Source organism: Aedes aegypti, chromosome 2, assembly GCF_002204515.2.
Source record: "Aedes aegypti strain LVP_AGWG chromosome 2, AaegL5.0 Primary Assembly, whole genome shotgun sequence".
Classification (NCBI taxonomy): domain Eukaryota; kingdom Metazoa; phylum Arthropoda; class Insecta; order Diptera; family Culicidae; genus Aedes; species Aedes aegypti.
In genome coordinates this window covers 241,251,659-241,466,793 of record NC_035108.1, presented here as the reverse complement: position 1 = coordinate 241,466,793, position 215,135 = coordinate 241,251,659, and the positions used below count along the sequence as shown (strand labels likewise).

Sequence of the window (215,135 nt, the reverse complement as noted above, 5' to 3'; positions counted from 1 at the left end):
GGGCGTAGCGTAGTATCGGTTAATAGTCGTCGGGGCGCCTGCAAACCGGAAGCCATCCTCCAACCGGAATTGCAGAACCGACCCTGGCACTTGGCCAACCAACGTCGAGTCGGAGTAGGCTGAGTCCACCGCCGGGGTCCAGCTGAGTAATTCGCGAAATAGCACCGGCAAATGGTCGTCGGGGCGCCTGTGAACCGGAAGTTTCCCTCCACCGGAATCGCAGGATGGACCTCGGCATCTGCCCGGCCAGCTTCGGAGTAGGCTAAGTCCACCGCCGGGGACTAGTTGAGTAGATCGCGTTGTTGCACCGGCAAATGATCGTCGGGGCGCCTGTGAACCGGAAGCTTCCCTCCACCGGAATCGCAGGACCGACCTCGGCATCTGCCAGGATAGCATCGGTTCGGGAGATCTTCCGCCGCCGGGGAAATCTTCGTCGGAGTAGGATAGATCCACCGTCGGGGACTACTCTGAGTAGTACGTAGCGTATCACCGGCTTGAGTCGTCGGAGCGCCAGTGTACCGGAAGCCATCCTCCAACCGGAATCGCTGGACGGACTTCGGCACTCCACCGGCCAGTATCGAATCATGAAGAAGCGCGTATCCGGAGTAGGCTAGCTCCACCGTCGGGGACTAAGCCGAGTAGCATCGATCGTCACAAACCAGTTTTGGGTCGTCTGGGCGCCAGTAAACCGGAAGTCATCCTCCAACCGGAATTACTGGACCGACCTCGGCATCCAACTGGTCAACAAGGAGAGCTCGAACAGCAGCAGCGGAGAACGAGTCGTCGTAGAGCAACGAAGTGCACATGAGCGTCCAGTAGAAGATCAGCAGAGCTCTGACGCGAGGCCAGCCCAAGGGAAGTATGCGTCGTCGCACAGAAAGCTGTCCAAAGTCCTGGCGAGATGTTCAACCGCCAATTGGGAAAAACGCTCCAACAGCGAACTAGCAGAACAGTTAGAGGCTGAGATTGAAGAAGTGCATGAGCACAGAAGTGCATGAGCACAGCCCTCCCCCGATGAAGTTGCCTGATGTAGTTCCGGGGGAGATCGAGACACAGGAGCAGTAGGGAAAGTTTTTTAGTGGTTAATCACGCCTAACGTGAGTCCCACACCGTGCCAACACACAACAGGCCTGGCTTTTGAAGCTTTTTTGTACCCTACTATATATAAAAAAAAAACATGGAATGACTCGATTGTTGGATGTTCGCTAGTTGGAAAATATTCCAACTAAAAAGCACTCAAATATCACCAGAAAATGTCAAACTGACTTTGACGTCTGAATACCGTCGCATTGAAGTCTCCATATATAGAGCAAATGCGTATGTATATGTGCGTTTCGTGACGATTTGCTCTCCAGATGTGTTAGTGTGGAGCATTTTCACCAGCTGTCAGTAGTTCCAACTAACGGGTCGGATTCGCTAGATGGAAGGCAGCGAACCCCCGCTGTAGTTGATGAGGGCTCCACACTTCAGCAGCACTCTCTAAAATAGGTCGTATGAGCAATAAAGAGCTTTCAGGCAATGCGGATCAGTGAAATCCCAGGAGATCTTTGCTATAAATCCCAGCTGACGGTTAGATTTCGCAATGAATCATTGAAGGTAGTTTTTGCAAGTGCTCACCGCATCAAAACAAAGGCGCCACTGTATATGGGATTTAACATTGTGACAGCATTGCTGTTCTGTCAAACACACATGGCTACGGTGGCGCTATCTATGCTTTCCATAGTGGCCGTTTTGGTTATTTTAATGATCCATTACATAGGATCGATGCAGATTAAACGTGAGCTTGTGGTCCAGGCAAGACTCCCAAATCGCAAAAAACTATCGGCTCTCTTAAGAACGACGTCATTTACAACATAATTGTGCATTATCGGTCGAGTTATTTGGTAGAACGACATAACTATACATTTGGGTACACTCAGCGTCATACGGTTCTGTCTTACACCAATCGACAAACATATCCAACAAAGCTTGCAGATAAACGCAGTCTTCCACTGTGCGTACGACAAAGTACAAAGATCGTCAGCATATGCAAGTCTGCAACCATGCCCTAGAAGCAGCATCATCACCTCGTTGAAAAATAAAAGAAACGGTAGTGGACCCAGGTTACTGCCCTGCGGCACTCCAGACATACTTGTAAAGCTCGCCGACAGGAACAGGACAGGAATCGATTTTGACTCGCAGCGTTCTTCCGGTTAAATAGGAGAAAAACCATGATGATAGTCGATTCGACGCGCCTAATTTGGATATTTTCGCCAGCAGAATGTCGTGGTTAATTGTATCGAACGCTGCTTTAAGATAAGTGTAAATCACGTCAACTTGAGCACCATTTTCCAATTGTTCAGAGCAGGTCGTTGAAAAGTCAAGCAGATTCGTCATCACTGAGCGTCCAGGCATGAAGCCATGCTGATCATTGCACAATGGTCGGAAAAAAGTGAAGTTTGGCCAAAACTATTTTTATCGCCTTAATCGATGAAATATGTAATCTGAATATGTTATTTGGCGTTTTTGTTGTTTCAGTAGGGGTTATTCACAAATTACGTAACTTTGAAAAAAAGATTTTTTATATTAAAATTGTTATCAAACTGGGCTGAAAGCACAAATTTTGTTTATATTTGATTGAGTTTGGTCAAAATGTGTATGAATAGTGGTAAAAAATATTTTAAATATACTTTGTATGAAAAATATCATCAAAATATATGTAAAATATTGAATTATTCAAATAGCTCTAACTTGCAAATCAGCAAATTTCTGCAAAAAATTTAGAAGTTTTTGGAAGATCTAAGGATGCTTTTTGATGTGCAATATTCGAAATGGCGGCGACATGACGCGACAAGAGTTGTTTTTCATATTCAAAATCACCAAAATTACTAAAGTGTAATATTGAATAGTATTAAAACTTAAACGAAATATTTTTTCCATCCTTATGCTCGATAAAAGTGTTGAACCATAAGCTTTCAAATAGTGGGTAACTTTGGGGAAATATTGCATTCCCAAATTATAAATTTTGTGCTTTATTTTATTATTACATTTTTCAATTTTTTGACTTCAGCTGGTTTGCCGTCATAAAAATGATAGAAATTTAAATTTCAGTTCAATTTCAATTAAGGATCATAATAATATAACACATGAGGTACATTTTAAAACTAAAAAAATCATAAAAATCTCAAAAAAGTTTATGGTAGTTTTGGCCGCCCCTTTATATGGAGCCCGACCATTGTGCATTGTAAATATAGCCTTTGGCTTGCGCCAATATAACATCACTCACGATCATCTCGTATAACTTCGATGCAGCAGAAAGGCTAATGATACCTCTGTAGTTAATTACATCCTGTTTCTCGTCCTTTTTATGTGCCGGAACCAGGAATGATCGCGGGAAAAGTCTAATCACCAAAAGATTGATTGAAAATCCGGCATAGTGGGTCGGCCAAAGCACGCATATACGGCTGAAGGAATACTGTCCGGACCAGGTGAAAAGGTGCATTTCAATTTTTCGGCAGCTTGTGAGACCATGGCAGGCGTATTTTGGAAAATATCCAGATCTAAAAGGTCCCTAGATACATCTGATACAGCAGAATCCACATCAAATGGGGATGCGGGTTTCGCATCGAATGAAGATGAGAAATGGGCGGTAAAAAGTTCACAGAGAAATCTCCAAAGGTGACGAAGAAACGGTGTCGTTCAGGAAAACACTCATCGGGATGGTCGACCTTTTCCTTTTGGAATTCACGTAGTTTTGGATTTCGCTGAAGGTTTGATTGTACTCGCAACACATATGACTTGTAAAGAGACGAATTGAGTTCCCGGTACTCATCACATGCACGATGAAAGCTGCGTACATTTTCAAGCGATCGTTGACGACGGAGTCTACGTTGAAGAGCATTGCGACGTCGTTTCAGGTGCCCCATACCGGAGAGACCGCAGGGCGACGAGTTGGAACATTTGTGTTCAACCAAGTCGCTATGACGGAGCAGAATGTTTCAGCTATATTGTCGGTCGTCAACCCGTCCAGAAGAACATCCCAAACAGTTTCGGACAGGAAAAGCGAGAGAGCCTCAAAATCGATCTTTCTTAAATCCAATTCCCCAGTTGCATTGCTGACGGTGGGCATATTATTGAATCCATTAGTTAGCATTAGGTTAAGCTCCAATGGAGGATGATGCTGATCAGTTGGTTAAAGCGGTGCGACAAAACATGTAATTTCGGGTGATATTTCCTAAGAGGTGAAAACCAAATCGTGAGTCCGATTCAGGTGTTTGCGCTCGATATTCATCTGATGAAGATTGCAGAAATCCATGCCAATTAGCGATGAACTAGCCACTGATATAGAACAACTATTAGTGGGGCGAAGGTCATCATCACACCGCTTCCAGCATAATTCGGGCTTATTGTAGTCACCAAAAACCAGCAGATAGTCATTACGACAGCTTAAATTTCGTAGTTCACGAACCGATTAAATGTGCTCATCCACAACGTTGACATCCTTGCTTTTGTCTGGCAGGATGTAAATTGCGCAAAGGAGTATCCGTTGGTTGCCTATCAGCATAGACACGCAAACCTGTTCAAGTGATTCACCAGGGGTAATGCTGATGCTGGAACTGGTGAAACGGCGATGAACGGTAATAAGAACTCCTCCAAAGCTCGATTTGGTACTATTCTTGGCATTTCTAACACAGCGAAACACATTAGAATTATTTCCAAAAAGCTGTACAGAGTTAATAGCTGCGTCCTGTTGCGATCAGAATGATTACATTACATTACATTGGTACGGAGAGCCTCTACTCTCCTTTTCAAAGGTAGTGCAAGATATCTGTAAAACGCTCTAAAATGATCATTTTCCCCTCAATGTGTGGCAAACATTCCATAGTATTCGATGTACTATGGCTTCACTTGCGCTTTTTTTGCGCCAAGATAAGAAAACATATTTTTAGGGGGGTCTGTAGCCTTGAGGTTACGCTTTCGCTTCATAAGCGGAAGGTCATGGGTTAGATTCCCAGCCCCTCCACAAAAAAAAACCGTCCAGCCACCAGAAGACGCCTCACGGAGGACCGTGCTTTGGGGAGCACCTCCATCCTCCGTCAGTATCAGAAGGTGACTGAGACAAACTGACCCTCTTCGCAGGCAGCTAGCCTCACTAACAACAAAGCTCTCTCCTACCTGCTCGGTGTGAGAGTAAAAGAGTAGGAGAGAATGAAAGTTGATGTAAATATAAATAAGTTAAAAATAGATCTGTATCGGTAAAGAAGCTACAGATCATCTGATTCCGGCACAGTAGTGGCCACGAGCACGGAGTGCCTTAAAAAAAAACATATTTCTTAGTTACACTACGTATCAGCCCATTTGACCATCTTACTTGATATAAATATTGCATTTTTCACCAATATAAGCTCCCGAATAGATTCAAAAACTACCTCGTGCTTGCCCACGATATACAACTTCAAATTGGCATCGAAATAATGACGTTTCATTTTTTTATCTGGATACGGATTTCATTGATTGAATTAAAAAAAAAATGTGCTATTTTAAATTAATTATGTCAAATGTACCGGAAATGTCGATTTTCTGTTTCAGCGACTATTTCTATCAAATTACTTCTAAAAGTCATGTTTTGTCAAATAATTAGCATTTTTGAACGTTTTGAGTGAGAATTGTACTTTTGGCTAGCATTTGTATCAGAGTTGCTTTATATCAATCATATCAGCTGATGGCTGATGGTCTTAAACTATCACTATCACTTGCGAGCTATCAATATCACTTTGATTTGACAACCAACCCAAGTAACCACAAGCATTATACCATTGCATTAATTTGATCGAAAGTCAACATTTTTGCATTAATAATGTTATCATGCATTTATTCAATAACTGTCAAGCAATGATGCATTTGATTAACATTGTAAATGCTTTGTAGCATTATTTTGATATAGCATTATGCTAAGCGTTTAGAGTGAATATACAGTTATGCTGTCATACAAGATTGCATAACCTCATTAAACGCACTCGAATCTGTAATAAATAAGTAAGACGATCGAGCACGTTCGCACTCGCTTATTACGTTTTGTGGGATATGGAAGAATAATGAAATGACTTTCTCTCATCTCGAACCCCCATTTCATGATCTAAGGATATATGTATTCATTCAGAATATATTTTTTTTTTTAATATTTTATCTATGAGACTCTTTTATTCATAAGGAGCGAGAGGATATGTCGATCAGTTTCTCTCCCCTGAAATAGGTTTAACGCGCTAGGGCTTTGTTTTGTGGGTTAAGTTCTGTTATTTCTTCTACGAGAAAGAATGGTGATCAAATTCTTTCTATTGATGTTTCATTTGGTGTGGAAAGGAAATCAATCGCCGAAGAGAATTCTTTCTATTCGTAATAACTGGGCGAATAGTAATGTTAACACACAGTGGCTTCGTTTATAAGGAACTTTTATCCTACCTTATTACATCAGTAGCTTTAGCACAGGACACCAACGCGCCAGGCATCCAGCACACCATCATCCTAGTTGTGGGTTCGAATCCTGATTCCAACAAAAAAAATCATTAGGCTGGTAAAGAAAACCATTGAAAGGTAGTCAATGGATACATTTTTTTTTGTTTATTTTTAACGCAAGCCCTAAACATACATTATTTTAAGCTAATATACATCATGAACCCTAAATATACAAACATAAATGCTTTAGGGCTTGTGCATTAAAACTGCTTTACCAAGTATTGCATTAATTTGGTTGTTGTGGGGCCCTTTTCCACTTTAATTATGCTTTATAAAGCTCTTAAAGGTTATGTCACTTTAAAACAAAATCTGATAGCACACTATAGAGCAAACATAAAGTATTCATATATAGCTTCGTGGTTACTTGGGAACAGCAGTGATGCGACATCGCACTCTAGATCATAATCACTGCGGAATGAGTGATCACGTGGTAATTATACATGCTATTACTGTTTTTCAGTGATTAACAAATTGTTCCAACTTATCTGCAACACTGTCAAAAATATCGTACTGATAAATTGCCATTTTAAATGCTTAATTTAAGGCTAAACTTAACCCATCAGTGATATCCATAGTCTATCGCCATCAATGCACTTGTGATGGAGTAGACAGCATGACATTGATATGATGTAGATTGATCCGAATTGAATCGCAGTCGGCCTGTACTGCCCATAACTGCATATCAGTCACATTCGACATTTTTGTCGATTTCGAATTAATCGGTATTATGGAGAGTCATCAAATGATAAATACTTTCGATCAACTTACTGGAATCTGTGAGATTGTTCTAGAAAATTCGAAAAAAATACCAAGTTGTTTTGTCACATTGGCAATTGTAACCGCATAACAGTCACATTGAGATTATACATGAACCTCGTAATGCAGTGGCAACTAAATTTCTATCAGAATTATTTTCTGACTATTCACCCAATATGCAATATGAGTTGTACAAAATTTCAGCCTCAAATAAGCACTTTTGAATTTTTTAGTGATTTTTTGAAATTTAAGATCCCTCCCATACTACAATAAAATGCAAAGTTGGTATCCCATTTACTCAATGCCTACTTTTGTCGAATGTTACAAATATGCAGTTATGGGCAGTGTACAAATCAGCAAATTTCAAGCATTGATAGTGACAGCGAGTAACTCTGATTTGTATGGGATGCGGCCACTGTGCGTCCGTTACCAAAGTCAGAAATTTGGGACTAACCTCTAACTCTTAGACAAGATTGACGCATCCTCCAACAGTCGAGAGCTGTCCTGGCCACGTCCTTGCGAAAGCTGGGGAATGGGAAAGGATGGTTGATCGAACACCTACTTAAGAAAGATGCACACGGAAAAACCATTTTACTTATTTTTTGAGTTGAATTAATTAAGTATTATTATCGATTATTCTCTCAACTCAAAATCTCTCGGTATTCTCTCTCTTCCCCACCAATGTTGTCAAAAATAAAGAGAACTGCACCTACCCAATGGGGGTAGTTTGGCCCAATAAGCCAAATTTGGTTAAAATGCATTATTCTTAAGCTTGGGTTGAATGAACTCAATATTGCGTTGAATCAAACCAAATTTAAGTAATTTTTGCTTATGGCTTTAAAGGCAAAGTACCTAATGGAGGCCTTGGAAATTTAGCCAAATTTGGGTTATTGGGCTCAACTACTGTTTTACGTTGAAACAACTCAAATTTGAGTAGATCCGCGTTGCCGTGCAGAGAACTTTACTGCCCATAAACGCATAATTGTCCCATGTGCATAGGAAACCCAGCAAACATGGGACTGACATGCATTTATGGGCAGTCTACGACCTCTCATAGGTGTTACGGGATGTTGTGGAATGTTGATGGAAAGGGTAGTGGAGGTTTGGATTCAATGCATCTTTACCTTAAAGAATTTATATATTAAACAAGTTTAGACTGTGACCAAAACCAAATGAATTTAATTTTAAGACAAATAGTACAAAAAAGCAATGACTACAAACAACTGACAGAAGAAACGACGATTTCAACCAGGACAAAACGATAGACAATTTTACCCTTGAAAAAGGCCAAAATCCGTGGCCGAAACGTCGGGCAGAATTAAATAAATATCGTTGTAAAACATTAAGACTGAGATAGCCGAATAAATTAGCATCATCAAGTACCAGTCGACCCTTCCAACTATATTAAAAAAATATTTTTTTTTTTACTTTTTCACACTAGGTTGAATTTCTGTCATCTATCTGAAGAAAAATTAGCCAGGTTGAAATTTCTTGAACAGATATTATGAATTAAGGCCGCACGGGACGTCATTGTAATCACCCTATACCTTTCGAAGAAGTAAATCTCAAATATTACTCTATATATCGATGCAAAAAAATTATCACTATATTCTATATATGTAGTGTACAACCCATTACATTTTCAGCTTAATCGGTTTACTAAAACTCCTGATTTGCTTCTGCAAAGTTTTGATGATAAGAGTTAGAGTGAGAAAAAAGATAGGGAAAATAACACGGTCTCCCGTGTCATCCTAAGACTTATTATTTGCCGAAATTTTGCGATTTCTATTGTCTACGAAATTTCATCAGAAATGTCACCAATTTTTTTTTTTTTTTTTTCAATTAAGTTGGTCGGACACTATACTAATGTACGGATTTCGGATTTCTGTAGTAAATTCTTCCTTACATCCGGGAGAATTCATTCATCAATGCAGCGTTGCATCACGGTTGTGAACGTGTCCGGATCCGCATTGACTGCCGCACGTTATATCTGAACCAGTGTTGTAAGCAATCACGGTAGTCGACACGTTTTTGCTGATATTCGGCAGCGCTCCCCTTAAACATTCTTAACACGAGCGATCAAACGAATGTCGAAAAGAAAAATGTCAATTGAATGCCACTGACCACGATATGTTCGCTAGGAAACGTTACGGTTTTGTTCTGCTTTCACTGTATGTGTGTCACATTTGACATAACAGGCAAGATCAAACTATTCATGTTGTTTATGATCCGTTGCCTGAAATCTATGTAAAACTTATGATTTATGCAAATGCCATCGTGTTAGAAGACATTCAATTGACACTTTTTTTAATTTGTCGACGTTCATTCGAAAGCTCGTGTGGTGACTGCTGACTATGGCAACGAATCGAACGTCGCGCAAAGTGTCGAATGTTTACAGCACTGGTCTGGACTATACGACTATAAAAATCGAATGTACCGTAAATTCGGGTGAAATTGATCAGTAGGGTGAAATTGATCACCGTGTCACACGATTTAATTTCCCTCTTATAGAGCACAGAAATCAATGCAACCTATAGTAAATGAACATTGTTTGTCTTAACTATTGTCGAATTGCATGTTGTGAAGTTTTTTGTGTTAAGGAATGTTTATTTCTATGAAAATAATAGAAAATTCCATAATCGTGTTCTGTGTGGTATTGGCAGACATCAATAAACTTATAGTTTTAAACAAGGAATTGGACATGGTGTCAACCTGAAAATTTGTAAGGATGTTTGAAATATATCCTCAAAACGAACAAAATTCGTACCAATTTGTTCATTTTGTTGTAATAATTGATTTTTTTAATAGATATCAGAAGATTCCTTCGGAAAATGCCTACATTTAGGCGTTTTCTGCAGTACTGTTGAAAATTAATTGTTTATTATTTCCATAAATTTTGCATTGTTAAGAATTTGGCAAGCATATTTGTATTGAGGAGGCCCAAATTAAATAAGTAAAGTTGTTACTAACAATAATTGTTTTGACAGGTGATCAATTTCACCCCGAAATGGAATTCCTTGATTTTTTATTTTAGAGTCGATTTTCAGCACTAAAATAACAACTGTATGAAAATTTCAGTATATAAGCCAATGAGGCTCACCGTTGTACTTGTTTTCCTGCATTAAGTTGTTTGGAATTAGCAACATCATAGAAAACAGACATGGAAAACAGTGAAAAGTGATCAATTTCACTCGAAATTACGGTATATCGGATTTTTTCTCGCAAAAAATCAGTATTTGGTCTATATTTTCATAATCGAAAGGTTTTAAAATATTCTATCGGTGAAATATTTCCATACATTTTGTATGGGCGGAAATACGTCGAAAACTTGATTTTCATGGGATTTAGGGCTCATTCATTTATTTCATAACGCTGAAATTGGCCATTTTGGACACCCACCCACCCCCTTGTAACGCTTTTTGTATGAATATTATTAAATTTTTGTATGGGCCGTAACATCGCTAGGACACCCACCCACCCCCTCTAGCGTTATGAAATTTGTGAATGGGCCCTTAGTTTAAAATATGGCTAAAAAGTGAAAAAAAAATCAAAATTTCACCGATGAAATCTTTTAAAACTTTCCGATTATGAAAATATAACCCAACTACTAAACTATAACGAGAAAAAATCCGATATACATTCGATTTTTTTTAATCGTCTGGTTCAGATATAGCGTGCGCCGCTTTTAGGGCAACATTCGGGATACCATCGGGTCCCGGTGCCTTGTTTGAAGCGATTGATTTTACAACTTCTGTCAGCTCTTCATTCGTCACCCTAATATTTTCTTCTTCCTCCATCTGCCGCATAGGTAGCGTCCATTTATTACGTAACACTAAAATTAGACATTTTTGACCCCTTCCCCCCTCCGTAACGCTTTTTGTATAAATTTTTGTATGAGTCGTAACGCTTTAGCGTACTTCTCCCCCCTCCCCCTAGAGCGTTACGCAATTTGTGGATGCCACCATACTGTGCCGGGGGCTATGGGCTTGTGGGATGATGCGGGAAGAGTACCGTAAAACGGGGTAACTTTGATAATGCGGGTAACCTTGATAGTGCGAGACCCCCAACATACTGAACGAAATAACGAAGTTTCTGTCAATTAGTTAAGAAAAACGAATGCAAAAGTAAAGAGTATTAATATGACACTTCATGTCAAAGCTATTTTCGTTGAAATCAAGTGCATTTGAGGATTTTTATGCAAATATTAAAAAAATACAAGATTTTAGAATTTTTGCAACGCTTACAAACAATCTGTTCTACGATCACTATTTGACTGAGTCATAATGAGTTCATCACTTACCCATGATAGCCTAGTTATAGTAGAACATGAATTCAATCTTGTTCGATTTATACTGCATTATCAAAGTTACCCCAAAAGAGAAAACCGACTTTCGATTATATTAAAAATTATATATCCATTCAGAATAAATCTTTTGGCAATCTATCAAGTGCAATCGATAGCTAGGATGTCAGTACTTGTTTTAAAAATATAAATTGTAATTCTTTGAAACAGCATGCATAAATATTGAAATTTTTTTCGAAAAAACTATCAAAGTTACCCCGTTTTACGGTACATCGATTATCGATTGCAGCAACTCGGGCGACTTCTCTAGGGACGCCATAGCACCTTTGGCCTTAGCCATTACCACTCTGTAGGTGTTACCCCACGGACTCGAGTTCGCATTTTGGCATAGACTATCAAAGCATGCTCGTTTTCGACTCTTGATTTTCTTTTTTAAAAACTAACTTTGCCTCTCTGAATACTGCATGTTAGGGGAAGAGCACCAATTTTGGACCCACCGCTAATTTTCGACCTATTCATACGATTTTGGCCTACTTAGTATGAAAATCCGAAAATTGGCAAAGAATTCTTTTGTGTCGAAAATTAGTGCTTTTCCCCTATAGTAAATCTCTCGATTATCGCTATGAGTATAGAGCGCTGCATATGACGAGCCTAACCTCACTTATTTGACAGCTGCTGGTCCTGTTGTTTACGTTTCGGACTTTCGTTTTTTCCATCATTTTTTCATCTTCGCATTTCTATCACCAGCATGCTGATGGTGACGATTTTCCACGGTAGGAAAATAGAATAATACGATCCGTGGGTATCTGCAGTGGATTTGACCTCTTTTCGTAGCAAACTTTCACGAAATTAAGAATGATTCGAAAAAAGTACTAAGTCCAAACTGTAAACAACAGGACCAGTACCTGTCAAAATTGATGCGTGACGTCACAGTGCAGTGGAGTATAGAGGTCCCCAAGTAAACTGCCACGAACACCAACGCACAATCAATCTTACACAAGTCGATTTCCTCAGAATGAAAACGTATCGATGTTTGTTTGACGTTATTGAGCTTTCGGTCAACAGCAGGCCAACAAGGAAGTGGTTGTTTTGCAGCAATTCTGTTTATATTTGGATTCTCACAGCAAACAAAAGCAATGTTGTGACAGTTCTCACAGCAAACAAAGAAAATTTTGTCAACATTGCACTACTACGCAGGCAACTGGATTGGTCTATAACCGTCATCAACGCGCAAGCTCATGGTTCCTATAAGGTTAGGACTACAGAACGTTAAGTCGATTCCACGCCATTTCTGCAGGAGGTGCTTTTTGTACCCACGACCAGCTCTATATTTAAATGCGTTCAGAGATTCTAACAACAGTTGGTATAAAATGAAATAAATGGTGTGAAGCAAAAACAAAGTATAAATTTACAGCATCTGCAATCATGTTTCTTCGGTGGTTGAGTATTGAAACACGAAGAATCGAACAAAATCGTTCCAGACAACATTGAGTAAGAAAAACAATGTAACGAAGAATAAAAGTAAAATACAAACTAATGTAATGTAAAACTTTCAAAAATATACAAGTCAACAATCGGCATTCGCACATGTCAAGACAACACACCCTGGAGATAAATTGTTGCAACTTGAGCCATAAGCTGTCAATCAAACACATGCCGATTGTAATTTAATGATATGTTTGCTGATTGTTGAAAATTATCAAGTGCCGCGCAGCAAATCAGTTGCATCGGTAAACTAGAACCGTATAACGAAAGTGGCTTCTGCACGTTATCAGCACAGCACGAAAGTATCCAACCTTATCACTGTGTATACTATAGTAAACTCTGCTTAATTTCTGCACTGATAAGTGCATACCTACCGGTTGGTAGCGTTAAAAGGTAAATCCTCCAAAACTCAATTCAACAAAAAAAAAACAATTATCTTCTGCAACCTATGCGTCAAGTGTAAACGCTCGACAGCGATTCACCTTGAATAGAGGCACGGTTTCAGTTTAGATTTATTGGGTATTTACTAACTGGTCGAAATCGTCATATCTAGGAATGCGATAAGTGGTGTATCTCTATTTTTGTTTGAACATCACTCACGAAATGTTACTTACCTGTCACTCACTGTGAGTTTTTATTTAGTGTATTTTTATTAACAATCGCAGATACATGTATTTGTTGTTGACCAAACTACTTCGGCATCAACTTAACTTATCGGAAAGGTTCAGAAGATTATTTTGAGTGCAACCTTGCCTGTAATTTGAAAAAATGAAAAATTTCTACTCATTCATCAATTGCCATTTGATAATTTGGTCACCATTGATTAGACAGTGTATCGAAAACAACATATTACTATCAATCAACCTCTGGAATTGGCAGATTCACTTATATGGAAATACAAGTTTAAGACACGGAAAAAAACTGACCAATCGTGTCTCACTCCTATTCTGACAAAGTTCAACCACATAGAGTTTTATACAGTGTGAGGGTCATTCAGCAGTGACCAATGCGAAACGATTGTTAATCAAACATCAAAGACTTACGCGTCAATGTCCCGATTGGCTTCGCTTGCATAGAGGTCTAGGTGAGAAAACTTCTACCTATCACATGGACCGGCAAATGATTTCCGACACGCGAGGTTATCATCAGTCAGCGCACACCGGCTGGGAACTGCACGAATGAAAGTGCATAATAAGTTTTTTTTTTCTTTTTGTTCCTCTCTCTGACGTTACGTCCTTACTGGGGCAGAGTATGCTCTTCAGCTTAGTGTTCTTATGAGCTCTTCTATAGTTATGATCAGAGACCTTTCTTTGTCAATTGACAATTATTGCATTTGTAAGTGATATGGCAAGAACGAAGATACTCTATGTCCTGGGATAACTTTTAAGTCAGTGGGATTCGAACCCACCACCCCAGCATGGTTTTGCTTAACAGCTGCAGATTTACCACTACTACGATTTGGGTCCCATCATAAGCTTTAAACACGTACGGTAATATTGAAGCTTATCATTGCACAAGTCATTAAACTATTTAATTTCTTCTGGTAAGATTATCATTACAATTATAATGTTCACTAAAATTATTTACGTTAATTAACAAAGGGAAGTTGTTGTTAACATACAGTTTTTACAGGTCCGTCCCACTCGGGCTCGGATTGGGTACCACTTCTAGTACTGCATCTGGTCCCTCGGTAGTGCAAAAGGTACCCAAGTTTGACATATCGCAGTACACTTTTCACGGCATTCTAGATTACCTTATAAGCCATAAAATTTTGGCCAACTGCAAGGGGCATGGAGGTCTTTAATTTGTCTTTGGTTTTTACCTATCACTATTACTTTAACTGCTGCAGGATGTTTTTGAATTTTGATACTTAAATATATTTTTTTTTGTGAACGCACTTACCTTTCATTACCGGCCTGAGTAAGTTCTGTTGCACGTAGAAGACATTTTCATTCAAATCGTCCTCCACTTGAACACTCAAGTAACATTCCTGGCCCTCCGCAACCTTCTTCTGTTTGCGGTGTGAACAAAGTGGGCTCTTCCAATAGTCGGTGTAATTCAGAGCTTCTATACCATTACCCGGAATACCATTACCCGGAATGCAATTTACCGGAAGACCCCTTACCGGAATGTACCATTACCCGGAAAACCCATTTACCGGAATGCACTATTTACCGGAATGCACTGTTACCCGGAAAACCAAATCTTCTATTTTCGACAACCTTTTTTGGTACATTTGTGTAGGGGGAGATCCCCCAGTACCGGACACTTAAGCCACTAAATTCATAATTCGAAAAATATTGATTTTATGGGCTCGTGTTACCCATTTATGATAAATATTATCATTTTTATAGTGTACAAACATAAATTTGAAAATATAAATATGAATTTTGACATTGAATTTTGATGATATATTTTAGTACCAAATTGATCGATCTTGAAAGGTGGCACCCAATACCGGACACGATCTGGAAATGCCTAAAATTCTGTAAATTTGAACATCATTGATGTGTACACTATAGGAATAGTTCATAATTACCAATTCAATGCATTTGCAACATTTACAAGAATAATTTGAGTTTTTCTTAGTTTGCAAGATGCCTATCAAAAACCTCTTTCATATATGATGAAAAATAGCACATTTTACGATGTTGTTCTGAATGTTCATTCTTGTTAATTTTATTGCATGTTTGATACCATGATCGACGAAACCCATGAAAAATGAAAGTATTTTGAGACACTGGTGCAATAATTACAATGATATCATATAACAAATCAAGCTGTCCGAAACTGAGGGACAGGAGGTGGTTAACCAAAATTGTAATTTGTCAATATTTAGTTCAATTATGGTACAAAAGACATTCATACTATCAAATAAGGATTATGTTCGATCATGCTTGCGGGATCCAAAGTATTTTTTCATATTCAAAATAATTACTAAAGAGGCTCAAAATTAAGAGCATACGTCAATTTTTTAAAGATTTTTCAAACTTTTCTACTTTTTTTAAAAGGCATGCATATTTCAAGGATGTGTTATTCTACGCAAACATTAGTCTACATAATAGCTTTCTTTTCTACTAATACACCATCTTGATTGGACCATGATTTCTCAATGTTTCGACTTTGTCCGGTATTGGGTGCTGTCCGGCACTGGGGGATCTCCCCCTATAATTTTTATTCTCTTTCATTGATGCTGAGCACAAATTATGTCATGCTAACCATGGACATTCTCGACTCCCACGATTTCCATAAAAACTTTTTCAAGACATCTCCAAACCACTATGGACCAAATATGTTATTCTTCTTGCCGGCGTTACGACTCAACTGAGACAAAGCCTGCTTCTCAGCTGTTCTAGGAGAATTTCTACAGTCAATAGCCGAGAGCCCATGTAAAGAGACCATTGCATTTATTTTTGACTAGCAATAGTTTGACTAGCGATGTACTATTGCTTTGAAAAGTCGTCAAATTTGCCAACCAGAAATAATTTTGAACCGGCGGTATTCAATTCAACCAGCATCAGATCGATCTTTCTGAATAGCTTCACTTTGCCGCAACGTAGGCCCTAAGCTATAAACGAATATTACGATACTAAAATTTGGTTGAACATATAACTAATTTGTGATTTAATGTGTTTCGGCTATATAACGAAACATTACAGGCAGGGATAGAATCAATGAAAAGAATTATTTTTGTTATACATATTTGATGCCAAATAATAACGAAGTCAATATAAATCGAAAAAATTGGCTGTCAAATAAGGTAAGGTGCATTTGAGTAAATGGAACATCTCAGCACCTAAAAAAGTTATGATGGATTATTCCCGTAAATAAGGCTATGTAGCTCGTCATTTGTTTTGGCAGCCATGTTGACATTGCTGCTTGCAATTTTTAAGTAATGAAACTCAGTCCTCATAGTTCATTCTGATCCAAAAAGTATCACTAGGTATATGCTCTGATATGCAAAAAACATGCTTATACTTTTTTTATGTGAGTCAGAACAATATCAACTGATTTTCATTAGTTCGAATTTGAGACATGATTTAGACATATTTCCATGACAGCCTACCTCGCCTTAAATTAGTTTGGATTCCAATTTTGAAATTGCATAAAAAACATTAATCTTGCGAGGGAAGCGACATACAACAGTGCGATTCTCATTTTAGCTTTATGATTTGAGGAAAGCCAAAAATATCAAGTATTAGTTATTTTCCAGAACTTAGTACAGTATTTTCTTTGGAAGAAATGAATTTGGCTTTATCTGTAACTCATAATACTTCTCCTGGAATTGATAGAGTTAAATTTATTGTATTTACCATTTGAAGGCAAAATGCATTTACTTTCATTATATAATTCTTTTCTTCTTCAAAATATATTCCCACCAGAATGGCGTTTTGTTAAAGTTATTAGTTTACTGAAACCAGGCAAAAATCCTTCTTTGGCTGACAGTCGAAGGCCTATAAGTTTATTATCATGTGTACGTAAACTCATGGAGAGAATGATTTTGAATCGTCTTGAATTATGGGCTGAGAGAAATGACATTTTATCTTCATCACAATATGGTTTCAGGAAAGGTTGTGGCACTCGTGATTGTACTGCTCTTTTAGCATCACAAATTCAGCTTTTTTTCAACAGGAAACAAGACATGGTATTCACCTTTCTTGATGTTTCTGGTGCATATGACTCTGTTCTTATTGATTTATTATATGAAAAAATGATAAATTTCAAAATTCCAATTGTTTTATCAAATTTCATATGTAATTTATTTTCTTTCAAAATAATGAACTTTTTTTCACAATGGATCTTCTAAAATGATTCGTTATAGCTATTTTGGTCTACCTCAAGGATCTTGTTTGAGTCCTTTTTTATATAATTTATTTACAAGTGATTTAGCATCTATTATACCAAATGGTTGTTATTTTTATCAATTTGCTGATGATAAGGTTGTATCTATCAGTGGCAAAAATAGAGAAGTGATTCGTCATTTTATGCAATGTGCACTAGACAATATTTATAATTGGGCACATAATAAAGGTTTTACTTTTTCAGTAGCAAAAACAAAATTTATATTTTTTTCACGCAAACACTCTTTATATAATATATAAAAATTATATCGCATCATTTATATTTTAATAATATTGAAATTGAACAAGTTTATGAATACAAATATCTTGGTATATGGTATGATTCTAAATTAACGTGGAAATATCATATTCAATATATTCAAAAAACATGTTCAAAAAGAATAAATTTTCTCAAAATAATTACTGGTACTTGGTGGGGAGCTCATCCATCTGATTTAATAACACTTTATATAACGACAATACGTTCTGTTCTAGAATATGGTTGTTTTGCCTTTGGAAATACTGCTTCCATACATTTTTCTAAAATTGAGAAAATTCAATATCGTTGTTTGAGAATTTGTTTAAAATTAATGAATTCCACGCACACAAAGTCTGTGGAAGTTTTAACAGGAATTGTTCCGTTGAAAATTCGATGTCATGAATTAAATTGTAAATATATTATACAATGTATTTCGAATAATCACCCAATAATTACAATTTTAAAATCTTTAGCTGAAATTAATCCAACATGTAAAATTTTGGATTCTTTCAATCAATGTATAAATCAAAATATAACAGCTGATCCTTCAAAAAATTTTTATAAACATGAAATTAAAATCCATTTGCTGCAACCTATGATTGATTTATCATTACATGAAGAACTGAAACAAATTTCATGTCATGACTATTCTCGATTTGCTAGTTTGTTGTTCAATCGTAAATTTGTTGGAGTAAGTTCTGATCAGTTTTATTTCATAGATGGATCTTTAATTAATGATATTGCAGGATTCGGGGTGTACAATCATTTTACAGCACATTTTTTTAAATTACAATCTCCCTGTTCTATTTTTGTTGCTGAATTAACTGCATTATATCTTACATGTAGTTTGATAAAAACTTGTTCACCAAATATCTTTTTTTTTTGTTCTGATAGCTATAGTTGCCTTAAAGCCATTAGTTCAGTATATTTTCATATTAAAACTCATTCTCATGATAAAACAATTGTTATTTGAACTAAATTTACTAGGCTTCATTATAAAATTTGTATGGGTTCCTGCACATTCAAAAATTTATGGCAATGAACAAGCGGATTCTTTAGCTAAATTGGGTGTTCGCTGTGGTATTACATATAATCGTAATATTTCCACATTTGAATATTACTCAAAATTGAAAAGGAGAGACAAGTGTGCGTACGTATTAGACGTATGGCACGCTTGAATAGCTAGTGTTTTTTCAGTTAAATCTCAGTGAAATCAACAATGAAAAAAATCAAATTGATTAATTTTAGAATTCTGAAGTTCTATCTTCTAATGATATGTTGTTTGTGTTATAAATTATTTAATCTCAATTGAAGAAACTTAATATTTGTGATGCTGTTCAATGTGAAATTATTTTTTGTTCCATGATTGTGTGCGAAATATGCAATTGTATTGGCTTGCCGAAATCAGTGTATCACAATGACAAATCTAAGTGAATGTGTTTTTGCGCTATGGCTTCTGTGTGCACTAACTCAATTATTTCAATTTTAGCAATACTACTCATGACGATTCATCCATTTTAAAATGTATAAATTGTCAACTTTCAATCGTTGATACTATCTATAATAGAAAATATTACGTGGGTTGCATACAACAGTTTGAGAGCACCTGATGTTCAATAATTCACTTGATCATCTATTCGCTCCGTCTACAACTACTACACGCACTGTGATAATATGATATAACGATAGAAGCGGAAAACAAATGTACAGCTGAATGCTATCCGAAATATACATACAACTTTTGCTCTTAAGGTGAAGATGCATTGAAGCCATATTTCGGATCTTTGAGACCACAAATCCAATGAACCAGATAGCGTCTTGAAGTGAAAACTCGATCGATTGGTCACCACTAATGAGTGATAAATCGATCAAGTTTTTCAGCTTCAATGGGTTCTCATGATTTGTGCCCTTGAAGATCTGAAGGGTGGCTTCGATACAACGATCCATTTTCACCTTAATATTATCTCAATGATATCGAACCTTTGTACTCTATTCTCCTTTTCTGTAAACTCGTCCACAATCGATTCTTTGTCATCGTTAGCAAGTGCGGTTTTTTGCACGCGGGTTGATTAAGTTTATTTAATAAAATTTGTTATTAACTAAAACTGTGAATAGTATGTCCGTAAGTATTTAAATAGAATACCGAATTTTAATTCTCTATTATGAACTGCGACGAAATCAGAAACAAATGTATTTTTATTTTTTATTTTTTAGGACATCGATTTTGAAACGGAATATCGCCTACTGATGTCACCAGCAAATGCATCTTCAGCAAGCAAGGATAGTGCTAAAAGGGCCGCTAACTCTCCAGCCTCTAGCGAGGCGAAAAAGTCGCATGTGGAGAATACAGATTTGAAGTTAGCGTTTAAAAGAAAAAATGCCGAGGTTGACCAACAATTCTTTGAGGCAGTTTGTTCAGCGCTTTCGGATATTCAAAGTGATATTCCCAGTGATGTTACTTATCCTGGATTTTATGGATCCGGTTTCAAGATGGGCATTGGATGGTTTTATGCCAGGGATGACGAATCGATGCTATGGCTAAAGTCAGCTTTGAAACGGATTGTGGAAAAACGGATCATCCCTGATCTGGAAGTGCTGCCGTACACTAAGATCTCTCCTCTTCGACGAGTTGTCTTCTCAGTCCCCACGATACCACGTCTTGGCAAGGATGCCAAGTCGTCGGTTCTTCGCAATATTGCTAGGCTAAACCCAAATCTATGCACGAACTATTGGAGAGTATTGAGAGTGCTTCCACCACAAGGAGGTCGGCATACGATAATTATGGAAATCGACGAAGGCTCTGTTTCGGCTATAGAATCACAACGATGTAAAGTATTTTATGCCTTTTCTCAAGTGTTTTTGTCAATCACAGCAAAAAATGACACCGCATAATGTATTTTCGCCTAATAACATCATGTAAAACAAGTTTGAATTGATTTTTTTTTTCTTTTCATTAAGTAAGTGCTTAAATTTGAATAAAGTGAATTTTGTCGAATAATAGCTCAGTTTTTGAATATATATTCTACTCGTTTACGCTATATGCAGTACAATATGTAAATCTTTCGTGAAAAGGCTGATGTTTCCGCATTTTGGCACTATTTATTAGAAACAAATTTTAAATTCTCTAAAATAACTTTTTAAGTGTTCGATTTTATAATAAATGATGATTTTCAATTTTATGTAAAATTAACTTTTAAGTAACTCTTACTGATCAATTCGGATTTAATTTAATTGAACGTTTCAAAGAATTTACTACTGTAATATCTTAAACTTATGATAAAGAGCTCATGCTCTTCTTCGCTTTTGCATGTAATGTACTCTCTTTCCTTCAAACCTCTCCTTTTCTTCCTTTTCTTATCCTAATTTTCCTTTCCTCGTTCATCCTTTCCCCTCAGGTAAATGATGATACAGGCTATGAAATGCGATGGCACAAATCTCCCATTTGGAGGGGAACGTGCCGTTAGAGCCGACTAACTGATACCTGAAGTTCTGATCAGTTTTATTTCATAGATGGATCTTTAATTAATGATATTGCAGGATTCGGGGTGTACAATCATTTTACAGCACATTTTTTTAAATTACAATCTCCCTGTTCTATTTTTGTTGCTGAATTAACTGCATTATATCTTACATGTAGTTTGATAAAAACTTGTTCACCAAATATCTTTTTTTTTTTGTTCTGATAGCTATAGTTGCCTTAAAGCCATTAGTTCAGTATATTTTCATATTAAAACTCATTCTCATGATAAAACAATTGTTATTTGAACTAAATTTACTAGGCTTCATTATAAAATTTGTATGGGTTCCTGCACATTCAAAAATTTATGGCAATGAACAAGCGGATTCTTTAGCTAAATTGGGTGTTCGCTGTGGTATTACATATAATCGTAATATTTCCACATTTGAATATTACTCAAAATTGAAAAGATTTTCCTTATTGAATTGGCAAGCATCTTGGGATTCTAGTGAAAAAGGACGTTGGTGTCACTCTATTCTTCCAAAAGTTTGTCTAAATCCATGGTTTTAACAATTTATCAGTTAGTAGAAATTTTATTTGTAGTGTTTCAAGACTAATTTTGAATCATTATAATTGTAATAGTCATTTATATCGCATTAACATAAAAGATTCCAATTTATGCGATTGTGGGGATTTTATGAAGATATTGTGTGTTTGTTAATACTAACTTTCAAGTGTAGAGAAAAAAAAATTGAATTTTAAGATTACATGAGAAAATTTCACAACCAAAAATAGGGTGCTCATTTCACCCCATCGGTAAAACATCGACTCGAAAAATGACGAATTTTGAAAAATCACTCGTGCATTCGTGACCAAAGGTGGCCTTGAGGTAGCGTTGGGCAAATTTGCCCAGAACATCGATGTTACTGAATCGATTCACATTTGAACTGCCGAATCGATTCACCGATTTAATCGAATCCTTTACATCGATGTTTTTGAATCGATTCGAATCGGATGCAAATTAAAATTTATGAAGTTTGAATAGGGACCAAATGCATTTGCATTGATTATCAACATCTTTGAATCAAATCAGTTGGAAAATAAATTGAGCAGATTTACTACTTCAAGGCTGATTCAAAATTTGTTTGTTTTTTCAGCGACTCATTAAGAAATATTTATCAATTTCAACAAAATGAATCGAAATAAAAAATCGAATGAAGAGAATCGATTCACCTGATTTTGGTTGCTTCAAACATCGATTCAAAAAATCGATTAATCGGAATGAAAACATCGATTTTTGGAACATCGATTCAAAATCGCCCAACGCTACCTTGAGGCCTTGAGGTGGCCAAACTGCCCCACTTTCACCTACACATTGATTCTTACAAAGATGTTTGAAAGATTTCTTGTAGCTAATTCTATTCATGGGTTGCTGAGAAGAATTTTTTTTTGTCTTTAAAAGAACTATTTCTAAACTTTATTCAGAGATTATTGAAGAAGTTTTTATCTAAAATTTATCTAAGTCCATGCAAGAGTTCTTCAAACAAATTCGGCACATATTGTTCCAGAGCAAACTTTAGGAATCCTCCCAGATATTTCCTAGTGTTTTTCGTTTATATCACAATATCTTTATAAGTTACTTCAATGAATACTCCTGTAAAAACCATTACAGGTATTTTACCAGCATCTTCTTCGAGTATTCTTTAAGGGTTTGCTTCAGGATTTTCTTTTCAGATTTTTCTAGGAATCCCTTAAAAAATTGAGATACATACCGAAATAGGTACTTATTATTTATTTTTAAAAACGTTTATACTTTTAACCTACCTGAGCTTATGAAGTATAAGGCTACGCAATCAATTTTAGAAAGATTTTGTATAGTTTTTTTCTGTTCAAAGAAAATGTTGATTGTCCTCGAAGCTGTGGGGCACTATGGACGGTTAATAGATATGAATTAAAGAATACACAAAAAACTAATTTTACTAAAAAAAACCTTAGTAAAATTCTACAAAACTTTGTTCATAAAAGCTTGAGTAATAAGGTTTGGAAATATTTCTTAGTACAAACGTGGATATGTTAGTTTTATCAGTGTTTAAAGTATCAACGTCTTTGATCCACCATTGAATTGTTGCCAAATGGCTTAAAATTTGCCAGAACTCTATTTTAACTCCTCTATCAACAGCTTCAACTTTTTCACCAGAAAAATATTTTAATCGCAACCTATTTTGCTTTCGGTACTCTATATCATATTTAATTTTCAGACCTCTTCTATTTTTTGAATCTGTGTTCATTTTGGTCATCATATAAACATTTTTGATCGCCATTTTGTTCTCAGTAAATTAATCAAAAGTATATAAAAATCGAAACTAAAAACAGCTATCGCAATTCATTTTTGATTTTGATAAAACAACGATGCTGCCGGTAGATTAGCCATGAAGATGGGCAATCAGATTAAACGAAATTTTCGTTATTTGAACCATATGTAGGGTAAAAGCATAGGCTATATTATGTATGTAAAATACCGAAACTGAACCAAAACCATTTTTTCGTCATTTTTTCTCGTTGGTAAATATAGGCCACCAAAACCAGTTTTGGTCAGAGATTTAAGTTCGGTTCCTAAATTGGCCAATCGCATGGATTTCTTATGAAAGTGGCCAAAAGAAGTATGGGATTTATAATTATAAGGAAAATAAATTGTTTTTTTTTTTAAGTTTTGGTTCAATTTGGACGTGCAAATGATTGGGTATGCAAAACGGTGTATAGTGGATTGGCTACAATTGGCGTATGGCCAAAACGGGTGCTTCTACCCTACATACAAAATTTCATCAAGATTTTTTTATTTCTTTATTAGTATCATTCCAAATATCACATTCATTTCTCATATCAAGGTGTTCTGTGTTATTGGACAACACTATCATCCTAATTTGGTAAAACAAATTTAAGATTTTATTAACATTTTGTTAACAACATATTACATTTCATTTGCCGTAGCAGTTCAGATTTTTTACAGGTGCGTTGATTTCACCTGCTTATGAGAGAAAAAAAAGCTTTGAATTTACTTAACCTAACTTAACCTAAATATATAACGCATTAATCGTGGCAATAGAAGATTGTAACGATTTCTGCCTGAAATTGTTAACTATTTTATTTGACATTTGTTCCAATGTTTCAACATTGGATATTCTATGTTACTCATTGGTATTATACCAGGGAGGAAGCTTCAGAATCATTTTCAACATTTTATTTAGAATTCTCTGCAGAGCTTTAATCCTGGTATTACAACAGCTAGTTCATATTGATACAGCATACAACATGGCTGGCCTGAAAATTTGTTTGAATATCAAAAGCTTGTTCTTAAGACAATGTTTTGATTTTCTATTAATAAGAGGATAGGGACATTTTACATATTTATTACATTTGGCTTGAATGCCCTAAATGTGATTTTTGAAAGTTAAATTCTTATCTAGCATGAGCCCTAGATACTTAACTTCATCTGACCAATTTATTGGAACATCTCTCATCGTGACAACATGTCTACTTGAAGGTTTCAAATGAAAAGCTTTTGGTTTATGTGGGAATTTTATTAGTTGAGTTTTGGAAGCATTAGGAGAAATCTTCCATTTTTGCAAGTATGAAGAAAAAATATCCAAACTTTTTTGCAGCCGACTACAGATGACACGCAGACTTCGTCCATTGGCGGAGAGGCCTGTATCATCCGCAAACAAGGATTTTTGACATCCCTGAGGTTACTCAGGTAAGTCAGATGTGAAAATATTGATTAATATTGGTCCCAAAATGCTGCCTTGGGGAACACCAGCTTTTACAGGAAGTCTTTCAGATCTGGAGTTCTGATAATTAATCCGAAGTGTACGATTTGACAGATAACTTTGAATTATTCTAACAATGTATGTTTTTTAATTTTACAATCAAACCTTCATGTCAAACACTGTCGAATGTTTTCTATGTCTAGAAGAGTACCCAGTAAACCACGTATCGTATAAGAATGTGCATCCAAAATCACATATTCGTACGTCAAAAATCGGAATCGCACAATATGCCAAACAAGGCGTTATCAATGTCAACACAAGTTGTATTTAAATCCCCCTACGATTCATAAACGACAATCTTTGTTGACAATAAAGCATGTCGTAAATAGTGCAACATAGAATCGCGTCAAGTTGTTAAAACTGACAGATCATATATCAATCCAAAAAACATCATATGAAGTCGCAATAACTTAGCAAAAATTGACACCAAAACTTGGTACCTGCTCACTATGGGCCTCAAAGAACAACAAAGAAAGTGTCGTTGTACATGAAACATGTATTAATATTGGCAAATAATCAGAACTCTTTCAAGAAACCCTTGGTGGTACAGTGGTAAGGTGTCTGGTCTATGATCCAGAGGTCCCGCGTTCGAGGCTTGCTGGAACTTTTTTTTTTATTTTCATCCAAATTTTGTGGCATCGTATATCTGATCGCAGAAAGTCTGAAAAAGTCATGCCAAGTACGTATATAGCCTCCACTTTGGTAGGTATATAGCCTTTTCATGCATTCTATACGATGGAATTGATTCATATAGAATGATGTATAACAAAAGTTATACCAACCAAAATGTTGACTGGGTAAGACCAGTAGAATAGCCTTCAGATTTGTTGGCACGGATCAAATTTGTTACACGTAAAAGTTAATGAGTGGTCGAATGTCCATGGCGAAAACCGAACATTTCATTGGCAAAAATTGAATTTTCGTTGCTGTGGGCCATCATTCTGTTCAAAATTACCTTTTCAAAAAGTTTACTGATGGACGAAAGCAAACTGATTGGACGATAGCTAGAAGCTTCTGCAGGATTTTTGTCTGGTTTTAAAATTGGAACAACCTTAGCATTTTTCCATTTGTCAGGAAAATATGCTAATTGAAAACATTTGTTAAATACATCAACTAAAAATGATAAGCTACTTTCTGGAAGTTTCTTGATGAGAATGTAGAAAATTCCATCATCGCCAGGATCTTTCATATTTTGGAATGTTTTAATAATAGTTCTCACAGGCATTTTCGAAAACATTCTCTTGATTGAGAATATTTTCGAAGTCCTGAGTAACTTGATTTTCAATTGAACTAGTATGTCCTGAATAAAAATTGTGCGCGCTTTCTAACTGTATAGCAAGTTTTTGAGCTTTTTCGCAATTAGTTAGTAATAATTTGTTTTCCTCTTTCAATGCCGATTTTGGCTTATGAGTTTTTTTTTTCAAAATTTTAGATAATTTCCAAAAGGGCTTAGAGCCAGGGTCTAATTGAGAAATCTTATTTTCAAAATTTTTGTTTCTTAATTGTGCAAAACATTTCTAGATTTCTTTCTGCAAATTCTGCCATATAATTTTCATAGCAAGATCGCGAGTGCGTTGAAATTGCCTTCTCCTCGCGTTTTTAAGACGGATTTGAGACGGAGTTTAAGATCATCGTCTATAATCACGGATTCAAATTTTACTTTCATTTTGGAATTGCAATGCTCCTAGCTTCAACAATGGAATTTGTTAAAGTTTCAAGATCTTTATCATTCAAAGAATGAGCACTCCAAATCAAAATATTTAAAAAATATTTTGATCTTTTAGAGAAACGTAATCTAATAACAATTTTATTATTAAAATTTACACCAACTTGCATCAATCATCTGTGTGCTATCCATAACTGTGGTGCGACTATATGTAACAGCAGCTCAACAATATTGATGTTGTTGCAGTTGATCTTAGAAACATCTTAGCAGCACGTATCCACTCGTGTCGGTTGTTCTGAAAATGCAATTATCGTCACGTGCAAAGCCAACCCGAACAAATCTCACTGTTTTTTTTTTCTAGAGGAGGCGCCGGCCGTTTGCTGATACATATCGCAATTCATCGCTTCCAGCTTAGTGAAACATCCAATCGATCGCCTACGCCTTCCACTGACCCGGTTTGAATCATGCTAAATGACGGACGGCGTAACTTATTTAGTCTACGCATTAGACTAAAAGCTAGGTAATATAAAGCGTCTTTCTGTTGGAACATTTTTCCATACCAGTCCGAACTCGGAAAGAAAACACTCACAGTAAATGGTGCGGTGTCGAGTTTTTAAGTAGGCAGTCGGTAGACGTTACCATATTTGTATTGAAAAACAAGCCCACTCCTTTCCAGAAGGAGAGACATCGCGCTGAACCGTGTGATGATTTCATATTACAAGTTCTACGACAACTGGTTGCGTTTGTGCCACAAAGTTGCCGTTTTCGAAGAAGTGGACTTTTTCATTGGAGATCGAACGAGTTGTTGAATTCTGTTCGAAATAAAAACAGTCTTAATATGGATGACATTTGGAGGTCTCAGATTGAATACTTGTACGGTTTGAAAACAATGGAGGCGACGTACAAATTAGTTTTGTTTTGATTAAATATAAAAACATGTTGTCCAGTTAACTTGAATTACGCACTACATACATTCTAAATTTGAAAAATAAAATGTATTGTTTTATTTTGCGTTTTAGCATTGTATTTGTACTGTACTGAGATCTGTAGAGAATAGAAGTAACGAGTCTTAACAGAGATCTAGGAGAGAAAGCATATTATAGCACCCGTTGTTCTTATTCTAAGTTTCCATAAATGTGTCCGTCTGTCCCGCCGTCAAGAGCCTTTCTAGTTGCTATCTGTCGTCTTGTCATCTGAAGTTTGTTCCTGTTGCTATCTGTCGTCTGGTCAACAGAAACAATGTATGTGCACACTGCACGACGCACTGTTGGAAATCTCAAAAGTTTCTCCCAGTTTTTCTTCAAAGTTTCGAATGTTTTTCCGCTTTTCTTCATCTTTTTCTCCTTTATCGCCCAAAACTTTTCGATCGGACGAAGTTTTTGTGTATTTGGCGAAGTTCTTGTGTTCGTTCGTCTCCTTCGGAACCACATTAACGCCCTTCGCTTCGTACCAATCCATTACAGGCTTGGCGTATCAGCACGAAGCGAGATCGGGCCAGAACAGCGTGGGACCACGATGAGCTACGTGTCGGGTGGAAAGGTTCGGCTTATTCATAAAGTACTGCCTTATCTTCCACGCCTTCTCTGGGTATTCCGTTTTCGGTTTTCAGCCGCTCGATGGTCTTCGTCTCCTGTAACATCTTCATAAAGCGGGACACGGTGGAATGGTGGATGAGCCTTTTGCCGATCCATCTGTGCGACTGACCAGGATTATCGATCACCGCGCCCAAGATTTGCTGGTGTAGCTCTTCTTGTTTCGAATGCATCTTGAAAACTGCTTGAAAGATCACGATAAATTTTGCACACATAAACATAAGCATAGTATAGCATAGCATAGACTGACTGTACATGTCAATGGTGATTGACTCCGTGATTGATCGGAACTGGTAAGAATTGCACTACGATCCAAATGAATAAGGGATGGGAGTTTCCGCTTACTCTCGAAGTGCAATTTTGGCAGATCTAATATTATTGATCAATAACGGCGCCGGCCAAGTCCTTACAGTCAGTTGGGATGGGGAAGGAATGTTAGGGTGTAATGATTGTTGCTTCTAGAGACCGAGAATACCTCTGCATCTCCACAATCACCACGGGAAGGGTGTTTATTAGTGAGGGAGGAAAAGATCTGGGAGTCACCTCTGGTCGGTGATGCGATCCATGGACAAGGGGGAAATATACGACTTATATTTTAAGCTAGTTTTGTATTTTGTTTTCTCGAGAAGTTTTTGGAAAAAAATACGTCAACATCTATAATGTCGAACAATTCAAAAGACGTTTTTATTAATGACGAAAACTGAAAATTACATGTATATATTTAAACTTATATGAAACAGAAATAATGCCGACACTTGTAGTGACGAACCACACATTGTTTGTTTGAAAATTACATATGAGTATTACTGTGCATTTTGTCTCGATATGGTAGAAGTTTTAGAAAATACGTCAACATTCACAATGTCGAACAATTCAAAAGATAATTTTTAATGTCAAAAGGAGAAAAATATATGTATATTGAAATTGTATAAGAAAAAAGCATAATGCCGACACTTATAGTGACGAACCATACAAAGTTTGTTTTAATATTACATAAAAGTTACGCTTTCAAGAAAAAATGTATTATCATAAGCATGAAACGAACTCACCAGTTGGTAATCCATTCTCGACTGAACACAAAACTGACACTGACAGCAAAACTTCTTGGCGTCCCGAAAACAAACCGTCTTGCTTGGGCCTTTCCAAATACCTACCCAGCAAGACACTCAAAAACAGGAAAAAAAATCTCCGGCAACGAAAACACACGCGAATCCGTCAGCAAAATCAATCGGACGACGCAAAACCGAACTGTCCTGCTTGAGCTTCACGAAGCACTACCCAGCAAGACGCTCCAAAACAGGAAGAAAAAAAAACTCCGGCGACGAATACACGCGCGAATCCGTGAGCAAAATCAATCGGACGACGCAAAACCGAACTCTCCTGCTTGGGCTTTATGAAGCACTACCCAGCTAGACGCTCCAAAACAGGAAAACAAAAATTCTCCGGCAACGAAAACACGCGCGAATCCGTCAGCAAAATCAATCGGACGACGCAAACCGAAGCTCCAAAACAGGACGATAAATTTTGCACACATAACATAACACTCTAAACTACTATTACTAAAAATTTTATTAATTTTACCCACACGATAAAAACTTGCACCCAAAAAAAGTGTCGCTTTTTCCGAGTCCAATCTTCAGTACCGTAATCCGGGGTAACATTGATCTTTTTTTTTATATTTCTTAAATATTTCGTTTGAAAATGCAAATGTTTTTCTTCTTCTTTCTGGCGTTACGTCCCCACTGGGACAAAGCCTACTTCTCAGATTAGTGTTCTGATGAGCACTTCCACAGTTATTAACTGAGAGCTTTCTTTGCCGATTGACCATTTTTGCATGTGTATATCGTGTGGCAGGTACAAAGATACTCTATGCCCTGGGAATCGAGAAAAATTCCTTTACGAAAAGATCCTCGACCAGCGGGATTCGAACCCACGACCCTCAGCATGGTCATGCTGCATAGCTGCGCGTTTACCGCTATGGCTATCTGGGCTGCAAATGTTGCAAATTTTATATTTTTTAAAACAAGTACTGTCACCCATAGTTCGTGTCTATATGCTGCATTTTCTGTTTTGAAAGATTTAAGCATGTTTAAAAAAATGTTTTAAGTGATTTTTTTGATTTAGCTGATATGGGGTAACATTGATCACCTATGTAAACAAAGTTCGGTAATATTGAAAATATCGTTACTTACTTAAATCATGACCCCCGAAGCCGAATATGAAGGCCAAACGTTTACAAGTCATTTACTTTTTGAGTTATTTTAAAAATAAAAACAACTCGAACCACGGAATACGCCTAAAAGTAGGCAATTTCCTAAGGGAATTCTATATTATTTACAGTAATTCGGTAATGTTGCTTAATTTGCTACTTTTGATAGATTTGACAACGGAATCGTTTTCAGCGATGCCATTTTTTGTAAGAACCGCATTTTCCTTGCTCATATCGTTTGCAGAACTTATGTGAGATATGAATCTTCGGTATTGTCATGTGGTCTCGATAAGTTGACAATTTTACGCATAAGATAAACGCAATTTTCACAAAATACTTCACTTTCATTAGCTTATGAATATGAGAAAGAGAAGCACCGTTCATGATTTGGAAATGTTCCATCAATTAATGATGATACGAACTTTTTACCAGATGGGTCATTCCGATAAATGTTACCCCGCTGATCAATGAAACCCCGGATTACGGTAATAATAATACAGGACTCCTACATATAAGATCGCCTACAACATCGCGCTAGAAGGTGTCATGCGGAGAGCCGGGTTCAATAACCTAGGTACGATTTTCACAAGATCCAGCCAATTTGTTTGCTTCGCGGATGATATGGATAGCAGACCTGTACACTCGCCTGAAACGCGAAGCGACAACAGTCGGCCTGGTGGTGAATGCGTAAAAAACAAAGTACATGCTGATAGGCGGAACCGAGCACGACAGAGCCCGTCTGGGAAGCAGTGTTACGATAGACGGGGATACTTTTGAGGTGGTTGATGAGTTCGTCTAGCTCGGATCCTTGTTATCGGCTGATAACAACGTTAGTCGTGAAATACGTAGACCCATCATTAGTGGAAGTCGCGCCTACTATGGGCTCCAGAAGAAGCTGCGGTCGAGAAAGATTCACCCCCGCATCAAATGTACCATGTACAAAACGCTTGTAAGACCGGTGGTCCTCTATGGACATGAAGCATGGATCATGCTGGAAGAGGACCTGCAAGCACATGGAGTGTTCGAACGAAGGGTGCTTAGGACGATCTTTGGCGGAGTGCAGGAGAACGGTGTGTGGCGGCGGAGAATGAACCACCAGCTCGCTAGGTTCTACGGCGAACCCAGTATCCAGAAGGTTGTGAAAGCCGGAAGGGTGCGCTGGGCAGGGCATGTTGCAAGACTACCGAACAACAATCCTGCAAAGATGGTGTTCGCGTTGAATCCGGTTGGCGTTGATCAGTTACAACAAGATTTGGAGAACGTGGGCCAAAATCGAAGTTGGAGAGACACAGCCATGAACCGAGTAAATTGGCGTAACATCGTTAACGAGGTTTTATCAAATTAATTGATGTAACACCAACTAAATAAACTAATAACCTACATATACAGAGATAAATGTAATGTTTGAAATAATACATAAAAATAAATTAAGATAAAACAGATGTTCATCCACCATAACTGTACTTGTTTACATTGAGAATGTCTCCATCTCCTCTACAGATTATTATATTACAAACATCAAGTTACTCAAAAATAAAATTAAAAATAATTTCATAAGTTAAAGTTTTAAGAATTGTTATTTTAACTCCTTAATAATTGGCAGGAATTACTTACTTCATTGCGATTAATCATTCTTTCAAAAATAAAACAACCATCCCGGTAAGCTGCTAGTGTATATGTTCAAAACTATATTTTTGTCATCAAGTACAATTTTCATATGTGTTGAAAAGTATTCCATCCTAAGAGGTTTTGAAGTACCATGTCACAACACCGCACTCAGTCGATGTTTACTCATTCGCTCCATCAAAGGGGCATATTGCGGTAAGGCACAGCACCGGTTTGACCACCTCCGCACTTATATGTAGATATCTTTGCCAACCTATATGAATCAATTCGAAAACCGAACCGTCTGGCACCTACAACTGCCTACATCTCGCCCAGCTCGATGATTTTCACCACGGCTTCGATGTTGTTCGTTTTTAAGGCATCTTTGAACTTGCTGATGATCGAGGCGGCAAACGTTCCCACTGCAAACAAATGAATCTACAATTAGGAGATATTGTATATCAATTATATGGAACAACAATGAGTGGCGACATTCATTAGAAGCTGTAAACTTGTATCCACTTAAAAATGATCAATAACAACTGGTTTGTGGTGGGGTTTAATTCGCATTCTTCCGGTCCTCTATAGTCTAGTCTTTAAACGAGAAGGTCGGGCGTAGGTGGAAGATACATTAGTGGGTGACTCGGAAGAATCGGAGCTAGACTAGAAATAATCCTGGAAGTAGTTGATGTTACTCATTCTAAAGAGGAATCTATGTATATAATCTTTGATCGAAATTGGAACAAATTCAGTCGTTTTGTCTAAAACGTTTTTTTTCATTCTGACGTTTTGACGGAGGATGTGGCCTCACGGACTTAAACTAAACTAAACTAAACTAAACTAAACTAAACTAAACTAAATTAAACTAAACTAAACTAAACTAAACTAAACTAAACTAAACTAAACTAAACTAAACTAAACTAAACTAAACTAAACTAAACTAAACTAAACTAAACTAAACTAAACTAAACTAAACTAAACTAAACTAAACTAAACTAAACTAAACTAAACTAAACTAAACTAAACTAAACTAAACTAAACTAAACTAAAGTATATCGACTTTGCTTGTTAAAACCTGCTTGGTACATATTTCACAAATTTTAATCACGAACGTGAACGACAAATAAACTGAATCACTAATGATCAATGCCATAAATAATAACTAAAGCTCAAAACAGTGCGCATCGTACCTTCGTGCTGTGCGTACACGAATTCTCTCTGCTCTTGGAAGTTTTCTTAAAAACTACCTAAAGCAATAAAACAGTACTTTTCAGTGCTACAAAAACAGTACTTTTCAGTGCTAAAATTAAAAACGGTACTTTTCAGTGCTACTAAAACAGTACTTTTCAGTACTATTTTTTCTACTATTGATCCCTTTACGATCCTTGTTTGGACCCGTGCCTTCGATTTTTCGTTGGACCCGTTGGCGAAAGCTAGCGGTGGTAATCCTTCTTGGACACCGTCTTGGGAAAAAACCTTTCGAAGGTCACGTCTTCTTTCGTTTATTAATTAAACATGGTATCAACAACAAACAAAAGGAAGGGTGAATCTCTGAATTCACTACTTCCTTCCAAAAAAGTGGGTTTTAAAACTGTCACTACACGTGGCAAGAAAGGAAGAAAGGACGCTTCCCCGGAATGCGAAGTTTCTTCCAAGGGTGAAATGAATAATTGTATCGAAATGAGCAATCAGTTCGATGCTCTAGACAAATTTTCCGAACACCTAATCGAAGCAGCCTCTAGCCCAGGCTCTTTGATTCAAGTGAGGAAGCAAAGAGTGCCGCCTATCGTGGTCAGTTGTTCCGAATTTGGGGGATTTAGGCAGGAGATCTTGAACTCCATTAGGGGAATCAAGGTTTCCTTCCAAATCGCAAAGAAAGGAGACTGTCGCGTTTTGCCGGAAACTCTTAAAGATCGTGAGCTTCTTCTCAAACATCTTGAAGAGAAGAAGCACAAATTTTTTACTTATGACGACAAAACTGAACGTTTGTTCAAAGTTGTCTTGAAAGGTCTCTCAAGTGACTATAAATCACCTGAAGAGATCAAAAATGGAATAAATGATTTACTTGGATTTTCCCCAGTCCAAGTAATCATTATGAAAAAGAGAACCCAATTTGGCATTGTTCGGAAAGGGCTTTCTCAAGAATTTTATTTAGTTCACTTTAACAAAAAAGAACTAAATAATATTAAAGCTTTAGAAAAAGCAAAACTTTTGTTTGATGTCCGTGTGACATGGGAACATTTCCAGAAACCTGGAGGAAATTACCAGAACCCCACTCAGTGCCGTCGGTGCCAAAAGTGGGGTCATGGTACAAAAAATTGTCGCATGGATGCTAAATGCATGATTTGCGGAGGTTCTTCTCACGCCAAAGACGTCTGTCCAGTGAAGGAAGATACCACCAAATTTATATGTTGTAATTGCGGGGCTAACCATAAGTCCAATTTTTGGAATTGTCCTTCACGCAAAAAGGTCATTGAGGCTCGTGCCAGGCAGATGAAAGATAATATCCGTTACGATAACGGTCGTTTCCGGAATTTGCCTGGTAGAGTATCGAACAATGCTCATTTTTCAGTTAACGATCGCTTGATCATGAATCATACCCATCAGGAAGATCATAATCATGCTCATTCACAAACTAATCCGTCGGGTAGCCGTTCGAATCTTTCTATTTCGAATGTATCTACCCACGGTAAATCCTTTGCCGATATCGTAGCAGGAAATTCGAACTCCTCCCCTGTTCGATCCATGGGTACCCATTCTACTTGTTTCAAATCAAATGGAAAAAACCCTACCGCCACAGGTAACTCCGCTTTTTCGTCTACCGGAAATTCCAATGGGAAATCACATGACATGTCTGCCTCTGATTTTAATTTTCTAACTGAACAATTGAATCTAATGATTGATGCAATGTTCAAAGCCACCACTATGACTGAAGCAGTCCAAGTAGGTGTAAAATTTACAAATCAAATTGTTATTGGATTACGTTTTTCTAATGGATCCAAATAATAATTTAAATATTTTAAATTGGAATGCTCGTTCTCTGAATGGTAAAGAGGACGAGCTGTTTAATTTTCTTACGGTTAATAACGTGCATATAGCAGTTATTACCGAAACGTATTTAAAACCTGGGTCTAAACTCAAAAGAGATCCTAACTTTTTTGTTTATCGTAATGATCGACTTGATGGGGCATGTGGGGGAGTTGCAATCATCATTCATAGGCGTATAAAACATCAACTGTTTTCATCATTTGAAATTAAAGTTTTTGAAACTTTAGGTGTTTCTGTTGAAACACAGTTTGGTAAATATACTTTCATAGCTGCCTATTTGCCTTTTCAATGCTCTGGGCAGCAAGTTAATTTGCTCCAAACTGACTTGCGTAAATTGACTCGCAATAAGTCAAAATTTTTTGTCATTGGTGACTTTAATGCCAAACATCGGTCATGGAATAATTCTCAAAGTAATTCCAACGGCAGAATTTTATTTGATGAGTGCTCTTCAGGATATTTCTCAATTCAATACCCTGATAGCCCCACATGTTTTTCCTCTTCTAGAAATCCATCTACGATTGATTTGGTCTTAACCGACTCTAGTCATCTTTGTAGCCAACTGATTACTCATGCTGATTTTGATTCTGATCATGTCCCTGTTACATTTCAAATATCCCAAGAAGCGATTCTCAATCCTATCAGCTCCACTTTCAATTATTTACGAGCCGACTGGAATATATATAAAACGTATGTTGACTCCAATCTTGATGTTAACATTTCTTTAGAAACTAAACTTGATATTGACAATGCTCTTGAAACTTTAACAAATTCCATTGTTGAAGCCCGGAGCATTGCAATTCCAAAATGTGAAGTAAAATTTGAATCCGTGATTATAGACGATGATCTTAAACTCTTGATCCGTCTTAAAAACGTGAGGAGAAGGCAATTTCAACGCACTCGCGATCCTGCTATGAAAATTATATGGCAGGATTTGCAGAAAGAAATCAAGAAACGTTTTGCTCAATTAAGAAACAAAAATTTTGAAAATAAAATTTCTCAATTGGACCCTGGCTCTAAGCCCTTTTGGAAATTATCGAAAATCTTGAAAAAACCTCAGAAGCCAATACCGGCATTGAAAGAGGAAAACAAATTATTACTAACTAATTGCGAAAAAGCTCAAAAACTTGCTATGCAGTTTGAAAGTGCGCACAATTTTAATTTAGGACTTACTAGTCCAATTGAAAATGAAGTTACTCAGGAGTTCGAAAATATTCTCAATCAAGAGAACGTTTTCGAAAATGCCTGGGAGACTGATTTGGAAGAAGTGAGAACTATCATTAAAAAATTCAAAAACATGAAAGCTCCTGGCGATGATGGAATTTTCTACATCCTCATCAAGAAACTTCCAGAAAGTAGCTTATCATTTTTAGTTGATATATTTAACAAATGTTTTCAATTAGCATATTTTCCTGACAAATGGAAAAATGCTAAGGTTGTTCCAATTTTAAAACCAGATAAAAATCCTGCAGAAGCTTCTAGCTATCGTCCAATCAGTTTGCTTTCCTCCATCAGTAAACTTTTTGAAAAGGTTATTTTGAACAGAATGATGGCCCACATCAACGAAAATTCAATTTTTGCCAATGAACAGTTCGGATTCCGCCATGGACATTCGACCACTCATCAACTTTTACGTGTTACAAATTTGATCCGTTCCAACAAATCTGAAGGCTATTCTACTGGTCTTGCTCTTCTAGACATAGAAAAAGCATTCGACAGTGTTTGGCATGAAGGTTTGATTGTAAAATTAAAAAACTTTAATTTTCCAACATACATTGTTAGAATAATTCAAAGTTATCTGTCAAATCGTACACTTCAGGTTAATTATCAGAACTCCAGACCAATATTAAAAAAAAAAAAAAAAAAAAAAAAAAAAAAAAAAAAAAAAAAAAAAAAAAAAAAAAAAAAAAACTAAAGCTCAAAACGTAACATGAAGTTGACTCTGCGCGATCAAACAGTTAAACAGTAGCGCATCTACTTGCATACAGTGACCGTGACTTTTCAAGTACATATGCCGCGATTGGACTTAACGGTCCAATCAGTACCTACTCCAACAAAACTTAAGCTGAAAAGAAATAAAAAAAAACGCAACAACGACAAACATTATTTAACCAAACTAAACCAAACTAAACTAAACTAAACTAAACTAAACTAAACTAAACTAAACTAAACTAAACTAAACTAAACTAAACTAAACTAAATTAAACTAAACTAAACTAAACTAAACTAAACTAAACTAAACTAAACTAAACTAAACTAAACTAAACTAAACTAAACTAAACTAAACTAAACTAAATTAAACTAAACTAAACTAAACTAAACTAAAACTAAACTAAACTAAACTAAACTAAACTAAACTAAACTAAACTAAACTAAACTAAACTAAACTAAACTAAACTAAACTAAACTAAACTAAACTAAACTAAACTAAACTAAACTAAACTAAACTAAACTAAACTAAACTAAACTAAACTAAACTAAACTAAACTAAACTAAACTAAACTAAACTAAACTAAACTAAACTAAACTAAACTAAACTAAACTAAACTAAACTAAACTAAACTAAACTAAACTAAACTAAACTAAACTAAACTAAACTAAACTAAACTAAACTAAACTAAAACTAAACTAAACTAAACTAAACTAAACTAAACTAAACTAAACTAAACTAAACTAAACTAAACTAAACTAACTAAACTAAACTAAACAAACTAACTAAACTAAACTAAACTAAACTAAACTAAACTAAACTAAACAAACTAAACTAAACTAAACTAAACTAAACTAAACTAAACTAAACTAAACTAAACTAAACTAACTAAACTAAACTAAACTAAACTAAACTAAACTAAACTAAACTAAACTAAAACTAACTAAACTAAACTAAACTAAACTAAACTAAACTAAACTAAAACTAAACTAAACTAAACTAAACTAAACAACTAAACTAAACTAAAACTAAACTAAACTAAACTAAACTAAACTAAACTAAACTAACTAAACTAAACTAAAACTAAACTAAACTAAACTAAACTAAACTAAACTAAACTAAACTAAACTAAACTAAACTAAACTAAACTAAACTAAACTAAACTAAACTAAACTAAACTAAACTAAACTAAACTAAACTAACTAAACTAAACTAAACTAAACTAAACTAAACTAAACTAAACTAAACTAAACTAAACTAAACTAACTAAACTAAAACTAAACTAAACTAAACTAAACTAAACTAAACTAAACTAAACTAAACTAAACTAAACTAAACTAAACTAAACTAAACTAAACTAAACTAAACTAAACTAAACTAAACTAAACTAAACTAAACTAAACTAAACTAAACTAAACTAAACTAAACTAACTAACTAAACTAAACTAAACTAAACTAAACTAAACTAAACTAAACTAAACTAAACTAAACTAAACTAAACTAAACTAAACTAAACTAAACTAAACTAAACTAAACTAAACTAAACTAAACTAAACTAAACTAAACTAAACTAAACTAAACTAAACTAAACTAAACTAAACTAAACTAAACTAAACTAAACTAAACTAAACTAAAACTAAACTAAACTAAACTAAACTAAACTAAACTAAACTAAACTAAACTAAACTAAACTAAAGTATATCGACTTTGCTTGTTAAAACCTGCTTGGTACATATTTCACAAATTTTAATCACGAACGTGAACGACAAATAAACTGAATCACTAATGATCAATGCCATAAATAATAACTAAAGCTCAAAACGTAACATGAAGTTGACTCTGCGCGATCAAACAGTTAAACAGTAGCGCATCTACTTGCATACAGTGACCGTGACTTTTCAAGTACATATGCCGCGATTGGACTTAACGGTCCAATCAGTACCTACTCCAACAAAACTTAAGCTGAGAAGAAATAAAAAAAACGCAACAACGACAAACATTATTTAACCAAACTAAACCAAACTAAACTAAACTAAACTAAACTAAACTAAACTAAACTAAACTAAATTAAACTAAACTAAACTAAACTAAACTAAACTAAACTAAACTAAACTAAACTAAACTAAACTAAACTAAACTAAACTAAACTAAACTAAACTAAACTAAACTAAACTAAACTAAACTAAACTAAACTAAAACTAAACTAAACTAAACTAAACTAAACTAAACTAAACTAAACTAAACTAAACTAAACTAAACTAAACTAAACTAAACTAAACTAAACTGAACAAAACTAAACTAAACTAAACTAATTTAAAGTATATCGACTTTGCTTGTTAAAATTTGCTTGGTATATATTTCACAAATTTTAATCACGAACGTGAACGGCAAATAAACTGAATCACTAATGATCAATGCCATAAATAATAACTAAAGCTCAAAACGTAACATGAAGTTGACTCTGCGCGATCAAACAGTTAAACAGTAGCGCATCTACTTGCATACAGTGACCGTGACTTTTCAAGTACATATGCCGCGATTGGACTTAACGGTCCAATCAGTACCTACTGCAACAAAACTTAAGCTGAGAAGAAATAAAAAAAAACGCAACAGCGACAAACATTATTTCGCCACCAGTCTTGTGAATTATTCATGATCAACCGCACCCCATCGGGCAGCAGCGGTCGTCGGTCGTAAGTAAACATCATACCAATAAAGTCCATTTCATCGAAACAAGAAATAGGTATCGTGAAGCGGGGTAACTTTGATAGTTTTTTGAAACAAAATTTCATTGTTTGTGCATTCTATCTTGAAGTTTTTATTTTATATTAATAAAACAAATAACTACTACAATTTTACTAACTTGATATGTACTTGAAAAGTCGATCGCGCAAAGTCAACTTCATGTTACGTTTTGGACTTAATTAGTTATTGCATTGATCATTAGCGATTCAGTTTACCCGTTCATGAATGGTGTTGAAATTTGTGAAATTTGTACCAACTTGGTTTTAACATGCAAAGTCGATATAGTTCTGTTTAGTTTCGTTTAGTTTAGTTTAGTTTGGTTTAGTTTGGTTTAGTTTAGTTTAGTTTAGTGTAGTTTAGATATCAACTAATTTTTTGGCATTGATTTCAACAAAAATCAATCGTTTGTTGGAATATAAATAAGTATGTTTCGAACAAAATCGAATAAATTACGTAAACTGAATTGTACTTTTTTATCTCTAGGCGTTAAACGTTGGGAATTGTTGGCTTTAATTTCAAAAATAACCTCATTTTTTAATATTTTTTTGTTAAGAGATTTAAGACCTAATTCAAGTTCTACTATAACTAGGCTGTCAAAGATATTTGACGAACTCTTCAAAACTTTATCAAATAGTGATCGTAGAAGATTTCAATTTTTAATATTTGATCCCAATAAAAATAGATTGGCATGGAATGTCATACTGATACTCTTTACTTTTGCATCCGTTTTTAACTGATTAGCAGAAATTTGGTGGGTTCGTTTAGTAAGTTTCAGGACCCATGGTATCAAACCCACATTATCAAAGATACTCCATTTTACGGTGACCATCTCTATGACAGGGCTGGTAGCGATTGAGTAACTCTAGAATAGGAGTTCTAAAAACTTTATGCTTGAAAAAAGAAACCGAATAGAAACTGAAGAGGAATCAAAAAGTAATATAAAGAGACCGAAGAGGAACCATGAAAACAGAAGTAATCCAAACAGGAATAGGGGATCAGAATTTTACAAGATTTTTTCAGAAAATCCAGCCAGACATTTTCCTATGAATATGTTTATTTAATTTTTTTTTTTTTGAGTTACAAATATTACTGCTTGCAATGCTATATGCATTTTTCCAAAATTCTTTTCTGGAATTTCTAGGAATCTTTGGAAGATCTGCTAGTGTAACTATAAGAAAAATCGATAATAACTGTGAAAATTGGAAGGAGATGGATAGTGACTTCAGGAATAATTTCAGTTAAAAAGAGACTTCAGAGAAACATAGAGACCAAGTCTCTAAAACGAGACCTGCTACCAGCCCTGCTGTGACTATGTACCGACCACGGAAGATGACGACGGCTGCGACAACGATGTGCTAAAATACAACGCGGCGACTAAGCCTCGTCGTCTGAATCATGGCTCATCGCCACAAAAAAAAGCGCAAATGATTCGTTATAGTCGATAAATGAAAAAAGTAACCACTGACCTCTCAGCTTCGATGCGCTGTACAGAATGCTGTGGATGCGTTTCAGTGCCAACTGGACTTCGTTTGTGTTGACCAATCGGATCTTGTAGTTTTTCACCAGGTCTTCGTTTGTGTTCATCATCTCGTTGTGGTATTTGATAACGTCATCCCTGAAGATGCAAACAGTATGAATAAACATATATGAATAATGGGTACCTCGTTCGTCAGACGACTTCGTTGAATTGTTCGTTTTTATGAGCCATGAACGAAAATAAAACTACATACAGAAGAAATATTTTGACCTTCTCACTTTAACGAACAAATCGTTTGAATTATAGCTTAAATAATGACAGTGTTAAAGTGACTTATTCATCTTCAACGTTTTGAACGACCGCTATTTTTACAACCGAAATTATTTTTTTATAAATAATCAATAACATCACTATGCATTAAACTAGAAGGTTATAATATTTCAGAGTTGTAAAAAAAACTTGTAAATTTGCTTAAGCTATCATAAGCTGATCATGAATATTACATATCGGAATTACCCAATTAGATTATAAACTTGAATTTTCAATGATGATGGAGTGGATAACAGTTACTAAACAGATTTATTTGATAGCTGGCAACACTGTGCGTGGAAGTATAAGTTAATCTCTAATCGATTTGATATTCCAGGACCTAGAATTAAAAACATTTTGACTGCCAACACTGTACCATAAAATCAATGACAACACTGTACTGAAAAATCAAAGTATTTTATATTTATATATGTTCTGGTGAAAGATGGCGTTTAGCGGTTCAAGAATCGTAACGTAAACGGATCTGGAACGCAATGTTTAACATCCCCGCGGCCAACCATCTTATGCACTACTTTAAATATCTTCATCCAATAATATAGATAACGTTATATATTGACAAAGAAAAAAAGAAGAAGAACGGTCGTGAAAAGAGGTCGAAGTGTGTCAATTTAGATATACTCAAATATAAAATGAAGTATTACAAAAAAAAAACAGTAAATTGTACATCCTAATCTATTAGTTTGGAAACCACTGCCACAGAGCACAATCTCACCCATTGTAGTAGCGAGCGTCCTCCGCCCTTATGAGATGACTTTTAATCTGGTTTACATTATCTACGATTTCCGAGTTGATCTGCTTCTCGGTCTCTTGCAGGCCCTGCAGTTTATTGAACAGCTCCTTGATTTCTTCGTAGACCACCGGGAAACAAGCGATAGACTGTGTAAAAGCAGAGAAAATGCATGCATTCACATCCAGTTTTAGCAAAAGCTCAGACATTGTATGGGGAGGATCAATGGGAGGGGCAATCGGAGCGCCCACCACTTACATTCATATTTTCGATGTTGAGAAACTGCACCAACGACTGGATGAGGTCACCGGCCAGTCCAATGTCTTCGGTGTAAAAACGGGTTTTGCCGTCATTGTTAAAGTGTAGGCACACGTTTTTGCCGGTACGCAGGCTGATCAGGTTCAGCTTAAGCTCGGTTGCGTCCGAGTCCGATGATGTCATGTACTCGATGTCCGAAGGAAGCAGAAAGTTCTGCAAAAATAAAAAACAAACGGTCATCAAACATCTCCGACTCCGATCGTGGTTTATGACGATCGGTCGAACTGGTTTTGTTTTCCTTCTCTTCGCTGCGAGAGGAAAGGCCCACCTGGTTGATCCATATGCAAATTCGCTTCAAGCGCTCCGTGATTCGAAATTCAACATAACTGTCACCGGGAGCGTACTTCACCGCGAGACCGTTGATGTAAGCTGTTTTTTTTTTTGTCAGAGATGGATGAGACATAAAAGAGCAGTTAATCATCTTGCACGTGACTTAAAATCAAAATAGATTTGCACTTTAGACTTTACTTGGAGAGAATTTAAATTCATGAATGTACGCAGGCTAATGGTTTGTACTGCCCTATATTAGGTAAGAATCAGTGCCATAAAATTGGAAGACACAATGATGATGTAAGAAAAGATATGTTTAACATTATTTGCTACATGACTTAATGACTTGTCAGTAATTGAAGGTCAATCAATTATCATTTTCGTTTTCAAACTCCTCTGTACGATATCTGATCCGGTAGTGAATGCTAGAAAACTACTGCATATCGAAGCTATTAACAAATCGGCGGTGATCAAAGGTTTTCTTTTTTCCTTTAAAACAGAAGACGTGACCACAGACTATTCACCTCAGACAAAATTTGCCGAATAATTATCAGTGTGATATGTGTGAAATCATCGGCAGATTGTGAAAGATAAACAAAATAATCATAGGAATATTGGGAACCAGATCAGAGAAGACTGATGACGAAGAGAAAAATCACCCACAAAATGTGCTAATTATGTGGTGATAAGTATTGCTTCAGCATATTAAGAGAAAACAGTAAAATGTTTAACCATGCATAGCTTGCTAATAGAACAATAAACGCTCTGTTTGGAATCTGACGGCAAAATCAAGCAGAAATATATTTAGGCTGCGGATGGCGTTGCGCCCTGTACAATATACGAGTAGTATATATGTAGTGTAATGTGTCCTTTACTTCAGATCTTTCGTATTTCTGAAAAGCTCATAAAAAACTTAAAATAGTCTTAGAGCCGATTTCTTTACTTCCACTCAAGCCGTAAGCCGCGTTCATGCATATTGTTAAACTAGATTTAACGCCTAAGCGATGGTGAAGAAACCGCTTATTACATTCCATTCCTTTATAGGATAGCAACTGTTTGAAAAACAGCTCATGGGGACCTTCCCAAATAATCCAGAAATTATGTTTAATGTAGCTCCATTTGTTTCCATGAGTCGATGTCGAGTCATAGAAAATTGTGTTTTGTAGGTTTGAAATTCACTTACCGATGCTCTTCGGAGATCCAGTCAGACTATGGGGAATAGTGTACATGGCAAACTTCGGCAGCTGTCGAGTCAGCTCAAAAACGTGAAACTGCACACTCGTCGGGTAGCCAACAAACGCTTTAATATGGATGTCCTGCGCATTGTCCTTGAGCGTTTTCAGTGGAATCAGAATCCTGGAGGCATCCTTCGTCAAATGAGCTATCAGCGTTTCCTCCTTGAACAGTTGATCGGCAAAGATCAGCACCGCCCTAATGGTCGTAGCGTTGTTCGTGGATACGGTTATGTCGATATTCATGTCGTTGCTGTCGTAGCTGGTGGATATGCCGATTTGAAGTCGTGTATTCGACGGAATAACCCCGACGTTGTCTGGGACGCTTTGAGCCAGATGCGAATCATTGTTGGCCTGAATATCCTTGTTGAATTTAATGTTGTTTTCGTAGTGTTTGAGCTCCAGAAGGAGTTTCTGTTTTTGCGACAGGAGATTGTTCATTTCTTCGTCGGCAACATTATGCAAATTCAGGAGATTCACACTTGGAGTAGTGTATCCACGAACTGAAAATTATATTATTATTGCAGATGTATAATGGGTCACTCCATGTTGAGTCGACTACGAACTGTCACTATCGAGTATCTAAAACCAGTTCAAACTGTAAATGTGGTTGGACTCAAGTATCATTCTTTAGGTTCTTTTATATAAATGGTATGTTAAAATCAGTTATTTTGTGCTACAAGCGCAAAAAGTGATCGAAGGTTCATGCTAAATATGTATACCCATATTTCATTTGAAACTAAAATTTTTGAAACTTTAGGTGTTTCAGTTGAAACACAGCTTGGTAAAAATACGTTCTGCCTATTTGCCTTTTCAATGCTCTGGACAGCAAGTTAATTTGATCCAAACTGACTTGCGAAAATTGACTCGCAAAAAGTCATTTTTTTTTGTTATTGGTGACTTTAATGCCAAACTTCGGTCATGGAATAATTCTCAAAGTAATTCCAACGGCGGAATTTTATTTGATGAGTGCTATTTAGGATATTTCTCAATTCAATACCCTGATAGCCCTACATGTTTTTCCTCTTCTAGAAATCCATCTACGATTGATTTGGTCTTAACCGACTCTAGTGATCTTTGTAGCCAATTAGTTACTCATGCTGATTTTGATTCTGATCATGTCCCTGTTACATTTCAAATATCCCATGAAGCGATTCTCAGTCCTATCAGCTACACTTTCAATTATTTTCGAGCCGACTGGAATATAAATGAAACATATATTGCCTCTAATCTTGATGTTAATATTCTTTTACAAACAAAACTTGATATTGACAATGCTCTTGAAACTTTAACAAATTTCATTGTTGAAGCCAGGAACATTGCAATTCCAAAATGTGAAGTAAAATTTGAATCCGTGATTATAGACGATGATCTTAAACTCTTGATCCGTCTTAAAAACGTGAGGAGAAGGCAATTTCAGCGCACTCGTGATCCTGCTATGAAAATTATATGGCAGGATTTGCAGAAAGAAATCAAGAAACGTTTTGCACAATTAAGAAACAAAAATTTTGAAAATAAGATTTCTCAATTGGCCCTTTTAGAAATTATCTAAAATTTTGAAAAAAACCTCTGAAGCCAAAACCGTCTTGTGCTCTTGAAAATTTGAGGTATGGCTTCGTTCTAAAATCACCTTAAGTTAGGTTAAGTAAATTCAAAGCGTTTATTTTTTTAATAAGCAGGTGAAATCAACTCACCTTTAAAAAATATGAACTGCTACGGCAAATGAAATGTAATATGTTGTTAACAAAATGTTAATAAAATCTTAAATTTGTTTTACCAAATTAGGATGATAGTATTGTCTAATAACACAGAACATCCGAATGAATGTAATGTTTGGATACTAATAAAAAAAGTTAAAATAAAATAAAATAAAAATTTACAGTGACGCTAAAGCTGTTGTAACAGAACTTCTGACGATCATACACACTCAAACAGACTTTCAGAGTTCGGTAATAGTAGTTTACGGAACAAGTTGCAGAATGATGATTTTGTTGAAAGGCTAGGCCGCTAAGACCACGCAGATCCTAGCGAGGCTAGCCCGTCCACATCCGATTGCAAATCATAAAGAAATACAATACAGTAGATGTCTCCTTCAACTGGGCAGCTAACTGACTGATGCCTCAACCAGCAGCTGCAACTCTCTTTATTCAATCCAGGTATCTATTTTTACAATTCAACATCCTACACAAATATTATACCTCACAACAAATCTTCCACACTTTTACCTACGAAGACGCATACTTTTCAACCGACGATTCTACCTGAGGTGCGACACTACTTCGATTCCAACAGATTTTTACAGCACGAGTCGTAAATTACGACGAGTAAAAGTCGAGTTCTGCAACGAGTTACGTACAACATTGTTTGCAATTACGTAGAAGACCACTTGAGGGTATTAGAAATTATAACGGAATGCATGCACCATTATTTTACAATTTCTGAAAAATTGTTGTGTAATGATTCATTACGCAACTCAAAACAGTTGCTTAATGAGAAAGCGTTGCGTAATGAATCATTGCAGCAGTGGTTTCAGTTGCGTAATGATTTTTTTTGCAATTTCTCATCGTAATAGGCTGTTTTTCATCACGCCAATCTGTCATGAAACGGCATACTTTCCTGCACTGAAGTATGCAGTGCGAGAATAATCATTACGCAACTGAAACCAGTGCTGTAATGATTCATTAAGCAACGCTTTCTCATTACGCAACTGTTTTGAGTTTCGTAATGAATCATAACACAACAATTTTTCAGAAAATATAAAATAATGGTGAATGCATTCCGATATAATTCTGATACCCTGTACTGTAAATTCCGGCCTCTATATGTTTTTCGACAGAAAATGTCAAATACGTAGTGCAACGCAATCCTGAAAGGCGCAACGAAGGCGATGGGTTACGAAATTAGTGTATTAATTCATCGAAATCCATCAGAAACTGTTGGTATAAGTATCCTTCAGTTCCGTGATTAGCAAATGCAGCCAGTTGTTTCTATAATTTCGTTGATGTTTTCTTTCCAGAAGCAAACGATCACTCCTCTTTCTTCGAGCGCCATGTAGGTCGGAATCAGAATGAGAGGACTGGCAAAACGTGGGGCGCTGGTTATATTGAGCAATTCTCGCTGAAACCAGGCCGCCATTGGCACCCATCGTTAGAATTCCAATTTTATTTATGTCACTGATCGCTAGTTTTCGATAAAACTTAAGGATGGTCCTTTCTGTTTTCTCAAATTAGTGGACCTCTCGTACGTCAGCTAGCTGAACAGTTTGCGAAAAAGCCCATTTTTTGATAAATCATGCGTATTTCTTCACGTGATATGTCTCATATTTCCCTTGGGACACATAGCAAACTTAGTGGCATCGTATACATAAAGGATATAGCTTTCATTTGAAGTTTAAAAAAAATCAAAACTAGGTGAGCCATGGTATTTACTTTATGAACTGAACGATGTTCTAAATCATGTTCTACGATTTTGACACATTTGGCGAGTGCAATCAATGCAAACATTATATTCTGTACAACAAAGAAACAAGTTTTCAATCGTTGGTGTTTTATTCGAGTCGAGTGAAGATTAAGAGTATTATTTTGAGTGATAAAATCTGGCGGCCATCTTGGATTGTGACGCCATCTTGATTTTAAGTAGTAGAATGAATTTTTCACCTTGATAGCACTCAACATGTCAAATTTGAAGGCTACCAAGAAAAACAAGGTCACGTATACTCTTCTTATTATTATTCTTAATCTTACCGGAACCGAACCTGATACTCAGGTTAGTTATAAATACAAATTATTAATTAGGAATTTTCTTTTATAATGCAATTTTTGATAACAGAATAATTCTGCGACATATCTTTGAATTCAGGAATAAAGAATAAATAAATTCAATAAATAAAAACCGTTTATTTGGTGCTTATTTCAAGGGAAATTGCCTATACATCAGCGGTTTTCATATCGTGCTCTGCGGATTTCATATCGTGCACTTGGTGCTCCGCGAAGCCTTGGCAATTGCTCCGCGAAAGTTTTCCAAATTTGTACCAATGCCTCGAAATCGACATTGATTCTTCTTAAAAGTTTAATGATCAATTTCTCTTCATCGTCGCTCTCTTTGTATTATTGCAGAAAACTTAGTCACTTGTCGCAACATGTTAATGTGTAACTCATTGATTGCGGTCAAGCGATGGAATTTTCATTCAAAACCATTTTTTGATCTCTAGATTTGTGTTCTTGAATTCTTAAATAGGTGGTCTTAAATTATCTTCACCATATGATATCGACGACGTTATGGTGGATTACGAAACACAGTTTTTACGAGTCTATCATTATTAAATTTTCGTATACCTCGGATATTTTACAAAAACGTTTACCGTTTGGGCTAAGATTTTGTAACTGGAAGATTAAACATATTCTGCCGGTGAAAATGTTTCCATACATATTGTATGTATCAGTTTAAGCTGGGTTTCTTGAATTGAAATTTCTTGAATTTAATATGGAAAACCACCCTTAAGGTAGAAGTTATCAATTTTTTCCCGACAGAATATTTTGAAACATTTAGGGTGTCAAAGATTTGTTGTTGTACCCTCGAATAAAAATCTGAGGTACATGCAACTTCGATTTCCAACGAAATGTTGGCACCGTGATACAAAACTAGAAATATTTTACGAGTTTCATCAATATTATGAATATTTTCGTGAGTGTTAAACTTGTGCTTAACCCATTCAGACACATTAATGAAGGCTTAAAAAGAAATATTTCGCTGCAAAAACTCGCCAAAAGTGTTCGAACTAACAGCAAAAGTCGGAAAATTTTCTCAACAAAGCAATTCTGCCGTTTTCAATCTATGAATTATTTGACAAAAATAAATACAGTTTCATTTAGTTTGCTCAAACAAATAAATCAAATCTTTCAACATAACAATTAAAAATTAAATCAAAATAATTACTGATTTAATTACACTTTACAAAACGACCATTAGATCTATTATTGAATATGGATGTTTTACTTTTGTAAATCCAAGTCAATCGCATTTTTGTAAGCTAGAAAAGATTCAATTTCGGTGTTTAAGAATTTGTTTAAAATTAATGAATTCAACTCACACTCAATCTATTGAGGTTTTAGCTGGAGTGATTCCACTTAAAACTCGCTTACATGAATTAAATTGTAAATTCATGTTGAATTGTTTTATGAAAAAACACCCAATAATTGATGTTTTGAAATGTTTAAATGATATAAATCCAACTTGCAAAATTTTAGATTCATACAAATATTGTTCTTCTTTGAATATTGTTCCTACAACAATTTCTACATTCAATTATCATAATTTTGATATTAATGTTCACTCGTTCCATCCAATGATCGATTTATCGTTATATGAGGAATTAAAACAAATTCCTAGTGATGAGTATTTTCGCTTCGCTCCTTTATTTTTTCGGCGTAAATTTGTTGGATTAGATACACATCCACTTTACTTTTCTGATGGATCATTAATCCAAAATGTTGCTGGTTTTGGAGTTTATAATTATGATTCTGCTTATTTTTTCAAATTACAATCTCCTTGCTCAGTTTTCATAGCTGAACTAACTGCCTTGTATTTTACTTGTTCTTTGATTAGAAAATGTTCTCCAAATATTTTTATTATATGTTCAGACAGTTTAAGTTGTTTGAAAGCACTCAATTCCGTTAATTTCAATTCTAAAACTCATCACATTATGTTGTTGCTAAAAAAAGAATTATGTCATTTGAGTTCTCAGGGTTACATTATTTAATTTATTCCTACTCATTCTAATATTTATGGTAATGAGCAAGCCAATTCTTTAGCAAAACTAGGGGTTCGTTGTGGCAGTATGTTCAACAGACAAATTTCTTCGTCTGAATATTTTGCAGATTTAAAACAATATTCTTTAAATAATTGGCAGCTTTCATGGGACTTTAGTGATAAAGGACGATGGTGTCATTCAATTTTACCTAATGTTAATCGATTTAGTTGGTTTAAAAATTTTGCTGTCGGAAGAAATTTTATTTGTACAGTGTCGAGGCTCATATCCAATCATTATATTTGTAATAGTTATTTATATCGTATCAATATTAATGATTCTAATTTGTGTGATTGTGGTGTTGCTTATGAGGATATTGACCATATTGTTTTTCATTGTACGCGTTTTGCTATACCTAGAATTGCTTTCTTTAGAAATTTGAAAATATATCATCGTTTGCTCCCTCAATCTGTTCGTGATATTCTGGGAAGTAAATTCTTACCCTCGTTAAAAATACTTTATAGATTTTTAAATGATGCTTTGTATTACGTATGATTCTGCTTCTTTCTTTTTATTCTTTTTTCAGGTTTGATGGAAACATTTTCAACAAACTCATTTAAGGTTGGCATCAAGTAGTTTTCGAGTCATGGCCCTTTTTTCAAGATTTTTGGCTCCGTAATGGATAAATGCCGTCTGAGCCTATAGATTTATATTTTATTATTATTACCATTTTGTAATGTTATTTTGAAAAGATAAAAAGGTTTTGTGCCTTTTTGAGAAGAATTTCAAATAGGAATCACTCAAAGGGGCTTTTCCCTCTTTCAAAATTTTTAGTTAAAAAAATAAATAAATAAATAAATAAATAAACCAAAATAATGAAATATTTACCAACATTAATCGTACTTTACGATTTTTGTGAGAGTTATAGGGTCGTTAAGCGTGTAAAAAATCTAGATATCGAACGAAGCGATGATGAAGAACAGATGCTCCGCGCAACAGTTTTATTTTAAAAAGTGCTCCGCGAGGAAAAAAGGCTGAAAACGCCTGGCCTACATTTAGGCGTAATATGTTGATTTATGAAGTTTAATTTTGCAATAAAATGATCAAATACACGAGTTGTAAAAATTTTGGTAGATTCAGGAGACCCAAATTATGTAGATATAGAAATTTGTTATTCTTTAATCTGCTTTGTTATACGATGATCAATTTCGCTTCAGTGAGTCCTTTTCAATTTTTGATATAAAATAAATTTTATAAAATGTTAAATATTATTTCATACAAAATCGATTACATATACTGATAAAGATCAATGAAGTACTGATTTTGTCAAAATTAGTTTGACAATATATGGATTCCAAAGGATAACATACCAAAAAGTTGTAAAATAGTGATCAATTTGCCCCCGGATTCTTCTTCTTCTTTCTGGCATTACGTCCCCACTGGGACAGAGCCTGCTTCTCAGCTTAGTGTTTTTATGAGCACTTCCACAGTTATTAACTGAGAGCTTACTGTGCCAATGACCATTTTTGCATGCGCATATCGTGTGGCAGGTACGAAGATACTCTATGCCCTGGGAAGTCGAGAAAATTTCCAACCCGAAAAGATCCTCGACCGGTGGGATTCGAACCCACGACCCTCAGCTTGGTCTTGCTGAATAGCTGCGCGTTTACCGCTACGGCTATCTGGGCCCCGTTACGGTACACAAATTAGATAAAGGGAATACAGGAAAAGGGATGGTACACAAATTATGTCACGCTAAATTTTAACTTTTTCGACCACCTAACCCCCCCCCCCCCTTCCACCTTGTCACACTTTGTGTATGAGTCTTTCAAAAATTGTGTAAGGATTGTCACGCTTGGCATGGCAACCTCCCGCCCCCTTTTGGAGCGTGACGTGATTTGTAGATGACCCCAAAGTGGTTCAGCTACGAACAGTCTAATTTAGATTTCAACGATAATAGCTAAATCCTTCCAAATAGGGACGTAAAGCCCTGTCGCAATTTTTGGACTAAACGCTTAAGTTAAGGCCAGAAACACATGTTTACTAATTTGTACCGTTTTGACCCATATTCCGAACACTTAAGGTCAACAGGGACTTCAAATGTATCTGATTGGCATAAATTGGTTGATAAATATGTAAATTTTAATTTCTTTGCAAAGTCTAACTGTTAGCTGTTGGGTGTACCAATAATAATATTAAATTAATTAGTTTTAGTATTGTTTTAACGTAAAAGTATGGAACAACATTTTGATTCAAATGCCGAACACTGTGTTTATTCTGTCTCATGTTCCGAACACCTTGATTCGAATTCCGAACAGCACGAATAAATCGTATTCAAATAAATAATTTCGCAAATAAATTCATCTGAGCTTGTTCTACTGGTCTCAAACTAGAGAATCATCACTACTCCCGCAGTATAAATTATATTGGAGGCGTTAAAATTGAATTGCAATTCACTGCCATTTTCTTCTATATGGTGACATATTTCAGCGAAACATTTCAACCAAATTGCCATACAAAAACCAAGTGTTCGGATTATGAGTCTGTGCGGAATTTGAGACAAAACGGTATATGATTTTCGTTAATTTAAGCCCAAAATTATTTTTTTTTTTTTGAGATTTTGTCAAACCCCTTGGTTTAAATCCAAATTTTGAGTATATTTTGTTTCTATGCTCGTATTATTAAATAAAAACAAGAATTCATTAAAAATTTTAGGACTCAATTGAGATCCTTTTCAACAGATAAGTCAACTCAACATAAAATGAACCTGATTTTATATACTTGATACAAAAACGTCTCTTACTTTCGCCATCGGCCGTAATAATCACCAGATCCAGCACCCCAATCCCACGATAGTCGTTACAGGTGATCCCATACACAAAGTCGTTCAGTTTCATTTTGAACAGCACATCGCCATTCTGGGCGTCCCGAACGTCGATTTTGCCACTCTTCCAGCCGACAATGATCTGCTTACCCTCGCAGCCCAGAATGTCGTACATGGCCATCGCTGTGACCCTGGTTTTGGACTTAATTCGCCACATTCGAACGCTCTCATCGAACACGCCGATTGTTCCGTTTTTGACGCTGAACATGAACTGACTGGGACTCACTGCCATCAGGTTTTGAATCTCGTTGCCCTCGGTAAACTCGTGCAGCAGCGAATCCCTTTTGTACATTTTGATGCAGCCATCGTCGGTTCCTACAATCAGCTAAAAAAGAGAGTTTGAAATGCTGAATTTTATTGAAGTCATACGAGATTTCTTCGGATACCTCATTTTGTCCATCCTTATCAATGTCCATCAACAGTAACGAATTCACACCGCCAGCGGTAATAAGCCATAAGATTTCATTACCTTCGCCGTCGTATCCTTTGATAATTGCTGTAATATTTGATTTAAATTTATTGATTATAATCATGCAAGACGCAGTTATCTCGCTAAACGGGGCGAATGGGATCAATCCAGTTTCATGCGTCAATCCACATCAGTAAGTCAACCATTGCAATGATAGGTTTGATAAATCATATATTTTTAATTTTGAGTAGGTACTTGTTTGATGTACCGTTAAGTCACCAGTCACCGTGCGGCCTCCATTCACCGTGCACATATACAAATTCCTACAGAATATTCATACAATTTTCATAAATTATTCTTTTGTCAGCAAAATAAGATAAAACTGATGAAATGAAGTAGTTTTTGTCACAAAGCATTTTGAAAACCCTAGTTTATGTAGTCAAAATCATGTGAATTCTGTTTGATAATGAGATTTCTCAACAATCTAAGTAGAAACGCCAAAAAATCACATTTTTTATTTTAACGATAGAGTATCAAATTTTTCAAAATTTCAACAAGTTTTCACTGTGGAAACTACAAGTAAGATGTATTTCATCGTATGAGCAATGAGGTTTCATGCAAATTAGAATTTTTTATTGTGTTTCAGTCGAAACCCAAATGCACGGTGAATGGATCCTTTTCAATATATATGGTTCCTATTACCATGCATTAGTGTAAAAGGTATGAAATTATTCGGTAATATTAAATTTATTGTGATGTCGTCATTAAACTATTTCATATTTAGTTTTTGAGTGAATATGGAATGGTTTGGACAATACAGTCAAACCTCCTATAACGATTTTAATGAAAAAATAATTATTTGGCCAATTTTTAAACTTTTTATGTTTTTTATCGTAAATGAAGATTTAAATACTATTAAAAATGTGTGCGCACACTACTAGCAACATAGTTGCTCCATCAACAACGTTTCTTCAAGATACAAAATTAAATCATGGCGAAAACTATACGCACGGTGAATGGTGCACTAGTGTGCACGGTAAATGGTGACATAGAACGGTACAAGGCGACCTTAACATGACATTTTCAAACATAATTCAAACGTATTTTTTTGTTATGCATCATTAGTTTTAGATTTTCATCTGAATTACTATACAATCGTTCGCTTCGTAGTGGTATTCTAGTACGCTTAAAATTATTTGGAAAAGTTGTGTAATTTTTTGAAGTTCATTTTTTTCTTAAATGCACGGTGAATGGTAGCTTGACGGTACCGTAAAACGGGGTAACTTTGATAGTTTTTTCGAAGAAAAGAAATATAATTTATATTTTAAAGAATATTTTTATATTTTTAAAACAAGTACTGGTATCCTGACTATCGATTGCAGTTGATAGATTGCCAAAAGATTTATTATGAATGGATATATAATTTTTCATATAATCGGAAGTCGGTTTTCTGTTTTGGGGTAACTTTGATAATGGAGAATTAATCGAACAAAATTGAATGAACTACGAACATTTGTAGGGCATTGCATACCCCTGGGCGTTTAACGTTATATGGAAATTTCTAACTTAGATTACAAAAATGGTCCCAGTTTGTGAAAATGCTTTCCGCTAAAAGATTTGAGACCGTATTCAAGTTCTATGATAACCTGAGACGAGACTCGCGAAGACGGTCTTCTTTTTCTGTGATTGCTGAGTTTTTTTCTTATTCCACTTTGTGTTTATACACGGTAAAAAATCAGCACGTTCGATTGAATAGATTGATCACTTGACTCAATTCAAAACACTAATCACCATGATTTAAAGAGTTTCAACTTTGGATTTGCTCTACTGTCTCTAGAACTAGACTCTGAAGTGAAAAGTTGTTGATTTTGATCATCATGTCTTTTGTATGGAAGCAATCATTGACAGCTCGTTGTAGAAAGTAATTGAGATCAATTCGATCCCTTTCAACAGATACGAGTTGGTGTCGAGGTAAGACACTAGACCTGCACTCCGAAGGTTGGTGGTTCAAATCTGGGTCAGGCGGAAATGTTTATTTTAACTTTTTTTTATTTCAAATCAAAACATGCAACGTTGAGTTCAAGTGCTGTTACCTTGATTTTGTCAAGATTCAACAGTAGTGCAAATCCAAGTGCAGAACTATTGATAGCATGGTGCTTATTTTTTACCGTGTACCAATTATGCGCATGCTGTTCAAATCCTCACATGAACCTCTCAGCAAAAAATGATTGAGTTTGCATCACATCGAATCATAAATAGCCGTTTGTGTGAAATTTCATGCCAGCAAACGTAGCAGACATTAGAAATAATTAATCTTCTGCTTAGATTTATCAGCAACTTTAGAAAAAACTGCTCCGCCGACTGAGGTTTTTAATAACAGTTTACTTTGAACACAATACTTTTCACTTTTTCAGCCATAAAAACGGTGGGCTGCATTTGGAGTTCTGTTTGATCTCTCGACCTTGACGCTTGCTGCTTTTGCCGGGGCGAGCGACGAGGGCAGGATCAAACATGTCGCGCGTCGGTCTAGTAAGTGAAAAAGTCGCGTGATCGGTGAGTTCGGTTAAAGTAAGTGAAAAAGTGCCGCGATCGGTTCGTTTTTTTTGATCCTTCGACCTTGACACTTGCTCCTGGGCAGTGCGTCAAGAAAGCCCGAGCAGTCGTCCGTTTTTTTTTTCCTTTTCGGGTCGCGCGCCTTTTTTTCTGATTGCTTTTTTATAGCCGAGCAAACGAGTGAAGCTGAAAGTGGATTGTGGCTGCTCAGTTAAGGATAACAGATCAATTGGTGAGCTCGTTTCATGCTACTATTTCTAATCTATAAAATATGTATGACTGCACATTTAATCGTTAAAATGGTGGGATGTAAATATGATTTTTCAACAAACTATGGATGGTTCGTCACTGTTAGTGTCGACACAAACTCTGATTCATGATTTATTTATGTTTAACATTTTTTTTCAGAACACCTCTTATATACCTTTATTTTTGTAATTTAAAAAGCTTTGAATTTTGTTTGAATTTGGTTCGACACTACAAGTGTAGACTTGCGAAAGGTTCACTTTATTCAACAAACTTTGGATGGTTCGCCACTGTAAGTGTCGGCATAAGAATAAGAGTGTTCTGTGATGTCCCAACCAATCGAGTTTTTTGTTTCTTTTCAAATGAGTAAAATGTAATAACACATGCTTTCGTCCTGACAGCTGTAGGAATGTTACATTTAGGTATTTGCTCAACAAACTTTGAATGGTTCGTCACCTCAAGTGTCGGCAAAATTTTCCACTATATAGAAATTGTTCATATCAAATGAAAATATTATATTTACGTATAAGCATGTATATATCTCACAAATCATTGTTTATCATGGTCTAATCGCTTATCAAAGTGAATCCTGTGACCCAACGATCCTTCCCATTAACAAACATCCCTCCCAGTAACCTTTGTGGAGATGCAGAGGCAAACACGGTCTCCAAATAGCAAAGGTTACACACTAACCTTCCTTCCCCCAATCCCACCGGACTGCAAGAACGTGGCCGGCGCCGTTATTGACCTTGTTCAAATAGAGGCACTGAATTATGCACATTGAAGAAGATTATGGCCAATCCCAGTCGAACTTCTAGTAGATTCTTTGTGCATTTTCACTGACTTCGGTCAATCACGGAATAGCAACCATTGATATGTGTAGTCAGTCTAAGCTAAGCTAAGCTAAGCTAAGCATAAAAACGGTGGGCTGCATTTGACGTTTCGCGACAGGGGAATCTGGGCTGCATATGACGTTGATATTTTTCCTCTTCGCGAGTCTCTCTCAGATGATAACTAGTCTGTCAAAGATAAGTGGCCAACTATTCAAAACTACATCAAATAGTGATCATAGAACAGGTTGTTTGTAAGCGTTTCGAAAATGCTAAAATTGTGTTAATTTTCAATATCCGTATAAAAAGCCTCAAATGTTCTCGTTTCAAATGAAAATAGCTCTTACATGAAGTGTCATACTTATATTCTTCAGTTTTACATTCGTTTTGCTTAACCGATTAACAGAAATTATGATTTTTCGTTTAGTATGGGGTGGGTTTCGCACTATCAAAGTTACCGTAAAATCGGGTGTAATTGATCAGAAGGGTGAAATTGATCATCGTATCACACGATTTTATTTAGTCGTAATGGAGCACAAATATCAATGTAAGCTGCAGTGAATGAACGTTGCTTGTCGTAACTATTGTAGAATTGTGTGTTGTGAAGTTTTTTGCGTTAAATAATGTTTATTACTATTAATATAACGTAAAATTTCAAAATCATGCACGGTGCAGTATTGACAAACAGCTATGAACTTCTATTTATAAGCAAGGATTTGAACATGGTAAAACCTGAAAGTTTGTGAGGATGCTTGAGATATATCCCCAAACCAGATTACATCACCAAAATCGTACCAATTAGCTCATATGGTTGAAATAATTGAATTTCTGTTAGATATCATTGAATTCCTTAGGAAATTGCATACATTTAGGCGTTTTGCGCGTAATTCTTGAAATTTAACTATTCGTTATTTATATAAATATTGCATTGTTAAAAATTTGACAAGCATATTCGGATTCAGGGAGCTCAAATTTATCATATAGAGTTGTTTTGGAAACTAACAATAATGTCATTGACAAGTGATCAATTTCACTCCGAAATGAGATCCTCTATTTTTTCATCTTAGAGGTATTTGTTAACACTAAAATGACATTTGTTAGAAAATTTCGGTACATAAAACGATGAGGCTCATCTTCGTATTTCTTTTTCTGCATTTAGTTGTTTGGCATTGTTAACATTATAGAAAACAGACTAGAAAAACCGTGAAAAATGATCAATTTCACCCGAAATTACGGTACCCGCATTATCAAAGATACCCCGTTTTACGGTACCGTAAAACGGAGTAAATTTGATAGTTTTTTGAAGAAAACTTGAATATTTATGCATGCTGTTTCAAAGATTTTTTATTTTTATTTTTAAAACAAGTACTGGCATCCTAGCTATCGATTGCAGTTGATAGATTGCCGAAAGATTTATTTTGATTGGATATATAATTTTTCATATAATCGAAAGTCAGTTTTCTGTTTTGGGGTAACTTTGATAATGGAGCATAAATCTAACAAAATTGAATGAACTACGAACATTTATAGGGCATTGCATACCTCTAGGCGTTTATCGTTATATGGAAATTTCTGACTTAGATTACAAAATGGTCACAGTTTGTTAAAATGGTTCTCGCTAAGAGATTTGAGACTATATTCAAGTTCTGTTATAACAAGGCTGTCAATAGTTGCTAAGAATAGAAAATAGTTGCTTTCCTTCCCCTCGTTCGGAACTGACAGCTGGCGGTTAGAATCCAGTTCCTGCTAAAGATGAGTGACCGGTTTAGGGTTCATTCACAAATTTCATAACGCCAAAAATGACCATTTTTGAGACCCACCCACTCCCTCGTAACACATTTTGTATGAATATTTTTCAAATTTTGTATGATCTGTAACATATCAAGGGCACCCACCCACCCCCTTCAGCGTTATGACATTTGTGAATGAGCCCTTAGTCAACGTAACGGTGCTATTAAGAATAAGCGACCCCGTGCTCAGCATTTCCCAACCCACAAATCCCCCATTGAGCAGCCTAGGAGTGCGGGATGTCGACTTAATATTTACTTAAAATTCCTCACTCAAAGCGTAAAGAGGAATAAAACATGTTCAAAGTGTGTCATTTATAGGTTATTGATTAAAAAGTAGCAAGGAAACTTTCAATAACTTACGAAGTTGTGAATATGTTCGGTTATTATTGTTTTATATGGCAGAAAACCACTTAATGGGATGGAATTGTTTCCCGAAATTAGTGAATTTGAAAAAAAAAATAAGAAATAAATATCAATAGAAATAGAAAAATAATCGTTTTTCATTTTAGTTGAGTGTTCTGAAAAAATTTACTGTTGTCAGCCTTTCCAATGGTATTTTTAAGGCGATTTTTCCGTCAAACAGAAAAAATAACAAAAATCGTAGAAGATTAATTCAGACACGAATGCCATGACAAATGGTAAAGTGTCTTAAATAAAACGTAATAATAATAATAATAATAGTAGTAGAAGATTAACTTAAAACTGTGGCTCCATTCTTCTTCTTATTCTTGGAATTACGTCCTGACTGAACAGAGCCTTCTTCTTAACGTAGTGTTCAGTGAGCACTTCCACAGTTATTAACTGAGAGCTTTCTTTGCCAAAGTTGCCATTTTCGCATTCGTATATCGTGTGACACGTACGATAATATTCTATGCCCAGGGAAGCCAAGGAAATTTCCATTACGAAAAAATCGTGGACCGTCCGGGAATCCAACCCAGACACCTTCAGCATGGCTTTGCTTTATAACCGCGGACTCTAACCACTCGGCTAACGAATGCCCCTTAAACACCCTTAAAGGCCCTTGATTTTTCATACTCACCATTCCCTCCGACGATCAACGTATTCCCGGCAAAACCACCAAACGATCCGATAAGAAGCGATCGAACACCTTCTGGGAAATCGCGTTGAAATAGATTGTAGTTCTCGTCCACATGGTATGCTGTTGAAATATTAACGCTTAAGGTGATTATAGAACGAAGCCACACCTCAAAGTTTCAAGAGCACAAGACTTGAAAACCAAACAGTGCTCCGCGTTGGAAATTTATCCCATTGGTCACCACCAGCAAGCAAGCAATTTGATTGATTTTCAACTCGAACTATTGTCAGATTCTTCAGTCTTGTGCTCTTGAAAATTCAAAGTTTGGCTTCGTTTTATAATCACCTTAATATAGCACAAGTCCTCACTCATGGGACTGGTTCCCAGCCAAATGAAAACTCACCGAGAAAATGTGACGAACTCCCAATCACCAGAATGTCCCGATCGTCGTCCTTCTTCAGCTTCCCGGCTACAATAGCCCGAATTGGAAAGTTCATGTTCAGCATGGCGATGTCATTCTTGATCTCCGAGATGGAAAGCTTCGAGTTTTGCAATCCGTACCGTTTGTGCGGCGTGTGGATCAATATCTTTGGGTGATGGACGAATAGAAAAAAAAATCGATCACTCAACAATCAATGGAGCTTGCATTCGAAGGCATGATCGTGTTAGCGAATTTGGGCAAACAGGCCTTCGTAAGTCGCATTCAAAGGCGACTGGGTTTTTCTTCTCTTTGTCCTGTGTACCGTAATATAATGCAATTTTATATGGATATTTTTGCACTTGGTACATTCAATCGATTCCTCACCGTGACTTTAACCATGGGCTTATCCAGGATTTCCAAACGACTTCAAAGGCGTTACGCACAAATTTCCAACACTTTCCGCGACATAAACCAAAAGCTCTTTATTTGAAACCTTCAAGTAGACATGTTGTCACGATTAGAGGGTCAGATGAAGTTAGGTATACAGGGCTCAAGCTAGATAAAAAAATAACTTTCAAAAATCACATTGAGGGCATTGAATGCCCTAATGTAACAAATATATAAAATGTCTGTATCCACTTATTAACAAAAAATCGAAACTTTGTCTTAAGAACAAGCATTTGATCTCCAAAAAAAAAATTTTTCAAGCCAGTCATGTTGTATGCTGTACCAATAGAAAGCTCTGTAGAGGATTCAAAACAAAATTTTGAAAATGATTCTAAAGCTTCCTCCCTGGTATAGTACTAATGGGTTACATAGAATATCCAATGTTGAAACATTGGAACAAATTTCAAATAAAATAATTAATAATTTTAATCAAAAATCCTTGCAATCTTCTATTGCCACGATTAATGCGTTATATATTTAGGTTAAGTAAGGTTTAGTGAATTGAAAGCGTTTTTTTTTCTCTAATAAGTAGGTGAAATCGACTCACCTGTAAAAATTCGTAATTCGACACAGAACACCTTAGTTTAATGAATGATACTAATAAAGAATTAAAAAAAAACTGCTCGTCCTAACAAAATCCCCAAAAATATGTTCAAAGCTACTGTGCTGATCGGTACCACCTTATGCGTACGGACGGATTGCCATTCGTCAGGAATTCTGCTTCTTACCTTATCCGCGTTGGTCACCACGGTCAGGCAGGAATGTATGCCATCGTACTTGCCGCAAGTCACCAACTTCTCGAACACCTTATAGCTGAGCGAGAACGAAAAAACCGGCTTAATGGAAATGTCCATTTCGGTCAATGTAGAGGATCAATTTTTCCTATTCAAAAAAAGATACTTTGCATCGAAATGTAGCTAGTGACTAGATTCGAACGAAACACTCGCGGAATTGATGCAAATGTGTTCGCTTATTTCAGTGTTGTCCATTGCATTTCGCGCCATGGTAACTGGTGTTGGTCATGCGTACTGATGGTGCATTTTTGAGCATTGGGAATTGAATTATACATCAACGGTTGGATGATTAAAACTTCTCGCGTAACATTACTAAAGGACCTATCTAACATTGAGAGGCTCTCTTTGTTTACTTTCTCTTTCATTAATAACTGAGTCACATTAATCTCATCTATTGCGTTTTTTGTATGAAACGCTAGTCAAGGAAATTGACTTTCGATCTATAGTGAAAAACTTCCCAAAATCTTTAGTGTTCCACTGTTATAATCGAAAGAGAACGAGAGAGGAGAGAATCTCTCATTTGTACATAGGTCCTTTAGTAATGTTACGCGAGACTTGTTGAATTGTTGCCTAGATTTTAGTAAACACTAAATATCTAATAGTAAAACAGTATGTATGGGACAATGTTGTAATATGTACATTAGGGCGGTTCAAAATAAAAAAAAAAAGTTTGAACATCCATTCTCCCATATCTGTCTTACCATCCTTACCATAAAAATAGCGCTCAGTAAAATTTCGCTGATGATACTCCTCACGAGGAACCAACCGGCACGCTCCCTTCGCAATCAAATAGTGGAAACTCTCCTGCAGAGGTGCCTCACGCGGGAGCGCAGAATCCCCGGTAAGTTTCTTGATTTTATTACTGGCTTTGAATCAAATACTGGCGGTGAATGTTTCGCAGGTTCTGCTGATTCCCAAGCGATAGACAACGTGGTGATAGCTTTAGCATTGAATGCGGAGGCGTTCGTAGAGGACCTACCGTTAACCATCGATGGCCTGAGGAAGCAAGATGACTGGTGCCACTGGAAATCTGCCATCAATAGTGAGCTCGAGCCGCTACGCAAGAACGACATGGGAACTCGTACCGAAACCGGCAGGAAAACACCTTGTGGATTGCAAATGGGTCTTAAGGTGAGACGAGACCGGTGGATCGCTACAAAGCGATTTCGACGAAACGTACGCACCAGTAGCCAAAATCACCACTATCAGAACGCTTCCGGCGGTAGCACACAAGAAGGGGTATCATATTTACCAGATGGATGTACGCATCTGGCCTTCCTCAATGGCATACCGAAGGAGGAAATATACATGCAACACCCAGAGGGTCTCCAGAATGTCAACCCAAATCTTGTATGCCATTCCTCCAAGAAATAATTGTATGGCCTTAAGCAAGCCCCAAGGAGCTGGAATAACCAATTCCATTCGTTCGTAAAGACGCTTGGATTCAAGCGGTCCAATGTAGATATCTGTTTCTACCATTTGCGGTGGAGCAGATTCGCCGTCTACTTGTTGCTGTACGTCGACGATATCATCATTGTCTCGGATCGATTGGATGGACAGGATCAAATAACAGTTATCCAACCAGCTTGAGATGTCCGATATGGGGAATCTCTTCCTAGGCTTGAAAGTTATTGGAACCTATTGAGTGTGTGAAGAATGTGTCAAGAAGAAGAAAAAAAGAAGTTTGGAGTCACATAGCCCTCTATCCATCATATAACTAAGTACTACAGGGTAATAAGAGTCATTGACGAAACTTCCTCTGAGTAAAAAGGATACTCGTGGATACTTATAACACTATCGACATTTACAACTACTAATAATGTATTGACAATTCGAGTGACAATTAGAAGTTCGGCAGTCAAAACTTCGGCGAAGTTCGGCGTCGGCATTCTAATTTGGTGCTTCGCCGACGCATAAGGATTGCCTTTGTCGGCGTAGCACTTCGGTAGAATGCCGACGCCGAACTTCAGCGAACTTTCAGTGATATTTCATTTCTCTTATGAACTTCGGTCTAAAGTTAATCTGAATGCACAATATTATGAATCCTACTAGGTTTCATTTGCCACCATCTGCCACCCGAATAAATACACGGACCCCAAAAATGACTCATTTTTGCACTTAAATGGTTATAACTGCTTTTCCTTGATCTATAGAAATCTAGTGTCTTCTAGAGAATGATTCATTTTGACTGTTTACACAATTTAGTAGATCATTGTTGCACATGCGAAAAACGATTTTCGCATGCAACTTATTGATTTCCATATAAATTATATCTTGGTGAATGTGTCTCTGCAACTCATGGTTCTTCCATCTTGTTCCGCTTCGATCAAAATCGCAGTTGTTTCCGACTTGATTACGGCGACCGGAATGGAGCTCTTTTACAAAATAATCTGCAAAAGTTTGAATGATAACGAAACATCGATATGATTCTAATAAATAAACATACCTTCATGATCGTAATTCCATATTTCACCCCATTATGAGCTTAAAATCTCTTCCTGCGGCAAATTTCCTGCGACAAATGTCCTTTGAGGATGGCGTCTCTGATAAGAGCTGAGTGCTGATCCGCTGCGAGCATTTATTTTCTCCACATTCTGGTTTTTCTTTATGGGCTTCACTTGCGACATAGAATGCTGGTTTTGAACACTCGAATGTAAAATAAATTGCTTGAACTCGTATTTTTCGAGGATATACTTAGGAACACGATGTGATTCTGATTCCGAACCGAACAAAATGAAATTAAATTTTGAAAAGTCCCAAGGGTAGCGTGTTTCACTACATAAGCACCACAAAAAATAAATCACGGATAAGCTTGGCAAGGTATAACATAATAAGCTTCTCAAAGATTAAAAGAATATTATTTTGAGAAAATAATATATCGTACACTAACTAGTATTTTCGTTTTTCTCCGTGTTGGTTCCACCGGTCGCTACTTCTGGGCGGTCTTCGGACGGACTGGTTTCCTGAAGACGATAGCGCCACTGGCCGGCCGATACCTCGCCGGTCGCTGCTCTACTGGGAACGTCCTGCCCGTTTATCACTCAGGGGGAGCGTTTCTGCGGTCACGGCAATCGCAAGGTCGTCATTACCGCCGCAAGCAGCCGTACCAAGCCGTCGAGAGATTCATGTTGGCGCCCAGTATATGCCAACGATAAGTCTGCGGGCCATCACTCACCGACTTCTCATCAGCAACAGCCAATACCCGAGTCCAAAAACCACCACGTGGATGTCGCCTCGTACCCTGTCCATCTCGCCCCACCTGATCCGGATTGGTTCCATCACCCCGAGTACACCGCCCACTGCCTGCGACGCTCGCTTACAATGTCCGACGAGCTCAAAAAGTTTGATAAGTCCCGCCAAAATAGTGTGCTAGCCAAGCCATCTAAATAAACCACGAGTTTCAAGGTAAATTTTATATTTTAATAGGATCACCATCCGAAACGCCCTGGGACCTGGGAGTTGAAAGAGGCCTTTGGACCCACCCGGAAGCTGCCGTTGGCTAGACCAGCAGCTTGGGGCTTAGGCACATCCCCGTCTGGGACGGCGCGATTTACTCCCAGGGCAAAACGTAGTTTCACACTGGCAGGGGCAGGTGCTTCAGCTTCCATTTGCTTGCTTCCCTCGTTGTCCTTAGGGGAATAGGACGTGAGCCTCTTTTGCGTCCCTCTGACAATACTGCTGAACGAGTAGTGTGCTTGTGTCAAATATTTTATAGCATGACGAGCGTAAAAAGCTGGATAGTATTGTCTTTTTGCTATATAATTAATTTAAATTAAAGCAGTTAGGTTGCTCAGTTCATGCTGATTATTCTAACGATTTCTTCTTGTTCGTCTGCACTGGTTGACGGTTGGTCAGGAAAGAGATCGAACGGAAGTCAGCATGAACTGAGCAACCTAACTGCTATAATTAATTATATAGCAAAAAGACAATTAATCAATTAGTAGTTATCCAATTATAGTCTCGCGTGTGTTTTCATTACTTCCACCCTACATTTCATGTGTAAAGCTAAGTATGCTGTTTCGCTCAAGAAAAGACTGAATGGGTCAAGAAATTTCCTACAGAGTCCCGTTTAAAATGACATTTCTTCTCAACTGCGTACTGCGATCAGAAAAATGTGATTTTCTGGACCATTTCCGGGAAGAAATTTTCCACGCCTTAAAGGCCGGTTTGCTACTGACAAGAAAAGGAATCGCCTATCTCGATGCGTGGAAAATTTCTTCCAAGAAATGGTCAAGAAAATCGCATTTTTCTGATCGCAGTACGCAGTTGAGAAGAAATGTCACTTCAAAGGGGGCTCTCTGTAGGAAATTTCTTCACTCTTTCAGTCAAGGAATTTCTTTACTTTTCTTGAGCGAAACAGCATACTTAGCTTAAGCAAAAACTGTCAAGTATACTGCTTCGCGACTAAAAATGGGTAAACCAACGTGCGAAGTTCGATTTTTGACCAACTTCGCCGCGTCGCGAGTCGCTTCGCTATAGAGCGCATCTATGCCCTCCGCCGTGTGCATTATGCGCACTATTGAGAATCGAGCTGCGACGCGGCGAAGTTGGTCAAAAATCGAACTTCGCACGTTGGTTCACCCATTTTTAGTCGCGAAGCAGTATATTGTTTTTCAGAAGAATACATTTTGGTTTGGTGTCGATGATACCATTTTTACCAAATATAAATCACAACTGTTGTACAAAGTACACCAGCTGAGAGCCGAATGTTAAAATAGAAATCAAATTTCTAAAAAGAGACTTGATACCAAAGATGTTCTTTGTTGTTAAGAGATAAATTAAAACATATTTATATTAACCTACGATTTTGCTTTATTAATAACAAATAAATGAATAAAATTAGCACCCGTGATACAGCCCAACAAGCGCTTCCTGAATAGCCCGTAAGCAGGAAATGTTGGTCCTGAATCCACCTGCTCGCTCGGCTTGCGTTTCGGACCTGAAAAATTCCAATTGTATTGAGTTATTTGAAACATTCTCCAGAAATTGAACTTAGTTCTACCGTATGTGTTTGATGTAACCCTTGCTGTCGATATCGGCCAACGTTGGCTGCCCGGGGCCCTCCTTCGGATAGATCTGCGCTTCGTACACATAGGTCGGGCCTTCTTCGATCTTGGGCACCGGCAGAAATCCGTGCTGCGACTGGAACTTGATACCGGTCGAGAAGTGAGTCTGCTTCGGAGGTGCTGGAGGGGCCATCGGTTTCGGCAGCGGAATTTGCTGCTGCTCCGCCCGTTGAGCAAACTTATCCACAATTGCGCTCGCATCCTCGTAGCTCTCCATCAGCGAGTCTATGAGGTCTTCCTTGTTCTTGGCCTTTTGCTTCCTGTTTTCTGCTTCGATCATCGCCAGTTCTTTCTTCCGTTGATCCGTTTGCTCCTTTTCGATTTCGATCAGCGTTTCCAATTCCAGCTCATCTCTGCTGAGTTTGGTCTTGTTCTTCAAGATTACGTCCCGGTTTTCCTTCTTGTACTGTTCGATGCGTTTGTTCGTGTTGATGATATCGATATTGTTGCACAGGTTGAACACCAGTTCTTCAATCATCTCCAGATAGTCGTTGTACTCCCCAAGCGTCGCGAAATCGTCCTCTTTCTTGTTGAAATCCTTCAGAATCCTCTTCCGGATCTGGACTTCTTTGTCCACGTTTGAATCTTCAAACAGCTGAACGCGGAAGTTGCTTCGCCTCAGGGCCACATTACACTCCGGGCACGATCCGGAACCTTTGAGAAAGAGAAGTTCCACGCAACTTTCGCACAATGTGTGGCCACAAACGTTTACCATCAATTTCAAAGACGGATTTCGGTATTTAGTCGTTTTGCAGCGGGGACATCCTTGATCATCCATGGTGACGTACTTTAAATCACTTTAACACTAAAAACTTAAGCTTAATTCACTATTAAACGATTTAGAAAATGTTTCACCAGCGTCCAAAAATTCGTACAGAAGCAGTTTGTTTTGAACTCGTATTTTGACAGACTCACTACACAACAATCAAAACAGCTCCGTTGATGGCACTAATACACTTACAACCGCGGGTTTGAAAACAAAAATTGCGATAGGGTGACTCGTGAAACACACTTCCGCTGATGGATGGCGGCAGAGCGGACTCTCCACTGCTCTACACACAATTACACGATTATCTGCGAGAATGCAAAATCGAGAAATAATGCGTTTTTTTAATCTTCTGAAAAAACGAAAAGGCGAAAAGGCTCGCATAACCTCCCGCATAAATCCAAACCACAATGAAACATTAATGAAAATGGTCTATGCTCCAATTTTTACCATAGCTACAATAGTACGTTCGAGCATAAGTGGATTATAGCTGGATAAAGTTTGGACCATAATGATTATTGTTTTCGATGTGCCGACCATATCAACAACGGGTTGTTAAGAATTAGGCTGACCATAAGCTAACCAGATAAAAACGGGACAAATGAGGAACAAATACGGGACATTCTTACAAAAACATAAATAATGCTCTCATAGACTATGTACATAGGGACCTTCCTTAGCCTAGTGTTAATGTTCACGGCTGCAAAGTAAAGCCATGCTGAGATTGTCTGGATTCGATTCCCTGTCGATCCAAGATCTTATCGTAATGGAGTTTTCTTTGACTGCCGAGGGCATAGTATCTTTGTACCTGTCACACGATATACGAATGCAAAAATGGTAACAAATACAAAAATGACAAGGTTTAAGTTAATAACTGTGCATGCTCTGTGCCATTAGGGACATAATGCCCATGAAAAATAAAAACAATATTAAGACTACATTTTCTTATGTTTCACTTGAAAATAGTTCGGAAGCTAGAAATTTATATGATGATTTCTGAGAAATAGCGTTCTTAAGAAATTTCATTTCCAAGAAAATTATTTATAACATTCAATGCGATTTTAAGGGGAATTTTCCTCTTAGGTAAGTAAGATGGAAATGTTTTAATAATAACGACCATACCATACGTAAATTGTTATAATTCTTTGAAAAAATCCACTCTTTTCAAAAGTAAATCTAATCGATATCAATAGTGAAATCGTCCTTTAATATATTGCTGTGTGCGTTTGAAACGCAAATATCAAATGCGGAAACACCAAACGCGGTAAGATTTTCCACAAGGAAGGCGAAGTCAAAGTTTGATTTTCTTTGCTAGGTTGGCGGTGATTTGGATCCTGGTTGCTAAGTATCCTTTGATTGCTTTGTGTTACCGCATTTGAAGCCTAGTTAGCCAAGGTTTGCACGTCAAACGCAAACAGCAATAATTCAAAATGATGGTTAGATAGTGTATCTATGACAAGATCTATAGGTTTTAGAAGATAGATTTGAAAAGTGAACTAATATATAGCAATAGTAAATTGTAGGTAACTTTTTTCTCAATAATTTTTTTCTTGGGATTATGTATTTTAAATATGTTTATAACACACGTCGATATCGATGGTCTCCAATTTTGGTCGATAATATCGACGAGCGTTAAAAAAAGTGTTTGTTTAGTTTCATTCTAAGTTTCGTCAAAGAAAATTTGAAAGGAGTGTAAATAGGTTCGATTGTTATCCTTATCTCCAAAATTGGTCTTCTTAACATTTTCTTTCCCACAGCTTTTATCGACATTTTAGCTGTCAAAACGGCGTCATTATTCAAAATCATTTTTTTTAAATGTCATTGAAAATCAATAGTTAGTTGCTTTTTTATCAATATTTTTTTTCGTTGGATAACTTTTTTATGTCTAGTGAGACAAATGATATAAATATAAATACATTCCAATATCTATTGAGTAAATCGTACTAATTCGATTCAGCTAGTGTTCGTCGGAAATCGGCAGATCATGGAAAATAAATGGTTAAGTTCAAGAAAATCAGCCTTAATTTTAGGTTTGAGTTCGGGAAACATTGCGATTCCATATGAAATTTTAATCAAAATTTTTAGGAAAATATTTGTTTGGTGATATTTTTTTGTATTTTTATTGAGATTGTGAAATTTATTTCATAATCATCAACAGGCATTTCATAACCCTGGGCTAGTGTTTGGTTTTGGTATTCGATCCCAGGTCCTCGTCGTGAGAGGTTTTGTTTCAATCACCACCCTCTGAAAGAATAATAATGGCCCAAATTTTAGAAAAACAGTCGAAAATTAGAGCACAAACCCAAAAATATTAATCACAAGCATATGCTTTCTAAACATCAAGTTTAATTCTGAATGAGAAACTAATAACTACTAGAAAACACAGGAGAAAACAGATGATTGAGATATAATATTTTCAAAAATAATTAAGCGCTGTTTGCTAGATTGCTGAATTTTATTCAATTGTTGTTTAATCCTGAGTATTGCTTTTGTCCTTAAAGCAACCATTAGATCACCGATGCTGGACTTATAATATTCGTTCTAAAGTTTCATTAAATATATGCTCAATCAGGTGCTCAATAAAGGATAGGATAAAGGATAAAGGAATATTTAAAGCTGGACTAGTGTAAAAAAAAAGAAATATACCGAAATAAAGGAAGTCAAAATCGTAATAATAATGCGCCGATAGTTTTTTGCAGGCTCAAATTAGTGCATACACCAGTTTAAACAACAACTCCATTATAATCTTGCTTTCGGGAAATATGTTTCCTTCATTGAAACGATTTTCAGACGTACACGTTTAATCGTTCATCGTAATTTAAACGATGTTTTCATTCATAGTGCCACATCAATAGAGACACACGGTGTGCTGGAACACACATATTATCGGACTTGCATGAACCTCCGATCTTTTTTCACTAAATGTTAGCCTTGGTAGTCAAAAAAAGCTTGCTGAATATTAAAAAATCTTTCATCGGCAAAAAATTGAAAAAAGTCGATTTTTGTATTTTTACCCTTTTTTCATATATGAGTTCATAGGAGAATATTAGAGATACACTAATATGATGACTTTTAACGACCTAATGACCAATTTGACATGACATATCTTTAACATGAATGAATTCTTAGATTTAAGCATCATTTCCTACATACACTGACATAATATGACCAGCCCATGGTGGTATGCCGTATTTTATATTATGTAAATTTCACTTTTCACTTCAGAAAAGCTCATACGAACGCTTTGTATTCTTCTTTCTGAATCAAATCAGTAATATTTTACGTATGTGGTATAGTTTTCTAATCAGAATAGGAATTCCCAGAAATTGATACACATGGCAGTATAAGCTGTATTCATGTGCTTATACGCGCAAACTTCTTGAAAGCGGGTTCACTATAACATGATTAACAGTGAATGGCTTATATAGCCTTAAGGTGGTCTCAAGCTCATCGTGATACAAGTTTTGTGCAGTCACTAATCTACTCATATGCAATGCGCACATTATATTTGGGGTTTGAAGTGCCTGATTTTGAGTAAAAGGGCTGGATTACTTCGGATAAATGTGGCGACGGTAACAAATCGATCCAACGTAATCGTATCACAATAGTCCTAAAAAATGGACGCAGTGATCCCACACCCGACAGAAGAAGAACGTAATCCAGCCCTTTTATACACGACTTCGCACTTATGGAGGGCACATTTTGCGAAATAGACACAACAATTTCAATAACCAACATGGACACATACATTTTATTATCGTAAAACGAGGTATCTTTGAAAATGCGGGTAACTTTGATAGTGCGGGATCCGCAACGTACACTAAACAAAATAACCAAAATTATGTTATTCAGTTAAGCAAAACGAATACGAAACTAAGGAGTATCAGTGTGACACTTCACCTCTGAGCTGTTTTCGTGCCAATCAAGAGTATGTGAGGCTTTATATTCGAATATTAAAAATGATGAGATTTTGGTACTTTCAAAACGCGCACAAACAATCTGTTTTACTATCACTAGTTCATGAAACTATAATGAATTCGGTACGTATGCTTGATGGCCTAGCTATAGTAGAACATGAATCCGGTATCAAACCTCATAGCGAAAAACAGTTTTACAATTTGAAATCATTTTTGTAATCAAAGTCACAAATTCCCATATAACATTAAAAACCTAGAGGTATGCAACGCCTCATGTACTTTACGGGATTCAGTCGATTTATACTCATTCATGTTCCAAAAACGATTGATTTATGGTGAATTCAATGTCGAAACATGATTATCGATAGATATCTATTCAGAGATATATGTTTATACCCATTATTATCAACTTATAATGGTGTTTATTATGTTTGTTTTGACTGAAAACCCTTTTAAAGATGTTTTTTGTTCAATAAATTCTGTACTTTAATTGATAAAATCTAATCCAGTTTCTCTATTAACATTCTCCAATCCAATTCAAACTGTGATGATGTCAAACAATAGTTTGTTTTGGATTTTCATGTGCTTATCTACTCATTATCAATGTTACCCCATTACCAAAAACTGACTTTCGATTATATGAAAAACTATAGATTCATTAAGATCGAACCGTTATGCAATCTTTCATGTACAATCGATAACTAACAAACCAGTGCTTGTTTTACAAATAAAAAAAATCGATTTTCTCTCAAAAAACTATCAAAGTTACCCCGTTTTATGGTATGGTTTTAGCAAACGCACCCAACCAGCGGCTGCAAGATTTCAATATAAATCGGCATGACAACTTTTCAAATATATATTATATAATATTTGAAAAGTTACTCATACAAGGAATATCTTTCAATCAAAACAAATGTGAATAACAAGATCAGTTAGAGTGAACATACCATACAAAATTGAAACAGTACATTGCCCTATATAATTGTATGGCGGTTTATTTAATGGTTGCATGTAATTATACAATTGTCTGTTATCTTAAAAAAAGCTTCATGTTCAATAACGAACTCCAATAATTTCAATTATTGAGTAGAATAGGAAACATTGATTGAAACTTGATAAGTTGTAGTATGTTTACCTTAATAAATTAATGTAGAAATGCGATGTCGTTAATAAACGGCATACCACAATGGGCTGGTCACATTGTGTGAATGTAGGTAGAAATTATGCTCAATTTGAAACGTCTTGTAATCGATTCGTGATCTAGGTATATCAAATAAGTCTGCAATGCATTAAAATTAGTATAACTCTAATATTCTCCTATGAACTCATATATGGGAGAAGGGTAAAAATACAAAAATCGACTTTTTTCAATTTTTTGCCGATGAAAGATTTTTTAATATTCCGCAAGCTTTTCTTGACTATCAAGGCTAACTTTTAGTGAAAAAAGATCGGAGGTTCATGCAAGTTCGATAATATGTGTGTTCCAGCACACCGTGAGACATCTTCAATGAGCATAGGTAAATTATAACAATTCAAAAGTTCTTCAATGAATGTTGGCACATTTCTTTCCAAAAACTCCGAATTGTTGAGTCCAGTAGCATCTTTCCAAGAAAACAGTTTCTACAAACATGATCGTCATGAGGTCAGGCATTGTTTGCCTTGGTTCGCTATTTTGAACTGATAACTTATCCACCTGAAAAAAGGCAAAACGTTATAAAAATTCAAATTATTTTCAAATATGGATCGCCTGAATACTAATGGAAAAAATCTGACAATAAATAAATCACAAACATTAGACTCAAACACAAAGCTTGCTTTGATTGTGCTATAAAAAAATTATAGAGTGGGCAAGAAATTTCAGAAGGGGGTGATTCAAATTCTATAGCAAGCTAGCGTAAAAAGCTGGATAACCAAAACGGCCGCTATGAAAAGCATAAATAGCGCCACCGTAGCCCTGTGTGTATGACAGAACAGTAATGCTGTCAAATGTTAAATTCTACAGTGGCGCCTTTGTTTTGATGCGGTGAGTACTTGCAAAAACTACCTTCAATGATCAAGGGTTGAAGCAAATCTCGAAAACTTATTCATACAGACTCAAGTCAAAAAAGTATACAAACTTACTTTATCGATCCTACGTGTTAAGCAGGCGGAATTCTACACGTACCGCTCTGTACCAACTCAACTTTTCACTTTTAGAACGTTTAATTTTCGGATTTACAAAACGACGAAAGTAACATTTTCAACTTTCACAACCTAACCACTACTTTCGCCGCCCCGCTGTATGGAGAGACAAAGTGACTTAACCACGAATCAAAACAAAACACAACTTGAGCCGATTTTACACTGGTAGAAAAACGTCGAAAGTAACTGAATGAAACGGCTTATCATTTTCTTATAATTTTTTTTGTGGGAATTAATAGAAACTACCTAGTTTTTGAACGTGAGCTGAGTGTATGCAAAATTTGAGCGAAGTACACGGCAAAAAAATGTTAAAAAAGTGATTCATTTTAAAACAGTTTTAGAAGATAGATTGTGATTTTTCCTAATTAATTTTCTCAAAACCGTATAAAAGTTACTTACGTCGATTTGAAAAAGTAATCGAGAAATATTGCATAACGCAAAATTTTTGACCACATCCCTTCCCCACATAATACTTTTCGTATAGAAAATTTAAAGTTTTTGCACAGACAAACAGACGTCACACTCTCATCATTGTGCATCGACCAACTTTTTAACGGTCGAATCAAAAATATGGTAGGTAGCCAATCCGCCACCGGCAGCGCTCGCATCGTTTTTGTTCGCGTATGACGTTTACACACTACCGCCATCCGTTGGCCTGTCGGCCAAACACACTAATTTTAGCATTGGGCGTACATGTCCTCGTGACTATGATTTTTATCGAGATTTGTTCTAAGTGTTACGTCTGTTTGTCTGTGGTTTTTGTATGGACCGTAACACTACGGAAGACCCACTCCCTCCCCATATTGCGTTACATGAATATTTGATCCTTAATATAGTCCATTTTATGAAACGACAACACTGATGATATTGCTGTTACTTTCGCACGTTATGACACCGCCTCCTGTCAAAATTTCAATCATAAAATAAAGCGATCAGCTGTTGAAAAACCTCTCGTAAAATGGACTCCATAGGGCCCATTCACAAATTTCATAACGTTTGAGGGGGTGGGTGGGTGTCCTTGAGGTGTTACAGTTCATACAAAATTGGGAAAATATTCATACAAAATGCGTTACGAGGGGGTGGGTGGGTGTTGTAAACGGCCATTTTTGGCGTTATGAAATTTGTGAACTAATCTATATAGACTCTGGCTGCGACCAGCTCAGCTTTTCGACGAACACCAAAGCGATTTTCATCTGGTCGAACTGTCTCGCAAATTTCGAGTGTACCAAACTCTCCACAAAAAGGGATTCCGCCTTTTTGACAAGCGCGCGCGTGAACAGGCCTTTTCTGCCTGGCTTGTCGGCCGAGAGAAATTTCTAGATTTGCTCCGCCAGCGCGACTACCGCCAGCGCAGGGTAGCCAAACTTTCGATTTTCCCCTCTCCAGACAGACACACGCCAGAGCTTGGACATAACAGACGCTACGCCAAAAACGCTGCTCTTCGCCTACTTGGGTTGGCTCGCTCCATTCAAACGCAGGCATAAAGGAAAAAAATTAACTTTCTTGTTCGGGCTCGGCGGCCATCTTGGTGGTGGAAGAAAATTTTGTGTGTGAAGTCAGTGCGCCCAAAGTGGGAAAAAGTCTCCGGAAAGTGAAGCCGATTTTGCGGTGCGGTGTGCTTGATTAGAGTGATTCGGTGAAATTATAACTGATTTATTGAAAAATGGGCGATTATCATCACGATTCGCTTGGAACCACCCAGCTGGACATGGGCGGCAATCCGGGAATGGTTCTGCGGCGTGCCTTCGATCCGACCGCTCACGATTTGGAAGCTTCGTTCCGATTGACGCGTTTTGCCGATCTGAAAGGCCGCGGCTGCAAAGTCCCGAAGGATGTGCTGGAAAAGTTGGTCTCCTCACTGCAGCAGGATTACACTCAGGATCCGGATGCCGCCTACCTGTCCATGTCCTCCCCGCGGATCGGAATCGGTCTGGATTGTTCCGTGATTCCGCTGCGGCACGGTGGCCTCTGTATGGTCCAGACGACGGACTTCTTCTATCCGATTGTGGACGATCCGTACATGATGGGAAAGATTGCCTGCGCCAACGTTTTGAGTGACCTTTACGCCATGGGAGTGACCGAGTGCGACAACATGCTGATGCTGCTGGCCGTCAGCACCAAGATGACCGAAAAGGAACGGGACGTTGTCATTCCACTCATTATGCGAGGATTCAAGGTAAGATTCCGTTTTTCTGCTCAAAAGCCGGTATCAACAAATATAAAAGTCACCGAAGTTTGGAAGGGGCCTAGTTTCGATGTTGGTTCACTTTTCACTGAAGTTACATCATTCAAGGGCCTATCGAATACAATGTAAATAAAAGTTAATCTATTTTTGTTATTTCTTTATTATTATAATTTTAAACATTACAATAATTTGTTATATCTAGTAGATGTTCTGTATTAAACAACACTATCATCCTAATTTGGTAAAACTAAATTAATTATTATCATTTTGTTAACATATTACATTTCATTTGCTTTTGCGGTTTAGAATTTTTACAGGAGAATTGAATTCATCTGCTTAGAGGAGAAAACAATCGCTTTTAAAATAAGCGTTATCGTGCCGGCAATTAAGAAAATTCCATTTTAATTACTTGAATTTATTAGGTAATTCCACTACTGGCTTGGTACTATATTTGTCTAATTTCTGAATAAACGTTTCGATAATATATGGCGTCAATTAATCAACAACAACAATGTTGCAACAGTCGCAATAAAACGCGAGCGAATAAGATATACCAAATTATGCCGCGAAAGTCTCATACATTTCTATTTTAGTTTCTCAATTCTTCAAAAAGTATTGTATGGAAAAGTACTAGTTAAAACCTACAACAACAGACAGCCTGTCGATAATTTTATTATTTTATATGTTACAGGTTAACTATGAGCTAGTTTCCTACAGGTATTTTTGAAAAAGATTTTCGTAATTTTCAAATATGATCCTTGTAGTTTTTGCAACAAAAGTTGCCTCACGTATAGCCTTTCGAATGCCATTCGAAATGTTTGATCCCCTTACTTTATTTTATATAGTATTTTTTTTTAAGAATACCAATGGTGTTACATTATCCCAAGGGCAGGGCTAGTAGCTAGTTACTTTTTAGTGACTTGGTCACTTTTTTCGACCGGGTTACTAATAACTCACTATTTGTAATCTCGAAAACTTATTCATAGAGACTCAAGTCAAAAAAGTATACAAACTTTATCAATCCTACGTGTTTCGCAGACGAAATTCTACAAGTTGCGCTCTGAACCAACTCGATTTTTCACTTTTAAAACGTTTAAGGTAAAACAGTTTTGAATCAACTTCTAAGATTGCACTAAAACTTCAAAGGCACAAATCTCACAAAGAAAACATCCAACAACCGTGCACTTTTTATTTTGGCTTTGTGCACTAGCAGAAAGCTTAAAATAAGAAGATCAGAAACGTTTGCCAACTATTTCTCCAGTTTTGTGCCTTTGAAATCGTGAGTAGGGGCACAAGTCGGCCATTGTGCCGGCCATCTTTGGATTCTGAGATGTTTCACCTTAATTCCCGGATTTACAAAACGACGAAAGTAAGATTTTCAACTTTCGCAACCTAACAACTACTTTCGCCGCCCCGCTGTATGGAGAGACAAAGTGACTTAACCACGAATCAAAACAAAACACTACTTGAGTCGATTTTATACTGGTAGAAAAACGTCGCAAGTAACTGAATAAAACGGCTTATGATTTTGTCATGAAATTCTTGTGTGAAATAAAAGGAACTCTTTAGTTTTTGAACGCGTGCTCATTCTATTCAAAATTTAAGGTGAAGATGAATCGAAGCCAAGGTTCAAATCCTCAAGAGCACGGATCTGTAGAACCAAACATCCTTTTGAGCTGAAAACCTAATCGATTGGTCACCACCAGCTAGTGACCAATCGATTAAGTTTTCAGCTTCAACGGATGTTCGGTTCTCCAGATCCGTGCTCTTGAAAATTTGAACTTTGGCTTCGATTCATCTTCACCTTAAGCAATGTACAAGTCGAAAAAATGTTTAAAAGGTGATTCATTTTAAAACAGTTTTAGAAGACAGGTTGTGATCCTTCTGAATTAATTATCTCAAAACCGTATGGAAGTTACTTACGTCGATTTGAAAAAGTAATCGAGAATTTATTTATTTAATCTTACGATAACTTGTTAGTTTACACTTTTTATCAAGTCAAGGAAATTTTGAGGAAACAACAAATTTCCAACAAAATGTCACTAAAGTCACCTTTTTCGTGAGCTGACAATAATGAAATTTAAGGCTGGGCTAGCTTTTCAAACTCAAACAGAAAGAAATTAATATTTGCTATTATAAAGAAATTATAGCACTTATAGTGTGATTTTGAAATCAAGGTGTCAAGATTCTTGACCCAAGAGGAATAGGGACTCCGGGCTAACTTTATGGGAGAATTCAGGTGGATATTCCGTATACATCCAACGATAAATGTAAAATTTTCCGGGAAAAGTTTTGTAGAAGATTATGGCAAAACATAGAAAGCGACTTTGGGATGAATTTTTTGTCCGAAATATTTGAATTACCTTTGACAATAACCAGGGCCAATATCTGACAGACCTGCTGAATATATTACTATTGAGCTTTCTGCAGTAATCTACGGCTATAGAAGGAATTCTAAGCCTGTCTTCTGAAAGAACATCATCAAAACTCCTCCGGAAGATACGCCAGAGACGGTTAGGAATAACAGCCAAAAAATACAAAGAGTTTGTCTCAGACACTCGTCAAGGACTTCAAAAGCGCGTACTAATGTTGTTAGAATTCATTTCAGAAATTACACTGAAAACTCCACTGTTTTTTTTGCACGGCTTCGGTCAACTATTTCTATTCCAAAAATACGTTTCTATATAATGAATGCTGTCACAAGGCTGGTAGCGAGTCACTTTAAAGTCTCTTTTTTGAAGCCATTTCAACTAAAGTCACTTTTTTCAACTATTTTGAGCTAAATTTTCATGAGAAAATTACAGGGGCCGATATGATGGCCGTATTTTGTTGCCTCTTATCGAACGCAAGCAGCGCTCACCAATACTATTACGCTTTAAGCAATGCAGCTGGTGCGAATGTGGGAAAACGAACCTACACGGAGAGAACGAAGTACTCAAATTTGAGTTCCTTCTACCCAACTCGGCACCTTTGTGCGTTACCCCAAATTTGAGTAAATAGCCAAGTACTCAAATTTGAGTTATCGCATAAAATTATCTCAGTGGGTGATTTTTATCCAATGTTACCTTGGATGCAAAAACTCAAAAATAGGTATTTTAATCGAATTAAAATGCAACCTAAAATAGTAGTCAAAAATTCAATTCGCATAAGCTTTGTTTATGTGATTAATCAAAATAAACTGAACTCAACTTGAATGATACAAACATTTATTTGTTATATTTCAATTCATAAAAAATAAAATAGTAAAAAATTGCTTGAAAACCCAACCGCGTGGGGTGCAGGGAATGATGACATCAGCATAGGAAACAATTTGGATCGGGTGAGTACACCTGCAGCATCAAACTTATCGGGATCGGCAGCAATGTATTATGTATCCGGTAGAAATCAAGACCAACATTTATTTATAATTATTGTTTTCTCGGGCCCCGTGCGTCGCAGCAAATATGTGAATAGTGCGCTATGTTCATAAAAATCGTAAGAATGCAGCGCCACACTAAAAAAACTGATTTCAAAATCGCGCGAGTTGAGGCGCGTCGCGAGTCTCACTGGCGCGATCCGGTTTGGTGGCGGTGCGACAATACTGGGAACGCCAATGGAAAGCCCCCGACGGTGGCACATGGAGGCTAGGAATGGCAGGAACAGCAAGCAGGCAACGAATGACACGCATTATGTTCAGCAACCAGCCTCTCACTTTCAGCAATAGTTCGTCGGAAACGGTTCCGGGAATCACTTCTGGACATCGGAAATCGTGCACCAAAAACAGTTAAACGATAACTGAATTCCTGAAACAAGAAAGAGATGATTTTACATTATACTTTGCAGCAAACCGAACTCCTCGTGGGATATTTTCATTTCATTTATTTATGTCGAATTCGTTTTTGTTCAGTTCCAACCTAGGTTCGCACTAGTTCCAACCTAACTGCTGTCAAAACGTTTTTTTATTCGCTCAGGTTGGACCTAGTTTCGCACTAGTTCCAACCCCAAAACCGATAGGTTCGCACTGTGATAAATCACAGTTTCATAACTGGGTTCACCAATACAACTTCATACGAATTGTCAAAATTGTAACAACAAGAACTGTTCTTCAGTACAAACCAACAAAAAAAAACATCCAAAATGCAAAATTGTGTGCTTGCGGTTACGCTCGCTGCTTCCGAGGTCAAATTATTTAAATCAGAATCTGAATCAAATTTTAATTCAAAACTCCTGCCAGTGAGGTGCAGATTTGGTTTTATCAGTTATTTCGAAAAAAAGATAATTAAGCGAAAGCGTGTGGGCAATTTTATGAACGACGTAGTGGAGAACTACATGGTATGGATAAAAAGGTAGTATGTACCGTAATCCGGGGTCAAATTGATCACGGCAATGATCAGTGTTCCGGCGAACAATTTCTTCGAAGAGCAGTAATTTTCTTCCATTACTCGCCAGCAAGAAAAATTTCTTTTCGAAGAAAATACGCGCCGGAATTCGTCTACAGATTAGTTGTTTAATGTTTCGTTGACATCACAGATATGTCATGTTTTCTACTTTATAAACATCTAATGATGATTTTGAACTACAGTTGACTCTCCACAACTCGATATATGCTATAAATAGATGGATTTATCGGTAACTTCGAATTTCTTTACATCGTGCTCTCCTTAGGTCGATATTTCCGTAACTCGATATCTCCACTAGTCGCTGTCACGTTAGAGGTAAATGTCTCCATAACTCGATATTTATTTTAAAATACTAGTTCTTCTTTGGAGGTTGAAGGTTTGGAGGAATAAATCCATGTAAGTTGTAATAGAAGTTCAAAACATTAACAAATAATATTATTGTTTGTCAGTAAAGTAAAATGATTTTACAAAAAAAAAAGTTTTCGAATAATAGTTTTTAAAATACAATTACCAAAATAATATTGCCTTCTTAAGGATGTGATCATTAATGTATTGGAAATGCAGAAATTTGTTTCTTTGATTTTGGGATTGTGTCCGTATAGTCTATAACTCGATAATTCTATAAGTCGATGGTCTCTTGGATATCGAGTTATGGAGATTCCAAAGGATGGCATAACAAAAAGTTGTGAAACGTGCCTTGTGATGTGATTAATATGCCCCCGGATTACGGTATATGCATTTGTATACAATTTGAGTACAGAATTATTTTATTCTAGTTTCGACGAAATTTCCGCCTGTAAAAAGCAACAGCTGAAATTATTGTCATGATATTTGCGCAGTTTTGGAAACGGATACGAAAATATTATAATACTTGTGGTATTTTTGTGTTAGCTTGGTAAAAACGACAAACACATTAGTTAACATCTACACAGATAACACTGAATCAACAATTTCACGCCACAATACTCGGTTCGTGGCCGCATCTCTCCATCCTCCGTTCTGCCCCACGCTCGCCAAATCGATACGCACTTGATCCGCCCACCTAGCTCGCTGCGCTCCACGCCTTCTTGTACCAACCGGATCCGAAGCGAACACCATCTTTGCAGGGTTGCTGTCCGGCATTCTTGCAACATGCCCTGCCCATCGTATCCTTCCAGCTTTGGCCACCTTCTGGATACTGGGTTCGCCGTAGAGTTGGGCGAGCTCGTGGTTCATCCTTCGCCGCCACATACCGTTCTCCTGCACACCGCCGAAGATCGTCCTAAGCACCCGACGTTCGAAGACTCCAAGTGCTTGCAGGTCCTTCTCGAGCATCGTCCACGTTTCATGCCCGTAGAGGACTACCGGCCTTATGAGCGTTTTGTACATGGTACATTTGGTGCGGGCGTGAATCTTTTTTGACCGCAGCTTCTTCTGGAGGCCATAGTAGGCCCGACTTCCACTGATGATGCGCCTCCGTATTTCACGGCTAACGTTATTGTCAGCCGTCAGCAAGGATCCAAGGTAGACGAACTCGTCGACCACCTCGAACGTATCCCCGTCTATCGTAACACTGCTACCTAGGCGAGCCCTGTCGCGCTCGGCCCCACCAGCTAGCATGTACTTTGTCTTGGCCGCATTCACCACCAGTCCAACTTTTGCTGCCTAGCGTTTCAGGCGGCTGTACAGGTCTGCCACCTTTTCAAATGTTCGGCCGACGATGTCCATATCATCCGCGAAGCAAACAAATTGACTGGATCGTACCCCGGCTGTTAAGCCCGGCTCTCCGCATAACACCTTCTAGCGCAATATTGAACAACAGGCACGAAAGTCCATACCCTTGTCGTAGTCCCCGGTGAGATCCAAACGAACTGGAGTGTTCGCCTGAAACCTTCACACAATTTTGCACACCTTCCATCGTCGCTCTTATCAGTCTCGTGAGCTTCCCGGGAAAGCTGTTCTCGTCCATGATTTTCCATAGCTCTACGCGGTCGATACTGTCGTATGCCGCCTTGAGGATATTTACCTCTAGTAAATCAGCATTCCGGTAAACAATATTGGAATGGCCGTAGGTCGGATAATCTAATAAAAAACACGTGTGTGTTCAATGAACTACAACGGCAAAGTGAAAATTTATTTTCTAGAATCTTAACGCTAAGCGCAACATGCGCGTAACCATAGCAACATGCTTCAATTCAAATATTCAAGGCATGCTGCGTTCAACGTCGTCATCTCCTACACTCCTCCTCGACGGAAGGACTCCAGCAGCTTCACGGAAACCCCTCAGTTTTACGGACTGCAAAGGCTTCGTCATCATATCCGCAACCATCGCATCAGTCGGACAGTAACGAATGTCGATTTCACCATTCTGCAGCAGATCTCGAACAAAGTGGAATTTCGTCTCGATATGCTTCGAACGGCGGCCAATGGTTGGTGAATTCGATTGCTTGATCACCCCTTGGTTGTCCTCGAATACCACCACTGGTGAGGTCACGTTAACGTCGAAATCGCTCAAAATTCGGCGAACCCAACGGAACTCTTGGAGGCACTCGGCAAGTGCCACGTATTCGGCTTCGGTGCTGCTGAGCGTGACACAAGTCTGCTTCTTCGAGCTCCAGCTAATTGAACCACCAGCGAAACGGAACAGAAAACCAGACGTCGATTTTCGGTCACTAGTGTCGCCGGCCCAATCAGCGTCGACGTAGACCTTCAGTGCTGATCCATCTACTCCTAGGACCAACTCGTCGTTCAGCGTGTGCTTCAGGTATCGCAATACCCGTTTTTCTTCCAGCCAGTCAGCTTGCGTCGGGCAGCTGGTCTTCCTCCCCAGAATGGAAACTGCAGCTGCAATATCCGGACGCGTGTTCACGGCCACGTACAATAAACCACCAATCAAACTGGCGAATTGGTGATTATTTGTCAATTTGTCGGCATCTGTCTCTTTCTCAACTTCCGAATGGCCCATAACCTATTGGAATGGCCGTAGGTCGGATAATCTAATAAAAAACACGTGTGTGTTCAATGAACTACAACGGCAAAGTGAAAATTTATTTTCTAGAATCTTAACGCTAAGCGCAACATGCGCGTAACCATAGCAACATGCTTCAATTCAAATATTCAAGGCATGCTGCGTTCAACGTCGTCATCTCCTACAAACAACTTCAGGATTAGCTATCAAAAATGTATTAAATAAACTTCTATCGTAATTTATTGATTTTTTATAATTAAAAAACAATAACAATCACGATCACGTCTTACGCCGATGACGGCTAATCTGCACGGGAAAAAAAATCTGTGGTTAAAATTACTATTTTAGCTGACTACGCCCATTCTTGAAACTACCATGGAAATTCAGACCAATTTACTATGTTTACGGTACACCCCACCGCATTACTGGTACATTTGACAGAAATAATTTACAACAATCTGATTCCGACTACAGACATGGTAAAATCAAGCGCATTTCTGGTCTGCTGAAAATTGCCGGTGCGAGCGCTTAAGTTAACCCCCTAAAATGGTAGTTTTTACCGCACAATTTTTTTGCGTGTGGAATGTGCAATGTTGGCTTTTCAATATGACTGTCGCATTTTTCCATCCAAAACTGAGTTTAAACTACTCAACGGGTAGTTCGCAGCTTGAATAGTGGTTATCACGCCCAATGGTATGAGTGCCCTATTGTAGATGTAGTTGTGAACCTTAGAGGAAAACAATATGCACTCAGTCTAGAAAAACACCCAGAAACCGGGTATAAATATTTCAAATTGGGTAATATTTCCATATGCATTTTGATGAGTCTGGAAAGTGTGTGCATGTTTCTTTGAGGAAAACAAAAACAAACTGTGTATGACGAGCGTATGCTAGTCTACGTGTGTTCAAATGTCACTAAGCTCTATGCCTCACGTTGAGTTGTTTTTACTCAACTATTTGTTTTCTGAGTGTTTGACAAATTCAATGATCGATTAACTTATTTTATGTGATTAAAATAATATCCAGTCTATATATACTGCGTTTTCGTAGCGATTATAAAGACGTTAAGTGACATTTCGAGTGATTCCGTAACTAGTTTTGCCAGAAAGTACGCAAGTTCAAGTATTAAACTTGTATGGTATAAATGCAATAAACTGAACAAGTATTTTTTTACTCAAATTTGGGTTTTAGTCGAACTACTCAAAAGTTGGGTTAAATGTACGTATTTGACAGGATGGAAATCACCCATTTCTTGAGTTCCACTGTCTTTACTTAATTTTGAGTTTAAAAAAACTCATTTTTGAGTACTTCGATTTCTCCGTGTAGGCACACAAAATCTATGCATATTGTTCGTTATTATTGCCATAGCGTAGCTCGCGGTTTAAAATAAAAGTAAGTTGCATTTCTATCATCGTCAAAAGCACAATGCAGTGTTGTTTTCCTTCTTGCGGTGTCGATTTTCATAATCTGAAGAACAATTATAACGATGATAACATTTCGCATCATAAGTTTCCAACCAATATCGATGCGCGGGATCAATGGCTAAATGCCATTGCTAACGCGGATAAAAATTGTTAAGAAAACTAAAGACATTCAATGCACATTCTCACATACCAGCTATGCGCAGTTTTTGTCTTGTTTGGCGCATTTTGTCCCATTTTCTCTTATACGGATGGTAAACATTCAACAAATATATGAGTGTGCGTGAAAATTGCAACTGGAGTATAAATTTACACGGAGAAATCGGCAAATGCTATTTAACATATTATAAATGACATTCCAAATATTAACCCACTTTAATCATTGCAACTGATAACAAAAACGCTTGGCCGCAATTTTTTTATACTTTGCAAATCTTATTTATGAGATATAATAAGCTGAGCATATGACATAGCAGATATTACTCTAGGGACTTTATAAAATTCACTAGTCATTTTCTTCACCTATTGTACAAAATGGAAGCCATCGCAAACATCTCCATATTTTCACGTGTGTTTTCACCTTTTCCATAAGTTTAATTCCATGACAAATTGCATTTAAAAAACATGCACCATTCACGGTAAGTTTCGCATTCAATTGACGCTACTGTTCCATGTATTTGTATTTTACTGTATTATTTCTCCCTCAGAAAACAAATTCGTTCTGTTTGGCCTCGTATCAGAGCGCGTCGCGGACGGCTCCATTTTCTGATCATTAATCGGCATACCAGGATCTTCTTTGAAATTGGAAGCTATGAACATCAAGCAACAAGAATTATTGTCGTTTCGTTAATCGAGTGAAACTGGCCCGGAAAGAATCAAACCAAACGGTTCTGTTTCGCGCCACTCCGTGTCGGATCCGTACGATCTGCAACGAGGTTCGTGGCTCGATATGGATGGTCATGATTAAGGTTTCACGGATTCTACGAGGATATCGTCGAAATGTTTTACTCTAGTAGAAGATGTAGTATATTTATTTTAGTAAATTATTATTTATCACATATTTGCGTTTCATTCATTATTGATAAAAAAGTAAACAATGAAAACACAAACTTTTAAATGGAAATAGTGGATAAAATTGTTTTATGCATGGCTTAAATAAATACACAATATGCATGCTCAAATATAATTATCATTTATACTAGCAAATCATAGAGTTGAAATATGCATGACTTGGGGTGAACAGACCAAATATGGTTTTAGTATGACCTTTATGCTATTCAACATATATTTTTTTAACCGTGTATGCTCCCGATAAGAAGGCACAACAAGACCTGTCAAATACCATATTAAAAAACTATGATGCCATCCCTCTGGAAAATTACGAATCGGCTTTCTTTTAATTTAGGCTAAGTTTAAATTTAACTTCAAAACTTTGGTTCATGTATTTTTTTGTAAAAAAAGTTAATTTTTCATAGAGTTCCAGTTGATTTGTAATAGTATCTACGTTATTATCAGTATGTTGTAAGTTCATTGTTGTAAAACTAAAGGTTTAAATGTTTAGTATTCTTTTTGAAAATCTCGTGCATTCTCATATAAAAGTATTTTTTATATCTTGTGGTGTATTATTAGATGTTTGTTTTCTATTGTCGAACACTACGTTTTAAAATATGCATCCTAATTATTAATGTTTCCAAAATTCGTTTTATTAACTAAACCTTCCTAGTGTGAAGCACATTAGCTTTTTAAAATTTGCTTGAGTTTGAGCTTGAGCTTGATTGGCCGCCCGTGGATGCTACTCCAGTATCGCCAGATTAGCTGCACTTACACAAGGAACCAACCGAATGACTGCTTGGGACTAACAGACACCCTCAGAGTATAAGTGCTGGTGATCTTCTATTTTTAGGCTATAATGGCGCCTGCCACGTCAGAATGCAGACCAATGTGGGGAAGGGGGAGGAAATGATGTTGCACTTATACTAGCCCACTGTAGACCGTGGAGTACGACTGCATCTACGCCAGTTAATGCGGAATGTATGGATTGGGGTAAGGCATGGCAACAAGGTTTGCTTTTGTGGTTAGCAGACTGCCTATGTATCAGGCGTAAGGAAAGGCATGCGCGTGGAAGAATGGAAGCGTTAGGGAAACGGTTTCTTGTCCGTCTCTGGTTCTAGCGTTTGCTATGAACGAATAGTTTGAGTGTGATAGATTTAGAATGGAAGACAGAAGCAAGTGAGAGATATACAACTACAAAGTATGAGGAAAGGAACGGGCCTGGGATTGAACCCATGACCTTCTGCTTATGAAGCAGAAGCGGTAGCCATCAGACCACCAACCCCGTCTCTTTTTAAAATTTTACAAAATCCTATAAAATAAGTATTTACACTAAAACGCAAATTTGAGAATAATTATTTAATGTTCTATTTGAGAATACAAATTTATCATACTTCTTAGGTCAGTCTTTATTCGCAAACCAAACCTTTAAAAATGGCCGAACAGACCTTGGGTAGAGTCTACTTCCTTTTTTCTTATGCATGTACTTAAGCATCTTTTAGAAATGTATATTATCAATTGTTTCTACGAATAAATTTTAAAAGAACCTCTTTCGAAGCTTTTTGAGAATGCTTCCAAAGTATATAGTTATGAATTCATACGTAATACAGAAATGCTTCATAGAATTTATCGTTTTCGTTGAATCGCTCATGAAATCTAGAGTGCCTGTAAACAAGAGTGACGTCATGTTCCAGTTTTGACAGGTCTCCTGCTCAATTGGAACGCGGATTTGTATGGAAATGACAGTTCGTCGCTGTTCCAATTTTGACATTGACGCCACTCTTATCTAGATCCACTCTGATGAAATCATGCATGGTTTCTCGCTCAACAATTCAAAAGGGCCAATCCTCACATCGTTGACTCTGAGAAAATTCGATTTGAATTCACCACATTTTCAATTCCTATTTTTCAATATTCAAATCAATCAATGTGATTTCTTGCTAGTTGAGTGACGATTTACTATTACTACCCGCTAATAATCGATTTTATTCTGAAAACTGACAAAAATGTGGAAAAAATTATGAGTTTAAATGCTTGGCCCATTTCCGATTTTCATCAAGGCATGGGTCTTTTTTAATTGGCCAAAATAGAATTTTATTAGCGTGTTTGGCCCAAGGCTAGGCCTTTTTGGTTTTCAATGAATGAGCAAAAGAGTGTCATTGGCCTCTCACCATGCTAAGGCCAATGACAGTTTGCGAAATTTTCCGATTGTAGGCCCTCTTGATGGAGCGAGAACAAATCATTGGCCCTTTCGAGCGAGGGCCAATGAATGATTTGGATAAAAGCGGTTATTGGCCGTTTTCAAAAACCGAGTTCATAACGGTAAATTTTATGATTATGTTGACAATGTTTGCATAGTTTGTGGCAGTGTTGATAGACTCACACTCAAAATCTCAATCAATACGCTCTCCCGTGAGAGCAAACTCATTAGTGATCTGCTTCGCAAATCTCACGCTTGAGATTTTGATGCAAAATCAACTCAATCAACTCAAACCGTAAAAAATGATTCAGTCATGAAACCCGGCAAAAACTCGTAAAACCCGAATGTTATTGTTTACGTTGGAAAGGATTAACATAATTTTACCAGACTAACAAGAAATTATTGCCGTGTGTGAGTAAACTGTAGAAATACAAGACAATGAGTTAAAAAGGTGAGCCAACTCATCCATGATTTTTTGACTGCTGAGTTGCATGATTGACAACTCACGCATGAAAAATCTCAAGCGTGAGTTGTGAGAAATTGAGTTTTTCACAACACTGGTTTGTGGGTGTTGGGAGATGCTATCGAATGGTATAAAAACCCGATTTGTGTACAATTTGATCATTGGCCCTCTAGAATTGTTACGCGAGGTTTCTTCAAAGAAATGTGGGGAGTCGGATCCTGTTCTTGGCACTTTTGATACACTTCGGCTGGAGGTTTTTAGAAAGCCACGAAGTTTATATTTGACAAGAATATGCGCGGTATTAACAGCAAAAGCAAGTCCACGTAGGGAATGATTTTTCTAACTAGTTAAATTTTATCTGGAGGCTGCACGTCGAAGGAAATAGTTTCGTTCAACCATCTAAATAAGCCGAGATAGTGTTATATTATTTAGTGACAGTTCAAATTTAAATTTAAAGTACTTCAATACCCTAATAAAATCAAATATAGGTGTGGACAATATTTAATTAAGGTATAATACCAAATTAGTGTATACATAGGTTCCCAGAGTCCTAGCGGTAAACGCGCAGCTATTCAACTAGATTAAGTTAAGTTAGATTAAGGGTTGGGAAAAAATCTGAAACTCACTCTACCAAGGTATCTATAAGGGAGGTATATCAATGTGTCATTTAAAGAAATCCGCCATATTGGCAAAACATTTGACAGCTGGCAAGTTTGTGTTACTCCATCAGATCAGCAAGCCTTGAGATCCTAGCAACTTTTTCCCCTCACTTTTTATTTTGTTTCGTAAACGTCATTTAACAACCAAGAAGAAAACATGATGCTTTGATTGGTTTTATTCAATTGAAGAACCTAAATGATATTGAACCAGTTGACCCGTTAAATAAAACAAAGAAATAATAGATTACGGTGACAACATGATAATTACGCTGGAAAAAGTGGCTAGAAAGTCACATTCGACATTCTTCCAGCTGTCCCTTTGTCATTCATACCGCTAAATAGGACGTAAAGGAAGTAAGGATCTTTTATCAACCCCTTGCTTTTAAAGAAAATGTAGTGATGGAAATCCCTTTCACACAATTCTGATAACTTCAAATTTCTTTCCGATCATATTTTTTTATTTGTAAACTATAAACACAATTCATGACTATCACTAGAATTTCACGGACGTACCACAATCCTACATGATATCAAAGCGTTATGCAAAAGTATCTGAAATTGATGAATTCACTTAGTTTTGTGTAGTACATAATGAACTCCATAATTGAAACTGTCCTCGAGACCAAAAGGAAGGCACCACGGTCTTGAGTTGCGCTACGCAATTGTCTGTATCACCATCACTTTACGATTTCGTTTTATTTCGAATATTTTCTCCCATTGTGGAACAACAGCATCCTGAAACACAACAACTGATAATAAAGACCCAATCTAAAAATATGTACATTTATTTTGTACCTGTATCCTGAAAGTGTCGTTTATATCAGCAGAAAATTTTCCTTTTCATTTTTCAATCCGTAATAATAAACATTACGGCCCCATGAATACGATAGCAACCATTGGAGGGGAAAAATGCATCAACAAACTGGCCAGCTCGCCGACTCGCCAGCCGTCGTTTTCCTCCCCTCGCTGTTCAGCACTTCCCGCATCCACTGACTGCTTAGATTGCTGTACCTTTCTTCAATATACCTTGCACTCTACAGTAGCCAAACAAAGCCAATCACAGTCAGCGAAGCCAGTGAAATTCACGCCCATCGCTGCTGTAGGCAAATGCCTTGAAAATTGCAAAACACCCGTTGCTAAGGGCAACCCGAAATTACTGTAGAAAAATGTTCTAGGGAAAGTGTACCAGTTATGGCCATAGTGGTTCCCTATTTGGCCATATGTGAAATTTCGATAACTTTCACATTGTTTATAGTTTTGCATGTTTTAACATCTAGATACATCCTTTATCTTACTGCTTAAACACACAAAACTTTTCTAAATGTGAAGAAATTTAAGTTAACACGTATGGCGAAATAGGGAACCACTATGGCCATAACTGGTACACCTACCCTATTTCCCGCTGCATTTCCCGCATTTAGAGCCTTCAATGACACTCATGATTTAGAAAATTCGTGCACCCAACAGAGGCTACTTGATGAGATTCACGTTTTTGAACTATTGTACTGGGAGAGCCACGTGATTTTCGCGAAAAGTCAAGCCTACTACTATTACCATTCCCAGCACTGAGATTAACCAGAGAATTGTGGGTTCGAATCCCACCAGTCGAAAGTCTTTTGGTAAAGTAAATTTTCTCGACTTGCCAGAGCAAGTATCATCGTACCTGCCACACATATGGAACAGAGCCTGCTTCTCAGCTTAGTGTTCTTATGAGCACTTCCACAGTTATTAACTGAGAGCTTACTAGGTATACCAATGACCATTTTTGGGATAACTGTGGAAGTGCTCATAAGAACACTAACACTAGCCTGAGAGGCAGGCTCTGTCCCAATGAGGACGTACTGCCAAGAAAAAGCAGTATACGATAAACAGGCTCTCACAATGTGCTGCATATCATGATTGTTAAATAGAGCGATAACTGAGAGATTCTCTCAGTGGCGCAACAATGGAGGGTTTTTCAAGCAATTTAAAGTTCTTTAAAAGTGGAATACTGTTATGATAGGGTTTCTTTATAATCATAAGAGTAAGACTTCATCGAACAACTACAAAGACACAATAAAAACATCAATCATTTTTCCCTTGGAAGAAAGCGCATATTCCGGAGAAACGTCCTCTATTCCATTTTGCAACATTTTTAAAACCCACTTTTTTGGTAGAAAGTTGTGAATTCAGAGATATATCCTTATATTTGTTCGTGATAGCAAGCATACCTATTCAGTGAAAATTTGAAAGTGACCATCTGAGAGATTTTTGTCCCAATCGGTATCCAAGGAGGATTACCAATTTGGCTTGAGTGGCAACTAATAGATGGTTTATATATCCTATATTTCCAGGATTCTGCTCTAGAGGCCGGTACGTCGGTTACCGGAGGCCAGAGTGTGGTCAACCCATGGGCAACGATTGGTGGAGTTGCGACCACAATTTGCCAGCAGAATGAATTCATCGTTCCGGATAACGCCGTCGTGGGTGATGTGCTTGTCCTGACCAAGGCCCTCGGAACTCAAGTGGCCGTCAATGCTCACCAATGGCTGGATCAATCAGAACGCTGGAATCGTATCAAGCTGGTCGTATCCGAGGAGGATGTTCGCAAAGCCTACCATAGAGCAATGGACTCCATGTCCAGGTTGAACCGAATTGCCGCTCGATTGATGCACAAATACAACGCTCACGGCGCCACGGATATCACCGGATTCGGTCTGCTGGGTCACGCCCAAACCCTGGCATCGCATCAGAAGAACGACGTTTCCTTCGTCATCCACAATCTGCCGGTGATCGCAAAAATGGCTGCTGTGGCCAAGGCCTGCGGTAACATGTTCCAGCTGCTACAAGGCCACTCGGCGGAAACTTCCGGAGGATTGCTGATCTGCTTGCCACGTGAACAGGCCGCCGCCTATTGCAAGGACATCGAGAAGCAGGAAGGGTGCCAAGCATGGATCATTGGCATTGTCGAGAAGGGCAATCGCACCGCTCGTATTATCGACAAACCACGAGTGATCGAAGTCCCAGCTAAAGAGTAAGATCCCAACACTTTGTGAAAACCATTCTTTCCTTCTTTCATTATCCAGTTTGACGAATCCGACCGACAAGGACTATCTGTTAATGATATTCTGTAAGTTTCAAATAATTCCACAATCTGAAGTAAAGCTAAACTTATGATCACAATCACATTACTTGAGCTCTTTTATCAATAGAAAATAAGAAACCCAGATTCTTTATCAAACTTAAGTTTCTAATTAGTGTTTTAACAGAGTAAAGAGAGAAATGTCAGTCGAGAAATTGAGAGAGACAGACATGGCAAGGGAGTGTAACAAACAAACAAACTAGACGTAAGCTCATTTAACATTTAATTTTTCTCAAAATCCCCAAACTGTAAACTGCATTGATAAAAAAAACTAAAACTTACTGTGGTGAGCACGCAAGCTGATTGCGAGTATGATAATATAATTTTTCGTTTTATGAAAAACAAAGCTTTCAAAAATATTTTCGAGAAACCACGATTACAGAAGATAAAAAAAAAACATTTTTGTAGATGATAGAATATGGAAATAATAAAATTATTCAAATGAATGTTCGTTCGGCTTATTACTTCTCCGAAAAGCACCCAGAACGATATCGTAGGTGTCATACCGCAGACAAACAGACGTAACACATCTCGATCAAAATTATAACGTCTGTTTGTCTGTGCTTCAACCCAGGCGAATTGACAAATAGCAATGAAATTCCTTGCAGGATAAAAGAGAGGCAGATAGAAAACAGTCATAAATAGGGTCCTAAAGCTCTGTCCCAATTTTAGTATCAAACGCTTAAGTCTAGGGCAGAAACATATGTTTACTCAATTTTTAAATTATTCTCATTGGTTTAAGTCCAAAAAACATTTTTTTTATGATTTTTTAGATTTTGTCACACCCCTTGGTTTAAACTCAAATTTTGGGTATATTTTGTTTTCCGTGTCTCTTCTGAAATGTCAGATAGGAACAACCCCAGTGTTAAAACTGTAAGCCCTGTTGCATTTTTGTCGAAAAAGTGAATGTCAAACATGATCACAAGTGTCAAGGTTCATATTTGGAACCATTTTTATAATTGAAGTTTAAAAATGTTATAGCCGTTATTTGAGCTAGAAAAATTGCTAAAGTAGTTGCAAGAACATGCTTTTTCGTATTATAAAATAAAAACAAGAAATCATTAAAAATTTAAGGACCCAATTACTAAAATTTAGTCATTCTGTGACTACCCGTGTTTCTGAGGGTAGAGAACCAATACAAGACCAACAATTCAAAAGGCCTCAAGTCCAAAATGTAAACAAATCAGGTTTTTGCTGATTTTAGTGTATAAGAGCCTATTCTTACTGAAACATACAATAGCCATACAAAAATATGCATGAAAGTTGAAAAAACAACATTTTTCTAAAAGGCCCCATCTCATTTTCCGCTAATCAGATTATTTATCGCAAATGCGGCCTTTTCCTAAAAAGGCCTCATTTCTATATTCGACTGAAACCGAGTTGAGGCCTATTAAAAAAAACTTCAAAATTGCAATTAGAGAACGAAAAACGGTTCAATTTACTAAGTAGAAGTAAGTTGGTGGTGGTTGGTCCCTAGTGATAAATCCTACCTCCGTTCTGGTCACGATCTTCAGATTATCGTGATTCGTCAACATTCGTATTGATAAAGTGGGCGGACAGGCTTGAAATGGGGTTTGAAAGAAAAGAATGTCAGAACAGGTATCCACCGGCGACGCCAAACGGACCAACGTAATGTGGTGTAATCTGGGATTTGTGGATTGAATACTGATATTTTTTGCCAAGCATCAATATGGGTGACTTCCGAGGATAGCGAAACGTAAGAGGGGTTATGACAGGGTTGTGGGTAAATCCATCACATTGGGGTTGTGACTCTGTGTCTTGTCAGGAATAGGGTCTGATTGGTATTGTAGTATGCAATAGAGTTCGGAATTGATAGACAGACTTTGAGGAAAGAAGTTTTGAACGTAAGGCAGCAGCACCTTGGATCTTGGAGGGCGCAGGTCTGGAGAGTTGGGCAGCTGTTTATGCTGGGTTACATTACGTTACATTACGTAGAAAGTGGAATCTGTTTTCCCTCGCATAAATTATGGGAAGTATTTGAAAATGGTTTCTTGTTCAGATTGTGTAACGCAAGAAAGAATCTTTAGCTCTGCGTTATGTTAGGAGGTTATAGTATAGTGCAGGGCCGAAGAGAGGATGAATATTTGATCACTTAAACTTTGCGCTGCAAGATATTCGAAGTCGTTAATCAGGTATATTTAGCCTAAATAATGAACAATCATACGCGTAGAGCCTACGGGTCATGAAGTTAGGATTGAAATCAAAATAATATTGCGCATTTCTTTCACACCACAGGATTATCGCAGAAGTTTTACATGTGCGGAGGTGCCGGTAGAGGTGCGCGATTGCGTCGAGTCGGGTCGGTGTCTTCAGCGGACTCATATTTCGCAAATCGAAGAATCAGTGCTCTGAGGGCATCAACATGATTCGATGCGGTCCCACACTTTTATTTGCGCTTTTGCACTTGTCTTATTAAATAGGAATACTTTGTGTTAGGGAAAGTGTAGGAGAATAAATTATGATTTATTAGAATTTTCTGATAGAGGCAGAGTTCACATGTTACTTAGGTATTTGAAAGCAAATGAGAACCACATTAAATAATAGATAAACACTAATGCTCATATTTTTATATTTTTCATTTCATTTTGGTCCTCATTGCCCGAGCGGAGTCGACAAAACTCGAGGTGGATAGAATCGACGGAACTACGATACGGAAAATAAACAGATGAGAAACTATCGATACATTTATTCAACTATAAAAACCACGTTTTAACGTAATAACTTTATTTCTTTCTTCTCGTTTCAGCAATCCAACAACCAAACCATTTCTACTATCTTTTCATTTCCTCTTCGTTACATTTATAGTCCCTCTGGTACTGAATCGAATGGCGCATTCCGCTTTTATTAGCGCTGTCTTTCCTGTACGTTGAACATGGTGTCGGAGGTGGTGTGCTCTGTAGAACATTGATGTGCTACACGGCACGCCACTTCCGGCATTTTGTTTGGCGTGCGGGATGGGCAGTGCTGGTGATGGGGTGGAGGGCGCTATTCGGTTTAGTGCCAGAGGGACTATATCTATTTAATGTATCTGAAACTTGTGGGACCGCTTTAATTCCGGCGCCTGCTTGTGGAAGAACCCGGTGTGCTAAACGGTATAGGACATGTTAACGGGGGAGGCTTGGTAGGTCCTCACCCAGCCCGTGTCTAGATTGGCGGATAATAGTCTGCCAGGGTGTGGATTGAGCAATTACAATTACAATTACAATTTACTAAGTAGAAGTAAGTTATGCTACGGAGCGATTATGCTCTGTATTATTTTACACAGCGCTTGTCGCAATGGTGAACATGATCAAATTTTCCGTCGGGTTCCTGTAGACTGATGTATTTTGTATCACACTACCTTATAATACCTGCGTCAGCCTGTCTGTACTTCACTAATTATCGACAAAACACGATTTGATTACAATTGCATGAAAAATAACGTTCAATTGCAATATTGAACCAATATTTTCTTGACGACAAACTCGCGTAGCACACCCTATGTTCATGAATGACGAGGGAGTTAATAAATCAACTATTTAATCGACCGCCCGAATCTTTTTTCTGCTGTAGAGATTTCCTTGTACCTTACTTCACCACTTAACACTCTTCTACAGTTCAATTTTCTTATTTCATCATCAATTTTGGATGATTTTCAAAAGGCCACATCACAAGATGATGAAAAAAGAAGCCACAACTAGAAGGCCTCAACACATGTTAGAGTAAACAAAGGCGTCAACTCACTGGCCTCATCAGCGTCGGCCGGCGTCTATGGGCACAAATCAAAAGGGCTTAATACCTTTTGGTGAAATAAAAGCCTCATTTTCTTTGATTCGTTTTTTTAGTAGGATTTTTTGCTAAAATGATAGTAATGAATATTCATTGCTATAAATCAGTTTGTTCAGCGACTTTCTGGATGATAAAATAACATACAATGCATAAATTCATAATATAAATTTGATTTATTGTTTGACAAAACAAGATTGCGTTTTTCTCATTGTTTACTTTTTGGAGATGAGGCCTTTTGAATTGTTAGTCTTGAATAGAGGCAATAAACTTTGACAGTAGGACCAAAGACAAACAAACGTCTCCCTATCATCATTGTCACCACCTTTTTAACGGTCGATTCAAAAATATGACCACCTACCACAGCGCTCGCATCGTTTTTGTTCGTGTTTAAACCCAGTCGAAATAACAGTTAGTGTAAAAATTCACAGCAGAATGAATGAGAGGCAGATAGAAAATTCACTAATAGGCTAAAGTGACCAGACGTCCCGGATTTTCCGGGACAGAACAATCTTCAACTTGACCGTACAATTCGTAGTTGCTACTCCGTGATTGACCGGAATAATCAAAACAGGTAACCATTAAGGTGACACATCTTGGAATCCAAACATGGCAGGCACAATGGCCGGCTTGTGCCCCTACTCACGATTTCAAAGGCACTAATCTGCTAAAATAATGAACGTACAAAGTCAATCTTCTTATTTTAAGCTTTCTGGTAGTGCACAAAGCTGTAATTTGATGCTTCTTTCGCGAGATTTGTGCCCTCAAAGTTTTGGTACATCATTGAATTTTGATTCCAAGCTGTTTCACCTTAAGCACTGTTATATGCGGTATATGAGCCATTTAACGGCTTTTCAGTGCCTACTAGCTTCATAAAACATTTTCAAATGCTAATAGGCACTGTGACCCTCAGGTACTGATATTGGCCTTATATGGGTATAAAACGCTTTATTTTAGTGCTTGTAAGCCCTGTGCCAATCAGCTGTTCACAACGACTGTCAATGCTGTTCAACGGCCTATAGTGCCATGACGTTTGTAAATCGAAACAGAAATGAATCGGGGTTGCGAAGCCAAAAGAGATTTCATATCACGCTCGCACCTACGAAAAATATCGTAAGCAACTGGCAACGCATGAGAGAATAAAGTGAAACACATATATCTGCCTCTTTTTCGCAAACCCAAGATGCAAATGCAAATAATGTATCCTCGAATGTATCAGGACCTTCGAAGTCCCGAAAATCTTTCAGAACGAATATGCGGCGGAAGACGTTGCCATGAATGCTTTGATATATGCTGCATTGCTGTACTTTTATGATGCTAGAGATTTTAAGTTATGAAACAAAATATATACTAAATCGATTCTAAAGGTTTGGGAAGGGGGGGTGTTGGTTGATAAGCGGTTAGTTTTTCTGTGGATTTTGCTTCCGCGCTGCTATGTGGTAATAAATATCTCTAGACACATTTCATCAGAACCTCGCCGGCATAACCAGCATTGCTCATGATTTAGCAGGAAAAATATACACATGCTGCTGCAAAGTTATCTCTTTCAAATACGATGTTTAACCTACTAATCCACTTGTGCAGCAATGGAGCAGATGGGAAAACGACGAGCATTATCAATAAGAACACCGACAACTGCAATTTGAGCCTGGATAACGCAGCAAAAAAAAAACATCACAGAAGAGAGCATGAGAAAAGGAAAAAAGTATTGACCATTGCAATAGAGGTAATAAACTATAGAGGAAGAATGTCGCTGGCGTCGCTGCAGAAACATCTTTTGCTGGCGGAGATAGGCGGGGCTATAAATGTCAACGCGAAAAAGTATGCAGTTTGACACTTATGTACCCGACATGTTTCTGAGCGAGAACAAAGGGAACAGCAGCGACATTCGTCCTCTATAGTTTTCTATCCCTATTACCATTGCACGAATTTTTAGATTTTAATGAAATTGTTCATGTGCTAAAGACAATTTGCACACTCACTAACATCAGCAGGCGTATGCCTCGAAAGCTATTTATGACGTTTCAAAATAATTCCAAGCAGTGAAATAGATTGCATGAAAACTTCTTTTCAGTTATGTTTATTAGGCTGTGAACCGTTTCACCAATTCGTTTAACTATTAGTTAAAATTTGACATTTCGATAGTTATGTTCCCCTCAAATGGTTAAATTGAACTTAGCGGTCGACCCATTTGAGCTTTGACAGTCAAGTAGTTATTTCAGAACAAAGTTGACAGATGGTTAGTTATTCTCAAATTCACGGGAGCAGAAAATAACTTTCGAACTGTCAAGTTTAACCATGCTCCAGAGCAGGGTTATTGTGAACCGGAGGGGAAAAAACTATCGAGCTGTCAAATTTTAACTAAAAGTTAAACGAATTGGTGAAACGGTTCACAGCCTTAGAAAGTAACCAGCATTGGTATAGAAAAGTGCCTGCCGTATTGCCAGCTACACCCAGGGATGCCAAGCCAATTTTTGAAAAATCTGGAAGATTTAAAAAATTTGTCTGGAAAAGTCTGGATCGCTTTTGTCGTATATGGAGAACCTTACAAATTATTCACAAAACCTTACAAATTCATTCCAAATTTTATCTGGATCTTCCAGATTTTTGTAAAATAAAACCTTAAAAATCTGGAATATTCCAGACAAATCTGGAAGGTAGGCAACGCTGGCTACACTCCACAAACAAACTCCATTTCCCTTGGCTCTTTTCCTGGGTTCTTAAAATCACGAACGGCAGCCAATACCCAGCAGCTGTAATGGGGATGGGCATATTATTTTCTTTGTGAAGATATTATCTGATGATCCTCAATGATAGTGTTGTGGGAGATTCGGTAGGAGTTCTTCCAGCAAGATCTTTAACTCAAATTTGCGTTTGATCAGTCTTGCATCGAGCCATCCAGGACCTCCACCTCCACGTTTGTGGGTGTAGACCTTTTTGGACCATATTCGGTAAAGATAGGACGTACTGTAGCGAAGCGCTGGGTTTGCCTTTTCACTTGCCTCACGATCAGAGCTATACATCTAGAGGTGGTTGCAGGGGGTGGGAAACTCGGCTCACTTGAAATTGTGCCGATTTGTGCCGACTGTGCGGAAGCGAGCGATCTAATCGCCATGTCATATTTGTCTGGTTGCACTGCAGTAACTGGCAACTCTGATCGTTGCATGACAGATTGTTTTTGTTTATTTTTGAAATCAACGAAATTGTTGAGTTTGCTTGGCGGAGACGGCTTTTCAGATTTTTGAACATATTTATGGTAAGTTTTAGGAATAATATAATTATATATGTTTTCAACGATATATTCATACATTTCAGTTCAGTGACTAAGAAATGGAGCAGAAATTATCTTTGATTTGAATGCTAACCAGGACAACGGATGTGCTACGGATTTGATGGATGACGCTGGATTGTGTAAAACGGTTAACTACAACTCTACAACTATAGGATCTATCCGAGGAATCCCAAGGCAAAGCTGGCGATCAAGAGAGCGGTTGAGCTGAAACACTTCGTGGTAGATGAATGGCATTTGCGGAAGTTAAGAAAATTGTTGAGAATCGATCTGGCACAGTCGTTTCTATGAGTTTCCGTGACCAAACTGGCTAATCCACAACGCCGGCACCAATGTGCTGAAAGGTGACCCATCGGGATTGTTCGTGACCGTGGAATGCCGCTGGTATTGCTACTTAGTGGAAGCTGGGTTTCAAAAATCGACGTGGGCCATCGCGGACCCTAGCATCAATTTGAACGCCAAAGACCAGCTACCGGAGAATCAATATAAAAATGGTTGTGATAGCTTTGACGGAACAATATATGATGCACGCTGCAGTATTAAAATAGCTGTAACGTCTGATTATCTGTGATATCTATATACTTTTCAATAAATCTACCTCTAGGATGTGACTTCTATGACATCAAGATTATAAACCTGAATTCATTAGTTTTCATATATTTGAACCACTATTTACGACTATGAACTAATTTGATAATTTTAGCAGCTTCTTTCTCAGCTGCCACATAAAAACAAGAACGAATTTATCTTGTGCATCTCTGCCGTGGGGTGGTAGACTCTTCCAATCTGATGACAAATTTACCTTTCCGCTTCGGTCTCGTCGAGTTGATGTATTTTAGCAAAATAACGGTTCAAGTTTTTCCACGTCCATCTGCAACGTGCAAACGCTTGTCAGGATTTGTCAGTAATATTTCTGGTTTTTATCCTTCTCGGCTGAGCATTTAGTTTCATTTGACCATTTTCTAGTTCTTGTTCAAGTATCTCTTGGCGGAGATTTCAAAACTTGTTTCTCAGCCTGATCACAATCAATAATTGATTTGGATTTGTAATTAGTCCACAAATATATTGGGATGGGCCTGCACAAAGGTGCGACAGGCATCCGGAAAACTTGGTCGTCGGTTTAAATTTGGTTGATGAGAATTTTCTGACCCTCGGTGAACAAGATAATGTTTCATTTCTCGCCGCGGTTGTTTTGCGGAATGGCCACCTTTCGCTGGAAGCTATTTATAAAGAAAGGTACATTCGTTAGATTGGCCATCGTCGGGTGATGTATTTCGGTGGTTTTAGAAGACTTCCTACACCGTATACATTTTTCATTTAGTACTTACCAAACCAAATCAAATTCTGGATGAAAGAAGCTGGTTAATCCGCGACCATTTTTTTTTATTTACTGGTTAACAACCAGGACAACAACAAAGTTTCAGTTGTCAAATCAAATCAGAAAAAAAATGCTGTTTAGAAGGGTGCCCAGATGTGCGGAATAATGTGCCGGGCACAATGAGCCGAGTTTCCCACCCCCTGCGTAACACTTAGAACAAATCGCGATCAAAATCATAGTCACGAGGACATGTACGCCCAATGCTAAAATCGGTTTGTTTGGCCGGCTGGCCAACAGATGGCGGTAGTGTATAAACGTCAAACGCGAACAAAAACGATGCGAGCGCTGCAGGTGGCGGATTGGCCACCTACCATATTTTTGAATCAATCGTTAAAAAGGTGGTCGATGCACAATGATGAGAGTGTGACGTCTGTTTGTCTGTGGTTTAAATTTTGTATTCCAAATTAGCGTGCTGGGTAGAACTCTTCTAGAGTGTAGGTGAGAAAAATATCGATATTTTACTACGCTAAAAATCGCCCAAACTTCTAGAAGTTTAACCTCAAAACGCGTGACGTGTCAGTTCCGTCCCTCGCTGAATTTTGTTCTCTGCTCCGCTATCGTCTCTGTCGTCACAAGGTAAAAATTTAATTGCAAATCTCAAATTCATCATAAAGATATTAATTAACGGCGAACAAAACCCAAATTCCCAACTTTGCAGTTCTGAACTTCATCCGAAAAATCTACAATGAACGCACAATTATTCAGGTGAGTATTGAATTTATATCGGCATCATTTTGGCTTGATGCGAACATAACCTCTTTTCGATGTGCCGTACAGCAACCAAAGCAGTTCCGTCCTGCGGGGTTACGAAGATCTGGTGGAATGCCCGTACAACCGGGCGCACCAGATAATGCAATTCCGGATGCAGACGCATCTGACCAAGTGCCGCAAAAACTACAAGGACCTTAAGTACGTGAAATGCCCTTTCAACGAAACGCACGACATTCCCCAGAAGGAGCTAGCGGTGAGTAAATTTTAATGAGACAAGGGTCAGAGGCGTCGCAAGGGGGATATTGAAAATATGTCGCACAAGAAGCCAAGTACAGGGCTGATAGCAGGTCACTGTTTATTGACTTGGTCTCTATTTTAATGCAAGTCTCTTCAAATTCGATTTTTTAATGGAAGGTCCCTAAAGTATCTTTTCAGGCAAAATTATTTTTAAGGGACATTTCTAATCCCATAAACAGCCGTTAATATTAGCCCTCACGTAATTTGTGCCCTGCATCTAGACCTGTGCGCCGAAATATTTTTGGTCGGCGGCGGCGTCACGCCGTTGACTATTTTCGGCGGCGGCGGTAGCGGCGTACATCGGCGTGGACAAAAATTGAACATTAAAAAAATCGAACATATAGGGTAACGGTCGTATTTTGGACCCCTTAAGAAAGTGATTTTACTTTTTTGTCCCAATTAATTAATTGCACAGCGTAACCAAGTTAAAACACATACCAAAATGTAGAGAAAAACTTCCTCTACGAGATAAAAATGCCCATACGGTCATGTAGGATCCAAATGACGTCAAAAATAATTGAATTGTGAAGCACTGTCTTTCATTATTTTGGACACACCAATACATTTTGGACCCTCAAAGATATATTTTGGACCCCCGGCTTTTTTTTTCGTTTGGCGACAAAGTCCACGGCACTGGTTGTATAATATGCTTGCCCAAAGTCTAATCAATCGATTGACAATGGAAAAGCGAAGAAATTCTACGCTTTTAGTTGAGAAATTAGAAAAATGTTTTTGTTTACATTTGAAAAATTTCTGACGTCTTCAATGTCTGTGTGTAACGTGTTGTAACGGTTGCATGGATGAACCGATTAAATTAAATTAATTTCAGATAAAATAAACACATTTCCCATGCAAAAATGCTTGATGCAAGTGCGGAGTGGTTCTATCTTTCCAAATGACATGTGGATTGTATTGGTCTTTTGATTTAAACTGGAAAATTTGCAGGAAAATGGCCCAGGGGGTCCAAAATATATAGAGGTCCAAAATATATTGGTTACCCTAACTTATGAAACCGTATGCGTACAAATGCAATCGAAACTGAACTTGAAATTCCATTTCCCATACACTCAGGCAAATAAACTAACGAATTTCATAAAATTTCCCTTATGAAGCGTTGAAAAATCTATAAAAACCTATTTCAGAAGGCTAATATGGATTTCATACCGTTGAAATAATAACCATAATTGATAAAATAGTTAATTATAATGAACGTTCTCAAATTTCATTGCGCGCCTTATGATTTCCATTGCTGTCATTAGTCATTTCCTCAATGATACCATCTTTCATAAGGTTATTATGGATTTCATATTAGTTCAACGAAAACCATAATTGCGAAGCATGTTATCCCTCATTAACGTATATCAATTTCATTGGGCCACCTTATGAAGCACATAGCTGTCGCTAGTGTGAAAAACTCATAAGGTTGTTATTATGAAAATTTGCAAATGGAAACATAACTGGACGCGGATCCATTTACGGAAGCATCATAAATTTGTTCGATTATTTTCAAAGGTAATAAGTTGGTTTTTCTGATAATTTTAAATTAATACGGAATTGAATTTCCTGATAGAATTTCATAGGCAGGACCGTCATTCGACTGGAGAGCAGCATGAAATCACCGCCATCGTTGACATCCCACATATTGCAGTCAACTTTTTATAAGTCTGGTTATGGGGAAGGAAGTACGGCGATAGAAGATTGTAAAAATCGAAAAAAAAAAACCAAAAGAACAGATTAATAAAAAGAGAGTAATGGTTCACTTAATATCAATTTTGCCTTAGAAAAATGGCTTAACCAACGTTTAAAAATCAAATTTTCATTTTTCGCCGCGTCACAGTTCGATATGCAAACTTCACTGCATAATATGCAACAGCACGAGAAAGTAGGTGGAAATTTGCTCTCTACACGTTAGGTAATTAATTACCTAATATTAAGAAAATTAAAGCATTAAAAATTCTGTAAATATTCAAAATGGAATGTATTGTCCATGAGGTATAAAAAACGAGTAAATAAATAATATTTAGTGTTATAAAAAGTAATGTAGTTTATACTACTGAAAGAAGAAATTCTTAAATTATCATATCAATGTTCATAAGGCTGTTCTATGAAATGAGCAAGACATCACATTGGCATGATTCAGATAAATTCATAAGGTGAATCAATGAAATACTTACCGATTTCTTGTGGCAAATAAACATAAGGGAAAACAATGGATATTCATAGTATTTTTGTCTGAGTGTATCTGTCTTACAATCTTATGATTGAAATAGAGTGCAGGAATACTTTCAGTCTTTTTGGTAAGAATTCAAAGTTTGGAAGTTTATATAAAAAATCCTAGTTTCAACACTAGTAAAACCAGCGTTGCCAACCTTCCTGATTTGTCTGGAATATTCCAGACTTTTGAGGCCCCATTTTACAAAAATCTGGGAGATCCAGATAAAATTTGAAACAATTTTGTAAGGTTTTGTAAATAATTTGTAAGGTTCTCCATATACGAGACAAGCGATCCAGACTTTTCCAGACAAAATTTCAAAATCTTCCAGATTTTTGAAAAATTGACTTGGCATCCCTGAGTAAAACTATCATATAATATGTTGTTGCTATTAAGATATATTATCTGACCTGATTATTCGAACTTTTTATTTATGAAAATTGAAGAAAAGTAATTCTCGATTAATTTTTCAAATCGACGTAAGTAACTTCCATACAGTTTTGAGAAAATTAATTCAGAAGAATCACAACCTGTCTTCTAAAACTGTTTTAAAATGAATCACCTTTTTCACATTTTTTTCGCCGTGTACATTGCTTAAATTTTGCATACAATAAGCTCGCATTCAAAAACTAGGGAGTTCCTGTTATTTCCCACAAAAAATTTATTACAAAATGATAAGCCGATTTATTTAGTTACTTTCGACGTTTTTGTACCAGTGTAAAATCGGCTCAAGTAGTGTTTTGTTTTGATTCGTGGTTAAGTCACTTTGTCTCTCCATACAGCGGAGCGGTGAAAGTAGTGGTTAGGTAGCGAAAGTTGAAAATCTTACTTTCGTCGTTTTGTAATTCCGGAAAGTAAACGTTCTAAAAGTGAAAAATCGAGTTGGTTTAGAGCAAAATGTGTAGAATTTTGTCTGCGAAACACGTAGAATCGATAAAGTAAGTTTGTATACTTTTTTGACTTGAGTCTGTTTGAATAAGTTTTCGAGAATTTAATTTTGTGCAAAATTTTGTTTGTTTTTTTTTTTTTTGTAGAAGTATATTGGATTTTTCGCGTTACTTTTGAATTAACTTATCTGATATCCATATCTATAGAATCGTTCATAATATTCCACAATAAATAATCGTGCTGTTTAGATTACTCGAGCAAAGTTCAACATCATGAAGAAAGCATGTTGAAAACATATCTTGTTTTCAGCAGTAAGATGATATCTTTGTTTGGTATCCATTTATTATTATCTTAAGTTCGATATCATATGTTGTTCTTCTACCATTTTTTTATTATTGTAACAATTTTACATAACTATAACTCAAAAGTGCTACATACTAATAAAAAATAAAGTCTTTATTTGGATGACTTCATTTCAATGCCAGTCAAAAATATGTGTAACCTCAATGAGTTCTCAATGTCCTTGATGCGCAAAAAGTTTTCAAATGTTTAAACTGCTGTCACTGAGAGCTGTTAAATGTCAAAATTTCGGAAACATTGAAGTGCTTATAGCGTTTTTTTCTAAGCCAATATATGGCCAACTGCAAGTAGTTCAGATATGATCACCAGAGAAAAAGATTTTTCAATGACTTTTTCCGCGGGGATGGAAGATATTCGCATTATTCAATTGTCAGAGTCACGTGATGTTCATGACATTGAACATCACTGTCACTTATGGCAAAAATCGTTTTTAATTTGATTTTTTAGGAACAGGTTTCTGCTTTCAGTTTTGATATAACTGTTAAAATGATCAAAATGATAAGAAGCTGAGTAATCCAAATCTGCGGCATCACAGTATCAACATTAGTTTCCAATATAACTAATGTTTATTCTGGTATAATTTCACGTAGTTAAAATGTTGTTTACATTAGATTAGATAAGTGGCTTTTCGTACTCATGTTGCGTACACTAGAGAAACGAGCTCGATTTGTCGCACAGGGTACATCTCTACCTAATACCTTTAGGGTCGTTGGGGGATCACTTAGCGTCCACGTACGGACTTCAAATTTATACCTGTTTTTTTTTTCTTACCAAAACGAGCACTTTACAATGACGAACTTTTAACATTTTGCATTTTCGATAAATAAGGGACGGCCTAATGTCCATCCATTTTTTCAAGGTTTCCAATGAGAATGACAGAATAAATTATCGCCAAGCTACAATTCACCGTGCATTAAAAAAATATATGCATTTCAATAAATTATATTTATTTACAAATCATTATAAGCGAACTAGAATACCACCACGAAGCGTGCAATTATACCATAATTCAGGGAAAAATAAAAATTCAGTGATGCATTACAAAAAATAATCAAAAATTATGGTTACAAATACATGTTAAGGTCGCCTCGCACCATTCTATATCACCATTCATCGTGCGTATAGTTTTCGACATGATTTAATTTTGTACCTTGAAGAAATGTTGTTGGTGGATGAAATATGTTGCTGGTAGTATGCGCACTCACTTTTAAGGGTATTCAAATCTTATATTAGAACTAGTTGTCCCGGCAAATTTCGTTTTCCATCAAGTAGGCTATTGAAAAATGTCATGAAATCTTCAATACAAAATGACAGATTAGTTTTCTCCCGTTTTTCTGACTATCCCGAAAACTTTCCTAAACTTTCTCGCCGCACTAAACACGTTGCATCCCCTGTCGAACACAACAGTGAAAGAATTATGCAAATCCGTTCACCCCGTTCTCATGCCATTTCGTGACATACGAACACCATTCCATTTTAATTTATATATATAAAAATCATAAAAAGTTGAAAAAATAACTATATCACTAATTTTTCATCAAAATCGTTATAGGAGGTTTGACTGTTTTGTTCAAACCATTTCATATTTGCTCAAATACTAAATATAAAGTAGTTAAATCGCGATATAACAATAAATTCAATATTACCCAATAATTTCAAGCCTTTTATACTAAGCCACGGTAGTAGGAACCATAAATATTGAAAAGGGTCCATTCACCGTGCATTTGTGTTTCGACTGAATCGCAAGAAAAAAAACCTGATTTGCAAAAAACCTCATGGCTCACCTCATACGATGAAATACATCTTACTAGAAGTATCTGCAGCGAAAACTTGTTGAAATAATGAAAAATGTGATACTCTAACGTTGAAATGAAAAATGTTAATTTTTGGCGTTTCTACTAAGAGTATTGAAAAATCGCATTATTAAACGGAATTCACATGATTTTGACTGCATACACTAGGTTTTTCAAAATGTTTTGTGACAAGAACTACCTCATTTCATCAGTTTTATCTTATTTTTCTGCCAAAAGAATAATTTGCGAATATTGTATAAATATTCTGTACGAATTTGCATATGTGCACGGTGAATGGAGGCCGCACGGTGTCTGGTGACTTAACGGTACAAGAGCAAACCCTGAAAAATATTTTTGAGAATGATTAGTAAAATATTTTTTAGAGAAGTTTTCATGCACATTGATGGCATGACACCTTTTTAAAGAGAGAAGAGTAACTCACTGACTTATGGAAATATTCTTCAAAGATCAAAGAAACACTGAATTTCTTACGAGATCCCCTGGTGGAATATCTGCAAATTTGATTAGAGGAATTCTTGCAAACTTTCTTTATAAACCTCTGGACATGCTCAAGAAATAGTTCATTAAAAGACTCTGGAGAAATAATTCAAGGATTATATAGAAAAATCTTTTCAAGCATTCGTGGAGCATTTAGTGAAAAAAATTGTTAGGATGTATTAAAAGAATTTTCAGAATGAAATTTTGGAAAATAAGAGCATGAAGCTCTGCAGGAATTAGCGTAAGAATATTCAACAAAATTCTGACTGAACCACTGAAGTAATTCAAGCATAATCTAGGAAAATTCTTGCACAAAACTTATGAAGACAACATCTCAAGATTACCGTGTAAGAACTTCTGGAGAATAGGATCCTAAAGCCCTGTCCCAATTCTAGTGCCAAACACTTAAGTTTAGGCTAAAAACAAATGTTTGCTCAATTTTTAAATGTTTTTCGTTTGTTTAAGTCCAAAAAACATTTGTTATGTTTTTTTAGATTTTGTCATACCTCTTGGCTCAAACTCAAATTTTTGGGTGTATTTTGTTTTCCGTGTCCATTCTGAAATGTCAGATAGTCAGATCAGTGTTAAAACTACAGCCCCTGTGGTGTTTTTATCGACTAAGCGAACGTCAAACATGATCAAAAATGTCAAGGTTCATTTATGGACCTAATTTTTAAATCAAAATTTAAATATGATATAGCCGTTGTTTGAGCTCGAAAAATTGCTAAAGAAGTTGCAGTAACATGCTATTCCGTGTTATTGAAGAAAAACAAAATTTCATTAAACATTTAAGGACCCTATTCATCAGAGAAATCCCAAGAAACTCCAGGAATAATAAAGAAACATATTGAATAATTACTGAGAAAATGCAATGCGGAATTACTGTTGGAATTCTTGAAGTGACTATTGTAGGATTTATTAGAAAAAATCCAAAAATAATCAATGGTAGGATTCCTTAAAAAACAACTTGGAGGAATAGTTGAACAAATTTTAAAGAAATTTCTAGAGGAAATCTCACAGGACTTTTTGACAGAATAAATGTGCCGTAAATTATTTATTCTCCTAGTTCATTGTAGTTTTTTTAAGGCGATATTTTTCTCACATACTGGTAAGGTGATTGAGATTTTTGAATAAATTTATGCCGCATCGTTAGAACAGTTTTGAAGAAGTGCTAGAAACAACTCCTACAATAATTAATTTTGCAATTCTTAGAAAAACTCCAGAAGAAATTTCTTTAAAAAAATCCTAAAGAAATTACTATGAGAATTTCAAGAACTAGGTGTCTCAGCGACTCTTTTCGAAAAAAATAATAGAGAAATCCATTCAAAAATTCTGGACAATCCTCGAACAATTTTACATGAATAAGGGTGAATTCATGATAAAAATTGAGGTGGATATCTATCGATGTATACATGAGCTCTTGGAAAGCAAGGAATTTTTATAGATCAATTTTTTGAAGGAAACGCCGAAGAAAATCTTGATAAAATCACTAGAATAATTTAAATAAAATTTCACGAAAGACTTAATCTTAAAAAAAAAAATCCTGGTGGAATCTCAAGAATTATTCACTTCCAGAAGGTACTCTTAAAAGAAACTTTGAAAAGATTCTCCATGGGATCCGTAGAAAAAGTTCTGAAGGATCCACTGGGTGATTTTCGGGACAACTTTTGAAAAAAAAATCCCTTGAAACATTGATGTACGATTTTTTTTTTATCCTTAGACGATACCTAATTAACCTGGATCATTTTTTATTATTATAATTTTTTTGAGTTAATGTATTTATCGGCGTGAAAACGCAAAATCGGCGGCGAGACGTTGATCGGCGTATGGCGCGCCGCCGATGTATCAATCGGCGTCGGCGTGACGTGAAATGGGTCGGCGGCGGCGGCGTGGCGCGGCGGCGCACAGGTCTACCTGCATCATGTTTTCAGAACTAGTAGTAGATCTCTTTTCAAAGGCATGGCGTCTATGTTAAGGAAGTCTCTAAAAAGTCTATTTTTAACGGAAAATCTATTTTAATCAAAACGGTCAAGGTCTCTTGTTTTTCTTTATTTTGCTTGTAGTGAATTCTGCTGCCTAATTCTAGATTCTATAGCTTTCAGAGAAAGCTTTAGAGCCTATATGAGATTATTTCATAGGTTCTTCAGGAAGCTTGTAGATTCCTCGATGAAAAGCATCAGGAATTCTTCTAGTAATTTCTACAAAGATCTTTTCTAGCATAATTACCGAAAATCTTCCAAGAAATTCCACAAGGAATCATTTTAGAGTGTTTTGAAGAAATTTGTTATGTTTTTTTTTTTCAGGAAGTCAAGAATTCCTACACTCAAAAAAATCCAAACGTCATTGCTACGTGAAAAATCACGTAGATCATTCCAAATTCATTTTACCTCCACTTCACCTGACTAAGATAAAGATCACTAAACCATTCATAAACATCAAATAGTGACTCGGTAATGTTTACTGAGGTTACCTATCGCGCTTACGTGGAATTCACGTAGGTGCCTGAGTTCATTTTGACATCTGCATAGTGTACGTACATTCGGTGTTGAGCGCAAATCCTAAGCGCCATCTTGATTTAGAAGAACTTCAGAAGCTGCTGCGGCTTTAAACCCTGTGTAAGATTGATTTCAAGGTAAATATGCTTTGAATACCGAAGAATCCGTGCATTACTTCATATTTTATACGTGATTTATAACCTCTATCAATTATAGCACGCGAAGGCTACAACAAGACAGACCAAACTTACAACATTGGGGAAACGAACAGGAATCAAAATGCTCAGATTGACAATAAAAATATCACAATCTTTTAAGTTTGTTTACATTTTCCAATTGGGAATTAGTTTTCTTCCAAAGCCTATTAGAAATAAGATTGGTCTTTATTACAGTTAAATTTAATGCAAAACCATCTAGGTCCTATTGAAACGCTTCGTAAAGGCTACCGGAAAATCCACGTAGCTCTTACGTTTAGCGACGGTGGAATGGACGAAGTTCAAAAGTTCATGCGTTCATTCTGGGCTACCTATGATTAACGTAAGAGCTACGTGAAAAGTGCGATGGAAAAAAATCACGTATGTTTTCACGTAACAATGACGTTTGGATTATTTTGAGTGTACGCCATGCTTTTTCATATAGTTTCCTTCAAGAACTGAGCCAAATTTACCACAGGAATTACTTGTAAAATTTTACCATTTATTATCCGAGAAAATATATTTCATACTTTTCCAAGGATTCCTCTATAAATTAAACCTGGGATTCCTAATGAAGTTCCTCCAGAAATTTCGTCAAAATTTCATCTTAAGTTTGATCGTGCTCAGTTGCCCCAAACAATTTCCCGAGTGTTTTTATTTTTCGAGTAGCTTCATGGCTTCTAAGGGATCGTTCAAATATTACGTAACGCAACAGGGGGAGGGAGGGGGTCTTACGTAGTGTGACGGTCCATACAAAAATTTAAAATTGTCCATACAAAAACTTCTACATGGGGGAGGGAGGGGGTCTAAAATTGGAAAATTTTGCGTTACGTAATATTTGAATGAACCCTAAGAGATTGAGATTTTACAAAAAAATAATACTACATACAGTAATTATTCCAGTAATTCCTCAGATCATTCCTATGCAAATTTCTTCGGGGATTCCGTCCGATTTTCAAGGAATTAATGCAGGGATCCAATTGATTTTTTTTTTCAATTAACTAAGCAATTTATATACGGAATCCTCTGAGTTCAGGAGTGGTTTCAGATAACCTTGTGGGAGCTCATCAAGGGTTACTTTAGAATTTTGGGTGAAGTTGAATCGAAGCCCCTCCCCTTGGTTATGCGACCTTGCCGCGATGGGAGGGCATAATCCATTAGCCCATATGATGGAAACCAAAGGCGTAACCTGTAGTGGTGGTATCACATTTTGGCATTTTTTGCTTATAGCCGCGTCATAATTCATATGGCATAGACGCAATAATATCTCGGATGTGATCCAACGGACATTCTGCGTCATTGATAGAATTGATGCCCATTTCAAATAATTAATCTATTCGAAGTGGACATTAATACTATTGGTAACGTTCAGTTTGCCTTTTGCTAACCAGAATGATCCGTAGCCACTCTTACTATTAGCTAGCTAGATACATCGTTATCATATACGACGTAGGGAATACTTAGGAACTCTTAGGAAAATGACTAGTAGATTCACTGAGTAGAAATAAGTGGCGACAGTCTTATTTTAATATGGTCTTTACATTGCCATAATAAGAAATACCTCTTTTGTAACAGCGGTATAAATAATCTAATTCCAGCTTCATTTTCGCAAAATTTACAAGTAGAAAGTAGGCGTTGTGAAGCATTGCATTTGCCACCGAAAAGTGAATCTTGTAGGAGACTGTAATAGAAGCCTAAGGTAACTTTACTCTTCAATATTCACTATAAAAATGACTATGGAAAGTAAGACGCTGAGATCGATCATTAGGGTACACTTGCTAGTTTCGAAATTTTTTTGAACAGACAAGGAAAGCGACTTTTTTTCTTTAATGATATATGAATGTAATGACCAATAAATACTTTTGACAACAACAAATGAAATTAACTAGAACTACTACTAAACAGCCTAATTTTGTTAAGACTTGACGACAATTGACATTTAGTAGAGTAATCAGAATAGCACTTGAATGACAAATTATTCAAAACCATTTCGACTAGACAGTATTAGTAATGACACTACTACACTACTATTTCAAACAAATTCTGATGGAGCTGCTGATTTTCACAATGCTTCCTTTTCTCAGAAGCAAGGGAATATGGGTACTATTCAAAAACTACCACGTCACAATACTAATAAAAAAACAGTGTTCATGTGGGCGCCATTGCCTAGTCCGCCTGAGTATTGGTCCTGGTAGAGGGGAAACTTGGCAAAAGCCAGACCGAGGGTTCAGCCTTGACAAGTTAAGCTGTCAGGCAGCTCCAACTGAATACCATACAAAAAAAATGCAAATCAAATTGTATCTCATCTTGCAGTAGCTGTAACGTACCGCTTGGCTTAGAAGCGTTTGAAAATTTGTTTTCAAGGTATAGATGCATCGAAGCTAAACCCGGCATTTTCAAGAGCACAAATCTAGAAAACCAGACAACCGTTTGTGCTGAAAATTAAACTTTCTGGTCAATCGCTGGTGTTGACCAATCATTCCAATATTCAGCGCGAACGGCTGTCAGATTCTCTAGATTTATGCTCTTCGATGCAGGTTTGGCTTCGATGCATCTTCACCTTAAAGTCCGTCAATTATCAGGACTTTCTATACGTTCTATATTCTTTGCAAAACCTACTGATCACGTTCTTCTATTATTATGAGAGTCAGGGGTCTGCCGTCTATTTGCCTCAATTTTTATGAAACACTTCACGCAGAGAATTAACAGCTATTCAAAATAATATTTTTTTTTGTTTTCAATAAACCTTTTCAATTTGTTGCAATTAAAAAAATGCGTTGAAACAACAATATTTTTTATCAGAATAAAACACAAGTATTGTTGAAGCAATCCTTACAAGAAATTTGTTGAAACAACAAAAGAAAAACTTTACATCAAATGAAAGTTTTATTTGGTTCAATTTCTTTCATCGTTGATTCAATTAATCATGCGTATAACATAAAAACTGGCCTGCCATTTTGGTTTTAATTGGAAACGACGAGAATGTGGATATTTCTAGTGCGTTGAATTAGACCAAAGTGCAAGACGTGCAGAAAATGTATGTTTATGAAATTCAGGTCATCAATTTTGCATCACAGCTTCGCAGCATTCATAAACTATAATCTAAGCTATTTCTGGTAAGTTTTAATAATTTTGTTCTAAATTTTTGTTTTCACTAAAGAATTTGCAATTATTGCAGTCAACTCCTACATGAGCTGGTGATTTCTTTCTTTTGCTTTGTCGCGGAGCGGATAAAGATCATCTTCCTGCCACCGGATTATGGAGCAAGTTTTATAAACTTACGTGAAATATAAATAAAGTAGGCTTTTAAAAGCGATTATCCTAATTTATTTCATTAAAAAAACGAGGTTTCAGGGGACTGGGACTAACAAAAATGGATTTTTATTTCAAACAAAAACGTTATCGCATCAAAAAACATTGTTATTTGTTTCAAAAACGATAGGTTTTATTTCAATGCAAAAAATTGTTGTTTGAAAATAAAAAGAAAGTTGAATCAAAAATTAATTTTGTTGCGCCACAATGAACCCAGCTGTCAAATTCAACAATAAATATGTTTAAACCAAATTACGAGTTGTTATTGAAACAATGAAAGGCAATTATAAGCCGGCAAATAATACAGATATATTGTTGTAATGATACAGAATTCATTTGATTTTAAAATTCCCTGGGCTTGGAATTATATTTTCCAGGGAGCGATGAATTTTAATAATTGATCGCTGTTGTTAGTAGTTTTGATTAGATGTTGGGTGAATTTCAAAGCAATGGCAACCTTTTTATTACAAAATTTAGATTTTATCTTCTGATCTAAACATTCTGGTTAAACTACTGTACTATGCAGTCGGGCTGCACTACGCTATCACTCATCAAAATTACTTTCACTTCGGGAAAATATAATTTTAAACTGGCGAGAAGATTACAAACTGAGGGTGGGTTAGGAGCACAGTCAGACCCTTGAATGTGCAATGTGGGGTAGTAATTGGGAATGCCATTGACGGTTTGTAATCTTCTACGAGGTTTTCGAAAACCAACAGGGCGCGTGCACCGGGTTGCGGATAGGAGCAAAGGGAGATCAATAGCATCTACTTAAAATAATAGAGCAAAAAGCCGTTCCATGATTAGGTAATGTTTAGCGATCTTCTATGGTGTTCTAGTACTAAAAATTCTTCACTCACTGAGAATTCTGGCCTTGATAATATCAATAGTGCTAAACATAAAATAATACCTAATACTCAATAAGTACAATGTAGTTTCAATGTAGTAATAAATGAAATAAAATCAATTTTTCTATACTTGACAAGGTTTTGAAGACAATCAATGAGTGAAAGAACTACCTATTAGAAAAGCCACATCAGCTAAGACTATACATATACAAATGTTGGTCATAGGGTCATGGCGAGTATTCGGTATGTATGTCTATGACTGATTCTGATCTAATAGGGGCACTAGAAGACCACGCGGACAATTTCGAAACAAATTATTTTTATACATCGGTCTTATGATCCGAAAGGCTCAGCTATGCTGTAATGTCATTTTTTTAAGCTATTCATTAGTGCTGTTTAATTGTTTATTATTCTAACAAAACTACATAATTATTCATTACTAATCACTGTTCCTAATTCTCTCTTTCTCACCTTCTTATCTGTTGCATGATTATGATCATTACTAATATAATGCATGAGTATGCACAATAAGAATAATTTCAGAATTGTAAGCAGTCAATGGATAACTGGATAGAATAGCTTCGAAAAGGATGCTCAAAACAGAATAATTCTGGTCAGGGAAGTATGACCATCATGAGTAAGTAACACATTTCATTTTAATAATATCAAATATTTATATATAAATCAGCACCGCCAATCAGTGAACTGAATTATAATTTTATATCTGTACATGATAAAAACAGATAAAGTTTGTACAGTTGTCACCATCGATTGAATTGCGTTCTTTATAGTAATGTTCAATCATTATCAAAGGCTCCTAAAGCGTCGCATCGTGCCATCAACAGTTCTTAGCATCACTCTCATATTGTTATTACTTTGTTGTTTATTAAATTTATGTAAAGCGATCAGCTCATTCTTTCTTGCTTGTACAATTGTTTGAAATTTTAACAAATCAAACCAAACTTCAAAACTTAAATTAAATTGCTCTCAGCACATTTACATTTTGCAGCATTAATCGCATTACTGTGTCAAGTCTTCTCCAGTTTCCTATACCCTACCCCAACCCTTCCTATCATTTCCGATGGTGTTCAAGTGGTCCGCATAGACTATTACGGCCATTACCTATCCCTGCCCCCGGCTTTGGACTGACTTGCGCTCTCATTGCCCCACCAAACGCTGCAAAATGAAAATGAAATGTAATGATACAGAATTCATTTGATTTTAAAATTGTTTTCTCTGCGTGTTCCAAAAGTCGGATGAATAGTAAACCAAATTTCTTAAACAAAAATCAACAATAGGATACAGCTTCCTAGCTTCAGAAATACAGAAATCCTCAGAACTTATGATTTCTGCAAACGGTTTCAAATGCTCAAGAAGACGATCATTCATTTCCATTTATACTTCGTTTAATTGTTCAGCTTTCCCTACTTAAAAAACTGCACATACGGGTGTTATTCGGCTGAATATTTAGGTTTTATTTGGCCGAATATTAAGTCATTATTCGGCCGAATATTCGTTTGGCCGAATAATAATATTTCAACTATTCGGTATTCGGCCAAAGGCCGAATAGTGCTATTCGGTACATCTCTAACTGCAACTACTTTAGCAATTTTTCTTGCTCAAATAACGGCTATATCATGTTTAAACTTGAATTTAAAAATTAAGTCCACAAATGAAACCTGACACTTTCATGATCATGTTTGACGTTCGCTTAGTCGACAAAAACACCACAGAGGTTTTAGTTTTAACACTGGGGTTGTTCCTAACTGACATTTCGGAAGGGATACGGAAAACAAAATTTGAGTTTAAGCCAAGGGGTGAGACAAAATCTAAAAAATACATTTAAAAAAATGTTTTTTGAACTCAAACCAACGAAAATCGAGTAAACATGTGTTATTGGCCTAAAGTTAAGCGTTTGTCATTAGAATTGGGACAAGGCTTTAAGGACCCTATTGCACAATGGTCAAAAAAAAAATGAAGATCGGCTAAAACTAGTTTTATCGCTCTAATCAATGAAATATGCAATCTAAATATGTTATTTGACATTTTTATTGTTTCAGAAGGGCTTATTTAAATATTACGTAACTTCTTTTATATCGTATGTTTAATCTTTTTTTATATTATACAATTAAACTTGGCTGAAACACAAATTGTGTTTGTATTTGACAGAGTTTGATCAAAATGTGTATGAAGAGTGTTTCAATTTAATTTTGTATAAAAATATCGTCAAAATGTATGTAAAATATTGAATTGTTCAAATAGCTCAAACTTGAAAATAAGCAAATTTCTGCAAAAAAAACAACGTTTTTTATAAGATTCAAGGATGATTTTTGATGTGCAATATTCGAATTGGCGGCGACATGGGTTGTTTTTTATGTTCAAAACTATCAAAATTACTAAAATATAACATTCATTTATTTATTTATTTATTTTAATCAATAATTTTGAAAGAAGGAAAGGTATTGATCTTGAAAAATGGAATGAGGGAGGGGGTTTACTAAACATCATCTTGATATCTGAAAAAAGAAGTATCAAACAATACATGAGATCTCAATTAAAAATTTATATAAGAGTTTAAGTATAGGGTAGTACTTTGCACCTAATATATCCCGAATAGAAACAGGAATAACTATATTGTTAAATAATTTTTCTCTCGGTAAAATATATCTTGAACATTGAAGTACAATATGATCAATGTCTTCATATGAGATTCCACACTCGCACAAATTGGAATCTTTAATATTGATACGATATAAATGACTGTTACACAAATAATGGTTTGATATCAGTCGTGAAAAAGAGCAAATAAAATTTATACTACCTAGTATGTTCTTAAACCAAGGAAAGTGACTGACCTTAGGACAATTTGAATAACACAATCTTCTTTTGTCGCTAGAATTCCAACAAATTTGCCATTTACTAATGGAATATTCTTCTAATTTAGGATAATATTCAGAAGAAGAAATGTCACGGTTATAAGTAAGTCCCCGAGCAAAAGGGATCCATATTATTTTTATGATAAATCTCTGAGAGTGTAAGTCAAATAAAAGTTGTTTCAACATAAATAATATATAATGAGTATTGAAATTGAAAGAAACGGTGTTCAAAGCATGAAGACAACTCAAGCTATCAGAACATACAATGTAAATATTTGGTGGACACTCCTTGATCAAGTTGCAAGCAAAGTATAAAGCGACTAATTCTGCTAAGAAAATAGAGCAAGGAGCTTGCAAAAGTGAAGCCGAAAACTCATTATATACTCTAAAACCCGAGATATCTTGAATAGGGTCCTAAAGCCCTGTCTCAATTTTAGTGCCAAACGCATAAGTTTAGGTCAAAAACATATGTTTACTCAATTTTCTAATGTTTTCCGATAGTTTAAGCCCAAAAAACATTTTTTAAGTTTTTTTTTTAATTTTGTCACACCCCTTGGTTTAAGCTCAAATTTTGGGTGTATTTTGTTTTCAGTGTCCCTTCCGAAATGTCAGAAAAGAACAACCCCGGTGTTAAAAAGTTGAACCCCTGTGGTATTTTTGTCGACTAAGCGAACGTCAAACATGATCTCAAGTGTCAAGCTTCATTTATGGATCCAATTTTAAAATTAAAGTTTTAATATGATTTATCCGATATTTGAGCGGGAAAAAATGCTAAAGTAGTTGCAGTAACATGCTCTTTCGTAATATTAAATGAAAACAAGATTTCATTAAACATTTTAGGATCCTATTAATGAACCATCTGTAAAATAAAATTGTGCAGGGGCAATTCCATCAAATTTGCGCTCAAATAAGATATTGGCAAAATGAGGATGTAAATGTTTTGGAAATTGTTTTAATTCATGAAATAACGACAAGTCAATCAAAGGTTGATATATATGAACATCAATTTTACAATTGTAAAAACCATTCAATGGAATTGGTACAATATTTTCAGTTCAAAATAATGTGCATTAAAATCACCTAATATGTAAAATGGAGGAGGAATTTTATTTAAAATACTTTTAATTTGCGACAACGAAAAACTGACATTAGGTGGGATATAAAAAAAAATAATAGAAAATTCACAATTTTCTCTAAAATGCCCAGAATTGAATTATCAGAATTTTCCTTATGTCTTCCATCCGGCGAATTGTTTGAATTCTGACTATTATTAGTGGATGTGTCAACTTCTACTTTACGAAATCCAGGAATGTTTTTAGTTTAAGCAGAGTTATTCAAAGGGGGAAAATTTATATCAAACGAAATTTGGTTTTGTTGCGACTTTTTATTAATGGTTCTTTTTCTTTTGATATGAGGTTTGTAGATATAATTATCAACATTTTCATGACATTCATCATCATCATGATTTGATAAAATTACAAAAGTGTTTGGTGAAGCAGTGTTGTCTGAAGATTTCATAACTTCAGCATAAGACAACAAATTTTTGTTTTAAATTTTTTGGTTAAATTTCGATTGATTCTCAATATAAACAACACATTCGTTTAAAGAATTGTGTTTGTGTAAACTGTAAATACATACTTCAGATTGCTCTTTACATGTAGAAGAATCATTAAGTTCTCCACATTTAGAACATTTTTCTTATTTGAACAAAAATTAGAAGAGTGACCAAACCAAAAGCATCGATCAAAATGCATGAGTTTTGGATAATAAAGTCTCACGTAAAAAATAAAATTATCAACTATTACGTAATCCAGAAAACGTAATCTTGATGCAATTGGGATGTACATTAGAGTGGTTCAAAAAATCGTTTTTGCTCCACACCGCTCATTCGATTTTAGACCAAATTCTGAGTGTCCTCCCAGAATTTGAGCTCATTTGGATGAAAACTGAGACTGCACAAGCCGTTTAAGGTTTATATGGGAATTACTATGAGAAAAGCAACCAATTCATTCAATCGGTAATAGTGTTTGCCCATGTGTTCTTGGAGATTAGAGCTACGTTGATACTGCGAGATACATTCATCAGCTACAACTTTGCCGAAGACCGCTTTCAAATCGGACGTCTCAGTAATTAGTTATTGATTTATATCCAGTCACAAATTCTTCAGCAGTGCTCATTTAATTTCAGAACAGGCAACATTGGTGCACCTGGCGCGAAAGATAGCACGCACAAATCATGGCTACTATGTTTTACTGCATATTTCCAGTGATGCCTGCAGAACAGCCTATTAATTATAGCCAAAGTTTTACAACTCATTCAAAAATCAATAACTAATTACCGAGGCGTCCGATTTAAAAACGGTCTTCGGCAAAGTTGTAGCTGATTATTGTATCTCACAGAATCAACATAAGTCTAATTCCCAAGAGCACATGGGCAAACACTATGACCGATTGATTGGATTGCTTGCTTTTCCCATAGTAATTCCCATACAAACTTTAAAAGGCTTGTGCAGTCTCAGTTTTCATCCAAATGAGCTCAAATTTTGGGAGGACACTCAGAATTTGGTCTTAAATCGAATGAGCGGTGTGGAGCAAAAACGATTTTTTGAACCACTCTAATGTACATATTTTAAATTATTTCCATCAATGAATAATTTAGACAAACGAACATAATCCAAAATCTTGACCGGAGAAATGGATTTGTTCCTAAAAATAGCCTGAACCATGATTTCTTATGTCATCACAGTCCAAAGACTAATCATAAATAATTCCATTTATTTCGCATGCATCACAAGGTGCGTACACACGATAGGAATTGTACTTTATACTTTTTATACTTTCATAAATCTCTGAGGAAATCAACAAAACATTTATTGGTTTCTCTTTTTTCTAAAACATACAACAATGGGTCCAGAGAAACTAGAAGGGACCCATTCATAAATTTCATAACGCTGAAGGGGGTGGATGGGTGTCCATAAGATGTTACAGCTCATACAAAATTTGAAAATTATCCATACAAAATGCGTTACGAGGGGGTGGGTGGGTGTCCAAAATGACCATTTTTGGCGTTATGAAATTTGTGAATAAACCCAAGGGTAAACCTTCACTCGAAAAGGTTTGGTCAATAAAGTGGTACTAGAATTATCAGAATTATCTTTTGATCCCCCCTCATCCCCATCAGTTTCCATAACGGAAACTAAATAGTCAACAAAACTACAAGATCAATTATGAGATGAACAACATAACAGAAAAATAAATAAAGAAGAAAAATAAAATTATACTCAAGATTTTCCAGTGAACACAACTCCAACGACGGCAAAAATGGTAAAACCTTGAAATCGAAGCTGAAAGCCTCGGAAACTTCGAATTCAAGATTTTCCAGTGAACTCCAGTCCCTGGCAGTTGCCCAAAATTTTATGGCTCATAACGTAATCTGCCGTTCAAAGTGTACTGCGATCTGTCAAACTTGGGTACCTTTTGCACTACCGAGGGATCAAATACAGTACTACAAGTGTTACCCAATCTGAGCGCGAGTGGGACGGACCTGATAATACTCTATGCCCAAGGAAGTCAAGGTAATTTTCGAACCCAGACATGTTCAGCATGGCTTTGCTTTTTAGCCGCGGACTCTAACCACTCGGCGGGTGACCAATTGATCAAATTTTCTACTTGAGCGGATATCTGGTTCTCCAGATTTGAGCTCTTGCGAATTTGAGGTTTGTCTTCGATTCATTTTTACTTTAATCAAGTTTCAATCACACTTTTTAATCGAGGCGACGTTACGTTTTTGTATTTTTTTCAAACAAATGGATGGTTTGTCACAACAAGTGTTTTCATAAACCCTTTTTCGTCTTGCATCAAATCGGGTCGGTGTCTTTTAGGGACTTATTCTTCGTAAATCAAAGAATAAGTGCTCTGAAGACACCAACAGGATTCAATGCAATCCCGCACTTTTATTCAAACTTTCGCACGTATGAGGCCGCACATCGCAGTCCAGTAGTGAAAGAAATACACAATATTTCCAATGCGAGACAAAATGCAAAAGTAGTTTTTAGTTGGAGTCGTATTTTTCTTCCTTATCCATGGATCGCATTACCGACCAAAGATGATAAACACTAATAAACACCCTTCTCGTGGTGGTTGTGGAGATGCAGAGGTATTCTCGGTCCGCAACAATCATTACACCCTAACATTCCTTCCATATCCCAACTGACTGTAAGGACTGTAAGAGTCCTCCACACATTCTTCCAGATAATCCCAGAGAAATTTCTCTAAGAGATCTGACACTGATTTTTCAAGTAGTCCGACATTCTAAAAGGTCCGAAGTTTCATCAGATATCCTTGTACGATTTCTCTTTTGTTCGTCATATATTTTCCAAGACTTTATCAGCGATAACAATGGGAGTTTCTTTAAAAATACCTTTTGTGGTAATTCGGAGATTATTAGATATCGATTATCGGCGTAAGATCGTATCAAAGTTTATTACCGAATGCGATCACACATGTGCACTCTAATGTACTCACTTGTCGTCTAACTCACCGTGTTTCCAACACCCTTCACTCGCCCTGTCGAGGGGTGGCTCAATGTATGTCATTACTACACCTTCCATTTTCAATATTCTAGATTTTTTACAATGTTAATGTATAAAAAATCAAATTTTCTAAGAAGGAAATCTTTGAAGGAAGCCCCGGAAGTATCATTAGAAAACTACTTGATTAAAAACTAAGAAAAATCCTAAACGAAAATTTTAGAGGAAATCCAAAAAAACCGTAGATAGATTTATGGAGAAATCCATGAAATAAATGAAAAAAAAAAACGATGCACTTTCTGCAAAATTTCTGCGGAAAATCTCGAAAGAATTGCTAGAGTAATTTTAGCAAAATCACAGGATGAACTCTGAGAAATTCATTACCTTGTCATTGTCATTCAAGAAACCTGTGGAGTATTTTCTGGATATATTCTTAAAGGAATTCCCGGCGATTTGATGGGAAATTCCATAGTAGTTTGATGAATACATTCCTGGAGATCTGAGGAATTTCCTGAATAATGTTTGAAGGAATCTGAAGTTTCATACTCACTGTCGTTCGTGCCAAACGTTATTCTCACATTTTCTTAATGTTTCCAGCTCCACGTAGAAAGTTGCGTTGATCGCGAGTCTTTCGATCGGTACAAGTTTTGTGTGGCTACATCGGCGGCCACCATTGTTCCGGAGGTCGCATCATCGGTGGACGAAGCACTGGACAACAAGATAATGGGCAATCCATCGGAAGAGCTATGGGATGAGGTAAGAAGTAGATATAGATACATATTCTGGGGTCAAATCTTAAGGAATGTTTTTTCTAAACAAGTTTTGATAAGAAACCTTATTGTTACCTTACCTTTATGTTATAATTTTAAGAAAATTTCATAGTCTTTCCATGGGAAACTTTTCCAGAAAAACGATCAAAAGAACCATCTTGATTTTTTTTTCATTCCAAATAACTCAATGATTATTCCAGATATTCTTTTTGAGGAACTCCCGGTGTATCCCTGAAAAAGGTTTCAAAGAAAGGAACTCCAGCAGAAATTATTGGAGAAAGTCCTGAATTAATTCCTGTAGAAATCGATAGAGATTCTCCATTATCGCGTAGTACAAACCATATAATCTTTCGCTTTGTTTCTTCTGCAGGGACCCATGGTCAGGGCCTACAACCCCCACGCCTATGCAGCGCGTGCCAATGTTATCCGGAAATGCACCGGAATGGCTCCGTCGCAGAAGAAGGCCTTCAAGGAAGCCGAGCGCCAGCGTCTAACCGAGCTCAAGCGGCGCTGCGAGGTAAAAACTGAACAAACGTAAATTCGTTATGGGAACTTTTCGCATTTTGTTAAGCGATTATGATAGATTTTTGGCCCGTTAACAGCATATCACAAGTTGGTAGAATATTTAGCACTTTCAGTTATTCATTACTATTCATTTTTTTGTTGTTGATGGATTTACATAATCCTAGCTTTTGTTCTTAATTATCCAATTGATATGCATATTCGGTCTATAATGTGTTAGTTAGATCTGAAGAATTCAAATGATTGAATTCAATTATTACTGAATAAAACAAGCTGTTACAGAATCTTGTTCTTCTTACATTCTCTGCCTAATAAACAAATATGGTAATCAAACCAATGACGGTATATCCAAAAACGTTTCATTTTATTTAACTTTATTCGGATTATTATAACAAAAAAAGTTTTAAGGTACCGTGGGGTAAGTGGATACAGAAAGATAAATAGTCAACTTCATTGTTATGTACAGCTAACGTGAATAACGGAATTCAAACTTTTTTGTCTGTGGATAACAAATGAGGGACTAACATACTTCAAATCGTTATTTGTTTCGATTTTTCACATTGTTATGTATTGAGTATGCGCGACTTGAAAATTTGTGTCAAATGATCCACTTGCCCCACCATGCACTATGTTTTATTTTGTCGATTTCATGCGCTTTTTGAATAGCGCTCGAACCGTTGATTTTATGGATATAGTTTGTTCAGAGAAGTTTCTTGGTATATTAAAGCGCATCTTTTGATGCAAAAAGTTTTGTGATCAATCCACCTAGCAGTGAGATATCTATTCAATGTATCTGAAACTTGTGGGACCGCTCTAGATAGGCGGACGGAGGTCTGCCAGGGTGTGGATCGAGCAATTACAATAAAGGAAATGTCGTTTACACACAAAATAAAAATAAGTAGGCCTAAATGAGAACCTTGGGGTACTCCAGAGGTTACAAAAATGAGTGCTGATAATTTATTTTGAATGCGCACTATTTGTTCCCGATGTGATAGATATGACTGAATCGAATTCAAGAGTCCTGGCGCCATTCCTATTTTTTGCAGTTTGAAGATTAATAATGGTATGTCGACTCGGTCAAATGCCTTACTGAAGTCAGTGTAGAGAGCTTCTACATGCTTGCCCTTGTCCATTGCGTTGAGAATGCACGATACAAATTCTAGCATATTGGAGGTTGTCGAGCGGCTTTTAAAAAAGTCATGCTGTGTGTTAGTAATTTGACTTGCTGGAAAATTTTGTCGATCACGAAAGATTCGAAGAGTTTGGGGATACAAGAGATAATGACAATTCCGCGATAGTTCCGTACCGTAAAATGGGGCGAATAGAAACACTTTCCGACATGTTTGAATGTGTTCAACTTAAGTCGTATGGATAAAAACCAATTTTATTAGTCTCAAATATGAGGTCGCGTCTTTCTTTGTTGAGACCCCAATTACTGTTAAAAAAAAAATATATATATATATCGTACAAAGATTTATGAAAATGTTTGAAAATTTAGTTGGTTTTTAAAGTTTATTATTACAAAATAGAAATATTGCTAACTGTAGGTCGCTTTGTTTCTATTCGCCCCACTTTTTCTATTCATCCCGTTTCACGGTATGTCAGATTTCGTGCCTGATTTTGAAACATGCATCAAATACGAGGATTTCCAAGCTTCTGGGAATTTACCATTAATCAGAGACATGTTGAAAAGACGTTCTAAGGGAAGGGTAAGCTCTTCAGAAAGATTCTTGAAGAACACGGGTGCAATGCCATCTCGTCCTGCTCTCTTAGATGCGTCCAGGTTTTTAAGTTCGTATAAGCAACAGGGCCGAGTGGGTAGAGTGCGCGGCTACAAAGCAAAGCCATGGTGCAGGATCTTTTTGTAATGGCAATTTTTTAGATATACGATTGCGAAAATGGCAACTTTGGCAAAGAAAGCTCTCAGTTGGAAACTGTGGAACCAATCATTGAACACTAAGCTGAGAAGCATGCCAGTAACGCGGGTAGATCACCTTTTCGAGGTGCGTTACGAGGTAAGATCTACCATATTGTACTCTTGTTGTATCTGTTCTTGTTAATACTGATAAGTTATGGTCGGAAGAGTATAAAAGAGTAGGGGGAGATCCCCCAGTACCGGACACTTAAGCCACTAAATTCATAAAGAAAAATATTGATTTTATGGGCTCGTGTTACCCATTTATGATAAATATTATCATTTTCATAGTGTACAAAAATAAATTTGAAAATATAAATATGAATTTTGACATTGTGTTTTGATGATGTATTTTAGTACCAAATTGATCGATCTTGAAAGGTGGCACCCAATACCGGATACGATCTGGAAATGCCTTGAATTCTGTAAATTCGAACATCATTGAATGTGTACACTATAGAAATAGTTTATAATAGTTTATATTCAATGCAATTGCAACATTTACAAAAATAATTTGAGTTTTTCTTAGTTTGCAAGATGCCTATCAAAAACCTCTTCTACATATGATGAAAAATAGTACATTTTACGATGTTGCTCTGAATGTTCATTCTTCTTAATTTTATTGCATGTTTGATACCATGGTCGACGGAACCCATGAAAAATGAAAGTATTTTGAGACACTGATGCAATAATTACAACGATATCATATAACAAATCAAGCTGTCCGAAACTGAGGGACAGGAGGTGCTTAACCAAATATGTAATTTGTCCATATTTACTTCAATTATGGTACAAAATACATTCATACTATCAAATTAGGATTATGTTCGATCATGCTTGCGGGATCCAAAGTATTTTTTCATATTCAAAATAATTACTAAATAGGCTCCAAATTAAGAAGATACGTCATTTTTTTAAAGATTTTCAAACTTTTCTACTTTTTTAAAAAGGGATGCATATTTCAAGGATGTGTTATTCTACGCAAACATTAGTCTACATAATAGCTTTCTTTTCTACTAATACACCATCTTGATTGGACCATGATTTCTCAATGTTTCAACTTTGTCCGGTATTGGGTGCTGTCCGGCACTGGGGGATCTCCCCCTAACAAGTCACTAAGACCCACCTATTTGTCCTAGATGATGAGGAGGTCGAGGTAGAAAAATCTGGACCAACATTTCAAAAAGGCACATCGACATTGGTAAACATTGGCTTTGCACGACGCTGTTCAGCCCAATTCAACTCGATCACGCTCACCAATACCACTATCAGGAAGAACTACAGTCGCCTCTCCACATCTCGATATCGAAGGGACCATCGAGATAGGAAGAGATCGAGACAAAGAACATTAATTTATTAGTTTACGTTAAAAAGGGCTCAACAGCAACGTTTTTAAAAAAAAAAAGCTCAAGACCTCTTGGACCCTTTTCAAATGTTTGTCCAGAGATGACTCAATCAGCGTCTGAGGTTTCAATTCATAAGACAAGTTCTTTCCGAGTTCAAGTGCTTATCTTTGGATATCTAGGAAGTGAACGATTCCGAATCAGTGAAGACCTCCTACATTCTAAAATAAGCTTCTTTTTCAAGGAATCTAAATGTCTAATGCGATGAAACCTGTTCACAGTTACAAAAAACGACTTTGAACCTTATAAGTAGAAGCAATTGGGTTAATTCTACGAGTGGCGTGAGGAGAGAATTGTCGGTCTTGTATAGCGAGGTGACAATCGTTGACTCGAGTGAAGTGACTCTCCGTTTGATTTACACGGCGAGTCACTTCACTCGAGTCGAGAATTGTCACCTCGCTATACGAGACCGACAATAGGGTAACGACTGTTTATTTTGTTCTTAAACGCTAACAGTTGGCGCCAGCGGCAAAAAGTACAGGCAACAACCTTTCGAACATTCAGTTTCTTTCTCCGGCCGCCAAGCGACGACACTGTTGTTTGTATTCTTCCCACTGATCACGCTACGCTGGATTCTCAAATTTCTCAAACTTTCAATACAAGCGCATGGAAGAATGGTAGTCGGAGAACTGTCAAAACGTATGGAAAATAATGAAAAACGTAAATTACTTGCAATTAGGAAACTGGATCAAAAAAGTAGTGATTAGAAATCAAGTGTAAAGTGAATACATAACTTCTTGTGTTTAGTTCATCTTCCGTGATGCTTTCTTTGCTTCAGGATTTCGTTTTTACTACCACTGAAAAAGAGCCATCTATTGCCTTTTCAGTTTTGAATATCGCCCTATTCTCACCTCACGCCAGTCGTAGAATAAACCCAAATAATTTGATACGCTAGAGTACCGATGCATGGTCAAAATCAGTGTCCTTCAACCAGCTTAGTGGCCGAACCTGAATGAGGGGCTCGCTTTTGAGAGTTTAATGGTGCCACACTTTTTTTTTCCCAAAAGGTATAAATAGCGGTATCTTTTTCTTAAGAGGCTCTATGCAAAATGGTAAAGAATGATAATTGTGCAAAAAACGACTACTTTATTATTTCTCAATAGTAATGGAGTAGAACGACATGCACTAAACAAAGGACACGGGTATGGGATCATTCAAATATTACGTAAAGCAAATTTTGCCAGTTTCAGACCCTCCCTCCCCCACATAACAGCTTTTGTATGGAACGTAACATTATGGAAAATCCCCCTTTTGCGTTACGTAATATTTGAATGATCCATATACCACAAAAGATCAAAGAAAACTGGTCGCAGTGGTTCATCCCGACCAGAAACAATAGAAGCTGAGAAGCAGGCTCTGACCCAGTGAGGACGTAATCCAGAGAAGAAGAAGAAGAAGCAACAATCATTACACACACTAACATTACTTCATCATCACAATTGACTGTAAGGATTTGATCAATGATATGAGAGCTGCTCAAATGTGCAATTCGAGAGAGTTGAGAACCACTGGGCATGCTCACATTCTCTCTTCACCCTGCCAACGATAGATGCACAAAAGCAGATAATAGATACAAGTCTCGTAACCGCCTTACCGTCTACGTGTCGCGTCTTTGTAATGTAGTTTTCATTGTAAATAAAGTCTACTTTTAATCTGTTATTTGTCTACACCTGTGAGTCTCAATACACGAGTATGTGTCTCGGCCACCCCAACCTCCAGGATGTAACAGAGAGTGGGTTTATTCTACGACTGGCGTGAGGTGACAATTGTCGGTGTCGTATAACGAGGTGACAATTCTCGACTCGAGTGAAGGGACTCTCCATTTGAATTGCACAGCGAGTCACTTCATTCGAGTCGAGAATAGGGCGATATTCAAAACTGAAAAGGCAATAGATGGCTCTTTTTCAATGGTAGTAAAAACGAAATCCTGAAGCAAAGAAAGCACCTCGGAAGATGAACTAAACACAAAAAGTTATGTTTTCACTTTACACTTGATTTCTAATCACTACTTTTTTGATTCAGTTTCCTAATTGCGAGCAATTTACGATTTTCATTATTTTCCATACGTTTTGACAGCTCTCCGACTACCATTCTTCCATGCGCTTGTGTTGAAAGTTTGAGAAATTTGAGAATCCAGCGTAGCGCGATCAGTGAGAGGAATACAAACATCAGTGTCGCCGCTCGGCGGCCGGTAAGAGAAACTGAATGTTCGAAAGGTTGTTGTCTGCAATTTTTGCCGCTGGCGCCAACTGTTAGTGGTTATGAACAAAATAAACAGTCGTTATCCTATTGTCACCTCGTTATACGACACCGACAATTGTCACCTCACGCCAGTCGTAGAATTAACCCAAGTAAGCGGAAAGTCCCATCCCTTATTCATTTGGATCAATGTGCAATTCTTACCAGCTCCGGTCAATCACGGAGTAGCAACTATTGACACAAATTATCAGGTCCGTGGCTTCCTTAGTGAAGGGACTTCTTTTTCGTTTTTACATAGTCAAGAGGTATAGGTTCTTCATATAACATATTTTATCGAATATTCCGTGTACTATTTTACCCAATCACGAAGATGTTGATTCACTGTAGGTTTTCACAGCTTAATGGTATCGAAATACAATTTCCCGCTTTCCAATGGCCGCTCTGCTGTCGTTTAGTGTTGGAAATGAGTGGTGAATGGATACGGCAGGACCAGTGTTGTTCTTCGTTCGATCGCATTCACAGAAGCGCACCTGCTTAATCCTTGCTCTCCAGGGCTGAAGCACCAGAGATAATTTCAATCAGCTCACGAGTGATGACAGCCTGTCTGGTTCTGTTGAAGGTCAGGGTCAGCTTGTCAATCATCTCACCGGCGTTCTTGGAGGCGTTGTCCATAGCAGTCATACGGGAAGACTGCTCCGAGCAAGCGCCTTCCTTCATGGCGAAGAACAGCAGCGAGGCCATCGAGAACTCCAGATAGTTCTGGATGACATCGGAATCGAGAGAATCGTAGACCGGCAGTTTTTCAGCAGACTCCACGGACTTCAAGCTGAAGATGGGCATGTCGGCAACGGCGTACGACACGACCGACTTGAACTTGTTGTAGATGATCTTGCCATCGGTGTACTCATATCCCAGGTTCAGGATGGCGTTGGTCAGCTTGGCAGCATCCAGGAAGGTTGGTGGCAGACGGCCAACCTCATTGCACACCATTTCGATGTTCTTGCCATACAGACGCTGCAGGATGGCACGCGACTTGTCGCCAACGCAGATGACCTTGATATTGGGATCGGCAGCCAAATCGCCACGGATGTAACGAGCCACACCGGTGTGGACAGCTCCGCACAGACCTGGAAGGGAGAACACATTGATGAAGGCATTTCGCATTACCAATAATTCACGATCTAAAATGAAATCTTCATATCATTGACACCACAAATCAATATTTTATTTTAAACTTTTTAAATTAAAATTTATCAGCGTTGCAAAATTATTTTGATCGATTTTGAGATTGTGTCCTAGCTACAGGAATCATCTCTTTCCCATGGCAGCTCCAGAGCTCATTGATTTTTGACGAACTTGAGACAAACCAAATCAGCGGATTGCGGAAAATTCGCTAAGCGTCACGACAATGAATACCATGCAATAGTTACTATCAGGGATTGAATCCTCAGAAAATTGAGAGAATCGCTCACGTATCGCTCTCTGTAATTATCATAACATGCTGCACATTATGAGAGACTGTTTATCGTATACTGCTACAACTTTTATCAGATCGTGGAGATAGAAACCTTCTAAACAAGCTCCAATCCTGAGGGACACTATTGCTATTGGAAGTTCGTGGATTGTTTATCGTGCCAGTAAAGAACCCCCCAACGGTAAACAAGCGAGTAAAATGGGTTTTATCATCGCTCTCTCTTTGGGGCTCTCGCTCGCTGCTTCCATTTATCAGACTTGTTACACCTTGCGATACAATGACGATCGTGGACCGCAACAGATGGGATGTTTTTCTTCGCTTGCTTTGATCGTGCTTCATACTCAAATGAGAGCGAATTCTGCAAAGCCTGGTTACTATCATTCATTACTCATCAGATTAATCCAAAGGTTAATTATTTTTTAATAGTAAAACTATTGATGAACAACCAATTTAATATTGAAAAAGAACTACATTTTTTTTCAAACTGATTTCGAAAAAATAACTAGTTTTTAGTAACAATGTTTGTTTAAGCACTTTGATTTTTGGTTTTGATTATTGAACAAACATTTTTTTTAGGATTGTGTTCATCGATTACCTATGGGGCGATCCATTAATTACGTAAGACAATTTTGGCGATTTTTAGACCCCTCCTCCCCCCATAGTAAGATTTTTTGTATGAAAATTAAAAATAATTTGTATGGCGCGTAAGAAATCTCAAAAATCTCAAAATCTCAAGTAAGGGAGAGTTAACTGTAGCCCAAAAACACATAATTTATTTGAAGCACACCTAAATGTACTCTAAATTGAGTGAAATTTTGGGCAGAAGTTCATTTCGCAATGAAAAATCAAAGTATTGGTTGACTGGGGAGTTTCCAGACATTTTTGAAAAAATGAATAGGCCTACTATGTATGTATAGGCCTATTCACATGACGTCTCAAATAAGCTGATCGGGAAGCACTTCGACAGTTCTTCTATGAAAATGACAGGCCCGTGTTAGCACCGGTCCTCCACCGATGTAAACAAATGCATAGACGGATCTGTCACATGAAAAGGCCTATAAAAAACAGGGTGGCCACCGAATCGGGAAAAACGGGAAAAGCGGGAAAAAGACGGGAATTTGAATCCATCGGGAACAAGACGGGAAAAACCGGGAATTTGAGATGATCACCGAGAAAATAATTTCGAATGAAGATCTTTAAGCTCTAAATCAACAAAATCACCAAAATTAGTCGTAGAAAGTTGTTACGGTTGATGATATTGCCTTTCAATTTCTTGTAGAAATGATCTACTTTGCTACACTATACTCAGGGTGGCCACCGAACCGGGAAAAGCGGGAAAAAGACGGGAATTTGAATCCACCGGGAAAAAGACGGGAAAAACCGGGAATTTGAGAAGATCACCGGGAAAATGGTTTTGAACGAACATCTTCAAGCTCCAATCTTCAAACAACCAACCTCCAAAATAAGTTATAGAAAGTAGTTATGTTTAACCCTTTAATACCCAAATTTTTATTTTCGATTTAAGTATTATTTTTCGTTATCTAAAATCGTTCTAAACACGTTTTGGGCATTTATTTATTTTTATTGCAAATTTTTCAATTTTGGTTTTTGATTTTTATTATTTTTATTTTTGAACATCCCTAGCTTTTTTCATTTTTTCTTGAAGCCTTTTCTAGTTGTGGATTTTTGGAACAATAAAAAATTAAATTGTTACGGTATTTTTAAAAATATTAAATTTTTATTTTTTTTTCGGAGCGTATTTTGTTTTCCGTGTAACTAACGGAAAAACAGGTTTGAAATGATTTTAATACCACCAGGCTCTTCTTTTGTGATAGGTTAATCGTAGAAAAATATAAAAGGTACGATTTTTTATATTACACGTTAAATGAAGCCCAGGCATTTGTAGGTTATATAAGAATGCAATTTTTCAAACAATTTCTAAAAATACAAAAAAGTTTCAAAAGTCTTAAAAAACTTTTCTTATATGCTTGTTATGAGTTAAGGTATAAGCCGAAAATAACATCATTTTGATTTCCGAGCTTCGAAAAAATACACAAAATTCCAAAGTGTACCCCGTCTAAAGGCGGGGTTGGGTATTAGAGGGTTAATGATATTGCCATGAGGCATCCGCAAGTTTAACAAATATCATTCAAACATTAATGATTTAATGTTATTATCATATTTCTTAAAAATGTTTCATTCAGTTCATAGCAATGTTTCGATTTTTTTTTTTAATTTTTGTTCTTCCACTGTCAGGGCTAATATGTTTTGCACTTTTCTCTAATTTGCTCGACGTTTTGAATCAAAATATAATTACTTATTGCAGATTGGTTTAGCACTCTTCTGTAATTGCTGAATACCACAACTAATCTTGAAAACAAACCTTTATTTATAAAAACTTTTAATATGTCTATAGTTATCTAAGCGACAAAGTTTTGAATAAGGGCTCATTTAAGATTTTAATAATGGTCAAGCTGTTAGAGCTCATATAAAATGTGTAGAATATCTATACAGAAAGCATTACGAGAGGGTGAGTGGATGTCAAAAATGATATGATGATGTTGTTATTAAAATTGTGAGTGAGCCCTTAGTAAGTGCTTCTAAATGTGTGGCCTTATTTCATCCATATCTTAAACTCATTTGCTTTCGAAAACTTTTTATTTTTACGAAAAAAATCAAAAGATAAAGAATTGAAATAAATTTAATTACGGTAAAGAACTACTTGGGCATCTTAATGATTTCCTTAGGCACCTGGGGCTTTTGTCGGCCAAATTATCTGAAATTCAGCATTAGGATTCACTTAAGATAATTATAAATAAAAGCGAAATCTCTACATTTCAAGAGCAGAGAATCAAACAGAGCTCTGAGCTGAAATTTCGATCGTTTTATCATCACCAGTATGCAACCAATCCATTAAATTTTCAACGTGAACGGTTGTCAGGTTCTCTAGATCTTAAAATCTGAACTTGAAGATTTGAAGTTTTTTGAAGCCAAACTTGGTTGGTAAATTGTTGGTAAATATGATTCAAATAGCATTCAAATTAAACCCCTGCCATGTCAAGAGTAGGATCTGTTTTATTAGCACAAGTAACCATCTCTTTCCCATAATAGATAGCTCCAGCTCCATTGATTTTCGACGAACGCGAGATAAATCGATTCAGATGAATACTATACTATGCCATAGTTTTCAGAATAAGATTCTAAATAGATTAGAACAATCTAATAGTCAACTCATTGCTCCAATAGTGAAGATAAACAATCAAATTACTATGGGAAAACAACTAAAAAATTGAACCGATGTTACAGTGCTTTTCAAAGAAACGATTTTTGATATAGAAAAAATCTACTAAAGTCGTTGGAAAGAATGGATTAAAAACCGGGAAAATTATGTAAAATATACCGGGAAAACCGGGAAAAAAGCGGGAATTTCAATATCGAAATTTGGTGGCCACCCTGTAACACTTCTTAGTACTGTTTCACTTCACTCATTGGTTAGCAATGTTTCGAAATATTTTATGATGTTTTTCCTCTTACTATTGACTTGATTTTTCTCTAACTTATCTGACTCGAAGTTTTGAATCAGAGTTTCAAAACTTCTTGCAGACCGTTCAAGCACTCATTTTCTTTAGTTGCTTTAAATAAATCAATAAATCCAAATGTTCTTGAAAACTTGTTCTTGAAAATCATTCATAAGAGCTTCTAATGTGTCATTCGTTATCTTATTGACCAAAAGTTGTATAAGAAAGGTGAGATACATGATTCAACACCGTTGGCTTTTTTTGCTTTATTTCATTCTTACCTTGAACTTATTTGCTTTAGTAAACTCTTCATATCTATGAAGATAAAAAAAATAAATAAAATAAAAGATTATGAATTGAAACACTTTTAAATATTGTAGTAAAGTGCACAAAAGGGGCATATCTATATAAATTAAAATGGAATAGTGTTTTTACGTCACGAGTTGGATTAAGAACAAGACGATCGATTTGAACAATTCTTTCACTTTTGTTTTCCTCGAGGGCTCCGACGTGTTTGTGTGGAATAATATCTCAAAATCCTCCGAGAAAGTTGAGAAAACGAATAATATAAATCTGACACAAATTTAGGGTTTTTATTAAGGGTTTTTTTTAACGCCTGCTGTACGGCCTACTGGACAATACCACGTTTGCCGGGACAACTAGTTGTTGGTAAACATGGGCTTGGTAGCTTTTAAAACAAATCCCTGTCAAAGTGAACTCAAAGTGCCAAGAATAGAATAGCACAATTGAGCTAAAGTGACAGAAACCTAGTTTTGAGAAAATAGATTGTTAAGTTTTTTCATTAATTTTTCATTCTATACTAATTGTATAGAATCCAAAAACAGGCCAATCTTCTACGAATAATATTATTTTTCCGATTGGTCGTAAAAACCTCATTAAATCCTTGATAAAAAAAACCGGGAAAATATTGAAATTGGTACCGGGAAAAACGGGAAAAAAGCGGGAATTTCAAAATGAATATTTGGTGGCCACCCTGAAAAAAATAGTAGAAAATCAGAAAAAGGTTAAACATTTGTAATTTTGAAAAGCGTTTATAAAAATCTGCATTCTTGGCTGATGATCGACCAAGTATTCAAGATTCGCTTATGATAATATGAGCATGACTTTAGAAGCCGAAGATTGAAAAAAAAAATCAATTGAGTAATCGGGTAATATTGTTCGGAAGAACTACGCGAGTAACTCGTGGATAAAATGCTGAATAAATTCCAAGAAAAAATCTTAGACGTTTTTCCTGGAAAAGTCACTTAACCAGTGAAAATGGCTTTTAAGATCAGTTTTTCCGAATTAAAAAATACCAAGTTTCAAATCCCGAATATGCCTCATACTCCGATCGGCATTTTAAAAGTAATAATTAAGATCTGGTATAAATTCATGAAATAACCCCTCGAGTAAATAAGATGGAATTTCTGCAAGAATTAATGAACAACCCTACCGTTGGTTTTAAAGGTATTCCTCCACAGATTTTAACTAAAATCGGTTTAGGAATTCTTCCAGAGATTTTTCAGGAATATATCAGAAAATCGTCCAAAAATTCCTCGAGAAATATTTGTTTGATTATTAATTATTAGAAATATTTCAAAATGCGCAGAATTAGGGTCTTGGGTGCGCTGAATTACGGCACTTTACGGTACTACTACTCCAAATAAGCTAATTTAAAGTGGTCAGACATGTTTGGATTCAATGCAGAATACAATTTGCAAACTTTTGAAAATTAGTGTTAAAAATAAAAAAAGGTACAAATTTTTCTTTTGAAATAAATAAATAAAATTTTCAATGAAAAGGTATAGATTTTATGTCGTTTTTCTTTATTTGCACCGCTTGCACCGTTTTCCCACCGGTGCAGCAAAACTTGCACCCAAACCGTTCTTTTATTCCGCAGGTAGCACACCGTTTTTACACTCGATCGCCACCGGTGCAGAAAATCCTACACCCTGATCGAACTGGGTGTAGCAGGTAATGCACTCTTTTTACCAATACATATGTATGATTCTTAGCTGTCAGTGGCGTGTGGCGTTCTTGTTTTGGTCGTTTAGGTAGGTTTTGTTGTTTTCGGTTAAGAAGAAGCAAGATTTGCTCATATCTGCGTAGATAGAATGGATTTATTTCAGATTTGAATCTTTTTAGTCAGTTAAAGGAGAAATGTTTTTAATGAACAAAACTACAAGATATAAATATTATTTATAAAAGTATAGTTGAAGATACTTTGACATACGAGTGTTTCAACGATACGAAGGGGAACTTTTCGGCTTATGTCAGAAAAATGAACTCTTCTTTCAGATATCTAGATTACATGTACAACAGTAGATACTACTTTACAAAACATTTTATGAACAAGTTTATGAAAATTTGACTTTAAAAACACGGGTGCCTGAGTCATCAACGACTCAAGCTGTATGTTCCCACATTTTGAACTAGGATTACAAAATCTTTAGTGTTATATTTTTGCTAAAACCGACGACAAATCGACATTGATATTTTTTACGGGTTTGATCCAATGATCGATTTCATTTCATCGATGCTTGCTTTACGTTGTTACAATTAGATAATTCACTTCTCGAAACACTTTGGTGTTGTACGATGAAAGATCACAGTATTTTGCATCTGTACTTGAAAAATTGCGGAAATATGATTTTTGGTGAAGTTTTTGGTAAAAGAAAGGATTGATGAAGTCAGATAAGCCCTTACAGTGTTGAAATGTTAAATTTATGAATTTTAAATATATTTTATTGGAATACAAAACATGTCATGGTATTATTTCAAGGAAAAAAAAATTTTGTATACAAAACTTTTATTTCCATCCACGTCCACGGCATAGTAATGTGTTCAGCCAGTGTTGTAAACATCGTTAACGAAATATAAAAAAAACACAAACAAATTTAATGTTTTCGAATCCCTTACAGCAAATCATGAATAACAGAAACAGCTGTTTTATCTGGTTGAAGAATGACATTTTGTTTTGATTGACGCCTTCACTAACACCATCGTAGGCTGTCAAAATATTGCACCGAAACCGTTCTATTTTCCGGTGTCAATTGTTACACTCGCGCGGTGCACCGTCGGGAATAATCGAAAACGACATTAGTTAATCCTATGATGTGTTTGCTCAAAAATCCATATATTCTAACAATAAAATAAGTATAAGTATGAATTTAGATCTAAATCACGTGATATTTTCAAAGCAGAATTTTAAAGCAATTCTAATTAGAATTTAGTAGACTTTGCAAATCAATTTTACAAATATTGAAGCCTGAAATTCATACTATTTTGAATTTAATCTTTGTAAGATTCTAGACTGAATGATATTCAAAAAAGATCGAAAAGTATTCTGAGCTACATCCGGTGAAATCCTCAGAATTGATTCTGGGCAAAATATTTACAGGAATTGAAAAAAAAAAATGAGAGCAGAATCAATGCAAATTTTTGGAAGAGGACGTTTTCTAACAGTGCCATGAGAAGATTCTAAGCCAAATCATGAACTTATAATATAATAAAAGCTGTTCCGTATCCTATAAGTATTTCGACATGAATCCGGCTGAAATATTGTGATAATTTCTAGATGTGAATACTGTGAGAGTTCTGATTTCTACTAGAATTAACTTGCGATTCCGATTAGGTAAATCTGTGGATTCCAAAATTCGATCAGGAAGCAAATAGTTACAATGTTGAGTGTAAACAAAATTATGTTAGGATTCCAATAATGATGCGGAACAGGATCCTACTTAGAAAATGAACCTTTCCAGCAACCTCAAAAAAAAAACTTTTTTTTTCATTATTAACAACCCAATTCACTGAGAAAACATCGGATTGAATCCCTGAAGGTTATTGTTTAGAAATAATCAGACGAATCAATGGAGATTGAACTTGAGGCTTGGAAGAACCATAGGAGCAATCCCTGAATAAAATGCTAGTCAACTTTCTTGAAGAATTAAGCTAAGTATGCTGTTTCGCTCAGCCCCCATTGAAGTGTCATTTCTTCTCAACTGCGTACTGCGATAAGAAAAAGTGATTTTCTTGACCATTTCTTGGGAGAAATTTTCCACGCATCGAGATAGGCGATTCCTTTTCTTGTCAGTAGCAAACCAGCCTTCAGTGGAAAAATCTTTAGATGAAATCCTGGGATAGATTCTGGAAAAAAATCTCAAAGCTTCCTTCGAAAAGTTGCTGGAAGAATATCTATACAAATCCTAGACATCCTTAGAAAACTGATGAAGGAATCTCTAGGGGGATTTTGGGCAGATTTCCTCGATAAATCTGTGAAAAAATTCTTGAAGAACCTGTGAGAGACTAATAGTGTCTCCTAAAAGTGACCTGCTACCAGCCCTGTAAGTTTACAATATATACAAAACGTTACCTCTGTCGGAGGTGATGGCGATGTAGAGCTTCTTCGGTTCCTCCTCCTTGGCGGCCACTTCCGCCTTCTCGTAGAACTGCTGAGCACCGACTCCGTACGGTCTGGCCTGCTTCAGATCACGTTCCGCACGGGCATACCTGGAATCCGAAACAATCGATCATTTAATCACCAAACCAAACCAAGGAAATTCCAATGTTCCAAACTCACTTGGCAGCGGACACCATCTTCATGGACTGGGTGATCTTCTGGATGTTCTTGACCGACTTCAGACGAATCGAGATGGCCTTTAGCGTGGCCATTCCACGGTTCTGCTGGCCAAGGCAAACCTCAGTCGGCACCTGGGCCAGAACGGGTACAACGGACTTGAACATTCTGCGGCCTCCTGGAAGTACAGACACCGAAATGCACGGAAGATCAGTATCCGGATTCACCGTAATCACAGGTTATTACACAATCCCTTTTTCCCCACTTGACAGCTTAACGCATTCTGCTGATGGCTGGACCGAAGACCGCAAGTGTTATGTAAGAATATTCTACCACTAGCTATTTCACCGCTTGTTCGTTGTTAACCACCAAATTTGCACAAATTTAAACGATCCTGCTTCCTGTCACTAACCTGTGGGATGATTTGGAGTCGAAAATCACAAATTCGATTGGAAACGGGCGGTCGGTCGGAACTTTTTTCTCGTCCGATAGTTGCGGATGTCAAAAAAGATGGTCGCACACAGAGGTTTTCTTCCTCCAGCCAGCGGGTTATTTTCTTCGCGATGACAGTGCTCGGTGCAGGGCTGTTGGTTCTGCGGTATGTTCGAAAATTATGACACTAGATTTGGGCGATCTGAGTCTTCGAAATTCGAATGCAGGAACGCTAAGATCAGTCTACCCAAATATGAGTAATACTTACCCATAATCGAACACCAAAGTGCACACACCCAAAAACCCAAATAATGCGGTTCTTTTGAAAATTCTGGACAAACATTTCAAAAGGGCACATCGACATTGGTAAACATTGGTTTTGCAAGACGCTGTTGAGCCCAGTTCAACTCGATCACGCTCACCAATACCACCAACAGGACGAGTTAACACCAATCTTTCTGATAGTGGTGTTCGTTTGCGTGGGCGGGCTAAAAAGGGCTCAATAGCAACGTTTCTAAAAAAAGGCTCAAGACCTCTTGGGCCCTTTTCAAATGTTTGTCCAGAATTTTCGGTTCTGCGGTAGCCACCAAGTTCAACTGCAGCTGCCGAAGTTCTACTGGAAGCTTGAAAATCATTGTATGATTGAGTCGGATTCGTTAGATGGAAGGCAGTCGTGTTACAACCAGCGAATCCCCGTTGTACATATGCAGGAAATGCATATGAAGGAAATGCATGGAACCTAATCGATTAGGGTTCATTCACAAATGTCATAACGCTGAAAATGACCATTTTTGATACCCACCCACCCACTCGTAACGCTTTTTCTATTGATATTCTTCAAATTTTGTATGAGCTGTAACAGTTTCAGGACACCCACCCACCCCCTTCAGCGTTATGAAATTTATGAATAAGCCCTTAAGCTAAGTATGCTGTTTCGCTCAAGAAAAGTAAAAATTTCTGCCCTAGAAATGGTCAAGAAATTTCCTATAGTTAGCTCCATTTGAATTGGCATCTCTTTTCAACTGTGTACTGAGATCAAAGAAAAATTCTTTTCTTGAGCATTTCTTGCAAGAAATTTCCCACGCATCGAGATAGGCGATTACTTTTCTGTTGAAGTGCATACTTCGCTTTAGGCGACAATGGGGCTCTGCACAAAAATCATGCTCGCTCTTTCACACTACCATGAAATTAGTAAACAACAAGGCCAGTAAACGTCAAAATCTCATACATTATGCAGAGCCCCATTTGCACAAAATTATGAAGGTGCCAGGGGGTGGGAAACTCGGCTCACTTGAAATTGTGCAGAAATGTTCCGACTGCGCGAGAGTGAGCGATCGAATTAATATGTCACATTTGTCTGGTTGCACTGCAAAAACTGGCAACTGTGTTAGTTTCATGAGGCAGCGTTTATTTATTACGTAACGCTAAAATTAGAAATTTTCGACCATCCCCCCCCCTCCGTAACGCTTTTTGTATGAAAAATTTCAAATTTTTGTATGAGCCGTAACGCTTGAGCCTACTCCCCCCTCCCCCTAGAGCGTTACGTAATTTGTGGATACCGCCTGACAGATTGTTTTTGTTTATTTTTGAAAAATTTGGAGATCACTTACTGCAGTCTGAACAGCTTGAGAGCTAAAGTTTTCACACGACGGAAGCCGCTAATTAAATTGCTTCGTAAGTTTGAGTATAATTCTGTCTTAAACAACGCATTAATACTTAATTAATGTCGTTTTCGTTTTTAGGAACTGGATCGGTGATTAGGGTAAATTATGTGTTTTGGACAGGCTAAGGATATGTCTGGAAACGTCGATTGATTAACTGCATTATATACTAATATTTTATTACCTAATGTTACTTACATGCTTAATGTCCCATTGTACTTTGAGTTTATGGGGAGCAAAAGCTTACAAACTGTAGTATTAGCTTCCAAAATAGCGTTTTTTGGCGACCTGTCTGTTATACATTTCGGACACCAAATATACATTTTGGACACCCTCATGTGAATATAATTTGGACAGGGGCGTTATCTCAAGCAATGGTTTCTTAAAAAGACGATCATATCATAAAATTTCAGAAGTTTACATGTGACTTATGCATTTTTTCGCTTATCGGATGTGTATATTAGTGATAATCAATAATTTCATGTAATGCAAGCAAATATCATCAGATCCACGAAAAACGCCTGCAAGTATGCATGCATGTAACATTCCAGTGTGTATCATCAGATGGCTAAATTATATCAACTGAACAAAAACCATAATCTATTTTGGACATCACCTGATTTATGCCTTATATCCTGATAAGCCCTCACTGAAATGAATTTTATTGTAGAAACTACTGAATCCATGGTAAAATTAAGAACTGCACCAACGATTTTCAACCGACTACATTAATCTGTTAACTCTACCAGAACATAGTCAACATCACTACACAAGAAAATTTCTTCTGTTGATTTAACCAGAGTTGTAGTATTTTTGACTAGAAACATTCTAGATTTGAGAAGTTTAGCATCATACTTTTGACCACACTGTGTTGTACGGTGGGTGTCACGGATTGAAATACAATGCTTTGTAGTGGATGCTACTATGGACATAGTCAAATTTACTGCACTGCTCAGTGATTTTCACCAGATTATAGTAAACTTAACAGATTTTTGTAGTCGGTTGAAAATCGTTGGTGTAGTTCTTAATTCTACCATGGATTCGGTAGATTATACAACAAAATTTGTTTGCGTGCTGCCTGTGGAAAAAGTTTCATGAAAATCTGAGACCCTTCGGCCCAATTTGTACGATAATAAAAAAAATCCCCTGTAGTTGGAATCAGATTGTTGTAAATTATTTCTGTCATATGTACCGGTAATAAGGCAATCCATAAGACAGCTGCGATCAGCTGGTTATTTTTTGTTTACCATGAGTTTTTGACGTTTCGCGATCGGAGTGACCAAGGTATCATTAAACAAACCTTGGGAGTGACCGTTCGATTACAAAGGAAAATTTAAAGCTCTGATCACACTTGCATGGTTTGTTTACTTCTTCGATTCGGTTGCATGCTCACTTTTAGCTGTCAGTCCTACCGCAGAAAGTCCTCATGGATAGCCTTATGCAGTGGGGTGTACCGTAAACATAGTAAATGGACCAATGCACGAGTTCACTAATTTGACGTTTGAGCGGTGCCGAATTCACTAAAAATGCACCGCTAAAACGTCAAATAATGAACTCGTGCATAGGTCCATTGGTCTGAATTTCCATGGTAGTTTTAACCTTTCGGTCGTCGCGCTAATTTTTGTAACGCGAGTAGTCGCGCGTTGTACTTTGTACAACACCCTTGGTTTTGCGAATATCTCAGGAGTCTGACCACTTAGATAGATGTCGTCTTCGGCAAAATTGATCGGTAGCTTATGAGCTATCATTATTATAGCCAAGAAATTCGGGATTTTGCCACTAGGCGGCGCTAGTGAGCATTAAGCTTTTGTTTCCCAGATCTCATGATCCTGACCACTTAGAAAAATGGCGTCTTCGGCAAAGTTGTTCGGTAACTCAAGGACTATCATTGTTTGCGCTAGTTGATTCTAAAAGTTGCCACTAGGCGGCGCTAGTGAGCATAAAACATTTGTTTCGCAAATATCTCAGGAGCCTGATCACTTAAAAAGATGATGTCTTCGGCAGAGTTGTTCAGTAGCTCAAATTCTTTCTTTGTTTAATCCTTAAAGTTAGAGATTTTGCAAAATAATGATAGTCCCTGAGCTTCTGAACAACTTTGCCAAAGGTGCCTGTCTAAAAGTCAAGATCCTGCAGTATCCGTAAGACAAAAATTTCATGCTCACTAGCGCCGCCTGATGGCAAAATATCGTATTTCTTGGCTCAAATAATGATAGCCCTTGAGCTACCAAACTACTTTGCCGAAGACACCATCTTTCTAAGTGGTCAGGCTCCTGAGATATCTGCAAACAAAAGTTTCATGCTCACTAGCGCCGCCTAGTGACAAAATTTTGAATCAACTAGCTCGAAAAATGATAGTCCTTAACTCACTAAACAACTTTGCCGAAGACGACATCCTTCTAATTGGTCAGGATCCCGAAAAATCTGCAAAACAAAAGTAAAACTTCCATGCCCACTAGTGCCACCTACCGGTCAAATTTCGAATTAAATGAGGTACCATCAGATAGCGCTTCACCTCCAGAACAACTTTACTAAAGACCCCAAGTTTCTACATTATCTGGATTTCGAGATATGACGATTTCAAACTGTGGTTTCCTCGAACCGTACATAGTGCGTTCATTATTATGCGACTTCCATGTACATCTGTTGATTTTACCGAATTATAAAGGGTCATACTGTAAATAAAAACTGTCGAGTATTGATCTTAAGAAGATTCTTGAGGAATACATTTTGGTTTGGTGTCGATAGATATCTTTGTTGCAAAATTATAGCATATAAATCACAACTGTTCTACAAAGTACAACAGCGCGACAGCCCGAAGGTTAAGGGTTCATTCATATATTTCATAACGCCAAAAATGGTCATTTTTGATACCCACCCACTCCCTCGTAACGCTTTTTGTATGGATATTTTTTCAAATTTTGTATGAGCTGTAACATCTCAAGGACACCCACCCACCCCCTTCAGCGTTATGATATTTGTGAATGGGCCCTTAAGAATGGGCGTAGTCAGCTAGAGAGCTTAGTGACATTTGAACACACGTAGACTAGCATACGCTCGTCATACACAGTTTGTTTTTGTTTTTCTCAAAGAAATTTGCACACGCTTTCCAGACTCACCAAAATGCATATGGAAATATTACTCAATTTGAAAAATTTAAACCCGTTTTCTGCGTGTTTTTCGAGACTGAGTGCATATTGTTTTCCTCTAAGGTTCACAACTACATCTACACTAGGGTACCCATACCATTGGGCGTGAAAACCACTAGAACAGTTATTTTTACCACAGAATTTTTTCCCTGGTGGGAATAAAAAAACGAAATATATTCGAAAAAGAACAGTTTGCTCCAGTGCAGTTTACACCCCTGACAGGCAGTTCGAATTCTTGACAAGCTGGTCACCCTGTTTGATAAAAAAAAATCAAAAACAACAAACCGCGAATTTAGTTCGGCTTTTCAGGTGGTTTTATGAGTTTTCTTGTGATTCGTCGTATAATTTATGTAAAAAACGCTCCGAAAGTGAAGTGCGTCGCTGTTTAATCCACCCATTTAATCAGGCAACGCAAATAGCATTCTTCCACCATGGCAGACTATACGATGGACGAGATCAAAAACATCATCCGCTCGATTGCCATTTCCGGTGGGGCGCGTGGCCTCTCGGTCAAAATGTTGGCCGACGATTTCAAAAAGATCGAAGGATTCGACTTGCCGTACCATCGGCTGGGTTTTCGATCCCCGGATGAATTCCTGCGCAGTTTGACCGATACCGTGATGGTAAGTAATGCTTCCGGATGGGGTAAATTTTTTTAAAGGGATAATGTTTGGTAACTTATTTTCAGATAAATGGATACGGAACATCGGCATTGGTGGAACCAGTTGTGACACAAAACACACGACACGTCCGGGAATTGGTCAAGAAGAGTAACAGCAAATCGAACCCACGAAAATGGGGGAACAAAAGCTATTCCAGGTCGGCCTATCGGTAAGATAGTGTAATACAGGTATACCTCGATTTAGTGGACCCTCGATTATATAGACCCTCGATTTTATGTACTTCGATTTTATGTACATTTTACCTCGATTTTATGGACATCAAAATTTCATGTTAAATTTTTTGATGTTTATCCAATTCTAAACATGCATTATGTAAACTTAAATAATGTTAGGGATTTAGGCTATGCTTATAGAAAAGTTGGGTCATGTTTTGTTGTAAAATATTGAAAAAAAAATTAATAAATATACAACAAAGCTTTTACAATATGGGTTTAAAAATGAGGAGACTTCAGTTCGACTTACTCAACTTGTTTTTTTTTTGGCTTTCGAGTACTTTCAATTTGGATTTTGTCCCAACTTTTAACATGTTGCCATTCACGACTTGCTTCAACTAAGTTTATAGTAATTTGTGCGAATTTTAATTATTAATAAGAAGTTACCTCTTGTTCTTAGGATTGTTCTAAAAATCCCACAAATTCGCATTTCTTATAAGGGGATTTTATACTTTTCAGAGATTGATTCAAGTGCCCTTCCAGAGTTTTATCGAAGTAGAAAGAGTTGTTAAATCAAGCAAGAATTTATCAACAAATTACTCAAACGATTATTCATCTTTCTTCAGTATTATTTAGACAAACCTGCTGAAATTATTGCAGTAGTTTTTTTTTCTATATATTCGTTTTGAAGCACGACAATGAGGATAGATTTTTTCAATGATTCGTACACGATCACTCTAATCGGTATTTAGTTGAGTTTTTCAGAGGGTTTCACCAAAAGTTTTCCACAGTTCCAGGAGTTTTTTCTAAGACAAAAATTTCTCAATTAAGTCGTTGGAAAATTGTAGAAGAAAACTTTATAGTGATTTACCTACAAGTTATTTTAAAATTTCAAAAATAAATTCTATTTATTATTTTATACGTACGTTACTTGACACACACTGAAGAAACTGGTCATACTGGAACATCTCGAAATTAAAAACAAGCGAAATTAAATGTCAAAAAAACGTTTTCGTAAAGAATTCTTCACAAATGTATTTATTAATCGTTGATATGGAAAACTCATTAGGTTTTTGATTAAATAGAAGTCAAATCTTATTTTCCTAACTCATATTCTTATTTTATTAAGCAACTTTCACGACGGCAAGTTTAACACATTTTTCTAATGTACCATTTTGTTTTTTTTTAAATAATATGCCCGCTTGATAGGATGCCGGTTGTGGAACCATAGCATTGGCAATAAATTCACTGGAATTTTTGAACCTATTCGTTGATTAAAATATTACCAAGTCTCTCGTCCCTTCGAGACTACAACCTAGGGTACAAACGCACGTGCAATTTAACAAACATCAAATTTTATAAAGGATTTTGCATTCAATAAAACCAATTGTATCATTTTTTAATAATGAAAATAACGAAGTTTTGATTGGTGTGTACAAGGTGCAGTTTTTCTAATCGTGTCGAAAATACATTGTTTATTTAAATTAACATTGTTAATTTGACAAACCTTAATTATTGAAGTAACATGCTATAAGTGTTGTTATAACAAATTTGTGGGTTTGAACACAACAGACAGTTTTGTTCATTAAACCTTGCAAAATTTTCTTTGTGTGATAATTTTTTTTCATGTAAACATTAATAAAACCGGTATTTTGTACAACTTTGGCGACCTGTAGCTCAAAATTTTGACATGCTGGAAAACTTCTAAGAGAAACATCAGATTCAGCAACCCCTAATTCACTGGAGACATATAATTTGATCTTTGAGATATGCAGAAATGTTATTTGTTTTTACGCTGTGTAAGGAATTGTAAATAAAATTTCAAATGAGTTTGGCTCCGTAATAACTGATAGCGCTTGAGCCTTTGAATAAACAAATAAGTAAAACAGTTTTTGTCGTTTTTAATCGTATCCTTATGAAAAACATGTATAATTTTAATTAGAATGCAATACTTCATTGACGGACTGATTTCATCAAGAATTTGTTAACTCAAGCCAACTTTGGAACATTGACCCTAGTATCAAAAATTAGTTTTTCAGCGATAATGATACATTCTAATGAAGTTTTAACTGAATAGAAAGCAAAAAATGAGATAGAAATTTTGCTTCGATTTTATGTACAATTCGATTTTATAGACAATTTTGAAATAAAAATAATCGAGGTATACCTGTATTAACTTAAATTTTTAAGTCCTTCGAGGCATGACCTGTGCGTGCCACAATGTTACGCCAACAAACTCGGTTCATGGTCTGTCTCCAGCTTCCAGCGTCCCACAGTTCCGCAGGGCTGGTAGCAGGGTTCCTTTATAGAGATTTTGTGTCTTTTATTGCGAGTCTCTGTTTTCAATGGAAGGTCTCTAAAGTCTCTTTATTTAACCAAAATGATCTCAAAGTCACTTTTTTCAATCAGTCCGGGTGCAAAGTTCTAGAAGCTTCAGAAAACCTTCAGCGACTCTCGCAACTATTCCATAGGTTCATCAAGAGTTCTTCTAACGATTTCTCTACAGATTTCTACTGAAGTACTCTCAGAAACTCCTTTAGAAATCTCTCAAGAAATTCTTCTCCAAATTTTCTCCAAGAAATCCTTGAGCACTCCAACGCTACTACATATATCTGGTAATTTCCGCAGGTGCAAATTTTCCCAGGGACTATTCCAGTGTTTTTTTTTTGCAGAGATTCTTGCACTACCGTAAAATGGGGCGAATAGAAACAAAGCGACCTTCCGTTAAAAATGTGAATATTATGTAATGATAACCTTTAAAAACCTACTGAAATACTTTTTTCCCATTAGTTGAATAGCAACAGAGTACCACTAGACTATTTTCAAATTAAAATTTTGCTAAATTTATCATTAAAAAATTGAGAAGAAAATGTTGAAATCTCAATCATTTTTGATAGCTTGAAACATCCGCCATTTTTGCTGATTTCAAAAATGATCGAAAATTTAACTTAATTTTAAAATTTTTATTTTTTTCTTCACTAAGTAAATACATGTTGATATTTCTTCTAGATGCACTTAAAAATGTGTTTATGTTTCCATTAAAATGAAATAAGTATTGATATTGTGGGCCCAGATAGCCGTAGCGGTAAACGCGCAGCTATTCAGCAAGACCAAGCTGAGGGTCGTGGGTTTGAATCTAACCAGTCGCGAGGATCTTTTCGGGTTGGAAATTTTCTCGACTTCCCAGGGCATAGAGTATCTTCGTACCTGCCACACGATATACGCATGCAAAAATGGTCATTGGCATAGTAAGCTCTCAGTTAATAACTGTGGAAGTGCTCATAAGAACACCAAGCTGAGAAGCAGGCTCTGTCCCAGTGGGGACGTAACGCCAGAAAGAAGAAGAAGTATTGATATTTACTGAACAGTGTTTCTATTCGCCCCATTGCGGGGTGAATAGAAATATACAACATTTTCATAAATCTTTGTACGATATAATTTTTTATTTTTTAACAGCAATTGGGGTCTTAGCAAAGGAAGACGCGACCCATATTTAAGGCTAATAAAATTGTTTTTTATCCGCACGGTTTGAGTTGTACACATTCAAACATGTCGGAAAGTGTTTCTATTCGCCCCATTTTACGATTTTGCCAAAAATCCCTACAGAAGGTCTTTCAAGATAATTCTTGAAGGTTTTTTTCCAAAGGTTTTGAAGAAATTTGTTTAGGACACTTTGTAGGAAACATCTAAAAGAACTCCTCCTCGTTGATGTATCTAGTAATTCTTCCAATCATTTTCATGAGGACTTTCTTAAGATATTATCAACAATTTCTCACAGAAATTACTACAAATTTAATTCAGGAAATCTTTTAGGAACTATTTCAGGAAATCAATAAATTCAACTGGGCATGCCTCATGAAACAAATTCAAATTCAATTCAAATCTTCACGCAGAATAATATTGTAGGGTTGAATCTAAGAACGCGCCTATTAGAACCAATAATTCTTGTTTGCATTGAATCAATCCATTTGGTGGTTTGTTTCTAGTCCGGCATATTTTTGAAACTACAAAATTCTGTGTCGAATGAAATATTGATGCTCGATTTTCATTTCAACAAATAACAATTGTTATTTCAACAATATCATTTTGTTGAATCAACTTTTTTTTTCTTGTCGCCATTTTGTATTTAAGAAATAAACAGAAAAGTTGAAGGCAAAAATTTAATTTTGTTTAAAGCTGAAAAAGAAGTGTCCATGGCATATTCGGTAGCTGTCAATTTTAATATCTTTGGTGAGTATATATTTTCCGTCGTAGTTAAATACAATATTTTTTTAGTAATCATATGAAAAAGATGATTTTACTATTCATGATGGTTATGACGGTGTAAATTCGAAAGGAAGGAAAGCTATAGGTAATTAAAAACAATTGATTAAATTGCAAGACAAGTTGATTATATTAATTTTGTTTATTTCAGAATTCACTAAATTTGTTCCGACCGGTCGGTTTAGCAGCGGTGATTGTACCGGACTATATCATCTTACACCTATTAATTCGAAACACAAATTCAATGATCAAATATAATCTGTAAAGCATACGCATTGAATTAGTAGGAATGTTAATAAAAAAATATTCTTAAATCAATGAAATGCTTTGTTAATATCAATGAACAGAATTGTAGAAACAACAATAGTTGGTTTTTCTTTCAACACACATTCTGTGTTACTTCAATATGGGGTGTTTTTAGAATCAACAAATTATATTTTTGTTTCAATTGCATTTCTTTTTGTTTTTGACAGCTGGCTATTTTGAGACATTTTTTAGAAACAACAATTTATTTTGTAGGAATGAATGGAAGTTATCATTGAGTCAACAAAAATTGCCGATAAGCCGTGAGTCAATAATAAAATTTGTTGAATCTATACAGATTTCGTTTGCATTTACAATATATTTCTCTGCGTGTTCCAAATATTTCTTAAGAAAAAGCTTTATGAATCTTCTAAATTTCATATAACCTTTGCGTACCTGATCAAAGGGGCCGAGATAGCCGTAGCGGTAAACGCGCAGCTATTCAGCAAGACCAAGCTGAGGATCGTGGGTTCGAATCCCACCGGTCGAGGATCTTTTCGGGTTGGAAATTTTCTCGACTTCCCAGGGCATAGAAGTATGTTCGTACCTGCCACACGATATACGCATGCCAAAATGGTCATTGGTATAGTAAGCTCTCAGTTAATAATTGTGGAAGTGCTCATAAGAACACTAAGCTAAGAAGCAGTCCCAGTGGGGACGTAACGCCAGAAAAGAAGAACAGGGTGGCCACCCAACCGGGAAAAACGGGAAAAGCGGGAAAAAGACGGGAATTTGAATCCACCGGGAAAAAGACGGGAAAAACCGGGAATTTGAGAAGATCACCGGGTAAATTGTTTTGAATGAACATCTTCAAGGTGTAATCTACCCAGTAAACGCAATCTCGTATACGATAGCGCATAAGAGTGCAAATGTGGAGGCGATATACCTACATGCGCCATAAGGCTGCATGCAAGATGTACGTATATCGCCTCCACATACTGGGTACAAACCAACCTCCAAAATAAGTTATAGAAAGTTGTTATGTTTAATGATATTGCCATGAGGCATCCGTAATTTTGAACAAATATCTTTCAAACATTAATGATTTAATTTCTACCTTTTGCTAGCAATGTTTCAAGTTTTTTTTTTTTTGAATTTTTGGTCTCTTTCTGTCAGGGCTAACGTTTTTTCAACTTTTCTCTAACTTTTTGTACTCGACTTTTTGAATCGAAGTTTAATTACTATTGCAAATTGGTTTAGCACTCTTCTGTAATTGCTGAATACCACAACTTGAGTGAGCCCTAAGTAAGTGCTTCTATGTGTGTGGCCTTGTTTCATCCATATCTTGAACTTATTTGCTTTAGAGAACTCTTTATTTTTATAAAGAAAATTCAAATGATTAAGAATTGAAATAATTTCAATGACGGTAAAGAACTACTTGGGCATCTTGATGATTTACTTAGGCACCTGGGGCTTTTGTCGACCAAATTATCTGAAATTCAGCACTAAGATGCACTTAAGATGATTATACACCAAAGCCAAACCTTGAAATTTCAAGACAACGAGTCTAGAGAACCAAACAGAGCTCTGAGCTGAAATCTTGATCGTTTTATGATCACCAGAATGCAACCAATCCATCAAATTTTCAAAGCGAACGGTTTTCAGGTTCTCTAGATCTTGAAACTTGAACATGAAAATTCGAAGCTTGGCTTAAATGTTATATTGTAGGTAAACATGGTTATAGCATTCAAATTAAATTCAATTCAATTTCATGTCGTGTAGGATCTGTTTTATTAGCGCATTAACAATCTCTTTCCTATGATATAAAGCTCCAGAGCTCCATTGATTTTCGAAGAACGCGAGACAAATCGATTCAGATGAATACTATACTATGCCATAGTTTTCAGAATAACATTCTATATAGATTAGAACATTCTAAATCAAATTACTATGGAAAAACAACTAAAAAAAATTAAACCGATTTAAAAAAATGTTGCGGTGCTTTTCATACAAACAATTTAGGAAAAGTCAAATAAAGTCGTTGGAAAGAATGGGTCAAAAAACCGGGAAAATTTGGCAGAACATACCGGGAAAACCGGGAAAAAAGCGGGAATTTCAAAATCAAAATTGGGTGGCCACCCTGGAAGAAGAACCTGATCAATTTTTCACAACCAAATTTTTGTGATCTTTTAGCTTTAATTACCATATTTTCAATCGATTTGGTTGAAATTTTGACACAACACTATTAAAGTTTCATGAATTGCACTTGGAAGCCAAGTCGGGTGGTCGGTTTCGGATTTATACGGATGTCCCGTAGGGTCTGTCCGAACCGAAGACATTTCCATAATTATTTTGCACGGAAAATAGAACTACAGTGTTTGTAACTGAATCGTAAACCATTTGTATATTCAGACTCTGACAGTTCATTTGAAACCATTATGGTTGATCAGCACAAACCATATCATGCGAGACCTCAATCTTCAAGGTTTTTCGCAGAGAGTATGATATGATGGTAAATGGCTGGACATTACGTAACCATTGGTACTCAGCGTACCTGCAGACATAAAATAGCCCAAACTAATACACACTCAATCTGTTCGGTAAAAATAACTGGGTATTGGAACTACCGAAAAAGTCAGTAAACAAAAAAAAAATGTCAAAAATCGAAAAACAGAGATTTTTCACTGAAATTTTGCAGAGAGCTTTCTTTTTATATCATATATCGATAAAAAATAAAACATGGTGAAATTTGCTTTTTAATTACGCGTGGCGATAGTTTTCATTTTACTGACTTTTTCGGTAGTTCCAAAACCCAGTAAAATATTACCCAAGCAACATTGATAGCTGAATAACAGCTTATTTAGCTAAAATTTGGTTTATACAGCCTCTTTTCAGCTGAATAAGTCGTTATTCAACTACCAATGTTACTTGGGTACCGACCTCAGTAATTTAATCTAAGTGTGTAGGAGTGCCAACCGGCGAGTGATGGAGTGGACAGTTTATAAAAATGAGTTCAGAACATCCACTGAGGAGTTTCAGTCGTCAGATCGCGATAATCTAAAACGACTGAACAAAGCGCTACATGGAAAGGCGCGAAAAACCGTGGAATCGATGCTTTCATCCCCTAGCAGATTCTGCGAATGTTGAAGTCAAACTTTGGTCAAACTGAGTGGGTTGCCAACCGACTGGAGACACTGAGAAACCTGGGGAGCGTAAAAGAGGGAAGCGTTGAGTTCTTCCGTGCGTTTTACAATGCGTTAATTGGTACCAAGGTAGCGATGACCAACGCGAGGGCCAACAACTATCTTATGAATCCCGAACTCATCTCTCACCTGGCTGAAAAACTTCCTGCTTTGAGCAAACAGATGTGGGTTTGGCATAAGGCCGCTTTGATAAAGGAAGGCATCGCAATTGAGTTCGACACTTTCTCTCGTCGGTTCTTGCAAGGTTTGTCACATTTGTTTAAAATCGGACCATGCACGAAAGAACTGCAAAGTTGATAGAAAGTGCTCCATCTGCAACAAGAATAATCACGAACTAGTCCATTCCGAGGAACCAACAAGGAATTCTGAATTCAACCGTCCGGACGTGCAGAACTATCACGAGATCGTGTGCAACGTCAACGGTAGAAACATGAACACGCTGCTTTGAGTAGGAAAGGTTCACGAGGAGTTGAGGAAGTTTTTGCGCTGTCTGATGAAGGTTCGTCGCTATCGATGATGAATGCTGCTGTTGCTGAAAGTATCGGACTACGAGGACCGATCGCCCCCGTGAACTATCGTTTGACGAATGGTATTCTACACAAGGAGGATCAGTCAATGATGCTGTCGTTCCGCATTTCTGGACCATCGGAGCAAGCAAAACTGTACGAAGTGAGCAACATGCAAACAGTTGAGAATATCGCACTGCCAGCGGTAAAATTCGATATGGCAAAGGTAAGGCAGCTATGTCCAATGCTGGATGAGAACAAGCTAGTGGCGATTCAAGATGCATGTCCCTGTATGCTGATCTATGATGGACAATCCATGGAGTAGTCGACCCGACTATTGTAGGATCGTGCAACCATCACGAATTCCTGTGCTCCGACAACGATGATAGCGAGCTTACTGATCTTGTGAAGCAGATGTACAAGGTTGAAGACTCCGGGATTTCTAGCCAGTCGGTGAAAATAGCCGACGAAGATCAGCGTGCATTGGACATCACGCACCGTTCGATTAGACGATGTGGTGAACGTTTTGAAGTTGGTCAGACTTACAAATACAACAACTTCGTTTTCCCGGATAGCAAACCTCAAGCCTTGAGGCGTCTCCAAATCATCGAGAAAAAGATGGACTCCAATCCTGAGTTTGCTGATCGGTACTGCGCGAAGATTCAGGATTATGTCGATAAGGGATACGCTAGGCAGTTAGAGCTAGAGGAGCTAGCTGAAACTCCGAACACCTCACTTCAGCGTGGCGATCGATGGAAAGTTTCGATTTGTCATGGACGCCAAAGCAAAGTCGCACGGGTTTTCTCTGAACAATTTGCTACTGAAGGGTCCGGATTTCGTTCCTCCGTTGATTGCGATCCTGATACGGGCCCGAATGAAGATAATTGCCCTCGTAGCGGACATAAGGGAAATGTTCCATCAAGTCCTCATTCGTAGAGAAGATGATCAAGATTCCCAACGTTTTTCGTGGCGCGGTATAAACCGTACGGATCCACCCAACGTGTACGTGATGCAAGTGATTATATTCGGTGCTGTTTCGTCTCCATCAATGGCACAGTTCATCAAAAACTTCAATGCGAAGAAGCTGGACGAAAAATATCCCGGCGTTGAACGAGCGATCGTCAAGCAGCATTACGTCGATGATTATTTCGACTGTGCAGATACCGAGGGAGCCGCCATCGAACTGGTTCAACGTGTGATCGAGGTGCACGATAAAGGTGGATTCAAACTGGTGGAGTTTTCGTCCAATTCGAAAGCCGTGTTGGATTCTCTCAATGCTGAAATTGTAGCGGAGATGCAGAGTGATGTTCGTTTGCTTGGAATCAGGTGGGACCTGCTGTCCGATGAGTTTGTATTTCCACCTAACTTCCCAAAACTGGATCAGCGATTCCGATCTGGCGAAGCGGTGCCAACGAAGCGAGAACTGTTGAAGTTTATGATGGGCATCTTTGATCCGCTGTGTTTGCTCAGTCCGAAAACGATTCAGCCGAAACTCATATTTCAAGTGCTATGGCGTCTACAGTGTGAATGGGACGACGAAATTCCTGACGGTCTGGTGCCACGATGGATGGAATGGCTAAACGAAACCGCAAGAGAGAAATTCGATTGCCAAGGTATTACTACCCAGCGATACCATCGTTTGGCGATGTCGAACTGCACGCTTTCTGTGACGCGAGTGATACGGCTTATGCCTGCGTTGTCTACATGGTTCACCGTCGGAAGAACAAATCACACGTTGCCCTAGTGTATGCGAAATTAAGAGTAGCGCCCCTGAAATCACAAAACGCCAGATGATAAGTGTGCTTCAATCGGAGATGATGGTGGACATTGCCAAAGTGTACCTTTGGACCGATTCGAAGATCTGCCGAGGCTGGCTGAGCTCGAACCAAAAGCTGACGGCGTGCGTCGGTGCTCGAGTGAAGATTAAAGAGAATGGTCATGTAGTTGATTTGTGGCACTGGATTCCGTCGCAGCTGAACGTTGCTTACTTGGCAACGAAGTTTTCAAAATTTGGCAACATGCAGGAATGGTTGCGAGGTCCAGATTTCCTCTATCGTGATAAATACTATCTGAAAATGAGAAAGCTGTTAGTATTGCCGAAACACGAAAAACCTAAGCGATTGAAGATAACTGTACGAGACATGGAAGATGCTAGAAGAACTTAGTATGAGAAAGTACAGCCAGAGGCTTTCGGGGATGAACTGTGCAGCCTGAAGAAGTCAGGCTACGTGCAGAGTGGCAATCGCCTAAAAAAATGTTCACCGTTTCTTCATAACGGGATCATCCGTATGCGAGGTTGCATTCAAGACAACAGCAAATCGTTCGAAGTGAACAATCCGGTGATTCTTCCGGATGACCATCCGTTTTCAACACTGCTGATTCGTGTGTACCACATTGCCAACGCTCACCAAGGTACGGAAACCGTCATCAGCATCAAAGACCGCCATCGTATACTGAGAATTCGTTCGCAAGTCAAGAAGTATGCGATGTCCTGTGTGAAGTGTACAGAGCTGAGAGCAAAACCTACCGTTCCGCAGATGGGAATGCTACCGCCGGAGCGAACAACACCGTTCGTGTATCCATTCACCTGTACCGGCATAGATTATTCCGGGCCGTTGTCTGTGAAGTTCAGCCGTCGTGTGGAAAAAAAGATGGGTTGTACTGTTCACGTGTATGAAGTCAAGAGCGGTACATCTGGAGATGGTGCCATCCCTCGATACAAACAGCTGTATAATGGCAATACGATGCTTCATGTCCGTAGTGCATCATGACCAATAACGGCACTAACTTCACCGGTGCTGATCAAGAAATCAAGACGCTTGTGAAGACATTGGACCAGCCGCAGATTGAGGAGTCACTGAGCGTCAGAGGTGTGGAATGGAAGTTCATACCCCCTGGTGCTCCCCATTTTGGAGGATGCTGGGAGCGACTAGTGTGTTCCGTTAAAACTGCACTCCGTGCTATGTTACACGATCGACATCCCACAGACCTGGTGCTTCGAACAGCTTTGTGTGAGGCAATGAACACCGTCAACAATCGAACGTTGACACACGTTGCTGATGACCCTCTGGATCCGGAACCACTGACGCCGAACATGCTGTTGCTAAGACGGAACAACGTGATCCAATTCGACCATGATTTTGATGATCGAGATCTAGAATATCGTGCCGCCTACAAGCATTCAGAGATTTATGGCGATCGTTTTTGGCGTAAGTGGGTAGCAGCTTATCGCCCGGAGCTTATCCGGAGTCGCAAGTGGCCCGACAACAGGATGTACCATGAGATCAAAGTTGGTGCCTTGGTGATGCTGGTAGACGAGACTTTACATCGTGGCAACTGGTCAAAAAGCGTTGTAGAGAAGGTTTACCGGGGTCCTGATGATAAGATTCGAGCAGTGGATATTCGAACGTGTACACGTATAAGCGACCAGTCAGCAAAATTGTATTGTTGAATCCCATCAGCTCGAAGTCTGACCCGGAGAATGTTGCAAACATTATAAGCAACGCGTAATATTTTTACTCGGGTACTTGTCGTCGCAGCCACGTGAGCAGGTTGCCGTGACATCGGCGCACCCGCAATCGTAGCAAGGGGGAAACAATTCAAACTGAAAACCAGAAGTGAAAAAAATGTCCGAGGAGAAGGAAGCATTTTTGTAAATTGTAAAACATTTTAAGTAGAAAATAAAATTAGTTTATAGTGAATATAAATGAGTTTTTAGTTATACTTCTGCCAAGTCAAATGGTTTAATTATCCGATTCAAATGAGTGGCTTATTCAGTGGAAAGTGTTTCGCTTGAGTCTACACGTGTTTGAAGTTCTGCATATCGAGGAACCTGGTTGGAGCCAGAACTGCTGCACTTCTCCCCCAATAAGCAGTTATCTTGATTCCTTGTCCGTCTACAGGTGAGCCAATCGTTTCAATAACATATGCTATCTATAGGGTGTCCCAGAAACTATGGGCACGACCATGCTGCCATTTCAAGACTAGTGATGATAAAAATCTGATTTTTACACATTTGATTACTGTACCCAACAAGAAAAGATTGTGATTTTTCAATGAACAATTTTCGAAAACTTATTCAAATAGTCTCAAGTCAGAAAAGTGAACAAACTTATTTTATTGATCCTACGTGTTTCGCAGACGAAATTCCACACGTTCCGCTCTTACCTAACTAGATTTTTCACTTTTAGAATGTTTAATTCCGGAATTAAAAAAACGGCGTAAGTAAGAATTTCAACTTTCGCAACCCAACAGCTATTTCCACCGCTCCGTTGTATGGAGAGACAAAGTGACTTAACCACGAATAAAACAAAACACTACTTGAGCCGATTTTACACTGGTAGAAAAACGACGAAAGTAACTGAATGAAACGGCTTATCATTTTGTTATCATTTTTTTTTTGGGGAAATAATAGAAACTACCTAGTTTTTGAACGCAAGCTGATTGTATGCAAAATTTAAGCGATGTACACGACGAAAAAATGTTAAAAAGGTGATTCATTTTAAAACGGTTTTAGAAGAAAGGTTGTGATTCTTCTGAATTGATTTTCTCAAAATCGTATGAAAGTTACTTACGTCTGTTTGAAAAAGTAATCGTATTGATTTATTGTGTTGAATACCGTAAAATGAGGTGTTAAGAGCATCTTTAACGGGAGCGACTATTCGGGTGAGTAAAATGATCACCCCCTGAGTTGTCATTTTAGTTTAGTCACTCATTCTCACACCGGTGGCTACCATATTTAGTAACTCGTTTCCGTACCGGTCATTGCCTTTTTGGGTTAACATATGGGTTGTGAAAATAATGGTGATCATTTCAGGTTGGGAAATGTGGAACTCTGCTGGAATATGTATTATACTCTGGTGTGAAATTATTAGAATTCCATCAGAAATTTTTGAGATTCTTTATGAATCCGACTGGATGCTAATTTGATTGGCATCCTTACCAATTCTAGGGGCATCCATGTAAATCGTACAAGAAATATTGCAAATTTGACAGTAATTATTGTGAATCTGACTGGAATCCTTGGGATACCGACTGGAATCCTTGGGATACCGACTGAAATCCTTAGAATTCCCACTGGAATCCTTGGGATTCCCACTGGAATCCTTGGGTTTCCCACTGCAATCCTTGGGTTTCCCACTGGAATCCTTGGGTTTCCCACTGGAATCCTTGGGATTCCCACTGGAATCCTTGGGATTCCCACTGGATCCTTCGATTTCAGAGAATTCAGGGATTTTGGGATTCCGACTGGAATCCTTGGGATTCCGACTGGAATCCTTGGGATTCCGACTGGAATCCTTGGGATTCCGACTGGAATCCTTGGGATTCTGACTGGAATTGGGAGGAATCCAGTCGGAACCCCAAGGATTCCAGTCGGAATCCCAAGAATTCCAGTCGGAATCCCAAAATCCCAGAATTCTCTGAAATCAAAGAATTCTGTCGGAATCCCAAGGATTCCAGTGGGAATCCCAAGGATTCCAGTGGGAATCCCAAGGATTTCAGTGGGAATCCCAAGGATTCCAGTGGGAATCCCAAGGATTCCAGTGGGAATCCCAAGGATTCCAGTGGGAATCCCAAGGATTCCAGTGGGAATCCCAAGGATTCCAGTGGGAATCCCAAGGATTCCAGTGGGAATCCCAAGGATTCCAGTGGGAATCCCAAGGATTCCAGTGGGAATCCCAAGGATTCCAGTGGGAATCCCAAGGATTCCAGTGGGAATCCCAAGGATTCCAGTGGGAATCCCAAGGATTCCAGTGGGAATCCCAAGGATTCCAGTGGGAATCCCAAGGATTCCAGTGGGAATCCCAAGGATTCCAGTGGGAATCCCAAGGATTCCAGTGGGAATCCCAAGGATTCCAGTGGGAATCCCAAGGATTCCAGTGGGAATCCCAAGGATTCCAGTGGGAATCCCAAGGATTCCAGTGGGAATCCCAAGGATTCCAGTGGGAATCCCAAGGATTCCAGTCGGAATCCCAAAATCCTAGAATTCTCCGAAATCAATAAATTCTTACGAGGAATCGAATATTTCATAAACTTCTATCGGATTTCCAATAATTGCATCAGATTCCTAGTATTCTTATCAAAATCTTGAAGTTTTACCTGTATTCCAAAAATTTAGTAATTTCTTGTTCATGCGCATCAGTTTTCCAAAACTCCCACCAGAATTTCGTATCTCACACCGTATGCTTGAATTTGAATCGAATAGCAGCGCAACTATCGCGCTTCTAAATTTGCTCACCCGATGCTTTCCGAAAGCAGCGCTGTCTTTTTGCTACCCCAGTTAGCAGCGCCCGGTACGGATCAGCGTAATGATACTGCGCTATGTAATTTAGTTTAGTCGCGCACCGTTACGGTTGCTCTAAGGGATGAAAAAAAAAATCAACTCCAATTTTTCAAAGTTTTCCGTTGAGTATCAACAGCAGCAAAAGAGAGACCAGCCATTCTCTTGACGGCTACTTTGGCTACAGAAAATATTTTCTATAATTTTCTAACAGTATTCGTCCATATTAATCAAAATATGCTATTTTTGCCAGAAACCCAAAATGGGGTGTTAAGGGATTTAAGGAAAATTGAATAAAATTATGATGTTCTTAGTATGAAATAAACAAAAAATATTAAAGAAAAGGTCCTTAAAGCACCGTAATAAATGTCAAACAAAAACTAACTTAATCCGTATCCGAAGCAGGAAATGGCTCACTGTCATCCGATTCGACGATCGGTACGGCAACTTCGTCTGGCATTTCTGCGTCGAGGGACCACCGGATGTGTGGATGGTTGCGTTTTCGAACGGCCGTGTACTCGATTAGTAGTTTTACAAACCTCAACCTGGCTAGAAGTTTCATGCGATGGGTTTTGAATGTCTGCTGATGATGCTGTTGTTTGTTTCCTCGGACGACCTCGACGTTTACGTTGAAAGTCTATATTAGACGCTACAGACTGTGAAGATTCACGCGCAGTGTCGTTCGTTGATTAAATACCTATATGGGATGGCCCGGGTTGAGGAGAAAGTTCTTGTTGACTACCCAGAAGATCTTCTCGGCTCACACTCTTTCCTGGTGCGACGTTCAATTTCTTTTTTCGACTGCTAGTGTTTTGTGTAGAAAAACGGACAGTTCTCAAATAATTAATTAGTGTATCGTTTATGGAGTCTTCATTCACTGTTGTGCTGCATGATCCTGGGGGCAGTCTAGCATACACAACAGATGGGTCGAATGGAAATATACCACATTTTCAAAAACCAGAAATGCGTCGAGTTGGATGGCAAAAAAATGAAATGGATATCATACTTTTCGCAAATTTCAACCGCTTTTACCGACACGTGCGCCGCTAAGTTATCGCCACTAATGTATTTTTTGCCTGTTTAAATATAATAGAATTGAATATATTGCTCAAATAATTGAAATTATGTTTTTAGAATACCTTTACTGCCGTGAATCGCAAGTCAGTCCCATCTGTAAAAAGTAGGCATTGAGAAAATGGGCGGTGAAGTTTCCACACTTGTTTTCCATACAAATATCAAAAAAAATCCAGAGAACAGAACATGTTAAAATCTTAATGAAACTTTCGCAATTTGCTTTTCACTACGATATCTATCTGAGAAATATATAAAAATGATCGAAATACGGTTCATTTTAGTGTTACACTGTGCGGAAATCTGTAGTGAGACTGATATGCGATTACTTTTCATTATGGGACAATTTGACTTGCTGTTTTTCCTACTCTTTCCGAACGAATATTATTATCTCATTAGGGCACCTGAAAGAGCATCGGAAGATATGTTGAAAACTGGACTCAACTCAATTTTGACGAAAATGCAGATGGGACTGACTTGCGATTCACGGCAGTTCAAGTCTTCGAAGATTCGGAACGATGATAGTTTCTAGCCAATCATTAAACGAAACGCTATCGAACCAATTACTTTTTGAACGGTTGTACAATAGAGGTAATAAACTATAGAGGAAGAATGTCGCTGGCGTCACTGCAGGAACATCTTTTGCTGGCGGAGATAGGCAGGGCTATAAATGTCAACGCGAAAAAGTATGCAGTTTGACACTTATGTACCCGACATGTTTCTGAGCGAGAACAAAGGGAACAGCAGCGACATTCGTCCTCTATAGTTTTCTATCTCTATTGGTTGTACCGAGCCTCCTTGGGGCCACCTACAACCCAAGTGTTGTACAAATGAGAGGCTTTGTAAACAACGTAAGGCGGCAATAAATGATCAGCAGCGCTAGCAGCAAACATGACTGATGTTGATGTTTTTGTTGTATTCATGACGCGTTCAGTATATTTATGTCTTTGTTTAGAAGTTCTTCGGCAAACGACTTTCTTCAAACCGGGATCATCTGTGAAATTGGTTTCGTCGTAGTTGAAAATGTTTTGAGCCGGAACATCGACTAATTCATTTTTGATATTCTCAAAAAAAGTTTTCAAACAATCGTAGCCAACAGCTGCTCTTGATCGCTTGATATTGTTTGCGATACGGTATGACAAGTCTTTGTGCCGATTTACAAACCCACGGACATAGTCGATAACTGGTGTGTTATTGATGAACTGAGAAATTACAATTTGATTGTTTTTCAAATAATCGGCGATAATCTTTTGAATTTCTTTCTTTTCGAATGGATAACCCCAGTCAGTACATGTAACAAGCCGTCTTGCTAGGAGCTTTTCCAATTCAGGAAAAATCGCTGATATCGGCCAGGAATGTTCGCCGGTGTTTGGTTTGACTATTCTTCGGTTCAAAGCAGTCTTACCGATGCCGATCGTTTTACAGGCCTCAACTTGCGTCATTCCCTTCCGAACAGCTTCAAGTGCACGTTGTAGCTGTTTTTTGTCAACTCTGTTTCTTTGTTGTGTTCCAGGCTTTTTCTTCCAAACTCGCGGCATCTGATAAAAACAATAAATATGATTGAAACCAGTGTTGCTCAGACTCATTACCCCGAAAATAACATTTTCCGAACTACGAAGCCACGAACTACTACAACCATGCTCTATCCTCCTAAGATAGAAAAGAAGATGGTTAAGCTTGAGTAGTGCACACAAAATCGATCAATTTTGATCCCAGAGAGCCACAATTAAAGTTTCGGTGAAATGAGATGAGTGAGTGAGTGAGTGCGAATCATTTCACCGAAACTTGAATTGCGGCCCACCGAGATCGAAACTGTCGGATCCCATGTGCAACACTCAAGCCCAACCACCTCCCCCTCCATCTCAAAAAAAGTTGAAATTTAGCGTGACATAATTTGTGTACCATCCCTTAGGATCGATGCTGCGATTTGTCAAAGTCCCTTAACACCCCATGGGTTCTTAACACCCCATTTTATGTTAGAAAGTTGTGTTAGAAAAGCGTTGTGTTTGGATGGGCATCTATTTCTTCCGAAAGAGGTGCAACTTTGCGAAAAAGGACCACGTGATTATTGAGCTGAAATCGAATTCAGGTTAACTTCTGCGTTCATGAGTCCTCTCATGGCGTAGGGGTAACGCGCCCTAACTAGAGATCAGGGAGTCGTGAGTTCGATTCTCACTGAGAAGACGTGTAACTTTTTCGCAAATCTTCACATCAATTTGTCCATCTAATCCAATTGCAAATTATATGTAATATTTAGCTTTTCGGTAGTTGTTAAACTTCCACTCGGCTGGTTAGCCGTAAACCACGATTCATAATTAAAAACAAGCAAAAATTAAAGTTGCATATCTAAGAGACTAGGGATTAACCTTTCGTAAATCTGGAATGTATTGTTTTTATTACTATTTAAAATACCTGAAGAGTTTTGACTTCGTGATGTTGTCTTATGTAGAGAGAACGAAATTTTTCGAATTTTACCATTTTTGTCAAGTGTCAAATAAAATCTCAAACAAAAATTTATGTGAAACGTCCTTGATACAATGTACTTGAACTCACCGCGGCGAAAGATTTTGATAAAAACAATTTTTACTAGTTATATTTCAACATGCAATTTGATTGTTAGGAAAAGTATTACGATTTTCATTATCAAAGTCGTGCCCATACTTTCTGGGACACCCTATATAAACACTTGTGGATACTTCTTCTTCTTCATTCTGGCGTAACGTCCCAACTGGGACAAAGCCTGCTTCTCAGATAAGTGTTCTTATGAGCTCTTCCACAGGGATCCACAGAGAGCTTTCTTTGCCGATTGACCATTTTTTGCATGTGTATATCGTGTGGCAGGTACAAAGATACTCTATGCCCTGGGAATCGAGAAAATTTCCTTTACGAAAAGATCCTCGACCAGTGGGATTCGACCCACGACCCTCAGCGGATAGGTACTTATTATCGCCGGATAAAATAACTTGATATTTGATTTTTGTCTATGGAGCAACGCACTGTGGGTCGTTCTAATTACAATTCTTAGACGATACTTGAAAGTGAAACTGGGATCGAATCTAAAGGTATCCATATGATTTTTTTTTAATAGTTGCCGCTTAATCCTTGTCAGTTATGATTTTGCAAAATTATCAAAAAGATATTACCAAAAATACTTATTCTAAGGAAATACATGAAAAAACTGTTCATTGACTGGAAATTTGTCAATAATTAAAATTTATATTCGAAAAATTCTTCCAATATTAACACAAATTAATTTACCAGATTGACCACTTTTGGATGTGTTTATCGTATGGCTAGCATTTTCGTGTTCTATACCCTGTGAAGTCAATAAAATTTCCTTTTACGAAAAGATCCTCGATCGACGGGATTCGAAGTGACGATTCTCAGCTTGGTCTTGCTGAATAGCTGAGCGTTTACGGCCCTTCTGAACTTTCAAAAAGTCGGAAAAAATGCGGCTATTCTCAAGAAATTGAGAGATTCACAGTTCCATAATCCGAGTTTCCAATCGTTTAGTCCATTTTCAATGATTGGTTGTTACGGCCTGATTTTTTTATGTAATGAAAGGATCCATAAATATGTAATATATTTCTTCCACAGACCACCTGCAGAATATAGCTCAGACTATAGAAAAGGTAATGGTCAATCCTACAATCGGTCAGGAACTAGCAATGGATTCTGGAAACCTCCATCCAGTTACATTCGTCAGACTAACAGTGATCACTATGACGAACATCGCGAAGAATCTCGAAAGGTGTACAACAGGGAGTTCGATTTTGCGGATACAGCTGCCCAAGATGAAGACGACTTTGGAAGTTCGGATGAGGATATGCCCAAGTTCGTTCTGACGCAGGATAAAAAGCTGACCCAGGTGCAAGATTCCCTACAAACAATGACCATCACAGCATCCCCTCAAAAGTCGTCCAAGGTCCAGTCTAGCGATGCCATTCCGGATGACGCGGTGCTGGCGTTGATCAATTGCTTGGAGATTCCAGAAGGCGCCATGAATCTGACTGATACGATTAAAACGCAACAAATTGCTCCTGATATCGTTCCGAAGAAGTCGGTGCAAATTTTCGTAACGGAAGTGCACAATCCGAATCGCTTTTGGTACCACATGGGCGAGAATGCCAACAAAATCGATGAACTGATGAACGAGATCGATGCATACTATGGCCACCTGGAGCGGGAAGAATGGTGTGTCAAGCCGTCCAGTGTGGCCGTCGGTTTGTACTGCGTGGCCAAATTTCCGGCATGTGGCATCGGGGGAAAATAGTCAGCGATTTGGCGCACAACAGGGTCAAGGTGTTCTACATTGACTACGGAACCGTTTCCGAGTCGGAGCTGAAGGACGTCAAGTTCATGGCCAAGTGCTTCTCCAGTATGCCGGCGCAGGCCATGCGGGCGTCGTTGGCGTATGTGAAGCCAGTCGGCCATCGGTGGACGCGGGACGCTTGCTGGTCGCTGCTTTCGCTCGTCTACGAGAAGATCCTGTTCGCTTATGTGGTGGACATCAACAAGGAGGTGCGTATCTCTTCGGCAACTGAATACGCATGAGTCATTCGCAATTTCATATTTTTTTTTTTCATTTTATAGGAAAACTGTCTGGATGTGGTTCTGATCGATACCACCGGCAATAAGGACAGCATCATCAATCAACAGCTGTTCATCAAGGGCCATGGCATTTGGGAGGATGACGTGCCATACAAGGAGAAGAGCGTAAGTTGAATACTTTCTTCCGGATATTAATGTGATAATTGAGCGGTGATGCTCGAGGCCGTGCTTAGCGCGGATCGTCGAACGACTGTGGCCGTTGTTTGTAAGATTTAAATGTTTCATTTTACACACGATTCAGCTGAAGCATTCGTTTCAAAAGAGTTTGAAAGAAGTCCTTGCTAAACGAAATTTTAGAGTTCAACCCGAACTAGATCGGGGGTTAGTAAATTTAATCAGTTCGTAAAACGAAATTTTGCTTTTTGGAGTCTACTTGTAAGAAATATTTTTTTTATTATTCATTGCGCTTCGTACCTTCGTGCTGTGCTTACACAAATTCTCTCTGCTGTAAGAGCTCAAGGCAGCATTTTGGGACCAAAATTATACAATATTTTTTCATTTGACTTTGGTGAGTTACTTCAGGGATGTCAAATCTTTGTTTACGAATGACACAGGCCTCACCGCCAAAGGCCTGTGTGTCATCTGTAGTAGATTGCAAAAAAGTTTGAATATTTTTTCATCATACTTGCAAAAATGGAAGATTTCTCCTTATGGTTCTAAAACTCAACTAATAATGTTCCCTCATAAATAAAAAGCTTACCTTACCTTACCAGTCAGGCTAAGGCCTGGGTGGCCTCTGCTGTACGTAGGAGACGTCTCCATTCGACTCGGTCCATGGCTGCCCGTTGCCAGCCACGCATTCTGCGAAGGGTCCGCAGATCGTCCTCAACTTGATCGACCCATCTTGCTCGCTGCGCACCACGTCGTCTTGTGCCGGTCGGATTGTTTTCGAGAACCATTTTCACCGGGTTGGTATCCGACATTCTGGTGACATGCCCGGCCCACCGCAGCCTCCCAATTTTTGCGAGGTGGACAATGGTTGGTTCTCCCAGCAGCTGGTGCAATTCATGGTTCATCCGCCTTCTCCACGTTCCGTCTTCCATCTGCACTCCGCCGTAGATGGTCCGCAACACCTTCCGTTCGAAAACACCAAGGGCGCGTTGATCCTCTGCACGTAGGGTCCATGTTTCGTGCCCATAGAGGAGTACCGGTCTAATCAGCGTCTTGTAGATGGTCAACTTCGTGCGATGGCGAACTTTGCTCGATCGGAGCGTTCTGCGGAGTCCAAAGTAGGCACGATTTCCAGCAACGATGCGTCTCTGGATTTCTCTGCTGGTGTCGTTGTCGGCGGTCACCAGTGAGCCCAAACGAATTCTTCGACAACCTCGATTTCATCACCCTCAATATAAACTCGAGGTGGGGGGCGTGCCGTGTCTTCTCTTGAGCCCCTCGCTATCATGTACTTCGTCTTTGACACATTGATGTTCAGTCCGATTCGCCTAGCTTCAGCCCTTAGTCGGATGTACGTATCCGCCATCGTCTCAAAGTTCCGTGCTACGATATCAATGTCGTCGGCGAAACCAAGTAACTGAACGGACTTTCTGAAAATCGTGCCACTCGTGTCTATCCCCGCTCTTCTTATCACACCCTCTAAAGCAATGTTGAACAGTAAACACGAAAGGCCATCACCTTGCCGTAACCCTCTGCGAGATTCGAAGGGACTCGAGAGTGTCCCTGATACTCGGACTACGCACATCACTCGCTCCATCGTCGCCTTGATCAATCTTATCAGTTTGTCCGGGAAACCGTATTCGTGCATAATCTGCCATAGCTGTTCTCGATCGATTGTATCATAGGCCGATTTAAAATCGATGAATAAATGATGTGTGGGTACATTGTATTCGCGGCATTTCTGCAACACCTGGCGGATGGCGAATATCTGGTCCGTTGTTGCTCGTTCGCCCATAAATCCTGCCTGATATTGTCCAACGAATTCTCTAGCAATTGGTGATAGACGGCGGCATAGAATTTGGGAGAGTACCTTGTAGGCGGCGCTCAAAATTGTGATCGCACGATAATTGGCGCAATCCAACTTGTCGCCCTTTTTGTAGATGGGACACACGACACCTTCCATCCACTCCTCCGGCAATACTTCCTCCTCCCAAATCTTGGAAATAACCCAGTGCAGCGCTCTTGCCAGTGCATCACCACCGTATTTTAGCAACTCGCTAGGAAGTTGGTCCACTCCAGCGGCTTTGTTGTTTTTCAACCGTCTAATCTCCGTTTCTACCTCTTGGAGATCTGGAGGCGGAAGTCTTTCGTCGTCCGCGCGTGCATAAATAAAAAGCTCTTAATTTTAAATCATCAATTAGATATGTTGAACATGAAGTTAAGTATCTAGGGCTCATGATAGATAAAAATTGACGTTGAATGTCAAATGTAACAATATGTAAAATGTATTTATCCGCTTATTAACTCCTCTACCTTCATTTTTAACCACTAAAAAATATTCAAATCGCGGTAACTTTTTTGTTTCTCGATATTTTGGCACCGTTTTTTCACAAGACCTCAAAAAAACTCTTCAAGATTGAGAATCCGTGTCAATACTAATCATTGGTGATCTAGTTTTTAAGATATTTCGGCCATTTTGTTTACCAAAGACTACTCTGAAAAAATCATACAAATCGGTTGGGTATTCTTTGAGAAATCTGAAAATTACGATATGAGGTTTTCTAGAGCTTTCAAGGTCTTTATTTGTCCAGTGTGGTACCAGAAACATAAACGCCCATTACTCAAAGACGGCTGCACCAAATTGCTTCATTTTTTTCACAACATACTCGCATTAATGTATCATTCCGAAGAGTGTATATCCGAATACGATAAAAATTCTGTAGCCTGAGATATTTACGTGGGTTATGTCTACGCGTCGGTCCCCCAAGAAATTTTGGAATATCTGCGAATCCAGATGAACAATTATCAATATCGACACATATTCTCAAACTAGAAGAGTATTTTGAAAGCTTGTTGAAAAAATGGTGCAAAAGACGGGGTTGGTGGTCTGATGGCTACCGCTTCTGCTTCATAAGCAGAAGTTTATGGGTTCAATCCCAGGCCCGTCCTTTTCCTCGGTCGTCCGATAGATTTAGCTCACGGTTTCGCGTGTGTTTTCGTCGCTGGAGGTTTTTTTTGTTTTTTCCTGTTTTGGAGCGTCTTGCTGGGTAGTGCTTCGTAAAGCCCAAGCAGGACGGTTTTTACATTCAGAAATGGAATAGTGAAAAGTGAAAAATGAAAAAGTGATTTGTTTGATTTGTGTCCTCAGTACTGTTGGTTTTTGGCTGCCCTAAGTTCACCGAACCATCCGGAAGTGACAGGCAGCACATAAATTTAGAGAATCAATCCGGTGAGTTTGTTTCCAGTATGATACTTTTTCTTTTGTGAGCCTTCCGGATCGTTTTTGTCCGCGTCGTGGACTTCTGATCGTTTCTTGAACGGAAAATGTTATTTTCGGAGTTTGATAATTATGTTCAGATAGCGCATTCTGTCCGGGCGGGTGTTACGCAACTAACAATCGGTTGTGGATGCTTTTTTAACCGTTCGATGACCCTGGAGGGATCGATTCTGCTTTTCGTATAATTTTGAGCAGAAAAACCGACTGTGTTATCCTAGGGTGTTTAGTTCGAACGCGCTTCTTTCGTTTTTCGATTATCTAAAAATACAGTACCACCCAGTACAGTTTTTCAATGGGCACAGTACAGTTTTTCAATAGGCGTGATTTTTTTTTACGCGTATCGTTATTTTATACAATCCGATGACCCTGGAGGGATCGGTTTTGCTTTTTACTGGTTATTGAGCAAAAATATTACTGCACAATCGACAAGCATTTCGCGAAATACTATTTATACTATAAATAAGCTATTGTTTTCTCTTTTAATTGCCGGCATTCAAAAGATTAATTTGAAAACGCTTAAACAACAAATATTTATGGTCTATCGCCAGCTTTCTAGGTGAATCCTGACAATATACCTTCCCCAACCTCCAACTCCGTAGCACTTATGAGGGTGTCGCTGAGTCGGTGGCCTCTCATTAAGTAAGTGCTACATCAACATTTCCTTCCCCTATCCCAAGTTACGGTAAAGATGGGCGTGGCCGGGAATAGCGATATTCATGCTTTTTAATATTCTTGTTTATGATTTGAACAAGGTATACTCCCCTGCCTTGTTCTTGAAAGTAGTCAGGATGAGATTATTAAAAAGAAACACGAATGTTGCTAGTATCTAATCTACGAAGTATACCCGTAACTACGCTAACGCTAACGCTAATCCCAGGCCCGTCCTTTTCCTCCTACTTTGTAGTTGTATATCTCTCACTTGCTTCTGTCTTCCATTCTAAATCTATCACACTCAAACTATTCGTTCATAGCAACGCTAGAACCAGAGACAGACAAGAAACCGTTTCCCTAACGCTTCCATTCTTCCACGCGCATGCCTTTCCTTACGCCTGATACATAGGCAGTCTGCTAACCACAAAAGCAAACCTCTCTCCCATGCCTTTCCCCAGAGTCTATGAATGGAGAGTTGCGCAAAGAGAACTGGCAACACGTTCCCCAATCACAAATCATTTAATTATTCTGGTCACCTATTTTATTGTGTGCGCTTTCCCGTGACATCACTCAAATGCACTTTAATTCGAATGTTTTTTTACAAAGTCGCAAAGAACAAAATTAAAATTGAGCTCTGGTTTTTGTAATTATAAAGTACACGGAGAAATCAGACTACCCAAAAAATAAGTTCTTTTTACTCAAATTTGGGTAAACTGCATTTGGTTTTAACCCACGGTTGGGTTGTTTTGCCTCTCTCGCAACAGCAATGTTGTCAAAAACAGAGAGAGACGCACCGACCCAGTGTTGAAGTTCAATGGAATAAGCCAAATTTGGATTCTTTCGAGTTTACCTAACGTTAAGTTGTTTTAAACCCATCCCGGAGACTTCGAAAGCTGACGCTGGGTAGATTTTTTTTTGCACTGAGTTGTTTGTTTTGCCGCTGTCAAATGGAAACAACCTAATGATAGGTATTTATCACGTTAACCCAAATTTGGGTTATCCCACGGAAGAGCGAATTGCGTCAAAAGAAGTCAAAGTTGGGTTGATTTGCGGCTCCGTGTAATAACAATGAAGTGTTTAGTAGCGAATTGCAACAACACATACGACAACAGCATGAACTCAAAAACTTTATCATTTTGGTTTCCGCACGACGAGCAACTAAAAAAACAGTGAATTTCTCTTAGTCGTTTGCTGCCCCTCTGGGAATTTACCGAAAACAGCCGCGTCTGTAGCGTAAATCTGGGTTGAATAACTATTATATAGTTTTCAAATTATCCAATTTTGTATTTAGTTTATTAAATTTAAGTTGCATTTCAACTATGAAACGGAGTTACAGTCGGAATTTCGTTCGTTGCACTATCTTTAGGTTGGTAAATTGAGCACCCGTTAGGTGGGCTATAGCTCACTTAAAACGAAGGCAAACGTCATTTTTTTGACATAAAGCTCGATTTATCAATGGACTATGCACGGGTTCACTATTTGACGTTTTTAGCGGTGCCGTGTATTTTTGTGACCATGGAAACCAGTGAATTCGGCACCGCTCAAACGTCAAATTAGTGAACTCGTGCATCGGTCCATGTTTGGTAGCCCTGAATTTCTATCATGCAACAAAAAGCGGGTTCATTCACAAATTATAGGCCTGCCTTTCCCCAATCCATACACTCCCGCATGAAACTGGCGTAGATGCAGTCGGACTCCACGGTCTACAGTGGGCTAGTATAGTGCAACATCATTTCCTCCCCCTACCCCACATTGGTCTGCATTCTGACGTGAACGGCGCCATTATCGGATCTAATTGCACGCGTTCACTTATTTTGACGTTTGAGCGGTTGCCTTGTGTTTTTAATGTGAACCATGGCAACACGTTGAATTACGGCCCGCTCAAAACGTCAATTCGTGAGACTCAAGCAATGGGTTCCATAGCTAAAAACAGAAGTATACCAAGCATGTCGTGACGCTTATTTTTTAGAATTTTTTTCAGCTTTGATAATAATCCGCTGGAATGTTCGCGACCAAAAACTTCTCCTTTCCAGAAGTTCGAGATCTATCGCGCTAAACATTATCAATCAGACTGATTTTTTCGAATCACGGCAGCGGCTTCGAACCTTAGATACCAGATACCGATAAAAGCGCTCGCACATCACTTCGTGTTTACTATAGTGTGCGTATCTCAGGGCGCCCTTCATAGCAACCCGTACGCCGTTATGGTCTCGTGTCGGACATTCGCTCTCTGCTAACCATGCCATTCGTCTCAATCCGAATAGGATTTCAATCCCGAAAACGCAATCAGACGATCTGTGCCGAGGAATACTATCATGATCGTGTCACGTGGCATGCATCATCATCGTTTTTCGTTTTTATAGCATGATCCGATTCAACGCTAGACACGCTAAACATTTACAAGTCAAAACTATCTGTTTAAATATGTTGCACGGAACCTATATCTACTACACAGCACTTATACACTGAGGGTGTCTGTTAGTCCCAAGTCATTCGGTTGGTTCCTTATGTAAATGCAGCTGATTTGGCGATACTGGAGTAGCATCCACGGGCGGCCAATCAAGCTTAAGCTCAAGCTCAAGCTTGTGAAAAAATGGTGCAAAAATATAGTAAAACAAAAACCGTCAAATAATTATGCTACCGGTAGACAAAATCGAAACTTTGTCTTAAAAAGAAGCTTTTGATCTTCAAACAAATTTTCAGGCCAGCTATGTTGTATGCTGTACCAATATGGACTAGCCGTTGTAATACTAGGACGAAAGTTCTGCAGTGGATTCAAGGTAAAATTTTGAAAATGATTCTGAAGCTCCCTCCCTGATAGGGTCAATAGGGGAAGTATGGTCCACCTAAGCAAAATGTCTTGAAAAGCATAGAAACACAACACAATTTAATCGTTCCATAAGTTAATTTGTAGTTCAAAATATTTCCCTTCATACCACAGTAGTATTTTGTAAAAAAGGTTACTTAGAATTTTCTTGTGAGCATTTTTGAAAAACATTATTTTGCGTGTGATTTTACTTTGTACGGGACGAAATGGTCGTCCCTACGAGGCAATATGAGCCACCATACTAAACCTTATTATTTTAATTAGAAAATCGTTTCCAAGAAATAATGTAGAAAAAGCATATTGTCATGAGAAGGTTTTGTACAAAAACTGGGTTGAAGTCTGATTTGAATCATGAAATTTTATGTTTTTTAGGGTTCTAAGAGCTTTATTTTTCAAACAAATAAGTTTTAATAAGTTTAACAAGTTCAAAATTATAGTTTTAATCAAACTCACGTGCGGTTATATAATATTGCAATCAAACTGCAAAAATGGCATGTATTGGTTGTATATTTTCGTGATAAGATAGCTTTGACTGACTATGACCATATTGCTTCGTTCTTACATGTTCGATATAAGTTCTGTTTTTATTGAAAATTTGTTTTAGAATCTATACAATTTCGTGCACATCATGCCTACAGATAGTGGAAGAATGAACTGCTGTGAAAAAAAGACAAAACTTTATGCAAATCTTATTTTTACATCACAAATTTTATAAGATTTTCGTAGTAGCATAAACATTTCAGATTTTTTATGAATATATGAAGCATAAAAATAAGATTTTTGCACGGTTTTCACGGTGGTGGCTAGTTGACGCATACTTTATGCAGTCCTAAGGTTATCGGAATACAAATCGGTTTTTAAGCTCAAATGAAGGGTGACCCGTAATGCCCCGTATGACCATGCTGCCCAGCCTTCTCCTATAGTACTAATGAGTTACATAGAATATCCAATGTTGAAACATTGGAACAAATGTCGAATAAAATAATAATAATTTTAGACCACAATCGTTGCATTCTCTATTGCCACGATAAATCCGTTATATATTCAGTAGGGCGGATCAAAATTTAAAAATGTTTGAGAATCCAATCTCCATATGTTCCTTACCATCATTACCACAAAAATAGTGTTCTGTGAAATTTTCAGCTTTCTAGGTGGTGATTTAAAGGTGGCCCAAAGACAATGTAGGTTTATATGGAAATTACTATGGAGATATTTTAAGATATGTTCCGAACACGCTAGTACTGTAATGTAAGTACAAACTTATCATCCCATAGTATAAACTCATTCTTCAAGCCATCATAAAGAAATTTGCTGCAGAGAGAAATTCAATTCGACGGATAGCAGAAGAGACATTCATGAGTTTGTTTGCTATTATTTAGCTTAATATGGAATTATAGCCCTGCAAACATGTACAAAAATTCCAAATAAAATTAGCTCAAAAGGGATTTGTTTCTTCAGCAATATCCTTCATTAAGGTTTGAAGAATGAGTTTTCAATATGGGATGATAAGTTTCTACTTACATTACAGTACTAACTTGTTTGGATTACTTCTTAAAATTTCTCCATATATATATTATTCAGGGTAAGTTAATTAAAAGCGTTTTTTTCTCTTACAATCAGGTAAAATGAACTCACTTGTGAAAATTCTGAACTGTAATATGTTGTTAGCAAAACGTTAATAGATGCTTGATTTTGTTTTACCAAATTAGGACGAAAGTGTTATCTAACACAGAAAACTTTTTTTACGAGGGGGAAATCTGCAAACAGAGAAGGTAACCCAGGGAGTGCGGGATGAGGCACCAACGACTACCCGCAAAACCAGCCTATCAGGGATTGAATCCTGAGAGAATTGAGAGAATCTCTCACGTATCGCTCTCTTTAACCAAAGACAAATTAAAGACCCGATGTCCCTTGCAGTTGCCCAAATTTTTATGGCTCATAAGGTAATCTAGAATGCCGTTCAAAGTGTACAGCGATCAGTCAAACTTGGGTACCTTTTGCACTACCGAGGGACCAAATGCAGTACTAGAAGTGGTACCCAATCTGAGCCCGAGTGCGACGGACCTGCTTTAACTATCATAACTTGCTGCACATTTTGAGACTGTTTATCGTATAGGTACTGCTACAACTTTGATCAGATTGGGGATAGTAGTGCATGATAAAACCCCTCTAAACATGCTCCAAGCCTGGGGGACACTTTTGCTATTGGAAGTTCGTGGATTGTTTATCGTGCCAGTAAAGAAAAACACCTATCCCCAACGGTAAACAAGGAGAAAAATGGATTTTATCATCGCTCTCTCTTTGGGGCTCTCGCTCGCTGCTTCCATTTATCAGACTTGTTACACCTTGCGATACAATGACGATCGTGGACCGCAACAGATGGAATGTTTTTCTTTGCTTGCTTTGATCGTGCTTCATACTCAAATGTGAGCGAATTCTGCAATGCTTGCAGCCCATGCACTGTACACACCAAAATTTTATTGCTGTAAACCAGCAAACTTTTGCTGTTTTTTTTTGTACTGTAAATTCAGCAATCGATCCTGCAAAATGAAATTTGCTGGATGTTTCAGCAAAGCGAATTCGCATAAAAATGACAGCTGTTTTTCTGACCATCCAGCAAATTGTTTTTCATTTTGCTGGATGATCAGTAATTGAGAATCTGCAAATTTGTGCTGCTTTCCAGCAATTGAAAATTATACCCGTTTGTAAAAATAGTTGATTTTTATGACCCTCATAAATTATAAGGCAATAGGTTTTTACATATTTAATACACTTTTATTTCAACAAAATAATCTACCACTTATAAAACAAACAAAAGAAAACTCATGCTGTGCGCTTCTGAGGAAGATGTTAGAGCCATATCATCTTTCGCCTTTCCAATTTTGTCGCCATCCTGTAATACAATCACAAATTGAAATTAAGCAATAATTACATGTTTTGTACTTACTGGATATTACTCAGAGTTGGATTATCCATCGGAAAACACAAAAAATTTGAAAAATCACGAATATTTAAATATTGACTTCATCGACAGCTCAAGACAGTCAGATTTCACGCGTGAAAAAATCTGATTTGTTTGCGAAGTTTTTCGTTTGACAGATCGAACAGATTTCTGGTTTACAGTAAAAACATGATTACTGATGTAAGTCCAGCAATTTTGTTTACTAATTTACGGCAATTTTTTAAATCTGTCAAATAAATTACTGAAAATCAGCAAATTTGAAAACGTTGACAATTGGGTCCTAAAATTTTTAATGAAATCTTATTTTATTTAATAACACGAAAAAGTATGTTACTCTAACTACTTTAGCAATTTTTCCCGCTCAAATAATGGCTATATCATATTGAAACTTTAATTTAAAAATTGGATCCATAAATGTACCTTGACACTTGAGATCATGTTTGACGTTCGCTTAGTCGACAAAAACACCACAGGGGTTTTAGTTCGACCACTGGGGTTGTTCCTATCTGACATTTCGTAAGGGACACGGAAAACAAAATACACCCAAAATTTGAGTTTAAGCCAAAGGATGTGACAAAATCTAAAAAAATGGTTTTTTGGGCTTAAACCAACGGAAAACATTAGAAAAATTGAGTAAACATGTGGTTTTTGACCTAAACTTAAGCGTTTGGCACTAAAATTGGGACAGGGCTTTTAGGACCCTATTATGCAGCAAGTGATATTGCTGAATTTCCAGCAAAACAAATCAAAAAGTGCTGTATATCAGCAAAACTAAGCATTGCTGAAATGGTTTTCAGCAAATTATATTGCTGAAACATGGATAGAACATTTGGTGTAGAAAATTTGTAGTATACTTGAGCAAATCTTTTTGATTTGCTCAAGTGGTGTACAGTACAAACAGTGCAACCCTTGCCTCAGACCCTTATATCCCCACAACCACCTTACGGTATTTCTTCGGGGAGGGGGCGTGTAACACGTGTTGCAGAAGTAGCCTAGGCAAACTGCTTCTCCTAGCCGACTTAAACAATGTTACAAGAGATCAGCCTCGGCAGGGCTAATACTCTGCAGCCAACTCTTGGTCGGCGCGCCATAGGCGCTGCAATTCGAACATAATGTGAGTGACAGCCGTAGTTACTGCATTCCAGCACTCGGCGTCCGCAACACATTCTCTCTGTTATATTGTTGGGGGACGTGTCCCCTTCGAATGTAGCGAGCATGCGAACCTCCACAACAATGAAACGGGGGCAATCGAACACGACATGCTCCGTTGTTTCCTCCACAACAAGCACAATTGGGGCACGCAGGAGATTCTGAGTGCCCGAACCTATGCAGGTACTGTCCTATAGCGACCATGTTCTGACAGAAACTGCGTCAGGAGGAAGTTCACTTCCCCATGGTTTCTTTCATACCAATCTGACACATTTGGTATTAGCCGATGGGTCCATCTACCCTTAGTGGAATTATCCCATTCCTACTGCCAACTTCTGAAACGTTGCCTCTTTACACGTGCTATAGCCGTAGATTGCCTTTTTACAAGCATATTCAACGTGGCTAGCGAAGCTGAGCTTGTCATCGATCATTACCCCAAGATGCCTAAGGGATCGCTTGGACTCTATGATGCAATCAGCTACCGAGATAAGCGCCCGTTGCTCGGACTTGCGGGTGTTGACCACCACCACATGCAGTCTTGTGACGGGCCAGTCCTAGTTTCCTAGACTACATTCATTCCTCAACTTATGGAAATAGAGTGCGCTTGGCTGTCAACTCTACTTCCTCCAACGATTCGCCCATAGACCCACTAGGGTCGACGAAGCCAACAACCTTAACACCCGTCGGAAGGGGCAGCCTCAGTACGTCATCGTACATCGCATTCCATAACCAGCGGGTCCAGGATTGAACCTTCAGGTACTCCCGTAGTAATTCGAACGCTTTTTCGGCCCCTCTTCTGTATCATACAGTAGAATCCTACCATTAAAATAGTTTTCTAGAAGATGACACAACTACACCGACACCTTGATGCGGGTAAAGCGCGTGGGCTATCGCTTCCCAGCTTGCGCTTTTGAACGCATTCTTTGTGGGCTTCGTGGCCGAGCGGTTAGTGTCGGCAGGCAGTGAGCGCAATCGTGTGATGGGGTGTGTGTTCGATTCCCGCTTCAGCCATCGAAACTTTTCGTCAAAAAATGTTTCATGGCTGTGCCACTGGAGCATGCTTGTCCGTTGTCTAGTGTTAATTTACAGTCTGTGCAACTAAATGGCTGAAGACGGTGTCCGTGTCTTTTTTTTTACATCCAGAGTGACAACCGCGCAAGAAACGGATGCCGCTCTTTTTATGCTCGATTGCCATCTCAGCTGTCTGAACGACCGTCTACACGGAAAAAATTCTGTGGTAAAAATAACTATTTTAGCTGACTAGCCCATTCTTAAAACTACCATGGAAATTCAGACCAATTTACTATGTTTACGGTACACCCCACCGCATTACTGGTACATTTTGACAGAAATAATTTACAACAATCGGATTCCAATTACAGACATGGTAAAAATCAAGCGCATTCCTGGTCTGCTGAAATTTGGCCCGGTGCGAGCCGCTTAAGTTATACCCCTTCCTAAAATGGTAGTTTTTACCGCACAATTTTTTTTGCGTGTAGATAGCGTACAAGAAGAAGAATCATAGGTCTATTACGCCGACGCACACTGTAGCCGTCGCTGGAAAAACGTGATCGAAATTGTTTTGACCTTGAAAACATGATTTTAGTACTATAGTGTCTTCGGGAAAGTTTTTCCATAAATAATCGCTATTTTATGAAAGTGTCAGTTTTGGTGATTAATCCACCTATAAGTGAGAACGAAATTTTATTTTTCGTATTTATGAATTTAAAAATAAACTTTATTCGGGAAAGTTGTAGGTAATATTAGAAGAAACAACTTTGGCTGAAGACACCGTATGCATATTTTTTTGATTTTCATGTACATTTGTGGAGTTTTTTGTGGAACAACCCTAAAAATCACTTTTTTCATCATAAACTTGGTTGGATGATTTTGTACAATTTTCAATTGTTCTAGTGTTATTTGTTACTTGCAAAAACACATAACTTTCCCCAAAAGAGCATATTTTATCTCTCATACTTTCGAGTTATTGAAGGTTTTATATAAAATTTTGCACCTTTTCGACACTAAAAATCATTTGGACGGCGCACATTTCCGCAGTCTGAAACATGTTAATTCAATGGTTTGAAACTAATACTATGAAATGCAGAGAAAGCCGTTTTTAGCCTGCTTTAGCCCTGACGGTCAAACGAAAGTCTGAAAAAATGTATACTTACATGCAGATATAATTTACACTTATTCACTAACCCCCTATGTTTGGCTTAACTTGAATATCTGGCATCACTATATCGAATTTTATGCAATCAAAATCAACAATGACATCAATCAACAACAGATCGGAATAATCTGTTCAGACAGGTTTACCAACAGACAAACAGACTAAATTATCATACACTCTTTTCATCGTCACTTTTCTAACGTTAGTTTCATTTATGAAGTAGGTGGTCAATTAGGGATTCCGGCTCCGACTGGAACACCCCTAAAAATCACTTTTTTCATCATAACTTGGTTGGATGATTTTGTAGCAATTTCAATTGTTCTAAGTGTTATTTGTTACTTGCAAAAAACACATAACTTTCTCCAAAAAGAGCATATTTTTATCTCTCATACTTTTCGAGTTATTGAAGGTTTTATATAAAATTTTGCACCTTTTCGACACTAAAAATCATTTGGACGCGCACATTTCCGCAGTCTGAAACACGTTAATTCAATGGTTGAAACTAATACTATGAAATGCCAGAGAAAGCCGTTTTTAGCCTGCTTTAGCCTGACGGTCAAAACGAAAGTCTGAAAAAATGTATACTTACATGCAGATATTAATTTACACTATTCACTACCCCCTATGTTGGCTTAACTTGAATATCTGGCATCACTATATCGAATTTTATGCAATCAAATCAACAATGACATCAATCAACAACAGATCGGAATAATCTGTTCAGACAGGTTTACCACAGACAAACAGACTAAATATCATACACTCTTTTCATCGTTCACTTTTCTAACGTTAGTTTCATTTATGAAGTAGGTGGTCAATTAGGGATTCCGGCTCCGACTACTTTTGCTGAATACCGATTCAACGGTACTACATCGATCAGAATCGGGTAGGGTTCATGGACAAAAGGTCGAAAGACAAAAACGTCGAAAGGGACAAAAGGTCGAAAGACAAAAAGTCGAAGGGACAAAAGGTCGAATATGATTTGCTTGGTGAGAAATTTTTCCTTCTTTGAAAAAAGATTTTCGACCTTTTGTCCCTTCTTTTTTGTTCTTCGACCTTTTTGTCCTTTCGACCTTTTGTCATAGATTCATCGGTAGTACTAGTAAAATACCGATAATGAAATTTTTTTCCCACTAAACCAATAAAAAATGTTATAGTTTTCGTTTGTTCATAAGAAATCCCTATATTTTAGTTTTATTCACAATTATAACATGTATGCATTTTACAATAAATAGTTGATAATTTTGTGGAGAATGAAAAAATATACAATTTGTTGAAATATTTTAGAATATTAGTAGTAGTTATCGTGTCATGTGATTTGCCATCACCAGAACCGCTTGATTGGATGATACGATTGGCGAAGGTTATTTATCAAGCATCATACAAAATAAAACAGCGGAATTACTGAAATCTTAAGATGATCATATTAAAGATCATGTAACAAAATTTGTTCATACATTTTTCTATGATAACATTTAGTTGAATTTGTTCATTTGTGGTGATCAAACCCCATGTATAAAAGGGACCATTAATAAATTACAACCTGCTTACACTGCTCATCTACACCTACTTGTCCCATTTTCTATGTAAACCTTATGAGCTGCGAGCCAAATATGCGTAGAACGGCAGTACACGAAGACGATTGTGGATTGTTTCTTCATAATTGTGTAAATATGTTTTAATGCGAGAAAATTGGTAAGTATGCAATTCAAAACTGTTTAATTGCTTTTTGGTTTATATGGAGAATCTAAAATCGAATGAATTGATTTTCTTAATTCGAGTATTTGATTCGATTTATTTTGTAGAAATCGATAAATGTTTCTTAATGAATTGATGGGAGAGAAACCAAATTTTTAATTAGTGAATTTGTTGTATCGAATATGAAAACTGATTTTATTGAAAGATGTTGGTGTCGACTGCTAATTCATTTGATCCCATCCCAAACTTCATAAATTTCAATTCAAATATATAGATGCAAAGGATTCGATTAAATCGATAAATAGATTCGACAGTTCAAATGTGAATCGATTCAGTAACATCGATGCTATGGGGAAAATTTGCTCAACGCTTTGTACACTGAATCTTTATACGAGGAAATGAGGTAATTTCTTTCTTGGTCTCTATTGGACAGTTGACCGAAGAGGCTCAAGAGGATGTAACAAGGATATTAAGAATTGCAGGGAGGATCTCCAGAATTGATACTTACTGTACTGACTAAGAATTATTACACTGTTTTTTGGCGACATCAAATCCTGTGATTACATCTATTAGAGCATTCCCGAGAAAAAAATGTTTCCTTATCAGGATGGGAAAATCTTTTGGTTAAAAAAGATAACGAACAAACCAGTGAAAGCGGAGCTAAAAATAATGATGATAATCTTAAACATTAATATTTACTGATTTATGGATTGCATATGAATTTTAAAGGAAAAAATAAATGTTTCATAGTTATATTATACATTTTAGTTTTTGCTGCGAGCTCCGAAAAATTCTCAAGAAAGGACTGAGACTTCCTGCAGAAAAAATAGCAATAAGTGTTTTTCTGCAAAAAATAAACAGCTAACGTTGGAAAGGTGAACGACGAAAAGTTTGTTGGATATGTTGTCTGTTTGTCTGTGATAAACTTGTCTGAATAGATTATTCCGACCTTTTGTTGATTGATTATATTGTTGACTTTATTGCATAAAATTCGATACAGTGATGCCAGATATTCAAGTTAAGCCAATATAGGGTGTAGTGAATAAGTGTAAATTATATCTGCATGTAAGTAAACATTTTTTTCAGACTTTCGTTTGACCGTCAGGCTAAAGCAGGCTAAAAACGGCTTTCTCTGCATTTCATAGTATTAGTTTCAAACCATTGGATGAACATGTTTCAGACTGCGGAAATGTGCGCGTCCAAATGATTTTTAGTGTCAAAAAGGTGCAAATTTTATATAAAACCTTCAATAACTCGAAAAGTATGAGAGATAAAAATATGCTCTTTTGGAGAAAGTTATGTGTTTTGCAAGTAACAAATAACACTAGAACAATTGAAAATTGTACAAAATCATCCAACCAAGTTATGATGAAAAAAGTGATTTTTAGGGGTGTTCCACAAAAAACTCCACAGATGTACATGAAAATCAAAAAATATGCACACGGTGTCTTCAGCAAAGTTGTTTCTTCTAATATTACCTACAACTTTCCCGAATAAAGTTTATTTTTTAAATTCATAAATACGAAAAATAAAATTTCGTTCTCACTTATAGGTGGATTAATCACCAAACTGAGACTTTCATAAAATAGCGATTATTTTATGGAAAAACTTTCCCGAAGACACTATAGTACTAAAATCATGTTTTCAAGGTCAAAACAATTTCGATCACGTTTTTTCAGCGACGGCTACAGTGTGCGACGGGTCGCCTGGTGGTTTCCCCGCCATTGGTAGTAGCAAAAATTTCTGTCGCTTCCATACATCCGGGAAGATTCCTTGCACTGTTGCATCGTGGGACTGAAAATGTCCGGATCCGCATTCACTGCCGCTTTTAAGGCAACATTCGGGATACCATCGGGTCACAGTGCCTTGTTCGACGCGAATGATTTCACGACCTCTGCCAGCTCTTCGTTTGTCACCGTGACGATGGTCTTCTCCTTCATGTGCCGCATATAACGCAGCAACGCGGGACGGCGACTTCTCTTGGGACGCTATCGTGCCTTTTATCTCAGCCATTACCACTCTGTAGGCGTCACCCCACGGACTCGATTTGGCACTCTGGCATAGACTATCAAAGCATGCCCGTTTTCGACTCTTGATTTCCTTTTTGAGAGCTAACGCTGCCTCTCTGAATACTGCACCGCGTTCTTCTATTTGTGCTTCTGTGCGTGCGCGTTGCATTCTTTCCAATCCCGAAGGCACATTGTTCGAAAATTTGCAATTGATTCGCACCAACAGTACACTGGCGGCCTGTTCTCTCTAGGAGGGGCCTTTCTCGGCATGGAAGCATCACAAGTTCGTGATATCACAGCAACTATCTCTTCGCCGTTTAGGTCCAGAGAGTTCCGTTCGCGCCTCAGGGCTTCAGTGAATACTTCGCCGTCAAAGCGTGCTGTTTTCCAATCTCAGGCTTGGGTCGAGTTGCATCGCGCTGCCTTCCGCCCGCCTGGTATTATACTATAGCGAATCGATTGATGATCACTATGAGTATAACCTTCATCAACGCGCCAGTTCATGGTTCATTTACGCGCTAGCCGTTCAAAGTTTGTATGGGATTTACTATGGGAAAACTTATTTTTGAAAAGAAAAATCGCTAGAGGTCGCCCATTGTCCTCTATAAAAATTCTGAACACAGATCTTAATAAGTAGGTATTTCCACGATGATAGTTATAATTAAATCAGGTTTTGAGGATCCCTCGACAATGCTTGACTCACTCAAACTGCCATAACTCAAACATTTTTCTCAATAACCCCTTTACAATACCATGGTTTTAAAAAGAGAAAACAGGAGCTTCATTCGCAAAAATCAAAATATTTGGCGGCCATGTTGAATTTGGCTGCCATATTGGATTTTATCTGAAAAACTGAATTTTCATGGTATTCGCAACCACCGATTTCAAAAGTTTTTGCATTATTGCACATTATTCCCAAGGCCATATCAAGGAAGACAAAAATGATTCAAAAAAACAAAAAAAAACCTTCAATTTTAGATATACTGTGTTGAGCAACACATTTGCAACTTTTTCGATTATCAATACAAAATGATCAACTTTGGTAAGCTATATCTCAGTTATTTATGGACCGATTTGAATGAAATTTTGGCAGAACATCAGACATAACTTGAATTTTAACATATATTTTTGAATGATTTTTCCAATCACAAGTTCAAAAGCAGTAACGGTTTGACTAAAGTGAATTTTTTGACGATTTTTAATAAATGACATAACTGAACATACTGAAGGAATAGCTTCGTGATATCTTCAGCAAAGTTATAGATTTTAACGAGATGAACAAGTTTTCTGAAGACAGTTGTTGTATAGGGCTATCAGGTTTTAAGAAAAATAGTTTTGATTTTTTCGTCGAAAATTACACTTTAGTCAAACCGTTATTACTTATAAACTCGTGATTGAAAAAATTGTTCAAAAACATATGTTAATATTCAAGTTATATCTGATGTTCTGTGAAAATTTCATTCTAATCGGTCCATAAATAACTGAGATTCAGCCATACCAAAGATGGTAATTTTGTGTGGAAAATCGAAAAAGTTGCAAATGTTTTGTCCAATACTGTACATGGGACAAGTAGGCGTAGTTCAGAATAGTCGATCAAAGTCGTTGGAAAGAAAGAGTTAGTAATTCCTAGAAAAATACATTTTGTAGTTGTTTTGGAATTCTGCCTTGAATAACTAAATGATGTTTTCTAGAATTCATCCAAATATTCCTTTGCAAAATAAATTGACCTGCGCCTTAGAAAAAAAAAATACTGAAGAAGTCGTTTATAGATTCCTTTAAAAAACGCTTTTTTGTTTCTGGAGTTCTTTCAGAGCAATTTTATCACAAGATTTTACAAGGATAAATGAAAGAAGTTTTTTTTTCATACGCCTCAAGCTAAAAAAATAAACCCATTTAATGAATCTAAACTAGAAGGTATTGGTTCCCGGACCTAAAAATCCCGAGATCGGGATTTTCATTTTAGAAATCCCGGGATCCTGGGATCCCGGGACAAACGCAACTTATGTAAAAAAAGTAGGTATAAAATGATCACAAAATTATTGAATTTTAATTTTTTGATAGCATTACTTTATTAGGTATCTCCTTTATCACCGGCATCAGAAGTTTTTATCGGCCGAATTATCTGAAACTCTGGAGTAAGACACACTTAACGGAGCATGCTGTTGCAAAATATGAATCCAGTTGTTTGAAAAAACTTCTGGCGATGTTAAGGTGACACGGGAGACCATGTTATTTTCCCTATCTTTTGTCTCATTCAAACAGTTATCATCAAAACTTTGCAGAAGCAAATCTCGAGTTTTAATTAACCAATTAAGCTGAAAATGTATTGGGTTGTTCACTACATATATAGAATTATAGTGTAGTGATACATTTTTCGCATCGATATATTGAGTGGTACTTGAGATTTGCTTCTTCAAAGGGATGGGATGATTATAATACCGTCCCGTGCGGCCTTAAGGGGGCACTTTTTTCGTTCAAAACCAAGAAAATTTACAGAAGAATGTGTTCACTGTACTCTATTCTCCAACCGAAACACAGTGAACACATTTTCGTCGAATATTGATGGTTTTGAACAGGAAAACTGCTTTTGAAATTTCGATGATGGTGTTGTACCTACGATAATCAAAAGACATTCATCTATCACATGATTGTTTATGAGTGCTATTATAAGATAGGTACCGTGGGCAAGTGGGTAATGGAAATCGTGTAGTTGAGATTCTTCGAATTCTAAAGAATTAGAATTGAAATAAATGAGGTCGTGTATATTTTTTAGCTTGACTCCCACCAAATATAAGCGGTATGCTGAAATTTCCCTGCTTTTCAAGTGAAAAGTTTGTCGTTTTGAACAAACAATTGAAAAACTTACAGTTCTATAACTCGATGGATTTTGCGGTCCCATCAAATTCCCATACATCATGCTCCCCATAAGTCGGTATTTCTATAACTCGATGTCTCCACTAATCGATGTCACGTGGGCGGAAAATTTCCCTCCATAACTCGATATCCATCTAAAAACGCTTTTTTATACAGGGAAACATGGACCATTTCTGGTTTGGTTTTTCACTGCCAGATGCCACTGCAAGATGTAATAAAAGTTGAAAACCTAAAAATAATAAAATATTTTTTCAGTAAATAAAAAGGATTTATTGAGCATTTTGAAATAAGTTTCCAAAGATATTTTTTCAAAATGCTATCAACAAAATAGTATTGTTTGCTTACAGAAGTTGTCATAGAAGTATTGGAAATATAGAAATTTGAACCTTTGATTTTAGAATTTTTGGTATCGGTATGATCTATAACTCGATCTATAACTCGATAATTCTATAAGTCGATGGTCCCTTGAATATCGAGTTATGGAGAGTCGACTGTAGTTATGGCAATAATCGATTATTACCTTGAATGTTTTATGCACAAAAATTTTACCAATATTTGCTATTATAAGGATTTTCAATGGATGAAAATACATACTTTTTACAGATGACGCACTTTAGCAATTTGGCCTCTTTCATATTAGAGTAATTCACATAAACTGATGGAAATTTATTCATTACAGCGTTGCATTTATTATATGTACTGGAAAGCTTCTAATCAAAATCTCTTTCAGACAGAAAATTTCCGCGAGCGTACGAAATCATTTTCGGAACTTTTTCCACGGTAAGTTATATGTTGTAACGAGTAACTTACTGCTATGTATTACTAACAATTTTATCATTTTTGAATAGATTCGACGAACTAGAGAATGGAACGTATCCAACGTTGTTGGATATCGCCGAGTACCTTTCAAAGGGATTCAACTTTCAACGATTTTACATGCAATCGCTGCAAGACGATAACGAGTTTTTGCAGCACATTCTCAATAGAACCCCGACCGTTGATCCTACCGACCTGATTGATGAAAACGCTACCCTATGTGGGAATTTTGCGGATCTCTACTCGGGGGACTTTGAAGATGTTTATGATTTTTACGAGGAACCATACCCGGAATACGTACCGGAAGTGATCGAATCGTTTGACGATGGCCCTACACAAGTAGCGTCTGATATGGAACAGATTGTACCCGAAGTGAAACCGAAGAAGCCCAAAAAGCAGGTGAGATTTATGGACCCAGAAAACCAAATTATTTCCTTCGACGCAACCATTCCGATTGTTGAAAACGGATTGAATCAAAATAGTGTTAAGACATCTCTTCCCGCTCAAAATCCTCAGCTGAACGGTTCACAGAAAACTAGCTTGAATACGTTATAAAAGTGACGATTGATATTTAGTATGTTTGTTTTACGCTTAGTTTTGTGTTCGTACTAATTTTAGCCTCATGAAATACTTTCAGTTTTTATGATTCTATTAACTTTAATTCTTTGTTGTCTCTCCCGATATTGATTCATCTGATAAAGCTTACTATGCATCATGTAACTAAGTTACAACAAATATAAAATAACGGTCCATACAATAACTGTCAAACGATCTCTATGTTAGAATTTATATCCATACATCCACCCCATAAAATTATAAAAAAAAATAAGAGATGTAGCACAGAGTAAGTCTAGAAAGAGTGTCATAGTTGGGTTTGGGCATAAGCCTTATTTTGATTCAAATGTTTTATTTCGTGTTTACGTAATTTAGTTTTAGGTTCGTTTAATGAGCACAGGCTATGTTAGCCTATACATCCAGGACGAATCTTTTTCGAACGCATCTTCTTTTGAGGCAGGGCCGACTTCCACCAATTATGCAACTTCGTATTTCAAGACTAACGCTATCGAGTGTCAGCGAGACTAGACGAACTCATACATCAACTCGAAAATATCCCCGTCGCAATCTCTACCGTGCATCAGCATGAACTTTGTTTTTGATGCTTTCACTATCAGAACTTTCTTGTTGCCTCATGTTTCAGGTAGGTATTCCCAAATGTTCAGATGGTTATGTTCATAACGGCAAAGGAAACAAACGACTGGATATGTGGGAAATCTTCTTCAGTTGTAAAATTCGGCTCTCTGTGTAAGACTTTGGCTGCATTTATTCTTGAAAATTTTCGGTGTCGAAAAAGTGAATAGTCAAAAATTGTTGTCGGCAAGCGACTCGAAATTTGTATGTATAGAAAAATTAATTAGTGGATTGCTAATGATATTTTAGGTGGGTTCTATAGAAGCACCTTGGCTAATTTTTCTTGAGATGTTTCCCAAATTTCAAATTAAAGTGTAAAATTGTTTAGAAACTTTTGTTGACTATCTGAGTAGTTTTCTATTGAAATTCTGGACAGATTCATTAAGAATTCCAATTGGCAGATTCCTCTGGAGATACGGATTGTTGAAGAAGTCTTTTTTGGATTACTAATTTGACTAGTCCATGACTCCATGACCTATGGCAAAGTCCTTTTATGACACCCCTGATGAGATTTTGTACACTTAACCCTTTCCTTCCCATGGTAGCACAGGTGATCCACCACTTTCTATTGGTCGTATATAAACTGGACAATATCCATTTTTCACCACATGTTAACATATGTTTCATGAAGTAATGTACAAAGTTTCATAAAAAATAATCACTTGGATGTTTAGTTAAAGCACAACAACTGAAGTAAAGTCGGCATTTTTTCATATACAGTGGATTTTCAGATTTGTTTCTATCTTCATTAACGAGATTTTTAGCCCTTGACTAGTTCATCTCGGGACCAACGGTTTTACTTCCTTTCCGAAGGAAGTCATCACTATAACTATTTTATTATAAGTGACTATCTCGGGGATGGGATTCGATCCCAGGTCCTCGCCGTGAAAGGCGTGTGTTCTAACCTCTACACCAGGTCCGTCCCCAATTTTTTTTTCAGCTCAGTTCTGAATTCTTCATTCAGAAATACAATTATTTTCACCAAACGGAAATAAAATTAAGCTCGATTGAATGTTTTTCTAAGATTCAATTGAGTTTTCATAATATTTTTCACTTAAAACTATTGATTTTGCGAAAAATTATGTGGATCGCTGGTTCCCAATGACATAACGACATTTTCGACAATTCTGTTCAAACATACCGGCATCGATCTGAATCACTTCTTGATTGCTCTATACAGAACACAGCTGGATCATTTACTGGATGTGTCAGTTGTAAAAGCCTAGCTGTTGTACGAGTGCCACATGAAGCAAACGGGACAGGAACATACGACTTTTCTCAATTTCAGAAAAACCTTCTCAAATACGTCAGCGGGTAGTACAATCTACTGGGCCGTTTCTAGATGCACGGTATGATGGAGCAGAACATTGGTACGTTGGAGACCGTCGAGAACATTGCGTTCTGTACAAAGATCGAGGATCATTCTGTTCGTTTAAATGCACGAAGTGCTATGTTTGTTAGTAGGTATATCAAGAAGAGCAAACACTGTTTTACAGCTTTTCAATCCCCACCAGATTAAGTTGACGCGAGACGTTAAAAGCATAGTGTGCAAATAAAATGTATGATTTTGTGTAAAAAGTAAAATACAAACGGAAGAATATTGATGGCTCCTTATCACTCTAGTTGCAGCCATCTTCCCAATGTGATCCATAGAAAAAAATATTTTTTTAATTTCTATTCAAATGTCTACATCTTTTGTTCTGGTGATTCTTCCAGATATCATATTTTATATTTTTTAACTACGAAAAACCTCATTGGAAAGCAAGGGTTAATTGACAGATTCCTCCATTTTTGTTAAGTTCTTGATGGCATTCTTTATAAAATCTTTGATGGATTCTTAGGAAGTTTTTTGTTAGGATTTAAGTATTTTTTTTAGCAAGCAAGCAAGCAATCTTGTATTTTTTTTTGTCAATAATCGTTTCTGTCTCGAAAGTCTCTCATTGGATTGTTTGGAAGACTGGAATTGTTCTTATCATGCCGAATATTTTCTCCAACGAGTTCATAATGACTTTTTGACAAAACATTTGAATTGATACCTATTTAAAAAAAAATAATCAAGGTTCAAGTATAACGGTAACTTCAACATCTTTCAGACCCTACGAATCTATAAATCTAGGGAAAGTTTGCTGGACATGTCTTAATTGTTGGCCAATAGATTTTTCAATAAATCGTTTATATCTGTTTGATCGTTTTGTATGAACAAATCAGAAAAATAATTCTGTATTATTATTTCTGTATTGTTGTTTAAAATACAATTTTTCAGTCATCAAGACCAGTTTAAATGTAATTCATTGTATTCCCCAGATGATTCTGCGTTGGAAAAGTAAAATTAGAAAAGCTGCAAGCAGTTGTAAATACTTTTAAATATCAAAACATCAAATTTCAGGGCAAAACGGGCTTTTCCAGTCATTCACCCTCATTCTTGTTTACGGCGGATTCAACTTTCGATCGAATCCTATTCGTTCGAATCCACGGCCCACTTGATTTTGCTGGCGTAAACGAGAATGCAAAACGGTTTTCGATCGAAAGCGCATTCGAACGTAAATAAGAATAGGGGTGATTGGCACTAAACGAAGTGTCCAGCTTATTCTACACCAGTAAAAATACTTTCAATTAGCCGCAATCAGTTACAACTGTTCTTTATAACAGGAAAAAATAGATTTTTTACTGCAAAACGGTTACTTCATATACGATACAAATGAAATGCATTGACACGAGAAACAGATGTTAAGAAAATGCGAAGAAACCTCCAAGCTGATCTATGTAAACATCATATACACACTTGTTTCAATTTACGCATTATTAGAGGCAATACAACTTAGAGTGGCAGAGTATTATGCATTCAAATTTTAATATTTTTGGATGAAATAAATACCACTAGGGGCGAGGGTGGGGGGCTAAGACATAAAAATGACCAGATGGCTTTATGGACACTATCTACAGTAATACCTCCATGAGTCGATGTTCCATGACTCGATATCGACTCATGGAACCATACTAGAAACGAAATTTCATGGTTACTATGATGGTCCCTATGATGGGGTTACTATGATGGGGCCCAGATAGCCGTAGCGGTAAACGCGCAGCTATTCAGCATGACCATGCTGAGGGTCGTGGGTTCGAATCCCGCTGGTCAAGGATCTTTTCGTGAAGGAAATTTTCTCGATTCCCAGGTCACATAGAGTAGCATCGAACCTGCCACACGATATGCACATGCAAAAATGGTCAACCAGCAAAGAAAGCTCTCAGTTAATAACTGTGGAAGTGCTCATGAGAACACTAATCTGAGAAGCAGGCTCTGTCCCAGTTGGGTCGTAACGCCAGAAAGAAGAAGAAGATGATGGTCCCTAGAAACAGCTTTCCAAAGGATTACTGTTTCACTGTATTCTCCTATCCGTCCGATTAAATTGCTCTCTTCAGGAAATTTCTTTATTATGGTTTGAAGAATTAGTTTTCACTATTGCATGATATGTTTGTACTTACACTACCCGTCATAAATACGGACTCACTGAAATAAGTATTGCAACACTCAGCTGAATAATGAATCACCCCCAAAAAGTATAGCATCACCTTTTTTTTTTTTTTGTTTTTTACAAGGGGGAAATCTGCAAACAGATCCCCTGAGAAGATAACTCAGGGAATGCGGGGATGACGCACCAACGACGACCCGCTAAAACCAGCCTATGCACTGTACATGAGCATTTCATTTAGAATTGCTCAAGTGGTGAACAGTGCATCGACATGACCCTTGGACTCAGACCCTCATCTCCCCGGAACCACCTTACGGTATTTCTTCGGGAAGGGACCAGTGCATATAGCACAACACGTGTAGCAGAAGTAGCCTAGGCAAACTGCTTCTCCTAGCCGACTTAAACAATGTTACAAGGGACCAGCCTCGGCAGGGCTAATCCTCTGCAGCCAACTCTTGGTCGGCGCGCCATAGACGCTGCAATTCTAACATAATGTGAGTGACAGCCGTGGTTACTGCATTCCAGCACTCGGCATCCGCACACATTCTCTCTATAATATTGTCGGGGGACGTGTCCCCTCCGCATGTAGTGAGTATGCGATCTCTCACAACAATGAAACGGGGGCAATCGAACACGACATGCTCCGCTGTTTCCTCTACACCAGCACAATTGGGGCACGCAGGAGATTCTGAGTGCCCGAACCTATGCAGGTACTGTCTATAGCAACCATGTCCTGACAGAAACTGCGTCAGGTGGAAGTTCACTTCCCCATGGCTTCTACCATACCAATCTGACACATTTGGTATTAGTCGATGGGTCCATCTACCCTTAGTGGAGTTATCCCATTCCTGCTGCCAGCTTCTGAGCGTTTCCTCTTTACACGTGTCGCGGACTCCTCTGGTACCCCTTTGGTTGAAGCATTGAACATCTTCCTTGATGATGAGCCCGATGGGCGTCATCCCGGCTATGATGCACACGGCCTCTTTAGATACCGTCCGGTATGCACTTGCTACTCTTAAGCACATTATCCTGTACGTGCTTTCCAACCGCTTTAGGTTTCTGTTCGTTCTAAGCGCTTTTGACCAGATTGGTCCTCCATACCTTAGTATGGATAGCGCCACGCTTGCCAGCAGCTTGCGTTTGCTGGCAATTACAGCAGAGCTGTTAGACATCATCCTCGAAAGCGCCGCCCGTAGATGCCCTTTTACAGGCATATTCAACGTGGCTAGCGAAGCTCAGCTTGTCATCGATCATTACCCCAAGATGCCTAAGGGATCGCTTGGACTCTATGGTGCAATCACCTACCGAGATAAGCGCCCGTTGCTCGGACCTGCGGTTGTTGACCACCACCACCTCAGTCTTGTGACGGGCCAGTCCTAGTTTCCTAGACTTCATCCACTCCTCAACCAGGGAAATAGAGTGCGCTGCTGTCAACTCTACTTCCTCCATCGATTCACCATAGACCACTAGGGTGATATCGTCGGCGAAGCCAACAATCTTAACACCCGTCGGAAAGGGGCAGCCTCAGTACGTCATCGTACATCGCATTCCATAACAGCGGGCCCTGGATTGAACCTTGAGGTACTCCCGCGGTAATTCGAACGCTTTTCTGCCCCTCCTCTGTGTCATACAGTAGAATCCTACCATCAAAATAGCTTTCTAGAAGCTTACACAACTGCACCGGTACCTTGAGGCGGTGAAGCGCGTGTGCTATTGCTTCCCAGCTTGCGCTGTTGAACGCATTCTTCACATCCAGAGTGACAACCGCGCAGTAACGGATGCCGCTCCTTTTATGCTCGATTGCCACCTCAGCTGTTTGAACGACCGACTGGATGGCGTCCAGAGTAGATTTACCTTTTCTGAATCCAAACTGGTTGTTGGACAGGCCGTCCGCACTCTTCGTATACGGTACTAGTCTGTTGAGAATCAACCTCTCCAATAACTTGCCCGTCGTATCTAGTAGACAGATAGGTCTATACGCCGACGGGTCACCTGGTGGTTTCCCCGCCTTTGGTAGTAGCACCAATTTCTGTCGCTTCCATACATCCGGGAAGATTCCTTGATCAATGCAGCGTTGCATCGTGGTTCTGAACATGTCCGGATCCGTGTTCACTGCCGCTTTTAAGGCAACATTTGGGATACCATCGGGTCCCGGTGCCTTGTTTGACGCGAATGATTTCACGACTTCTGCCAGCTCTTCGTTCGTCACTCTCGCCACTTCTTCTCCTTCATCTGCCGCATACGGCGCTGGGGGCCATGGGCTTATGGGATGGTGCGGGAAGAGTACATCGATTATCGATCGCAGCAACTCGGGCGATTTCTCTTGGGGCGCTATGGCTCCTTTGGTCTTAGCCATTACCACTCTGTAGGCGTCACCCCATGGACTAGAATTGGCACTCTCGCATAGACTTTCAAAGCATGCCCGTTTTCGACTCTTGATTTCCTTTTTGAGAGCCAACTTTGCCTCTCTGAATGCTGCACCGCGTTCCTCTCTTTGTGCTTCTGTGCGTGCGCGTTGCATTCTTCGTCTAGCCCGAAGGCAGATTGCTCGAAGATTTGCAATTGATTCGCACCACCAATACACTGGCGGCCTGTTCTCTCTAGGAGGGGCTTTTCTCGGCATGGAAGCATCACACGCTGATATCATAGCAACTAGTTCTTCACCGTTTAGGTCCAGAGTGTTTCGTTCGCGCCTCAGGGCTTCAGTGAATACTTCGCCGTCGAAGCGCGCTGTTTTCCATTCTCGGGCTTGGGTCGAGTTACATCGCGCTGCCTTCTGCCCGCCTGGTATTATACTATAGCGAATCGATTGGTGATCGCTATGAGTATAACCGTCATCAACGCGCCAGTTCATGGTACCTAAAAGGTTAGGACTACAAAACGTCACGTCGATGATCGATTCTGCACCATTTCTGCGGAAGGTACTCACTGTACCCACATTTGCCAGCTCTACATTTAATGCGGCCAGGGATTCCAACAATAGCTGGCCTCTTTGATTGGTGCAGCGGCTACCCCACTCCACTGCCCATGCATTAAAGTCGCCAGCTATCACTACTGGCTGCCGATTAGCTAGTTCGGCCATCATCCTGTCAACCATGTGGGAAAATTCCTCAATCGACCACCTTGGGGGCGCGTAACAACTGCAATAGAACACGCCGTTGATTTTTGCTATCGCAAAACCGTCATTTGAGCTAGAGACTACTTCTTGGATTGGGTATCGTCCTGTCGTCCCTATAGCTGCTAGCTGTTGAGACCTATCCGCCACCCAGTTCCCGTTGTTGGCTGGTATGCGGTATGGGTCCGATAATAACACCACGTCAGTCTTGGTTTCCGAGACTGACTGCCAAAGCAGCTGCTGGGCTGCATCACAGTGGTTTAAATTTAACTGTGTTACTTCCGTTTTGGCTGCTTTGATACTCCGCTTGTGCCCGGACATTTGGGTCCGCCCGTTAAGTGTCCGTTGTCTGCTCTGTCGACACATATTAGGCACTTAGCGATTTGCTTACAATCGCTTGCCCTATGGCCTTCAGCGCCGCATTTTCTGCACATCTTACTTCTGTCGGGACCATTGCAATTCCACGACTTATGGCCCTTCCCGAAACACTTGAAGCAAACTTCAGGGGGCTGTTGTATGCTCAGCCGGCAAACCGACCAGCCTACCTTGAGTATGCCCAAGTTCTTCGCTTTGTTGGCCTCTGCGACCGGCAGCCTGATCGCCGCCACCTGGGTGCCCTGCGGGCCCTTTCTAAGGTGGATGGCCTTACTGGCTACGTCGATGTCACACTGCTCTTTGAGGGCAGCCGAGACCTCCGCTGCATCGGTGACCTCATCCAGATTTTTACACTGGAGAGTCGCTTCAGCAGTAAGGGATCTTACATCAACCTCGTCACCAAGTACTTCTTGTGCCAGTTGCTTATAGACTGCACCCTTTTCCTTGGCGTCCTTCTTTAAGACTAGGATCATTTCACCAATCCTAGTTCGCCTTATGCTTCGCACGTCTGCGCCCAATGGCGATAGCTTCTCTGTGCTTCGCATCGCCTTCAGAACCTCGGCGTATTTTGCTTCCTCCGTTTTGATAACGAGGGCTTCGCCTAAATTCCTACGTTTCGCTGTTTTCGGTTTAGCGCTCTCCTTGGGCTCCGTTTTCGGTTTCCTCTGTTTTTTCTTATTTCCAACTCGTATCCACGGGTTGCTGTTGCCTTGCGCCCGTGGTTCCTGTGGATGCACTGCCTGGTTCCGGTTAACCCGTGGCTCCTTTTTCTTGGCTTTCTTGACCTTAGGATTGGCCTTAGGCCTCTCCTTTGTTGCCATGACTTCTTGATCGCGGGGCTTGGCTCGTGCCAGCTTTTCCGCTTTGGAGGACGGCCGCGTAGGTCACTTTTCCCTTAGCAACCATACGTCTTTTCGCCACGTATTCATCCCCGGAAGCTTCCCTCTTCCGCATCGCGTATCGAATAATATCATCAGATATATTCGCGTTGCCTGTGAAGGAAAACACTTCGGTCTGACACGACCTAGTGTCTTTTTGGCCTTCTACCTTGCCCAGCTGTTCCTTGGCTTTCTCGTAGTCCTGCTTTGCAGCTAGGACTGATTGTCGCAATTTCAGTAGACTTGTTTTCAAGTCTTTGCTGATATTTGTTTTGCTTTTAACATATTCGATGATGACATCAAGTTGCTCAGCAGCTACCTGCATTTTAGGGAGGTACTCCCTATTGCGATCCATGGCCTCGATTAGTCCCGGGCCATCGGTCACCACACATGTTGCACTGGAGCGGCCAGTGCCATAGCATCACCTCAAAACAGGTTAATTCACATTGCTATATCTCGAGATCCTTACGACTTGCATAGAAGCGATCTTCAGCCAAGTTGTTCAGGGGATCAAGGACATCCGGGAAGCGAACAGTTTAGTTCGCGATTTTGCCGCTAGGTGGCGCTAATGAGCATATAAAATTAAGCATTTTGAACTAGTTCTAGCTTGTGATCCATAAGAGATAGAAAGTTCGGGTCTTCGGCAAAGTTGCTCAGGGGTTCAAGGACATCCGGAAAGTGAACAGTTTAGTTTGCGTTTACCGAAAGACTCGAACTTTCTATCTCATGTGGATCAAAAGCTAGAACTAGTTTGAAATGCTCAATTTTGCATGCTCACTAGCGCCACCTAGCGGCGAAATCTACAACCTAACTGTTTGTCTTCCGAATGTACTTGGCCTTCTTAACAAATTCGCCGAAGACTTGAACTTTCTATCTCTTATGGATCACAAGCTAGAACTAGTTTGAAATGCTCAATTTTGCATGCTCACTAGCGCCACCTAGCGGCAAAATCGCGAACTGAACTGTTCGCATTCCGGATGTCCTTGAACCCTTGAGCAACCTTGCCGAAGACCCGTACTTTCTATCTCTTATGGATCACAAGCTAGAACTAGTTCAAAATGCTCAATTTTACATGCTCACTAGCGCCACCTAGCGGAAAAATCGCGAACTAAACTGTTCGCTTTCCAGATGTCCTTGAACCCCTGAGCAACTTTGCCGAAGACCCGAACTTTCTATCTCTTATGGATCACAAGCTAGAACTAGTTCAAAATGCTCATTTTTACATGCTCACTAGCGCCATCTAGCGGAAAAATCGCGAACTGAACTGTTTCCTTTCCGCACGGGAAAATATTCTGTGGTAAAAATAACTATTTTAGCTGACTACGCCCATTCTTAAAACTACCATGGAAATTCAGACCAATTTACTATGTTTACGGTACACCCCACCACATTACTGGTACATTTGACAGAAATAATTTACAACAATCGGATTCCAATTACAGACATGGTAAAATCAAGCGCATTCCTGGTCTGCTGAAAATTGCCGGTGCGAGCGCTTAAGTTAACCCCCTAAAATGGTAGTTTTTACCGCACAATTTTTTTGCGTGCGGATGTCCTTGAACCCCTGGATTTTCAAACATTTTTAAATTTTGAATCGCCTAAATGGACAGTCCATAACACAGCGCAACAAAAATGACATGTTTGCGTGTCTCAAGGATTAAATTATGTGTCTCTAGTAGATTCGAGGTTGCTGAATCTGATGCCATTCTCAGAAATGTTCCACCACGTCACAATTTTTAGCTACAGGTTGTCAAAGCTGCATAAAACACTGGTTTTATGGATGTTTACATAAATTTTATGGTATGATTTATCAAACTGTTTTATGATTTTATCCACCAAGTATGCATAATAGGACTCAAACTTTCATTTTACATGTAATTTGGTTGAAATTGCCCGATAAAATTGAGAATAAACCAATTTTTTCAACATACTTGCTGTCTCCATACAAAATTCTTCGTTTCTTTTATATGGAAAAATACAATACTTTTTAAAACCACAAAAAAACTTTTCCGCATCGAAAGTATTGTAAACTTTGTTGATAAGTATTGTTATACACATAAAGTTTGAATTCTGTGACCAATTAAGCAAATAAATTGCCTTACAAGCTGGCAAACTTGCATGCAAGTTGGCTAAAATAGTCAATTTTGGCATTTTCAACAGCCAATATCTCAAAAACTAGACGTGCTATGATATTTTTGAAAACGGCAATGGATTCAGCAACCCTTAATTGAGTGTATAGCGGTATTTTGATGCTTGAGACAAAAACGTGTTCCGCAGTGTAATTAGTGTCATTCGGAAAAATGGAATTCGAGGAAAAGGGGCATTCGGGGAACTGTCGTTCGGGGAAACTGACATTCGGGGAAAAGTAGCACAACCCTAATCAACACATCGTGCTCGCTACGCTTCACGCCTTTTTGTTCCTGCCAGATCAGAAGTGAACACCTTCGCAAGGTCATTGTGCGGCATTCTTACAACATGCTGTTGTACCAGATAGAGTATCAGTAATAATAGGTAATAAATAAGATATTCAGAATAATAATGCAACATTTGTTTATTTGGAGCAGGGAAAGCCCATTTGAGCTGAGCAATATTGAGCTCTTTCTCAAATGGGCGCAAAACCTCCTCTTCTTTTTGTATCAACAGACTATTACATTTGTTTCCAACTGATACAAAGATTACTTAAATCTACTTAATAACTATGACTAATATAAACCTAGCTTGCCAGAACCAGATGAATTTTTTTACGAAGAGTTGAACGGGAAAGATGAAAATCAAATTCATTGAAACAACGGTTGAACGATCGGCACATACTTTTAAATGGTTCGTGATGCCTGTAGTTTGTGCGAGCACCGTGCAAAAATAGGAAGGAGTTCGATCCAAGTTGACGGTATGGAACATTTATATTGAGGAGAGATAATAGTTGAGCGCAATCTATTCGAGATTGGAAAAGGTCGGAAACAAAGAGACTTTTTGAAACTTCACGGCGAACACTCAACAACTCTATGCCGATTAACTTGCAACGATCTTCATAACTGGGCAAGTTAGTTGGATCGTTCCATGGGAGATGTCGCAGAGCAAAGCGCAGAAATTTCCGTTGAATTGCTTCAATACGAAATATGTTAATTTGATAGTACGGTGCCCAAACAACTGACGAATATTCAAGAATAGACCTTACCAAAGAACAGTACAATTATTTTAAGCATTGAATATTTCTGAAGTTTTTAGCGACGCGGGAAATAAAACCAAGAGTTTGAGAGGCTTTAGAGGCAATGAAGTCGATATGCTCCTTAAACGTCAGTTTTGGGTCTAGTAACACACCAAGGTCCTTAATGACAGACTCTCTTTTGAGAGATGTGGATGGAATTTTGTAGTCGTAATCTATCAAAATGCGATGCGATAGTTTCACACCAATTGGTAAATGTCCCGAGCTGAGATTGCAAAAATAATGCATCATCTACATTATTTACAATCCAATACAGTTTGAAGTCGCCGGCAAAAGAAAGTTTGAAAGATTTAAGTAGAAGATTAACGTAATTGAGATACACGAGGAATATCAACGGTCCTAGATGACTTCCTTGTGGTACCCCGGATGAAAGTGGAAGTAGGATTTAATGGCCATTTCTCAGCCGTTCAAGTAAGAGTGAAGCCAACTAAGAAAATATCCGGAGAAACCGAGACGTTTGAATTTTGCAATAGCTATCTGATGATTGATTTTATCAAACGCGGTCGAGAAATCGGTGTAGATTATTTATAGAAGTAAAAAAATAGAAATAAAATAGACTTACTGAAAAGATAGAACTTCTTTGATTTTTATATAAAACAAAGAAGCCTGAGAAAATATAAATTAATCAAGGATGCTTTGAAGAATCGAATGTTTCACCTGAATTCAATCTTACATCGAATCTGGAAGAGTACTGACGAATACTTATTGTAGCAGTCAAAATTATGGAGAATACGAGCAGAAAGTAAAAGAAATGGACGTTTCCAAATACCCCCGGACTCAACAATGGCGCAGCCGAGTCTTCCGGTCGTGGGTGAGTATCCAGTGGAACTGGGAAAATGTAAACTCATTTTGGCTGCTTGTTACAGAGAAGCAGATCTGGAAATTCGATGAAATAGGCGAATATCCTGTAAACTGTAATGAAAAATGCTTAGTTTAGAATGTTTTAGAAATTTAAAAATTGAACTCCAATAGAGAAGGCGGCAAAAAAAGTAAGAGGTTGTTTCCGAGATACAACCGCAAAGTTGACGTTGGATAACGTTAGCTTCATCTATTTCCTGGCTTGAGACCGGCACAAACTTATGAAAGATTTCTACTGATAAAAATCCAATCAATTTTCATATTATTTGTTGCATGTCAATTCTGACCTATTGTGGACATTGTGTGTTAGCACAGTAAATCTGTGGTGTAAGTTTGGTTCGGTTAACACTTCAACACCGATAGAGTCGGTCTATGGAAGAATAAGCATGAGCGGTAACTCTTGCTTCCCAAACAAATATTCCGGTCGAACGTTAGGTCCACGCATGATCCACTAAGATTGGTTGCTTTAGTAGTTTTTTTTATTGTTATTATTATCTTTATTATCGAGACTTTCAGCCGTTGGCTGGTTCGTCTCCGGTAGAGAATATGGAGAGGGCTTCGTAGTGAGAGGCCCCCCTGTACATTTTGCTTTAATTAACTTTAATACACATAAATACATCAATGTTCATTCAAAAAACGAATAGGTAATCCAAGTCAATTTAGGGTGAAAAGCAGGGTCGTCATATCTTGGTGGTTGTTGTTTGATGTAGGATGTTAAATGTTTCGGTGTAGTCCGGCATCTTTGAGGAACGATAATATTGCGGCTTCGTTGGTCGGATCATTAGCTAAAGCGTCTCTTATACTGCCTGGGATGGCATGACGATGTCGGGCAGCTTGGTAGCAGGGACAGTCGATTAAGAGGTGTTCTACCGTCATTTTCGTGTTGCATGCCGGGCATACTTTGTGGAAAGGTCCTCGGTTTCCCATGTTGTGTGTTAGATGTGTGTGGCCAACTCGAAGTCGGGACAGAATTTGCTGGTTGTGTCGTTCGACATAATCGATCCATCTTGTAGTTTCCCCTTTAATTTTTCTTATAAATAGATGTCTCAGGCCTATCCACTCTCGGGCCCACTCCCAGCGAATAGTGGATTTACACCAAGTTTTCAAATCTGCACCCGGAATCAAATTGGTGAGCATGCGGCCAAGTCGTCCTGTGGCGGCAAGGCGGTCTGCTTCCACATTGCCCCGGATACCACAGTGGCCCGGTACCCATAGGAAGACAGTTTCCGGAGAGGACTTCATCTGGATGGCTTGAATCCAAGGATGGCGTGTTGACGGAGAGTTGATGGTGGTAAGCACACTTGCAGAGTCAGAAATTACGCAGATGGGGCGTTCTGTTGGCCTTGTGATTGCAAAGAGTATTGCAGCTGCTTCAGTCGAAAAGATAGAGCATTGGTCGGGCAGCCGATAGAAGTGTCGTTTGTGGCAACGCCGAAACCAGTTCTATTTACAGTTTTTGATCCGTCTGTGTAGAATAGATGATAGTTGCGGTACTTGTCGGCAAGTAGTTCGACGACATGGGATTGCATAGCGGAAGAGTTGTCTCCGGCTCGGAAGTGTTTCAAGATAGACAAGTCTACTCGGAAGTCGGTGGCGTCCCATCTTCTGGCTCCAACCCAGTGGACCTGCTCAACCGGGGGGAATTCCTGATGGACCAGGCTGCTGAGGGATCTATTCCCCTCCCTGAGAAGAAAGACCTCATGATTTCCAGTGGTATTTTCCAGGTAGCTTATAGTCCTGCAGCATAGAGTTTGTGTAACCTGATAGCGGAAGGGAAGAACACCAAGTTCAATACAGGCCGCATCAGCTGGGGTTGACGGAAGCAGGCCAGCAATTATGCGAATAGCTTGGTTGTATACCGGAGCAAGGCATGTGATTAGAGCATCCCCTGCTAGACCAAACAGTTCAATTCCGTAGAAGATGCGGCTATTGACAATGGCCCTTGCAATTCTGAGAAGAGTATCTCTGTTACAACTGCGGTGTGGCTTAGATAGCGTTCGAAGGAGGTTTAATCGTGTTTGGCAGTTTCTTTTGGTCTCGTTGAGGTGCTCACCAAATTGTATTTTTCGATCCAGTCGCACACCCAGTACTACGGTTGATGTTTTATGTGGTATTGAACAACCGTTTGCTGTTACTGAAGTTGATAACACTCGGTGATGCGATCGGCAGATATGAGAGACGATGCTTTTTTCTGCCGACAGTATGAAGCCAGCTTGAGTAGCCCACCTTGAAACTGCAGAAACGGCTGCCTGGAGTTTTCGCCTTATGAATTTCAAGGTGCGGCCGATGACTATCAAGACAATGTCATCTGCGTAGACAAATACGTAGATTTCTTTAGGTAGCGTGTCAAAGACACTATTCATGAGAACTAAGAAAATGGTGACCGCTATAACGGAGCCTTGGGGGACACCTGTCTCTTCTGCTCGAACTGTGGAGTGGTTATTACCGATAACTACTTGAAATGTTCTGCCGCTTAAGAAATTTTTTATAAAGTGGAGGATATTTCCCCCCAAACCCCATTCAGCCAACTGATGAATGGCTCTGGGTGTCCAGGCACGGTTATAGGCCTTGGTCAGATCCAAGGAGGCGATATCAGCGTGAAGGTTTGCGTTCATCGCATCCTGAAGCACATCTCCTAAACCAGCAAAATAAGTGCCGGTCCCATGTCCGGCACGAAAGGCATGTTGCCGATGGTCGAGTAGTTGGTTGTCTTCCAAAAAACGATTCAGCATCCGGTTCACCATACGTTCTAGGATTTTGCTGGCGCAGCATGTCAGAGATATAGGTCTGAAATCACTAGGTGATGTTGCAGCACGTCCATTTTTTGGTATGGGTACAACTAGGCTGTGGGCACAGAACAGATAGCCATCTTAGAACAAAAAGCCATTTTCGGCTAGAATACGAGGAAATACGAAGAAGAGTAGGCGAATAAAACATTGTTTGCCTAATCGGAACTTAGAGTGCAGGATATTGACGTTAATTTCGTCTAAAATGGTTTCCTTGGCTCGTATAATTTGTTTGACGTTACATAAACATTATTGATCTGCCATCACAGTAAGCCTTGAACCTAAATCGGAACATTTGTCAACAAAGGCCCGAAACTTTAAGCATTACAAATATAAACAGTTTTCCCCTGATAATTGGTTTTCACATCCTTTTGGATTGGGAAAGTGTAGAAACATGGTATGGCAACTGGTTACATGCTATATGTGGGACCGGAGTTTTTGACATGAACCAACAACTACCAACCTTCTTCAGCCCCTTGGGGCACGGTGCATGAATTTGCTATCGAAAAAAAAAACGTTAAATTCAATCATGTGCACCTTTTTTTCCATCGTGTAATGCTCAAGCATGACCAATCATCAAACAAAATTTCTTTCGAATTAAAGCCAATTCTGATGGAAATCTATGAACGCATTTCATATTTCATGTGTAGTGCAATGAAACACGCAGCGGCTCTTCCATCACGATCGCATCAACACTTTCCTGAAGGATGTGGTTGACATTATTCATTCATTCCTATGAGTTGAGTTTTCTTTATGGACCAATGCACGAGTTCACTAATTTGACGTTTGAGCGGTGCCGAATTCATTGGTTTCCATGGTCACATAAATAAATAGGCACCGCTAAAACGTCAAATAGTGAACCCGTGCACAGATCCATTGTTTTCCACCAAGGTTTGCTATGATGTAAGTAAATCAGAAAAAATAGCTGACAGTCTGTTGTGCAAGTTTTTAGACGAGTGCAAGGTTGATTAATTTGTCGTGGTGTTATGTTATTTTATTTCATTGATATAAATGAATACAATTTTAGTTTTGCACCGGAACCATTAATTTGGAATGCATGAAAAAGATTTTTCTCCAAATCCTCAGACTCAGCGCCTGTCATGGCACGTTATATAGCGCATCAGATTTGCTATCCAGAGGACAATTGGTCGGGGTTCTGCTAAACCGCACCAAGTGCCATAATCTTTATTCCGAGATATTTTACTTTAAAGTCTTTTCCTGTATTAGTTTATCGTGGACGATAATTTTAATTTTTTTATCGCTCACATGCGATTAACAGTGTCCAATAAGTACACCGAGATTAAATATACTAGTAAATCATCCAAAATTAATGATGTAATTGGATTTCATCAAACAATATGAAGCACTTAGTTCACTCTGGCTGAACAAAAATTGAAAAATGTGGTTCTTGGTTCGGTATGGTTAGATGTGTTTCACAGTTTTCAATAACTAAAGTAAAATTGGAGACAAATGATGCTTATCATCACCGTGCATGTTGGAATCCCTGTCAAAAGTGTTTATAGGAAGGATTCGTATGTATTGAATCAAGGTTCTCACGTGTTCATACATAAATCCTAATGATCGAAGAAAACCATGAATTCGCTCTGCTAAAGCGCACCAAGTGGCTCCCATTTGGTGCACCTTTGCTGATCAAGTTCACAGTTCAATGCGTGAAGTGTTTACCAGGAATGACCATCATTTCAGATGTACATTTACCTGCAGATGTTTTACTGCAATATAAAAATAACCACAGAATCTAAAAGTTGTTTGATTTTCACCACCATCGGATAGATCATCAGAAAAAAAAAGTTTCAACGGGATTCGAACTCGTGCCTTCTGAGTGGTAATCTAGTGTGCTACCACTAGGTCATCTTCACTTCTTGAAGGGATGGAGATAAACTTGAATCAAGTAATGTGAACTTTGTCTGACGGGGTTTGATGGCGAAAATGCCATTTTCTGAACAACTAAAGCGCACCAAGTCCACCTGAGTTGTTCACACAGTAACAAATTAAATTAATTCGGTTTTTCATTACGGCTTCTGTGTGGATTGATAAACATGTTATATAACAAGCAAATGCAAGTATTTACGGTATGTAAATGCCTTTACTTCATATCTAAATGTGATTTTCAGATAAACAGTACTTAGTGCGGTGTGGCTGGATAAAATTTCAAAGAAAATAGATCAACGCCACTGATCCAATATTTAATTTTAATTAATCAAATGCTGCCCAATTTCACTGGCCTCTGTTTGTATGAGTTGCTTGGAATGGATAAATTGTAAGAATATAGGAGGAAATTGGAAAAACATATCTTTATATCTGAAAAATGAATTCCCTCTGATGACGTGCGTTGGTTTATGGTTCACTCTGGCTGAACAAAATTACAGTTTTACGTGTCCTTCCAAACAAAATTTATGATCTAAGATTACAAGGGATTGTTCAAATCACTCGATATTTTTATGGTAGAGAGGTTATGATTATTTAAGTCCTTTGATGTAAAAAACTCAATTTGGGAAAAAATGGCACTTGGTGCGGTTTAGCAGAACCCCGACCAATTGATGGCTGACTTTTGATTCATAGCCAGTGAGGAGAAACGATTACCTAATTCTGGTATTCTACCAGAGAGCGTTCTCCAAAATTAAAAAAAATATAGCGCATTTATTAGTTCTTGTTTCTGTAGTTTATTAAAAGGAATTTATACTAATCGATGGTAATTTATCTCCACGAATTACTTAAAAAATGCGGGTCGAAGTGCGGAATTATATCGAACCGATTAGGCGTCTTAAGTTAAGTATGCTGTTTCGCTCAAGAAAAGTAAAGAAATTCCCTGACTGAGTGGGTCAAGAAATTTCCTACAGGGAGCTCCCTTTGAAATGACATTTCTTTTCTCAATTGCGTACTGGGATCAAAAATGTGATTTTCTTGACCATTTCTGGGGAAGAAATTTTCCACGCATGGAAATAGACGATTCCTTTTCTTGTCAGTAGGAAAGCAGCCTTTAGCCGCAATGTTGAGCGTGATATGAGCAATAAGCGTGGTGTAGATACCAAACTAATCCGATATTTCTAATATGATTTGTGGTTGTATCATAATGGTCGCCAACTCTAAACTAACTCCACTTCATTGTTTTTTTTCTCAATATGTACAGAATAATTATTGTTTGTATAACTGATATTAACATGGATGAACATGAGCCTAGTTCAGTAAACCAATCAAACGTCAAGATGTTTCGAGTCAAGAGACAATATAAGAAAAGTTTGGAATATAGTTTTTGGTGAATTTAAGTACAATTGCTGACCCGACATCCCAAGTATCACTATATTAGCCAAATAACTACTCTACATATTCAAATAGGCGAATTAAAAATCAATAGACCTGATGAAGAGAAGTTTTTTTTTGTTCAAAATCCTCTGAATCGCAAAAAAAAAATCTGGAGACTCTTGAACAAATACACCAAGCGTTTAGGTCACCTACCATTTATGTTTAATTTGAAAAATGTAATTTTTAAAGAAATCTTCCTTTACTCTCTTCTTAGTCTGATCATCAAAGAAAAGAAAGACCCGAAAAAGTTGAAGAAATGTTATCGAAAATTATGTTCAAATTGTAAAATAACTTACTACACACATTGTTGTATAAGAAAAATAAATTCCAAATCTGGAATATTGTGCGAATTTTGCGTGGTATTATTTTTTTAATACAGTACTACACAATTGTCAAGTTTAAAGGCTACTAGTGCTTCGTTTGACCTGAAGTTTTCACCACAGCTTGTAAATAACTTGACAATCGCTCAGTTGGAAATTTACAGTATCTCACAAAAAAAAACTTTTGAGTTATAACAAATTAAGACGAAAATGGCAATAAATCCTCCTCTGCAAATATGATACATTTGTTGATACTTACAAATTTGTTAATAAAATTTTACAGTAAAATTGCTTGTTTTCAAAATTTTATATGCCGTTTTTGCTAAATGTTATATATGCAATAACTGAACAACTGTGTAAAAATAGTGAATTTTATTTCAAGAAACGTTATGTCTGAGCTACGATTAAAATTTCAAGTTAATCGGAACACTAGAAACCGAGGTCTATGCTTCCAAACTTGGTTATGTGTTCAGTAACTGTAATTTAAATTTCCGGAAAATTTGCAGATTGACGTTCAAGGCTCCGTCATTGAAATCTTCGTCATAATCGAAACTTCAAAAGCAGTTTTTCTGTTAAAAACTAAAAATTATCAGGAAAATGTGTTCACTGTATTTCGATTGGAGAATAGAATACAGTGAACACATTTTCCTGATAATTTTATTGATTTAAGCCTGATTTGCTACTGAAAACGAATCGCTAAAGAAATTTCTCGCTGATTCCTTGAAGAAATTTTTCTACAGCGACTTCTATTTGAACACGGCATAAAAATTAACAAGGCAGGCTCTTTACTGATGTAAATATCAAGTTTGATTGTAAACATGTGACGTCACTCCTCATACCATATACCTTCCGGACCACTATATCATTTTTTTAAAAATTTGTTCGAAGTGGATAGGAAGGACGTCGTCAAGTAGCTGTCAGTTTTCGAAATATGTCACCTTCTTAATATTTGTACATCGTGCATTTGAACTGACATTTCTTTTCAACTGCGATCAAAAAAAGGCCATTCTTGATCGATTCCTTGCAGAAATTTTCCATGCATCAAGATAGGCCGAGAAATTACTTGTCAGCAGCAAATCAGGCTTTAGAACGAAAAAACTGCTTTTGAAAATTCCGAAATCAATGACGGATCCTGCCCCCTTAAATTAAAGGTAATGACATTCCTGAAAGATCTAAAAAATGATTTTAACGAACATTTATCTCATTCGTATTTTCAATTTAATTCTATAAACTATTGTACGATCTAATTACTAAAACAGAGAGGAAATTCAAAACCATCTATCGTTAGACTTAGACTTAGACTAAATGAAAACATTCCACTTTTTCTGGAGATTACCTTTCTTTTACAACAACCTTGGAGTAGAGATCTCAAAAAATATTTAGACGAGTTTTCTCGTCTAATTCAGTACATTTTTCGAAAACTTTACAGTGTAAAAAGCTTGCCCGCCGCCACCAGGTGCGCTAGTGTTCGCGTTAATTTTGGCAGCTGGTTTTGTTGTCATCTTTCCCATCTGTTCTGTGCTGTGGGTCCATGCTTTGGGTAGCGTGTTTCCGATCCAGATTTTGTTTAAAAGTTCAAGAAAGATGGTTTTTGCTTCGGGTGTTAGGTTTCGAAACATCGGGTAGCCAAGATCGTCTGGACCCGCTGATTTACCCTTACAACGACGTAGCGCGAAAGTCAGTTCATCGAACCGGAAGGGAGCATTAATCGGCAAACCGGCGGTATCATCTGGGATTGCCATCTTGATTATGCTGTCGGCAGATACTTGGTTCCTTCGAAGAAAATTAGCGTCGTAGAGATCAAGTGATGAAAGTGACGCAAAGTAATCTGCTAGAGCATTAGCTATAATGAGTGGATCTCGAGTAGGACCATTGGGCAACTGCAGGGTCATTCCCGTGGATCTCCGTTTGCCATTAAGAGCATTTACACGATTCCACAGATCAGCTGAGGTTTGGTTTTCGTTTATTCCTTCTAGAAAATCTTCCCAGTTCTTCTTTTTTGCTTCTCGGATTTGTTGACGACATTGATTCCTTTTTGAGCGATAAGTCTCCATGGCGTCATGTTTGGCAGGGTGGTCATTAGGAAGCCGTTTCGCAGCTCTTAGTGTTTTTCTCCTCTCTTTCATGACCTTTTTTATATTTGGGGACCACCAGGGGAGAGATCTCCGACCTGGACTTGTGGATGTTCGAGGAATTGAGAGTGAGGCCGAGTCACTGATAATGTTCAGAAATTCCTCAATATTATCCGGTACAGGATCACAGAGTTTCGGAGTTATTGACTCCTGAAATTGTGACCAGTCTGCTTCATTGTACTTCTATCGGGGACGACGTGATATTGCTTGGGGTTGTTCGTTGATGCTGATTGAGATCGGGTAGTGGTCACTACCCATTGGGTCTTCGCCTGGTGCCCAAAGGAGTCGATTGACTATACTTGAACTAGCTAGGCTGATGTCAACTGTAGAGCTTCGTTCGCCCCTAATAAAGGTTGGGGCTCGTTCGTTGAGAACGACTAAATCAAACATTTGAGCAATCTCCAAGATCAATGAACCTCTGGCATTAGCAGTGGTACTTCCCCAGTCGGGGTGGTGCCCGTTGGCGTCCCACAGAACCAGTATCGGTGTATCTAGTGCCTGGAAAAAATCAACGAGTTTTTGTTTTAAATCTGGAATATTACCGTTGGGGAGATATCCCGATATAACAGTTAAAGGCCACGGATAGCCTAGTTTTACTCCCACTAAAGGGAGGTCGGTGTTGAATTGAAGTGGCGAGTGAGGTACAGACACTAGAACTCCTATCGCGGTTGAGTGATAGAAATTTTGGTTGCATTTAAGACTCCATGTATATTGCCTTCTTAAGGAGTGGTTTAGACTGTTGATGCTAATCTTATGCGGTTCTTGGATTGCTAGGACCAACGGCTCTTGGTCTCTGACTAAAATTTCTAGGTCCGCTAGGTTGTTGTAGTAACCGTTCATGTTCCACTGGATAGCCAGTACGGTTTTTGTGGAAGCGTTTTGACTGTGACGAACCGTAGTGGGTTGTGATTGCCTGACTGGTGTCGACTGGGTAGTAACTTTGACTGGAGACTTTCTTCGAAGATTTCTTTTTGAAGAAGCTGTTAGACCGGAAGTGCCTGCTGTGGGAGAGGAGATGTTCTGTTGGTTGAGCTGAAGTAAATCATATATTGCTGCGTTGGATCTTGCTAGTTCTGGCAGGGTAGTCCTTGGAGTCCGTTCTGCCACCAGAGAGTCATATGTTATGCTGTGTGTTGACGACGGTTTATGCACTATCGGCGCATCAACGGTACGTTCTTGAGTCTCTTGATGGGCTTCTGTTGTTGCTATTGCTACGATTTCCGCGTTGTCCTTAGGGGTATAGGAGGTTTCTCCCTTGTCCGTCCCTCTTCCGGTCACCAAAGAGTGCCCAGGGTTGTCCGCCAGTACCGGGGTGAAGTAGACGACCGCACTGACGGGGCCTGGACTACTCGATGGTTCAACCGGGGATGTTTGATGATTCTTGAAGAGCTGTGGTTTGCGATTTGCTGAATTATTTAGCTTGTATGCGGGTTTTCTAGTCCTCTCTGCACTGGGTTGATGTTTAGGATCGATAGTGGTTGGATGCGAAGACATTGGACTGGTTAATGTTCGTTATTTGTTGGGCGGAGAAACAAGAGAGGACTGGAAAGGTGGTTTTCTTTAAGAATCTGATATGTAACCGGATGCATTCAGCATCGGCTCATCTCCAGAGGAGATTTCGATATCACCACTTTCCGGCGAATAGTTGATCGACGTATTCATAGGTTCTGAAGTATCTATTGGCGAGACACAGTTTTTCGAGCGCTTGTTTAGTAGTCCATAGTCATCGGTTTTAACGACTTTCTTCTTAGTGCTGTTTTTTTTGCTCGTTGGGTTGGTTTTATTAGCACAGGGTTCAGAAACTGCCGCAGGGGTTTTTTGCGGTATTGTTGGCTGTGGTATTAAGGGCTTTCTTGGGAACGTAGACGTCTCTCATTACAGCAACTTCTTTCTCTTTTCTGGCCAGCTCAGATTCCAGGGAGCGTATCTTTTGGACCATATCCTTTATTGTCCCGTGTTCCTTTACCATGGTCAGTCTTTCTGTTTCTGATTTCGGTCAGTAGAGTTTCTACTCTGTCGTCCTTACGCTTAACTTCCTGTACGAGGTTATCCACTTTGGCGGAGAGCTCAGCGAAACGCTGATCATTGCCAGCCGCCACCACGGATGCCATTGACTGTGGGTTGTGCCGTAAGTCGTGTTGTCTTTTTGCTGCTGGGTATGAAATTCCCATGTCGACACGTATGTGTTGAATTTCTTCTTCCTTGATGTAGGCGGGGCATTTTCGGCTAGCTATCGAGTGGTTTGCAGAATAGGGTCCTAAAGCCATGTCCCAATTTTAGTGCCAAACGCTTAAGTTTAGGCCAAGAACACATATTTACTCAATTTTTTAATGTTTTCCGGTAGTTTTAAGTCCAAAAAACATTTTTTATGTTTATTCTAGATTTTGTCACACCCCTTGGCTTAAACTCAAATTTTGGGTGTATTTTGTTTTCCGTGTCCCTTCCGAAATGTCAGATAGGAACAACCCCAGTGTTAAAACTAAAAGCCCTGTGGTGTTTTGGTCAACTAAGCGAACGTCAAACATGATCTCAAGTGTCAAGGTTCATTTTTGGACCCAATTTTTAAATAAAAGTTTAAATATGATATAGCCGTTATTTGAGCGGGAAAAATTGCTAAAGTAGTTGCAGTAACATTCTCTTTCGTGTTATTGAATAAAAACAAGATTTCATTAAACATTTTAGGACCCTATTGCATCTCTTGCAAAAGGCACCGAATGTACAAGGATGTTCCTTAACGATCACATGGTTGCCGGAGAAGTTGCCACATGTGGGGTTGGCCGTGTTCTGACAGCGGGTACGGGTGTGCCCGAACTCCCAACAACAATAGCAGATCATTGGTGAGGGGTAAAACGGTCGGGTACGACATCGAATCCATCCTATGAAGATGCTCTCCGGAACAACTGTACCGTTTATTGTTAGGATGATCGTTGGAGTATTGATTAGCTTTCCTCCATCTCGCCGAGTAATTCGTCGTACTTCTTTGACGCCTTGGGCCTGCAACTCTGCGGTTAGTTCGTCATCCGAGTACACACACGAGTCGTTGCAACTGATGACACACTTCGAGATATTAAGCACAGGGTGTTCCACTATTCTGATGGGAAAGCCGTCGGCAAGCATTGACATCTTTTTTAACTTTTCGACATGTGACTTGTTTCGCAACTTTAAGACGTATGACGCACCTCGTGATTCCGGGTATGCACCATCAACTCGCGCTCCTAGATAAGCTTCCACTGACTTGCGAAGGAGAATGGGGGCGGGAGGTAGAGTACCCTCGACGGCATTACGAGTTGTCCATGACTACCGGTAGGGTCTCCCCATTCGGGGAAGAGCGGCCCGGTAAATTCCCCATCACGGCGATTAGACGGACCCACATCCCCAATGGGGAAGGGGTCAGTCCCCGATCCCATGTCGGGATACTAGCACTCAGCTATTCGGTGATATCACTCACAGCGTTATATTATTTTACCCGCACACAAAGAGGATCGAACCAAGTTGAAAGAGAATTGCACTCACGGAGCGGTTTTTTTTTCACTTGAGTGTGGGAACAAAGCAAATTGTTTTTATTGTTCGACTCTAGCACCGTATACTCGAAGATGGAGGCTTGTGGCGAATGCTATTTTTCGAGAAAAAACTCGACCGCCTGCTTAATAGCGTTCACGACGATACTTTTGTATTGAGATTTCTTCTCGGATAGCTTGAGAGCTGTAATAGTCCACGTAACGAAACAATTAATCTTGTACACGCCTGACAAGTATTAACTCACGGGAGCGATTGAAAAACGCGACCGTTTGCTACCGTAGCAGGCTGTCAACTGATTTAGTAGTTTACGAATCCAGTTTGAGGTTGAGGTATTTCTCCATGAAGTCCGCGAGCTCCATGTTCTCCTCTTTGCTCAAATCGATGTTAAAGTTCCTTTTGATACTCGAAGAAGTTCCGCACCATGAAGAACTTTTTCTGCTTCGTAGTGGTATCCGGGGAAATGTAGAGACAAATCTGCGATTCCAGAGCTCGGCCGTCATGGTCCTGCAGGAAGCGAATGGCCTATCTGATCGGTTTGTTTAAGATTACCAACCTGTGCGCGATCCACGCCAAGCGTGTCAGCATCATACCGAAGGACATCCAACTGACTCGTCGTATCCGTGGAGAACGCGCTTCAATTGAATAACAGCACAATTTCGAACAAAACGAGTCATTCGATGTAAAAGAGTTACAACCAGAGACACTTCATCTATAAATATTAATTGATTAATTAATTTATTTATTTATCAATTATAATTTTGGTTGATTGGTTTTCTAGTTAGCTGTTGCTGATTAGTTTTAGCTCTTTGTTTGACAAATTGATACTCTGATCGCTCTAGCATGCATTTGCATGTAGGTAGCGACGACGACAACGGAATTATTCAAAGTAAGTAAAGTTTGTAAGGATGCTTAAAATATATCCCCGAGCCCGATTTCATCTTCTAAACTGGTACCAATTAGCTCATACGGTTGAAATAATTGAATTTCTGTTAGATATCAGGTTTTTCTTTAAGAAATTGACTACATCTAGGCGTTTTTATCAATTCTTGAAATTAACTATTCGTTATTTCTTTACATATTGCATTATTAAGCATTTTGCAAGCATATTCGAATTCAGGGAGCTCATATTCATTATGTAGAGTCGTTTCAAAAATTAACAATAATCGCTTTGACAAGTGATCAATTTCACCCCGAAATGGGATTCTCTATTTAAGGGATGATTTTTAAGGGATTTAAGGGATGATTTTTAGCACTAAAACCACATTTGTTATAAAATTTTGGCACATGAGCCAAAGAGGCTGACCATCGTACTTGTATTCAGTTGTTTGGCATTTTCAACATGATTGAAAACAGACAAGAAAAACCATGAAAAATGATCAATTACGGCACATGTAAGCTCCAAAACGTCAAAACCTTTTAACAGCAAGAAAAATGTGCTTTTCTGTTAAAAATAAGACATGCCTTGATATTTACCAATTTTTCAATAGTTTAGTCATGAAAATCAATAGTTTTCATCATTTGAGTAGATTCGTGGAAAGATTTGCAATCGATTGGTGCAAGAATCTTGAAAATTTATGCGGGCGTTAGTAAGTTATTAACAGTCAAAATCTAACCACTTTTCGTGACGCGAGCGATTTTTCGTTTTTCGAAATTGTACCCCAGTATGTTGCCGTAAGACGTTATCCAACGTCAAAAACAAATTGAAGACGATAAAACTAGAGCAATACCAAATTTTCGTGCTCCCCAATCGTTGGCGGAAGTCAAAAGTTTTTTTGGATTAATCACTTTCGTTGAAAAGTTTCTACGCGAACTGGCAAATGGTGATGTTTTCTACTGGAATCAAAAATTGGAAGATGAATTCTTAAATCTAAAGCACAAGCCATAGAAGGGAATCAATCCGCTGGGATATTTCAGTAAGGAAGATCGCACTGAATAGTATGTTGATGCATCTCCGTATGGGTTAGGTAATGACATATATTTAAATAGTTTGTTTAATTATTTTAAAAGAATAATTGAATCACCGGTGCCGTTCTCGTTCAGTTTGATGGTGAATTAAAACCTCGGGTTAAGGCCTGTGCCTCAAAATCTTTTACGAATGCAGAAAAAACTATCCCACTCACAAAAGGAAGCCTTGGCTATGGTATGAGGTGTGGCAAGATTTTCTATGTATTTACTCGGATTTTTTTACCGTACGATCAGATGCAGTGTCCAATGAACTCAGTTTCAATAGCAGACACAGAAAAGGCAGACGTGCTGTCTCGATGGCGGAAAATTGGGCTTAGCTATTTCAGCCGTACGATTTAGAAGTTGAGTGTATCCCAGGATCATTAAATATAGCTGACGCATTGTCAAGATTAGTTAAAGAAAGTAGACCAGCAGAGCCTTTCGACGATTCTTTTGAAAAACATCTTTTGTACAAATTGGATGCCGGAATCATGGATTTTGGGATGAGATGGATTTGCGATGAGATCGAGAGCATTTCAGAATCTTATATGGAGCTGTCAAAGTACGTTATTCACTGGATGTTAGAGTGTGGCAGTCTGGTTTACAATGTTATGAAGTACTAGCAGCAAACTTGCGTTGTTTAGAAAGCTTAGTTTTCAAAGATTATCGTATAATAGTACCTGAGCAACTGAGGTTTGAGGTTCTATAATCAGCACATCAAGGCCACGTTGGTATAGCGTAAACAAAAAGAATTCTTGGAGAATATATTTGGTGGCCGGGTATGAGCACCAAAGCAGAAATTTTCGTGAAGAAATGCTCAACATGCTTACAAATTTCGAGGAAAAATTCACCCATTCCATTGTCCACCAGAAAACTGCCACAGGAGCCTTGGGAGATATTACAAATAGATTTTTTACTGTCTAATAGTTTGGTCAAGGCGAATTCCTAGCTGATACATATTCAAGGTAATACTATTTTATTGGCATATTAAAGGATGTTACTGTAGAGAGTATGTACAATAAAGTGATGCAAATTTTGAAATTTTAGCTCCCCTATGCTTAAACGTATTTTATTATGGCAAATAGCATCCTCCCAAAGTTTGAAGTAATTCGGAAGAAATTTGACTGTGCACACGCCATTTGAAGTTTATATGGAGATTTCTATGGAAAACGCCAATGTTTTGTGTTCAGCTTTTAATCTTTTCGTCATAATATTTTATGGAAAAGTGAACAAATTCTTCTAATGTGAAATCCTCCCAGCTACAACTTTGCCGAAGACCACTTTTTGATAGGACGTCAGGATAAATTGTTATTCATCATTTTACATTGGGGTTTGCATTTTACATGCTCCAACTGCTCGGCAGGCAACAGTGGTGCTCCTGGCGGGAAGAACAGAGTAATGTTTCGCGAGAATTTGTTTTAGATATCTACATGCCTAGCCCAATATACATATCCTTCCTGCTTTTGCAACCTTGAGGATGGTTTGTTCACCGAAGAGTTCAACGAACTCGTGGTTCATCCTTCGCCGCCACACACCGCTAAAGATCGTCTTAAGCACCCGACGTTCGAAAACTGCAAGTGGTTAGGTCCTCTTCGAACATAAAGCTTGCTTTATATCTGTAGAGGACTACCGATCTTATGAGTGTTTTGTTCTTGCTACATTTGGTGCGGGAACGAAGTTTTTTCGGCCGCATTTTCTTCTGGCTCACATTACTCCCACAGATGATGCGCCTTCATATATCACAGTTTCACGGATAACGCTGGATCCAAGGTAAACGAACTCATCCACCACCTCCAAGATATCCCTACCTACCGTTACGTTGGTTGCTAGGCGAGTCTTTTAAAGTTCGGCTCGCGCTTTAGGTGGGCTCATAGCTACCGCTATTTCAAAGTTTTGTCCGATTATATCCATGTCATCAGCAAAGTAAACAAATTGACTGAAACTTGTGAAAATCCTACCTCAGCCCGGGTCTCCGTATGACATTCTCTAGCGCAATGCCGTGGACCATGTTGTATCGAAAAATGCACTGCCCATAACTGCATATTCGTAACATTCGACAAAAGTAGGCATTGAGTAAATGGAATACCATGTGTGCATTTTATGGCAGTATGGTAGGAAACTAAAATTTGTAAAAATTACCAGGAACTCAAAAGTGCTTATTTGAGGCTGATATTTTGTACAACTCATATCGCATACTAGATGAATTGTCAGAAAATTATTCTGATAAAAATTTCATTGTCATTACTCTACGAGGCTTATTTATAATCTCAATGTTACTGTTATGCGGTTATAATTACCAATGTGACAAAATAACTTGGTATTTTTTTTCAAATTTTCTAGAACAATCTCACAGATTTCAGTAAGTTGATCGAAAGTATTTATCATTTGAAGACTCTCCATGGTATTAATACAATCAACTTTTTATAACTCGATATTGAAGGGATCATCCAGTTAGCGAGGAATCGAGTTACAGAACACGAAACCAGTACAACTGCAACCCAAGGGACCATTGAGGTAGCCATGAAAACCAAATTTTACCATGGTTCTGTAATTTGATCTCGAGATACGAAATATCGAGTAAGGGAGATTTGAGTGTATCATGAACACTTTCACAATTTTTAACTTAGATCTTTCTTTGGCAAAGTTGTAATTTTTGCATTCGTATATCGTGTGGTAGACACGATACCATATGCTCTGGGAAGTCAATGAAATTTTCATTACGAAAGCAGCCGTTTCGGGCGAGGTTCTCGGTCCATAATGATTTCTGGTATTTTATCACAGTTATGCATGCGTACACACTCGCAAGTTTTTCCAAAGCCCAGATAATCTAATTACCCTCCATGAGCCGATGTTGACTGGACCATGGAAATATTCACCCTTATTCTTGTTTACGGCCGATCCAATTCTCGCTCGAATTCGATTCGTTCGAATTCATGGCTCACTTGATTTATGCTGGCGATAATGGGGATGCGAAATGGTTTTCGATCGAAATGGCATTCGAACGTAAACAAGATATAGGGGTGATTTAGTTATGGAACAGAAATGCCATGTAAAGCTGTTAGAGGAGACCTTTTTAGTGAGTGGATATCGTGTAATTGATTGTCCATTCATGAAGGCCTCACAGTCAAATTCGAACTACGCTCAACATTTCATAGCTCGATTGTCTAAAAGTCGACATTAAGGTTTATTCTTCTAGTCGGGTGATTTAAAACGAGTCGCTTTTATCACATAAGTCGACTCGTCTCCCTACATCCGACTCGCAGAAAAAAGCTGTTTGAATAATGGTTTTC

At 37.8% G+C, this 215,135-nt stretch overlaps 6 protein-coding genes and 6 long non-coding RNA genes across 16 annotated transcripts; 6 read left to right on the top strand and 6 right to left on the bottom strand.

Moving 5' to 3' along the window:
* Positions 1-32,540: 32,540 nt before the first annotated feature.
* Positions 32,541-61,938, bottom strand: LOC5571155 (Bardet-Biedl syndrome 2 protein homolog). Of its 2 annotated transcripts, none has more exons than XM_021844593.1 (11): positions 61,654-61,938; positions 60,461-60,644; positions 60,061-60,132; positions 53,580-53,689; positions 53,113-53,518; positions 44,515-45,066; positions 43,330-43,430; positions 43,002-43,214; positions 42,729-42,892; positions 41,676-41,824; positions 32,541-32,911 (listed from the first exon to the last, which is right to left on the bottom strand). In XM_021844593.1, exons 1-11 carry the CDS (start codon positions 61,777-61,779, stop codon positions 32,811-32,813), a joined length of 2,178 nt encoding a protein of 725 aa, XP_021700285.1. In that variant the 5' UTR covers positions 61,780-61,938; the 3' UTR covers positions 32,541-32,810. The 2 variants fall into 2 exon arrangements, with proteins under 2 accessions (XP_021700285.1, XP_001653471.1); XM_001653421.2 differs by having other exon boundaries at positions 60,061-60,180; positions 61,654-61,934.
* Positions 61,939-63,723: 1,785 nt separating this feature from the next.
* LOC110676504 lies at positions 63,724-65,118 on the bottom strand. Its single transcript, XR_002500458.1, has 2 exons — positions 64,166-65,118; positions 63,724-64,109 (listed from the first exon to the last, which is right to left on the bottom strand). It is a non-coding gene; the product is annotated as an uncharacterized LOC110676504 (long non-coding RNA).
* A 1,389-nt stretch (positions 65,119-66,507) lies between these two features.
* LOC5571154 (CDK-activating kinase assembly factor MAT1) lies at positions 66,508-67,721 on the bottom strand. Its single transcript, XM_001653420.2, has 2 exons — positions 66,722-67,721; positions 66,508-66,658 (listed from the first exon to the last, which is right to left on the bottom strand). The coding sequence occupies exons 1-2, from the start codon at positions 67,561-67,563 to the stop codon at positions 66,559-66,561; spliced, it is 942 nt and encodes a 313-aa protein (XP_001653470.1). The 5' UTR covers positions 67,564-67,721; the 3' UTR covers positions 66,508-66,558.
* A 7,294-nt stretch (positions 67,722-75,015) lies between these two features.
* Positions 75,016-92,327, top strand: LOC5571153 (selenide, water dikinase). The gene is made up of 2 exons (XM_001653419.2): positions 75,016-75,825; positions 91,286-92,327. Exons 1-2 carry the CDS (start codon positions 75,313-75,315, stop codon positions 91,967-91,969), a joined length of 1,197 nt encoding a protein of 398 aa, XP_001653469.1. The 5' UTR covers positions 75,016-75,312; the 3' UTR covers positions 91,970-92,327.
* On the bottom strand, positions 79,024-95,754 carry LOC110676499. Its single transcript, XR_002500453.1, has 2 exons — positions 95,435-95,754; positions 79,024-79,616 (listed from the first exon to the last, which is right to left on the bottom strand). It is a non-coding gene; the product is annotated as an uncharacterized LOC110676499 (long non-coding RNA).
* On the top strand, positions 84,024-85,638 carry LOC110676502. The gene is made up of 2 exons (XR_002500456.1): positions 84,024-85,218; positions 85,288-85,638. It is a non-coding gene; the product is annotated as an uncharacterized LOC110676502 (long non-coding RNA).
* Positions 95,755-98,935: 3,181 nt separating the features above from the next.
* LOC110676501 lies at positions 98,936-99,789 on the top strand. The gene is made up of 2 exons (XR_002500455.1): positions 98,936-99,115; positions 99,175-99,789. It is a non-coding gene; the product is annotated as an uncharacterized LOC110676501 (long non-coding RNA).
* LOC110676500 lies at positions 99,790-100,640 on the bottom strand. The gene is made up of 2 exons (XR_002500454.1): positions 100,477-100,640; positions 99,790-100,368 (listed from the first exon to the last, which is right to left on the bottom strand). It is a non-coding gene; the product is annotated as an uncharacterized LOC110676500 (long non-coding RNA).
* A 347-nt stretch (positions 100,641-100,987) lies between these two features.
* On the top strand, positions 100,988-123,175 carry LOC5571152 (gametocyte-specific factor 1 homolog). The gene is made up of 5 exons (XM_001653417.2): positions 100,988-101,102; positions 101,185-101,231; positions 101,304-101,490; positions 122,136-122,294; positions 122,679-123,175. The coding sequence occupies exons 2-5, from the start codon at positions 101,212-101,214 to the stop codon at positions 122,844-122,846; spliced, it is 534 nt and encodes a 177-aa protein (XP_001653467.1). The 5' UTR covers positions 100,988-101,102; positions 101,185-101,211; the 3' UTR covers positions 122,847-123,175.
* LOC110676503 lies at positions 109,881-110,097 on the top strand. Its single transcript, XR_002500457.1, has 2 exons — positions 109,881-109,917; positions 109,997-110,097. It is a non-coding gene; the product is annotated as an uncharacterized LOC110676503 (long non-coding RNA).
* A 5,498-nt stretch (positions 123,176-128,673) lies between the features above and the next one.
* On the bottom strand, positions 128,674-138,489 carry LOC5571150 (ATP synthase subunit gamma, mitochondrial). The gene is made up of 4 exons (XM_001653416.2): positions 138,328-138,489; positions 137,919-138,093; positions 137,712-137,848; positions 128,674-129,474 (listed from the first exon to the last, which is right to left on the bottom strand). The coding sequence occupies exons 2-4, from the start codon at positions 138,080-138,082 to the stop codon at positions 128,882-128,884; spliced, it is 894 nt and encodes a 297-aa protein (XP_001653466.1). The 5' UTR covers positions 138,083-138,093; positions 138,328-138,489; the 3' UTR covers positions 128,674-128,881.
* Positions 138,490-143,399: 4,910 nt separating this feature from the next.
* On the top strand, positions 143,400-185,487 carry LOC5571149 (tudor domain-containing protein 5). Of its 4 annotated transcripts, none has more exons than XR_002500452.1 (4): positions 143,400-143,777; positions 143,843-143,973; positions 163,153-164,076; positions 164,149-164,402. XR_002500452.1 is itself a non-coding variant. In XM_021844592.1 (4 exons), the coding sequence occupies exons 1-4, from the start codon at positions 163,747-163,749 to the stop codon at positions 184,760-184,762; spliced, it is 513 nt and encodes a 170-aa protein (XP_021700284.1). In that variant the 5' UTR covers positions 163,453-163,746; the 3' UTR covers positions 184,763-185,487. The 4 variants fall into 4 exon arrangements, 2 of the variants coding, with proteins under 2 accessions (XP_021700284.1, XP_021700283.1); XR_002500451.1 differs by having other exon boundaries at positions 143,401-143,777; positions 143,843-143,985; XM_021844592.1 differs by lacking the exons at positions 143,400-143,777; positions 143,843-143,973 and adding exons at positions 184,635-184,680; positions 184,749-185,487 and having other exon boundaries at positions 163,453-164,076; positions 164,149-164,271.
* The last annotated feature ends 29,648 nt before the right edge of the window (positions 185,488-215,135 follow it).

What these genes read in the sequence shown, in the direction of transcription:
- LOC5571154 (XM_001653420.2), bottom strand. Translation starts at nt 67,563, where the DNA reads ATGGATGATCAAGGATGTCCCCGCTGCAAAACGACTAAATACCGAAAT. An exon ending in GGTTACATCAAACACATACG is followed by an intron (nt 66,659 to 66,721) that starts GTAGAACTAAGT and finishes GGAATTTTTCAG; the next exon opens with GTCCGAAACGCAAGCCGAGC.
- LOC5571155 (XM_001653421.2), bottom strand. Translation starts at nt 61,779, where the DNA reads ATGGACATTTCCATTAAGCCGGTTTTTTCGTTCTCGCTCAGCTATAAG. An exon ending in GAGTTCGTCACATTTTCTCG is followed by an intron (nt 60,181 to 60,460) that starts GTGAGTTTTCAT and finishes ATATTTCAACAG; the next exon opens with CATACCATGTGGACGAGAAC. An exon ending in ATAAGGATGGACAAAATGAG is followed by an intron (nt 53,519 to 53,579) that starts GTATCCGAAGAA and finishes TCTCTTTTTTAG; the next exon opens with CTGATTGTAGGAACCGACGA.
- LOC5571153 (XM_001653419.2), top strand. Translation starts at nt 75,313, where the DNA reads ATGGGCGATTATCATCACGATTCGCTTGGAACCACCCAGCTGGACATG. An exon ending in TCATTATGCGAGGATTCAAG is followed by an intron (nt 75,826 to 91,285) that starts GTAAGATTCCGT and finishes CTATATTTCCAG; the next exon opens with GATTCTGCTCTAGAGGCCGG.
- LOC5571149 (XM_021844591.1), top strand. Translation starts at nt 163,747, where the DNA reads ATGGTGTGTCAAGCCGTCCAGTGTGGCCGTCGGTTTGTACTGCGTGGC. An exon ending in TGGTGGACATCAACAAGGAG is followed by an intron (nt 164,077 to 164,148) that starts GTGCGTATCTCT and finishes TTCATTTTATAG; the next exon opens with GAAAACTGTCTGGATGTGGT. An exon ending in TGCCATACAAGGAGAAGAGC is followed by an intron (nt 164,272 to 184,630) that starts GTAAGTTGAATA and finishes AATCTCTTTCAG; the next exon opens with ACAGAAAATTTCCGCGAGCG.
- LOC5571152 (XM_001653417.2), top strand. Translation starts at nt 101,212, where the DNA reads ATGAACGCACAATTATTCAG. An exon ending in ATGAACGCACAATTATTCAG is followed by an intron (nt 101,232 to 101,303) that starts GTGAGTATTGAA and finishes TGTGCCGTACAG; the next exon opens with CAACCAAAGCAGTTCCGTCC. An exon ending in CGGAAGAGCTATGGGATGAG is followed by an intron (nt 122,295 to 122,678) that starts GTAAGAAGTAGA and finishes TTTCTTCTGCAG; the next exon opens with GGACCCATGGTCAGGGCCTA.
- LOC5571150 (XM_001653416.2), bottom strand. Translation starts at nt 138,082, where the DNA reads ATGTTCAAGTCCGTTGTACCCGTTCTGGCCCAGGTGCCGACTGAGGTT. An exon ending in AAGATGGTGTCCGCTGCCAA is followed by an intron (nt 137,849 to 137,918) that starts GTGAGTTTGGAA and finishes TTCGGATTCCAG; the next exon opens with GTATGCCCGTGCGGAACGTG. An exon ending in CGCCATCACCTCCGACAGAG is followed by an intron (nt 129,475 to 137,711) that starts GTAACGTTTTGT and finishes TCTCCCTTCCAG; the next exon opens with GTCTGTGCGGAGCTGTCCAC.